Source organism: Coenobita brevimanus, chromosome 52 (genome assembly GCF_032717465.1).
Source record: "Coenobita brevimanus isolate Jiangsu-jjx chromosome 52, ASM3271746v2, whole genome shotgun sequence".
Lineage (NCBI taxonomy): Eukaryota > Metazoa > Arthropoda > Malacostraca > Decapoda > Coenobitidae > Coenobita > Coenobita brevimanus.
This window is the reverse complement of record NC_137005.1, coordinates 38,919,542-39,207,899: the sequence shown is the minus strand read 5'-3', so window position 1 is coordinate 39,207,899 and position 288,358 is coordinate 38,919,542. Positions and strand designations below refer to the sequence as shown.

The following is a 288,358-nucleotide window of genomic DNA, read 5'->3' as shown; positions in this document are numbered from 1 at the left end:
ATAAAATGTTATGGAAGGACTACGTTTTTTTTTATGGCAAGTGTGTGTGTGTGTGTGTGTGTGTGTGTGTGTGTGTGTGTGTGTGTGTGTGTGTGTGTGTGTGTGTGTGTGTGTGTGTGTGTGCGCGCGCCGAACCATTGATTTAGAACATATTCTTTATATATAGCATCTGTCTCTGCTCTAGCCTTCAAAGCACATTTTTCTTCGTAGCCATGTAATGAGTTGGCTTTCATCTATGTCGCCTGATCACCTCCCTACTTTTTTTTTCCCCATTTAATTCGATCTTTACCAGATAAAATTAAAGTTACCAAGAAATCTCATACCATAGGATGAACCTTACTGAAGTTATTAAAATTTGAACATAATTTTTTTCGCTCCTAGTCTCTACATAAATCTGCCCTGCCATTTTCACTGTTTATTTAAGATTTCACGAATTTCAAGTGCCAGTCGCTCGCCTCGTCCACAGGTGACGTCTTCCTTTCTCTCGCATGCACAGATTTATTTCTTCTACTGCCTCATGCCTAGTTATGATAACTAAATATTATTAACCACCGGTACGTCTGTAAACTGAAAGAATGCAAAGTGGTTTCAGCTTCGTAACTTTAAGGAAATCTAACAAAAACAAAGGAGAGTACGAACAGGTATGTGTTGGTTTGATGCTTGTGGCTGTGAGTTGATGTTTTTGCAGTCATGTTGTGTTTATGATGACGAATAAGCGTATAATGATGTTGATGACCTGTGTTATGAATATGTAGAGGAATATTTGTCCAATTGGTGATCCTTCATAACCATTTGGCAGTATTTATGACTCCATGTGTATGACTATGACCACAATACCTGACTGTGTGGTGGTGTTTTTGGCCGTGTAGTGATTATTAATGAGCATGTGGCAGTTACTTACCATGCGGTGGTATCCATGACCATGTGGGGGTGTTTATGACCATGTGGGGGTGCTTATGACCATGTGGTTGTGTTTATGACCATGAGATGGGGTTTATGACAATGTGGTGGTGTTTATCATGACCACGCCCGCTCTGTGATGCTTACAACAGTTTGGCGGTATTTACGAGCATGTGGTTCTGTTACTGACCACGAGCTGGTGATTATGACTGGGGCCATGTAGTAATGTTTATAACCATGTGGTGGCGTTAATAACTAAAGCGATGATATAATGTTTATCATGTAAAGTTCGTTAACAAATGCTAGTACTTGTGATCTTGCGTTAGTGTTATGATAATGTGGTGTTTATGATCCAATGGTGTCCACAAACAAGTACCGTATCAGTGAGGACACTTATTCAACATTACCTGCTCCCAAGGCAATGTACGGGGGGAAAATTGAGCAGTATGGCGATCTGCACTGTCCGCTTTGACACGCAGCTTCGCATTCAAAATCAGTAGCAAAGAATCAGTGTCATTTTTTAAAGCGCTGTGTACTATCGAGTTGGTTATGTTTACGTGTGTAGTTAGATAAAATGATTAAAGGAACCCTTTATTTCTCCTTTTTAGGCGAAGTAGATGCAGATGAGGGACGCTTTCACGGGGTGGCACCAAACCTGGCAGCTCCAGTGTTTGGTCGTATAAACGTCCTTCACCTGCCCCTACTTCATTAAAAGGAGGGATAGTGAAACGATGAAGGCATAATTCAGTCTGTATTTAGCTGGGTTAACTTCAGCTTGAACCTGTGGCAACAATAATGACAACAATAATTTGGGAAGGAATTTTTTGAGTGAGATGATGGCATGAAGATACGGGGGGGGAAAGGAGACGTGGAGATGTGGACCAAGGCTAAGGGGCGCTACCCGAAAAAGTCTGAGAACCGCTGCTTTAGTTAAACAGGATATTATAACAATTTGGTATTGGTTGGTGCGTTGGGAGCAGTGTCACTTCTTGGGGACAGGCAGAATGAAGGCAGAGTTCCAGCAAGAAGGGAAAGTGAAAGTTGACAGAGGGGAAAGAGTTTGCCTAGGCAGGGTGTCAGCACAAAGGCACAGTTTTTGAGGACAACAAGAAAGACCTCATCAAGACAGTGTACCTTACTGGCGTTGATGCCAGTGAGCAGTGGCGTCACCATGGGGGGGCTAGGGGGGGCTTAGCCCCCCAAAACAAGGACTCAGCCCCCCCAAAATTGCAGCCCTCCAAAATAATAATAATAAAAAATCACCAGCTTACATAGTATGCTTGCAGCTCGGCATTGACCCACCTAGCTTTCCCCCAACCCCCTAAAGCCAATCCACTTTTATTCGTGCATCCATATTAGTTTAATACAATATTATTTATAGCTATATAATGTGATTAGTTATTCACAATTTACGTAAACCTATGACTCAAATCATAATAGTTATAATATATTAGTTTCCCATATACTTTTTCCAAGCTTGGTTTTCTTTGAAATATATTTATTGCACAAAGAATGCAAGAATGTATTACATTTATCAGACTTATTATATATTTACAATATATAATATGGTATATATTAATCACGGAGCTTTAAAATTGGATTATGCAGTCTAAAATATCTGATTATGCAATTTTTCACAAATTCGAATGTTCAGAGTATCGGAACTCGGAATGTTTGTTTACATTGAGAAGTGTCTGTGAACTGTGGCTAAATCCTGTGTTGTTTTCGGTTTTATTTGAATGTATTGGTTTCAGTGGCTGTATAGACGTTACTACGTTCCGGTATATTGCTAGCCACCTCACTGTACCTGTTCATTTCTGTTTTTACGGATATGAGATCTAGCCTGTACTGTATACAAAGAGTCAGCAGTACTTGGTTCAGTCGACACGACTGTCAGAACTGAATGTCATTTCCCTTTTATAGGCTATTCTACAATAATACATTTGCGGATCTCAGCCAGCAGCCACTCAAGTGATGAAAAGGTCATCTAAAAATCCTCAGGGACTGGGTGACATAAGGAAATTCTTTTGCACCTGCACCTCCAAAGATGACTCAGATGAGTGCCAAGAAAAAGTGTCTGTTATTGGGAATGAGGTGCCAGAAGCAACCCCAGATAACCCCAAAGCTGAACCCATTCAGACATGTGTAAGTAGCCCTATATCAAACTATTTCAGTAGTCATTTTATGAAGCTTAGGCCAGGATTTTTTTTTTATTGATTTATTTTTAAATTGGCTAGGCCTAGGCTATTTCTCATTGTTGCAAATATATTGTCCTAAACGTACAGAGTGGGAAAGTAGGCTAAAACTCTCTCTCTGCAATGAACTGCAATTGTAGTTTACATTCTATCAATCTATCTATCTATTGCCAGACACCATAATCCCGTAAAGGGTGGCCATTTGACACTGAGTTAGTTTACATTCACTGATAAGTAATACGTGAAATAAATGAAAAAAAAAAAAATCCACATTGCATTATGTCACTGTATGGGAGGATATCAGTTTTTATAGAATACAATTTTTTTTTGTAATTTTGTTTTATCAAAATGGTTTTATAATGTAATTGATTTATGAATTGGACTTACTTGTTTTATAATAATATTTTATAATTTTTGTTTTTTTGTGAATGGCTTTGTTTTCCTATCACAGTACCGGTGGAAGATAAATCTTAGCAATTATTATATATCTGTATATATACATTGAATAAAGAGTTTCTTTGAATTATCAAATTTAATATGGTAAGACTAAGAAACCGTTATGATACCACATAATACGGTAGCAATTGAAGAAAAACTATTATCTGCAAAAAAGCTTTATACAATTACCTTGTAGCCTACACGTTATATCATAAGGCTTACTGATACCTGATATTAGGCCCACCAATATTCATGTGTCCTATAAGTTTCTTATTAACCCGCCCTGTCCCGTCAACGTATGGGTACGTTGCAACGATTTGCATTTGTCAGTCCCGACAACGTACCGGTACGTCGTGCAATTGCAAGGTCCCTAATTTGCACAATTTTCAATTTTCGCGCGTGATTTTTCGTATGTATACACGGGACACCTTCCTCTATTCCTCTACAAGATGCCAAGCAGGGACAATGCCTTACACTGCATGAGCGATTTTAATATGAATTTTTGATGTTTCTCACCAAAAGCGGAGGTTTTAGCCAAAAAAAAAAATTTTCTAAAATACCTCGGGACTGGGGGATGTCGGAGGTGCGGAAAACCTCGGGACGTGACGGGCTAATAGCCTATGAGACCTTATTTTACTTTTTCTTCATCTATAGGCCTCAAGAATGCCCCTAAAGCTGCTTAATTTCCGAAAAATTTTCTGGGGGGGCTTACAGTGCCCCCCCATACCCCCCAGCTGCATAGGCTCGCTTCGCTCGCCATCCCCCTTCTACATACACCAGGGCTACAGCCCCCCCAAAATCTAACCCCTGGTGACGCCACTGGCAGTGAGGGAAGAAAGTACATTTAGTGAAGAAATATTAATCCAGGAAGGGGAAGAGGTGGAGGAAAAGCACCTGAATTATCCAAAGTAGAGTTAGAAGAGAAAGTCTGAATCATCCAAAGTAGAGTTAGAAGAGAAAGTCTGAATCATCCAAAGTAGAGTTAGAAGAGAAAGTCTGAATTCAGCTTTATGACAGGAAGAAACTGCTACATGACCATTTGAGTGGAAGAGAGGAAGGAAATAGAAAAACATTATTGGAGATGTTTTGGGTATGGTGCCAGAAGGACCAGAAAGAATATGAATTGGAAATTTTTACACAATTTGAATTGGATAAAGTTGTTGCGGTACCTGCGTTGCAAGTCGCGAGGTATAGGAGAGCAGTGGGAGTTAACCCGTCACATCCTGAGGTTTTCCGCACCTCCGACATCCCTCAGTCCCGAGGTATTTTTGAAAAATTTTTTTTTTGGCTAAAACCTTCGCTTTTGGTGAGAAACATCGAAAACCCATGGAGAAATCGCTCACCTGAGGTTTAAAATACCCAATCCAGGTAGGAGTTCCTCCTTACCTGACTGGGTTTTCTAACAAGCTGGCATCAAAGAAAACGAGTTCTATGGGAGGGTAACTATTTTATCCACTCATAAACGGTATTTATTTATTTACTTGGTACGAATGTATATGTAGTATGAGAGTACATTGGTTTTCAAGCAGTAATAAAGGCATTATAAGCATTGTTTCACTCACTAACTAATCACCATACCTGACCTTTTTTTGCCACATTAGCTGATCATTATTTCTGGCTGTTTCTTCTTCTAATGCTATGTAAACATTGTCCTCCACATTGTAATCGATTGGGGAATCACTCTGGCCCTGAATATCTTTACTAGCCAGGTCACTGGTAACAGGTGAATTGCCGAGACAACGGCGTGAGGGGGGGAGGGGGGAGGTTATGCAGTGTAAGGCATTGTCCCTGCTTGGCATCTTGTAGAGGAATAGAGGAAGATGTCCCATGTATACATACGAAAAATCACGCATGAAAATTGAAAATTGTGCAAATTAGGGACCTTGCAATTGCACGACGTACCGGTACGTCGCCGGGACTGGCAAATGCAAATCGTTGCAACGTACCCACATGTTGACGGGACGGGGCGGGTTAAGGTCGTCGTTTTTAGAGAAGTTTTTGAAATCATCTCTCACTGCACTCAAATCATTACTCCTACAACACTCATTTTCACATGATGTACTCTTTCTGCTTCCTCTCAGCCCCTTATCACCCATTTCTTTTCCCCCAAACACTTTCATTATTGGATATTTTGAAATCCACCTTCGCTTCACACAGATCACTCATCCAGCAGCATTCATTTTTGCAGACTATACTTTCCTGCCGCAGCCTCACCTCTCCATAAAAATTCCTGTTCATGCCATGTTTACTTTCGCTCCCCACGCCTTCTTTTTCTACCCTCCCATTGACGGTTTCTTGGCGCGAAGCAAGTCACGCGATCAGAGAAAGTGCTTGTTGGTACCGTGCTAAAGTTAGTGGGAAGAATCAGAACTGGAAATATCTCTGCAGAGTGGATGAAGTTCTTTTTAGCATGTCACTGTTGTTCCCACTGTTTTTGTAGCAGTGAGCATATTAGCCGGTATTAAGACAGCAGGCAGCACTTCTTCATGATTGTAACTAAATTCAAGCGTTAATCTATTGCTGCAGTTCAGTATTCAAGACGGAGACATGGCAGTTTTAGGTAGTAAAAAAAAAAAAAAGAAAAAAAAAGAAAAAAAAAAAATGTATGATGATGGTGATAGCACTTCTTTGTGACTATCGCCGTATTCTAATGTTAATCTATTGCTCTAACTCAGCATTCAAGATAGAGAGATGGCACTTTAAGGCCAAGTTAAAGTGTAAAGAATTTATGATAAAGATGGCAGCCAAGACTTCTTCGTGACTATATACAACTCTGCATTTATGATAAAGAGTTGGCAATTTTAGGCCAGGTTAAGGTGGAAAGTGTATAATGATGAAGATCTGGGGCAGTCCTTGCAAATATCGCTTCGTATTGCGTCCATAAATGCTGTCTGAGCCATAACCGTTTATACTGAATCCAATTGCCTAGTGAAATGTTATACCGCACGGCCCTTAATGTTACTGTCACCACATGTCATCACTGCCGGTGTGGTGGTGAGCAGAGTGTGGTAGTGATGAGGGTATGGTGGTGATCATGGTGGTGGTACTAAAGTTGTGGTTGTGGTGAGAGTTGGGGTGGAGGTGATAGTGTTGTGATGGTGTGGTGGTGGTGTGGTGATGTTGCATTGGTGATGATATCGGTAATGATGTGGTGATGATGGTGGTGGTAGGCTGTTTGGTTGTGATATTGTTGTGGGGGTGGTGATGATGATGTGGTGTTGGTGATAGTGTTATTTTGGTGATGGTGATGGTTTTGTGGTGGTGGTGATGGTGTTGTGATTGTGGTTGTGATAGCGTTGTAGGTTGTGATTGTGGTGGTTGAAAATAGTGTTGTTGTTGTTGCAAAAGTGGTTTTAGTTGTTATTGTGGAGATGGTGATTGTTGTTAGTCAAGGTAGTGTTGTGGTGATGGTTGTAATGTTGTTGTTGTTTTTATGATGGTTCTGGTTATTTTTGGATGGTGAGTGCTATATTTGCTGTTGTCACGGTTGTAGCAGTAGTAGTAGTAGTAGTACAGTAGTAGTAGTAGCAGTAGTAGTAGTGGTAGTAGTTGGTGGTGGTGGTGGTGGTGGTAGTGGAAGTGGGGGTGAATGAGGAGACATTGACGATGGGGACAATTTTTTCTTAAGAGTTCGATTTAGGGAACACAGAAAGGCAGGGCTGGGTGCAGAGGGGCGGGTGGGATTGGTGGGGATGGTGGTGAGCGGTGCGGGAGGAGATGGTAATACACCCTGTGCAGATGGGTGTCTTAAGTCCCCCAGTGTGAGCTTAGTGATAGTTTTTTGAAAATGACTCTCAGGCGGAACAGCAATGACCACGACAAAGTAAGCACGCGACGCTCTCATATACCGTGCTTCAAGCGGCGCCGTAAAGTAGATAGTCTATTTATCCATCTATCAATTGCCAGACACCTTAATCCCGTAAGGGGTGGCCACAAACAAATCGCCTCCATGCCGCCCTGTCCCTCGCCATTTCACTGCCCTGCTCCCAGCTCACGCCCCCCTTCCTCATATACTTTTCCACTCCATCTCTCCAGCTCACCCGTGGCCTCCCCCTTCCTCTCCCCCCTCTCCACCTCACTCACATATACTCTCCTTGTCAGTCTCTCACTCACCATCCTCTCCACATGGCCAAACCACCTCAGTGTGTTTCTCCTAACGCTTCCTATCACATCCACATCCACACCATAGATAGATGAATAGATAAATAAATAAATAAATAAAGATAAAGTAAAACAGCCCTCCAAGTAGAGCAAATGTGTCACCCGCCAAGAGTGCATTTGTGTCAGTGGGTGTGAAGAATCTCTTAATGTTTTGCGTCACGTCACCCTCTGCCACCCACCCATCACCAGTGCCTTGTTTGGGTGGCCTTAAGTTTAATTTGAGGCAGCACGTAACTTTATTATGAGGAAGCACTTAACTTCATCGTGAGGCAGTAGGGTACTTAACGTTATCGTCAGGCAGCACTTAACTTTATTATATGGCAGCACTTTACTTTATTATATGGCAGCACTTTACTTTCTTATGAGGCAACACTGAACTTTATTATGAGGCAACACTGAACTTTATTATGAGGCAACACTTAACTTTATTATGAGGTAGCACTTAACTTATTACGAGGCAGTACTTAACGTTATTATAAGGCAGCACTTAACTTTATTATGAGGCAACACTTAACTTTATTATGAGGTAACACTTAACTTTATTAAGAGGCAAATTTCACTTTGTTTTGAGGCAACACAACTTTATAATGAGGCAACACAACTTTATTCTGAGGCAACACTCAACTCACACTCAGCTTTATAATGATGCTACACTTCTTCATGTCTTACCATCATTGGGAAAACTATAATCGTTTCTCAGGATGGAGTGATACTGTATGTGGAATATGTCACAGTTCATGTAATTGTGAAGGTGTAAGAGTATTTCAAGTGCTAGTGTATTTCTTTTGCTAGTGACGCTTAAGAGAAACAGTAACGAGATGGTGGTGATGATGATGATGATGTATTATTATTATTATTATTATTTCAGTCATCTTCACCTTTGTGTTCTCTGTCTTTACCTTTGTCTTGGTCTTTGTCTTAGAATTCGCCTTTGTCTGCATCACAGTTTTTTTTTCTTTGTTTCATATTCTCAGTCTTCGTCCCAAGCGTCTTTCCCGGACTGAGAAATAGGGTGAAAAGGATAAAGAAGTAGGAAAAAGGAAAACATATGCTGGAGAAACTGTCATAGGCGACGAAACATCCGGAAAATTAGATGCAGCTCAAGGAGGTTATCTCTAAAGGAAATAATTTAAAAAGAAAAAGAAGAGAAAAAGAAGAAGGAAGAAAAGACAAAAGAAAAAGATAGAACAACAACGATGATTTTTTCCAGTTTTATTCCTGCTACCATCAGACAGTTTTATGACATTTTGGGGTGCATTTTCATACGCCATGAAGTTTTCGTAACGTCTCTTTCTCAGCGATTTATTTTGCCTCATATTTTTATCCTCTTTTGCATTATTGAGGAAACTGTGCCGATACTAGATATGTAAATGTAAATAAAATGAAGGAGAAAATTAAGGTGTAATATGCATAACAACTAGCAAAGGAAGAGATGTTAGTCTTCATTGCCACTTAAATATGGTCTTAAAGGAGAATCTCATATTGAAGGAGCTATACCATCGCCAGGCAACTTGTCTCTGAAGCCGCGCCCCTAAAGTCATGGCCCCGCCCCTCCTCATCCATTCTACAGGCGATGGGTGAGGAGGGGCGGGGCTTAAGTGACAACTTGTGTGGCAGCGAGTATTCATTTTCTTTAATCAGTCAGAAAATGTCTGATTAGGGACCGACTCAGCAAAATAGTCCTGTGAAGCACTATCAAGCACAGGAAAAATTCACTAACAGATCATATAGGCGAAGAAATTATCGGCAGATAATGTTCCCTTTAACCTTCTCACAGTCGCGTCTTCAATAGTATTTAATTCCACATAATGCCAAGCAGTTCCATTCAGCTACAAATGAGTCATAGGAGACTGAGAAGGTTATTACTGTTACCATTAACCCTCTTGTGATCGAATCATCTGTAATATTGTATTCCAGCTTACACCAGGCGATTATATTCAGTTGTGTGTGAGTTATAGGAGCCTGAGAGGGTTAAGCGGTGAGCAAATGACGAAATAAAGGTCGACTTGACAAAATATTCCAGCAAGGCATCATCAAACAAGCAAAAAAAAATATATATATATGAGCAGATCAGACGAAGGATTTTTTAGCAGATAATTCTCCTCATAATCCCTTCAAGCAGAGGACGCATTTCTTATCATATTCTCTCAATAGACTAGTTTATTTAGTATGAGAGAGGCTTTTTGAACTGGTAATATTAGATGTTGCCCTAATAAACCTCTTCACTAAATATAATCATATGGTGGGAGGAAGAAGTAGTAGTAGTGGTAGTAGTAGTAGTAGCTCCAGGTTCATCTGGAATGTGAACCCAGTGGACTGCAGGCTTAAGTTTCCTTCTGCAGTCCACCATCCTCCTTTTCCGGAATAGGGAGTTAAGAGACGGCTGTGTATCTGGGTAGCTCCAAAGACCAGTCATATCAGTGCAGCCACATGAAGGCGTCCCTCTCCTGCACCTGGAGGAAGAAAAGATAATAACATGTCCCGATTGAAGGGGTGCACTCCTGGGAATGCTTTGCTTGGTCTGTTGCTGTATTTATAAACTCTGTCAATACTAAGATGTAAATCAAATTGTTTGTACTTATATGCGCTAGTCTCCGCTCCTACAGTCAGCATACACTTCAGAGACAAAATAAGATGAATATTAAAGTGAAAAAAATAGATGCTGTCGAACAAAATAACTCCCGATAATGAACATCTGCATCGGACACTTGTTTAAAGCACACACACACACACACACACACACACACACACACACACACACACACACACACACACACACACACACACACACACACACACACACACACACACACACACACACACACACACACACACACACAAAGGATCCTTTATAGATTCGACGTCCAGTGTGTTGTTATTGTTACCCGTGTGTTGGCAGTGTGTATATAGCGAGTCAGTTTACACGTGATGGAACTGACCTACTCTCACACCTTCAGTAATGTCCCGTGCTTGTATGAAAGTCGATGAACTTTTGCCATGAAGTAAGAATGAGTCTCCTTGGATGCCAGTCTAATCGATCGTCCAATCCGACTACACCTGGCTTTCAGACCATGTGTGTCAGGGAGAGGGGGGAGGGAGGGCAGGTGGATCGGATGGTAGCCAGTGCTACATCAGGGCGGGGTAATGTTGCAGATAATACGTTGAGCAAAAATGTAGATCTGCAATTTCCGTGAATACTTCAGGGACGGGGTTCTCAGGCATCTTTACTATGAATTCCACTTCCCACTTAGATTTGCTTTTGCAGGACGAACAAAAAGCATGGAAAGTGTTTTGCTCTTCTCTGTGTCCTTCCATTAAAAACAGAAAACAGGTATGACCGCTTTTCTGCCATTAATAGAACTAATTTTCTTACGGAAGAACGAAAGACCGAAACACTCTACTCTCATTGTCCTTCCTGCAAAAAGAAATCTGAGATCTGAGAGGGAATTGACCGTTAATACGTTCGACAATTCCATCGGAGAACTGCCTAGCCATCACTGCAGAATTCTCAGGGTCATCAGGGTCTGTAGATTTATTATGTACATTGCAGGATGACACACGCATTATTGCCTTAGACGCTCGATGCCACACTGCTCACCTCTCTCTCATATTGCAGTGCGTTCAGGAGTTAGGCCTGGGGAACGTTTGGTGTACGTCCTTTAAACACACTGGCCACTCGATAAGAAAGGAGCTACTGTTGATGGCCTCTCTTCCGCTGCACAGTAGAGGTAAGGAATCAGCTTTATAGTCAGGAAATTCGAATATCTCCCTGGTATCTTCCATAGAATATTAAAAACTATATTCTTATTGCTTTAATCTGGCCTAAAATTGCCATTTCTCCATCTTGAATGCTTACATGTAACAATAGATTGACGCTAGAATACGGTGCTAGCCACAAAGAAGTGCTATGGAAAAGAGATAGAGCTTCAGCATCATCTTATTCTACTGAGGTACATGAAATAAGTTACAAAAAGGCGCAAATCTGGGCCAAGTTAAGGTGAAAGAACCATAGCCAAGCATAACCAAGGTCTCAGCTAATTTGTGTCACGGACGGTTCTGCTTTTCGAGGATGTATTCACCAAACTTCAGGAAAATACTTAATTCAGTTACTATAATTTTCTTTTCTATTTTTTTTTTTTTTTTCCCGATTTTTGTCCTTTTGTCACACAAGCGTATGGTCAGGCTTTTCACGGTGGGAGGGGGTGGAAGAAGTTTGTCCTGAAAGTGCTCGAACTTGCCCTGATTTCCAATTACTTACTACTAAAAAAGCATAGTACATGAATATATGATAATGTATATTATAAAAAAAAAAAGTCTAAGTAACTTATTTGCTTAAAATACCATGTTCAGATCTGTATGGACAAAAATTTACAACGAGTAATGAATGCATTTTCAGAACAAACCAAAAATAATTACGTATACATCAGTTTACCCTCACGTATTATGGAGGATTCCGTCATATCAGGATTCGAATAACGTTTCATTTCGTTTCATTCCGTTTATAAAGGCTCCAACATCCTTGCATGCGTCGGCTTGGTCACCTAGTGGCAGCTCTCCTTGCTGTTCTATCTCTAAGGTCACACAGTATGATCTCGTCTCAGGTCTTTTTCGGTCTGCCACTCGCATCCGTACCTCCAGCGTTTACAACTGCCACTTTCTGCAATCAACTGTCATCCCCAGTCCTCTCCACATGTCAAACCATCTCAATCTACCCTTCCTCATCACAACACCAGTACACTCCAAAATTCCAGTACACCATCAGAAGGATCTGCCCTGAAAAATCGGTTTGTCTTGAAAAAAACACATTTTCTTAGTCCTGGGGGAGCAACCGTTCCCCAGGACCCCCCCGCCCCCTCGCCTATGCTTTGCCACTTGTTCCACTTAGATCAATGGCAGGAAAAGACAGTGTTATAGCTCAACATCCTTTCCATAGCACTTCCACGTGACCAGCATCATATCCTAATGATAATCAATTGTTATAACCCTGATTTCAAGACAGATAGGTGGCCATATTTTGACAGTTTAGAATAAAGGGAGTATAGTACCATTTAACTGTGTTCTCTCTCTCTCTCTCTTTCTCTCTCACTGCGAATGACGAAGCGGAGGAATACATATAGGAAGGACGGAGTGGAAGAGTACATTACATATGGGATGAATTGGCACTTAAATAACATGAGGGAAGGCAACTTGAATTCGCACTTGATACTGTGGATATGAGTGATAACGTAGTTGTTGATGTAAGGAAATGAATATTACGTGGTGTATAGAAATAATGGTGATGTAAAGGATAATAGTGATGTTGGTGCTGATGCAGAGAAATAATGGTGATGGTGATGTTGATGCAGAGATGTGGAAGAATAAAGTGATAGCGTACATGAAGGAAGGTGACTTGGATTGGTGAAAATGGGGTGCGAATACCAATATTAGTGTAAATAGATGGAAGGATAAACGGCATATGAGGGAGAGCTACTTGGAATAGTGTGAGGGAGTGGGGAGGAATGGCAGGCGAAGTGGAAAATATATGAAAGAGGATATGAAGGAATGGGAATGGAACTGACAGGATGGGGGTGGAGATGAAAAGATGATAGATAAGATAAGAGTGTATGAAGGAAGGGGGCTACGACTGGATGGAAGGAGTGGTGATAAAAGGCGATAAGAGATGAGAGATAAGAGTAGCCTGTATGAAGGAAGGCGGTTTGGATTTGTTAAAGGAAATAGGAATGATTGGTGACAGAAGAACTTGAAGGCATTAGTGTTGCGACCACACTGGATCAACTGAGATTAGGTGTGTGACATTAGAGAGAGAGAGAGAGAGAGAGAGAGAGAATCTTTACTTCGCCTGTAAAATGCGTACAGTACTTTCATCCATCAACGGGAGGAAAAATACTGTACCACAAAGTATTTTACCAGTGTTCATAAAAAAGGGGGGGGGGCCATGGAAAGGAGAGAGGGAGGGAAGGAGAAAAGGAGAGGAGGAAGGAGAGGGGGAAAGGAGAGTCGGAGGGAAAGGGAGGGAAGGAGAGAAGGAGAGGGAGATAATATTTTTCCTCTAAGCGACTAGCCCCAAATCTCTGAGGGTAATATCGTCTTCCTTTATTTTTTACTTTTTTAATTAATTCAGCTGAAATGTTGCTCCTACACGTCCAGTAAAGCAAAAGAAATATGTTGGTAAGGATTATGATAAGATGTGTGAAGGGAGGGTGGGGGGAGTGAGCTGGGAGAGGGGTGGGGGAGTGAGCTGGTAGAGGGGTGGGGGGGAGTGAGCTGGGAGAGGGGTGGGGGAGTGAGCTGGTAGAGGGGTGGGGGGGAGTGAGCTGGTAGAGGGGTGGGGGGAGTGAGCTGGGAGAGGGGTGTGGGGGAAGTGAGCTGGGAGAGGAGTTGGAGGGAGAGAGTATGGTGGGGAAAGAGAAGACTGGTGCAGAAGGATGGGGCTGGAGGAGGAGGACAGTGGTGGAGAAGGAAGGGGATGGATGGAGGTGAGGGGTGATGGAGGGAGAAATTGGAGGAGATGGAAGGAGACAGATGAGAAAGGGGTTGGAGGGAAAGATTGGTGGTGGAAGGGGAAGGGCTGGAGGGAGACTGATGGAGAAGGAGGGGGATGGATGGAGGTGGGGGATGGTGATGATGGAGAGAGAAACTGGTGGGGAAGGAGAAACTATGGAGGAGGGGATGGTGGGGAAGGAGGAGGCTGGAGAGGGGAGGTTGAGGTGGGAGGAATGAGTTGAAGGGGAAAGACAGGAGTGAGGGGAGGGCCGGGGAGGAAGGTGAATGTGTAGATGGGAGGGAGGGGAGGGAAGGAAGGAGAGGGTTGATTGGAAGGATGGTGAGCGTGAGTTTGAAGGGGAGGATGAGACAGGGATTGACGGAGTATGGGAGATGTTTGATGTTAGAATGTTAGTGTGTGTATGGAAAGAGGGGTGAGGTGAGGAGACAGTGAAGGAAAGACGTGGTGGAGGAGGAGGTGGAAGGAGATAAAAATAATTGTAATGATAAAAATTACTGTTATTATTAATATTTTAATATTTATTTTTATTATTATTATTATTATCAATTATTATCATTATTATTATTATTATTATTATTATTGTTGTTGTTGCTGTTATTGTTGTTGTTATTATTATTATTATTATTATTATTTTTATTACTTTTATTATTATTATTTTTATTACTTTTATTATTATTATTTGTTGTTGCTGTTGTCATTATTATTATAAATATTGCACCTCTTATTATTATTATTATTATTATTATTATTATTATTTGGTACTGTTATTATTATTGTTACTGTTATAATTATTATTATTATTATTATTATTATTATTATTATTATTATTATTATTATTATCATTACTGTTCTTAATGCAAGTATACATTTCATTCCCTAAACACATTGCATATCTGTTATACAGTAAATTATAACTTTTAAAAATATACGACCAAAGTTCAGTGTTGACAATGAGTATTTTCACCAAATGACATTGATTCGAAAGGACCCTATTTGTGGTAGGTATTCTTTTCACTTTAAACGTAAAATTGCCGTCTCCCCGTCATGAACATTGAGCTGTAACAATAGATTAACACTAGAATACGGCGCTAGTCACGAAGAAGTGCTGTGGAGAGGAGGTGGAGCTGCGGTATTGCCTTGTTCTGCCACTGAAACACGAGAAATAACCTGCAAAACGACGTAATCTCCACCCAGTAGTAATGAGCTTTAGTTAATTCCTTTGCAGTGATTTTCGGTAGGTCAATCCTGTACATCCTATTTATTTATTTATTTATTTATTTTTTTGAGGGGGAGGGGGGTACGGTATAAACGAAAATCAAAGTTTAGTTAGGCTTTCTTCATTGTATTTTACCGACGTGGAGAGATAGGGGATGGAAGGAAAAAGGAGAGAAAAGGAAGGTGGGAAGGAAGAAATAGGATGGAGGGAATGGGACTGATTGGAGGGGAGAGAGAGAGAGAGAGAGAGAGAGAAGGTACAGGAAGGGAACTGTGGTACAAAAAAGGAAAGATTCAGAGGTAGACAGAAGGGTACTATTTCCTTGTACCCTGTTCAGTAAAGTCTTCCAGGGTCGTGGGTCTGCCTCCTGCCCTTAAGTGTTCTGGAATACATTAGCCTGGCCGATAGATAGATAGATAGATAGATGGATAGATAGATAGATAGATAGATAGATAGATGGGGAGACACAGGTAGACGGGAAGGTAGGTAAAAACGTACATACATTAAAGGTGAAGAGACAGGTGCATAAATAGATAGATAGACGGATAGATAGATAGACAGATATGGAGATAGAGAGATGAGTAAACAGAGAGAGATAAGGAAATACAAATAGACAGATGGCTGGTTAGGTAGATAGATTAGATAGATAGAATGATGGGTGGATGGTTGCATAGACAGACAAATAGATAGATAGATATATAATAGATAGATAAGGGGACAAATATAGAAGCAAAGATAAACAAATAGATAGACTGAGACAGACAGACAGATAGATAGATAGATAAATAGATAGATAGATAGATAGATAATTATAAAGGTACCAGAAAAAAAATCCGTACTTGGGTACCATGGAAGGCTTCTTAACACCTCCTTCTTACCGATTTATTTTTACTTATTACTTATTAAAATTTTTTCTGCTATTACTTGTTTCTTATGTTGTTTTAATTGGGACCTACTTTGCATCTATAGCATACACGAGGATGCTGAGATGTAAAAATAAATCACTAAAGGAAAGTTGTTGCGAAATGGTCATTAAGAATACGATCATTTAATCAATCAGACCTTTATAATCAGTCTGTACTTCCACCTCTCTCTCTCTCTCTGGGTTGTATTTTAAGTGGCTCTAAAGATTTCCTAACACCTCTCCCTAGGCGATTTACTCTGCAAATGACACCTATCCTACGTTACCGCACTTAATAGTTCTGTCTGTCTGTCTGTCCGTCTATCCGCCTTCACGTGGTGGCCCTGATATAACCGGGCGGCTCTACTGCTCGGTTATTACAACGCTTGTCAGTTCCCTCCCTATTCCCCGAAAGGAGTATGGTGGATGGCAGGTGAGGGACAGCTTAAGCCTACAAATCCGCTGGGTTCAGTAATAATAGCAATAATAAGAGCAATTATTATTATTATTATTATTATTATTATTATTTAAAAAACTAGAATGCCGTGGAATTGTCCAAGAACAGTTCTGATAAAGAAAAACTTGCCACAGCCATTGCCTACTAGAAGCCGAACTATAAAGGGACCATGAGGTGAAGGTCATTGATCTTGTGCATGTCACCTTAGGTCATCACAGTCTATAAGGCCACCAGGTTGGGTGGCTCTAGCTGTAATCCGTTTTGGAAAATTAGGTGATATCCGGAATATCCGGAAAAGTCCCCCCAGGCGATCTCGGAGAATAACCATCCGATTGGAACCATAGAACCATACTCTTTTCCACACTGCGTCCGCCTCAAGGCTATAATACAGTAAAATTTCAGCTTCCTAGCTTAAGCGGTTTTTGATATATCATGGCTGACCCATTTTTCTGTGTTCCGGATACCACCTGCAGATCCGAGTGGCGAATTGTCACCATAATTGACCAAAAGAAGCGGACAGCGTCCGACTGAGCTGACCAAGTTTGAAGGCACTAGGCCAGATACCTTCTGGAATATCGTAATCTTAAAATAAGTAAGAATAATAATAATAATATTGACAAGAATAACAAAACTCCCCATAGGGATGTGGAAAGTTTTAATGATGATGATAATGATGATGATAATGAAGTGGAAAAAGAGGAGAAAGACGACGACGATGATTATACAAATTAATACAGGTTAGCAGAATTCAAGGGCCATTCCTCATATCCATAAACACACCATGAGCTTACCTTCTCATACACACCTTTCATAACCTCAGCACACCGCACCTTTCATTCCTCTCGCTATCAATGCACCTATCGTGAGAATTCGACTTTGCATTTATTATTCAAAATTAGCCCCAAGTAACCTCCTGAAGTTTGTCATACCTCTCCCCGGACACCATAATAGATAGATAGATAAAATGTGTGTGTGTGTGTGTGTGTGTGTGTGTGTGTGTGTGTGTGTGTGATTTTATATTACCCTAAAGAAGATGAAGATGACGAGGAGAAAAATGCAGGATGGGGAGTGAAGACAATATAGCGCGCACGCTGAGGAAAATAACAAGGAAATGCAAAGATGAAATAATTTTGGACAAGCTCAGAGGATGATTAAAGTTGCCTTGCCCTAGACCCGCCCCCACCTCGCCTCACACACCCTTTCCTCCTCATTCACCCTTCACCTGAGTCTCCCTTTCCCCCTTCACCCGAGTCTCCCTTCCCCCCTTCACCCTATCCTAGATCCATTAACCCAACCCAGTCCAGTCTAATCCTACCCTAACTTGACCTAACCTCTCTTTATCCTATTTTGGTTAAGTCCCCCCTGGATCTGCCCCCCTTTACCCCCTCCCCCCTCTTCGTATTATTAAGGCGAGAGGGGCCCAGTAGGGGGGAGGGGCTAAGCTATGCAAGGCTTCATGTCCGTCAAAAGGAAGGGGGTGAGAGGTGAGGAAAGATGGAAGCAGGGAGAGAGGCAGAGGAGGGGAGGAAGGGAGGGAACGAGAGGACAGGGGGAAGGGAAGGGAGGGAGAGATCGGGAAGAGTGGAGAGGGGGAAGGAAGGGAGGGAGAGATGAGTGGGAACGAAGGGAGGGAGAGGAGAGGAGAATGGACAGTGGAACAAGGAAGGGAGGAGTGAGGGATGGAATGAAAGAGGGAGGGGGGGAGGGAAAATGAAGCAAAGGTGGGAGGAAATGAGGGATGGAAACACCAGAGGGAGGGGAACCGGATGGAGGAAGGGAGGGAGGAGTGCAGGGGAGGGAGAGGGAAAAGCAAGAATGATAATGAAAAGTAAGAAAACAAATATCTCATAGGAAAAAAGTAATGCAGTGGCAAATAGCTGACTTATATTATAACCAACAGTAATAAAAGCCATTTTATTATGCATAAATATATGGGACTGGGAAGTGTTCATGCTGGCAGTGTACACCTTTTTAATAACTATCAATTCGTAGTATTTCCAAGGTGCACTATTTTGTTTATGATTCCAGTTTTCTTCGAGTGTAAGTGAAAGCCATAGAAAATGCTGTTTAAAGGTGAACTTCTTTTCCGTTCCTTAACGCCCAACATATATTATTTTTTCACCCATTACCCATTCTTCTGTACATCGATTTACCTAGTTACGTTTCCCAGGAGCAGCGTTACTCATATAATCTTTTCGTACCCAATTCCTTCAACACGATGACTCCTTATTTTAACTTGGCTTCTTCCCTATGTAACCGAAGATTCTGTTCGCCGTGGAGAAGTTAGAAATCCCTGGAGGAAATAGGAATAATTTTTCTTAACCCACTCACTTTTTTTTTTCTGAAAGCTTTAGTAAAACTGTAAGGCGGCAGATAGAAAAATTATTACGTCATTGTTCATCCCACTGTTTGAGAGGTGGTGGCTGAGTCGGTAAAAAGGCGGTCTTGTTTTTCTTTTTTTTTTTCTTTTTTTTTATATATATATATGGATTCGGGTCCAACTCCTGGTTGGACGGGAGCTTTTTGAAGGACAAAAATTCGTTAAAGTAGAATATATATTGATCTAAAAAACCTGTCATGTAAAAACATCCCTCTAATACCAATATACCAGTCCTGTATGAGACAGCCCTATAGTATGTACTGTATTCAGTATGGAGTGCTATGATAATGAAGCTTCCACATTAGCCCCTCCTACGTATCACACACCTTCACATGTCACCACTTCGGCGCCAGCATTCACCGTCCATACTGAATAAATGCTAGCTCTGTCTTATATAGGTTTGGTGTATTGATTAGCGGAAGTGTTTTTCACTGAGCTCTATAATATTGAGAGACTTTCTCAAGAGTAGCGCCACGTAGGTTGTATGCCTGCCTTCAGGGGCACAGGGCGGCTCTGCTGATTATACATTACACCGGACGCCCGCACCTGTTGAAATCAGCCGATGAATTCGGAAAATATAGTGCTATGGCCCACTGGTCAGCTTACGTAAGCAACAGCGAAACAGAAACAGCAAGGTAAGAACAGTGTTCCAGTCACATTACCATGGTGGAGGCGACGAGTGCAGGTGTTTCAATGTGACTGCCAAAATTACACGCTCGCTGCGAAGATAGCACTGCCTCTCCATACTATAGAGCTCCGTACGTGGTGTTTTTACATGTCGGTGGGTCTTTGGTGAATAAGTAAAGTTTACTGTAACGAAACTCAAATCCTTTAAACCAGGATTGCTCAGTTGCCATAGGAAGAACATTTAGATGCCCTGAATCATTTGAACCTAACTGAACGGAGGTTACGAGGAGATTTAATTCAGGTACTCAAAATACTCACAGGACACGATAATATGGCCATCGATAAATATTTAACAGTTGATCGCACAAACTATACTAGGGGTAATGGACATCAAATTATTGGCCGACGATTTCAGTCACATGAAGCTAAGTGCTTTTTCATTAATAGAACTGTAAATATATGGAACAAACTGCCCTCAAATGTGGTAAACTGTAATACAGTACTAACCCTAAACAAATCACTTGGATCAGTATCTGTTATCTAACCCCCAGCTAAGTATGTTTATTCCTGAAGAACACAATTGTTTTTTTGTTTTTTTTTTACTCTTCAAAGCCTGGAAAATACAACCCCTGAACAACATCGATAAATATTCCTGACTTAATGTTACTCTCCCTTTCAGGTAGATGGCCTATCTACACAACTTCCATATCCACTCCACAACAATCTCACCCCCATACCTCAGCATTTCACCACACACTTCATCAATTCCTGGGGCCTTTCCCAACTTTGATCTTCCTGATTGCTTCCACTACTTCTGCCCTACTGATCTCTTCCTCCCTCCTCTCATCTCTTCTTCTCCCAGCCATTTCCCAGCCACTTATACTCGCACTGCTCTCACTCTCTACATTCAACAAATCCTCAAAGTGCTCCTTCCATCTCCTCAATTTTTCTCTCTTCTTCACCAGCAATCTATTATTCCTATCTTTCACTCCCCTACTATATCTCCTTTCACACTGCCTTACTTTCTTTACCTCCTTCCAAAACAATTTCTTACTCTCCCTCCATTTCACACTCAGATTCCTCCCAAACTCTTCATCCACTTTCTTCTTACTCTCCTTCACCAGTCTCTTAACCTCCCTTCTCCTGCTCACATATACCTCTCTCTTCTCTCTCTCATCTCCCCTACCTCTACTCGCTAACCATTCATTATATGCCTTCTTCTTTTGTTCCACAGCTCGTTTCACCTCATCATTCCACCATGCTGTCCCTTGCACACCCTTGCATCTCCTCCTCACTCCACAAACCGCCTCACACGCTGCGCCTATCTCTTCCGTGAATATCTTACATACGTCTTCCACCCCTTCCATCTGCTCTAGCTCATACCTTCCCAATCTTCCTTCCACTATGCTCTTATACTCTGTCATTTTCTCACTATCTTGCAATTTCTCCACTCTTCTCACAGGAGCTGCTTCCTCCTGTCTTCCCCTTCGTTTCCTCAACCACTTTCTTTGCAGCTCTACCTTGGCCATCACTAAGTGATGGTCCGAGACTCCATTCCCCCACCCTCTCCACACTCTTGCAGCCAACACTTGTCTTCTCATTCGCTCATCGACACACACATAGTCAATCATTGCCTTTCGTTCAACAGGTTCACCATCCATCCTCTTCATTACTCTCCATGTATACCGGTGGATCATCTTATGACGAAAGTAGGTGTTGGCTATTGGCAACCCCTTACCAACACAGATGTCCACCAAAGCACTACCATTCCCATCTACTTCAGCTGGCACACCCCACTGACCAACCACTCCATCCACTCGTACATTCCCAACTTTGCCATTCATGTCTCCAATCAAAAACACTCTCTCGCTCCTCTCAAACTTGTCCATACGTGCTTCTACTCTCGCCCAAAACTCATCTTTCACTCTTGCCACTCGATCCTCTGTTGGAGCATACACACATACAATCGCCCACGCTTGTATACCTACTTTCATCCTCACCCATACAATCTTTGCACCCACTGTTCCATACTCACTTATATTCTCCTTCCACTTCTTGCTTATCATCAGACATACTCCCTCTCTTGCCCTCTCATTCTCAATGACTCCCGCACATATACCTAAACCATATTCCCATTCTTTCACCCTTTCACCTTGCCATTTAGTTTCAGTCAGTCCACATATATCCACTTTTGCATCCTCAAGCACCTGAACAATCTCTCTCTCTTTCACTTCATCATTCACTCCTCTCACAATCCACGTTCCCACCCTAAAAATGTCCTTTGTCCGTTCCTTAGTCGTCAACGTATGGTCCGTCCGGGTCCGAGGCTCTTTATTCGCATTTTTAGTTAGTTCTTTTTACGGGGTGGGGCACTAACCCACCACCAACCCTTTTAGTCGCCTCGTACGACAAGCAGGGATACTGGGGGAGTATTCTTGAAACCCCGAGGGTGCCCTAGATTACCGTATCATTGACGCTAGGCAAAACAAAATGCAAGGCAGGTATTTTGCAGCCAAGAGGTTAAAGCCGATTCTCTCTCTCTCTCTCTCTCTCCACTACGAGGCGATTTTTTTCAACGATTCTGTTCGGCTCTGGAGGGAAAGGGGGTTGACTGAAGCTAAATTTGACCCTTTAAGTTTGAAAAAGGAAAATCTCATCCAAGCAGAGTAAAACCGTCTGGAGATGACAAAAGCAAAATCATGTGTCTGTGGTGGTTGTTGTTGTTGTTGTTTGCTGACTTAAGATTATATTCTTCGGCTTACGAATGGCTTTTCGAACTCAAAAAGGGTTGGATAAAGCCTTCGTTAACCCCGTCACTTTTACTGTCAAGAAAGGGAGTAAATTTGATGTCAGAATGAGTTAGTTTGGCATGATAACGGGGCCAAAGCAGGAGAGAGAGAGAGAGAGAGGTTGAATCGTGTTGTAGTGGGTTGATTAACGTTAAAAATACATCATGGGATTGTAGGGGTGGATAGAGTGGGTCAGTGTAACCAGTATTGATTGGGTAGGTAACCCAGAGGTAAGGTGACTTAAGACACTTCACAGTCTTCTAGAGGTTATGGTAACAAGGCTTACCTCCTCCTTTGCGCGTCAGTAGCGAGTTGCAGTTTGTGTATCTATCTATCTATCTATCTATATATATATATATATATATATATATATATATGTACAAGGTGTCGCGGGAGGAAAGGGCATAACTTTGGGAAATGGTAAGTGAGGGAATTCTGAGCAAAAGTGTTAAATCAGCATGTGTCCAAATCTCAACTGTTATGGAACTACAGTTACTAACCACCTTAAGGGAGAATTATGAGGGAGACCATTTTCGCCCATAAAGTCACCAGTAATTGTAGCTCCGTTACGGTTGCGATTTGGACAGATGTTCATGTACCATTTTTTGCTTCGAATTCCCTCGGCTGTCACTTCCCCAAATTATGCCCTTTCTCCGGGGACACCCTGTGTATATATGTTAATGGCTTCGTGTAACCCAGGAAACCATTTACCATGGTGGGTGGTAACCATATAACAAAATGACGCCTGGTGGTTTACTGGGTTAAGTCGCTGCAGCAGGATAGGACTTTCAAGACTGCATCCAAGGGTGGCTGATCACCCATGCCTTAAATGTCGGATCTTTGTAGCCTAACCCTGGATCCCTGCACTCCTGGTGGTGCAGAAAAGATGTATATGAAGAGGGTAAGAAGATGTAATAAAACAAAATATGAAGATAAGGAAGAGATGATTTGGAGCCTTGTAAGACGTGGAGAAGAAGAGGCCAAAGATATTCTCTGCACTCCGGCTCGGGGCGTGAAGAAAATGTTAATATTGTGTAAGGTTGCTGTGAGGGTGGTGGAGGGAAGGGGGTTGAGGATGGGGGAGAGGAGAGAGGGGGGAGTTTGAGGGGCGAGGGAGGGAGGGAGGAGTTTGAGGAGGGAGGGAGGGAGAAGAGAAGGTGGTTACATGTTCCTCCTCATTTTTATATTCCTTTTCATCATCATCATCAGCAGCATCCTGTGGGCACTACAGTTCGGTTGCACACTTCTGAACACTTAGGAATAGCGTTAACTATTGTACTCTTCTTAGCTTCATGAGTGACCTCTGATTCTTTTTATAGAAACTGAATGGCAGCGTGCATTAAAGTGTTGTTCGTCTTGTGCCTACTAGTTCTTATTCACACATTTACTTTTACGACCAAGAAAAGGCACGATACAAAACGATTTAGTGCCTAAGTCTGCTTAATTGCACAGGTAGGCTACAGGTAGGCTGGAGCTCCCGTTTCATCAGCCCTCAGGACTAGTTCCTGACCATCCCCCTTTGCTGAACTTTTTCAGTGTCTCAGTTACACAGAGAGTAGGCCAGCATGCTCTCCAGTACAAATTTCTCTAACTATCTTCACCAAACTACATGCACAGTACACGCTACACTTCCTTTTCAAAAATCAATACAAATGGCGTCTATTAATCAAGCCTCGGAGTCCCCAGGGGGGGGGACCATAAATGCCCCCGCCATCTGCCCCTCTCCCGGTGACGACTCGAGGTGCCTGGAACCACTGTCTGACTCTCTTCTTCTTCATTTCTGCAACATTCGCGGCCTTTCATCTAACTTTCGCTCTGTTGAGCACCACCTCTCCTCCTCTAAACCTCACCTTCTTTTTCTGACGGAGACTCAGCTGTCTGAGGCAACCGACAGCAAACCCTTTTCTGTATCCCCCTACTTTCTCTATACTCATTTCAAAGCCAAAGGTGGCTGTTGTGTATACATACGCAACGACTTATCTTGCTCTCGTGTTCCTGAACTTGATTCTTCTGAATTCTCCACACTCCGGCTTCGGCTTTCCTGTCATTCTCTGACTAACATATATCTGTGCTGTTTACTTATCCCCTAATTCTACTGACTATCAAAAATTCTTTGACTATCTTACTTCTACGATGGAACACATTCTGTCCATTTCTCCTTTCTCTGAAATCTCCATTCTTGGAGATTTCAATGTTCACCACCACCTTTGGCTCTCCTCTCCTTTCACGGATCCACCTGGTGAACAAGCCTACATCTTTTCTATCCTTAATGACCTAGAGCAGCTTGTACAGCACCCTACCCGTATCCCTGACCGCCTTGGAGAGAGCTCCAACATACTTGACCTCTTCCTCACAACTAATCCTTCTGCTTACTCTGTTAATCTTTTCTCTCCGTTGGGCTCCTCCGATCACAACCTTATTACCTTAACCTGTCCTATCACTCCGCACGGCCCTGTGGACCCTCCAGGGAAACGTCGTCTGTGGCACTTTGGAGCAGCGAACTGGGAGGCCCTCAGGCAGTACTTCTGATTTTCCCTGGAATGATTATTGCTTCCATGGCCGGGAGCCATCTGAGTGTGCCTCGCGCATTACGGAGGTTATTCTCTCGGGCATGGAAGCATTCCTTTCTCATATCCTTTGACTAACGCAAGAAAGCCTTGGTTTAATCACGCTTGTTCTAATGCTGTCCGCAACAAGGAGAGGGCCTACAAAAGGTACCGGAGCCAACCCACACCTGAATCACATCATCTTTACGTTTCTGCCCGGAATCGTGCTAAGTCTGTTCTTCGCTCTACTAAAAATAATTTCATCCATACTAAATGCTCTCAACTCTCCAACTTGAATTCTTCCCGCTCCTTCTGGCACCTTGCCAAAAATCTTTCTAACAACTTTACCTCATCATCCTTCCCTCCTCTTTTCTACTCTGATGGTTCTGTAGCTATTTCTTCTACTGATAAAGCAGATCTCTTCGCACAGACTTTCTCCTCCAATTCCACCTTAGACGATTCCGGTGCTGTTCCTCCATCACTTCTCCCCTCTGACTTCCTCATGGCTGACATTAAAATTTCTTCAGTTGATGTATTTTCTGCCATCACTGGCCTCAGTACTAACAAGGCATATGGGCCTGATGGGGTCCCTCCTGTTGTTCTCAAGAACTGTGCTTCTGTGCTTACACCCTGCCTAGGCAAACTCTTTCGCCTTTGTCTGTCAACTTGTACCTTTCCTTCTTGCTGGAAGTTTGCTCTCATTCAGCCAGTCCCAAAGAAGGGTGACCACTCCCAACCCTCCAACTATCGTCCAATTGCTTTAACGTCCTGTATTTCAAAAGTTTTCAAGTCAATTCTTAATAGAAAAATTTTAAGGCATCTTTCCTATCACAACCTTCTTTCCGATTGTCAGTATGGGTTCCGTCAGGGGACGCTCCACTGGCGATCTTCTCACCTACCTTTCAGACTCCTGGTCATCCTCCTTTCGGGACTTTGGCGAAAGCTTTGCCATTGCACTTGACATCTCAAAGGCTTTCGATCGAGTCTGGCATAAATCTTTAATTTCCAAACTGCCCTCCTACGGTTTCTATCCTTCTATCTGTGCCTTCATCGCTAGCTTCCTTTCTGGTCGTTCTATAGCCGCTGTTGTAGACGGCCATCGTTCTTCTCCTAGATCTATCAACAGTGGTGTTCCTCAGGGCTCTGTCCTATCACCAACTCTCTTCCTTTTATTCATCAATGATCTTCTAAGCTGTACATCTAATCCTATCCACTCATACGCTGATGACTCCACCCTTCACCTTTCCATTCGGTTCCCGCAACGCCCATCTCAACAGTTGCTTCAAGAAACAAGGGATGAGGCTATGGCACACCTAATGTCTGACTTGGCTCGTATCGCTGACTGGGGTAAAAATAATATGGTTGTCTTTAATGCATCTAAGACTCAGTTCTTACACCTATCAACCCGACAAAATCTTCCACAGGTATACCCATTAATGTTTAATAATATTCAGCTTAATCCTGCATCATCCTTGAACATGCTTGGGGTTTCATTTACTCAGGACTTATCTTGGAAATATCATATTACATCTCTTGTAAAATCTGCTTCTAAGAGATTGGGTGTGCTAAGCCGACTCCGCTCTTTCTTTACCCCTGCACAATTGTTGACTCTATACAGAGGTTTTATCCGCCCCTGTGTGGAGTACAACTCTCATGTGTGGGGAGGCTCCCCACATACAGCTCTTCTCAATAGGGTGGAGTCAAAGGCTTTTCGTCTCATTAACTCTCCTCCTCTTACTGACTCCCTTCAACCTCTGTCTCTTCGCCGCACTGTTGCATCTTTATCTCTTTTCTATCGCTACTTTAATGGTCACTGCTCCTCTGAACTGTCTGCTTGCATTCCTCTACCTCTACGACGGGCGCGTAGCACCCGTCTGGCAGCAAACTCTCATCCCTTTTCTGTCCAACTCTCTAATGCAAGAGTTAACCGTTACTCCCAGTCTTTCATTTATGCAACAGGTCAACTCTGGAACTGTCTCCCTCTGTCTGTATTTCCTGCTGCCTATGATCTCCAGTCTTTCAAACGCAGTGTGTCCAGGCATCTCAAAATGATCGGATCTTGAATTTGGCTCTCTATTGTATTTTGTTTTTCTCTTGGAGGGAACTGTTACTGCGGGCCATGGCCTTTGGTTCCTTCTTCCTCGCATAAAAAAAAAAAAAAAAAAAAATGCAATTCACACCTCATTTCTTCCATAACTAGACTACAAGTTTGTCATCCACGGTAAACTGTGAGTATTCATGTAGATGGGTATTAGGTAGGTAGGGTAGATAGTCAGTCAGAGAGATATGTTGTGGTTTTATGTATATATATGACGTGTGTGTGTGTGTGTGTGTGTGTGTGTGTGTGTGTGTGTGTGTGTGTATTATGGTATTCGCATGTACAGTATATGCAAGTCATGTAATCTCGTAGGTCGGGGTATGCATTTTTCTTTTTTAATTTCTGATAGAGGAACCTGCCCATAAGTGAATACATCATCTCCGTGCTGGTGGCAAATGAGTGACACTATCTGCCAACACCCCTCACCTCCCCATCCCTCTCCTAACCCACTCCTTCCTTCTACTCCCTCTCCCCTTTCATCTCCCCTGTTCCCTTCCCTTCGCTCTTCTCTCCCCTGTCCTTGTCCCATTTTCTCATGTCTCCTTCCCCTTCCCCCTCCTCTTTCCTAGTCCTCTCCAGTCCCCAGTTCCTGCCTATCCTAACTCCCTTTTCCTATTTCCTATCCTCCTTTCTTCCCTATCCATTCCCTTCCATCTCTCTATTCTGTCCCCTAACCACTCCTCTACCTTCCCCTGTCTCATTTCTCTGCCTCTCTTGATCCTATCGCTCCATTCTCCTCTCCTCTTCCTCTGTCTCTTCCCTCTCATATTCCTCCCTCCTCCCTCTTTCCTCTCCCATCCCTCCCAGGCACCCGTCCTCCTCCTCCTTCTCCTCCCTCCTTACTTCCTCTTCCCTGCCTCCCCCCCCCCCCGTTTTCCTCTCCTGTCCCCTTCCTCCTCCCCTCTCCATTCACTTTCTTAATCCCACCTCCGTCCCTCCCCAGTGCTTCATCCCTAGCTCTCATAATCCCTTCCCCTCTCCCTTCTCTCTCCATCCTCTCCATTCCCTTGCCTTCCCCTCTCTCGTCCCTCCCCATCCATTCCCTTCCCTTCCCCTCTCCCTTCTCTCCCCATTCTCTCCCTCTCCCTTCCCCTCTCTCGTCCCTCCCCCTCTTCTTTCCCTCTCCATCCCCACTCTCGTCCCTCCCCCTCTCCTTTCCCTCTTCTCCCCCTCTCGTCTTAATTGCCGACACGTGAATGACCTCTCAGTACGTTCGCACCTCCCAACCCTTACTTCCTTATGAGCTTCGGTAAGGATGAATATGGAAGTTCCGTGTATAGAGGCATGAACTTCCAGGCTAAGTATGATTTTGCATTTGATAGACAGATGGATGGATAGACAGAAAGACAGATAGGTATGGAGGAGGGCAGATGCGTAGATAAATAGATATGTATGTGGATAGATATAGATAGTTAGCCAGGTGTGGATAGAGGCCCCGTATCGTACAGTGGTCAGAGAAGAGAGAGGGGGAATTCCCTTATCATACGGTGGTAGGTGAGAAAGAGAGAGAGAGAGAGAGAGAGAGAGAGAGGTGAGAGGGGGGGGAGTCCCTTATCGCCCCGTGGTTAATATTGGCGATATTTGAATTTCCCTTTGCCTCCAGTCTTTAGAACCCCTCCAGGCATCTCGAAATGAACGGATCTTTGAAACTACTCTTTTGTGTGTGTGTGTGTGTGTGTGTGTGTGTGTGTGTGTGTGTGTGTGTGTAAAGAAAAAATTTTTTTTGTAACATTTCAGCCTTTGATTCTTTCTTCATTGCAAAATAAATAAGTAAATAAATAAAAATCCTGCATTTTTTAGACGTTTGTCCTGATTAAAATCGTCTGATGGTATACTCCTTTCACCTGAACTTGATCCACTCTCTCTCTCTCTCTCTCTCTCTCTCTCTCTCTCTCTCTCTCTCTCTCTCTCTCTCTCTTATACAGCTTATTTCACGTAGTTCTCAGTGACAGGAAAAGATAGCACTGCGCCCTTGTATGGCAGTCCACTATCCTCCCCTCGGCGGCAGGGAGGGAGGTGAGGGACGCTTGTGTAGCCAGGCAGAGGAGGCGCCGGGTTATATCGGTGCCATCACGTGAAGGCGTCCTTATGCAGCACCGGAACTGCTAACCAACCATGAAGAATATAGATAAGTAAATCAATTAATAACTATAAAAAAGAAACACTGTAAAACATGAAAAAGGTTATGCGAGGTAAATAATATGCAGGATAAACACTATAAGCCATTTGTCTTCATCTGACGGAACTGCGCCACAGCCGACAACTCAACTACCAAGATGTGGTGGCGTGATGTTCTATGAGACTTAGTTATGAGACAGGAACGAGTCTCCCTGGTTACTAGTTAAACTTTAAACGTGGCCACGAACTGAGCTGAAAAGGGGTACGCATCTGTGTTGGGTTCGAACAGACGTGCTTTAGTAACACTGATCTGGCCGTCCCCTCAGCACACGAAAACTTGGATTCAGGATATATGAAACACTCTGTATATCGAACGACATCTGTGGCGTTATATAATATCGGGCTGGATTTTTGGCGACAGCCCAAGAACGAAAAATTGTGAATGTTTGTGAGATATCATTTGCCGTGAATGTGGGGGTTCGTGGATGTCGAGTCGCTGGGAGGATTAGTGAGGATTCAAAGACGGATAGATAAGTGAACGGACGAGGCGACGCTGAGGGGAAGGAGTGGAGGAAAACTTTCATCATCATCATCGTCGTCGTCGTCGTCCTCCCCCTCCTCCTCCTCCTCCTCCTCTTCCTCTGTGTCGTCGTCGTCGTAACATTTTTCTCATGTAGGGATGACGCGTTATACAGGTCACAAAAGGAACTATATACTACTGTATATATATATATATATATATATATATATATATATATATATATATATATATATATATATATATATATATATATATATATATATATATATATATATATTTATATTTATTTTATACATACTTATTTATCTATTTATGTATTTATTTATAAAAAAGTACTAATGCTTTATCGCAAAAATTTGCAGGACTGACTAATACCCTTTCCATCACAATATGTTTGCAAATAACATTAAATTTGTTTCCATACCGTTTTGAGCCCACAATGGCCAGTTCTGACTAAAAACTCAAACAAATGATTTTCGCATCTTGTCGCGTATTGTTATTACCGACAATTTCATGCCGTCGCATCGATCGCGATCGCCAGTTTTTTTTCTGACACTGTCTTGTCTTATCTTTATCTAATGTAAAAAGAATTACTTCGATATCTGTTGCCGTTATGGTGAAAGAAACGAACGAACGCATAGATAATCATTTTCGCTTGTCGCGATTAGGGACAATTTCGCGCCTTAACATTGCACGCGATCTCCAATTTTTTTTCTCGTATCTTTCTGACAGTTCCTGGACTTAGCCCGACCCAGTGCAAAGAGAATTAGGTTGATATCTATTACCGTTCTCATGAAAGAAACGAACAAAAGCACAGACATGCTCTTACAAAGCCTGATTTTATTACTCGCGTGTGTGTGTGTGTGTGTGTGTGTGTGTGTGTGTGTGTGTGTGTGTGTGTAGATAAATATAGATATAGATAGATAGATAAATAGATTCATTGAGAGAGAGAGGGGGGGGGGTCCCGTAAGTCAGGACCCATAGGGAAAAATCAAAAATTACAAACCAGTCTAAAAATTCATTACATAATCTGTTCAGAGTGTCCACCATTGTGTCGCGCACGTAACTGAAGACGCAATCTCCTCTCTAGTCAGTGACATGGGTTACCTGCAACATAATGAAAAATATTAGAAATCCCTACTGGTCCAGACGTATAGGACACCCTGTATATATATTACACCCACTCACGTTTAGCTACATTCAGGAACAACACTTCGCTAAATATTTCTCGTTTCCCCTTCTCGTTTTCCTCTGCTGGCAAATATTAATTAAATGAGAGAGGCTTGGTATGTTTCTCTACCCATAAGTGATGCTGTTTGATATGATGCGTCAGGGTGGGGAGTGACGGACATGGCCTGAGGGTCAAAAAGACGCAGTGGAATAGCAGGCCAAGTTTTGCCTGTCTCTGTCATCAAAGGAATTTCATTTATCTGAACCTCAAAATACAGGAGGCCCCGCGATGTTGAGTAAAAAATGTTCTATCGACGCGGGTCCAATTCTTAACCGTAATGGAGCAACTGTACACTTACTGGTGGTCTCATGAGATGATAATGAGGGAAGTTATTTCGCCAATAATATCTATTTTGCATATAACAGGTGAGAAGTGGGTGTTGGTTGATATAGCTTGTTTTAAAGCCAAAATTAACCTTAGAATAACCCCCTGAGTTTGTCAAAAAATTTTGCGAGACAGTTTGTGTGTTAATATAAAATGTAATATATGTGATAATTGACATGTTGTATAACCAAACTCTTACGCTACGATCGAGTTACGAACATCATGATCAGTAATTACGCTACACCCATACCATGATCAATAATTATGCAACACAACTCTACCGAGGTGCCTACAGGAGGATTTACTTGACCTTTGCTCGTAGGTCATGTAGCAGAGCGCATACCTTATTGCTGCGTAGATGCCCCAATGTCTCCAGGTGAGGCTCTGTCCGTCCGTCTCTCACAGATGATTTTCGGACGCGAGGTGTCTCATTCTCGTCTCTTCTAACAAGCTCAACGATGCCACACCATACTACACAAAATCACCCTCCCACACCACACAACACGAATCATCCTCCCACACCACACCACACAAAATCATCCTCCCACACCACACCACACAAAATCACCACACCACACCTCACAAAATCACCCTCCCACTCCACATAACACAAATCATCCTCCCACACCACACCACACAAAATCACCCTCTCTCTCTCTCTCTCTCTCTCTCTCTCTCACACACACACACACACACACACACACACACACACACACACACACACTTTTTAAAACCGATGTGCTTTGATACTGACACGAATGATTCTTAACGTTCACTTCCAATCACAGTCACTACTCTCGATGATAAGGCTTTTTTTAATTCTTTTATTTATCTTCCCAGCAATCTCAACTCTCATGGGGTCCTGTTGTGATGCCTATGACTCTCTCTCAGCTGAATAAAATCGTCTGGTGCTAGGTGGAATGGAGCGATGCCTGTAGAGTTGTTCCTACCATGTGAGAGGGTTAATGAGGCTGGTATTAGCGCTCTCAGGCTCATATAACTCACTCTTAATTGAATAAGGTCTAGGGTTCGTTCTCCTGTAGGATAAGGAAGCTCGCTAACACCTGTTCCTAAGCCATTTATTCTGCTTGTTACGCCTTGCCGCCCTCTTTCTGTGTTACTTAAGTCCGTCCAATATCGTCACATTCTGCATAAATAACGTACAAAACGATATAAGCCAGCTGTATCCAAAAATAAATCGGTAAGCTAGAGGTATTAGGGAGCTTCTTGAACCACTGAGAATATGGCTGAAGCAGAGTCATACTTTTCCCGACTATGGGAATATTATTGGCACCGATATTAACACTAAGACTCCTATGGCTCACTCTTAGCTAACTACAAATACTTGACTTTAGCTGGAAGAGAATACTAGAGCTGTCCTGATCATGAGAGGGATGACAGCCGTGAATGTGAGGAGAATTTTGAAGGTCAGAGAAAATAATAGACAAAAACAAGGCATAAAGTTCGTAATTATATCATCAGTCAATCAAATCATTTTACTTACGCTGTGTTTCATCTTAAAGAATCCCTACATTGAGATTGGCCCTGGTACAGCTGATGTTTTCTGTAGATTGGGAGCTAAATCAAGTATCATAGCGAGGTCATTTACTTCTTAATTTTTTATGGAAGCCGTTGGGAAAGAGAAATCTCAGGTGTAATACGCTTTGTAATGATGTGAGAGGCTTAGCGTGGGTTTTGACTTTGTTTACTTGAGGCCGAGTTTCCTGTCTTGGCGTGATGATTGCGTGGCTAGTTACCAAGCTGATTGCCACGTTTCGCTGTCATGGTAGGTCTTTCCAAGGTCAGTGGTAGCCAGCCATCAAATACGTAGTAGTAATATAAAAATCTATTCAGAAATGTACGAGACAAATGCTTATAATTAAAAACCCTATCAATGTTTTGCCTAAGTTTGTATATGATTTTAAGATTTTCGAATTTCACCAGCCCTAGAAAGCCACATCCTTTAGTATTTATCTTGACATTTTTTGGTCCTTTGGAGATTTCGTGACACCTCCGTCTCAACTATTTCTTCTGCACCTTGCGTCTCAGTATCCTTTTGTATGTCACTGGTGCAAATGTTATATCGATAGGAATGACGTACAAGAGAATGTTAAATGATACAGGCAAAATAAATCGTGGACGAAGAGGCGCTACGAAGCCTGCTACGCCACCTAGGCTACGCCCCCTAATGTTGTGTCGGTACTATTCAAAGGGTTATTTATGAGCATCACACAGACACACTCATCACCAGCGACAATCACGGACACAGACACATCCCTAACATCACACTTATCGATGTACCTGTGCCACATGGAGTCTCCACTGAGATCCTTGGAGTGACAAATGGCGCTGGACACACGTTCAAGAACCACATACAAGACATAAACAGGCGACGCACACCCAGACTAAAGCTACTCAGGGCACATACTGCAGGAGACAGACTTTGAACAATAAAAAGAAGGAATCTCCCTGTTATATAAGAAACTTACCAGATCAGTAATGCATGAGCTCCCATCCTATATACTGTAACACCTACCACAGCACCTTTCAGACCGTTCAGAACAAAGCTGTACAAATCATCACTGGTTGCACCAGTACAAATCCCACAGCTCCCTTGTACTCAGAAACTAAGCTCCCCCCTGTCAGAAAATATTTTTATATGAAAGGAGCACACGTCTGTGCCGCATCTTGTGTTAATATACAACACGTCTGTCGTTACATGGCAAAGTCAGATAATGCAATTAGGCACATAAAGCAACCTCCACACAAACATTACCAGACCTTCTTCAACCACAATCCACCTCCAAACTTTTCCACGTTAACAGTGAATAAATACCTACATACCTATATCACGTGCAGGGGGATACAGCTCGGTCAGGTCACGATACTCTGAGCCTCCTCCCCCCCCCCACCCACCCATCCACCCACCCACCGCCTGACATCCACCCATCAGAGGTATTCGTAAATGGTGCTGATCGAGTTCACCTACCTAGGCTTAGATCGGGACATCATCCGGCCCTCCTAAGTTATCAGCTTTGAATCATAGACGACACGTGCCCTGCTTACTGAATAGACACACACAACATGACACATTTAATGGAGCACTGTTCAGCACACTCTACAGCAGAGGTTCCCAGGCTTTTCCTGGTCGTTCTCCACTTTTGCCGGAAAATCTTTGATGATTCCCGCTCCCTCCGACTCCAAAAAGAGGGAATTTCAAACCTCCTTCGGACTTATTTCAAGTAACTCTAAATTCAAGTTATTCGCCTCCATTCAGCAGTACTTTTTTACGTGTAAGAACGAGAAATCTAACTGTATTACTTAGGTTTTCAAGATTTGGGGAATATTTCAAAGATTTGCACTCTTATGTACCATGATAATTATTTGAGGATCAAAATTCCTACCTCACTCTTAAAATGACCAAACTTAAATTCAAAATGCATTTGACCATAAAATATATTGAATCATTATACAAGACTCTTCAAAAAATTTACTTTGGCCATTTTGCCCTTGTCTATTTGTCTCCACCCCCCCCCCCTGGACTGTCCAAACCCACCCCCATTTGGGAACCTCTGATATACAGTAAGACGCAGTACCAACATCAACTATGTAGGGAACCTATGGGTCAACTCCACGGGGGGTTAATCATGGGGTCCGGGGTGAAGTAACTACAACAACAACACAGATCAGACCTAACAGGACCTAACGAACAAGAAAGGCACATCCTTTGGTCCTGACCTGGGCATTCTTCGTTCTAACTTTAACATAGTTATAAACTCCGCTGTTTCATTCATATAATTACATTTGTATCATTACTTCTTTTTTTTAGAAAAGTTGGCATAGACTTGCAAATTCTTAATTACCGTCGTGCTATATGTATATTACCTTATGATGGATCTGAGAAGGAAATAGTGTGTCTAATTGACAAATACTACATACCGAAATTAAAGAAAAAATCTGTATCTTTTCAGAGTCTAGTAGTAAAATAACATACAAATGCTACCTGTCATTATACAGAAGGGATTTATGGAGACGGATCATTGCCCTACGAAAAATCTCCCCTAACCTGAATAAAATTGTCTGGAAAGGTCATTCTGACATTTTCACTCATTCATTCATTTATTCATTTATTCATTCATTCTTTCTTTCGTTCTTTCTCTCTTTTCTTCCTTCACTCATCCTATCGTTCATTCATTCTTTCATGCTCTCTTTCTTTCCTTCACTTAGCCTATCTGATGGTTCATTCATTCATCGATTCATTCATTCATTCATTCTATCTTTCTTTCTCTTTCTTTCCTTTCTCCCTTCTCTCATCCGGTCATTCATGCATTCATTCATTCTTTAGTTGGTAACAAGTAAACAGGAAGGAGCACCGTGAACGCAATACCCTCGCGACAACTACTTGATCTAAGAACTGAATATCTGAGTTTGTCCTGATGCCTTGATCTTCACCAACTCCTCTCCATGTCAAATCACATCTTCCATGCATTACCCTCAGCCTTCCTACGGTATGCAGCTTAAATTTCATCAAACCAAAATTGTCAAGTTGACCTCGCCATGTGACCTTCACCTTTGACCTTTTATTGTGACCTTGACATCTAGCTGTTTTCAAAATCAAAATCCTTTATTCTCGCCTGACCCTCAACTCATGCATAAAGTCTGTTCTGTATTAGATAAAATCTTTAAAGTTGACCCTCCCATGTGACCTTGAACTTTGACTTCTTGGTCCGTGTTCTCGTGTGGTAAGGAAGCTCCCTAACACCTCTTCCTTAACGATTTATATTAGGATATGGCTGGTTAGTATCCTATTGTACGTTATTTATGCAGAGTATGACGATATCGGAAGGATTTATTTAACACAGACTAGGACAGTAAGGTGTAATAAACAAAATAAATCTCTAAGGAATAGGTACTAGGGTCCTTGTTCTAAAACACCAATGACAGTCCCATGGTTAACCCTCAACCCTTTCACCAAACTTTTTTCAACTTAGATGGAAAGTGTTTTAGATACTTTGATCACACACAGACAAGCGGGTCGATATTTGGTCTTACCCTGCGACGCTCTCAAACTTGACTCATTTCGTTCTTGTCTTAACCTAAACTACTCGTATTCCACCCAGTGTGGTCTAAATCGAATAACATCTCTTATGAGTTGATTTTCCTAGGTCAAACTTTTACCTTAACATTTGACCTGTTGTTCTCAAAAAATAGTGGACCAACTCATTTGCCATCCCTCAGGCCTTCATCCAAGTTTAATTAAAAGCAGAGGGAACATTTTGAGTTTTTTTGCACACACACACACACACACACACACACACACACACACACACACACACACACACACACACACACACACACACACACACACACACACACACGAGCGCGCGCGTGTCAAGTAAAACACAGGAAGGAGCATCCAGAGAATGCAATACCTGCGACCACCATCAGGTCTAACGCCCGTAGTCTTGAAACTGAGGGCAGGGGTTACCCTTCTCGCACCCCGCTCGAGGTGGAAGCTCACACCTTCAACTTAAGTGGTAATCTTGAAAGCGTGAGAGCGCACCCCTTCGTGTGGGTAGGCGCGGCAAACAGTTGGTAACACTGATTCATTTTAAAATTCAATATCTTAATATAAAAACAATATATACGACAGTTTCTAAGATTCACACACAATATAATCTATTAGTGATTGCAATTCTTACCTCTTCTGTTATTAAATAGTGGCATTTAACTCTGTATAAGAGTATGCATACAGGATTTGGAGAATCTGTATCATAGGAAAAACTCGATGTCAGACAGCTTCAAGGGGGTTCACGCGGTCAGTAATAACCCTACGAATACGCCTTGGCTGGTCATACCGATTTTGACTATATTTCTGCTCCAAATGCTTGTTTTTGCCATTTTTCCCACCCAGAATCCCAAAATCCCCCCCCCCCAAGAGAAGGGGGGCGGGTTAATTTGAAAACCAATCACGAACACCGAAAATAAAAGCCAAATTCGTTCAAATCACACCAGAATGCACCAGAGAAATATATTGCCAAACCAAAACAGAATAGTGCGGACTTGTAAAAGCTCACCGAACGCAAACATGAGACTTCGTAATTCAAACTAACTGGCTGTGCACCAGTCGGCTGTGTAGGTAGTACTCGGCTTAATGTAGAAATTATTTTACTTACTAATCAAACTAATTATGAAAGTATCATGCACCATATCTGATAAACAACTTGGTAGAAATATTGAGAAATAACTTGGAAGTGGATACAGTATCTCTGTTTTCGTCTCGTCGTAAATTACCCATCTCCAGAGATGCGGTGAAGTCTTTTAAAACGATAAAAATATTTAACGCTTATGTTTTTCTTCACATGATGTTTTTATCATTAAATTAAGATTCCCATCACACACACCATAGGGTCCTTCAAATTCTACAGGGCTTTCTTTGCATAAGGCTGCTATAATAGGTCGAAGGGGCATGCGAAGGGGTGCTGTGAGACTCCCCGCGGATTTCAGTATTACGCTGGGGTAATCCTCTTTCCTTTACCGGCGAACACTCTCCCCTTCGTGCGTTAAGACTACCAAAAGATACGGATAGGGCAAGGTGAACGCCTTCCCACAGTTTAAGACTACGGACATGAGAACCGCATATTTGGCTCTGGCCTTGGATCTTGATAATTGACATGTTACTCTCAGAATAGGATGTCTTTATTTTTGCCTAACCCTTAACACTTCCACCAACTTTGCTTCAAGTCAGACCAGATCTGCTTGACGACTTTGTTCAGTGACCTTGACCTTTGACCTTTGCGTCTGACCTTCACCTTGACTGACTTCTCAAATTCGAATCTCTTCATCCTTGGTTTGACATGAACTCTTCCATAAAGTTTCGTCTACAGTAGAAAAAAAAAAAACTATAAGTTGATTTTGCCATGCGTTGTTGACCTGGATCCAATGTTCTAGAAAACAATAGGTAACCCTTTTGGGTGATCCTCAACTCATCCACCAAGTTTGATCCAACTCATATCAAAACTGTTTTAGTTATTTTTTTCACACCCAGGCACACGGGTTGAACTTTGACCCTGCTGTGACCTTGGTCTTTGACTGGTTATTCTCAAGATTGAATCCTTTCGCTCTTACGTGTCCCTTAACTCGTCCACCAAGTTTGGTTCGATTCATCATAACTGTTATAGTTGACTTTGGCCTGCAACTTTGAATTTTGAATTGTCCATGTTATCTTGACTTTTGACTAATTATTGCTCTCATAAGTCTTGCCTTATCCTCAACCCTTCCCCCATATTTGGCCTAAGTTGGAGAAAATCTAAGTCGACCTTGCCTTGTAACCTTGATATTGACCTACTGTTCTTCAAAACCATAGTTATACTCCTCCAGTGACCCTCAGCCCTTCCATCAAGTTTGGTCAAAATCGGATCAAAACTGAGTTATTTTGTTAAAGGCACACACACGGGTCGTACTTTAGCCTTGCCCTATGGCCTTGATCTTTGACTGATTATTTTCAAAACTGTACCGCTTCATTCTTTCTTTCTCATCAACTTTTTCACATTTGGTCTCAACTAGGCATAGACCATTTAAAATATTTTTCATAGGCCAGCGTTTGATTTTGCCCTGTGACGTTGGCCTTTGCCCTAGTGTTCTAAAAAAAAAAAAAAATTACTCCTGAGCTAATCTTCTACCCTTCCACCAAGTTTGGTTAAAATTGTTGATACTTTCTGAGTCTCGTTCACACACACACACACACACACACACACACACACACACACACACACACACACACACACTAACACTAACACTGATCAAAACATAGCTTTGCAAGTCACGGGTACTCACCAGGAAGAACATGGTAACTGCCCACGCTCGAGAATCAAAAAAAAGAATAGAAATAGATCTATTGTTACCACCACCGTCCTCTCCTTCCCTATCAGATAAAACACTGGATGTAGTGGACGCTATCAAGACTACTTCTGTGAGCCAGTTCGGCCGAGATGATAAAGACATGATAGCTGAGTTAACTGCGCCTCTGATGGTTGTGTCAGAGAGTAGCAACTAGTATAAACAGGACTGCATGCTTCGTTACTGAATTAACCATATTGTTGTTGTTGGCGTTGCTCTTGTTGTTGTTGCGCTAGGTTCATTTGAAGGTGAACTCTGTGGACTGCAGCCTGAAGTTGACCCTCTGCAGCCCACCATCTTCGTTTGGGGGTTAAGGAAGTTGCTGAGGGACTTTTATACATCCAGGCAGCTCCGAATGCTCTTTAAAACAGGACGTGTATCTGTATTTTATTAGCTTTCTATTGCTATATTGAACTGACATTCCTGGTCCCTTTTTGTATAGCTGGGGATTGAAACTTGCCTAATATTTAACCTATTTTGCTTCTCTCTTTCATTTGCTGGCCATAATATAGAGCAAAGAGGGATTTAGTAGGTTTCTCTGCCCTAAATAACTCCCTGTAATTTGATACTTCGCAGAGGAAAGCGCTTGACATGAACTAACTGTGACGTAGACGCAGTGGAACAGTAGGATACATGCTGTTTCCAATACATCCATAGCAAAGCCTCAACTCTCCTTAATATGTGATAGTTTTAGGGACTGTGCAGTGCAGATGCTGGCGTTTTTAATGTTGTCATGCATTCTATTGCATGGAGGTGTTTGTTGTGTGGCTCTGTTTTTTTTAGAATTCTCTGACTGACACACACACACACACACACACACACACACACACACACACACACACACACACACACACACACACACACACACACACACACACACACACACACACACACACACACACACACACACACACACACACACACACACACACACGAACTTAGAAGAAAGTAACAAGAAATCCCTACATTAAAAAGACTAAAACACTACAGATGCCGAAGGACTGGAACACGGCCTCAGCCTCAGCCTCATCAGTGACTTGCCTGTACAGAGTCACCTGGTGGGGCAGATTCAACTAACATACGTGGCCACTAATCCAACGATAAGCCAAAGGTGAGGAGATTTATGGCTTGGCACAGTTAATCTATACGAGACAGACAGACAGAGACAGAGACAGATAGACAGACAGCTTCTCTCTGGGGGATGACACACTCCTGGGTAGGTGAGATAAGGTGGCGAAGATGAGGGGAGCTGAGGTAATTAAAAAAGTTTCTCCCCTCATTATTCAGCGTCCTCTCCCGTCTACTGACCTTCCTTTCCCCTCACTTCACTACCCTGCGTTTCCCTCACTTCCTCTTCTTTCCCTCGCTCCTTTCTCCCATACTCTCATTATCCTGTCTTCTCTTCATCACGTCCACTTTCCCTCTTCCCTTCACTACCCTTTTCTTCCACTTACTCCATCACTCGTTCCCATCCGCTCACGACACACTTCCACCCCCTCACTATTTTCTCTTCCCCTCATTTCCTAAGTATCTATCTTCCCTTTCATAGCCTCTCTTACTCTCTCTCTCCCTCTCTCTCTCTCTTCCCCGTCTTCCGTCTTCCTCTCATCCCTGCACTCCCTCTTCTCCCTCTCACTGCCTCCTTCCATCCATTCATGCTCTCACCGTGACATACTCTCCTCTTATCTGTCTCTTAGCCAGCCGAACCTCACATCACGGAAGGCCACGTGTGTGTGTGTGTGTGTGTGTGTGTGTGTGTGTGTGTGTGTGTGTGTGTGTGTGTGTGTGTGTGTGTGTGTGTGTGTGTGTGTGTGTGTGTGTGTGTGTGTGTGTGTGTGTGTATGTTTCACTGTATAATAAAGACACGGACATTCTTCACTTACTGCACCTAAAGCTTAAGCAGCATTTGGAAACACCCACATGAATGATGGAGTGGGCATTTACATTATTTTATCTACGCTTTCCAAATAAGCTTTATATATATACAGAGAGAGAGAGAGAGAGAGAGAGAGAGAGAGAGCTGCAGTACTTATTCTCTAACGACACAATAATACCCTTACTCACATATGGAGATGCCACTGACCTCAACAGACGACAGCGTGTTGTTGTAACCCACACGCCTGTTGTCTGGGCTAGGAAAGCGTTTGTAGATAAGACGTAAGCCTTCCTATAAGCAAGTGTCGTGGGGAACGTAATGTGAACCTCGAGCAAATATAACATTGAAGTAAATAAAATGATTGGGGATTGATTACGCTCGGTGAAGTATAGAAGAAATATATAACAAAGGTTTGCCATCCCATTTTTAACGAATAATTTGATTTTATCCGGCAGGTGTGTGTGAAATGCAACTAAACGTACATATAGATAAACTGACTGATTGATTGATGTAGAATCGGTTAGAGCTGTAAGATGAAGCCAGGATTTCGGAGGCGTGACTGATGTATAGATGATTGCGTAATCCATCTCATTAGGCATGCTGTTGATACTTCGCCCACTTCTGTATACCTCTTTCCTTGGTTCTGGGCCCTACCTCACTACGTCTAAGGTGGGAAGGAGAGAGACTGAGGGAAACATTCCTATAGCTTACCATACATCATTAACGTTGCCATAAATCAGGAAGATACGCAGGTGCATAGTTAAGGATGTCATCCCGTCAAACTGATCCTGCTGCATTAACTTTGTGTGCGTGTGTGTGTGTGTGTGTGTGTGTAGGATGTATGTGTAGGGTGTGCATGTTGAGGGGGGAGGTGGGACTAGAGGAAGCCTTTTGCTGTAAGGTATAATTAAGACCTAAGCAGGTGTTTGCACTCGTCCGGCACGTAGAGGCCTCCAATGGCACACTTTTCATACCCAAGGACAACACTGAGGCTGAGTGGAAGGGATGAGGGAGAGTAAATTAACCCTTCAGTATAACGACGTTCTTATAGTTAGCCTCGCCGAAGAAGTAATTGTTGCGATCGAGCCTTTTTCTGTGTATGTATGTATGGATGGACGGACGGATGGAAGGATGGATGAATGGATGGTTGGATGGATGTACACCCTCTCAAAAAATTTTCGGCACTCCTTGCTCTGATACCCTTCGCAACGATCACTGTTACAGACGGCGAGAATACGTGGTGTGGTTGGCACCCCTGTACCTCTCTCCCTCTCCCACTGGATTTCATCATTAGCAGACGAACTGACACACACCAGCAACACTGGCTAGGGATATCAACAACGAAACGTAATTCAGGAGCTGATTCAGAATGCTTCGTGTGGTGTGGCATAATGTATCGTGCCGTAAGGGTGCCGAAAATTTTTTTATGGCCTGTACAGTCTATAAAAAATATATATATATCGGTTTATTTTTGGAGCGAAAAACTTGACACCACGATCGATGGGTTCAGAAAAATGCTTGATGATTATATTGTTTTTCCCCACGCTGATAAACAGGCCTACATAACGATTCCATATATCGCTTGCTCGTGACATTCTCCAGTCGATATTGTTATTGCATGTATAAACAGATGATACGCGATTGATCTTCCTGGGTCATCACAAGCTATATGATCATTTCGGATATCATCGTACTCCACCTACGCGATACTATTTTCATCGATTGTGTATGTTAACAAGATATTCAACGAACAGCTGAATCTATCTGGATCAAAATAAACTAAATGTGGGTCTGGGAGGCGATTTGTTTGTGACTACTCCTTTCGGGATTAAGGCGCCTGGCAATAGATACGCAGACTGACAGGCAGAGACAGAGACAGACAGAGAGGTAGATAAATAGATAGATTATAAGATAGATTAAGACGAGGATACGTATGAGGAAGGGTGATATGCGAGGTGAGTGCACACGTCCTTAGTGCTGGGTACAGGTGATGTAACACGGTGATTTGTGGGGGGAGGGGGATGTGTGTTAGTTACGAGAGTGGTGATGGAGCGAGTGGCAAGAACAAGATCATACGTCATCCATACTGAATCATCATCATCATCATCATCATCACTACCACTATCTTCTATCTGTGCTAATTTTGGTTGAAGAATTACGGTCGTCCAAGCAAGAAGGGACCCGATTTTTAGAACAATAGATCAGAGGTTAAGGTCAAAGAGCATGGTCATCTCAAGCAATTTTAATTTGATCTGGATGAAATTTTATATAAAGATTTGAGAGCTAAACAGGAATGAGGAACTTTGAGAATAAAGTAACGCAGGTCAAAGTTACAAGGCAGAGTCAAAATTTAATACCCGGAACTTAGACCATTTGTAGGCATGGTGTTAAATTTTGTGTTTCTCTCTCTCTCTCTCTCTCTCTTTTGCCATTCATGTTTTCCCTCCTTTTCTTTTCTCTTTCTTCCATGTTCGTCTCTTCTTACTGCCATTCCCTCCCTTAGTTTCTCTCCATTTCCTCTTTTCCTCCCTCTTTCCTCCCATAGTCCTTCTTTCCTCCATTTCCCCTTCCTCCATTCTCTCTCTGCCCACCCTTTCCTCCATTCCTACTGTTCTCTCTCTTCCCTCTCTCCTTCCTTTCTCCATTTTTTTATCTTTCCTCCACATAGTCCCTTTTTGTTCAGTTTTCTCTCTTTCCTCCATTCCTCCTGTTTTTCCTCTTTCCTCCATTCCTCCTGTTTTCCCTCTTTCCTCCATTTCTCCTATTTCTCTTTCCTCCATTCCTCCTGCTTTCCCTCTTTCCCCCATTTCTCCTGTTTTCTCTCTTTCCTCCATTCCTCCTATTTCTCTTTCCTCCATTTCTCCTATTTCTCTTTCCTCCATTCCTCCTGTTTTCCCTCTTTCTTCCATTTCTCCTATTTCTCTTTCCTCCATTTCTCCTGTTTTCTCTCTTTCCTCCATTTCTCCTACTTTCCCTCTTTCCTCCATTTCTCTTTTCCTTTCCTTCCAGTTTCCCCTTTTCCTCCACAAGTACGCTTTTTTTTTTTCCTTCCTTGTCTTTTTTTTTTCCTTCCTCCGTTTCTCTTCTCCCTCCATTCTTCCCTCTTTCCTCCACACCCATGATGTCTTGTTTCGGCTGTTGCGGTGCCAGGTTCATTTCAAAAGTGATCCCAGTGGACTGCTGACTTGCGTTATCCTTCAGCCGTCCACCATCCTCTTTTCGGGGGATAGGGACGTATCTGAAGGACGTTTGTATAACCAGGCAGTGGATCCGCCTGGTTAGTTCGATGCCACCACGTGAAGGCGTCTCTCTTAATTCAAAATTTCGGTCCAACATCTCCCCGATTTTTAAATCTATATAAATTTTCAGCACACACACACACACACACACACACACACACACACACACACACACACACACACACACACACATCAGGACTATTTGGGTACGGCAGAGGCACGCCTTCACGTGTTGCCACCGATATGATCCGGCAGTTCCACTTTCCGGTTATAGAAACGTCCCTCAGCTCCCTTCCTGTCCCCTAAAAGCATGATGGTGGCTTCAGAGAACGGGGACTGGGCTCACTTTATAAATATAGGGCCACAACAAGGCTATATTGTGTACATTTTAAGAATATACACATCTGTCTATCTATCTACTGCCTGACTCCTTAATCCCGTAATTGGTGGCCACAAACAAATCGCCTCCATGTCGCCCTGTCCCCCTCCATCTCAGTGCCCTGCTCCCAGATCACACACACCCCTCTCATACACACATCTGAGGGATATAAAAACAAATACACACTCAGTTACGCTTGAGGTTTATTGATCTACACACAACACAAATCGTTTTACCATTTAATTTTACCGACTTCACTACATTGACGTATTTTCATTTTATTATTGCCATCACCAGTCTTTCTGTGTGTGTGTGTGTGTGTGTGTGTGTGTGTGTGTGTGTGTGTGTGTGTGTGATAGACTTTTTGAGGTGATGTGGTCAGTTCTGGTTTCTGCTGACCACCTTCTCCACAAAGTCTCTAAAAGATGAAGAGATTATCCTAGTAGTGACAAACGAAATAAAAATGACGCCGTCTGGTTAACATGCTGTCTCAAAATCGCTTTCGTTTTGTGCTTCCCGTTCAATACACGCCCAAAACACAACGCATACTCAGATCAAAGTTAATTGCGATGGTTTTTCACATACAGGGTGGGCGAGATGCCATCCTGCACAAGTACTGCCACTATGCCATTCTGAATAAAGTTACATGATTGAAGGGACTTGGGGCGCCCTCTCCGTTTGTATTGGTATAGGGAGTGACGTTCCGGCCGCCCAGCATTGGTGGTGTAAGCACCTTTGTCCCTCGTACAACAGTGAAAAGGGAGGCAGCTTTCTCCACCCTTATGCATCTCTTAAACGCATCAAAAGTTCGCCGATAATTCCCTGCCAGAAAAGAACGTCAGCCAGTGTCCTTCCTTCTCATACTCTTTCGTTGCGTGCTTCATACTGCTGCTACATAAAAATATTTCATGCCAGATCTATCGGGGCCAGCAGGGAAATGTCGGCGTACCTTTGGCTGTGAAAGTACTTTAGGCTATAGTTTTCTCCACTTATCAGTGTTACTAATCTGATCAAAGAGCAGTGATATGAATCTCCCCACAGTTGAGGCACGTGGGATGTTATGATGATAGTGAAAATGGTGGTGGTGATGATTATAATGGTGGTGGTGGCGATGATGGTGGTGGTGGTGATCATGATGATAATGGTGGTGGTGGTGGTGGTGATGATGTGATGATGATGATGATTAGGAAATACAGTATGAAACTGGAGTTACTGAAACAAGGAGAACTGCAATAGGCCGTTTGAGTCATGCTTACCAAATCTTGTAAGAAAGCATGACTAGACTAAGAAAATAAGACCAAAATTTGGTATATATGCATAAGCCACTTACAAAAAGCAAGTATTTATGTATGATGCAAAATAAATAGTCACGTGGTATGTACATGGGTCGTTGTTTGGTAATGAACCAGATTTCAGTCTTCCCTCTCAACGTTTTTCAAAACACACTGATAGTTGCCGTCTTCGAGGTCCTGTTGAAGTTTCTTGAAGGTCGGCTCGGAGATGAATGGAAACCGCCTGAGGTCGAGTGAGAGGCTTGAGAGTGAGGGGAGGGAGAGGAGGCAGAAGAACGGGAAGGTGGAAATGCATCCTGCACCTAAAAACACTGAAGCCAAATGGAGCATGTCGTTTCTGTGGAGGAGGGTGACTATGACGTCGTCAGTGACTGCGTTCTGGTTCACGTCCAAGACAAGTGATCTCAGTGAGGAGTTTTGGTTCAGCAAGCTGGTCAGCACGGAGGGGCGGGCCACGGAGCCATTCAGTACCAGCCGCTCCAACTCAGGGAAGGCTGGCGCCCGTGGCTTATCCTTCGCTTGACTAGAGGCTTGGGTCTCACCAGAATCGACATCAATGTTCACATGCAGGAGTTCAAAGTTTTTAAGGTGTGAACAGTTGTTCTGAATCCTGGCCAAAGTAGTAGTGGACATAGGGTGGAATGTACACGCTTCAAATTCGAGCTTTAGGTCCATCAAGTGATCACCAACAGTTTCCAGTGCAGACAGAACAACTTCCTCAGGGACCATGCTCAGGTGTAGTGTGGACAGCTGCGGCAACCCAGACAGTATATGGAGAGACTCGAGGTCTGGGTCAACACTTTCAATCTCCAGTCTGTGCAGGTGTGGACAGAGACTTACTATATAGTTCAAGGTGTCTTCTGATGGCACGGAGAGGTCGAGGTGTTGGAGAGAGAAGGGTGTAGTGGAGGAAGGAGACACTTGCCTCAGGATGAGAAGAGATTCAGCAACAGGACAGATCCAGGTGTAGTGAAAATAGCTGAGTTTTCTAAGGGCATGGAGGAGAATGAGCGCCCCTCCAATTGAGGCAGAAGGAGTCACGACACTGAGATATCTGAGGCCAGGCATCCGCACAGGTCCAAAGTCTGTGAGGCTGCCGCTGGTGCACAGAACCTGGCCCATGATGGAGAGGTCAGCATGTGGAGTCACCAAAGCACTTACCACGTCCTCATCAGTAACACCAGTCGAGGATGTGGTGTGCAGGGTCAGTGTGTGCAGGGAGGGCGCTGAGTGACTCTTGAGGTAACTGAGTACTTCACTGCACAGTTCACCGGAGATTCGGAGGCTGTGTAGGTGAGGTGAGTGTTGGAGCACTAAGGACAGTAGGCCGGGGGGGAGTGATATCCCGTCCAGGTGTAGGGATTCCAGGCTGAGGTCACCGGCTGCCTCTACCTCCTCCATCACGTCACTAAACTCCTCAACTCTCACTGGTTCACTCGCTGCACCTTCCTCACTCTGCTGGACTTCCTCACACTTAAGTTGGATCCGAGTAACATCTGAGAGGAGACTGAAGAGAACATAACGCACGGTGAGGTCAGGGTCAGTGGAGGTGGTGTGGCCCGACAGGACCTCACTCAGCAGGCTGGTCCGCACATTGATAGGCAGACTCTCACGTAGCACACCACACACTGCACTCAGTTCCTGCAACAGAAATAATGCCCACTGAAGCTCCCCATCACCACCTTGTGTTGTTTTTGTACACTTGCAAGCCATGGTTTTTGCTCACCCTCTGCCGCCACCACTGGTTGGAGGGAAATCATAGCCAGAGTTTCACACCAAAGACCTGCTGCGCTGTACTTTGGCTGTAATAGAAAGCTCTATAAGACTACATCAGAAGCAGCTAATGATGACAGTGGTTCTCGTGTAGTCTACCAAAGCTTCGAACAAGGGCAACAGATCTTGCTTCGGTGCGTAACTCTAACTCAAACTTCCTCCAATCAGTGATAGGGGATAGAGGATGAGCAGTGTGTCAAAAAATAAAAAAAGTAGAGCTGGGAGTAACATTTATTACGAATCCAGCAGAGATAATAATGTACTTAGGTTAAGGAGTATATATACGAAGAGTGAAGAAAAAATGAAACCTTTAACTCTATGTGACCAAAAGTCAGAACGATTTTGTAAATCCAAGGGCATCCCTTTGCAACGAAATGGTATAAGACGATTTCAATAACATTTTCTCAATAGCCCATAAAAAAATCCACGGGGTTGTGGGAGACCAGACCAGTGCGTCTCTAACAGTAACACTCGCTCACTCAGTCAGTCATTTCAATGTGCGAAATCTGCCAAGTTGCAGCCACAGAGTGTTGTGTGTCACTCTTAGGGAGGGGTGTTGAGGGGTGGACGGTATGGGTGGTGTGTTTGGTGTACGTCTGGGATGTGTCTGTTAAGCTAGTGGTTTGCATCTGGGGTGCGCCTGAGGGGCGTGTATCAAAAGACCGGGGGCACCTTTCTGTGATGTGTTAGGGTGGTGGGTACGGTTAGGGTGGGTGGCCTTCTTAAAGGTGTCATTTGTCTTGCTGAGCTGACAGCACTGCAGCCCCTTTCTAAGTCCTACAGCCTAGAGATATCTTACCAAAGTTGAATAAAATCGTCTGACATCTGAAAGCATGAGTGTAAAAAGCTGACATAACCAGAAATAATATAGTTTTCTCGTCGGAAACGAAAGAGTTAAAAGATGCAGAAGTTCTAGGCAGTTGCAGGTCCTTATGGGGCATCGCTAGAGTGAAGCACGTTGCATGTGCAAATCAGTAGGGAACAAAAATGAAGCACTATTTGAGACTTTACATGAGTGAACCACCTTGCGTGTGAAAATCTTAAGGAGTGGCTAATTGACCGGACCCTTCCTAGATATGCTCCAGCATTTAAAACTGGTGGACTTACCGAGGCTGGTGCGGAGGCTATGCAGTGGGACAGTAGTGCAGTGGCTCGAGTCTGTCCTGCATGGCGAAGCGTAGAGGCGGACTTACGGCACGCCACATCTCGCCACCCTGCCACATAGACGCAGGAGGTTACACGGGGTCAAGGGGAAGGAGGGATGAATGGGTTGGCTTGCATGTGTGTGTGTGGGGGGTGGGGGATGGTTGTGTGTGAAGAAATGTGAGGGGCTGAATAAGTGTGACAAGAAAACGTAGACTGAATGACACCTCTCGTTGGTACTGGAGATTCCGCAACACCTCTTCCCCAGCTATTTATTGCGCCTGTTTCACCTTGGCACCATCTTGTATGCTAATAATTCAAACTTAATCAATATTGAACAGATAAATAACAGAAGATAATATTACAGTCTGACAAAATAAATCGCTATGGAAGATGTGTAAAGAAGTCTCCCATTCCAGCCTCGACACTGCTAAACGTGCATGATGTGGTTCGGTTCTGAGAGGTGGTATGAAGGATGCAATCGAGTTAGGGATGTGATAGAGGCTGGAGTGTTATGGTTAGACTGTGGGAATGAGAGACCCTGAAGAGTGTGGATGAGTAAGAGAAGGTTGTGGGAAGTTGGTGACAAGAGCTTGGAATGTGACTGAAATGGAGGGTGTGCTAGGGCTCTAACACCTCTCCCTAAGCGATTTATTTTCCTTGTTACACCTTGCCACACTCTGCTGTGTTGCTTAGGTCATTCTCATATCGTCGTACTCTGCAAAAATGTCGTGCAGAATTATACTGACCAGTCGTATCCAGATTTTTAAAAAATGGAGGTTGCGGCTGGGTTTCAAAGGGTTGTTTATAGGAAGGTTAGGACAGAGGAAGACTTGCTGCTGTTGCTTCTTAATAAAACACTAACCAGCTGTGTTCTAACTCCTCTGTTGTCTTCTTTGGATCAGTTCTAATCATGTTGGGATGATGTGGTTAGGCTGTGTCCGAATCGACAGTGAAGTATGGAAGAATAACTGGGGTGAGGTTAGGGTCTGAAATGGGTTGTGAAAGATCGGAATGTGGGAGAATGTGCGGAATGTGGGTAAGATCTGGGAGGTTTTGTGAAGGATGGGACACAGCTAGGAGAGTGAAAGAAAATGAAGTGGCTGAGATCTGAAAGTTAGCACAGAGGATGACATACTGAGTAGATAGGAATGTGAAGGTAGCAGTGTGTGGTTAGGATCTGAGAGGTGATATGAAGAATGTGATCGCCAGGAATGTAGAAGAATAAGCAGTGTGTGGTTGTCAACGAGAGGTGATGTGAAGGATGGGACAAGCATGAACGAGGGAAACTCAGCAACGTGGTTAGGGCTTGGTAGTTATTGGATGGAAATATGGAACAGTATGCAGTGTGTGTTGCTGTATGGTTAGAGTCTAAGAGGTGATGTGAAGGATATGATAGCTAAAGATGTGGAAGATAACGGGTATGACTTGGGAGAGAGAGAGGATTTTGATGGGAACGAGGGAAGATGGTGGACTCGTTCAGAGTGGAATTATGTAAATGTAACAGTAAGAGAAATGTAGGTAATAAGTCAGAGAAAACTAAGAAAATTTGTTGCTTTAATAGTGTTCTATTATTTTTCTACACATTATAACATGCAAATGAACATTTATACCCGAAGCTGTAGATAGATAGATATTTAGATATTTATTTATATGCATAAATAATACCCACACACTAAAACAATAACAAGCTTCAAAGCATACCTTTGATAGACTCCCTTCTTTCCTTCGATGCCATGGTTTCCCAGTGTCGCGTGAAAACAGCTAAGGAAATAACTATCAAAGACCAGCTGATTCGATGATAAAGGGCAGTCTTCCCCACAACGCTGGCTTAGCGTCGACTGAAGCTTTTCGCTGAGGGAAGGCTGTTCTTATAATGTCCGCCCGGTGGAAGGGGCGGAGCTTCTCCACTCCCCGGATTATGCTCGTGACGTCAACCAGATTAAGTTCATCGAATTATCATAAAATGCGTGGAAGATACGGAAATATAAGGCTACCATTTTACGTTATTTAGATTTTTAAAATTAAGCAGCCAATAGGTAAGTATATTTAGCTGTGTTCTACTTTACTATTTTGATTATTTCTTGCAATTTGGTCAGGTGTTGCGTACCTACCTACGTTCTAGATGCTAAGAGGGCTCTAACATTTCACCTTTTTTTCTTTTTGTTTTTCTTTTTGCTTCTTACTCTCCTCTGGTGGCCGATATTCCTAAGATGAGGGAGGCTTGGTACGTTTCCCTGTCCATATGTGTTTCTGTTTTATATGATACGTCAAGGAGGAAGGTGACGGACATGCCCTAATTGTGAAAAAGATGCAGTGGATTGTTAAGCTAACTTTTGTCCCTGTTGTAGGTTCCGTATAATTCTGATAAATCTTTGATAATACTTGAGTAGTCACGCAGGTTTAATATTAACCCCTTTGGTCCGATAACGTATTTTTGCCTATTATTCATGTGACCAACAGACGATTTTATCCAGCTTACAAGAGACGTGTTGCAGTGAAGGGGTTAATGAAGGCTGAATCTAACCCCTTCAGTTTGAAAAGTGAATATAATCGTAAGGTAACAGTAGGAATAACCCAAAAATGCGACACTGGACATGAGGTTAGCACTCATGGTGGGGACAACTCTATTTCATCCCAGCTAACACTAGACGAATGTATTAGTGTGAGTGTAGGAACCCGAGAGTGTTGATGCTGATACTGTTAACCCTGTCATGCTTGGTGCAGCTCTTGTATTCTGTTCCAGATTATATTATACCACCTGAGAGTGAGTGCAAAGAGCCTGAGTGTGTTGCTTCCTTATATCCCACGCGTCCATGCTCAGCCACAGCCTGAATGCGTGAGGCCTTTCCAAGATTCATCAAAATTCATCTGAAGCAGCAAGAATAAGATCAGATAACATGGCGTCGTTGTACTGAAGTAATTGAAACCCCTGCCGGACTGACTCTCTCTCTCTCTCTCTCTCTCTCTCTCTCTCTCTCTCTCTCTCTCTGCAGTATGTATGTATGTATATGTATTTACTTGTGTGTGTGTGTGTGTGTGTGTGTGTGTGTGTGTGTGTGTGTGTGTGTAGACAGACACGCAGATAGACAGATAGATAGATAGAGAGACTGATTGTTTGACTGACTGACAGATAAGTAAATAGATTCCCTCCCATGCGTGCCCCATCAACAGGTCAGCAACCTCTGTTTGATTTGTGCCTTGTGTGAGGAACCTTGAAGTCCTTCTTAAAACTGACCCCCCTTAATTCATCACCACCACAACCACCACCGTCTCCACCTTCTCGTGCGTCTCCTTCACCAACCTAACTTCATCTCAGTGTCATAAAGGCGATAGACGTGACCCAGAAACGTGAAAACACAAACTCAAGGGACATTATACTTGGTGTCCTTTTGCAGCTTATATCTCGTAATTCAGTGACATAGGACGTTACTACGGCTCTACATCCATTCTGTAGCACTTTTTTTTGTGATCATGTTTTAATGACAGTCTCTTCTTACAGCCAAGTGGAAGAATAAGACAATATTACGGCTCTACATCCTTTCCATAGCAATTCTCCGTGACTAGCAGACAAGCACGATGTTCTACTGTTAATATACTGTTACAGCTAAGTGGCGGAATTAGACAATATTACGACTCCATATCCTTTGTAAAGCACCCCTTCATGAATTACATCGTATTCTAATGTTAATATCTTGTTACAGTTCACTGGCAGAATAGACAATACGGTACCGACGCTCCAGGATATCCATTACATGCCATTTCTTCGTGACTAGCACCATATTCTAGCGTAACTCTCTTATTGCAGCTCTTTAGAGGAATAAAGCATTGCTACGGCTCTATATCATTTCCATAACTCTTCTTCGTGACTAGCCCCATATTCTAGTGTCAGTCTCGTTACAGCATAATGGCAAAATAAGACAACAGAACGGCTATACATCATTTTCATAGCACTTCTTCGTGACTAGCATCAGTTTCTAGTGCTAATGTCTTGTTACAGCTCAGCATTCAAGACGGAGAGATTGTAGGTGAAGGGCCAAGAAGACGCGGTATATGGTCAACGTACCCGGAGTCACAGTACTCACGTTCATATACATTAATTTTAAGCCTTAAACACTCCCTGCCTCTCCGTTCATCATATTAGGCCTCCCTTCACATCCCGCAGTCACTGTATGTAGCTCGTGTTGACATTTGCATCAACCTGACTTTGCATCCCTCGTCGTGTGATTGAGAAATGAAGACTCAGTCACCCTCACCCCACACACCCCACCTATCACCCTCACCCCACACATCCCACCTATCACCCTCACCCCACACATCCCACCTATCACCCTTACTCCACACATCCCACCTATCACCCTCACCCCACACATCCCACCTATCACCCTTACTCCACACATCCCACCTATCACCCTCACCCCACACATCCCACCTATCACCCTTACCCCACACACCCCACCTATCACCCTTACCCCACACATCTCACCTATCACCCTCACCCCACACATCCCACCTATCACCCTTACCCCACACACCCCACCTATCACCCTCACCCCACACACCCCACCTATCACCCTTACCCCACACACCCCACCTATCACCCTCACCCCACACACCCCACCTATCACCCTCATCCCACCTATCAACCTCACCCCACACACCCCATCCTCCCCTATGCTCTAATCTCGGTAAATTTTTGCCGAACCCTCCCAGGGGACGGCGTAGAAAAGATAATCTTACTGAATTACTGTACTTACTAAGGGATTGACTTGAAATTAGCCTTTTCATCTTCCCTAGAGCCTACAGAGGCCTTTCTAGAACTCCACTGGACTAGATTCCCTTGTTTAGGGTCCTTTTAAGGGCATATCTAGGCTTCTTTTCGGTTTTGGTCCAAGAGCCTCATGAAACGCAGGCAGACGTTCCCACATAGTTTTTCATCTCTTATTGTACTCGTATATGTTGTTTTTCTGGCTAATGTAGATATGGGGTAGCCATTTCATTGAAGGTAGGACAGCACACAGCTTGGTGGTTCGAGTTAGGGCAGTACATTCATGGATTTCACTATTACAGCCGAGATGTACTGGATATAACTCACCGATAGAGGAAACTTTTATTCTATGTGTTTCCCTCGCAAATCAATAATAACTAATTTAACCTAACCTGACCTAACCTGTCTGGGTATTGAGGTGAAAAGGGCTTCCTCTGTGTGGTACTCGAATACAATTAAGGGGAAATAAGAACGTGTTCCGAGAGACGTTTACCATTATCATCATCATCTTCATCATCATCATCATCATCATCATCATCATCATCATCATCATCGTCGTCGTCATCATCATCCCCTTCCACACCTCTTTTTCCCTCCTAAGGATGGTGTGAGCAAGAGAAAAAAAAAAAAAGCTGACATTGAGAACCAAGAAAAGTCTGACCAAAAGAATGGGCCACACTCTTATCCATTCACAGATCAAGTCCCCGGAAGCATGGCTTCACATCACAGGATATGAATCAGTAGTACCCCAGCCACTCTTTTATGTCGTGGCAAAACGAGAGAGAGAGAGAGAGAGAGAGAGAAGGTTATAGAAGAAAAGGTGTTTTTATTAGACACATATATTGCAGAGGATAACAACTACGTAATCCGCAAATGTACTGTCCCAGAAATGATTCCCAAATCTCTCTCTCTCTCTCTCTCTCTCTCTCTCTCTCTCTCTCTCTCTCTCTCTCTCTCTGTATCTATCTATCTATCTGAGAAACTATGATGAACCTTATATGTATCGGTTATAAATAGCATGATTTAACTGAACTATACTCTTTCAGCTTAACTAGGAGCAAAATTACCACCTCTCCATCTCGAATGCTGACCTATAGCAGGAGAATAACACTGGATTATTATATTAGTCACGATAAGGCGCTATGGTGAGAATGCAGCGCCAAGAATACGTACTGTTCTGGAAGTCATCACCAGCTTTCTTTACTCTGATCTATGCTCTACTTTGCTTCTTCCGTCCTTCCTTCCTCTTTTCTTCTCACGCGGTTCTGAAGCTGTTCCTTCCTCTAATAGAGCATAATTTTATTCAGATTATTCCATCAAACCATGTTCAGAATACTTTCGTTGTTGTTCCTCCATCTCCTCTCCCATCAAACTTTTTCATCCCTGGTATCAAATTGTCCTCCGAAGTACGCACACGTGTCACCAGCTTTCCATCCATCCTTGAAGTACCACCCTGTTCAACTGGTATTACTGTCTACTCTCTACAGGAAACCCTGTCGTTAGCCAGGGTTTTACACCTAACGAAGACCTGTTTTTAGTATTTATTTTTATTCAGTGTCGACTACGTATTGTACATATTCTTCCTGAAAATACCAGGTTTGCACATAGGATTTACCAATTTCACATAATTGTACCGTTCCCTATGAGCTTATGTTTCTATTCCTGCATCTACCATTTGTGGCCTGCCATAGATATGGCTTGTCCCTATGCTGTTCGGTAAGTTGCAGTGTTAATGTGTTTTTCCACACAGACAGTGACCTTGACCTCCTGGTCACTGATGGAAAGTGTAGGTGACGGCACTACGCCCATCGTAGCTTTTAACTACCGCGTCTGTGTGGTGTGGCAAGGATGCACATTACATGGCCACGTCCCTGTTAGGATCCTACACGTGACTGCCTGGGAAGGATTTGTGATCAGCGATTCTGTCTACACAGTGACTGCCCGAACTCGGCTTTTTATTTTATTTTATTTTTTTTTTCCCATGTTTCGAAATCATGGTTCAAGACTGATCGTGTAAACGAACCTTTACAGTGTCATCGTCAGCTGTTCTCGTGCGGTTTAACAAAGCTTAGAACTGTCTCTTTAACACACGACAACAGGTCTTCAGTCGGTGAGATACCTTAGCTGGGACTTCCTTCTAGCCAGGGACAGGATGAGATGAGCAGAAACTACATCAGGAGTGCACGTGTACCGCAGTTACTGTACACGTGAACGGCCGCCTGCATGATGCCATCTAATCACCCACCTTCATAAAATCACTTTCCAATAGAGTCAGATTCTCGTATTAGCAAAGATTTCAGGGTTCAGAATCTGGTGGTCATTCCTCGTGATCTCCAGGCTTATAATCGTAGACTTCCGTGATGCTAAGCTAAACCAGACTTCCGTACCCAAGCCATGCATTGGTACACACACTTTCCGACGCTTCACATGGCAAGTAACTTTTATTCGTCCCTTAATCTGCCGCACTTCGACTCTCAACACGGCCGGAGCGTCCTTCAATGGGGTCGCTGAGCATGAAACGTGACTGAAAAATTAACCCTCGCAGTCTCTTACCCTGCACTCATTGCTGAACAAACTCATCTGGTGTCAGGTGGAATGCAATACTAGAGTTACTCCGATCATGCGAAAGTTAATGGTGACGCTGTAAACTCTCTCAGGCTCCAGCGATACACTCTTAGCTGCATAAAATAATTTGGCGTAAGCAGGAATGCAATGTTATACTTCCTCTTTCATTTGACCGAGATTTTTCATCCTGTTGCAGCGTATTTCATGTAGCTCAGTATAAAAGATGGATGCATGTTCTTTTCGTGACACTTCTTCGTGGCTAGCATCATATTCTAGTGTTAATCTGCTTTGACAACTCAGCATTAAGAATGAACAAGTGATAATTTTAGGCCAAGTTAAGGTAAAACGAGTATAGAGCTGTGCGGACCATCAGAGTTAATAATGATAGCATTGACACTATCGGTCTGCTATGATGCGCTCTTACCTGCAAAACTAGTCGGTGGTAGAATTTCTCCAAGCGTGAGAGAGTTAGTGTTGACTGTATTAAGAAGAGGAAGGCTTGAATTACCCCTCACATGATCATAATACCTCGAGGTGAGAAGTAAAAGAAGCCTTAGAGTGTTACACCATCTACCCCCTTACGATCGGCACAGCTCTAGTATATGAATATTTATTTTTCCAGCTAACCCGAAACAGATATATTCAGCTGAGGGTGAATAAATGAAGCCTGTGAGTATTTATTTGCTCTCTCATGGTCAGAACAGGTCTAGTATTTTATTCAGGCAATGTCAGGTGAATATACGAACCTGAGAGTGTTAATTCCGTCAACCAGTACCCCTCTCATGGTCAGCATAACTCAAGTATTTTCTTCCATTTAACGTCAGACGATGTTATTCGCCTGGAGTCGAAAAAAGTTATGAGAGTTGAAACAATACTCTATTCACTCTAACATGGCCTAAAATTGCCACCTGTCCATCTTAATTGCTGAATTGTTATAAAAAGACTGATACAAGAATATGGTGCTTGTCACGAAGAAGTGGTATGGGAATGATGTAGACCCGTACTAATGTTATCTTCAGCCACTGAGGTACGTGAACTAAGTTGCAAAATGACGAAAATTTGGACCAAGTTAAGGTGAAACGAGTATAGCAGAGCCACTCACTAGCTAAGTAACATCGTCTCGCGGTTGTCAGAGAGAAATGGAAAAGAGCTCTGGCATCAAGGAAGCAAGAGACGAAGAAGAACAAGAAAAACAAGAACAAGAAAGAGGAAGAGCAGAAAATTCAGAAAAGAAAGAGGCTTAAACTAAGGCTTATTGATTCCACAAGGGTTGTTTAGGCAGACAATTGTTATTGTTTTATTTATTTTTTTATTTATTTTTTTTCCATCTTCCCCCCAAAATACAACCAAAATCAGTGTCACATCCAGGTCACTGCTTACGATATGGGGTGAACGGCGACGGGGGGAGGGGGGGAACAGACTTATTCCAAGAGTCTGACCGGCACAGTAATTAGGTCTCGGGCTCTTCCGGTTTCGAGTGCTGATCAATGCGTTCCCCTAGCATTTTTTTTTTTTTTTTTAACTCCTCGATGACTATTGTCCCATGACCGTCATTCTGCGATTTTACTCAGGAATTGTTTTTCGGCCTACCTCCTTTCCAGAGAGAAACAAAAATTGGTGGTACTAAAACAAAAAATCTTCATACTTAAGACACCGTGATCCTGAATAATCAATAGTGACTTTCCATGTTCTTCACTTTAAAATTCTCTCAAAATCTGAATACAATAGTCTGAGTAAGAGCAAAATGTGTCAAGATTCTGAAGGGGTTTATAATAACTGGCCTTAACCTTTCAGCTCTGGGGTCTTTTCTAAATTGAATACCATCGTGCATTAATAAACACAAACATCAATAATTTCAGTGCGAGATGAAAGAATAATTATCCTATATTCACATGCACAAATATCAGTCTTCTTAATGCCTGATTATAGAGGATGAAAAACAGAAATTCATGCTTAAACCAGAATGCGGATACAGTGGCATCACTAATACGAGTCCATTGCCTCTGCAGTCTGCGCGGATGGATCAGTGAGCACCTGACCATGGGAGGGAGGGGGTGTGACGACTAGCGCTGCAGATCAGTGTCTAAAAATGAGGCAAATGCTGATACTTTTGATTTGTAGTTTATCCTTGGTACGTTGATAATACCGAACTTTCTGTGGGTAAGAGTAGTGCTTGAGAGTGTATATATAGCGTAGACGGTAGAAATACACTTGTCTCACCTTGTTGAACCCGAGACATCACAGTCGGGTCTTAAAACTTTCATATTTTTCTTTTGAAGTATTGCTAATGTATCTACAGGTAAATATTGTGCTACATTATGCATTTTGACAAAGTTTTAGGTCATTTGAAGTCAAATTGGTGTGTGGTAGTCAAGCTAATTGCTGAACTGGAGCCGGCAAGAGGGAGGGAGGGGGGTAACAAGGAGGAACAGGGGTGGAGATGGGGTGTAGATAAATAGGATTGGGATCAGGGTGAGAGAAGACAGGAGAGGAGGAGTGGGGTGTGGGGGGAAAGAAGGCAGGAGGAAGTAGGTAGGAAAGAGAGATGGTCTGTGTATATACTACCTCTATCATCCGGTCCTTTACTGCCCCATCAGGAGCGTAGGACCCCGAAACTAAGCTGCGTAGTCCATAAAGTAAGAGTGACTTTTTTTTTTTTTTTTTTAATGTGTCCGACTCGGGCATAGGCTTCACAGCCTGCTATCAAGGTCCAGCAGTCCTCTCACATACATACACCTAACTCCATGAGTGAATTATATGAGTAACAACTAACAAACACAGCAATCTCACGCATTGGCTGCATCCGGTTAGGGCGCCTTAACCCACTCACATTCAGCCTCACCTTGCTCACCCTCACCCGTACCTGGTTTGCCGTCACTCTCACACTCACTTTTATCTGGCTCACCTACACCCTTACCTGACTCACCCCCACCCTCACCTAGCTGCCTCACACCCTTCCTGGCTCACCCATACCCTCCCCTGGCTCACCGTTTCCCTCACCTGGCTCAGCCACACCCTCACCTGGCTCAACTACAGTCACTTTGCTCAGTCACACCTTCACCTGACTCAATCACACCCACCCTCACCTGGCTCTTTCACATCCTCACCGTCTCTTGGCTCATCCTTACTCATTATTCCAACTCTTGTAATGGGACTGTGATATGGCAACACTAGACCGGGGGGAGGGGGGGGGGCAAACAGCAAGGACCCGCCCACATAGCCCAGCGTTCGATTCGCATCGAACATCCCTGGGGGTAACGATATTTTTTCTTATGACTGTACAATCAGGCAGTTTCAGTTTCAGTCGACCAACTATATCAGTGTTACCACATAACTGTATCGTCCTCATGCACAGATGTTTTTGCTCAAGGACTGTTCATACACCATCTAAATATGTATAATATATTTCCTCTATTTTCATAGAATAACAATGAGTGTGTTCCAGTTGCAATTGTTTTCTGTCAATACAGTATAATAAAGTACTGTAATGATTCAATAATTGACAGTGGTAAGAAATATATAAACTGAAAACTCACTCAAACTTCCATTTGCTATACTATACACAAACCAGTGCTTTTGATGCTTTAACACATTACTAAAGAATGTCTCAAATGATGCTGCAAGACCAAAATTAAGTAGCATAAAAGAGGGACAATTTACTTCCACTATACATGTAACCAAAAGGAACTAATACTGTTTGTAACAAGTAAGCATTAAATCCATTTAATATACATATATGTACTTTCTGATAAGGAGTACTATACATTTTCAAATTACTAGTAACATACCACACATGAAATAATTAAAGCAACACCTCCATTCTTCCATGAATGTACTGGAATATTATGGATTTAACCATCTGAATCTGGGTGATGTCCTTTCTAGTTTATTATTCTTTCTGACAAACAATTTTATTCAACTTAGAAAAGGCCTCTCATATCTTCAGAGGCTTATTAAGGCGATATCTAACCCCTCCAGCTTGAAAAGTCTATCCTATGCTGAAATACATCAGTAAGGCAAGAATAAAATGAAAAGGACATCCCAAAACTCAATGGGTTAAATAACAAATGACAAAAAAAATGTTAGGGTGACATGACTTGCAACATTATAATGGCTTGATTCCATTCAAAAAGTTACCTTGAACTGTTGCCACTGTATTGGTTCTACCACAATATACCATACATTATCTTTCACTCAAGTTTTGTCCCCATACCAGTTGGAAAATGGCATTTGTTTAATCAAACATAAGAATATTTTATGATCTGACACAGCAAATGGTAAGTGACTGGTCTACCTCAACAAACAAATCATCCACACATTACCACAAGAGTAAAACCTCCAGCACTCCAGAGTTCTTAACAAGAAATGTTAATCCAACATCAGACAGTTTGATCATTATTGTTCAATTCCCTATAAAAATCAGCTGACAACCCTTCCACATACTGTTTGAGAAAAGCCATTCTAATTATTACAAAACTCTACAAGCATCACATTAATATAGTTGTGTCACATGATTAATATAAACAAGGTGTTGCATGACTTTGATTTCAGTGAAATAATGCCCAGTATAAATGCCTTCTGTAAAAAAAAAGGAGTTTGCATAAATCTCTTGAGGTATTAAAAGGTAAGCACAGCCCCCTGTCCTCAGTTTTACATTCACAGGCTGGCTTCAGGTTTCAAGTCATTTATTTGTTCAGTAATTTCTTAGCTACCTCGATTCTACAGCATGTCTCCCATAAAGAGGTCTATCCAGTCAAATACAAACACAGTGCTGCCACACTGCTCAAAACTTGAAGCTTGGCTGTACCTGTGGAACTGAAGTATCTCAGTGTTGCTGAAGAAAACACTAAGGATTATTCTGTATCAATATTATACAGATAAGGTGTTCAATGCATTATGATATTCAAATCAAACGTAGCATGTTGATGGTATGCTGTGAAGACTGAGAATCATGCAGTTATACATGTCAATGCATGTCATTTTATCAACACAGGATAATCAATGGTAATAGTACGTACTTCCAATAATACAGTAAACTCTCAATTATCCCTTGTAATTCAGCCAACCCTAGAATAATATGAAACAATGGATATTGCATGTCTGGTGCAATATTCAACTTTTAGCCAGATATTGTGATTCAATCTGCCTCAACCCTCTACCCTAAAAACTTTTACTCATGGTAAAGATGAGAACTAAGCATATAAAAACAATCCAGTAATGATACAGTATACTCGTAAACAGTATAGCACACATAATACTTGTACAATAACAGAGCACTGACATGATTACTGACAGGCCATTAGCTTTGCAATACTACCTTGAACACAGGATGCGAAAGAGTTAGTAACAGCACCAGGGTTTTGCGACCACGTGGTCTGAAGAGTGTAGTACACAGGTAGGTCTTCACTGGATGACATCCAAGGGCGAGAATGAAGGTGCAGAGCTATTCTTGGCATGCCAAGTGAGGTGCACCCATGGCGGATTCTGATTGGCTAGCATGTAGTGAGAGTTTTCATGGGCTCCCGAGTTTTGGGATTTCCCCTGGTGCCGGTTGGCCACTGCTTACAAGCCCGTTGAGACGCCTCAACGCCGGATATTGCATTGGACTGTCAGTTACATCCTATTTTGGTGCCAGATGTTGCAGCTGGATATTAACACAGCCAATATAGCTGCATTGGATACTGCATTGAGCAAGATATTGCAACAATGGATAACTGGGTGTACTGTAATAATAATAATAATATAAAAATAATAATAATAATACTGTATGCTAGATTAAATATCTCAGGCTGCTCAATATATGAAGGGGAAAGGGGAATGCAGAAAACCTTGTGAACAATACTGATGCATAACTTGTCTAAACTTTGCATTTCTCATTTGGTGCGACATTAGATTTCTCATTACCAAGAAAAAATACTGACTGGTCTAAGATATGCTCTGTACAAAACATTAACTGAGGTAGTACTGTCATCACCTACTGTTTGTGAAGCCATCAATCCACTCTACATATGTTAAGCAGTAGAGATGCATACATGAAGTGACAGTCCTGCTCTCAATCAGACTCTCACTTTAACCCCTTCCAATGATGTACTGTTTAATATATCCTTACTATCACCAGGTAATTTTGGTCAGTTTAGGAGAGACTTCTGTAAAGTAAGGGATAGATATTGCCATCATTATCCCTTCACTACAAACAGTCATAGACATATACAGTATAATGTACACAGAAATGATGCCATCCTCATATTTGAGACTTTATACAGCTTCTAGGGACTAGAAGCTAAACCACGTGCCAAAATCAGCATTTACCAAAATCTCCTCACCCTACATTAGGGTGTGAAATGAGGTCCGGATGATGATGAAAAAGATCTGTAACAACATGACAACCTCGGCATGGCGAATGTGAATTTAATTATCTGAAGGTAGCACAAACAAAATAATACTGTAAATATATCACTGAAGTGCAGTGGTTAGAGTCCAGAATAATGATGATTTCTGGTAGTGGAAGTGTTGAGTACTGGAGGTTAATTACCTTTTTAATCATATAAAATGACAGGACAAGTAAATAATTTAATACAGCTTTCACAAAGCTACCAGTAAATGTAATCTGTATGCAGTATATAAATATAAGCCTATATACAGAATGTGCATAAAATACAGCTCTAAACCTGCCATACAAACAGCAATTATCATACAAAACTAAACTAAGCACACATATATGCAAAAAGGTACACATGAAATACTTACACTGCATTAAGCATTGATAACAAGGGTTGGAAATCCTGTTGAGGGAGACTAGTGCTGAGGCAAACCAATCACTGAGTAGCTTTAATAAGATCCAACACACACACAAGCAAACACACCAACACAACACACTGTAATACGCAGCTAGTGTCAATATCAGCATTGTCTTCGTTGACTTCAGAACCCCTTCAATCTGGTGACTTATTATACTAGTTTATGTTTATCTCCAGAAAACTTATTCTTCTCAAGGGAGGGTTTTTAAAGAGAAGGGGTCGGCAATAGCTATATCTAACCCCCAGCTCAGTCTCTCATAAACTGAGTTAAACCATCTAATGGATAAATAAATACAGTAAGAAATGCATCATCAGAGTGAAGAGGTTTAAAGTCTCGGAAAATGAATTTGCTTTACCAACGTCCTTTACAGATTCATACATTATATAATAGATCAAATGATATTACTGACTTTAGTATTTAAAAAAAAAAAGGGAGGGGGTAAACTGATGAAGTATTACAATGGGTAACTACACCACAGATTCGTAAGCATTTTTTGACTCTTGGAATCCAGATGACAGTTTTCATTTTTTCTTGCTGCTACCAGACAATATTATTCAACTTAGGAAAGACCTCTGTTATTGAGGGGGTTTACTTCCTGTCTCACATCCTTCCTGCCACTTTTTATCACTCTTCTTTCCATATCAGGCAGCTCAACACTAAGTGACAAGCCTGCTCCGGGTAGTAACTATATAACCAAATATAGTACAGCAATAGGGTGATGCGAAGCCTACTATGACGCCCATTAATTGCATGTAAATGCAAATGCAGCATCTGTCAGGGAACAAAACCTCTTCATTCTTGCTTGCACCTCACTGCACCAAGGTGCTGTCTACTATTACGGATCACCACTTACTGCATGGGACAGCCCTGCAGGGATAGTTTCTTGTACATGGTGGTTCTGATCAGGGTTGCAACACCTAAGATGGTACCTAATCCCTCCAGTTCAATATTAATCATCAGGATATAGCAAGAATCAAATAAGAAAAAGATCCCCAGGTTCAGTGGGTTAACTGCTTCCATCTGGTGGCATATTTTTCATCTTATCAGACCAACAGACCATTTTATTCAGCCTGGAATGACTCCTAAAACAGGAAGGGATAAACTGAACAATGATCAAGCTCCTTCACCACTTGAGGACCTTCTTAAGTTTAATGATATCATCTGGACAAACCAAAGACAAACTTAAATGTCAGAGGAGTGAAGGGATCAAGTACTGTCTTCCAGGATTTGTTACTGTACAGAACATTTAGCTACCTTCAATCTTGTTCAGTACAATATATATGTAGTGAATGATGATAATGTTGTTGTTGGCACAAGGCCGTACCTGAAATGCAAACCAGATGAACTGCAGGCTGAAGCTGCCAGTCTTCTACAGTTCACTGTCCTCCTTTTGGGGGATAGGGAGGGAATTGAAGAACATTGGTGGGTGACAGGAATGGAGTTGAGGGATGTTGGCTGGATTTGGGGAGGGGAGATGAGGGACATTGGTGGGGGACAGGGAGTTAGGACATATATGGAGGAGAAGGAGGGAGTTTTTTATAACCAGCAATGGAGCCACCCACGCCACCATGTGAAGGCAACCCTCTTCAGCATCAAAATAAGGTGCTGGGAGAAAAAAATAATAATAATAACAGAAAATAAAATGTTTCTTAACAATGATAGTTTAAGTCATAATACAATTATCAGAGCAAGGGTACTGTGTTTGTGCTTCACTCTGGTCTTCATTAAAGTAACTGATAATACAGTAATAACAATAATAATAATAATACAAGGCAATAATAATAATAAAAACATTTGGTAGCAAAGAGAACCTATTACATATTCTTGCAATGTGGTAGAACAATACAGTCCTGGCACTTACATGATGCCCATATTGCAACCCTCTCATCGTCAGGACAACTCTAGTACTCAACTCCAACAGAGTTAGTCCAAGGAGATTAAGAGCTTTAATATTGTCACCATTAACTCTCTCATGGCTGGGACAACTCCAGCACTCATATTAAGCTAAGACAAGAGTTTAATAGGCTGCAAGTGAGTCCTAGGAACTGAGAGTCTTAAGAAATGCCTCCACCAGCCCTTTTCTATTACATCTGTAATATTGTACAAATTTTATTACTGTACTGGGTCTTACAAATACTGACCCTTTGATAAAATGGCATCTCTCTCTCTCTCTCTCCATTACTCTAGTATCACATGGCATGGAACAACTGTACATTATCTGGAATCATCTGAAGCAGGCAAAAAAAGATCCATCCTACCCCACAAAAAGAGAAATACACCTGCCACAAGTTGCAAGTGTAGCTTCAATATTTTTTCCATTTTTATAATGTTTTCAATAACAAAATGTGATCTCTATAAAACCAAACAGCGATGAGATGATTGAGTGATTATCTTGCAGGCCTCCCTGATTCTCAAACATATTTATGATTAATTCCCTGTCATAACTTAAGACCTGCTTTTGCAGGAAGAGCTGGGGACACAGACAGATTCTCCACTACAGTCCTTGCCCTTCCTGGGAAAACACACTGTAGTTACAAGAGGGAGTTTACCATAAGTGTGCTTGTAAATCTGGTACATCTTTCAACCTGCGGCGGTCATATCACAAGCCTCTTAATGTTCTTCAACAGTAATATCACAAGCCTCGTAATGTTCTAATGATTTTCCACACTGCAGTCTCTTTCCACCACCTCAATTACTAATAACATCTTGTATGAGCTTTGCCTATGTTTTTTTTTGTTTTTTTGTTTTTTTTGATCATTTGAACACTGTACATTTAAAACTTGCAAATCACAAAATAGCTACAGAACTATGTGATCAGGCACCATCACATAGAGATAAATTTTCATTTTGGAGAATAGTGTGAGTTTTCTTTCAACACAAATTCTTCCTTGATATATCTAACAACCAGCTGCCTTGACAACACTAGGGCCAGTATTCTTATTAGCTTAGGTGGCTCTCTAGCACCTTTTCCTTAGGAAGAGATAGACAGATATATACTGTAGATAAACAGAGAGATACAGACAGGAATGGAAATGGGAGAAGTGAGAGGGAGGGAAGGAGCAAACTGGGGAGGGGAAGAAGTGAGGATAAAGACCAAATCAAAAGAGGAAACGAAACAAGAATGAACTGAAGGACATGAGGGAAAGATGGGGTTAGGAAGGGTTCATGAGACAGATCAATTAAGACCAACAGATATGCATCTTAACATAGACTGATGTAAAAAAAAGAGGGAGGTAAGTAGACTGACTGATAGATAAATATGGAAAGACAGATTCCACATTTAACAGATAGATATATAGATAGATAGATACATAGATCATTCTCTTTTAGGTTACTTATACCTTTGTGCCGACAGGGATTACATAAACAACAATCATGAATATATTAATAAACCATACAACAGAAGTAAACTGATGAGGAAGAGGCACTAGAGAGATTCCTCAATTAACAAGAATAACAGGCAAAGATCTTTACACAAGCCCAGTGCAGCACAAGAAGCAAATTACACTGCCTATATCACCAAACAGCTTGAAACCAAAATGGGAATGAAAATGCTGCAGTGTAGGGTGGGGGTCCTAGAGGAGATCTTGAGCCTCGATGGAAGCGATGTTTTGGGCAGTGCAGTCCCCATTCGTGAGGCGGTACATGGCCATCTCAGAGATCCCATGGTAATGCACAAAGGCTGCCGCAATCACCAAGATGTGGAAGATCTGGTGACTCTGGAACTGTAACCAACATTCATATTAACACTTGGTAAATAAAAATTAACTTCCATAATACTTGCACAGACACCTAAAATAGTTTGGAAGGGGAAGTGGTGCCAGCAAAGAACCATGTCTCCAAAACTGGACTACATAAAGAAAATACACAGACAGGACAGGATAAGCCTATCTCAAATCCTGTGTGTTACAACTATAATCCTTTTACTCTAATGTGGCCCAGATTTTTGTCTTTTTGCAGTTTATTTCACAGATCTCAATGGTACAGCACTTCTTCCTAACTGGCAGAAAATTCCAGTATCGGCCTCATGGTACAACCTAGTACTGAAGAAGGACAAATGGCAGTTTTAGGTCAAGTTAGGGTAAAATGCACACAGTAATCCCTCATTTATCCGGACATGATTGAGCCAAAGGCATGTCCGGGTAGTGGCAACATCAGGATAATGAACAGTTGAACACTATTCCCCTACCATACCCACACCCCACCTATACCCAACCTCCAACCTATACCTAATCTATTTGTACAGTGCCTATGCTTAATTTGGCAGTGTTTTCCAGCCATTCAAGCATATTTTGACATCAAAACACACAAAGGAATATCCACAGTAATGCTAAACACCAAGAAAACCATCCAGGAAAACCGCTGACAACTAAAAACACCCTACCAAAACACTACTGTACGCACAGTACCCCTCCTTATTTTGGCAGTATTTTCCGGTCATTCTGCCATATTTTGACATCAAAATATACATAGGATTATGCAAAATAATTTTTAACACCAAGATCACCATGCAAGAAAAACAATGAAAACCAAAATACGCCCTGCCTATACACCACTGTATGTACAGTATCCCTCCTAATTTTGGCACTTTTTCAGGCCAATCTGCTATATTTAGACATCAAAACACACACTGGAATATCCAAAGTAATGCTAAACACCAAGAAAACCATGAAAAAAAAAAATGAAAACCAAATAACAACTGACTTATACCCTACTGTATGTACAGTACCCCTCCTAATTTTGGCACTGTTTTCTGGTCATTCTACCATACTGAGAATCAAAACATACATAGGATTATCCATATTAATGCTAAACACTGAGGGAAAAAAAAAATGAAAACCAAAAAACACCCGACCTATACACTATTGTATGTACAGTACCTCCTACAGCTGCTGCAAAATTGATTTAGGACCCCCCCCCCTCCACAAGGTATTACAGAAATCATAGTAAATGAAAATGTTTGTTCATGAAATGCCATTCATTAATATGAAATCATGTTTCCCTTGTTTTTCAGGACCAGTTGGATGTGTTTTGGCATGGAATCACATAGATCTCTAAACTAATTTAAGGACATTTCTTTGCACCAAACATTTGTCAGTTCAGTCTTAAGATTGTCCAGATTGAGTGTCTTCTTCTCTGCCATGATTTTCTTCATCTCTGCCCAGCAGTTTTCTATCGGATTTCGATCCAGACTGTTGCCAGGCCAGTCGAGGACCTCAATCCGATTATCCTGAAGCCATTTTGTCACCTATCTTGACCTGTGACATGGAGCTGAATCGTGCACGAAAAAGTCACACTCATGAATAGCAAAAAAGTTAAACAATTGATCTTTCAGAACTTGAATGTACCAGCCACCATTCATCATCAAGTTCTCAGGAAGAAAGTAGAGGTAAACTGAATGCACTGCTTCTTCATGCAGTCAGTGAGAAGCAGTTCTTGGCTGTGGTGCGGCTTGGCAAACCCAGCTCCTTCTGCAAGCGGTGTTGGATAGTTCAAATTGAGACGTCTTGTAACAGCTGTGGATGCATTCTCTTCAATTCTGCTACTGTCAGTCAAGGATTCTTGATTATTTCCCTCTTCAGATGCATATCTGTACCTCTGGAAGACATCCTCTTCTTTCCACCGCCATGCTTGTGCTCTGGTACAACATCAGGTGGCAGGCCGCGTGCTGCAGCAAGAATCTTCATGACAGTCGCCTTTGCGTGTCCAGTATGTTCACAAATCATGTTGATAGGGACATTAAACCTGCCTCCATGCAATGAAATAGACCCTCTCATCCCTTGAGCAGTACTTTCCAGGCATGACATCTCGACTCTAGGAAAATAACAGGGCAAACAGTAATGCACATGAAAAAAGAGGGAGGTGGAAGCTCGGAGCGACGGGAACATATACTCCCACTCTCGCTTCTGGGCAAGCACTGATGTGCTGAATGTTTCACCACCTCCCGCCAACACCAGAGGAGTTGCCAGTTACTTCTTGCCCAAAAAATTCACTTGGCAGAAGTGGAAACACAAAGCAAAGACAGACACCTCCCCCACAGCAGGTGTGTGTGTAGGTCCCTAGTCAATTTGTGGTGGGTGTAAGTCTGGCACTGTTTTCCAGTCATTCTGCCATACTGAGACATCAAGACACACATAGCATTATCCATATTAATGCTACACATAAAATAATGGGGGGGGGGGGGAAATGACGGTTTGAAAATCAGTTATCTGTGATAAGCGATTGCTCCCGGGGCTCAAAAAAAAATTCCATGGCCAAATATGCAACCAGAAATTCGTTACATTGGTATAAATGTTATACCATCATCTTCGCTGGTGTTTATAGTATACGATTGGCAAATGAAAACACAAACCTGATAAGTAAAACTACTGAAATGCTGCGAGAATAAAGTATTCAGGAGTAAAACTTACCTTCATGTAACTTCCCATCATACTAGTGCAAAATTTTGCCAGCACCTTCCAAGAGTCAAGCATATGTCTACATGCAAAATTTCATGGGCTTTCTCGTGGATTTTGCGGAATTTTGATACGACCAATGGTAGTTGAATACTCTGAAAGCTTATGAGTCAAGAGAGAAGGGAGAGCCGGGAGGGTATGAAGGAGGGACGCGAGGAGGGGAGAAACGAGGCTGTGGGCAGTGGCGTGTTGTTTTGACTTTTTGTACGGTATTTTGGAGCCTTCGGCATCGTCGGATTTCGGCCGATGGTCTCGTCTCTGCTCGATTTCAGCTTTAAGTATTGTACAATTTTCATGAAAAACTTTGTAGATTTTCTTCAGCATTTTGGAGATGAAGCATTGTTCTTTTAGAAAGCTAAATTATATGGGTTTCAAACAAAATGTGCACCTAGAGACTTGTAAATATGTGATGAATGCTGTCACACCCGGTGTGCTTTCACGGTTCCTATAGTTACGTTTTCCTGCATTTACCGCATTAAAGCATAACTAGGAAATTAGAATACCTACTAAAGAATAATATCATAAAGAACTTACGTATGGTATATCATTAAATATCACGGGAGAGATTTTTAAAGATATGCGATGTCTGTGGTCTCTGCATGAGTAGCCCGACTTCCATATTGAACTAACTGGCGATCAATGGCAACTCTTAAGTTAGTGACGGTGGGAATTGGTCAGGTATAGGTTGGAGGTTGGGTAGAGAGAAGATCTGGGTATAGCAGGGGAGATATTGTTCTTTATCCAGACACTGCAACTACCTGGACATGCCTTTGGAACTATTACGTTGGATAATTGGGGGGAGTACCTTACTATCACGTTCATTTTGTTCATTCTTTCGTTTCATTTATAAAGGCTCCAACATGCTTGCATGCATCAGTCTTGGTCACCTAATGGTGGCTCTCCATGCTGCTCAATCTCTGGCAGCCTCCCTATTCTGTCCCTCAATCCATGAGGTCACACTATGACCTTGTTCCAGGTCTTTTACGTCTGCCTCTCACAACCCTACCCTGAACATTAACACTTCGCACGTTCTGCACCCAAATGTCATCTTCTATCCTCTCCACATGCCCAAACCATTTTCAAACTACTTCTTATCATCACAACACCAATACACTCCAGTCCCATCTTTCCTTTAAACTCTTCCATCAAATACCTAACCTCCTAGGCCTCATACTCAAGGGCACATGCACTGCATATCCACCTAATCACTGTCACCTCCGTAGGTGTGAGCCTGCGAATATCCTCTTCCTTTACTGCCCAGGTCTCACTACCATACAGCTTTATATTTCTAACACATGCATTGACTTTTTTTACTTCCAATCTCACCTCCCCATTTCTTATCACTGCTTTCAATGAACCTGCAATCATTCTCTCCTGTTGCACCCTATCAAGTGCTTCATCCTCTAAACTTCCATACTTACTCATCACACTACCCACGTACTTAAATGCACTCAGGTTTTTTATCTCCTCACTATCTAGTCTCATTGTGCATTCAGTAACTTTATTTCTCTCGAAGACAATGACTTTACTCTTCCCTACGTTCACCTTTAGAGTCTGTTTCTTACAAACTCTCCCAAACTCATTCACTAATCCTTGCAGTTCCCCTTTGTCTTCAGTTAACAATACAGTATCATCTGCAAGCAACAGAACAGGAAATTTCCAAACACTACCCTCTCTCACAGGGGTCATTCCATCATCACTGCTCTACCTTAACTCCATCTACAGTATATACAAACAACCACAATGACACGACACATCCCTGTTTCAATCAAACATTCAAATAGAAAAATTCACTTAGTTCACCATCCAAACACACTGCAACCCTAGCGCTCTCATGCACATTCTTCACGGCATTCATCATCTTCCCATGTACTCCATATACTCTTAATATTTTCCACAAACCTTGTCAATCCACTGTTATGTGCTATCTCCAAATCCATGGAGGCTCCATACAATTTTTTTCCCTTCTCTGGAAACTTTTCCATTACACACCTTAGGATTTATATCTGATCTATGCAACCTCTTCTCATCCTGAAACCTCATTGTTCTTCCCCAACTAATTCCACTATTTATTTCATTAGCTCGAACAAGCATCCTCCCACATACTTTTCCTATTACACTAAGAAGACAAATGCCCCTAGGAATACCACTCACTTCTTTTTCCCCTTTTCTTTTGTCCATCCATACAACATCCAATCCTATGCTGCCCCATGAGGTGCATAGGAGCCCAGGGCTAGGCAAGTTGGTCTTGAAAGATGAGAGTGACCAGCCTCACTCATCCCTGAGTGGCATTACATGAGCAATAACCCCAACCACCCCTTGGATATAAACCTTCACCAGCTCAATCCAACTGGAGCCCCATAATTACCCACTAAACCACCACGTGCCATAATTTGGTTATATGGTTACCACCCAGCGTAGTAAATGGTTTCCTGGTGTACAGGAAACCATTCGGCTTGTCACTCAGTGTAGAGTCACCCATAGGCAGATTTTCTATTGCACAGGGGAATAATTATACCTGACTTCCAATCCTACACTATTCTACGTTCCTCCCAGGCCAATCTGTCCATCTTCCATATCCATTCTACTAATATCTCACCTCCATGCTTCAGCATTTCACCACACACTCCTTCTGTGGTTTTCCCCATATTGACTTCTTCATTGCTTCCCCTACTTCCATTTTACTGGTCTCTTCATTCTTCTCATCTCTCTCCTCTTCCCAGCCATTCTCCAGCCACTTATACTCGCATTACTTTAATTCTCTATATTTAACAAGTGTTCTCTCTATCTGTTCACATTTTCTCCCACCTCCACTTGCAATTTGTCATTTTTATCTTTCACTACCCTACTACCTTCTTTATCATCCTGTCTAACTCTCTTTACCTCCTTCCAGAACATTATCTTACATTCCCTCCACTTTAGACTCAAATTCTTTCAAAACTCCTCATCCACTCTCTTCTTACTCTGTCTTACTAACCTCTTCACCTCTCTCTTCTTTTCGTCTACATATAACTTTCTATAGCATTTCTCAACTTGCTCCATGCTTCTGCTTCCCAACCACTCACTATATGCTTTCTGTTGCTGTGCCACAGCTTGTCTCACCTTTTCATTCCACCATGCTGTTCCTTCCACCCTCTTTCATCTTCTCTTCACCCCACACACCACCTCACGTGCTGAACAAAATTCTTTTGTGAATACTTTGCACACACCTTGCACCTCCCCCATCTGCTCCAAAAAATATTTACCCAATCACTCCTCCATTTCACTCTTATTTTCTGCCCCCCCCCCCCCAATCCTCCTGTAGCTTTCCTACCCTCTTTGTACGGACTGCTTCCTCCTGCCCTTCTGTCCTATTTATCCACTGAATTTGTACCCTGATTTTCAAGACCATCAAGTGGTGGTCAGAAAGTCTATATCCCCAATCTGTGTATGCTCTCGCATCCACCACAGATCTTCTCATTCTCTCATCCACACACACACACATAAACAATGATTATCTTCCATTCATTCAGCTTACCATCCTCCCTATTCATTTGCCTTGTGGTATACCTATGGACCATTTTGTGCCTAAAGAGGGTATTGGCTATCACCAATCCTCTCCCTGTGCCAATGCCCACTAGAGCATTACCATTCTCATCCACTTTTGCAAGCACACCCCACTAACCAATTACTCCATCCACCTTAATATTCTCTACTTTTCCATTCATATCTCCAGTCAAAAACTCTCTCTCATTCCTTTAAAAATTTTCTAATGCATGTTTCCACATTTGTCCAGAACTCATCTTTCACTCTGCTCTCACAGTCTTCACACTTAAACGGCCATGCTTGTATGCCCACTTTCAATCTTAGCTACACAGTCCTTGAACCAAATGATCCGTATTCTCTTATATTCTCCTTACATCTCTTGCACACAACAATACATAAACTCTCCTTTGCCCTCCCATTCTCACCTATTCCTGCACATACACTCAATCTATATTCCCACTCTCTCACACTCCCATCCCTCCATCTGGTTCCAGTCAATCCACCTGATGTCCACGTTAGCATCCCCAAGCACCTGAACATTCTCTCTCTCTTTCACTTCATCATTTGCGCCCTTTACATTCCAAGTTGAAATCCACAACATGTCCTTTGTCCGGTCCTTGGTTGTCACCTGTAGGTCATGGTAAATCCAAGGCATTTTGTTTCCTTTTAATTAGTTGTTTTCCAGGGACAGGCACTAACCCTCAACCTATCCACATGGTGACATATAGGGAACACACATGGGTTGGTTGTAAGTTTACCACCATTACATGCATCACAATGTTAAAAAGTCTGATAGAACAATCACAGAAGAGCCTGGGAAATTACTGGTGGGGGAGAAAACTACATGGAAGAGGGGTTTCCCCAGAGACTGACTCGCTATAGAGGAGATTATAAAGTTACTGCTGCATGACAAAACAAACTGTGTACAGAAGAATAACTTACCCAAAGACAGCACTTTTTTTTTTTTTTTTTTTTAGTGAAAGAAAGATGGAGCCAAAGGCCAGGGGCCTGCAAATTGTTCCCTTAAAGAAAAAACAAGAACAAGATAACAGAGTGCCATGAAAGTGATGATAAAATTACTGCTACATGGCAAAATAAACCAAGTATGTAAGAATAACTTACCCACAGATCACACTTGCCAGGGAAGAACCTCTCTGGGACCCTGACAGCATAAAGCAGTGCACCGACCACATACAGAGCCCCCATGAGAATCAGCCAGCCCAGGGAGGCCCGGGTGATGGCATAATCAAAGCCTTCTATGAGTGTGTAGTGAACCGCTGGGATGATGCCAGACAGCCCAAACGTAAGGAACACCGCTACAAAAGAAATTTGATTGTAAATTATGCCAGATGTAAATGAACATCAATGAAACTAAAAGAATGCTGTCATACAGTCTAAGAGACTAAGTTGTAAATTTCACTAAAGATTAAGTAAACTATGAAATACAGCAATGACATACTACTAAAAAAGTGAACTGTAACTTATATTTACGGTATATGAACATTAAAGAAACAAGGAATGTTGTCCCACTACAGTGAACTCTCACATTTGTTGAGTAATAGGTGCAAAAAAAAAAAAACTTGCCAAACTGGAATTCGCCAAATCTGAACTGAATAACTAATGGGAAAAATATAAATTGGTTCTGAGAATGCATCACTGGACTGATTTCCACCTATATTATAACATTACTGGGTGTAAATCATACGATAAACACACACAACAAGTTTCAGTTTAATTTATTTTAGCTAAGAAACAATACAAAACAGAATAATTCACATAAGAAAAGAAAATAATGGGCTTGATGTACACATGGTGTATGGTGTGTGGATGCCTTAGTTGGCGTGACTGTTTGCATACAAGGCATTGAGGGAGGATTCGTCTGCACCTTTTTCTACATCGGAAAATAGATAATTAATGAAAATAACATTTTATTACATTTCATCACAGGAGAGTCAGTAGAATAATAAACTTAACTTTTAATATTTTCCTTATGTATTATGGCTGTTATTGCTTTTAAACCATATAATTTTGTACTGTGAATTTTGCTACGTGAGGTGTTTCATACTTGGGTATTTTGTCACAAGATTTCACTTAACCTTACCTGGCAACATGCCTTAAGTCCTTTGTGAAATATTCTTAAGCTCTTTTCTCAGCTAAGTGAAGATGACAAGCTAAGTATTGAATTAAGAAACATTTTGAGAATCATTGTTAACATGGGCCCTGAAGCCTCACTCCCTGTAGCTTCTCTTGTCCCTTCCTCCTGTGGATCTTCATCTGAGCCAAATCCTTCAAAATCAAAGTAATCTGGAATGCTTACAATGTCTATGTTGTCATCAACTGGGCCAGGATCACTGGCGAGGGAAAGTTCAGCTGGTGCAGTATCTTCACTCTGTCGTCGGCCCAGGTAACGAGTGATGAGTGCTTGTTCATTTATTTTCTTATTGTATTCCTTCAAGAAGAAAGATGATATTTCATTCATCTTCTGTACCAGCTGAACACAATCACTCTCACTGGCTACAACAGTCTCTATTTCTTCTTGGAGATGGGAAGTCATTCAATATGTGAGAGTTTCATCGTTGTCAGCTGCTTGGGAGTCTGCGTGAGTTTATCTTCTTGTTCGTTGTCGAGAAGACGAGACTTGAATTTCGCAATACAAATTTTCTTGAAATTAATTCAGAATAATAAAAAAAAACTGTTGAAATTAATTGACAAAATTATAGAATACAGTTACAGTATATTCTTATTATAAACAAGTCGCCAAATGTGAAATTTCTGTCGCCAAATTAAAGTGTTGCGTACAATCCCATCCCATCGCCAAAAGTGAATTCGCCAAATAAAAACTCGCCAAATGTGAGAGTTCACTGTAATTATGAAAGAGGTATAAATCATCATCATCCTGATCTTCTTCCAGTCTATGACTGGTAAGGTAGGGTGCAAAAAACAAGGTAAAAGACAGCACAAAAGCAAAATATCAAAAGCACACCCAATAAAGTGGGCAGAAGACTCATTCGCACACTTCTAATCCACTTCACGAACACATGACAGGTGGAGTCAATTATGTGTGAAGCAAATGATGATTAAAGAGGCAAAAAGAATAATATCATACCATCATTTACTTGTCCATTAACCCATAAACTGCAACATACATCTTGGAGATAGATAGGGGGGTTTTTCAAGAATACTCCCCCAGTATCCCTGCTTGTCGTAAAAGGCAACTAAAAGGGTTGGCGGAGGGTTAGTGCCCCTCCCCGGAAAACAAATAACTAAAAAAACAAACAAGAAGCCTCGGACAAGGACTGACCAAACGATAACGACCCAGGACCGGACAAAGGACTTGGTAATGGCTACGTGGAATGTAAGAGGAGCGAATGATGAGGTGAAATAGAGAGAGATTGTCCAGGTGCTTGAGGGTGCAAAAGTGGATGTATGGGGAATGACTGAAACAAAATGGAGAGGAGAAAGTGTGAGAGAATGGGAGTATGGATGGGGTATATGTGCAGGAGTAGGTGAGAATGAGAGGGCAAAGGAAGGAGTATGTATAGTTGTGGGTAAAAGATGGAAGAAGAGCATAAGACAGTATGGATCACTTGGGTCAAGGATTGTGTGGGTAAAGTTGAAAGCTGGAATACAAACGTGGGCGACTGTGTGTGTGTATGCGCCAACGCAAGATCGTGCTAGAAGAGTGAGAGAAAAGTTCTGGACAAATGTAGAAGTGCGCATGGAAAGCTCACAGGAGGTATGTCACAGTCTTCATCAAAACAGCTCATGATGAGTATTGCAGTTTTCAGGTTAATAGACAGTACTGTACAGTCATCAACAAAAAGTACTGTATTGCACACCTGGGGTTAGATGGTTGTGAAAATGAGTGAGTTTTGCACACACATGAATCTATTAACATGTTGCTTCGAACAACATACCACCCAATATATGACATTTAATGTGATCTCGAGTCCTAATACTTACCTAGGACAATATTTGGACTTATAATCACAATGCCCTATAGACCACAATGCTTGGTCCATGTTTCAGAATAATACATGCAGTAAGAGGGCTGATACTTTATTTGAAGGTTGTATATAACCTCTAGACTTTAATGATGTAAGATTCATCACAGTAAATGCTGGAGTGAAAATTCACCTGGACAGAAATATGTGGAAAATTTTACCAACCAGAGAGAGAGAGAGAGAGAGAGTTATAAACTCTCTGTGACTGCTAGTACTGTTACAAGCTAAAATGTTAAAATGAGAGACAGTACTATACTCGGTACTTAAAATTACTTGAATGTAAACTCAGTATAAGGAACAATATGATGACAGAAGGTTATTTTTGTTGCCATGGCCCCAAATTCATCTGAATATGAGCCCAGTGAACTGCTGCCTTAAGGTGTGGTGCTCTGGCAGTCCATGATCCTCCTTTTGGGGAATGCAAAGGGAGCTGATGGATGTTTGGTGCTGCTGTTGTCGTTCCTTAATTCTGGTTTGTCTGGCCGAGCACCCCCTTCGACCACAGGTAAGAAACTGCTGTGGGGCTGTCCTACAGGTATATGCACCATGTAGGAACAAGCACTCCAGACAGCACCTCGCCATCATCAGACTAGAGTCCTTCCCTGCTGTAAAGTGCAGGGAATTATGAGGAAGTTTGACTTCCAAGTGGACGTAAGAGCTAGTTTGCTTTATTCAGGGTGCACAGCATCACTACATGTAGGCTCCTCAACAATGCCTTGTTATATGGGAGCAAAGCCACAAAGTTATATAAGTGCCGCCACATAAGGGCATCCCTCTCCAGCACTGGCATTAGTCTACGTAAGTCCACAGGACAGTGAAGTCATAGTACAAGATACTGAAATAAAGTTTTTTAACTGAACAGGTCCTTCAACAAATACCTAGTAAGCAGGAACTATAATGTGAAAGTATGGAGGTCTGGAAAATTAGCAACTGAAATTACAAGTGTTCTAAAACCAGAACTGGCTGGATGATATATAAATTAAATACAATGCCCTCACACAGTGAACATATTCAGAGTTAACGATTCGGCTAGTGAATGAGCAGGGGGTAATCATATTCTCAAAACCATAATGAACGAATTGAACACCGAGTGAACAAATCTGGGGGGAAGAGTAGGCCATAACTGCCATCTCCCATATTGAACGTACCCCCCCTCCCCAGCAGACGCTGCACAAGAGGTCAGATCTGCGCAGCCTGTTGAAAAGAATCCAATGTAGTACAGTACAAAGATTTCCCTACGTCAAAGATCAGTAAACTTCTAGTGGCAATGGATGTTCCGAGAGAAGAGGTCAAGGCAGATGAAACCGCTACCTTAGGACACAGGAAGTGCTCAGTGAAGTAGAAACCATTTTTCGTTATTACACTGAACGGCACAACGTGAAAGTCAACAGAAGAGAAACACTCATCACACGCTATTACCGCACTCAAGAGAACAACAGGAGCCAGTTGCCTCTACACCATCTGCAACATTTCCTGCAGAAGACGATGATGATGTGATGTCAGTGGTGTCATCTTTGGACTTTGAAGGTTTTATAGCACCTGGTGGTTTAGTGGGTAATTAAGGCACTCCAGTCGGATTGAGCCAGTGAAGGTTTAAATCCAAGGGGTGACTGGAGTTTGTTGCTCATGTAATGCCTTTCAGGGAGTGAGGCTGGTCATTCTCATCTTAAATGCCAGGACCAACTTGCCTAACCCAAGGCTCCTATGTTCCTCATGGGGAATCACAGGATTACATGATGAATGAATGAACAAACGTTAAAAATAAGAAAATCACTCAAAATGTGATGAATATGAACGTGGTGATGGGTAAATAAGCGATAACTATTCTTGAAGATAAGTAAAAGTCCGAGCACATTCTAACCAGCACGTTGTGGTCAGAACGTTTTCACACACTGGATACCTGACTATTAATGTGACTAATAGAAATTGGAACTAAGTTTGAAAGGCTACAAGAGAAAACATGTGACAGAAAGGATACAAGGAAGGGCAATGATATGAAGACAGTTAAAGGTCCGAACATAAACTGACCTGCGCGTAGAGGTCTGAATTTAGGTGTGCTGAACTTTTCCCACAGTGAAACAACAATGGTGGTGATGCCCAGTAGTACCACCGCTGTCAGGTAGATTAGTTTGGGTTGGAAGTCACAGTAGAATCCATAGTACAGCCATGGCACAAATGACCCCATGATTAGCAGCGCAATACCACAGTAGTCCAGCCTGCAGAGATGTGAATAAATTTATGAATCATTATAATTACTAGTGACCACTTCACCCCAATGACATACCTATGCTATTATTGCTAACAACATTTCTATTTAAAGTAACCAGCTTGCAGTTCTCATTTTCAGCACAAGAGCAGTGGTTTCCCAGCACGTAGCTGCCATGGTAACCCCGATAATGCCAAGGTGACACTGTATACAAACCCACAGACTCAACAACAATGCCGAGATACGAGTGTTGAAACTGAGATCTCTCTCACAGACCCAAATTTATAAACTTACGAATGTGCAGTTAGAAGTATTAGCCACACTAGCCGCTATACCTCCTTTCTAGCCCTACCTTTGGCAGCCATGTATTCCTCACTGTTGCCACCCCTTTTCAATCCCCAGAAAAATATTCCGTTCTCTTTAACTATGGCTTCTACTCCCTCATCCCACCATCATATTATGTCTTGGAGGGATCCTCGTCCATCCACACGCTGAATCAAAAACTCTCAGAAGATTGTTCTTGAAAGTTCTGTACTGTTCATTTATGCTTCTGTCAACAACTTCCTGTTTAGCCACAACTCTACTCATCTTGCTATAGAATGCATCCCCCACTGCTTGGTTTTTCAACTTACACATTTTCCTCATAGTTGCATAGGTCCTCTTTTTCACCACTCGCTCCTTGAGTAACTTGTGTTACTGCACACACTCTTCCCTCCCTGTAACTTTAACATTCCTCACCAACCTCCTACAAGCCCTCCTGACCAGGAAATAGTTAACCTGGTTACTGTTTCATGCTAAAAATAAAAGAATAAAAACAAACAAGCGGAACTATCAAGCAGCATGGCCAGTGAAATGAGCCATAAAAACAATCACAAATTCCATGCTTTGGAATTCCTGGCTCTGATTCACAAGCAACGCCATCTACACACAAGTCTTTGGTTTTCCTTTACATATATCCTTTATATACACTGGCGGGAAAGAGTCATGTCACTAACTACCTAGTTAGGGAAAAAAAAAAAAAAAAAAGTGCCAAATCCATCATGTGTTCCTCCACACACACACTTCATCCATCCACCCATTTAAAGCATTTAATCATTCTTGCTCAGATCAACAGATATATAAATGCAACACTGAAACTGTAATATTTATACAATGTGTTTCATAACAGGAATACAACTGCAGCCTGTAAAAGAATCAATCAAAGAGGTAATGGCTGCTAAATAATTTCACACTTGGTCAAGTGGAACAATTCTAATTTTGGCAGCACCATACTTTTAAGAAAGCACTCAGTCGAGAGGATGTGTCCACCGTGTTGCAGTAAGTTGATATTTAGTTAGTCAAATTTACCACAGGATTATGACCTTTCAAAACTTAACAAAAGTCACTGTGTTAGATCAATTGCAACATAAACAAACTTTCATCATTATTCTCCCATTCAATTCACTAATCAAGCAGACAGAGTGTGGTGCATAGATAGTACAAACTATATTAACCTTTGAAGACTGAAATACTGTGGCATATTTATCAAACATAATTACATCTTCAATGATACCCTGCTGTCTCCAGCAAACTGTTCTGAAATACGGCCATGACATAGTGTTTCCAGGCTTTACACTCCTCTTTTATTTCCTTCTCTCTCACTCACATACAGTACTTTCTCTTCTCCCACACCCAATATTCTTTCAGAAGAAAAGGGCAAGCTAGGTGAAATTTCTGAACCATCACTCTGAACGTCATCCTCACACCTGTCAGGAAGCATTAAACACCATGCCAGCCAACTTTGGCAACAGATCCACATCCTCTCCCAACAGTCACCTCTAACTGACTAAGGTCATTTTCATCATATTTATAGAGTGGTGATCTCTGTCACACAGCAGCTCGTGTATATATATATATATAAAATTCTCACAGACTTTCCCTTCCTCCAAGATGGTGGTGGAGTGGGCATGGCTCTAGTGCTACTTGCATGGCTTGAGTATAACCTACAACACTTTAAATGATGGTATTTTAACTGTAAACTGAAGACCAAAAACTGCACAGAATCACTTTCTGAACTTTGTGCAATTTTCTTACTAAGAAAATGGGTAGCCCCCAAAGCTTTCATGAAGCAGCGAGAAGAAATGACATACAAATGGAAATGTTCAATGTACAGTCATGTTCATGAGTCCCGATACACACGTAGTCGTGTTGTCTACTGTTGTGTCCACCACTGGTAGGATGTTGAACTATTTCACTTGCTGCCTGATAAAATTATGTTCAGTGTATCAGGTAGCTCCATATTCCAGAAGCAGTGAGCATTACAATAGACAACACGCCCACACATGTACTGGGACTCATGAACGTCACTGTACACAAAATACATAACACAGAAAATGGCTGTGAGAAAATGTTGGAAAGAAACAAGTACTAAAACAAAATAAGTACAGTATAGCACTACAACTCCTGTATGAACCTACTGAGTCCAGGATGTCTTTTTTAATATATTCTTGCCATCTTATGATTATTTTCTTTTATGTATGACTTTTTTTTTTCTTTAACTAGAGAGCCCCTTCAATACAAGAAGTTATTCCTAAGCTGAATGAAATTGTAACAGGATGTCACTTAGGTCCACATTCTTGTCAGTTAAGGAATCTCCCTAACACCTCTTGTTAAGCAATATATTTTGTTTACTTTAAGTTAATATTGTCTTTGTGTTGCTGAAATCATTCTAATACCACAACACACTGCATAAACAAGCAAGATAATGATATAAGCCAGTTGGACAGAAAAATAAATTGGTGAGGATGAGGTGCTAGGGAGCCTCCTGTACTGATGTGAAAGTGGGTCTTACATTTGTGCAAAAAATTTTAATTTACATGACAGACTGACTACAAGAGTGTGGGGGAGTGTGATGGAAGGGGAAGACCAAGGATGAGATAGAGTCAGTGGGTGGAGAGGTTTATGAGGTGTGTATGAGAGCTGGAGAGTGCAGCTTGTTGGTGGACAGGGTGACAAAGAGATGATTCATTTGAGCTCACCCCTTCAGGGGACTGAGGCATCTGGCAATAGACAGACAAAACGACAGACATAACTTACTTGCTAAAGAGTTTGCCAACAAATTCTGAATGGCAAGAAACTGTGTGGAAGGTGAAGGAAAGGCCCAAGCAGAAGATGGCCCCAATGAAGAAGGCAGTGAAGACAAGCTTTTCCTTGAGATCAACTTGAACCCAGTGCTGCCCCAGGGACGACCCCGTCAGGAAGTACACCATTACTCCAATAAATGATATGCAACCTGGAGAAAAAAAAAAAAAGAGAGAGAAAAAAAAAAATCATTATCACCACCTTCCTCCATCCTGGGAAATCCTGAACAAGGAATGGTCATGACTGAATTGCCTCCTGGCTACTATTAGCTAACATATCCTCTCACACCTTTCTCACTCTGAAACATTCCTCCTCTCTTCCTTTTCTTTCACAAATGTACTGATCCCATACCTTCTAACAACAGTTCAACACACAAAACTGGGTGATCAAGTTATTCCTTTCCCTATTTTTGGTTCTATCTTATCTAACTGTACAGTTTGTAAAGTGTTGGACCTGTTTCTTAGTTGATTTCATGTATTTGTGTTCCATAAGTGTTGAGGATGAAGGAAATTGTGTAGCCTTCCAGTGAATCATAGTTCATACGATACCACCAATGGGAAGCGAAAAAATATCACTATCTTAATTAATTTTAGAAAAGCTTTGTCTTACTGTATGCCACCAATACTAGCTACTATTTAAACCTGGATAGGCATGACAGTGGAAGAAGGATGCAATATTATTGCCTAAATCAAAGAAGAGTTCATAATACACAGATGATGTTAGGAATAAAAAGTCCCTAGTATACACTTAACATACACATCTGTGTTTGAGTTACTTCTCATTCTAATTTCTAATGGATGGACCCCAGGATTATGCCACTTCTGTGGCTTAGTGTACTGATGTGACTAAAACTTTGATGAACACCTATGCCATCTGTGGCAATGGAAGGTGCTACATGAAATGTTTGTGTAGCAATGTGAAGTACAAAACAAGAGTATATGAAAGAAGGATACTCTCTGATGTTCAGGGAGGACTGAGTAATTAGGAAGACATGATACAATATTGGCAGTGGACCATCAACAAACTTTTGCTTAAGACAGTAGCTGATTACCAAGTACTTCAGTATCATGTGCACGACCAAATGAAACATAAAGCTACTGATACTTTACTGAATCAAATGCCTAGTAAAGTAATAATTTCCAATAATATGTAAGGACAAACAGTATATGTGTGACGCAACTATCAGCCAAAACAAGACCCTTCAGCACTGCGTTATTTGTCAACACCAATGAAGCATCTTGTTTACATCACTTGTGGTCCACCAGCCTTGAACCTGCAAATAGCCAGCCACATGTAATGGTATGGCTAAACTCTGCAATAAAGGACCAAAGAACTCTTAACTTTCCTTATCTTACTACATCCTTACTAAAATAAGAAAACATCATACTGTATAATGCACTGTAATACAATAACCAGATACAGAGTAGCAGGATAACGCCATGGCTTACACAGCTTGCATTCCAGCTACCAGCTGATAAGATATTTATCATACAAAGTAGCTCGTAAACACTTAACATCCTTACACGATTAAAAAAAAAAAAAAAAAAAAAAATCTATCTATTGCCACATGCCCTAATCTCGTAAGGGATGGCCACAAACAAATCACCTCCATGTCACCCTGCCCACCGCCATTTCACTGCCCTGCTCCCAGCTCACACCCCCCTCTCTCGTATACCTCTCCACTCCATCCCTCCATCTCATCCTTGGCCTCCCCCTCCCTCTCCCCCCCTCCAACTCACTCACTCACATTCTCCTTGTTAGCCTCTCACGCTCCATCCTCTACCCATGTCCAAACCACCTCAATGCGTTTCTCCTAACGCTTCCTATCACATCCACATCCACACCACAACAATCCTTCACTCTACAAAAAAACAAGCTCCTGTCAAGAAAAGACATAAATAAAAAGAGCACTGCTGACAGATTCTTCCAATATCAGTACCTCTGGCTTTCTTACCATTAAAATAGATATATGGTACTATGGTACCTCAAAATGTTATACTAAAGCTGTTTTATGCCATGCTCCAAGGTACTGCACCTATTTAGAAGACTTTTGTTGTCCTATTCAACTCAGATGTCTCCATTTTAATCTTTCTATCTCCTGATAACTTTATTCAGCTTATGATAAATGTTATAAACTGGAGAAGTTAGGTAATGTATTAAGTGATACCAGCAATACAGGAAAGCATTCCTAAGTTATATACAAAGCATCTGGTAGTAGCAGGAATAAACTAAAAATTACCACCCATTTCTATATACAGTACTATCTACAGCCAGATACCAAATTCCCGTAAGGGGTAGCCATTTGTCTTTGAGTTAGCTGTTTTACTGCGAGGGGCACTAAACATGTGGCAACCAACTTGTTGACATATAGGGAAAACATATGGGTTGGTTATATGGTTACCACCCAGCACTGTAAATGGTTTCCTGGCTTACAGGAAACTATTAGATATGTCACTCAATGTTAAGCCACCTGAAAAAGGAAAGAAGAGTAATAAAAAATGACTGGAAAGACGGGAGAAATAGGATGAGAGGAAGGCAGACACAGAAAAATAATGATAAAGGTGAAGGAAGAAGCAGGCAGCACTACATCAAGTGAATGGAGGATGATCGCCACCATATACCACTAATCGCCCACTTCAATGACGTCAAAATGCAATTAAATACCTTCCCTGGCATCAAGTAATGGCCCTGGGCAGGTGGGACAGCCTACTCAACCCTATCATCCCAAATTCACTGTACACAATGGATGACTCTGTCATTCCCATTCCCTCATCTATATAAAAAAAAAAAAATTACATTAACTCAACCTGAAGATGTCTCTCATTATTTGTTCTTGCTGCCTCTACACTATAAAACTATATTTAACTCCCAAGCCTTCCATACTGAAGGAGTTTACAAAAGCTAACCCCTCCAATTTGAAATCTCTCTCACAAGCTAAATAAAAAAAAAAAAAAAAAATGTTGGCAAATATGAATCATATGGTCTGACTCAAAGAGATAGGTGGGGTTTTTGGCTTGCATAATGGCATTCACAAGATATGACTGATATGCCTGGGCTGAACAATGTAGCCTTGTGCCTCCACACTCCTGATTTCAGGGAGCAATACATGTTTGCATGATTGAATTATTGATTTTTTTTTTTTTTGTGCTGTACTGATAATTTTTATTTAGTAATGGTTAAGAAACAAAAATATCATTGATCTCATTCAAACCTATCACCGTCAAATGATTATAATGTAACTTAGGTTCACCCCTCATCCTTTCTGATTCACCAGTAAATACAGTACTCTGCATTTTTTTTTTTGGGGGGTGGGGCCCCCCCCCCATTTGTCTGTCTATAGTCAAATGCGCTAATCCTGAAAAGGGTGGCCATAAACAAACTGCCACCACGTCACCCTATCCTCTACCATCAGACTGCCCTCTCTCCAACTCACTCCTTCCCCCACTCAACTGTGTATACCTCTCTATTCCATTTCTCAATCTCATCCTGTCTCTCCCCTCTGGTTAATGCCAGATCATATTACTGAGTTGCGGGAAAGCTTTCTTATGAAAGGGAATAATGTGGTGACATGAGGTGAGTGAACAGTGCATCTGATAATGAAAGCTTTGTATGAAAGACAACTGTGGTGAACCTCCCTCCTTCCCTCCCTCTCCATGTGACTCTACACTCACTGAGTGTTGGATGAAATGGTTTCCTGAGATACAGGAAACATTCATTATGAATATAACCAAATGATGCCTAATGGTTTAGTGGGTTAAGGCATTCCAACCAAACTGAGCCTGTAAAGGTTCCATCTGAGGGGTGGCTGGAGTTTACTGCTCATGTAATGCCATTCCAGGACAAGCAAGATTCCTCACACTGTCTTAAATGTTTAGACTCTGTAGCCTCGCCCCGGGTCCCAATGCACCTGTTTGTATGATCACCATCATCATCATCATCATCATCATGAATGATGAATGACGAATAATGATGATGATGATGATGACTGATGGATGATGAATGATGACTGATGATGATGATGATGTGGTGAATCATGGTATGCAATGTGTCACTAACAAGGTCACTAGCACATCTGTTCTAACCTGATGATGATCCCTAATCCCCTACAGCTCAGCTGACGGCCATGTGCGGTCAAACTGGAGGGGGGAGGTGGTGGCTGAATCGGTAGAGAGGCGGCCTGCAGGTCTAATGGACCCAGGATTGAATCCCGGCTGGGGCAGGGAACAGTTTAAGGATTTGAATTTCCTAAAAGCAGACTTTCCTGATCTACCAGATGACCTGCCAACACATCGTAAAAATACCCCCGCTAATACCAATACACCAGTCCTGTATGAGACAGCCCTAACATGTATTCAATATGGACGGTGGGTGTTTGCAAAGAAATGGTGACATGTGGAGGTGTAGGAGAATTACTGGGCCTTGGGATAGGTTACTGCCCCCGAGAAATAGGCTCTGATGCCTTTGCCAATACTACATCACATCACATCCCCTTCTTCACCCTTGCACCTAAGCCTGGTGGTATCTGTGACAATCAGAAACCACCACACGCACCCAGTGTCAGCGATTACGATTCATTGCAGGTCCATCAATACCCACATGCATGGCCAAGTGGACTTCAGAATGAGGTCAGGCAGCACAACATAAACAAGGGATGGGAGTGGGAGGGGGCAGAAAAATGTGGCTGGGTGACAATTAGGGTACAATACAGTACACGGGCTCAGTGTGAATGGAGAGAGAGAGAGAGAGAGAGAGAGAGAGAAATGTAAGACAGTAAAAACAAGGATGAGAAAGACTGTGAGAATGTGAAAATGGAGAGGAGTGAGACAGTGGGAATAACAGTATTGTAAGGAAGAGGAAATTTATAAGACGGAGAGACAGTGATGAGTGTAGAGGGAAGAGACAAATGAGGAAACTGCTGGCAGACACCCAGGCAGTATGTCATGTAGGTCTACAGCCAAATCAAATGCCCAGTCATTAGCCCTGGCTCACTGCAACACAGCACCTGCACTTCCTATTGAGCAACACCTTATGTGCAGCTCATACACAGTAGTTACAGTTACAGCATGTTTGTCCAAACAGATAAAGATCACTAACCCCTTTCATCTCAGATAATCGCCAAGTGTAGTCAAACTGGAGGATGAACATGATTATTAACTTAGGAGACTCACTGCAACCTTGTATCTATGGCTAAATGAAATGTTGTGTAAATAATGAATTACAGTTAGAGCATGTTTGTCTAGCCTGACAAAGATCCCTAACCCTTTCAGTTCAGTTGAAAGCCAAGTGAAGTCAGACTGGAGGATCAGTCTGATTGATAACCAAGGGAAATACATGCAACCTCAAAACTATGGCTCACAGAAACCCATACTGTGTGTGTGTGTGTGTGTGTGTGTGTGTGTGTGTGTGTGTGTGTGTGTGTGTGTGTGTGCGTGCGTGCGTGCGTGCGTGTGTGTGTGTGTGTGTCCAACCATGGGCAAAGGGTCACAGGCTGTTTCGAAGGCCCTGTAGTCCTCCTACATACCATACACCTCCCCACGTCACCACTTCAGTGCTAGCACTCACCATCCACATTGAATACATGCTTGGGTTGTCTCATACAGGACTGGTGTATTGGTATTAGTGCGGGTATTTTTACATGGCAGCAGGTCTTATGGTATATCAGAAAAGTCTGCTTTACAAAATTCAGATCCTTAAACTGTTCCCTGCCCCAGCTGGAATTTGAACCTGGGTCCACTGGGACTGTATGCCACCTCACTACCAATTAAGCCACTGCCTCCCCCATGGAAATTGCGCCAGTTCCCTCACATTAAAACAGAATCCTCATTTACCCTGTTTCACTTCAAGTTCATTTCTTATTAAGCTGCCAATGAATTAACACCTTTCCTTCACTGATAACTGCCCGAGATTCACTAAAAAGGCTGTTTGAAGTCAATTTTTTTCTCTACCCCTCAGTCACGAACTACACACATTTCATTTAAAACTGTTTCATTGAAAGCACCATTTTGTCTGCATACTCCACAGACATTAAGTGAGGATTGACTACTTTCAATTCTATCCTGAAAAATATAAATGAAACAGAAGTGATAAATGCATGACAGCATTAATGATTCTCACCTTGGTACATTCACAGAATCTTGCTTGTAATTAGATATGGTATAAATTGGATTAATAAACTCTTACCAGCACGTCTTAATTCACATCAGCTATGTACGGTTCTCAACCAATTAAGCAATGGTAGCACTTACGAATTTTGTTCTGTCTCTTACTAGTACTTCTTACTTTACATCAAGTTCTAAACCAAATAAGCAGTGGCAGCACTTATGTACTTTGTTCTGACTACTGTCAGTCAATTTCAATTAACACAGACTAGTCCAATGCAGCAAGTAAGTAGCCTGATCTCAATCACTACCATCATATCACTGAACAATGAACTGTCAGCAACAAAGATTACCTACTGTTTCACTGTGTCTATTCTAATTTTGCATTTAGGGCCTGTCCATGATGCATCATATCAAAGAGCATCATTTAAGAGCAGAAAAACATATCAAGCACTTTCCATGTTAGGAGTATCAACTGGCACAGAAAAAGGCACAAAATGTGAAATAGTAAGCCATCTTTTGTCCCTGATTGTTCAGTTATCTTATCATACTGCACTACCAGGTACTGTTAGCCCCTTCAATCTGAGGATGTATTTTCCAATTTATACTTGTTTTCTCTAAACAATTATTCACTTCAAGACAGGATTTTGAAATTAGACACGTCATATACAGCCATCCATACCTTCTCTACTAGGGGTCTCTCCAAAAATCAATAAAATCATCTGTTAGTAGCAAGAACAAAATAAAATTATGTACTATGACTGATGGCATTAACAAAACCTTTTGTACATATGCTGCACAACTTTTTCATATGCCACACAACTTTCAAAATAATCTTCACAAAATAAAAAATGCACCAGGAACTGTAATCTCATCAGATGATAGGACAAAGGTGAGTCCGAGTAATGGAAAGTATTGATTAAACCCTTCAGGTTAGGGACATCATCTTTATTGTATTCTTATTTCCAACTACAGTAGTGTACTTTATTTGCCTTGGGATGGACCTCTGTTAGCAAAGGTGTTAATGATGGCTATACAATATTCAACTCTCGCAGTTCAAATATGTTCCCCTGATTTTGATGAGAGTTGTCTCAAGAAATGGAGATAACAAAGAAGGATGTAAATTATATTATCTGGCTGATGATGTTTACCCTCTAATGATCAGGAACACTTTGGTAATCTATTACAACTAAAGCTAAATGGTTTTATTCAGCTGAGAGTGAACAACAGGAACCTTAAACTTAATACTATCATCAACAAATCTCATTATCCACATATCATCATCATCCAGACGTCCTTTCCCAACCTAGGGCAGGGTGAGGAGTAGAACTCCAGCATTCTATTACAGCTAAGACCTGAAGATTTTATTCAGCTGAGAGAGACAGGAGTCCGAAAGGTACCATAATACTGGCACAATTAACTTTCTCATGCTTAGAACAACTGGAACTTTCTATTAGTTAACCAAACTATTTTATTCTGCTACGTGAGCCAGAAGATCCTGAGAGAGAAGTGACATCACACAAGTTACAAAGATGACACTCAGAGTCTGATTAAACCTGATAACATCTGAAAGATAAGACATGATCACACCACTGATCAAGAATAAAAAACTGCTTTGGATTGTTGTTGTAGCCCCAGGCTTATCTGAACATGAAGCTGCCCTTCTCCAATCCACATTATCCTTTTGGGGGATATGGAGTGAGCTGAGATACATTTGTAGGACCAGGCAGGAGAAAGGCCCTGTTATTTGAGTGCCACTGCAGCCGTGGCTCAGTTGGTTAAAGCGCTCCGCTCTGACCGAAGGGTCGGAGGATCGAATCCACCCAAAAGTCATTGGTAGACATCAGGAAGGGCATCCGGTCATAAAATGCTACACGCTCCAAACCAAAGTCCTCTACCCAGGGGCAACGCCTTAGCCCTTATCCAAAAAAGGGGAACCTGGCGTAAAACTCACACTCTCACACACACTCTCTCTCTCACACACTGCAAGAAGGCATCCCTCTCCAGCACCACTGATAAGGAAAAGATGTATAATGAGTCTGATGATGATCTTGAGTATTTAGTATTATATATGTATAACCTTAGTGGCATTATGTCTACATTACTCCATCAGAAGCATAGGAGGCCCAATGTCAGGCTAATCAGTCAAGATATTTAACCTCTACAATCAGAGAATGCCTTCTATACCTGTACATTATTGCCTGCAGTGGGTGGGGATGTCCACCACCAACTTACTTTGATGTGGTGCTGCCTTCAGGTAACTACACTAAGTGACAAGTCAAATGGTTTCCTATAAACCAGGACACCCTTAACTATGATGAGGAATGATCATTTAACTAAATGACACCTGGTAATTTTGTGGGTTAAGGTGCTTCAGCTGGACTGAACCTGTAAGGGTATGCATCTAAGGAGTGGTCAAGGTTTTTTGCTCACATAATGCCACTCGGGGCAAGTATTCTAAAATGGCTTGTCACTCTTTCCTTAAATGATGGGAATGGATAGCCTGGCCCCAGGATGCTATACTCCTGATGGGGCAAAAAGAGGGCTGCACGATATGGATAGATACAGATACTGTAGACAAATGTGACGGACAGGTATGCAAATACATATAGATTGATAAAGAGACAAGTGATAAAAACAATACTCTTGCTACCATCAAGCAATTTTATTGAGTCTGGGAGAAACTATTCAAACTGGGGGGGAAGGGTTAGATATGACCTTCATTTAACCCTCAATACAAGGAATCCCTCATAAGCAGAAACAAAATCATCTGGAGGTAGCAAAAATATACCAATAATAGACATCACCTGATTCAAGGTGATAAGGCAAGAATGACCAGTCACTCATTCTCATGAGTCATTATGATTAGCAATACACTCCAACCAACCACCAAGATTAAGACCTTTACAGGACAAGTCCACTTGGTGCACAATAATCCACTCAACCACCAGGCAATTTCATTTAGCAGACAGTGAGTCAGAAGATCCCAAGTTAAACCCTCACAATAAAACCTGTCATGAATGGGGCAACTCTAGTATTTTATTCCAGTTACCACCAGACAATATTATTCACCTGAGCAAATCAAAGGAGCCTGAGAGATACTACTGTTATACACCACAATATTTCTCAAGACAGACCATGTAAATGTTCCACCTAATGCCTGACAATTTTATTCAACTGAGTGAGTCATAGGGACCTGCAAGTTATTATCAGACAAGCTGCAAAGGTGACACTCAGGGTCTGATTAAGCACGATAACTTTGAGAGTCAGGATGTGATCACACCATTGATCACGTATCAGCAGCTGATAAGGAAAGAACATACAATAGGTTTCTTGTTATCTTGAATACTCATCTACTGCACTTACATAACTTTAGTGAGCCTTCTCAAAAAACTTTTACAAACTGATGCTGGAGAGGGGCATCTTCACACAGTGGCAGTGACAGAACCATGTGGCTCTAATGTCCAGTTATGTGAATGCCCCTAACTCCCTCCCTATCCACCAAAATGAAGATATTTCAACTGCAGATGGGGAACTTTAGCTTGCAGTTCACTGGGTTCAAATTCAGATAAGCTCAGGATTCCAAGAACTACTAGTTTCACTATTATATTATCATCCATATCATTTATAAAGGCTCCAAAACGCTAGCATCCACTGGCCCTGGTCACCTAATGGTGTCTCTCCATGCTGCTTGATCTCAGGCAGCTTTCCTATTCAGTCCCTTATCCCTGAGGTCACACACTATGACCTTGTCTCAGGTCTATTTTGTATGCCACTTGGAAAAAGCTTTGCCACTGCAGTTAACATCTCAAAGGTTTTTGATTGAGTCTGGCATAAATCTTTAATTTCCAAACTGCCCTCTTACCATTTCTATCCTTCTATCTGTGCCTTCATCTCTAGCTTCCTTTCTGGTCGTTCTATAGCTGCAGTTGTAGATGGCCACCATTCTACTCCTTGAGATATCAATAGTGATGTTCCTCAAGGTTGTCCTATCGTTAACTCTCTTCCTTCAATTCATCACCGACCTTCTGAGTTGTACATCTAACCCTAACCACTCATAGGCTGATGACTCCACTCCTCACCTTTCTATCAGCTTCTTACAGCGTACATCTGCAGTTACTTCAACAAACAAGGGATGAGGCTACAGAACACCTAATGTCTGACTTGGCTCATATCTCTGATTGGGGTAAAAGTAACGTTGTTGTTTTTAACTCAGTTCTTACATCTTTCAACCCATCAAAATCTTTCGCAAGAGTATCCACTAATTTTTAACAATATCCAACTCATACATATTCTTCACAGCATTCAACAACTTCCCATCTACTCCATATATTTTTATTCCTTTCCACAATCCTTGTCTATCCATCCTGTCATATGCTTTCTCCAAATCCATGAAGGCCGCATACAACTTCTTTCCCTTCTCTAGAAACTTTTCCATTAAAGATCTAAGAATGAATATCTGATCTACACAACCTCTTCCCTTCCTAAAGCCTCCCTGTTCTTCTCCAACTAATTCCTCTGTTCTTTCTCTAACTCTGTCAATAAGTATCCTATCATACACTTTTCCTATTATACTAAGAAGACAGATGCCCCCATGAATACCAAACACTTCTTTTTCCCCTTTCCCTTTGTACAAGGGAATAATTATACCTGGCTTCCAATCCTCCAGGACTCTATCTTCCTCCCAGGCCAATCTGCACATTTTCCACATCCATTCTACTACAGTACTATCTCTCCCCCATACTTCAGCATTTCACGACACACTCCATCAATTCCTGGGGCTTTCCCCAATTTAACTTTCTTCACTGCTTCCACAACCTCTATCCTACTGATTTCTTCCTGTCCTCTCACCTCCCTCCTCCTCCCAGCCATTCCCCAGCCACTTATACTCACATTACTTCCATCCTCTATGTTCAACAATTCCTTGAAGTGTTCTCTCCATCTGCTCACTTTTTCTCCCTTCTCCACTAGTAATCTACCATTTTTATCTTTCACTCCCCTGCTAAATTCACTTCCACCCTGTCTTACTCTTTTCACCTCTTTCCATAACATTTTCTTACAGTCCCTCCACTTTACACTCAAGTTCCTTCCAAAATATTCGCCATAAATCGCGTTTATGCATCATAACAAAGGGGCTCGAGCATGATGTCACGGAATGGTTGCTCTATGCGTGGCGGTACTGCACAGCTGGTCTGACTCATGGCTTTGTTTCTTTATAACTTTATTCTTGGTGAACATTTTTCTACAGCAAGGTATAACATTTTTGGTTTTTGCCTAACTTCAACTCATCACTTTGACTTTTATTTTCTTTGTTTTCCTTTTATGAACATCTACGATAAAGTACAACTATTCAGCTTCAAAATACCACCACAACCAGCATCCTATCATAAAAAGTGTATTTACACTGGCCGATCAAAGAAAAACATCGCAAAGCGAATATGCGGCCAAGATTAAAATAAAATTGTGCATCTCTTTCCCTTCGCTTTACTGAACAATGAAATGCAAAAATTATCATAATCTATATATCATTGTAAAGGTAATTTATTGAATTTTTGCATGGTTTAAACCACATTTACATATCTTTACTCGTTATTTTTTGCCGAATATTATTCTACAGCAAAGCATAAAATTTTTGCTTTTTGCCTAACTTCAACTCGTCATTTTGACATTTTATTTTCTTTGTTCTCATTTTTTGAACATACAGCGATAAAGTACAACTACTCGGCTTTAAAATGACACCAAAACCAACATTCTGTCATGAAAAGTGTATTTACACAGAGTGATCAATGTAAAATATCGGGCCGCGAAGATGTGAGTCTGCGTGAGTGGCTGACTCTAGCACAGACATAATCTGCCCTGATAGGGTTAAGATGAAAGTGACCATCCTCACTCATCCCTGAGTGGAAGATGAAAGTGACCATCCTCATCATCCCTGAGTGGCATTATGTGAGCAATAAACCCCAACCACCCACTGGACATAAACCTGGCCAGGCTCAATCGGACTAGACAGGCTTAATTACCCACTAAACCACCAGGTGCCATGATTTGGTTATAAGGTTACCATCCAGTATAGTAAATAGTTTCCTGGCATACAGGAAACCATTTGGATTGTCACTCAATGTAGTCATCCATAGACAGAAGGAGGAGGAAAGAATGAAGGAAAGAAGAAAAGGAAGGAAGGAAGAGAAGAATGGACTGTCACCCGAGAGAAGAGCTATATCAAATTAGTGGATGGTGAGTGCCCCCACCTACCACTTATTTGAGTTGATAACTACCAAATTAATACCACATGTGTGGAATATGACTGAATAAGCAGTTTTTTTTTTTTTTTTTTTTTTTTTTTTTTTAGATACAATAGTTTTTTTTTAAACTGATACTATTGGACATTGTTGGAAGGACACAAGTCAAGAGTGAGAGCAATGGAAATGAGTTACTTAAGAGGAGCCTGTGGGGTCACACGGAGAGACAGACTGACGAATGAGGATATAAAGGAGCGTTGTGGTGTGGATGTGGATGTGATAGGAAGTGTTATGAGGAACACACTGAGGTGGTTTGGCCATGTGGAGAGGATGGAGGGTGAAAGACTGACGAAGAGAGTGTATGTGAGTGAGGTGGAGGGGGGAAGAGGGAGGGGGAGGCCGAGGATGAGATGGAGGGATGGGGTGGAGAGGTATATGAGAGAAGGGGGTGTGAGTTGGGAGCAGGGCAGTGAAATGACGGGGGACAGGACGACGTGGGTTGTGGCCACCCCAATCGGGATTGAGGCGTCTGGCAATAGACAGATAGACAGACTATTGGAAGGCAATTTTCATGACGTTACAAAATGGTATGACATGCCATTACTGGCCTAATAGCAAAGTTTTAGTGTTGGGTTGCTGCCTAAAGGAAATGGCTTTAGCATTTTTCTGCTATATTTGGCTCTTTCTGGGAAAAAGTCTGGTACCAATGGAAGGCAATTTTTAGGAAAATTTGAAAATGATATGACAAGCAACAACTATTTAAATAGCAGAAAGAAAACATAATTTTGGTACTCCTTAAGCAGGGATATTTTACATGCCATTTCAGGTGAAGTACAGTATAGTGTTAAAAGTTGTTACTTTCAAACAATATGACTGTGAAGAAGTCCTATCTGAGGAACCAACAGGAGGCTACGGAAAAAAAAAATCAAGACACTTCTATAAATTAATATTAAAATAAACTCCTCTGCAGTACAAAGAACAATGGAAGAGAAACATACCTAAGAGATGTGTCCAAATGTTCCCCGTTTCTGTGTGGATTCTAAAGATGGATTTGAAACACGCTGCAAATGAAGGAAGAGGCGGCCTGTGGGAGAAAAATGGTTTACTTGTATTACTTTTTCATCCTCATGGGGCAATGTAGGATTGGATGATGGATGGATGGATGGTACCGGGAACCCCACCCATAAACCCAAATTATCCTTTATACTTTCCTCTTCTCCCTCCTTTCCTTCCTTCTTCTTCTGTCTTTCTTTACTTCATTCTTTCCTCATCCTGCCTGCAGGTGACTTTACACTCCCTCTTTTGTCATTCTTTTCTTCATTCTTTTCTCTTCTTCTGCCTATGGGTGACGATACATGGAGTGACAAGACAAATGGTTTCCTGTACACCAAGAAACCATTTACTATGCTGGGTGGTAACCATATAACCAAATTATGGCACCTGGTGGTTTAGTGGGTAATTGTGGCACTCCAATCTGACTCAGCTGGTGAAGGTTTATATCCAAGGGATGGTTGGGGTTATTGCTCAAATAATGCCACTCAGGGATGAGTGAGGCTGGTCACTCTCATCTTAAATGTCAGGACCAAAATGCCTAGCCCCAGGCTCCTACACTCCTCATGGGGCAAGGTAGGATTGGATGAATGGACAACATTTTATACCCACTAATTAGCAACATATTCTTATGTATAAGTATCAGAAACACACATAGGGCATGGTCTGGTTAATAGAAAGTGATGAGGGCACAATAAGAAACATGCACCAGAGACCTAAGATGGGCCTGACAACAGGGTTCTGAGATGGAAAGATAGCCTAGTAGTTTACATCACCTGGGATTAACTCCTCAAGTACAGCTTCATCTCTTAATTCCTAAAAAAACATATAAAACCAGATACTGCACCAATGCTGTCAGCAGGAACCAGCTCAGGTACATGATTGTCCCCCCCCCCCCCACAAAAAGAGCCACAACAATGGTAGTGGCACAGATTTTCATCTTACAACAATACAGAAAACTGCTATAACTAAGGGATCACTGTTAAGGCTATATATATCCCCAACAGTTCACTATGCTCCTCCAAGGCTGAATAACTAATCTGATACCAGCAAGAATAAAAAACAGAATACATGTATATTATTTGACAGGAGTTATGAATACAGCAAGTAATAGAAAGCCTACTATCCCAACAGAATATGGTTCTTGGAGGATAGAGGATGACAGGGACTCCAACACCAACCTCACCACCACCACTGCACCAACCTCTCCACCACCACAGTTCACTTGGTACACTACTACAGTAACTATTTCATGGGACACCACACCCCAGAAGCCAAACACAGAATGGTGGCAATCTCACCTATGCCAGTGATGCAGGTAGTCGTTGTCTTGTAGCCACTTGGGCAACTTTGAGAAAGGTTGGGTTTTCCAGCTCGCCACCTCCTCCCACACCTTGTGCACCAGCTCCTCAGCTGTCTCAAAGGCACTCTGCGCCATGGAGCTGAGCGCAAGGTCATCATCGTGGCACTCACGGTTCACCACTCTGTGACGCAACTCCTCCTCCTGCAATACATATAAAGATGGTCCTCATTAGTAGATGCCTGGTTGTTTAATGATATACTTGATTTATTTTCACCTGACAAAAATCCCTAACCTCTCTCAGTTCAGCTGATGGCCAAATGTCGTCAGAATGGAGAATACTGTACTTCCGGGAAACCAAGTTGATTCAACCCTACCATGCCTCATAACCAAGGATTACTGAATTTCATGTAGTTACAACTTATTAGTATTCAAGTTCTGGGAGAGAGACAGTTCCAGAAAGCAAAAACAATCCAACTACTGTATAGAGCTTTAAGGCCAGAATGGGCTGTGGCTTATGCATTAATAAGAGGTGAGTGAGGATTTTCTTTGTCATGTAAAATGGACATAGGTAAGTCTCCTGCCTTTAATGCTTTGGACTGTGGTAGTGCAGCCTCAGACCTCTACACTCCAAAGAGTGCAAAACGGGATTCACAGATACTGTTTAAATTATTAGCATAACTCACACAATTTGCAGTTACTGATTACATTATCAACATAACTCAAAAGGAAAGCACACAATCATTCCCTCTCACCGCAACAAAACCATCAGATTTACAGCGCAGGTTCCTTGCTTAAAGATCCAATGGCTGACCTGGTAAACTTGTACAGTAATAAGTTATGGATTAAATATCACAACTTTTTCCATACAACTTGTGTGACATTAATTGTTATAAAGACTCTAACAGTATTACAGGTGTGTACAGAACATTCCTAGGGGTCATATTCTATGTGGCTTTGTCAAATTAATTATGTGTTCCTTAATGATCTATTCTGCATACAGGATTATGGTACCTCAATACAGTGGCCTTTTCTGTATTACTGATGAGAACTGTCAATATTAAAGAGATATAAACATATTCAAGACAATATTAAGGTGTAATATGCAAAAACAAACTGCTAAGGAGGAGTATGCCACTACAGATATTGCCTTAATGGGAAAAATGTGATGCTTAACAGAGTGTCTTCAGTCATTTTCAGGTACATATAATTATATACTATAAAACAACTCCAGTTCTCCTTCGCACTTCATCATTTCGCACTCGATCCATACGCATCACTCCACACATACTCCTCAGACACCCCATCTCCATTACATTCAAACTTTTCCTCTCTGCTACACCCATATTCCATGTTTCAGCCCCATATAACGCAGTCGGTACCACAACACCCTCATACAACCTTCTCTTTACATCCATTCTAAGCGAACGACATCTAAACACTTTTTTTCAATCCTCCCAGCACCTTTCCTACTTCATTTATTCTACACTTCACTTCTGCATCTATTCTTCCATCCACAGCAACATGTGACCCTAGATATTTAAAACACACTACCTCCTCAAGCAACTCGCCAATCAAAGCTATATTCATCCCCCTACCATCTACCAACCTCATACACTTCAACACTTTACTCTTATTCTCATTTCTCCTTCTTAATGGCTTGATTGTGCTGCATTTTGGTGCAGTAACTCACTAACCTATGCGACCTTTCCGATTCCCTTGTGATCCACCAAGAAGGAAATTATGGGGTATTAAGGTGGAGAGAGAACGAGCAGATCTGCAAGAGGGTGTTGTTGGTTCTGCTGGGCAAGTTTTAGCTAGTTATTTTACAAGTATCTGGCCCACATCCACATTGGGAGGTATGCCTAGATAATTATCCAGATGGAAATACTTTACAATTATGGATATCAAGAACAATACTGTAACAATCTTTAAATTCTGCCAAAACTTCATCAAACTTAAAAACCGCGGGCAAAATAAGTAAACACTGTTGGTGTCAATCGAGAAAATGTCATCCGACAACTCATCCCAGATCTTTATATGCTTCAAATTTAGCCTAGCTGATACATACAGGAAATTCTCATTTCCATACAGCTTTACTAATTAAGAAAGCACTATTTGTGCAAACATAACAGATGTTCAAAAACGCACCATAAAATATGAATAGCAGTTACGTGGCCTCGTGTTATCCAGCAGTGATCACTGATCCTTACATGTACTTCAGTGATGGACCGCAAACATCCATTCGCTGAACCAACATGCTGGCTGTCCAGTCTCTCTTTCCATACGGTCTATACGGTACCCTACATCTTTGTTAGAAGTCTGCTTTTTATTTCACTTTTTCTTTCCGGTCGACCTGGTCATGAGGTCAATTTGTCCCCAGCTGCTTATCCCTATTAACCAACAATCTAACTTAACCAAACCAAAGTCATCCAACCTAACTATTGAACCTGAAACAGAAGATGGCTTAGGGGACAGACTGACATGGTACCCCCTTCTTACACTTTCTTGCTACCATACTGTATAAAGGGAGTCCGTAACCCGTGGACTGCGAGCCACAGCTCAGGCTGGGTAGTGTCGCGTTGCGAGTCACAGCTCAGGCTGTGCTGGTCGTGCATCACCGTTAACTGATCTACCCCCACACAAACTTAGGTATGGCGCTACCCAATGATGGAGAGAGAGACATTTTTTTTCTTTTCACCAAATGATGCCCTGGATGTTTAACTTCATGTTTATAATAAGCAAAAAAAAAAAAAATTAGTTTTTTTCCATTTTTTCACTACTCCCCTATGTAAACTTATGCATGGTCAAAGACAAAGAGTGAGAGAGAGATTTTTTTTTTAATCAGGTGATGCTCTGGATGTATATCTTCACATTTATAATAAACAAAAACTAAAAAAAAAAAAAAAAAAAAATCATTTTTTTTGTGCACCACTGGGTGGGATAAAAAAAACGTAATTGCGCAATCAACGGGTTAACTTAAAGAAATGTTCCTTATCAATGATCCATTTGCTACTGCTAATGAAACTGATTCACCACTTTCCCCCCACTTTATTCCAGCTAATAAATGGGAAAAAATATTAAGTTAATTTAGAAAACATCTCTTACTTAAAACAGTTTAATATTCCTTCACTACACCCATGTCTGTCAGTTATTTCAGTGTGCTCGGTGACATTATATTCACCACATCAGGGGAGGTGTTCTCTATGGCATCTCCATCACAAATACATAATGCATCTTTATGGGGGATTCATAAGTGATTTATCTGATCGTAATGCATGATCTCCCTGCAACAGTTCCCATCCCCAGCAGTGCCAAGGCAGTTAAGGAGGCCTAAACTACACCTTCTTCCTAAGGTATGCTGCTTTTCAAGGTCTGTGCGGCTTTCAAGGTTAAGTTTGGGTTGGATAATGACACCAGGGGAGGGGGGTCTGGAAAAGCAAAGCCTCGCTCAGTAAGGGCAAGGTCAGGTTTAGTTTTGCTATGATAGGTCCATTAGGGTAGGTTAAGTTCAATTCCGGTAGGTTTGAAATGTATTTTTAGCCATTCGGATTTTATTCCACATCTAACTTCAGGTGATGTAATTCAACTGATTTTGTTATTTCATTCTGTATCTAACCACACCACTGTAGGGGGAAGAGTCATTTGCAACAAGGTTAGGTTTAGTTTGACTACAACAGGTCAGGTTCGAATCCGGTAGGTTTTAAACGTATTTCTATCAATTTGGATTTTATTCTGTATCTGACTTCAGGTGACATATTTTAATCAAATTTGTTTATTTCAATCCATATCTGATTTCACATCCCAGTAGAGGTGGGAGTCATTTGAGACATAATTCCCAAAATTGATCAAAACACATTAAAAATTGTTAGGGGAAAAAAAAAAAAAAAAAAAGGCAGAAACGATGAGTGCAACAAAGGAAAAACATTTCCTTTAAATGAGGACAACCTTTATTTATATAATTTAGGTTCATGCCAAATGTTCACCTCTGCCTTAAATGCCGGGACTGTGTAGCTACGGTAGTTACCTTAGCCCTGAGCCCTTATCCTCCTGAAGGTGCATAAAAAGAATGTATGTCATATCATTCATTTCATATATATATAGGCTTCAACATGCCAGCAAGCATCTGCCTCTGTCACCTAATGGCAGCTCTCCAACATGCTTGCTTGCATCAGCCTTAGTCACCTAATGGTGGCTATCCATGCCAAATTATTTCAGTCAAATTATTTTTCTATGCGTGCCCTCCTCTCTTCCTGTTTCTCCCATCTTTCCTGTCACTTCTTATTGTTTTTCTTTCCTTTACAGGTGGCTTTACATTGAGTGACAAGCCAAATGGTTTCCTATAAGCCAAGAAACCATTTACAACGCTGGGTGGTAACCATATAACCAAACCATACGTGCTCCCTACGTGTCAACAAGTGGGTTGGTGGAGGGTTAGTGCCCCTCCCCGTAAAACAAATAACTCAAAGTCAAATGGCCACCCCTTACGGGATTATGGCATCTGGCAGTAGTAGTAGTAGTAGTAGATTAAGCGTTTCCACTCGGAATCTGAGGAGGCTATTAAGTTTCTTAGAAGACACGATGTTTATTGCCTAGACTGTCAGGAACTGTGTAAATTTAAAAAAAAACAGACCAGTGGTACTGTGGTTGGTACAAAAAGTACGCAAAAACCAAGAAACGGGTACAGTGTAGTTTTTGTGTTTCTGACTACAAAGGAACTTTTTCGGACAACACACACCTTCTGGCTTGGCAAATTATACTGTTCATAAACCACAGGATTCAAAGGTTCTGGAACCACGACGTTATTGTCAGACGACTCTTGTCCTGGACAATCGTATCTCTAGGGTAAGCATTCTCCTAGGATAGGTTTGGTATGTTGGGGTAGGTTTGGTTAGGTTTAGTGTGTTTGGTGAGGTTATGTTACGTATTCCCCTAGGATAGGTTAGGTATGTTTGGGGTAGGTTTGGTTAGGTTTAGTGCGTTTGGTAAGGTTACGTTACTTCTGTTTGGTTAGGTTTCGTCTGTTCCGTTACGTTAACTGGTGGTGCAGTATATTTATCTGGTGGTTTTTTATGCGATTTGAGTTGTTTTTTACTTCATTTTTTTCGGAAAATGCTTGATTTCACCTACTTCTCCAATCAAAGTTCATGTTGGGAAAAGAGGGAAAATGAGGCATTTCCAACAAAAATGAAGGTCAGAAACATTTGAAACGCATCAAAAACTGCCAGAAGAATATACTGCACTACCTGGTGGGTGTAATGCCCACTTGTAATAATTTATCGTATTTTTTGCACATGGTCACATTCTTCTAGGGGTACTGTTCCTTGCACCATGTGCTGGCTGAGGGTTTGCCTTAATGGTGGGTAACTTTTCTTCACTATTTATTTTCACAGGTTTTGTGATGTGATCCAAATCAAAATGAAACTTCTAGAGGTATTTTATGTGATGAATACAGCAACAAAATGATACTCTCAAGTTTATTTCTGAGATGACTTGCATGGCAAAATGCAAATATAGGTGGTAATTCATCACACAGATCACGTCCAAGTGCATGAAGGGGTTAACAGTGAAGGGCACAAATTTGCCTTTTCGTGATAATGCTGATAGCAACAAGTTTCACATAGCATTCAAGGCTATAACAAGAAAAATGGCTTGATACATTACAATGGAATTTTCATAATGAAAAAATTCTGCAATTTACAATGGACTTACAAAATACAAAAGGGGCAAATTATTACAAGAAATAATTGTTGCTACAAGCCCATACCAACATCCTTTACTTCAACCATGTGGAAGAAAAAAAAAAAAACTTTTCCCTACATTAGAGATTACCATATTCTAAAGCAAGATGGTGTTCTTTCTATTACTGGCTATACTGTACTTTGCATCTATCAATAACCATATTCTATACTGTAACTTCAACAATAATGTTAGCTGGTGTGGTTACCATGCCAACATTCATTCCTTCAACCACAACAGTAAGAAAAATTACTTCTAAATTTCATGCTTCTTAATAATTACCCAAATGAAGTAACAGTTAACAATATTAAAAACTTTAGCTAAATATTACACCCATACAGTACAGCAAACAAAAAATTTATCACAAAAAAACCTGCACAAAGTTTAGGACACAATTCTGAAGTGGCCAATAAAAGCAATATGAGAAGAACAAAGGATACCGGAAACATTGTACTTCCTGTTTCCAGTAAAGCAGGAAGACAGGACAGGGTAGATTGAGCTTGTGCTGGGGCCAAGGACTGCGTGGAGAGGTATTGCGTCACCAGTTAACAAGGTCGCCACAGGAAAGTATTACGGTTCCACTTTAAATGGCCGTAAAACTGCAGCAATCTCCATCTTGAATGTTGTCCTATGAGGATTTATACTCTAGAACGTGGTGCTGATCACGAAGAGCCGCTACAAATAAGGCGAAACTTCATTTAGCTAGAGAAAATCAGGTACACAGGGACGCATATCTCCGCCTTGGTTAAAATGAATTAATATTTTGACTCACCTCTTTGGAATCGATGAGAGACTCGTCCTCAGGCGTACCCGGTAACGGACACCCTTCGCTCTCGTCATCCCCGGCCACACTTTCCTCTAATAATTTACTGAACTCAGGAAATAAATCTGTCTCTAACGTGGCATCTTCGGGTAAATCCTTGTCCAGAGGGTTCCCTAAAGTTCTCTTCCGGACTTCAATATTCGTTCCTAATATTTCGTCGAACCCACTCATGATGGAGTTGCCTGGCCACCACCGATATGAAAAGTGTGAGTACGGATTACTTTAACATATAGCACCAAGGATACACTAGGAATGAGACTATAGGCAGCAACACTCCTTCCCCCCCATCACCAGATCAGCTGACTGAACCCGTGTACGTCGACTGCAAAGTTGCCATGTCTACTAGAAAAACCTAGCCCACTAGCCACGAAAACCCGCCCAAAGTAGCCAAATCGCACCTATCAGCTGTTCTTTTAATTGTATCTAGCTTTAGCCTTACTCTTATAGTATTCTTAATATCATAGCAATTATGTAATATTATTACTATGGGATCAATAACGTAACCCCAAGACCAGCAACCTTTCCAAAGTCTTGCCACCAAAATCTCAAAATTAGCCCACTTGTGCGTAAAACCTGCGACCTTGGCAACTTTGGTATACGTCGACTACACTCTTGAAATGCCACTCCCGCCACATACACATCTATACCGTATTTTAATAGAAAGGTCAATCGCTCAAATAGCCTATTATTATCATTTTATATACTATAATAATATTTCGATATTGTCTAATGGCACACTAATATATATATTGTAATTAAGAACAAAGAAAAGTCTGTCATTAATGATATGCCCTACTTCACAAAACTAACTTCATGGTTCTCTTCAAAGTACTGTTAAATAAGATTGGTTAGTTTGTTCCCACTTTGTTTTTAATTTTATGAGGAGAAGGATTTTTGAAGCATAATATTGTGTTTATTGTATTGGTATAATGCAGTTATTAGCTATACTAATTACATGCACAGACTGTGCTTGCATCCATGCCTCTCTCTCTCTCTCTCTCTCTCTCTCTCTGTTGTAACTTTAGCGTAGTATCTTTTACTTTAAATCTGCGATATTAACGTGTCAAAACCAACCTAAGTTATGTTTTCTTTCGATCATTTAACGAAAGCGCGGGAGCTTCAAATGGTAGACAATCTCAAATACACATTTCCATGTCTCGACTTTTTTTCTTGCGTACATTTTTCAAAACCATTCATTTTCGCGGCATACCACGTCTCTCATCTTCATTTTCATAATGACTACCCTTTTCACCACTGCATATCTATTACAATAAGCACACATACACATCAGCCACGCATATCACCTTGCTCCTCGCTGGCCACCTTTGGCCACAACTGGCCATACCTAAATAGTATCTTTATGTGAGTCAAGCTCTGTACTAGGCTAAACTAATGGTGTTATAATATAGCAGAGCAAGTAAAAGCAAAAGTGTTGTCCAAGTAATAGAATACAGCCAGTTACCGCAGGAATGCGCTGATCAAGCTTCGTCAGTTGTCTCGTCTAAAGGCGAATTAGGAGATGCATATATTAGTATGTAATTTTTTTTTTTTTTAACTCAGTAGTACCACAAGATAACCACCATATCTAGTATCGCGAATATGAAAGGAATAAAGAAAAGGATAAAGGTAGATGATGAATTCTACCAGGAACTGGTTGAAATGGAAACAGTCCCACCCCACTGCTGTCGATGTTTTTTTTTTTTTTTTTTTTTTTTTTTTTTTTTTTGCCTATCGACCATTGGGGTCGGAGCCCCTGGTCATTAAGGCAATATATATATATGTATATATATTGACATATATACACATATATATACGAACATATATATATACATACTTACATACATACACACATCCATGCATATGAACATACACACTTTCATGCACACGTACATATATATATAATAATTTTTATTTTATTATTTTTTTGTAGTTTTATTTTTATTATTTTTATTTATTTTTTTATATTTTTAACCTTATATGACTTATAATCAAAAATACCTAATCTAAAGACCCTAAAACTAACCACCTAACAGACAAATCACTAACCTATACTAAATCCTAAGAGACAAATAACTTGACCTACACTAATGGTAAAAAAAAAAAAAAAAAAAAAACCTCGACCAAGAGATCACCATCGACTGCAGATATGTAATGCCTTTCTACATGACATACCTGCACTCATCACCTGGTGACTGTCAGTCAAGGCACAACCTAATATAGGGGACATCAATATATGAAAGGGAACCAGACGAGTCAGGAACATTTCCATATACGTCAGCTGTCGGCCCTAATTAGAATAACTTAAGCAAGATAATATAATGTATTTACATAATTTGTACAAAAAGTGAAGAACCTCGCCAAGCAGACCACCATCGACTGCAAGTGCCCAATACCTTCCTATATTGCACACTTGCACTCATCAGCTGGTGACTGTCAGGCGAGGAACTTGGCTTAATGTAGGGGACATCTATATTAGAAATAGATCAGTGGGAGGAGGAACTATTTAAAATATGTCAACTGTCAACCCTAATTAATATTACAATATATACATATTTACCGTTGATAAAAACCATAACCACACAGTAAAAAAGTCACATCACTCTGATCAGTCCGGTCTCTCTCAAGAAATCCATCAATTTATCAGTCATAACAATGTCCCCATCACCCAGGATGGTGGAAAGGGTGAAGGGGACGTCTGCTGCGCCGCAGTAATTCATAAGTGAAGCACGTTCACGAATAAATCGCCGACAGCGCAGGATGATATGACTGATAGATAACACCGCATCACAGATGTCACAGTGCGGTGGGAAGCGTCTTTCCATATATGGTTTTATGTGGGTTAAAACGGTGGCATTCAGCCGTAACCGTGCCAACACTTTTTCTTCTAGGCGACTGGGACGGTTGGCAGTGTCCCAGTCGCCTAGGTACGGCTTACAAGTTGGAATATTTAGTCTGGTCCACTGACCTTGCCACAGAAGATTAATTGATTTCTTTCCGAGAGAGAGACTCGATCGCAGATCACGAGGAACGTCCCAAGTCTCCTCGAGCTCCACAGCCGACTTTGCAAGTAAGTCAGCCTGCTCATTGCCGTAGATACGACAATGACCAGGCACCCAGATCAGCGTGAATGACTTGTTGCATGAATGCAACTTATTAACGATGCGGCCCTGGATCTCATGAGAGTCCGTAGTGCAAGATGCAATTGCCTGAAGGGCTGATTTTGAATCTGAAAATATGACAAATGAGTCATGTCTAGAATTGAGAGCATAGTCTATGGCTTTGTCAATAGCAAAAAGTTCTGAAGTAAACACAGATGTATGAGTCGGCAACCGATACCTGAGGGCACATTCAGTCGACCACACACTTGCACCCACACATTCACTCGACTTGGAGCCGTCGGTGTACAACTGATGGGACCCCAAGTGACGAACAATGATCTTACGAAACAAGTGGTGGACCTCCGCCTCCGGCGCCTTGGCCTTTGGTGCTGGGAGCCATGTGACATCGACTGTAAAGCCGGGTGGCTCCCAAGGCGCTATATTTTTAAGCACCAACTTGTCACAGTCACTGGGGTCCACATCAAGCTCCCGAGTCAGTAAGTGGAGGCGAGCGGCAAGTGGCCGACGCACCCCCCGCAGAAGGTGGTGGTATTGACGCAGGGGGGTACAGGCCACATTGCTGATATTACATTTCCTAAATGTCCTTACACCATAGGACAAGGCCAGGTGGTCACGGCGAATACGGAGGGGAGGCACATTCGCCTCCACTTCCATACGAGCTACACGGGTACACCGGACAGCTCCAAGACACATTCGCAAACATTTATTCTGCAACACATCCAATCCTTTCAGAGTGGCATCAGATGCCGAGCCATACACGTGTGCGCCATAGTCTAGCTTCGATCGAATAAGGGACTTATACACCATTAATAAAGATTTTCTGTCGGCACCCCAGGTAGTACCCGCTAGGTACTTGAGGACATTTAACGGTTTATCACAACGAGCAAGCAAAGTATTAACGTGAAGTTTAAAATTCATTCTACGATCAAAATGTATTCCTAAAAATTTTACAGAATTTTGAAAAGGTACCGCCTGATTATCTAAAGTTAAGCACAAATTAGGTACGTTACGATTAGTGAAAACTATAGCGGCACACTTACGGACGGAAAACTTAAATCCCCACTGCAAGGCCCATTGGTGGACGGAGTCAAGGGCTGCTTGAATCCGCCCAGCCGAAAATTGTGCATTACGGGAAGAGTGCCATATTGCACAATCGTCAGCGTAGAGTGAGTATTTAAGATTCCTCGGGATGGGAGCTGATGACAGAATATCATTGATCATAATACTAAATAAGGTAGGACTAAGCACACTTCCCTGCGGCACCCCGTTTTCCTGGATAAATATATCCGATGTTACGTTACGGGGCAATTTGACAGAGAAAGTTCTGTCCCTTAAGAAATTTGAAATAAAAACAGGCAAATTTCCTCTTAAACCATAAGCATAGAGCTTCATTAGTATACCGTGTCGCCATGTCATGTCATAGGCTTTATGGATGTCCAAGAACACCCCTATCATGAATTCTTTATTGGCAAATGCCTCTGCAATACAATGCTCCAAATTCATTAAATGATCTAGTGAACTTCTGTATTTACGGAAGCCACATTGTCGATCATTTAACAAATTCTTCGACTCTAAAACAAAAAGAAGCCTATTGTTAACCATACGTTCCATGACCTTACATAGACAAGAAGTCAACACAATAGGACGAAATGAAGTAGGATTCATAAGACAACCAGCCTCTTTGGGTATCGGTATGACGTGCGCAAAGTGCCATGAGTTTGGGAACGTTCGAGACGCCCAAATCTCATTGTACAATGCTAACATCTTAATCAGGTTGTCCTGATTAAGATGCTGGATCATACCGTACGTGATGGTGTCTGGTCCAGGGCTGGTGTCTTTACAGGATTTAAGGGCAAGGAGCAGTTCATCTAGCGTAAACTCTTGGTTGTACGGGGAGTTTACGTCTTCTGTGGCAAAGTCTAATATCTGTAGCTCAGCCGTGCGTTTATGATGTTGGAAACGCGGGTCATAATTGGCTGAGCTACTTACGTGAGAAAAACTCCTGGCGAGGATGTTAGCAACGTCCACGGGCTCGTCATAGATGTTATTATTGACTTTCAAGGTGGTGATTGGGAAATATGGGCCTTTATTATTTAATATTCTTATGGTGGACCAGACTTTACGTAATGGTGTTGTACGAGTCACCGTGGACACAAAGGACCGCCAGGAGTCACGTTTGGCCCTTCTTATCATTCTCCTTGCCTCAGCCCGTGCCTGTTTGTATGCAATAAAATTTTCCTCAGTGGGCTGACTATCAAAAATCCTGTATCTCCTATTGCGTTTTCTTAATGCTTGTCGGCAATCCGGCGTCCACCAATGTGCTCTATGCTTCGCATGAACTGTAGAAGTCTTGGGAATAGCAGCCTCAGCTGCGTGTAATATGGAAGTAGTTATATTTTCGACCTTAACATCTATGGTCTCCCCAGATATATCTAAATTGGCGATCCTTGAGAAGGATCCCCAATCTGCTTTCTTATAGTTAAATTTTGGAGGTGGAGGGTCCGAAATGATGTCGCGTGTATAAGAAAGACAGATGGGTAAATGATCACTTCCCAAGGAGTCGTCGTAAGGGTCCCATGAGAGATCTTGATGTATACCAGGGGAGGCCAAAGATAAGTCAATGGCCGAAAAGTTACCAGTACGATCATCTACACGAGTCGCTCTACCATCGTTCAGAAGACAGAGGTTGGACTGTAGTATTAGGTCGGCTACTTGCTCCCCACGACCATCAATCCTCAAGCTACCCCATTGATAGTGATGGGCGTTAAAGTCGCCCAACACTAACTTATTTCCAGGGAGATGTTCCACAAGTGAATTTAAAGCATCACTATCAATGGGGCCATGTGGAGGACAGTACAGAGAGCAAATAGACAGATACGTGTTATTAAATTTTACTCTGCACGCGACCGCTTCCAGAGTAGAATTTAGAATCACTTCCGTTTGTGGGTGTGATTTGTGTGTGTAAATGGCAACTCCGTGACCTTCATATCTTCTATACGAGTGGTAGTGTCTGAACTGGGGAGGATCAGGATGATCCTCCAGGCGCGTCTCCTGTAAACAAACAACGTCTGGCCTGTGTAGTGAAAGCAAGATTGCTATATTATGTAACTTATTCCCAATACCTCTACAATTCCACTGCAGTATAGTGAATGCGGCGGTTTAAGATTTTCGAGGGTGGCCAGTGTGCTTAGTCTTTTTATGCCCCTCGCGACCAGGCGAGTGGCTACCGGGGGACCTATCCCGGTGCTTGTTTGTGGAGATCTCCATAGTCTCATCAATAACGAGGCTCCCAGATTCCATCGAGGAAGAGCTATCCTTTCTCTCCCTCGCCGGACCAGGAGCAGGAATGACATGAGGACGTGACTGTTTGGTGAGGGTGGTCAAGTTAATTTTATCTGACTTGTCAGGCTTCTGTTTTGACCGCACTGACTGCGAAGGAGCAGCGGCAGCCTGAGAGTATGAAGTGGCAATTGGGATGTCTGTCAGAGAGTTGGAACGTACAGGAGGCTTAGGCTGAGAGGTATGGCGTGGGGCATGAGGAGCGAATGTAAGGTCAGTCTGTGTTTCAACGGTGCACATCACGGGACGGGACACAACCGCCGATGCATAGGAGACATTAGGTTTGGGAGTTGCATGCAACTCCTTCACCTTCTTCCTAGCATCGTAAAAGGAAATGCCCTCGGTTGCCTTCACTGTGCAGACCTCTTTCTCCTCCTTCCACTTGGGGCAAGCCCTCGAGGAAGTGGAGTGAGCATCCTTGCAGTGAAAGCAGCACTCCGTCTCAGATGTACAGTGTTCAGCAGAATGTCCCACATTTGCGCACCTACCACACACTGGCTGGGAAGCCCTACAAGCCTTTTCATGATGCCCATAAATCTGGCATTTTAAGCAACGCAAGGGGTTCGGGATATATGGTCTGACGTTAAGAATTTCATATCCAATTCTGATGTTGGAAGGTAAAGCAACTTTGCCAAACGTTAGGACAACTGTGGCGGTCTTCGTCTTCCTGCCTTCCGAGAATCTAGTTATAAAACGTGCCTCTATAACATCCTGCTGTGCAAGTTCCTGTACGATCTCTTCCTCCTCCATGACCACTAGATCTCTGCAGGTGATCACACCTTTGCAGGAATTCATGGAGTGAGGGATCGTGGACTGAACATCATAACAATGGAACTTGCCCAGTTTTAGCAAATCCTTTACCTGACTTGAGTTTCTAGTTTTAACGAGAAGATCTCCACTCGCAAGTTTTTTCACTTGTTCCACCTCACCTGCACACCCATCAATCACCTTCTTGATGATAAAGGGATTGAGGCTGGACAGGGGAGTGGGACCAACCGCGTGGATCTGTACAAACTCGGCGTTTCTATAATTGATGTCAAGACGGGTACGTGTCTGGGGCCGTTCAGTCTGGGGGTAGTCAGTCCGTGAGACAGTCGGGGGTCGGTCAGGACTACCTCCCCCCCTGAAGGGGGGGGAGGCAGCAGTGGCGTCCGCCATAGTTACCACTTCCCCCTCACGGGGGAAGTGGGAAGAGAGAGAAAAACGACCAAGGGAGAAATTGCCCGGGGATCACACACCTAATCTGAGATTACCCTCTCAAACCACTCTCGGGAGGACGCGCCCGTGTGTAACTCACACCCCAGAGCGATCAGTGGGGGGTACACTCCAGAGGTGAGTAAGCAAAGGCAATCTCAGGAAACAGATATAGACACTTACTATATCTCTAAAGGGCTGGGAGGAGAATTAGTACTAGCTAACCTTACTTTATTGAAAAACGCCCTAGTGGCGGAGGAAACAAAGCTAAAGCCGGTGAGGCAACCCTGCAGCTAGAGGAGAGCCAGAGAAACACGTCTGCACACTCCACGACCATGCATCAAAGTCGCTGTCGATGGTTAGCCCGCCGGTGAGGTTGTCTCCGATCCAGGCTCACCTGGTGTCGGGGCAGTTGCGGGGAGAAGGGGCACAGGTCAGTGGTGGTTGGGTGACCCTCTGTCTGTCCCTTCCTGGGGTGGTGGGGTGGTGGTGGCCCGGTGGTGGGGTGGGGGGTGGCGGAGTGGATGGTCCGGCGGCGGGCATTTTATATATATTAATATCTTGAGACTCGATGGCAGATATAATTAAAAAGGCGCATCTTACGTAGAGGTTAATGGATGATGATGCTATAAGCGATCATTTTCGACAGGTTTTACTCTAGATAATTAAAATCGTCTGACAGTAATATGAACAGAGGCAAAGAGACGTTCTCAGAGTGAAGTGGTTAATGTAAAGATAATAATAATGTTTAAGTATATAACACATAAGTGAAAAGAGTATAGTTAAAATGAAATATACAGTAAAGCAAATGTTACCGAGCATGATTGAAATGAGTCTTCTGTCTCGAACTGGGACTTTTGATGCATGGTCGTGGAGTGTGCAGACGTGTTTCTCTGGCTCTCCTCTAGCTGCAGGGTTGCCTCACCGGCTTTAGCTTTGTTTTCTCCGCCACTAGGGCGTTTTTCAATAAAGTTAGGTTAGCTAGTACTAATTCTCCTCCCAGCCCTTTAGAGATATAGTAAGTGTCTATATCTGTTTCCTGAGATTGCCTTTGCTTACTCACCTCTGGAGTGTACCCCCCACTGATCGCTCTGGGGTGTGAGTTACACACGGGCGCGTCCTCCCGAGAGTGGTTTGAGAGGGTAATCTCAGATTAGGTGTGTGTTCCCCGGGCAATTCTCCCTTGGTCGTTTTTCTCTCTCTTCCCACTTCCCCCGTGAGGGGGAAGTGGTAACTATGGCGGACGCCACTGCTGCCTCCCTCCTTCAGTGGGGAGGTAGTCCTGACCGACCCCCGACTGTCTCACGGACTGACTACCCCCAGACTGAACGGCCCCAGACACGTACCCGCCTTGACATTAATGTACATAACGCCGAGTTTGTTTTAATTCATGCGGTTGGTTCCACTCCCCTGTCCAGCCTCAATCCCTTCATTATCAAGAAGGTGATTGATGGATGTGCAGGAGAGGTGGAACAGGTCAAAAAACTTGCTAGCGGAGATCTCCTAGTAAAGACTGCAAATTCGTCCCAGGTTAAGGATTTGATGAAGATGAGCAAATTCCATTGCTATGATGTTGTGCCAACGATCCCTCACTCCATGAATTCCTGCAAGGGAGTCATCACTTGCAGGGACCTCATGGCCATGGAAGAGGACGACATCGTACATGAACTTGCTCATGAAGATGTAATTGAAGCCCGTTTCATCACGAGATTTTCCGAGGGCAGGAGGACGAAAACGGCAACGGTTATATTGACTTTCGGTAAAGTGACTCTCCCAACCCATATCAAAGTGGGGTATGAAATTGTTAACGTAAGGACATACATCCCTAACCCACTTCGTTGTTTACGATGTCAGTTATATGGACACCATGAAAAGTCTTGTCGGGCTTCTCAATCAGTCTGTGGCAAGTGCGCAACACAAGGACATGATGCTGACCATTGCACATCAGAGGGTGTCAGCTGCTTTCACTGCAAGGGTGCTCGCTTCACTTCCTCTAGGGATTGTCCCAAGTGGAAGGAGGAGAAAGAGGTCTGTGCGGTGAAGGCGACTGAGGGCATCTCTTTCTACGAAGCAAGGAAAAGGTGAAGGAGTTGCATGCAACTCCCACACCGAATAGGTCCTATGCTTCGGCAGTGATGTCCCGCCCTGTGATGTGCACTGTGGAGACGCAGACTGATCTCGTGCTTGTTAATCAAGTCACTCACTCTACCTCCACCTCCACCTCTAAACCTCCTGTACGATCCAACTCTCTAACTGACCTCCCTAAAGCTTCATCATACTCACAGGCCGCTGCTGCTTCTCAGTCAGTCAAGCCTAAATCGAAGCCTGACAAGACTGTAAAACATAACTTCACCACCCTTTCAAAGCCACGTCCTCATGTCCTCCCTGCTCCTAGCCCAGCGAGGGAGAGGAAGAATAGCTCTTCCTCTGTGGAATCTGGGAGCCTTGTTATTGACCAAAATATGGAGGTTTCCGTCAGCAAGCACCGGGAAAGGTCCCCCGGTAGCCACTCGCCTGGTCGCGGGGGGCATAAAAAAACTAAACACACTGGAAACCACCGTAAATCTTAAACCGCCGCATTCACTATACTACAGTGGAATTGTAGAAGTATTGGGAATAAGTTACACAATATAGCAATCTTGCTTTCTATACACAGGCCAGACGTTGTTTGTTTACAGGAGACGCGCCTGGAGGATCACCCTGATCCTCCACAGTTCAAACACTACCACTCGTATAGAAGATATGAAGGTCACGGAGTAGCCATATACACACATAAATCACACCCACAAACGGAAGTGATTCTAAATTCTACTCTGGAAGCTGTCGCGTGCAGAGTAAAATTCAATAACACGTATCTGTCTATTTGCTCTCTGTACTGTCCTCCACATGGCCCCATTGATAGTGATGCTTTAAATTCACTAGTTGAACATCTCCCTGGGAATAAGTTAGTGTTGGGCGATTTTAACGCCCATCACTATCAATGGGGTAGCTTGAGGATCGATGGTCGTGGGGAGCAAGTAGCCGACCTAATACTACAGTCCAGCCTCTGTCTTCTGAACGATGGTAGAGCGACTCGTGTAGATGATCGTACTGGTAACTTTTCGGCCATTGACTTATCTTTGGCCTCCCCTGGTATACATCAAGATCTCTCATGGGACCCTTACGACGACTCCTTGGGAAGTGATCATTTACCCATCTGTCTTTCTTATACACGCGACATCATTTCGGACCCTCCACCTCCAAAATTTAACTATAAGAAAGCAGATTGGGGATCCTTCTCAAGGATCGCCAATTTAGATATATCTGGGGAGACCATAGATGTTAAGGTCGAAAATATAACTACTTCCATATTACACGCAGCTGAGGCTGCTATTCCCAAGACTTCTACAGTTCATGCGAAGCATAGAGCACATTGGTGGACGCCGGATTGCCGACAAGCATTAAGAAAACGCAATAGGAGATACAGGATTTTTGATAGTCAGCCCACTGAGAAAAATTTTATTGCATACAAACTGGCACGGGCTGAGGCAAGGAGAATAACAAGAAGGGCCAAACGTGACTCCTGGCGGTCCTTTGTGTCCACGGTGACTCGTACAACACCATTACGTAAAGTCTGGTCCACCATAAGAATATTAAATAATAAAGGCCCATATTTCCCCATTACCACCTTGCAAGTAAATAATAACATCTATGACGAGCCCGTGGACGTTGCTAACATCCTCGCCAGGAGTTTTTCTCATGTAAGTAGCTCAGCCAATTATGACCCGCGTTTCCAACATCATAAACGCACGGCTGAGCTACAGATATTAGACTTTGCCACAGAAGACGTAAACTCCCCGTACAACCAAGAGTTTACGCTAGATGAACTGCTCCTTGCCCTTAAATCCTGTAAAGACACCAGCCCTGGACCAGACACCATCACGTACGGTATGATCCAGCATCTTAATCAGGACAACCTGATTAAGATGTTAGCATTGTACAATGAGATTTGGGCGTCTCGAACGTTCCCAAACTCATGGCACTTTGCGCACGTCATACCGATACCCAAAGAGGCTGGTCGTCTTATGAATCCCACTTCATTTCGTCCTATTGTGTTGACTTCTTGTCTATGTAAGGTCATGGAACGAATGGTTAACAATAGGCTTCTTTTTGTTTTAGAGTCGAAGAATTTGTTAAATGATCAACAATGTGGCTTCCGTCAATACAGAAGTTCACTAGATCATTTAATGAATTTGGAGCATTGTATTGCAGAGGCATTTGCCAATAAAGAATTCATGATAGGGGTGTTCTTGGACATCCATAAAGCCTATGACATGACATGGCGACACGGTATATTAATGAAGCTCTATGCTTATGGTTTAAGAGGAAATTTGCCTGTTTTTATTTCAAATTTCTTAAGGGACAGAACTTTCTCTGTCAAATTGCCCCGTAACGTAACATCGGATATATTTATCCAGGAAAACGGGGTGCCGCAGGGAAGTGTGCTTAGTCCTACTTTATTTAGTATTATGATCAATGATATTCTGTCATCAGCTCCCATCCCGAGGAATCTTAAATACTCACTCTACGCTGACGATTGTGCAATATGGCACTCTTCCCGTAATGCACAATTTTCGGCTGGGCGGATTCAAGCAGCCCTTGACTCCGTCCACCAATGGGCCTTGCAGTGGGGATTTAAGTTTTCCGTCCGTAAGTGTGCCGCTATAGTTTTCACTAATCGTAACGTACCTAATTTGTGCTTAACTTTGGATAATCAGGCGGTACCTTTTCAAAATTCTGTAAAATTATTAGGAATACATTTTGATCGTAGAATGAATTTTAAACTTCACGTTAATACTTTGCTTGCTCGTTGTGATAAACCGTTAAATGTCCTCAAGTACCTAGCGGGTACTACCTGGGGTGCCGACAGAAAATCTTTATTAATGGTGTATAAGTCCCTTATTCGATCAAAGCTAGACTATGGCGCACAGGTGTATGGCTCGGCATCTGATGCCACTCTGAAAGGATTGGATGTGTTACAGAATAAATGCTTGCGAATGTGTCTTGGAGCTGTACGGTGTACCCGTGTGGCTCGTATGGAAGTGGAGGCGAATGTGCCTCCCCTCCGTATTCGCCGTGACCACCTGGCCTTGTCCTACGGCATAAGGACATTAAGAAAAAGTAATATCGGCAATGTGGCCTGTACCCCCCTGCGTCAATACCACCACCTTCTGCGGGGGTGCGTCGGCCACTTGCCGCTCGCCTCCACTTACTGACTCAGGAGCTTGATGTGGACCCCAGTGACTGTGACAAGTTGGTGCTTAAAAATATAGCGCCTTGGGAGCCACCCGGCTTTACAGTCGATGTTACATGGCTCCCAGCACCAAAGGCCAAGGCGCCGGAGGCGGAGGTCCACCACTTGTTTCGTAACATCATTGTTCGTCACTTGGGGTCCCATCAATTGTACACCGACGGCTCCAAGTCGAGTGAATGTGTGGGTGCAAGTGTGTGGTCGACTGAATGTGCCCTCAGGTATCGGTTGCCGACTCATACATCTGTGTTTACTTCAGAACTTTTTGCTATTGACAAAGCCATAGACTATGCTCTCAATTCTAGACATGACTCATTTGTCATATTTTCAGATTCAAAATCAGCCCTTCAGGCAATTGCATCTTGCACTACGGACTCTCATGAGATCCAGGGCCGCATCGTTAATAAGTTGCATTCATGCAACAAGTCATTCACGCTGATCTGGGTGCCTGGTCATTGTCGTATCTACGGCAATGAGCAGGCTGACTTACTTGCAAAGTCGGCTGTGGAGCTCGAGGAGACTTGGGACGTTCCTCGTGATCTACGGTCGAGTCTATCTCTCGGAAAGAAATCAATAAATCTTCTGTGGCAAGGTCAGTGGACCAGACTAAATATTCCAACTTGTAAGCCGTACCTGGGCGACTGGGACACTGCCAACCGTCCCAGTCGCCTAGAAGAAAAAGTGTTGGCACGGCTACGGCTGAATGCCACCGTTTTAACCCACATAAAACCATATATGGAAAGACGCTTCCCACCGCACTGTGACATCTGTAATGCGGTGTTATCTATCAGTCATATCATCCTGCGCTGTCGGCGATTTATTCGTGAACGCGCTTCACTTATGAATTACTGCGGCGCAGTAGACGTCCCCTTCACCCTTTCCACCATTCTGGGTGATGGGGACATTGTTATGACTGATAAATTGATGGCTTTCTTGAGAGAGACTGGACTGATCAGAGTGATGTGACTTTTTTACTGTGTGGTTATGGTTTTTATGAACAGTAAATATGTATATATTGTAATATTAATTAGGGTTGACAGTTGACATATTTTAAATAGTTCCTCCTCCCACCGATCTATTTCTAATATAGATGTCCCCTACATTAAGCCAAGTTCCTTGCCTGACAGTCACCAGCTGATGAGTGCAAGTGTGCAATATAGGAAGGTATTGGGCACTTGCAGTCGATGGTAGTCTGCTGGGCGAGGTTCTTCAATTTTTGTATAAATTATGTAAATACATTATATTATCTTGCTTAAGTTATTCTAATTAGGGACGACAGCTGACGTATATGGAAATGTTCCTGACTCGTCTGGTTCCCTTTCATATATTGATGTCCCCTATATTAGGTTGTGCCTCGACTGACAGTCATTGAGTGCAGGTATGTAATGTACAAAAGCATTACATATCTGCAGTCGATGGTGTTCTCTTGGTCGAGGCTTTTTGAATATTAGTGTAGGTCTAGTTATTTGTCTCTTAGGATTTAGTATAGGTTAGCGATTTGTCTGTTAGGTGGTTAGTTTTAGGGTCTTTAAATTAGGTATTTTGTTTATAAGTAATATAAGGTTAAAAATATAAAAAATAAATAAAAATAATAAAAATAAAACTACAAAAAAATAATAAAATAAAAATTATTATATATATATATGTACGTGTGCATGAAAGTGTGTATGTTCATATGCATGGATGTGTGTATGTATGTATGTATGTATATATATATGTATATATGTGTCAATATATATACATATATATATATTTGCCTTAATGACCAGAGGCTTCGGCCTCAATGGTCGATAGGCAAAAAAAAAAAAAAAAAAAAAAAAAATCTCGAACTGGAACTCTGTGAACCCTTGAAGCTCCGAATCCCATCAGTCACCCTCTAACCGAGAAAGGGGGAGGACGCAGGTGCTGTGTGTATATTAACTCGGTGATAGAATTATAGTGTGTAAACAGCTTCCCCGTCTTCTTGAGGTACAGAAGGGTAAGCGAGGATACTGTTCATTCGTTCTTTGATAGCTACGAGTTCTCTCTGCTGCGCCAAATCGTCTGTATTAATCTGAAAAAGTAAAGATGCGCTGTGGTGTTGATGTGGATGCGCTGGAGGGTGTTGGGAGAGGTGCCTTGGGATGGTTTGGCCATGTGGAATGAAGACTGAGAGATTACCTATAGTTCTTCCACCTTAACTTGGCCCAGGTTTACGTCCCTTTGTAGCTTATTTCATGTAGCTCAGTGGCAGGAAAATATAATACAGTACTACGGTTCTACGTACGTTCTTACCATGATGCTTGTTATTTATTTATTTATTTTACGCGTCGTATTCTGGTATTCGTATTGCTACAGCTCAGAACTGAAGACAGAGACAGTAATATTAGGACAAGTTAGAGTGAAAGGAGTATAAGAGAGTGTATGTGAGTTAGGTGGAGAGACGAGTAGTGGGAGGCCGAGAATAATGAGATGGAGGGATGCGGTGGAGAGGTATATGAACGATGCTGGTGTGAGTTGAAGGAGAGGCAGCCTGATGATGCATGACAGGGTAACATGGAGGCAGTTTGTTTGTGGTCACCCCTCCAGAGATTAGTTTTAGATATAAGAAAGAGCACCGAGATATAAATACATCCATAGTAGCGAGTCAATTGATTTTTCTTTTCTGTTGCTCTGTAAGGTCTTCTCTCAGCTTAACATAATCCTGGAGTTTTTGCTTGAATATATATCTTTATCAATCTATGCTACGTTCAGTGTAGGGTCGGACCTTACAGTCGGAGGGAGAGTGATAGCCAGAATTAACTACCAAGCTGACGAGGTGCCAGTGGGAGATGGGTGTCCGTAGGAGGGATGATGCATATGAAAGTGGAGAAATATGAGGGAGAGTGAAAGGCAGAATTAACTACCACATGCTGGCAAAGTACATCTGGGAATGGGATGGGTGTGTAGGGAGTGTGATGTTTTTGAAAGTGGAAATATTGTAAAGTATTGGTTATGTTTATGTGTCAGGGTGTGTGTATGTCATTGGTAGAAGTAATATGGTGTGAATATATGTAAGTATATATTATCTTTATTGATAGACAGTGGGTGATTCTGTACTTAGGAAATAAGAGGCTTTACGAAATGATGATATAGGCTACATATTTAGACACCACGTTATGGAGATGGTTTGTGTAATATCCTACAGAGACACACAGCCACACCTCCATACACAGGCACACCTCCACACACACACACACACACACACACACACACACACACACACACCTCCATACACAGGCACACCTTCATACACAGCCACACCTCCACACACACACACACACGGCATCGTCGGACGTGGACGTCTGTACCGGCGCTCCATACAAGCTCAACACGGCCAGAGGCATTACCTAAATAAGTATCTTTGAATGAGTCAAGCTCTGTACCAGGTTAGACTAAATGATTTTTCATTATTAAAAGGAAAAGAAATAATAAGTTTAAATAAGACTGGTTGAAACAACAAAGAACCACGATGCGTTGAGTCAGCTGGGTTTGTTTATACTACAGAAAGACCGGGAAAGCGTGCACACTGTAAGTACATACTCTGTTCATTTAGTATTACAAAATGGATACATACTTCAGTAAAACAAATTTGGAAAAGAAAAGGGATAAAAGTAAAAAGCAAAATGACGATTTCTACCAAGAACTAGTTGAAGTGGAGACTCACAATAGACTGGTTGAACGTGTACACAATCTAGAAATGGCTTTCAAAAATGAAATTGATGAAATAAAGAAGCAAATGCACTTGCAAAAGGAAGAGATAGATAAACTGGGAAAGGAGGCCAATAAGAAAGACACAACCATCAGCGAACTAACAGTGAAATTGAATACCCTTAGGAAGAAAGTGAGTGAAATGGGAAGTACAGTATTTAATCACGAGAGTGTTATGGAAGAGTTAAAAAATGACACAGAGACAATTAGACAAGCAAGCAGTCTTATGGACCAGAGCAGTGATATTGAGGAGAAGATAACACAGGTGAATGAAGCTGTGCAAAGCTACAAAAATGATGTAGAAATCACGTATGCTGAAATGGTGAAAGTAAAGAAAGACTTGGAAACAAGGGTGGAGGAAAAAAGCATTAAAAAGGAAGTGAAAAGAATAATCCAAAACAATCCAAAGTTAGTCAGAGATTCAGTAGAAATAAATAAATCAATAGTAATCACTGGTATAGAAGAGGAAGAAATTAAAAACAAAATCACTAGAGACAAAAAGGAGATGGCAAATGTAATGAACTTACTGAAATAAGTATCAGAGGAAATCTGTAGTAAAGACATAGAGGAACACAAAAGGTTAGGGAAATACGAAAAAAGCAAGACAAGACCTCTAAAGGTGATTTTCCAGAGTGTAAACACTGTGGAAGAGATACTAAAAAATGCAAAGAATCTTATGGAAAAAGAGGAGTTCAAAAATGTATGGATAAAAAGATGTCTAACACAAGAGGAACTGGAATTACTGAAAGAGAAAAGGGAGGAAGCAAAAACAAAAAATGAGGGAAGATCAGAAGAGGACAAGAAGAAATTTTTTTTACAAAGTAATAGGATTGCAGGTACGAAAGTGGTACACAAACAGGATGGAAGAAAAAGGAGGAAGTTAGTAGAACCATGTCATGACAAGTATATAAACAAAATGATAAAGTTGATGTACTCAAATGTGGATGGAATGGTATCTAAATTACTAGAGATGAATGATTATGTCAGAGAAAATGAACCACAAATAATATGCCTAACTGAGACAAAATTAACACCAAGGATATCCAATGACATACTAAACTTAGAGGAATACAATATATGGAGAAGAGACAGAAATTTAAAAAAAGGAGGAGGAATTATAATATTAACTAAGAAAAATCTAAAAGTCAAGGAAATAAACCTAGATATACCATCACAAGTAGAACTGATTGCAGTAGAGATCGACACATCTGAAGGTAAAGTAATTGTAGCCAATTTGTATATGCCACCCAAATCAAACACATGGGAAAGAGACGAATATGAGGACCTAGCAGAGAGTACAATTCAGAGTATAAGATCCTTGCTACATAAAATGGAAGAGAAATCGGAAAGAATTATACTAACTGGGGATTTCAATACAAATATAAATTGGAATACTCTAGATATAAATAGCCAAGAAAGCTGCTGGGACCAAAAGCTCCTGGATCTCGTACAAGAGTTTTTCTTAACGCAACATGTGAGGGAAACCACTAGAAAAAGAGGACTTGATGTACCTTCAGTGCTAGATCTAATATTTACTAGGCAAGAAAATGACATTGACAGTTTAATATATCACCCTCCACTCGGCAAAAGCGATCATGCAGTACTAAATTATAACTTCAGGATAGCATATGACATAGTAAACAGCACTGACAGTTACAAAAAGAGACTAAACTATAAAAAGGGAAATTATCAAGACCTAAAGAAGTATTTCTTAGAAGTTGATTGGGAAAATGAGCTTAGAGGACAAGATTTAAATGCTGTATATAAAAAATTTTGTGAATTTTATGAAATAGGAGTCCAGAATTACATCCCACAGCACAAAGAAGCAGATAAGAAAATACAGAAATGGTTCAATACAGAATGTAAAAAATCTAAAGAAAGAAGAGATTTGTTGTGGAATAGATACAGAAGACACAATAGTGAAAGGGCATATAATAATTACAAACAGGCAAGAAACGACTATACAAGAATAAGGAGGGAAGCCCAAAAACAGTTTGAGGAGGATATGATAAATAAAAGTAGTGATCAACCAAAGCTGGTTTACAGCTATATCAGAAGCAAAACCAAAGTAAAAAATATAATACAATCCATCACGGACGAGGGAATCACTTATACACAAGAGAAAGATATTTGTGAAGCACTAAATAAGAATTTCCAATTAGTTTTTACAGAAGAAAAAAATTTTGAGAGAGACTATGTGGAACACGCATGTCCACACATACTACCAGATATACAAATAGCAGAAAAAGTAATACAAGAGGAGTTAAGTAGATTAGACAGAGGAAAAGCAAGTGGTCCTGATGAAATTTCATGTTGGGTGTTACGAGAATGTGCAAATGAGTTAAGTAAACCATTATTTTTAATTTTCAAGAAATCTTTGAGTCAAGGGAAACTACCTGATATTTGGAAAAAAGCAAATATAGTCCCCTTATTCAAGAAAGGAAATAGACAAAATCCTCTCAACTACCGACCAGTATCACTGACTAGTGTTGTAAGCAAGGTATTAGAAAAACTTATAAGAAAAGCTTGGGTAAATCATCTAGAAAAACACAGTATGATAACAGAAAGACAGTTTGGTTTCAGAAAAGGAAAATCATGTGTTACTAATCTGTTGAGCTACTATGACAGAGTAACAAACACAATACAGGAAAGGGAAGGATGGGTGGACAGTATCTATTTAGATTTCAAGAAAGCTTTTGACACAGTACCACACCAAAGACTTTTATGGAAGCTGTACCATCAAGGAGGAATTCGAGGCAAACTGTTTTGTTGGATGCAAGACTTTCTCATAAAAAGAGAAATGAGGACAGTACTAAGAGGAAACTACTCATCATGGAAAGAAGTGACTAGTGGAGTACCACAGGGTTCGGTGCTGGCACCAATCATGTTTTTAGTGTATATAAATGATATAAACAGTAACACTGGAAATGAGAGCTATCTGAATATGTTTGCAGATGATGCAAAAATACAAAGGAGAATTACTAGCACAGACTCTTGTAGGGAGCTACAAGAAGAATTAAATAAACTTCATGAATGGAGTAGTACGGTACATGGCAAATGGAATTCAATGTGGACAAGTGTCATGTAATCAAGTTTGGTAAAAGTGGAAAAAGACCTGATTGGGATTATAAGTTAGGAAATAAAACCCTATACACATCAGAAAGAGAGAAAGACCTAGGTGTGATTATCAATAACAGACTATCTCCGGCTGACCACATCAGCGAGAAGGTACGGAACATGTATACACTGCTTGCAAATATGAGAATAGCATTCACATACGTAAATGAAGACATGCTAAAAAGGATAATAACATCATTCATTAGACCAACCCTGGAATATGCATCAGTAGTCTGGAGTCCTCATCTCAAAAAGCATATAGACAAGATTGAAAAAGTTCAAAGGGCCGCTACAAGATGGATACCAAGCTTAAGGGACCTAAGCTATGAAGAAAGACTAAATAAACTGAATCTACCAACACTACAGGAGAGAAGGAAAAGAGGTGACATGATAATGCTATATAAGTGCATATCAGGAAAGGAGAAAATAGACATAAATGATTACTTAACATATGGAGAAGCATCAGCAAGAGGACACTGCAAAAAACTGCATAAGAAGAGAGGTGATAAAGACGTAAGGAAATTCAGTTTCCCAAACAGAGCAATTGATCAATGGAATGCACTACCGAATGAAATAGTGTGTGCCAAAACAATTCACAAATTTAAGGATATATACGATAAATATGGTCTAAGACACGGGACAATACGAGCTTGACTCATTCCTGTAAAGATACAATTAGGTAAGAACAATTAGGTAAGAACACACACACACAGCCTCTTCCCTTCAGTAGAGCTTCACCCATCTTAGGAGAAATCTCTAGACGCTGGCAGGAGTAGAGGAGACTGTTGACAACCCAGTTACCTGCATAGTTCACACCTGAGCCAATTATAATCATCAGGTTGTACCAGTTAAATAATAATAATAATAATAATAACAATGATAATAATAAGAAGGTGTCATGATGTTGAATAAATAAAGAATTTTCACATAAAACCATCACTGATATTATGCACCTGTACTGATGTGTTGCTTTTACCTGTATGATATCTTAATTAGGAACTCAAAATGTGGCATGCAGGCTAATAAATCTGATCCCTGCTAGTCTTACATTAGTGACCGTCAAAAACTGAGGTCTTTAATTCTCCTTTGGTCTCATAGTTTTAAGATTAAGGACTAAATTAAGACGAAGTATTGAAGGAGTCTGTATTATTTCTGTGTTTTTTTTTTTATGCAAGGAAGAATGAACCCAAGGCCATTTTTCCTGGATACCTCTATGACAGGTTTCCCTCATTTATTTATACAGTTTTTTTTTTTTTTTTCATTACCTTTTTCCTGATGTTCTCAGGGTGCTCCTCTCCGCCAAATTCCTAACAGTAAGTGCTAGCAATACAATATACTAACACTGTTTCATTTTTCAGAGAGAAGGAACAAAAGGCTGAACACCAACGCAAGATAGTCAAACAAGCAAGCCAACGTCAAGACCATGCTGTACCTGGACACACAGCGTTAGAAAAATGGAGGTCGAAGGCAGGGGGAGATGCACACCAAGTAAGAATGCTCAAGAGATAGAATTTTGGCAATGCAGGTGAGTGATTACAAGACACGTAGTATTTTTCCACATCATTTCATCAACTCCCCCACCTCTCTCTCTCTCTCTCTCTCTCTCTCTCTCTCTCTCTCTCTCTCTCTCTCTCTCTCTCTCTCCCACACACACACACACACACACACACACACACACACACACACACACACACACACACACACACACACACACACACACACACACACACACACACATTACATTAACCCTTCCATTACAGTGAGGAGATGGAAGGAGCACTTTGAGGATTTGTTGAATGTAGAGGGTGACAACAGTGCGAGTATAAGTGGTTGGGGAATGGCTGGGAGAAGGAGAGATGAGAGGAGGGAGGAAGAGATCAGTAGGGCGGAAGTAGTGGAAGCAATGAAGAAGATCAAGATGGGAAAGGCCCCAGGGATTGATGAAGTGTGTGGTGAAATGCTGAGGTATGGAGGTGAGATTGTTGTGGAATGGATATGCAAGTTGTAGATTGGCTTGGGAAGAGGGAAGGGTTCCAGAGGACTGGAAATCAGGTATAATTGTTCCTTTATACAAAGGAAAAGGGGAGAGAGAAGTATGTGGTAACCATAGGGGTATTTGCCTTCTTAGTGTGACTGGTAAAATATATGGTAGAATACTCATTGATAGGGTTAGGCATATGACAGAGGAGCTAGTTGGAGAAGAACAAGGGGGATTTAGGAAGGGAAAAGGGTGTGTAGACCAGATATTTGTTCTAAGATGTTTAGTGGAGAAGTATCTAGAGAAGGGAAAGAAAGTGTATGCTGCCTTCATGGACTTGGAGAAAGCTTATGACAGAATAGATAGGCAAGGAATGTGGAAGGTATTAAGAATATATGGGGTGGAGAGGAAATTGTTGAATGCTGTGAAGAGTATGTACGAAGGAGGTAGGGCTACGGTGCGAATGGATGGTGAGCTGAGTGAATTTTTTTTATCTCAGTGTGGGACTGAAACAGGGTTGTGTGATGTCTCCATGGCTGTTTAATATATACATGGATGGGGTTGTAAAGGAGGTGCAGGGTAGGGCAGTGGATGTGGGGGTGGCTCTAATGAATGAGGGTGAGATTTGGAAGATTCCGGTGTTACTGTTTGCTGATGATACAGTATTGTTGAGTGAAGATGAATGGGAGTTGCAAGGTTTGGTGAATGAATTCGGGACAGTGTGTAGGAGGAGGAAGCTGAAAGTTAATGTAAACAAAAGTAAAGTTATGGTATTTGAGAGGAATGAAGTCACAGAATGTACAGTGAGGTTAGATGGTGAGGATATGGAGAGTGTGAGTGCATTCAAGTACTTGGGTAGTGTGATGAGTAAGGATGGAACTTTGGGGGATGAAGTGCGTGAAAGGGTACAGCAGGGAAGGAAGGTTGTTGGTTCACTGAAAGCAGTGATGAGAAATAGGGAGGTGAGTATGGAAGTTAAGAAGTCACTGCATGATAGTATTGTGATCCCTACCCTGACGTATGGAAGCGGGGCGTGGACCTTGCAAGAGGGGAACAAGTCAAGATTGAGAGCAGTGGAAATGAGTTACTTGAGAGGAGCGTGTGGAGTGACATGGAGGGACAGGTTGACGAATGAAGAAGTGAAGGAACGTTGTGGGGTGGATGTGGATGTGGTTGAGAAGATTAGGAGAAATACACTGAGGTGGTTTGGACATGTGGAGAGAATGGAGAATGAACGACTGAGTAAGAGGGTGTATGTAGGTGAGGTGGAGGGAGGGAGTGGGAGGGGTAGACCGAGGATGAGGTGGAGGGATGGAGTTGAGAGGTATATGAGGAAGGGGGGGGTGAGTTGGGGGGAGGGTAGTCAAATGGTGGGTGACAAAGCGACTTGGAGGCGTTTTGTCTGCGGCCACCCTTTGGGGGATTAGGGCGTCGGGCTATAGATAGATAGATAGAGATAGTTTATAAAAGATCCAACGTGCTTGTAACCGTCAGCCTTGGTCACCTAATGGCGGCTCTCCACGCTGCTCGATCTCTGGCATCCTCCCTGTTCATTCCCTTATCCCTGAAGTCACACTCATTTGATCTCGTCCCAGGTCTTTTTCGGTCTGCCTCAAGCACCCTTATCCCCGACGTTCACATTTTTCATTTCTCACTGCTAATATTAATAAACTTATCTATCGGTGAGAATGAGAGGGCAAGAGAGGGAGTATGTCTGATGATAAGCAAGAAGTGGAAGGAGAATATAAGAGAGTATGGAACGGTGAGTGCAAGGATTGTATGGGTGAGGATGAAAGTAGGTATACAAGCGTGGGCGATTGTATGTGTGTATGCTCCGACAGAGGACCGAGTGGCAAGAGTGAAAGATGAGTTTTGGGCGAGAGTAGAAGCATGTATGGACAAGTTTGAGAGGAGCGAGAGAGTGTTTTTGATTGGAGACATGAATGGCAAAGTTGGGAATGTACGAGTGGATGGAGTGGTTGGTCAGTGGGGTGTGCCAGCTGAAGTAGATGGGAATGGTAGTGCTTTGGTGGACATCTGTGTTGGTAAGGGGTTGACAATAGCCAACACTTACTTTCGGCATAAGATGATCCGCCGGTATACATGGAGAGTAATGAGGAGGATGGATGGTGAACCTGTTGAATGAAAGGCTATGATTGACTATGTGTGTGTCGATGAGCGAATGAAAAGACAAGTGTTGGCTGCAAGAGTGTGGAGAGGGTGGGGGAATGGAGTCTCGGACCATCACTTAGTGATGGCCAAGGTAGAGCTGCAAAGAAAGTGGTTGAGGAGACGAAGGGGAAGACAGGAGGAAACAGCTCCTGTGAGAAGAGTGGAGAATTTGCAAGATAGTGAGAAAATGGCAGAGTATAAGAGTATAGTGGAAGAAAGATTGGGAAGGTATGAGCTAGAGCAGATGGAAGGGGTGGAAGACGTATGTAAGATATTCACGGAAGAGATAGGCGCAGCGTGTGAGGTGGTTTGTGGAGTGAGGAGGAGATGCAAGGGTGTGCAAGGGACAGCATGGTGGAATGATGAGGTGAAACGAGCTGTGGAACAAAAGAAGGCATATAGTGAATGGTTAGCGAGGAGAGGTAGGGGAGAAGATGAGAGAGAGAAGAGAGAGATATATGTAAGCAGGAGAAGGGAGGTGAAGAGACTGGTGAAGAGGAGTAAGAAGAAAGTGGATGAAGAGTTTGGGAGGAATCTGAGTGTGAAATGGAGGGAGAGTAAGAAATTGTTTTGGAAGGAGGTCAAGAAAGTAAGGCAGTGTGAAAGGAGATATAGTAGGGGAGTGAAAGATAGGAATAATAGATTGTTGGTGGAGAAGAGAGAGAAATTGAGGAGATGGAAGGAGCACTTCGAGGATTTGTTGAATGTAGAGAATGAGAGCAATGCGAGTATAAGTGGTTGGGGAATGGCACCCATTTTCTGTGAGCCAGTCTCATCATTTGCGATAGTTGTTTTAATTCTTTATTGTTATAGTATATGTCTGTATGGTATGAGCAATTTTTCTTCACGCGCCTTTTATAATTGAGTAATTCGTTAATAACCTTAACTAGGTCTTCGTAAAACTGGTCTACACTGCTCGGATGATAGCCACTATACCATTCCCGCACACCATCAATAAAGAAATCAGCTTTATCTTTGGGTAGTGTTAATCGTTCTCTGCTATGTGTGATTTTTCGTTTTCCCAGTGGTATAGTGATAACAAGGGAGAAGTGATCACTTAGCAAGTCTGGTGCAATTTCACATTTTCCCTCTAGACCCTGACCATTTAGAATCACAGCGTAGTCTAATCTCCCTCCCTTGATATGTGTCGCCTCCTGTGTCCCCAGTATTTTGGATTCAGGGTAATCTAATATAAACTGTCTAAATCTCACGCCATTAGTATTGGTCTTTCCCTCTGTCTTCAAATCTTTGTGACGAGCATTAAGGTCCCCAGCTACTAAGGTCACTTCACTAAAAACAGTATCAGGCAGAGAGCTAACGGCAAAGCAATTTTTAGAAACATACAGCACACCCTCACTCAGATAAATTTTGACGGAAACTGACTTCACACCTTCACTCCTGTGGGGACACTCTAACAGCTCCGATGGAATGGAATTTCTTACGTGTGTAGATACACCTCGTATACCATCACCCGCCATTAGTTGATACTTTGTATATCCACCGAGTGTAAACAGATTGTCATCTCTATCCCCCGTCTCCTGAAGGAGTATCACATCTATACAGTGATTTAAAATATAATAGTGAAGGTCTGTAATTCTATTTTTCAATCCATTCACGTTCCAAGATATTACCCTAAGTTCGCAGGGACCCATTATTCATAGGTGTCTCTAATACCATATTTGATATTTCCTCTAATTCCTTGGAGAACTTGTCCATATGTTTATGCAGTTCCAGCCAACCTTTAAACACTTTACACTTTTTCTCATCATCCTGGCACGTTTCCAAAACCCTTCCTATACCTGCAACACCACTGGTCAGAACCTTGTGAGTTTTGAGCGTTTTCTCTTTTCCCCTTATTACAATTTTACGCTCTGGGGACTTTTTGGCGTGTTCACTCTCACTGTTGCTGTTTACTATGTTGTCTGTGCTCTCACTATTGTATTCAGCATGTTCTGTCGGGTTCATAAGTTTATTAACTTTCTTTTCTAGTGCTTCTAGTTTTCTGCCCAGTTCTTTTATGTATATGATTAACTCACCATTTCCCTGCTGAGTGTTGGTGCTAGGTTGTGTTGTGAGGGATGGGGTGACCACGTGACTAGGATGTGGGGGTGAGGTGTGACCTGCGCTGCTGGCAGGTGGGGCTATGTCGCCATCACACAGCTCGTCCCTGGGACCCCTCGAGGCATTCCCCAGGGGCGGCCACTCTGCCTCACCACCTTCCCCATACACGTGTGGCCTTCCCACCCACGCCTGCCTCCCTGGTGCAACCTGGACCTGGCAGGGCTGTTTCACGTGGCCAACACCTCCATCCGTTGATTCTCTCCCTCCCCTTGTCCTCTGCTCTGCTGTCCTTTCTTCCTGCCCCTCGGACCCTCGCGCCAGATAATTTGGTCTTTTTGGACACAGAGGAGACCTTGCATTGTGGTTTCCACCACAGTTACAGCACCGAGGTTCGGCACGTGTCCCCATCTTGATTTTTTCTCCGCATTCGCTGGACTCGTGCTTCCTAGCGCAGAATCTGCAGCGTGTGTCCTCTTGGCAGCGCCAGGCCCTGTGTCCCCACCTGCTGCAGCGAAGGCAAAATGCTGGTTCCTCAATGTAGGGCCGTAAGCTTCTGTATCCAGCACCCGGAATAAAAACTTGCCTTAGGATGTCCCCTTTCATTAGGGCAATCACTTGGTTCTTCTCCTGTCCCTTGTTCATGTGTCGCTTGGCCCAGATATACCTAGGGTCGTTCAGGAGGAATTCTGGGTCTAGAACATAAGAACATAAGAAGAGAGGATAACTGCAGTAGGCCGGTTAGCCCATGCTAGGCAGCTCCTAGAAGAGTAACTGAACTACTAGAATGAGATAAGGATAGCAAAGAAAAAGGCTCTCCCCCGCCCTCCAAACCCTCCAGCCGAAGCCGGCAGGAAAAAGTCAGAAAGAACACCACGCCGTATAGAAAAACTGGCTTGGACATTTTACAGGAAAGTGTGAAAGGAGAATAGAGACTATCACAGCGTAACCTGAAAAGGAAAAATTATGAATTAGTATTGGTTATAAGATTTTCTTTTTTCTATATCCACCCCTTATTAGTCATATGCTTATCTAGCCTATGCTTGAAACTCTCAATGGAAGAGGCAGCAACTACTTTACTAGGTAGCTTATTCCATTCGTCTACTACTCTATTACCAAACCAATTTCTACCTATTTCCTTACTGAAACGGAATTTTTCTAGTTTGAAACCATTATTTCTAGTTCTATCCTGTATGCTCACTTTAAGTACCTTGCTGATATCTCCCTTATTTATACCCTTCATCCACTTAAACACCTCAGTTAAGTCTCCCCTTACTCTACGCCTCTCTAGCGAATGCAGACTTAGTCTTTTCAATCTGTCTTCATATGACATGTTCCGGACGTCATGTATCATTTTTGTCATTCTTCTCTGTACATTTTCTAACGAATTAATATCCGTTCTATAGTAAGGACACCAAAATTGTACTGCGTAGTCTAAATGTGGCCTTACTAATGCTAGATAAAGTTTCATTATTACTTTAGATGATCTATTGCTCACGCAATAGTATTATGGGATATCTAAACACGATAACCTTGGTGCATCTCTCCCTCTCCTCCGGAACCTGCAGTGTCACACCCTCAAAACCAGTCGTGGTCAGCATCTCCACTGCCTCCTGACTTCCTACTGTGACGTAAGGTCTCTGCCTACCTTCCTTAAACAGGACCTCGAACCGTCAATATGCAAGTCCAAGCTTCACCGTCCAGAGTAGTTTTTGGTGAAAATTTAGGTCAGTGTTGGTGGGGAAGAGAAGCCTCATTCTATTCCTTGGGGTGGCCTCGTCACGGTCCTGGCTAGGCATTGCTCCTGACCCACGTGGTGTAGTCGGCTGCACTCCAGCTGCCTTCCCCGTATCACATGGTATAGTAACACCTCCATCTACCCCACACGACTTATTCTTTACCTTTTTGTTGTCTCTGTCCTCTTCTTCATCACTCGCTTCCCTCTCGCTGCCACGTATCATCCTCTTTCTCTTCTCTCTTGTACTGATGACCTCCGTAAACCCGGTATCCATATCTATTTCTTCCTCGTTGTCACCCAAGGGGGCCTCCCTTCCCTCGTTCATGGCCATGGCACTAGCCATTTCAGGGGACGTTGGTTTTGTAGTGCATCCGATCAGTTTCAACTCAGTTGTTAAATTACTGTGTACTGAAGCGCTCTGGGAAGCACGTCTGCCTGCCGCGGAGGTCAAGGACAGAATGAAGAGGGTGTATGTAGGTGAAGTGGAGGGAGGGAGAGGGAGGGGTAGACCGAGGATGAGGTGGAGGGATGGAGTTGAGAGGTATATGAATTGGGGGGAAGGTAGTCAAATGGTGGGTGACAGAGCGACTTGGAGGCGTTTTGTCTGCGGCCACTCTTTGCGGGATTAGGGCGTCGGGCTATAGATAGATAGATAGATCTATCGGTGGATAAATCAATAATTATATGGTGTCACGGTAGGGTCAGGCTCCATATTACCTCACCCTTACCAGCTTACTTCGGCATTTGTCAGGTTAATATACATAATACATTCACTGTTATGTCCATCCATCTCTCTCATTCTCCTCATCTCACCCTGTTTACTCCCCTCTCATCATCATCATCATCATCATCATCATATTTCCCAGTTCTGTATTATATAACCATCTTTTTTTTTTTTTTTTTTTTTTACATACTACATAAATGTAAGATGTGTTGTACTTCATGAATATAGGATATGGCTGTATGATAGGCCAGCCAGTTGCAAGTAATGGTGTGTGTGTGTGTGTGTGTGTGTGTGTGTGTGTGTGTGTGTGTGTGTGTGTGTGTGTGTGTAATTCACCGGGTCGGTCAGGATCACTTGATGGTCGTGATCGTCAGCTTTTACCCTCCCGGAAGGGAGCTGAGAGCTCATATAGTCCGATCTACGGGCAAGGCTGTGACCACACACGCACAAACCAGTCCCCTTGCTCAAGGGGGACAGTAACCACCCACTTCGTCAGTGAAACTTTTCGCAACGTGTGTGTGTGTGTGTGTGTGTGTGTGTGTGTGTGTAAACTTAACCCATTAGCTGTGGTGGCTTCTCTTCAGTTAACATAAAATCGCTTACTGTATGCTGAAGTATATATACATATATATTTATTTTCCGGTCACAGCGTTCATCTAGCACGTCATATACTGTTCAGTTCTGCCGCGTTGCTCTTAGCTGAACGTATCGATGTAACGTTAGCCAAAACAAAATACCGTTTTTGGTAACTAATTCGCATCTTACAGTTTCGATATCTAATCTCATTGTTCGTACATCACGATTCTTTAGGCAGACAAGAAAATAATCTACCGAAATAGAAAACGCTAGTTACATGGATAACTGATATATTTTTCGTTCCTGGACTAGGCACATTTTACCCCTCTCCTATTCTGTCCTACTTTAGCCTAAACCAACCCATCCTAACCTACTTTTCTCTGCCCTACACTACCCTACCCCAGCCTACCCTGCCCTAGCGTTCCCTACCCTATCCTACCGCTGAGGTCTCCTGTAGGGATACTCGTTCTTCGGTTTTTGCCAGGCTTAGGGAGGTGGAGGAGATTAAGGTGTTGGACATCCGTTCTGGGGGCGGAGAGACTTACAACATCCCTTTGTCTTGTTGTAAACTTTGGTCTACCCTTTCCCTGTCATGACACTTCTCCGGAGTCGATAATATTCCCCATGCAGTGCTGAGGTACCTGGATGATGAAGCAGTGTCCTTCCTCCTGAGTCTTATAAATAGAATTTGGAGAGATTCGTCCACTCCTGCTTCTTGGCGGGGGGCTGTTGTCCTACCGTTTCACAAGCCAGGTATTGCAGGTCACCATCTTGGTTTGCGTGGTAGGTTGCCTTTACTGATTATGGAATTTTTCCGTATTGGTGCCACCTTGTTTCCCTCATATCCTCAAGAGGAGGGAGTGCCTCAAACTAGTGTCCTTAGTGTCACCGTCTTTGCTAAAGTTCAGGAAGATTTTGTTGGCTCTGTTCCGGAGGGAGTGTCTGCCTCGCCGTATCCTCGCTATCCACATCCGTTTGGGTACAGGGTGAAGGCTGCCATGGGGGATGTGGATGTTCCAACCTTTCTTGTATGTCCTGTGCGTGTACCAAGGATGGCTCCCTGGCTCCTCTCAGGGGTGCAACCGTGTGTTTACTTTCCTGAGAGAGGGGCCTTTCTTTCCTCACAGGCGGCTCTTTGCTATTTTTTTAGAACATGCTTCCTCTCACAGTGTCTCGATTCTCGTATGTACTGATGAATTGAAATCCCGTGAGGGGACAGGCTTGGGTGTTATATTTCCCGATTTCATTCGTGGTAGGAGTCTTCCCCCCATCGTATCTACTTTTATCGCAGAACTTACTGCTATTTTACTCGCAGTCAAATTGATATTTAGCTTCCCTCCTGTTTGTTATACAGTTTTTAGCGACTCTGCCGATCTCCATTTTGTGTTTTCCCGTCCAATCCTCTTTTGTTGTCTACAGTGTTTTAGAATGGCTGTGCTTGCTAGGGACTACTTTGTGGTTTTGTACCATTGTGGGCAATGAGCATGCTGACGCTCTGGCAAAGGCTGCTGCCTCTCGCCCATCCTCACCTCTCCCCTGCCTCGCTCAGTGATATTCATCTAACCACTCACTGTTTGCTCCCACTGGCAGAGTAGGTGGGATGCGGTGGGGGCCAACAAAATGTGTGATATTTGTGGGTAAACGGGCCCCTTCATTTGCCGAGGTCTGAATGCAGGTGGGAGACGGCTTTATGCTGGCTCCGAATGGGCCATTCCTGGTTCTCTCATTGATTTTTAATGGAGGACTCTCCCCCTACTTTCTGTGTGGAATGCTTCGTCCCCCTGACTCTTCGGCTTTTGCTGATGGTGTCCACTGTTGGGGAATTGCGCCATCGTTACCTTTCTGAGCACCGTGCAGGAGAGGGATTGTAGTCTTCTGTTGGTACTTGGAGAGGATGCTTGTTGTGGTGGAGGGGGAAACCTTTGCTTGGTGTAGGCAGCTGCACTACCGTGTAAAATTTAGTATACAGTGGTTTTGGTGTTCTTAGTGTTTTAGTGGTTTTCTTGTTTTAATTATGAATTGTATTTTGTGTGTGTGTGTGTGTGTGTGTGTGTGTGTGTGTGTGTGTGTGTGTGTGTGTGTGTGTGTGGGTGGGTGGGTGTGTGTATTTCATCTTTTCGAGTGCTTTTATTCTCGTTGTCGTCCGGCGGCATATGACCCTGGTTGTTGTATCGCCAGATTTTATTGTATATACTTATTCAGTTCAATTTACCCAACCCTACTCTTCTCAACCCTACACTAGCCTACCTCGGCCTACCCTACCCTACCCTGCCATTTGCCGACCCAACTCTACCCTACTTTAACCTACACAGCCCTTTCACCACTACATTACTTTTCCTGTTTTCTTCTCTCTACCTTCGGATGATTTTCTTCACCTCTACAGTAGAGAGATATTTCGAACTGGAAGGGTTAAATACTGCCATCATCAACCCCATCTCTATCAGGGGATCTCCTAAACTGAATAAAATCATGCGGTCAGCTAGGACAATGTAAATAAGTTGTTCTCGGCTTGAAAGATTAAATGATTCTGCCCCGTCATCCTAAGAGGGTTTTCTGAAGCTGTAGGATATCGTCAGAAGCTAGCAAAGAGTAAAAGTGACATCCGCAAACCGAGAGCTCTGCGTCCAGCGCTCCGCAGTTCAAGTCCCAGAGGTGGACAGATGTTTTGACGTGTAGACGTTACCAGGGCGTAGCTTGGTGGCCTACCCTTTAATATTCTGGACTAATGGTGGTCTAGCCTCGTGCCCCTGCGCTCCACCACATAAAAAAAAAAAAAAAAAAAAAAAAAAGGAAAGCCAAGGGTCATGAATGAACTAAAGGACTGAACTAAGCGGGGAAGAACAAAAATCGTAGAGAAGATCGCCCCAAATTTGATGAGACGGTGTAGTATAACTGAGTGAAATAGGCGTTGTATATGACGGAACTAAACGGCAGTTATACCCACCTCTCTTCTGTACCCTACACTACCCTGATTCAGCCTACCCTACCCTACCCAGCCCTATATTACCCTACCCAGTCCACCACCACCCAGCCCTATCTTACCCTGCCATAACCTATCCTACCCTCCCAAACGCAACTCGACCCATCCCTACCCCATACTGCCAAAACCAACCCAGCCTTACCCCACCCTGTCAAGACCGACACAATCCTACCCCACCCTGCCAAAACCAACCCAGTCCTACTCCACCCTGCCAAACCCGACCAATTCTTTCCCACCCTGCCAAAAACCGACCCAATCTTACCCCACCCTGCCAAAACCGACCCCATCCTACTTCACCCGGCCAAAACCGACCCAATCCTACCCTACCCTGCCATAACCGACCCGTCCCTACCCTACTCTGCCAAAACCAACCCAATTCTACCCCACCTTGCCAAATGCGACCCAATCCTTGCCCACCCTGCCAAAACCGACCCACACCTACCCTACCCTGTCCAAACCGACCCAATCCTACCTCACCCTTCCAAAACCGACCCAATCCTACCCCACCCTGCCAAAACCGATCCAATCCTACCCCACTCTACCAAAACCGAGCAAACCCTACCCCACCCTACCAAAACCAACTCAATTCTACTCCACTCTGCCAAAACTGACCTAATCATACCCCACCCTGCCAAAACTGACCCAATCCTGCCCCACCCTGCCAAAACCAGCCGAAACCTAACCAATACTCTGCCAAAACCGACCCAACCCTTCCCCACCCTGACAAACCGACCCATACCTATCCCACCCAGCCAAAACTGAGCCATTCCTATCCCACCCTGCCAACTCTGACCCAATCCTACCCCACCCTGCCAAAACCGACCCATCTCTACCCCACCCTGCCAAAACCGACCCATCCCTACCCCACCCTGCCAAAACTGACCCAATCCTACCCCACCCTGCCAAAATCGACCCGATCTTACCCCACCCTGCCATATCCGACCCCATCCTGCCAAGACCGACCCGTCTCTTCCCCACCCTACCAAGACCGACCCATTCCTACCCCACCCTGCCAAGACCGACCCGTCCCTACCCCACCCTGCCAAGACCGACCCGTCCCTTCCCCACCCTGCCAAGACTGACCCAATCCTACCCCACCTTGCCATAACCGACCCAATCCTACCCCACCCTGCAAAAACCATCCAAGTCCTACCCCACCCTGCCAAGACCGACCCGTTCCTTCCCCACCCTGTCAAGACCGACCCATCCCTACCCCACCCTGCCATAACCGACCCAATCCTACCCCACCCTGCAAAAACCATCCAAGTCCTACCCCACCCTGCCAAAACTATCCCAGTCCTACCTCACCCTGCCAAAACCGACCCAACCCTACCCCACCCTGGCATAACCGACCCAACCCTACCCTGCCCTAACCAAACCAATCTTACCTAACTCATTTTTCACTCTAACACTTTCTTCAGTTTTCTTCATTCTTTCTCCAGACGATTTTCTTCAGCTCTGGAGAGGATTTTGAATTTGAGGGGTTAGATACAGCCAGCATCAACCCCTTCTCTGTCAGGGGATCTCCTAAGTTGAATAAAATCGTGCGGTCAGCTAGGACAAAGTAAATAAATCGTTCTTGGTCTGAAGGGTTACATGATTCTGTCCCGTCATCCTAAGAGGGTTTTCTGAAGCTGTAGGATATCGTCAGAAGCTAACAAACTGTAAAAGTGACATCCGCAGACCGGGAGCTCTGCGTCCAGCGCTCCGCAGTTCAAGTCCCAGAGGTGGACAGATGTTTTGACGTGTAGACGTTACCAGGGCGTAGTTTGGTGGCCTACCCTTTAATATTCTGGACTAATGGTGGTCTAGCCTCGTGCACCTGCGCTCCACCACATTAAAAAAAAAAAAAAAAAAGGAAAGCCAAGGGTCATGAATGAACTAAAGGACTGAACTAAGCGGGGAAGAACAAAAATCGTAGAGAAGATCACCCCGGATTTGATGAGACAGTGTAGTATAACTGAGTGAAATAGGCGTTGGATATGACGGAACTATTATGATTTGTAATTATAATATGGAGTCCTAACACCCTGTCCAAACCGACCCAATCCTACCTCACCCTGCAAAAACCGACTCAATCCTACCCCACCCTGCCAAAACCGACCCAATCAAACCCCACTCTGCCAAAACCGACCAAATCCTAACCCACGCTGCCAAAACCAACCAAAACCTATCCTATACTCTGTCATAACCGACACAATCCTACCTCACCCTGACAAAACTGACCCAGTCCTACCCCACCCTGCCAAAACCGACCCAACCCTACCCCACCCTGCCAAAACCGATCCAACCCTACCCCACCCTGCCAAAACCGACCCAATCCTACCCCACCCTGCCAAAAAAGACTCAATCCTGCCCCACCCGGCCAAAACCGACCCAACGCTACCCCACCCTGCCAAAACCGAACCATTCCGACCACACCCTGCCAAAACCGACCCAATCCTACCCCCACCCTGCCAAAACCGACCCAACCTTACCCCACCCTGCCCAAAAAAACTCAATCCTACCCCACCCGGCCAAAACCTACCCAACGCTACCTCACCCTGCCAAAACCGAATCATTCCTACCACACCCTGCCAAAACCGACCCAGTCCTACCCCACCCTGCCAAAACCGGCCCAATCCTACGCCGCCCTGTCAAAACTAACCCAACCTTACCCCACCCGGCCATAACCGACCCAACGCTACCCCAACCCGCCACAACCGTCCCATCCCTACCCTACCTTAACCAAACCAGTCTTATCTAACTCATTGTCCACATTAACACTTTTTTCGATTTTCATCTTTCTTCCTCCAGACGATTTTCTTCAACTCTGGAGAGAAATTTCGTACTGGAGGGGTTAGATACAGTCACCATCAACCCCTTCACTACGAGGGGATCTCCTAAGCTGAATAAAATCGTCCGGTTACCTAGAACAAAGTAACTAAGTCATTCTCTGTCTGAAGGGGTTATTGTGTCTGTCCCATCATCCCGAGAGGGTTTCTTTAAGCTCCAGGAAATCGTCTAAATGTAGCAAAGTGTAAACATGACGTCAGCACTTGTTCTAGGCGCCACAGATCGAGTCCCGGAGGTGAACAAAGGTTTTTATATCATATAGACGTTTTATATTTTATATTTTGCAACTTTCAGAGGCATTTACTCAGCTTTAGGAGTCTTATGGATAGGCTCAATCAAACGTATCGAACCTCCAATGTTAGAAAAAATAGCTTACAGAAATGCGTCTCGTACTGAAGGGGCGGAATAGACAGATCGAGTGACTAAGATATTGAATTATGTATATGACTGGTTTTGTTGTTATTTCTATTATTATTATTATTATTATTATTATTTCAGGCAAATGTCCCAGGCTTCTAGACTGGCTGACTAGTGAATATTATTAAATCTCTCGTGGCTCCGTGCTCCTTCCATTCAAGAGCCTGCACTTCACGCATTCCACGCACAAGATGGCGCCACCGCTGCATTCCTGCGAAGACGAGAGGTCAAGAGGACGACACTTGCTTTTTGTTTGTTTGTTTACTGTAATTGCTTAAAGTTGTGATCCCTCCAACTTGAATGCTCAGTTGTAACTATAGATAACTAGAATACGATGCTAGTCACGAAGAAGGGCTATGAAAAGATACAGAGCTCGTAGTATTTTTTTCTTTTAACTAAGATACATGAAATAAGCTGCAAAAATACGAAAATACGAGCTTACTTAATGTAAATGAATTATAGTACGTTCAAGATGGAGGGAAGGCATTTTGTATTTTGTTTGTGATGTTATAGTGTCTCTCAGGATCCTAGGATCCTCTCTCGGCTGAACCAAATTGTCTGGCGTCAGCTGGAACATGATGCTAGAGTTATGTCGGTCGTGAGGGGGTTAATGGTGACGGTATTGACACTGTCAGGCTCCTATGACTCACTCAGTCGAATAAAATCGTCTGAGTCAGCTGAAATGGGGTACTAGAGTTGTCCCGAGCGTCACTCAGGGGGTTAAGATTCGTAACCCTCTGGTGCTTGGGACAACTCTAGTATTCCATTCCAGCTGACAGACGATTTTGTTCGGCTGAGTGAGTCATAGGAGCCTGAGAGTTACTACACTGTCACCATTAACCCCCACATGACCGACATAACTCTGGTATATCATGTTCCAGCTGACGCCAGACAATTTGGTTCAGCCGAGTGGGTCTGGGGTCTGGGGGGCACTAAATGAAAATATCCAAAAAATATTAAAGGGGGGCCTATATCAACTTTTGCCACAGGAGGTATACCAAAATTGGACTTTTTAATAAAACCCCCTCCTCTCTCACTCCCTGTGTTTTGTATATGTCCCTCTCTGTCTGCCTGTGTCCCACCCTCTGTGTGTGTGTGTGGTGTGACTACTGTGTGAAGGTGGCTGTTGCTATGTACGTGTCTTGGTGTGTGTATGTATGTAGTAGTAGTGTGTGTGTCTTGATGTGTGTATGTGTAAGTGTCTTGGTGTGTGTGAGCTGAAGTGTAAGTATGGGGCCTTGTGGTTTTAAGGAAAGCCTGCTACGCAAACTTCCCTCAGCCACATTTTAAAGAAACCTCTAACACACCGGGAGTTGAACCCGGGTCCTCCTGATCGGTAGGCCAGCACTATGCTGACCGTGCTATCGCGCCCCCATTTTGGTACCGGCTAAAACTTCTACTGTATTTTATTTCTTTACATGTTACAAAAAATGGAAAATTGAACTATCATGCACAGACTAAACTAAATTGTCATGTACCTATTAAGGTACTTGGAATACCCTAGCCTGCAGTTTACTGCTAATCATGAACAAGTGCTATGGAAAGAATATAGAGCAGTTGCTACTTATTTAAAGGGAGAAAGTAAAAACTGGAACTTAGTCTGCTATCCAACGGCAGAACTTAAACGATTAACCATATATTACATAAACTTAACACACTGAGTGACACAGAAACTAAACATATGCTTCCTTGACGCTGCTTCCTTGCCACACTGGTCATACCCTGCTGAAGTTTGGTCTGCCCTGCCGTGAGAAGCCTGGCGGTGGTGTGGTGTCTTCCCCTACTCTGAGATGCCTGGTGGTGTGGTGGTGGTGGTGGCGGCGGCGGCGGCAGGGTGTCGTGTCTTCCCCAGCCGTGAGATTACTTGCTGCTGCTGCTGTTCACTGTTATTTCCCCTGGTTTGTTCTCGGTACAAGGGGCGTCACTTTTACCTGTATTTCCTGGGTAATGTTCACTCCGTAGTATGGGCGTGAGGGAAGAACCCTAGGGGGATCCGGCCTGCAAAGGGCAATGCACTACCCACAGAGGAGTCACTGCCCGGGTCCTGCTTGTCGGGCAGGTGCAGGGAGGCCCTCCTGTCTGGGAGCCTCGACCTGAGGGGAGGCCCTTACCTCGGGGCCTTGTTGGTGGGGTGCAGGGAGGCCCTCCTGTCTGGGGGCCTCGACCTGAGAGGTGACCCTCGGGACTGGGGCCAAACAGCTGGAGGAGGCAGGCCTGTCGTCTCTGGTTCCGTGGGGTGAGGGAGCCTGGGTTGCCCTCGTCTGGAGTCTGCTGGTCGGTCCTGGGGGTCCTGGGGCTGCGGTCACCTACTGGGAGAGGCGCCGACAGGGTTGGGCTGCGGCACCGTCTCTGTCTGGTGTCTGGCAGGAACAGAGATTTCCCAGGCGTGGGAGGTAGGTCCAGTTTCGGGCCTTGCCACCACTTTGGCGACACCTCCGGGGCAACACTCCTGGATGGTGACGAAGGGCTCCCACAGGGGGACGAGGCAGGAGAAGGATTCACGGAGTCCGTGTCCTCTCCAGTATGTGGAGAGGGATGCACAGAGGTGAAGGTGGTGAAGGTGGTCGGCCCAGGTGTGACTGAAGACAATGACGTCATCTAGGTAGGCCAAACAGGTCTCCCAGGTCAGCCCGCTCAGAACAGATTCCATGAAGCGGGAAAATGTGACGGGGGCGTTGCAGAGTCTGAAGGGAAGGATGTTAAATTCATAATGCTTCCCTTTCGATGTTGAGAAGGCGGTCTTGTGTTTGTCGTCTGGGTGGACGGGGACCTGCCAATAGCCTGATTGCAGATCTAGGGTAGAGAACCATGTCGATCTGTGCATGAAGTCAAGAGAGTCGTCGATCCTGGGTAGGGGCGTAGCGTCTTTGATAGTAACGTCGTTCACTCTGAGGTAATCGACGTAAAAGCGCACCTCACACAACTACAGACCCCCAGTCTATGACAAGATTTGGCTGAACGGGGTCAAGGCGAGACTACTGGTAGACACAGGAGCAGCCAGGTCATGCCTCTACTCCCACTTCTACTCCCGCCACACCTCTGCTTTCGGCCCTCTTCTCCCCACCTCAGCCAACCTCATAGACACGGGGGATGGCCCCCTACCCATCCGTGGGGAAACCCGGGCCCTTCAAACCAGCACTCACCAACGAGTGTCCACCAACCACCCCTTCATCATATTTGATTCCACATGCAATCAATATGATGGATACCTTGGGCTGGACCTCCTCCAGAAACTCCACGTGACCATCGATTGTCATCAGCGTCGCCTCCACTTCAGTCCAGCCCGCCCCAACCAAGCCTCAATCAACAAAGGAAAAAAAAAATCTAGAAGAAAAAAAGAAAAACACCACCACCTCCCCCACACCACCCTCACACACACACTCCCCGGACACTCACCTGCCCCAACCCACCTGTACATGTAACCCCACCCCAACCTCACTCAACGCCTCACTTCATCCCCTTCCATCCCCAACCCCCACTCCACTTCTTCTGGCCTCCTCTCCATCTTTTCCTGCCACTATCGCTTCCACAATCACCATTCCACCCCACCACGAAGCTTGGGTACCTACCCGTCTTACGAGAAGCAACTGAAGGACATACAGTGGCCGCTCCTTCCCTGCCACGTACAGTGGCCGTCGGCGCGGTGTTGCTACCGTAGTAGGGAAAAGTTGCACGTACTGAGGCCGTAGCCAAGGGCCTCTCTACCCTGGTACGTACTTTGGCTGTAGCCGGGAGCTGATCTTCCCGTCGAGAAGCAACCGAAGGGCGTACAGTGGCCACTCCTTCCCCGCCACGTACAGTGGTCGTCGGCACGGTGTTGCTCCCATAGGATAGAACAGGAGAGGGATGCACAGAGGCAACTCTCTTCGGTGTGCACTAAGGCCGTAGCCGAGGGTCTCACTACCCTGGTACACACTTTAGGCCGTAGCCTTGGGCCTCCTGCCCTTGAGGGTGTAACAATAGCCATCAACACTGTGTTACCTGGGACTGAATCTTGTTCAGTCCCACCCCAATTCTGGCAATGGCTGTACTGCCCGCAAGGTCGTTGGCTTTTTCCGATCACCTGGTGTTGGGGTAGTTGCGGGGAAAAGGGACTCAGGACAGTAGTGTCCCAGTGACCCTCTTGACCTGGGTCACTAGCCCCACCATTGTGTCCTCCTGGGGTGATGGTGTGGTAGCGGCCTGGTGGTGGGGTGGGTGGTCAGGCGGCGGGTATTTTAGTTTCATCACCTTTGTAGGAGCTGCCTAGCATGGGCCAACTGCAGTTATCCTTCTTCTCATGTTCTTAAGTACAGCACCAGTATTGTCTTAATCGTCACTGAACCATGGGAAATAAGCTGCAAAAGGACAGAAGTCTAGGCCAAGTTAAAAGTGAATGAACCATATCACAGTAGATCTTTCCTATAATGAACTTCAATATAAGAGATTACAGATTCCGAGCAATGGTTTTTAAATTGGGTGCATCTCACAGCCTTTGCTAATGCCTCTAAGCCCAACAAACTGTTTTTCGCTAATACTGAGCATTGGTAGTTAAATGGGAGCACATTATGCAGCCCTTCCAAACCTCTCCCCGTTGTGATTGCCGAGCTGTAGTGATGGATTACACTGTAGCAATACTGTACTAATCATGAAGAAGTGCCAAGGATGTGAAATAATCTGCAAGCGGACACAATTATGGGCCAAGTTAGTGTAAAATAGGTAGCTATAGTTTTTCATTCTTGGTATTAGAATGTCATATTCATTTACATTCATATGTGCTTGAATCCACCTGAAAGGAAGGATCTTTAGACTTAATGAACTTTTGACTTTATCGAACCTGGCTCCCCCCTAGTTACCAGTGGTCCATTATAGAAGAGGTCTACCGTAGTACAATCCTGGGCGATTCCACCTAATCATCACTTGCATTTTGAAAAATCTCTTACAAGTATAATTTTGAATGTCTTAAAGTTATTGTAATGCCACTCCAGGATGATTGAGGCTGGTCACTCATCTTAAATGTCAGGACTAACTTGCCTAGCCCACACTCCCCGAAGGGCAACACAGGATTAGATGATGATTTGATTAATGTCTGCATCATACTGGAGGTACAGTATTGCATTGGTATACTATGAGGAAAATACTCAGCATCTTTTGCAGTGTAGCCAGGTTTTGCATGCTCATTATATTGTAGCCAGAACTCCAGGAGCTTGAATGCTGAGTGAATGGGGTTTAGCTCATTCAACTGGGCAAACTTTGGTTAGTATCTCATTCAGTTTTAATCTGGTTCTCCCTAGCTCTCCCCACCGTGGGGTCCAAAAAGAGGTCTCGATGATGATGATGATCACAATGACTTCTTTCGCTTCCATGCATGACCCATTTAAGCTTATACTATGTCCACCTTAATTTGGCTTGAATAACAAAAAAAAGTTGGCAACGACAGGATTTAGTGCTGTAGTATTTTTCACTATCTGCAATTGATCCAAGGGAAACAGGATGCAAAAATGATCAAATGAACACTCTCTACAAAATTAAGGTAGACAACTTTCCATTACACTACATTCCACTGAGATCAAAGGAAGGAAAAACACCGTTTCATACGATTCATTTATTGGTATATGAAACAGGTACATACAAAGTTATGTACATATTCACAGCCAATCATGCACAAATACATATATTTGTGCAATGATTGTACTTACAGCACCAGTGGTGGTCATGAAGAACATAAAGGTAGCACAGGGGACCAGAATATCCTGACCACAGCTCCCTTCCAGTTATGGTTCTTCTGTTACACTAAACTTCACAAAGTTGTAAGTCCACTGAATCAGGACGCATGATGCAGCGAGTAGCAGAGGTGGTAGTAGGCCTTCTCTTGCACTGTTAATTATCTTGCCGCGATGTCTTGCACACAAATTGGTCATAAGTATAAACATACAAATGACAATGCTTCAAGATCATTATGTCTAAGAGTAGCAAGCACTTCAGTAAACTCTGCTATAACTGATCCATTTAATTCAGTTCAGAACCTTAACCCAAATGATAAAAGTCTGAAGGATGAATTTGTCCTAGCATAATACTGCATCAAGAACAGTGCTTACATCTTACCAGATGTGAGACCACAGCATTGGTGAAAAACAGAAAATGCATATAGGAATTCAACCAATAAACATGCAGTGAACCAATACATTACTCAACAAAAGAAAAAATAATGAAATTGTACTTTCTGTTTCAAGATGTGCAGAATAAAACCTCAGAATAATTTGCAAAAGTAAAAGGTGGAACAAAACAAAAAGACTTGTGTAAATGAACAAAACTGAGCAGTGGATATCATTATGAAAAGAACATAACTGAGCACTGATCTATTATGAAAACAGATTTGAGCACTGAATAACCCCAAGGCAGCCCTTTTATATATATTTAAAAAAAAAAATAAAAATAAAAAAAAATCCAACCCAGACAGCAAACCACTGTACGACTCTCTGTGAGGCTACCATTCAAAACAACACAAGTGGGGAAGTCCGGCAGTGATCCAAAGGAGCAAGAAGCTAACTCTAGATCTGGTTTGTTTAGCTTTGCACCTTTCTTACCCAGCTGGGCCACCATCACCGTCACCTCCTCCCGCAGCCTGCAAGAGTGGAGAGGTTGGGCGGGTCACAGAAAGCACAGACAAATGTCATGCCCGGATACTCTCTTTCCCATTCAATAACCACTAAACTCTGTCCACTTTAAATTGGCCTAAAATTGTCATTTATCCATCCTGAATATCCACATTAATTTGGCCTACAATTGCCATTTATCCAACCTGAATACTGTGCTGTAATAAAAGATTACCACTAAAATAAAAAATCAGACTCAAAGAGTAGGTATGGAAAGACTGCAGATCTGTATTTTTGTCACCCTGAGCTATGGGAGGTAGGCTATAAAAAGATGTAAACCTAAGCAAATTTAAAGTGGACAAACCATTGTAATTCTTCTTCAATTAGTGATTACAATAAGTCTTGGTTATCAGTCGCCTTACTGACATCCACTATGTCTACAAAATCCTGCTGGGTTTACAAATTTGCTGTGTGTAAACATTTTGACATACAGTGCTACAATGCAATTTTTCTACAAAAATTCTTTGCTTATAACAAGGTCTGTCTGCACTGACATTATGACAATTAAAATATATTGCATTTACATGATGCTCATGCTGGGAAAATATCTCCTCTTTCTAAAAGAAAGATAAAGTAGTCTACATTATCACCATACATGTTACTGGTGCATTACAACACAGTTACCTACAAAACAATCATCCTAAAAATGTACTGCAATGACATATACACAAAAAAGGCTTCAGTAAATCAAGTTCTAGTAACATTTAAGCAACCTCATACTGGCAATCACTTAAAAAAGCTTTATATGTACTGTGTGTGTGTGTGTGTGTGTGTGTATATATATATATATATATATATATATATATATATATAAAATTAAATTAAAGCTGAAAAAGAAACATTTAATATTTTCTATATCAATACCATGTGCACAAGAAAACTTTCAGCATACTGATATGGTATGTATTACATTTTTTAATTTTCTTATGAATAAAAATTAAATAACCCTCTCTTTTATCTTAAAATTAATCAATTATCACTGTACCACACTGTATATCTCCAATTCGACTAAAAAAAAAAATCTGAAATTGAAATAGCATTAATATATAATGTACTCAATTCCACTCACATTGGACAGTACTCTTCAAAATATATAATGCAAGTATTTACAATACTGTACTGTATGCTACTTCTCATGTTATAATATCATTTAAACATTTCCGTATCACTTTGAACACACGCCACTAACCTGTTTTTGTTTCTAGCAGGCTTCCTGAAAAGGAAAAAAAATGGAGCATTTGCTTTATTCATTTAAAATCTCATGTTAAACTTAAGTACTGGAAAACAGAACTCCAAGTATCCATATAAAAAAAAATTGTTCTCATGGCATTTCAAATCACCCTAAATCTGGGATATTAATGGATATGGGCAGGTAATACCTCCTGCAAAACTGATAACTGATGGACAATCGGGACAAATAAGTGGCAACTCGGAAGACGGTGCAAGATGAAGCAGCAGGCAAAGAAAAAATGAAGAAATGAAATTAAGATCTGCCGGGACCAAATGGAACAGGTTAAAAGCGTACTGTGTTAAAACAGAACAGAGTTGAGAAAACTAGGAGAGGCTCTCATCCCACCTGGATTATCTCTGAGTGGAAGTGGGTATATACTGTAGAGGTAGTGGTATAAAGGGTAGGTTTCTGTATTATGGTGCCTGGTGGTTTAGTGCGTAACTAAGTTGCTCCAGTCGGATTGAGCCTGTGTAGGTTTATTTCGAAGGGGAGGCTGGGGTTCATTGCTCACGTAATGCCATTCAGGGTTGAGTGAGGCAGGTCACTCTCATCTTAAATGTCAGGACCAACTTACCTAGCTCTGGGTTTCTATGCTCCCTATGGGGTGACATAGGATTAGACAATGGATGGATGTTGGAGTTCAAGCAAAGTATTGTAAATACTCTACTGTATTAAGTGTCTTTATTCTACAAGCATATTATCTATGGCTCACGTAAAACTGCTTGGAGGTGAACAGTGCTGTTTTTCAAGAAAATTACACAGTGGATAAAACTGGAATGCTTAGTATAACAGGACTGCAAAAGGCAGACTATAAGAGAGAAGTGGAGGAGCAACTGGGTAAATATGATTTGGATCAGATGGGGGACGTGAAAGGTGTGTGCAAGATATTCACAAAAGAAATCTGTGCAGCACATGAAGTGGTGTGCGGGGTGAAGAGAAGACGAAAGAGGGTGCAAGGAACAGCATGGTGACAGGCTGTGGCACAAAAGAAGAATGCATTTAGTGAGTGGATGAGAAACAGGGGTGTCGAGGAAGATGAGAGATGGGAGAGAGAATTATGTGTTGAGAGGAAGAGAGAGGTGAAAAGATTAGTACGAGTGAGTAAGACGAGTAGATGAGGAATCTGGAATGAATTTAAGTGTAAAGTGTAGGGAATGTAAAAAAATGCTCTTGTAACGGGTAAAGAGAGTTAGACAGAGTGTTAAAGAAGTTAGCTGGGGAGTGAAAGATAAAAATCACAGATTACTAATGATGAAGGAAGAAAAAGTGAGCTGATGGAGAGAACACTTTAAGGAATTGTTGAACTTAGCGAATGAAAGTTATTTGAGTATAAGTGACTGAGGAATGGCTTGGAGAAGGAAGGATGTGAGAAGTGAGGAAGAAATCAGTAGGATGAAAGAGGAAAGTCAAAAAGGGGAAAGCCCCATGAACTGATGGAGTGTGTGGTGAAATGCTGAAGCAGGGAGGAGAGAGAGTAGTAGAATGGATGTGGTAAGATGTGCAGATTGGTCTGCGAGGACGGTAAAGTCCCGGAGAATTAGAAGTCAGGTACTGTATAATTCTTCCCCTTGGCAATGGAAAACGGGAAAAAGAGGTGTGTGGTAATCATAGGGGCATTTGTCTTCTTAGTGTAAGAGGAAAAGTATATAGTAGGATACTTATTGACAGAGTTCCGGAAATAACAGAGGAGAAGAACAGAGAAGTTTTACGAGGGGGAGAGGTTGTGTAGATCAGATATTCATTGATAGGTCTTCAGTGGAAGTTTCTACAGAAAGAAAAGAAGTTGTAGGTGACCTTCATGGAGCTGGAGAAAGCATTTGACAGGGTGGACAGACAAGGATTGTGGAAAGTATTAAGAATATATGGAGTAAATGGGAAGTTGTTGAAAGCCATGAATATTATGTATGAGGGTGCTAAGGCTGCAGTGCGTGTGGATAGTGAACTGAGGGAATTTTTCTATTTGATGACTGGATTGAAATAGGGATGTGTCATGTCTCCATGGTGGTTCAATCTGTATGTGGATGGAGTTATAAGAGATGCTGTACAAGGTAGGGCAATGGAGTTGAAGCAGTCCTAGTGAGAGAGGGCAGTGTGTGGAAACTCCCTGTGTTGTTGTTTGCAGACAATACTGTGTTGTTAAGTGATGACGAAGGGGACCTGTAAGGCTTGGTGAATGAGTCTGAGAGTGTAAGAAACGGAATCTAAAGGTGAATGCAGGGAAGAGTAAAGTTATGGTCTTCGAGAGAAATGAAGTCAATGAATGTACAGTGAGGTTAGATGAGGAGGAAAAGGAAAATGCGAGTGTGTTTAAGTACTCGGGTAGTGTGATGAGTATGGATGGAAGTTTAGAAGGTGAAGTGCTTGAAATGATACAACAAGGAAGAATGGTTGCTGGTTCTTTGAATGCAGTGATAAGAAACAGGGAAGTGGGCATGGAAGTGAAAAAGTTACTGCATGACAGTATTGTGATACCAACTCTAAAAATGGAAGTGAAGCTTGGACCTTATTGGTGGGACACAAGTCAAGAATGAGAGCAGTAGAAATAAGTCATTTGAGAGGAGCATGTGAAGTCACATGAAGAGACAGACTGGCAAATGAGGAAGTGAAGGAGCATGGATGAGTGAAACTGTGCGTGCAGAGTGGAAAAAGGCTGTGATTGTACCTCTGTAAAAAAAATAAAAGTAAGCAAAGTAAGTGCAAGAATTATCGTGGCATAAGTGTACTGAGTGTGGCAGGGAAGGCATATGGAAGAGTTATTATAGAGAAAGTAAGACAGATGTCGGAAGTCCTAGTGAGTGATGAACAGGGTGGCTTTACGAGTGGCACAGGATGTGTGGATCAAATATTTGCAGGGAGACAGATAGCAGAGAAGGCTTGGGAAAAGGACCATAAGGTGTTTATGGCATTCATGAATCTGGAAGAAGCATACGAAAAAGCAGACAGAGAGGGATTGTGGAAAGTTTTGTGCATGTACAGTGTGGATGGTAAGCTGCTAGGTGCTGTCAAGAGTTTTTATGATGGTAGTGAAGCATGTGTAAGAGTTAATGGGCAGCTAAGTGAATGGTTCAAGATCAGTGTGGGTGTGCGACAAGGTTGCGTGATGTCCCCATGGTTGTTCAATATATATATGGGTGAAGTGATGACAGAAGTAAAAACACAAGTAATGGAGAAGGGGATGGCGTTGGTAATGAATGGTGATGGATGGAGTATCTCGAATTTGTTGTATGCTGATGATGCAGTTCTGGTTGCAAGTACCAGACAAGAACTTTGCAGGCTAGTGCAGAGTTTTGCTGATGTTTGTGAGTGTCGTGCCTTGAGAGTAAATGTAGAAAAGAGTAATGTGATGGTTACTGAGAGAGAAGGTGACTCCCAGTGTGATGTTACAGTGAATAGAGAGAGACTGGAATTGGTGAGAGTTCAAATACCTGGGTACAATGATAGAAAAGACAGGAAAATGTTCAAAAGAAGTTGAAAGTAGAGTGACACAAGGAAGAAAAGTAGCTGGTGCAATGAAGGCCTTGATAAGAAACAGAGACTTGAGTGTTGCAGCTGCACGAGGCTTATATGAGACAGTGTAAGTGCCAACTTTAACATGTGGATGTGAGACTATGGTGTGGCATGAAAATGAAAACTCAAGAGTAAGAGCAGTGGAGATGGGACTGCTGAGGAATGTATAAGGAGTACAAAGGGTGGATAGGATACGAAACAATGTGATTTGTGAAAGGTGTGGAGTGAGGATGTCGGTGGACACCAGAATCGAAGAGAGTGTACTGAGTCATGTGGAGAGAATGGATAACAACAGAGTGGTGAAAAAGGTATATCTGAGCGAATTTGAAGGAGGGAGGAGGCGAGGTAGGCCAAGGTGAAGGTGGAGAGATATGGTGGATGAGTGTATGAGGAAGAGATGTTTGGAAGTCAGTAAGGCTAGGGAACTGACAAGAGATCGAGCTGGCTGGATGAATGTTGTGAGGAGAAGTTCATGCTCAGGGATTTTGGCACCCCTTTGTAACATGGCAGTGTCCAGACTGACTCAATCAGATACACTTGTGTGAAGCTACAGAATAATGGTGAATGTTTTTGGCGTATCCGATAGAGCCAGGATTCCAGGGGCTTGAATGATGAGTGAATGGAAGCGTCGCCCATTGGATTGGGCAAATTTGGGCTGTCTGGACATTGCTACTCCTCACCCTGCCCTTGGGTGGGAAAGGAGGTCTGGATGATGAGCAGTGGAGATGGGACTGCTGAGGAATGTATGTAGAGTACAAAGGGTGGATAGGATACGAAACAATGTGATTCGTGAAAGGTGTGGAGTGAGGATGTCGGTGGACACCAGAATCGAAGAGACTGTACTGAGATGGTATGGCCTGGGTAGTGGCAGGGACCTAGAGACGTCGCTTAGTCCATGCAGTCTTCAAGTGATCCCCCAACTGTGAACAACTGGCTCCGTGTGTGTGTGTGGCTTTGCCTACGTATTGCTGCCTTATGTTTTATCTCCAGTGAACCATAGCTTTTACAAACCATGGCTAAGGTTCAGGAAAAGGAGAGGGTGAGGCTTTTTCTTGCCCAGACACTGGAAATAACTGAAAAGATGGAATGCCATCCCTGATTCTCCCCAGCCCCTCTGTCACCCCTGTACCACCTTGAGTGTTGATGGAGGTCACTTTGACAGTGATTAAACCATCCCCATGCCTGACACAGGTTTGGGGGGGCCAGTATGGCCACCTGTGTCAGGCATATTTCTGCAACAAGTGCAGAACCCCTAATTTTGGAGATAAGCCTTACTGTACTTTACTATCACTATTTACTATACTATTTGGTTCACTACTATCCTCACCTTAATCTTTATGTGTGTACATTTTATTACTAAGTCATTACTGTATGTATCACAATTAACATGTACATAATAATGCATTTAAGTGGGGGTATTAAATATGGGTTGCAACTGCTGTGTGTAGCACTGACAGTCAGCACAGTCTGCTAGGTTTGAGTGTGCCTTGTCAGTAACTCGGCTTTACTGTTGCCTTCAAGGATTTAGCCCCCCCCCCCCCACTCTGGGCAAAGGCTTCATGGCCTATTCCCAAGTCCCAGTAGTCCTCCTTGGGGCCCAGTAGTCCTCCTACATCTCCAAATGTCACCACTTCGATGCTAACACCCACCATCCATATTGAATACATGCTAGGGCTGTCTCATACAGGACTGGTGTGCTGGTATTAGCAAGGGTACTTTTATGACATGTCGGTCAGTCATCTGGTAGATCAGAAAAGTCTGCTTAAGAAATTCAAATCCTTAAACTGTTCCCTGCCCCAGCCGGGATTCGAACCTGGGTCCATTAGGACTGCAGGCCGCCTCTCTACTGATTCTGCCACCGCCTCCTCCTGACCTGAAAATGCCGGAAAAGTTTCCCTTATATTGAGCCTTAGTTACGGAACTCGATTTTACGGAGAATTCGAGAAAACAGAATAGGGATTGTCTGAATTAGTTCGTTAAATCAAGCATCTACTGTGTGTGTGTATATATATATATATATATATATATATATATATATACAGTAATCCCTAAAATATCCGGACGCCCCACTTTATTGTGGACCTGGACCTTCAGAACCCAAAAATGGCCAAAAAAAGAAAAAAATTCCCCCCCAAAACGATTTTTTTTCCCTCCCGTAATATGAAATTGCCCCGCGGCGCCGAACAGCTGTTTACACCATGGCCCCTTCACCCCTTCCTTCCTCCTCCCTCCCCCCTCCCCTGTCAGGGTTGTCATTTGGTATTTTTCATTCCCAAATGTGGGCCAATTTGGTAATGAGAAATTTGTTTGGTAATGAATCAGAATAATGCATTACCGTACCAAATGGATTTTTCACATGCATGAGGATACACAGGATGGAGATGGTGAATTGTCTGCTGTCTCTGATTAATCTGCTAGCCTACATAGCGTGAAAACAATCAACATGCTGTTAATCATATGGAGAGTGATTACATGTATTTCCATTTGTATATATAATTAGTGAAGAATAAATGCTAGCTTTATGAATCTGGTAATGAAAATTGAGGAGTTTGGTAATGTGGCTGTTGCGATCTGGCAACTCTGTTTCCCCATCACCAACACTCCAACAGTTACTGCTTAACTTTGATCACGAGTGGACACTTATCGCAGTGGATGGTGCACGTGCTCGGTTTTTTGTGAATAATCAGTGAATAAACTGCAATACCTCACCAGTAGACCACACGGGATTTTACAGTGTTGTGCAGTGTTAAGAAATTAGAATTTCGAGCGCAAAGAATTAACTGTGTAGTGCAAACTGGCGGTTGAAACTGGCATGGTGCATTTAACAATGTGCAGTGTTAAACAATTATAACTCACAGTGCAAAGAATTACTGTAAGTGCAACACAACACTGGATTACTGTACGTGCTTCAAGAGGATTTTCACCACTGCCAAAGCCTTAACCCTGAAATGCAAAACCTAGGTTTTCCAACGGTAATGCAAAACCCGGGTGAAATATACCCAATTTTCGGAAGCAATAAAATGTAACTACTAATAAAGATTTATTAGTTCTGATACTGGGGTACAAAAGTTCAACTTTTCTATTGTACATTCCCACAAAAACATCAACTTAAACTAGAATATTAAAACTAAAGGCGTGACCTGAATAAACTATGTAAAATAACATAATTTTTCTTGTGACTCACACAAAAAAATCCTTGCAATTCCTAATATTCCATTCTAAGAGATCAGCAATGGTTCACACACACTTGAGTCCTGTGACCCTCAGCTAGGCCCCCCAATTGCTTCCCTGGCCTCACTCATCAGCCTACATGAGGTTAGAAAAAAGGGGTATTTTTTAGAGTAATAAAATGCTAAACCTCTGTCTAGTAGGGACAGGGGTAAATGGTGTAGTAATATTTCTAGATGGTGTTCTTCCTCTTTGGGCAATCTGTGGATGACAACTCCATCTGAAACCTGATGCACTGGCCAGGGTGCTCGCTTGAAAATTTACAATTGGTGGCACATCCTCATCATCCTGGGTCCTCCTCCTTGTTGACCTGGTGGCTGGGGCAGGTGAGCCTGCCCTTCATGGGCCAGGTGTAGCAGCATCAGCAGGGGCTGCACTTGATGGGCCAGGTGTAGCTGTGTTAGCAGGGGCTGCACTTGATGGGCCAGGTGTAGCAGTGTCAGCAGGGGCTGCACTTGATGGGCCAGGTGTAGCAGTGTCAGCAGGGGCTGCACTTGATGGGCCAGGTGTAGCAGTGTCAGCAGGGGCTGCACTTGATGGGCCAGGTGTAGCAGTGTCAGCAGGGGCTGCACTTGATGGGCCAGGTGTAGCAGTGTCAGCAGGGGCTGCACTTGATGGGCCAGGTGTAGCCACCATTTATTACAAACAATGGGTGAAAATCACCTGAATTTGCATGTACAGAGTAAACCAATGGGAAGAGGAACCAAAAACTGCCACTCACAACAATATCTAAGTACATCAGGAGACTACAGGGACACACACTACTCTCAAGCCCAATGCCACTTAATGATCGCGTCCTAAACACGTGACTGGGAGAAATTCACCCAGGTTTTGCATTTCAGGGTTAAGAAGGTGGCCATAGACGTACTGTAAGTACCCTGGCTGAGGTACAGTCACTTCTAATTCCTCATTCTTTGGTTCCTTTTCATTTATTTCATGCTCTATGTCCAGTATTGGTGCGAACAGGGTCTTAAATAGGCTTAAATAGATGCTATCCATGTCCGGTAGTGATTTTTTTAGGTGGCTTTCAAAGTTAGGCTGGTTTAGGGTCCTTAAGTACCAGTCCAGCAGGAAGGTACCCACTTTCTGGATGGGACCACTTTCCAGACATACCTTTGGCTCTATTACATCAGATAGTGGAGGGATTACTGTGTATATATATAATCAGTATAATATATATATATATATATATATATATACATAAATATATCTATCTATCTATCTATTGCCAGACGCCTCAATCCCGTTTGAGGTGGCCACAAACAAATCGTCTCCAAGTCGCCCTGTCCCCAGCCATTTTACTGCCCTGCTCCCAACTCATCCCCCCCTCTCTCATATACCTCTCCACCCCATCTCTCCATCTCATCCTCAGCCTCCCCCTCCCTCTTCCCCCCCTCCACCTCACTCACATACACTCTCTTCGTCAGTCTTTCACCCTCCATCCTCTCCACATGGCCAAACCACCTCAGTGTGTTCCTCATAACGCTTCCTATCACATCCACATCCACACCACAACGCTCCTTTATATCCAAATTTGTCAGCCTGTCTCTCCATGTGACTCCACAGGTTCCTCTTAAATAACTCATTTCCACTGCTTTCACTCTTGCCTTGTGTCCTTCCAACAACGTCCAAGCTTCACTTGCATATGTTAGAGTTGGTATCACAATACTGTCATGCAGTAACTTTTTCACTTCCATGCTCACTTCCCTGTTTCTTATCACTGCTTTCAAAGAACCAGCAACCTTTCTTCCCTGCTGTACCCTTTCAAGCACTTCACCCTCCAAACCTCCATCCTTACTCATTACACTACCCAAGTACTTAAACGTACTCACATTTTCCAATTCCTCACCATCCAACCTCGCTGTACATTCACTGACTTCACCTCTCTCATTGACCATCACTTTACTCTTCCCTACATTAACCTTTAGATTCCTTTTCTTACACACACTCCCAAACTCATCCACCAAGCCTTGCAGCTCCCCTTCGTCTTCACTCAACAACATAGTATCATCTGCAAACAACAGTACAGGGAGTTTCCAAACACTATCCTCTCTCACCAGGGCCACTCCAACATCCACTACCCTACCTTGTACCTCTTTTATTACCCCATCCATGTACTGATTGAACAACCATGGAGACATGACACATCCCTGTTCCAACTCAACTTTCAAAGAGAAAAATTCACTTAGTTCACCATCCACACGCACTGCAGCCTTCGCACCATCGTACATACTCCTCACAGCATTCAACAACTTCCCATCTACTCCATATATTCTTAACACTTTCCACAATCCTTGTCTATCCACCCTGTCATATGCTTTCTCCAAATCCATGAAAGCCGCATACAACTTCTTTCCCTTCTCAAGAAACTTTTCCAATAAAGATCTAAGAATGAATATATATATACAGTATATATATATACATACATACATACATCTATATATATATATATACATATATATATATATATATATATTCCATCCATCCATCATCCAATCCTACATTGCCCCATGAGGAGCGTAGAAGCCTGGGGCTAGGCAGTTGGTCCTGACATTTAAGATGAGAGTGCCCAGCCCCACTAATCCCTGAGTGGCATTACATGAACAATAAACCCCAATCACCCCTTGGATATAAACCTTCATAGGTTCAATCCGACTGGAACACAATAATTACCCACTAAACCACCAGGCGCCAAAATTTGGTTATATGGTTACCACCCAGCGTAGTAAATGTTTTCCTGGTGTACAGGAAACCATTTGGCTTGTCACTCAGTGTAAAGTCACCCACAGGCAGAAGGGAGAGGAAAGAATGAAGGAATGAAAGACAGAAGAGGGAGTGTAAAGTTACCCGTAGGCAGGAAGAGAAAAGAATGAAAGAAAAAAAAGACAGAAGATGGAAGGAAACAAGGATTGAGGAGAGGACAGGGCAGACAACCAAGAGCAGCACTACATTGAGTGAGTGGATGGTGGGTGCCCCCCACCTACCTACATATATATATATATATATATATATATATATATATATATATATCTTGAGTGGCAATAGGTGAGCAATAAACCCCAACCATCCCTTGGATATATCCTGCACTGACCCAATCTGACTGGAGTGCCGTAATTACCCACTAAATCACCAGGCACCATAATTTGGTTACATGGTTACATCCAGCACTGTAAATAGTTTCCTTGAGCACAAGAAACCATTTGGGTTGTCACTCGGTGTAGAGTTACCCACAGACAGAAGGAACAGGGAAGAAGGCAGGAAAGAAAGACAGAAGAGGAAGGAAGGAGAGAAGGAAGGAAAGAAAGATAGAAGAGGAAGGAAGGAGAGAAGAAAGGAAAGACAGAGGAGGAAGGAAGGAGAGAAGGAAGGAAAAAAAGACAGAAGAGGAAGGAAGGAGAGAAGGAAGGAAAGAAAGACAGAAGAGGAAGGAAGGAGAGGAAAGAAAGAAAGACAGAAGAGGACGGAAGGAGAGAAGGAAGGAAGAGAGGAGAGAGCAGGCACCCAAGAGCTGCACTACATCGAATGAGTGGATGGCGAGTGTCCCCAGGTACCACTACGTATATACATACATGCGTACAAAAATATATATATATATATATATATATATATACACACACACACACACACACACCCATCATCCAATTCTATGTCACCCCACGAGGTGCATAGGAGCCCAGGGCTAGACAAGTTTGTCCTGACATTTAAGATGACAGTGACCAGCCTGAGTGGCATTAAGTGAGCAATAAACCCCAACCACCCCCTGGATATAAACCTACAGGCGCTCAATCCAATTGGAACACGTTTATTACCCATTAAACCACCAGGTGCCGTAATTTAGTTATATGGTTACCACCCAGCACAGTAAATGGTTTCCTGGTGTACAGGAAACCATTTGGCTTGTCACTCAGTGTAGAGTCACCCACAGGCAGATGGAATAAGAAAGAAGGAAAGAAAGACACAAGAGGTAGTGTAAAGTCATCAACAGGCAGAAGAAAGTGGAATGAATAAAGGAAAGAAAGACAGAAAATGAAGGAAAGGAGAGGAAAGGGCAGACACCCAAAGCAGCAATACATCGAATGAGTGGATGGTGAGCACCCCCATCTACCACCAACATATATACATTCATCCATCCAACCATCATCAAATCCTACACTGCCCCATGAGGAGCGTAGGAGCCCAGGGCTAGGCAGTTGGTTCCAACATTTAAGATGAGAGTGACCAGCCTCACTCATCCCTGAGTGGCATTACATGAGCAATCAACCCCAACCATCCCTTGGATATAAGCCTTCACCGGGTCAATCCGATTGGAGTGCAATAATTACCCACTAAACCACCAGGTGCCAAAATTTGGTTATATGGTTACCACCCAGCACAGTAAATACATACATATATATATATATATATATATATATATATATATATATATATATATATATAAACTCTATATATATATATATATATATTTATAATTTATATATATATATATATATATATATAAGAGAGAGAGGCGGGGGGGGGAGGTGCATGTGACAACTGTAAAATTGGTATGATAACAGTGAGAGGGCCACAGAATGAATTTAGAGAAAGTGGTTATAGATACCTGCATTAAACAACTCTTATTGTAAATAAACAGCAGTCTTACCTGGGGCAGCGGGGGGCCAGGTGGGGTGGTGGTGGCAGCAACAGCTGGGGAACAACTGCCTGAAAACTTGAAACTCATCATTATTGGCATCAATAAGTCAATGGGCCATATTCTACATGGCATTGGAAACTTCACAGCAACTCTTCCTTAGCATTTTATTTTGCATGTTACACCTTAACATTATGCATTTAACGTTTTAGTATTGACACAGTTTGCATAAACAGCACAGAAGAAGAAACCAGGGTGTAATGTGCTATGAAACCTCCAAAACCATTCAGAAAACAACCCAACATCCTGACGAAGACAATATATATAAATGAAATAATATCAGGTTTAAGTGCTTAGTGTTCTTTTTTGGCAATACTGATAGGTCAAACCTTAATATTATTGTACTGTAATACACAGTCAAATGAAATGCATATTTCCTATACCAGTTATTATCTGAGCCCTTTTTCATCATCAGAACTCAACCTGATAATGAGTATGGCTGGAATAAATTTAATATTAGATTAACAACATTCAAAATAAATAAACCATCTATTCTGAGGGATTCTAAAATGAATACCCTAAATTTCTACATCCTAGCAGGGAGGGGAAAAAAAAAAATAGTAACTACAAAAACATTAAAATTAGTCAGTGTTGTACTTTTAGTGGAAGTATCGACCTACTCCCATTATGTAGTAAAAAAAATAATTGCCAAAACTTGCTGAATACATGTAAGATATTATCGTAATATTTACTTTTTCCTTCTGCCTCTACGCCTTCCTCTGCGTCCACGCACAGTGGGTACAACTTTCATCTTACTGTCTTTGTCCTGGTTACTGCCAGCCACACCATCTGTACAGCATGAATTCCTCTTCCTCTTACTTGATCTAGTTTCAGCTTCTGTGACTATTCCAGTGCTAACACTGTCTGTGACTGAAAACTCTTCCTTTTCTACATTTGCAATTGACCTAGTCTTGAGTCTTGTTGACCTCTTAGAGCAAATGTTTGCAACTGCATCCTCTGATATGCCCAGGTCATTGTTTCCAAGTTCATGTGTCTCTTGTGTGGTCACTTCAGTCATTTTTGCTTCCTCGGAGAGATCTTGTGTGGCTTCTTCAGTCATTTTTGCTTCCTCAGAGAGATATTCTTCCCTCTCTCTAGAACAACTTTGGTTTTGCATGCTCTGCACTTGTTGTTCACAGCTTTTTGCAGACAACCTTGCACATGATGTTTCACCTTCATCTGCAGATACTTCGCCTTCATCATGAGAAGAAGGAAACTGTGGCCCTTCTATTGCCTGTAAATCCCCGTTGCTCATTTTTCTTTTGTCTGAGGGACAATCCAGTCCTCCATCAGACTTACCATCATTTTTTTCCAACCCAACTTTATTGTTTGAAGGCTCCACTAACATCAACCCATTATTAAAACCACCAGCTGCTAAATTTTTATGACTCAGTGTGCCAATGCTGGATGCTTTTTCTTGCTCTTGATCAGCAGTGTCTTTTCGATTAGCCTTCACTCCACTACACTCATCAGGTGTAATTTTTTCGTTCACAAGAAGGGGTACATTACCACTCTCAGCTTCAGCATCACTAAGCATATGCTGATTCTGAATGGTACTGCTGGAATGATCACAGTCTGACCGAATTTCATTTTCATGGTCTGTCTGTGCTGGCAGACTGGCCTTTGAAGATGCAGCATTTTTAACTTTCAACTCATCTTTGTTGCACAATTCTGGGATACCAGTTTTTATTTCTGTCAATTCAGAACTTACCATTGGCTCTGCTGCAGAATACTCCATATCAGATTCTCCTTGGCTAATTTCAACTCTCAAAGAATCTCCTCTAGGTATTCCTATATTATATTTTGTAATCTGTAAACCCCTACCTCTCCCAGTGCTTCCAGCTCTGGCAACTGACCTAAATTTCTCCACTTCCTTGGCTGCTACTGTTTCAGGACTGCTAACTGAAACTGAACCTGCAACTAATTTTGTGTTGCTGACTAAAACTGAACATCCTACTGGTTTAGGATTACTAACAGAACCTGAAGTTGGTACTGGTTTGGGACTGCTGACTGAACCTACAACTGCTATTGATTTAGTTTTACCGACTATGCTTGGAGTTGTTATCAGTTTTGCTTTGTTGACTGAACCTGATGCTGCTACTGATGTAGGGCTGCTGACTGAACTTGTAGACACCTGCACCACAGTTTTCGTCTGAGTGGTGGGAATTGAGGCAGAACAGTGGGCGATGTGCTGGTATACGCAGGCATCATCATTACATCGGCCCAGAAGGTCGTGCGGACACAGCTCGCTCATTTCATCCAAGCCATTAATCCTGTATCAAGATATCAGTTAGCAAAAACACTCTGATTAACTTGTCATAAAATAGCCATCTATCCATCTTGAATGCTGAGCAGTAACAAGACACTAACACATGAACAAAGTGTTAGTCATGAAAGTGCTATGGAAAGGATGAAGAGTCATAGTATCTTGCCACTGAGCTAAGAGAAAGAAACTGTAAAATGACAAACATTGCCACTAAGATAAAACAACAACAGGATCACAGGAAAATATTGTTATAACAGTTGTGCTTTACATACTGAAAAGTTCTGGAAAAATGTATTAAATACGCTACTTCAAATGTCACATTCAGTGTTCTAATATTTCCAATGTCTATTTCTAACAAGAAAAAAAATTGCTTGGCAGTCGCCAGATTAAAATTCTGGTCTTCAGTATGTTAATACATATAACCTCTAAAGTTTAAAACAAGGAAAGGGAAAATATAATTTCATTCCAATTATAGCTAACTAATTTTGCTTAGTTAACTCCTAAATGGCTGCCGGCGTTGAGCGACACTTTACAGTAAACGTGCTGGTGACGTTGAATTAATGCAAGCTATAGAAAACTGTGAACAATTATGGGAGGGGAACAAGGGTCACTGGTATGTTTACCCAACCCTACTCTACCATCCCATGCACTCAGGCAGTCACTTTTTCTTGGATGTTTCTGCAGATACAGTAAATTCTCAAATATCTGGCGTAATTCAGCAAACCCTTATGCTGAATAAAGCAAAACACTGGGTACTGCATAGTCCCTCCCAGTGACTCAATAATCAGCATCGAGCCGGGTATTGTTTTACTATCCTTCTCGACCCTCTTTCCTAAAAACTTTTCTATGATATTACCCATGAGCAAAAGATTAAAATAAAGCATAAAATTCAATACAGTACTGATACAGTACACTTACGAGCACTAATATCTGCTCAGTGTTGCCACCTTCCTACCCCTGTATACCCAGGAAAGACAGTAGGGGTGGATGAAATGAGCTCAACCTGCCTCTACCCTAGCTCTCAACCTTCCCGCATATACCCCTATCCCCTCCTCACCTTTCATTCTTAACTGGCAATTACATCTCAAGCTGACTTCATACTTAAAACAAATGGTCACACTACTATTAAACAAACATAAAATGCTAGGCAATACTATTAAAAATATATAACTATCAACACACTGCAGCAGGAAATTAATGCATTACAATATTGAGCCTAAAACATCATAAACAACGGCCACCCCAGCCCTCATGCTATGGGCTCATTGTTTTTTTTGTTCACACACACACACACACACACACACACACACACAGAACAGTGAGAAAGGACGTCACATCACTTCGCTCTGCACTGGCCACTGCTGTTCACAACTGGCCACACCTAATAGTATCTTTATATGTGCCAAGTTCTGTACTAGGCTAAATTAAGTGATGTTCCAATATAGCAGAGCAAGTATATGCAAAAGTGTTGCCCAAACATAAGAAAACATCGAAGTCAATGCAAGGAATCCACTGATACAACGCATCATCAGCTGGGTGTCGTCATTATCACCAGGCAGGTAGCAGGGAAATGTAAAATTGTAAGTAAAAGTTATCTTTCTAAGAAAGAATTACCTTTCTGCAAGGTAAGCACCATCTTTAGTAGAGTGAATATGGGAATGGATGATGACTTGTTAAAGTTATTATTGAAAGAATTTACTAATTTTTCTTTTTCTTCCTTCTGCATGCGTAATTCCTTCTTAATTTCATCTGTTTCCCTTTGAAAAGTTTTCTTCAGTTTATTCACTTTCTCTACAAATTTATTTTATGTTTCCATTTCAATCAGCTATGAGCAGAAACCATCATCCTGTTTTCTACCTTTATCCCTTCCCTTAACTCCTTCCATCATTCAACCATCATCCTGTTTTCTACCTTTATCCCTTCCCTTAACTCCTTCCATCATTCAACCATCATCCTGTTTTCTACCTTTATCTCTTCCCTTAACTCCTTCCATCATTCATTCGTTCATCATCCAGTCTTCATGGCTTTGAAGAAAACATATGACAGGGTGGATATACAAGGAATGTAGAAAGTATCAAGGATACGTGGAGTAAATGGGAAGTCGTTGAATGTCATGAAGAGTATGTATGATGGTGCTATGGCTGCAGTGTGTGTGGATAGTGAATAGGGTGAATTTCTCTATCTGAATTTTGGAATGAAACAGGGGTGTGTCACATCCCCATGGTTGTTCAAAATGTATATGGATGGGGTTACAAAAGAGATAAAAGGTTGGGCGGTGGATGCTGAAGCTACCCTAATAAGAAAGGGCAGTGCCTGGAAACTTCCTGTTATGTTGTTTTCGGATGATACTGTATTGTTAGGCAAAGATGAACGGGAGCTGCAAGGCTTGGTGAATGAATTTGAGAGTCGTTTAAGAACCGGAATCTAAAGGTGAAAATAGGGAAGAGTAAAGTTATGGTCTTTGAGAGAAGTCACTGAATATACAGTGAGGGTGAATGAGGAGGAAATGGAAAATGTGAATGCATTTAAGTACTTGGGTTGTGTGATGTGTAAGGATGGAAGTGTAGAGGATGAAATTCATGAAAGAATACGACAGGAATGAAACGTGGCTGGTTCTTTGAAAGCAGTGATAAGGAACAAATGAGCATGGAAGTAAGTAAGTCACTGCATAACAGCACTGTGATACCAACTCCAACATATGGAAGTGAAGCTTGGACCTTGTTGGAAGGACACAAGTCGAGTGAAGGCAGTGGAAATGAGTTACTGAGAAGAGCATGTGGAGTTACATGGTGAGACAGACTGACAAATGGGGAAGTGAAGGATTGCTGTGGTGTGGATGTGGATGCGACAGAAAGCATCAGGAGAAATACACTGAGGTGGTTTGGCTATATGGAGAGGATGGAGGGCGAGAAAGTAATAAGGAGAGTGTATGAGAGTTAGGTGGAGGAGGGGAGAGAGAGGAAGAGGCCAAGGATGAGATGGAGGGATGGAGTGGAGAGGTATAAGAGAGAGAGAAGGGTGTGAACTGGGAGCAAGGCAGTGGAGTGGCATTGATAGGGCGACGTGGAGGCAGTTAGTTTGTGGCCACCCCTTACGGGACTGAGGCATCTGGCGATAGAGAGACAAGCATACAGGCCTAGGGCTAGCTACAAGTCCCAAAATTTATGGTAGGGTAAGGGTGACCAGTTGCCAAGCATAGTGGCATTATGTGTGGCCTAAGTAAGATTACACTTACCTTCTAATGTCAGTTCCTTGGGAAGACTCTGTATCGTGGCTGTTGCTTTGCACATTATCTTGCACCTTGGCTGCCTTTGAAATCACAGGAGAGTCCTGGGTCTCATTCTTGCGCTTCACAACTCTGCTGCCCGCCCTTACACTTGCCACACCAACTCTACTCTGGGTCTTCAGTACAACACTACTATTTAATTGATCATCTGAATGATCTTTTGATAATTTAACCTGGGAAGTATTTTTTACTGCTGTATTACTGTTATCCACAACTACAGATAGTTTGCTAGTTAATACTTCATTATTTTCGAGGGAATTTTGTTGACCCTTTCCACTCTCTTTGAAATTAATTGTCAGTGGTCTAACTACTTTACTGGAGGCAATGGCAGGTGTAACAGCAGTAGCTGTGGTATTCCTCACCCGGCGAAGGGCATCAATGCTGCTAGCTAGAGCTTTCTTCACATGGGTGTCTTGAGTCTTGGAGTGAGGAGACAGTAACACTTTGGGCAGGATGTAGTTGCTTCCATATACCTAAATGCATAAGAGCATTCTTTAACCCCTTCAACAGGCGAATCCAGTGACGTCCTATAGTTAATTCTATTTACAGATAACATTCTCAGGCTTTGTGAAGGCCATATATTGTGATAGGATAAGAAACAGTCTCCATCAACCCCTTCATAAGTTAATGTACCTTCCTGAGCCGAATAAATTCAACTCGAGGTAGCAATAATAAATAATATGTCATTAGACAGTGGATGTTAAATATCACAAATTAATAAAGAATATGGAGCACTCTGTTAAATGTCACAAATAATATATGTAGTTCACTTTTAACAATGAAAGAAAAATTAATCTTTCATCACTGACAAACTTATACAATGGAAAACCAGCAGCACTAGAATCTCTCACCTGACGACCAAGAAGCTCTCCTTTTTTCTGCAGTTTGTTGATTGTCTGCCTATCTGCCAGAATTTGCTTATGCAGGGACCTAATTTTCTCCATTTTAGTCTTCAGTGCATCAGCTTTAGTCTGCAATATTCAAATTAATACAGTACTAAGTACACCTGAGAAAAACTGCATGCACATAACACATACATAAACATCCCACTCCAGTTTCCCTTGTTATATGTGGGGTTGGCTGGCTACCACTGATCCTGCAATATACGATAGTTGGCTTGATTCACCTGACATTTTCCTTGTCATATATAGGGTTGGCTGGCTACCACTGATCCTGCAATATACTACAGTTGGTTTGATTTCACCTGACAGAATTGGGCAATTCACACAACTTGCATAATCAACTGTGACTGAATTAAATACAATGAGCCTGAACAATGAGGTACGAGTGACTTGCCTTGGTTTCTCATCAAAAGAGGACTTTCTAAATGTCATCTGCCACCTAGCTGGGAGGCCTAACTTGATCTTATGCCTGAAGCAGTAACATTAACTATTATGACTATTATACTGAGACCCTTCAAATTCACTGGGGATATGTCACAGAGATTCCCACGAATATGGAATTACAGCAAACACTGGTCATGCCCCCCAAAGGGGCCCTGAAGTAGCAATAAACCCTGTATGGTAACTTAATGCCCCCTGCATTACTCCCAACACATCGCCAGACATTTGAACCTGCATGTAATAATAATAATAATCTGGCCTTTTGTTTCTCAAAAGCGCCAGTTCTTCCTTTGGGAATTCACTGGCGCTCGACACCCATACATTATTTTTTTACAATTACAAGAATTGTGTCATTTCTTGTATATAATACAAGCTACATCATATATACATGAAAGTGGCAATAATTAAACCCTATAATCATCCGTCATAGTACCTCTCTCCAGGTCATAGCATTTTGAAAAAAGAAAGGCTTTCAGCTGTCTCTTAAAGGATTCAACAGTAGAGAGTTGTCTTATGGACAATGGCAATCTGTTATATAATCTAGGGGCTCTATACGCAAAAGAACGATCAGAGAAAGATGACTGGTGAATGGCTCCTGGCTCATCAAGACGCAAGGAATCATCTTCACTGCGTAACATCACACCCGGGCGTGCCGGCAGGAGTTTTAACAATTCAGCAAGATACTTCGGTTCACCAAACTTAAGAACCTTAAATGTAATAAGACACAGTTTAAATTCAATTCCAGCCTTTACCAATGCAACTCAATCAGAAACGGGGTAGTTGAGGTTCTCAGGGGGAGACCAAAGATAAGCCGTGCTGCCCTGTTCAACACAGACTGAACTTTTGTTAGTATATTATTTGGAAGACCATCCCACAGTGAATTACAATAATCAACACGAGACAAGACAACTGCATGGACCAATGTTAAGAGGCACCGTCTATTCAGGAATTTTCTCACAGAGTACAGATTTCTGATATGCAAGTTACACCCTCTCACAACCTGATTAATATGTTCTTTGTAATTTAACTTAGAATTAAAATAAACACCCAGATTTCGAACAGAACTGACTGGGTGAAGCTGTGACACGCCAATGTTCAAAGCCAAGGCACTGTCAGTGTCATCCCTTCTGTTTCCTCTGATGATGATGATCTCAGTTTTATCGTCATTCAGCTTAAGTTTCCTCTTAGCCAGCCAAATCTTAATATCAGACATTAGAGATTCAAACTTTGTCTTAGTATTGTTGATATTTGACATCTTAATATAGAGCTGGGTGTCATCAGCATAAAAATGAAAGGACACATCATGAGCATCAAGTAGAGACGATAAACTACTTGTGTCGATGGTAAATAGAATTGGACCCAAAACTGATCCTTGAGGGACTCAAAATAGAAGGGGAGCAGAATCAGAGCTAGCATAATCAACAACCACTCCCCCGCCACAACCTCACAAACAAAATACTCAACACAAACATGCACAATAACACAAAAAGATGGCTGGCAAACTACTTAGCAGGCAGATGTGCACATGTAACATTTGCTGGTCAGTCTTCTAACATCAGAAACTTCACAAACGGCGTCCCCCAAGGATCTGTTTTGTCCCATACACTCTTTATCCCCTTAACCGCAGGGCGTCACTTTCGTGACGCTTGGGAGCAAGGGATCATACTGCGGGGCGTTGCCTTTGTGATTCTGTGTTATTTTGAATTCGCCTGGGCTTCCAAGTGGGGGCTTGTATCATCTATCAGTACTGCCAATGTCCAACACGAGTCAGCACTCCTAATCTCATCTGTATTCCCATCCATTGTTGACAATTTAGCCATTTCTCCCCGTTCTTGACTCCCCTCCCTACCCCCCCTCCATTACCCTATCCTCTTGCCTGCCTGGCCGTGCTACGCTAAGTAAATCTTCCCTGGAATTTTTCACTGATTTCATCCATTGAAATAGGCCCTATGCCCTATTCTTATACCAAATAATATATACAAGAAAGAAATAAGGTAAGTGAGAGTGCCATACACCTGGAATTGGCTAATTATCACCTGACAACACCTCACGTGCACTCGTTCGCTAATTTTCGCTGTTTTTTTCCCCTTGAAATATGCCGTATAATCTATTTTCGTAATAAATATACATATAAGGAGGGAAGGGAGAAGCCTAAGTGATATTTACATTCACCTGGAACTACCTAATTTATAATGTATTGTCTAGATTTCCTGCCAATCATTTCAGTGCTATACATAGCTGTTTCAAGAGCTAACATTGGTAGTACTGAATATCCCTTTAGTAGGCCTCCACCCGGCCCTCCCTTATCAGTTTACTCTCATCTTCCGAAGTGGAGGTACGTCTGTTTCCTCTTGCTGACTTCAGGGCCTTTTTCACCCCCATGCAAAGGGCCCTGTGACCTTTACCCCCTACTAAACCTTGTGTGGAAAGAGGTAAAGGGCTGACAATTGATAAAAGAGTGACTACGATCTTTCTATTGAGTAAAACAGTGCAAGTGGAATTGTAAATAATGTGTAAACAGCAAGTGAAAGTAATGAATGTAAATATACGTGAACAATGGAAAATAGTTTTATAAGTTACTTCAAGTGACATTGCATAACACAGTGTAAATAAAATAGAAATGTAAATAACGTAAATAAAATAGAGAACGTAAATAGAAATGTAAATGAGTAGTAATATAAGAATACGAGTATATACCCTAGGAGTAATGAAAGTGAAAGTTTCACTCTAGCATGTCTGAATACTATGAGTTATGAGAATGAAGATGAAAGTGACATTCACTCTCAATGCTAGTATACAAGACGAGAAAGTGAATGCTACGTATTTTACTGAAAGAAATTGAATCCCTACAGTGACAATAAACTAATACTACTGAAGGAAACTTATGGATAAAGACTGTAGATATATATAAGTGTTATATAGTAATAGAAATATAAAGTGTGAGGGGTTTTATGAATAATAAATGACAGAGTACCAAGAGCGAACTAGCGCAAGTGCAACATTCAGACGCGCTCATAATTTTCATTGCTTTCACAGTGGGTTTTGTTTTTGGAGTATGGATCCCAAACTACTTGAAAATCATAGAGTAGTGTTTATAGCGTTAATATCTGGCTGTGGTAATCATATTACGGGTTGTCGGGAAGTGTAAAGTGGAGACTTTGTTACCCAACTTCAGAGGTCTCCACAAGTTCTACGGTAACTGACGAAGGCTCAACAAACATTCCAGGAGAAAGCTGAAGGTATGTGCCATAAGCATATGTAATTTTAATATTCTAGGACTAATAACTGATTTTTGGCAAATATTTTTTGAGAGTCTGTTGGAGCCCGAATAACCCCGCGGCACACGCAAAACATTGGTAAACATGCCCGCGGTGTAGGGGTTAACTATTTATCATATACACACAAGTACATTCACAAATGGATTCCAAAATTTCTCTAATTAGTTTGGGAGGAACTTTGGGGGATGAAGTGCGTGAAAGGGTACAGCAGGGAAGGAAGGCCGTTGGTACACTGAAAGCAGTGATGAGAAATAGGGAGGTGAGTATGGAAGTTAAGAAGTCACTGCATGATAGTATTGTGATCCCTACCCTGACGTATGGAAGCGAGGAGTGGACCATGCAAGAGGAAAACAAGTCAAGAGCATGCTGGCAAATGCACTTTTCTGATACATAACCTCACAAGCAAACAAGTATCATCAAATTCTTTATCATCTCAATGGGATCACTGAGGCCTGGGCATTCACTACTCAGTTCAGACACTACAGATGAGGGTGACCAGTCACACATAACTGAGTGGTATTTAGAGCGAAGTACCCCACCTACTCCTCAGGCTTGCATCTTGTTGGGCCACATCCAGTTGGTGCACCCAAACAACTAGTCCACTGGGCATCCTCTAACAGTAATAAGGAACCTGAAAAATAAAATTAAAAACCCTTCCCCCCACTGCCCTGACCATGAAATAAAACCTACACCAGTCTGCCTCACAAAATATAGATAGAAACAATGTTGAATCCTATTTCTTGTATAATAATATCTTGCCTCCAGCTGCACTTCCATGTCTGCTAACTGTGCACGCAGCTGAGTCACTGCCTTCCTTAATGTCTGCCGTTCTTGCTCCTCCTGCGTGGCCTCTTGGACCAGGGCATCCAGCTGCGATATCACACGGTTCATCCCGCCCCTGCAACACGTGTATTACCACTCACTACTATACAGAATCAAACCACAAAGACATAAAACAATATTATACAGACTGAAAATAAATTACCATCAGCAGCACAACCCTGACCCTCCTTCCCATGTCCATGAAGGGTAAAAGATAAAGCATGGGTCTCTGCTCCTACTTGGTGAGAAACTTCTCTATTCCCATTACAGAAGTCTTCTGGCATTAACCCCTTAAGCTTAAACACACAATTTTTCACAACACATTCTATGGTATAATTCCATACAATTCAACTAAGCTTAACTAAAACACCCCCAGGATGCAAAATTTAAAACAAGATGAGTAACCATTTCTTCCAGGTTATGTCTTTTTATAACGCAGGCTGGCTAATCCCTGACAATTAACCACGTGCCGGTTATTTTTAGCCCTATGTGTCACCCCAGTGCCGGCCATTTTTCGACCTTTTTTTTGGGGGGCCTCGGAACCCCTGTTATTTAAGGTCATCAGGCTTGTTGTCTACTGTTGTTAAGGTGACTACCCATATTTTTGTTATTGTAGCTATAGCTTTAGTACAATGTCTGAAAAATATGACCTTTATTATGTCTCTAAGGGCCAAAAAATGTCCAGGTATGAGGGGGTACTGCCCATATGTAATTATTCCCATAAGATTATATATTCCCAGTACGCGAATTCCCAGTGCGCGAGGTCGTGGACCGCCCAATCTCTTGCGCACTGTGCGAGTCTACCGTATTCATAAACCCTCCAAAACAGGTTGGTTGTTCATCCTACTCGTGGTCATGACCCCAAAGTGGGAACCACAGAGTTAGTGGACCAGGCAAATGTGGGCAGCAATCCTCATCCTCATTTCCCCATGAAACTTGATAAGTAAAAACTCATCACTTTATTCATAATACGAGATCTTTCCAAGATGAATAAACTACTGCACAGGAATACACATAAATTCTAAATTCTCATCATCATGAAAGCTCTTTCCATATAAAATCACCTGGTGGTTCTTGAAACAAATAAGCGACTTTTACCAACGGGGTCAACCCATGTGGCAAGCTTATATTAATTCTACTGTACATATCACTTTGTGATTTTATTCAGCTCAGAAAAGATCTAGTTAAACTACAGTACAGGACACTGTACTGTTTCCATGGTTGCTATTTGCAATACTGTATTAACCCCTCTGCTGCTAATAGCACTTCAGAAATGCTGATCGGTAGACTGTGTTGTACATTCCGTAAGAGCAGCATGAAATATTGTGAAATTTTCAGTCATTTTTTGCATCTAGTGCATGCTTATGCTTGATGAGTGGGTCGCGAATCGTCAGTGTGGAGTGTAAACTTTGTCTAACTAAAATGTTATCATGTTTGGTTAGGTATAAGTGAGTCAAAACACATGTTTAAAACTATTTTTAAACCAATTTTCCCATACCATGGACACAGGAAATGTTTAAGATCGCCGCAGCCTAGAGGTTAATAAGCTTTGCATCTAGGAATATAAAACCTATATTACCATCATCATCCTGACCCTTATTACCACCTTAAAATGGAGCAAAATAAAATCCAAAAACAGAAGGAAAGGTACAAGTGGAAGCACTATCAACAGCAGCACGTCCAGTTAAATGGGCCATACAATTATTCATGCAACATTCAGGTTTTCAAGATATGTAATCTACAAGGCCTGTCTGAAAAGAAACTAAACTCATTTAAACAGTGCAAAGAATAGCCAGCGTAGGATGATCGCTGTGTAGTGGCAACTTTGAGCTTTAGTCTAACATTAGTTATTTCATGCCACATCACTTAGTTATTGAGGTACACATGCCAGAGTGAAAGCGCATTAAGTGCACTTGGTGAAATTCCTTCTACCTATCATCTGATATTGGTGACCTTGCAGAGTAGATATCACTTTTTTTTTTTTTTTTTTTTGGGGGGGGGGGTCCACAGGGCCCAAATATGGAGAGTAAGGCAGCTGGAGGATGACAGTTGTCTCATTTTTCACCAAAATGTCAAGGATAAGGAGCAATGAATGAGCAGGTGCACTGTCATGGTGCAGTATCTATGTTTTGTTTGTCCATGCTTCGGGTCGCTTCCTTTGCACATTCTCCCTCATATACTTTAAGACGTCCAAGCAACACTCTATTGACTGCCTGACCACATGGAATAAGCTCATGATGAACGTTGTCCTTCCAATAATAAAAAAAAAAGATGATCAATATCACCTTCCCATACGAGCAACTCTGGAGTGCCTTTTTTTGGGCATGGTGATGATGTTCAAACCCACTGTGATGACTGCCTTTTTGTTTTGACATCATAGCTGTATACCCATGTTTCATCAACTGTTATGACATTTATTAGAAAGTTTTCATCAGCATTCGAACAATCAAACAGCTCCTGACTGCATGTGACGTGGTTCTCTTTTTGCCCATCTGTCAGCAGATGCAACACAAATTTTGGGGCAATTCAATTTTTTGCTTACAATCATGAGACACAAACTTTTACAGAAGCCAACCAACGTACTTAGGAAACAGCATGGACAGTCAGGCAACAATTTCCAAATATCACAACAAGCACTTTCTCCATGTGATCACCGTCTCAACGTGGAAGGCCATCCAGATTTTGGATCATCTTTGGTGGATGTTCTTTCCAATCTGAACTGCTGGAACCACTGGTGACATGGCCTACAGCTCGTGCGATCCTCGCCATAAGCCTCTTACAACATTTGAAAAGGCTCAGTAAAAGCTTTTCCCAATCTGAAACAGAATTTCTCACAAACACATCGCTCTTCAAGATCCTTCATTGTTCAACTTGCAGAAAAATCACCAAGTGAACTAAGCACACGTTCACTCAGGCGCGTGTACCTCGATGACTACGTGAAGCAGTGTGATGCAACAAGTGTTAGACTAAAGCTCAAAGTTGCCGCTACATAGCACTCTCATTATGATCACACTACACCAACAGATTGAACAACCATGGAGACATGACACATCCCTGTTTCAATCCAACCTCCAAAGAGAAAAATTCACTTAGTTCACCATACACACGCACTGCAGCCTTAGCACCATCATACATACTCTTCACAGCATTCAACAACTTTCCATCTACTCCATATATTCCTAATACTTTCCACAATCCTTGTCTATCCACCCTGTCATATGCTTTCTCCAAATCCACGAAAGCCGCATACAACTTCTTTCCCTTTTCTAGAAACTTTTCCATTAAAGATCTAAGAATGAATATCTGATCTACACAACCTCTTCCCTTCCTAAAGCCTCCCTGTTCTTCTCCAACTAATTTCTCTGTTCTTTCTCTAACTCTGTCAATAAGTATCCTACCATACACTTTTCCTATTATACTAAGAAGACAAATGCCCCTATGATTACAACACACTTCTTTTTCCCCTTTTCCTTTGTACAAGGGAATAATTATACCTGACTTCCAATCCTCCGGGACTCTACCTTCCTCCCAGGCCAATCTGCACATCTTCCACATCCATTCTACTACTATCTCTCCCCCATGCTTCAGCATTTCACCACATACTCCATCAATTCCTAGGGCTTTACCCAATTTAACTTTCTTCATTGCTTTCACAACTTCTATCCTACTGATTTCCTCCTGTCTTCTCACCTCCCTCCTTCTCCCACCCATTCCCCAGCCACTTATACTCGCATTACTTCCATCCTCTATGTTCAACAATTCCTTAAAGTGTTCTCTCCATCTGCACACTTTTTCTCCCTTCTCCACTAGTAATTTACCATTTTTATCTTTCACTCCCCTGCTAACTTCACTTCCTCCCTGTCTTACTCTTTTCACCTCTTTCCAGGACATTTTCTTACAGTCCCTCCACTTTACACTCAAATTCCTCATCCACTCTCTTCTTACTCTCTCTTACTAATCTTTTCACCTCACTCTTTCTTTCTACATATAACTCTCTCTTCCACCTCTCAACTTCTTCCACGCCCCTATTTCTCATCCATTCATTGTATGCCTTCTTCTTTTGTGCCATAGCCTGTCTCACCTCTTCAGTCCACCATGCTGTTCCTTGCACCCCCCTGCGTCTTCTTTTCCTCCCACACACCACATCGCATGCCGCACATATTTCTTCTGTAAATATCCTGCACACGCCTTCCACGTCCCCCATCTGCTCCAATTCATATTTGCCCAATCGTTCCTCCACTTCTCTCTTATACTCTGCCTTTTTCTCATCCTCTTGTAACCTTTCCACTCTCCTTGCAACTACTCCTTCCTCTCGTCTTTCCCTTCTTCTATTCCTCCATCTTACTTGTATCCTAATTCTGGCCACCACCAAGTAGTGGTCAGAAAGTCCACTCCCCCAACCTCTATAAGCTCTTGCATCCATTACACATCTTCGCATCCTTTCATCCACACACACATAATCAATCATTGCCTTCCTTTCATTCAGTTCACCACCCACCCTTCTCATCACTCGCCACGTATACCTGTGGATCATTTTATGCCTGAAGAGGGTATTGGCTATCACCAACCCCCTCCCAGCACAAATGGCCACTAACTCACTTCCATTCTCATTTATCTCAGCAGGCACACCCCACTCACCAACTATTCCATCCACCTTCACATTCTCAACTTTACCATTCATATCACCGATCAAAAACACTCTCTCATTCCTTCCAAACTTTTCCATGCACACTTCTACATTTGTCCAGAACTCTTTTCTCACTCTGCTAGCACGATTTTGCGTTGGCTGATACACACGCACAACCGCCCACATTTGTATTCCAACTTTCAACTTTACCCACACAATCCTTGACCCAACTGATCCATACATTCTTATGCTCTTCTTCCATCTTTTACAACTATACATACTCCTTCCTCTGCCCTCTCATTCTCACCTACTCCTGCACATATACCCCATCCATACTCCCATTCTCTCACACTTTCTCCTCTCCATTTTGTTTCAGTCATTCCACATAAATCCACTTTTGCATCCTCAAGCATCTGGACACTCTCTCTCTCTTTCACCTCATCATTCGCTCCTCTTACATTCCATGTAGCCATTACTAAGTCCTTTGTCCGGTCCTGGGTCGTCATCGTTTGATCAGTCCAAATTATCCACATTTAATTCTCTACACGGGATGATATTTATGCGGTAAAACCCGTGAGTGCTGTAAGCAAGATGGATCATCAAGAAACTACAGCCTACTGATGCAAGCAGATTATTGCTCTTTATTTAGCAAATATTCCAGTAACACAGATATACCGGCAGCTTAACATCAAAAAGACAGTTGACGGATAGATAAGTGAAACAGAGAGGTAGAACATAGGAAACTTGATAAATGAAGCCCATCGTAGCACAAGACCAAGACAGACAAATTCATATATGTGCCCAAGAACAACCACTTACCACTTGTGTTGCTATCAAGAAGCAAATTAATCTGTCGGCATTCAGTGCCGTTAGTGACACCAGTGCTTTCGAAAGGGGAAATTGGTCATTTTTATTCACACGAAATTCCAACATTGTAAAATATATAGGGCAGTTCAATGAAAGAACTAAAGAGGGAGAGGGTGACAGTCAAAAAGCAAAAGCGCAACAACAAAGAAAACTAACACCAAAACGGTAGGGGGGGGAGGGAAACCATAACAAAAGTCAAGATATCCTCTCCCACCCATGGAGTGGTGATGACTGATGGAACGGAAGGCCTGGCATGCAGTGTTGCCAAACAAAATATTATAGAAATCCACTAAATTAGTCTCAGATGCAGTAAAAATCCTCCAGACTGGAAAAAAAAAAAAAAAAAAAAAAAAAGGCCTGATAAATGTAATATTTTTTTACCAGCTAGATTGCTTTTAATTCTCTAAATTAAGCAGGATAATCACTTCATTGGTAACTGGTGGCATAAGTCGTGAAAACGTACCAGATGTCACTTTTTATTTACCGGTAATTATTGACTGATCTATTAAAAAAAAAAAAAAAAAAAAAAAAAAAAGGCCAAAGTTAACTAATATTTTTGCATGATTAGTTTTTTACACCATAAATAATGTTTGCAGGGCAGGCAAAGACTGTTTCTGTCTCCTAAGTGAACATTGCCAGACCCAGGGAATTTTTTCCAAAACTTAAAGAAAGCAAGACAACTTCTTTGGATGATTGTACAAATGAAAAAATTTACATGAACTACAGTAACTATGTACATAATGAGATAATTAATTTAAACTTACCTCTTTGCAATATAAGCTTTTTCCACATTCTTTAACTGTAACTCCTTATCCTGGATACTAGTTTTGTTATTAACTTTGTCGGCATCTACCACGTGGCTTTGTTTGTTGTCGGCACTGACTTTACTGGAGACTGCTTCCTTCTTCAGAGAGCTGCTTGAAGCATCAGTGTTCTCTATAGATTTGCATGTTGGAATTTCTTGACCTTTAGTACTACTACCTTCAGATCTGTTGGACTGTTCCTCCTGCTCAACGTCAGATGCAGCAGCCGCAGGTTTCTCCCTAGAATCCTCCTTTCTCAGCAACTTAGTACTTGTCTGAAACTGACTTGGCACCATTTCCCCTGCACTGTACGTACTGTGTTTCTGTATCTTTGCTGATTTAACGGAAAGTTTGGATGGCATTTTGTTCAGCTTTGTTTTACTGGTCAACCGAGACTTTGTGGGCAGTGCATCGCTTCCACTATTGATCTTCGGGAATTTCATGCCTTTACAACTAGTTTTGTTATTTTGGCCTTTGATGACTTCTCCAAGTTTACTTATGGCATTCTTTTTCACACGTACTTCCTCATCAGCACCACTAGCACCCTCACGAGGAAGTGAATCACTAGCATATACATCTAAACTGCATGCACTGACTACTTTTTTAAAGACTTTATCTGGCAGAATGTCAATCACTTCACTGTTTATTTCATTCTCAGATATTTTTGAAGTATCACAGTCATTTACACTACTATCCAAGCAACTCTCACTTTCACTCAACTCTGGCTTAGAGACTGGTTCTAGGCTTCCCTCTGAGATACTGCCATCACTATCTTCCTCCTGCACTTGATCCAAAACCATCCACTCCCCGGCAAATTTTTCATCTGACTCTGAAGGGTTGTCATTCTGATCGCTCTCATTATCTTCTGTATGTTTTCCATCAGTTATGACCACCTTTCGTGACACATTATTCTCTTGTGAATCAGTGGCGCAGGTTTCTTCAGGTGCATTATGATTGCTACTAGCTGGCTGATGAATAACAACCTTTAGAGATGCCGGATGTCTGTCAACCTCCAAATTCTGATCTTCCATGCTAGGACTAATTTCATCAGTATTATGACCTGAATCAACCATAACCTTCCTCTGCTTGGTGTCATTTCCTTTTTTCTCAGACGTGTTCTTCTTCAAGGTATGGAAAACCATCATCCTCAGGGTTTCCTCATCCTCCTCCTCTTCAGCATTTGACACATCTGCTGACCTTCCCAACAATGTGTCTTCCCTGAAGTCTGGCTGTTGTGGCTTTTCCTCTACTGTCCTCAGTCTCTTGTTTGCAGTAGCTACACTATGTTCATCAAAGGCTGAAGCAATATTCGACAGCTGAATTTTCAATCTGCCCATCTCTTTTAGGCTAACTTCCCGACCAGATTTTCCCTTATCTTGTGACTTTTGACTGAATGAGTTGACAGGAGATACATCAGAGGTACCGGTACCAGCAATCTCTTTATCATTGTTCACAATGTGAGAGGAGGATGGCTTCACAGCTGATGCACTGGTGGTTCCTGGTCTTTTCTGCAGCATTTTTCTCCTCTGCAGGATTTCCTTCCTCCTAAGCTCCTCTTTGAGCATACAGTACTCCACCTGCTGACGCTTGCTCAGATGACGCACAACCTGCATGAATGACGTAACAATAACTTCCATGCATATTCAAAACAAAGTGCAATACTGTAAGTCCTTGCTGAATGCTGTCTTCTTGTGTCATTTTTATAATAAAGTCCACAGCAAATTTATCTGTGGGCCTACCAATTTCCCCTTAACAAGTGCAATTTGTAGGGAAAATGTTATATCTTTTTTTATGGTACAGTATTTGAAACATACATATCCCTAACATATACCATGAACTTAAGCTATACAACTATATTCCAAAGAGCTTTTTGCTAAGAAAGTATTCCACTACAACAAATAAAGTTATCTACATCATAACTTTTCCACAACAATTTAAATTTTACTGTATGTGAATAATATACAATGATATATAAGGTGAGCTTTTATAAAAAAATGAGGATCTGCATTATCTCTAGAAACCCATAAAATCACACAACTAAAGACTAGACAATACATTACTTACATGTGGTGTTGAGTCCGAGTGCTGTCCTTTAATTTCTGATGAATTTCTTTTTGGTTTATCTTGCACCTCCACATCTTCATCAGTCGGCTTTGTATTGCGCAAGCTCTTCAATAGCAGGTCTAGACTATGATCAAATGCTCCACTGCTGGATGGCTCTGGTTCCACTTCCTTTCGAGCGTCTGATGAATATTTCTGACTTGATGTCTGATCTTCATCTTCTGAGTCTGAGTTCAAGTTTATTACAACAGGCTTGATAGGTGGAAATTTGATTTTTTCATTATCAACTGATGATGAATCAAGAGGGCTTTGATAATAAAACTGGCTACTTTTAGGATCCAGAGCAAAACCGCCAATATCTGAAAGACCAGTTCGTCCATCCCCCTTAAAGACACGGGACGGACTGCCTTCTAAGCTCCTTGATCTAGCAGTGACATTTTTCTGTAATAATGAGTGGGATATTGGAGGCTTGGCAACTGAAGGAAGCTCAGAGGACTGGGAGAGATAAGAACTACGGCTTCCAGCCTCCTCTCTTGTTACTGTGCTTTTCAGGCTATAGTTTTTCTTTGATGTTAAGAAACCAGTCCCTGCTACAGGAGCCTGTTGACCAATGACTGATTTTTCTGATAAATTTTCTTTCTGCTGCTTCCTTATCGACATGTCAATCAGCAACTGGGCACGCAAAACATCCTCATCCTCTTCCTCTGCACCTGAGTTTGATGACTGTGCAGTACTTTGTTCACTGCCTGCCGGAAGAGTATTAGAGTCGTCTGAATGTACGGACTTGGGGGATAATACTTCCTGGGTTTCAACCATATTTTGAACCACAACTTTCTGACCTACAGTTCCTTTCAACTCCCTAAGTTTCTGTTTTTGACGTGCTCGTCGTCTTCTCCTTGCTTCAGCTCTTTTCAAGGGATCTGCAGGTGTAATGCCATTTTTTACAATAGGAACCTGTATTAAGGTTCTATCATTAGAGTGGCCTTTTTTAGGTGGTGGAGACTGTTTATTCAGCACCACAGACATGAAAGCCTGGTACTGTTCGGCAGGTGTGTTTTTCAAATCTGTTTGAAATTCAGTTACTGGTTGAAAAACATCAGTACTTTCTAACTGACCTGGCTCAAGCTGGCTACTATTCTGCACCATAGGAAGCTGTGGAATGGGGAGGGATAGGTCTTCCATTTGGTCATATGAATCCCTGTTTGGGCTACACCACTGAAGATTTTGATTTTGTACTTCTTGCTGCTGCTGGTGCCCCCAGTCTCCACTGCCCATGCTCTCCATGCCATACTGGAGGTACTCATTATTAGCCTCAAATGATACCTGCATAGTCTGGAGGTACATATTCTGGTCATAGCACCAGTTGTCAATATTATCTATATCATTAGCAGGCTGGTCTGGGGGTGGTGGTGGAGGCATCATATAAGCCCATTCTACTGGGATCTGGAGGGTATTTGGTGCACCTTCTGGAACCCCTGCACCACTTTCGTTCAAGTTGCCTGAAATGTCACTTACAGATTTACGAATGACAGAACTGACGTGTGCTGGGGAATCTGGAGTGTCTAGGTGATAACGCTCACCTACTTCTTGTACAAGTTCTTCCACTTCTACGTCACCCTCCTCCTCTCCTCCTGAGGAATCACATATATCCATGTCTATTGGGTCCTGATTAGAATCCTGCTGCTCCTTAAGAGTTCCCTTAAATTCTTCATTCTTCATTTGTACTTGCTTGAGTCTTTCACCAATTTCAATTGGTTCTTTACTTGAGTCTGAATATGAGTAAAGTTCATGCTCAGGACTACTTGAGAGTGAAACTGGTTTACTGGTACTTCCATTAAGTTCATCTAATATAATTGCCTGCTCCGCCTTCAGAATCAGTTCTCTTATATCTGGTAAGTTAGTGGTCGATGGTTTTACTTCAGTGGCTTGATTTAAGGCTTCCATTAGAAGTGGTGATGTTTTTGCTGATCCTGTGGGCAAGTCTTTCAGCTGATGTGAAGCCTTTGATTTTGCACAAAAGGAGCCACTTTCTGGATGCTGCAACTGACTGCTCTGGTTCACTATGGATAATAAATTTTCATTTATTACTAAACCTGAATTAGTATCACCAGAAGAAGACAGTGTAAAAGACCCTTCTTTCTGGCCTTCTTTACGAATGTCACTGAGAAACCTGAGGGAAGATTGGAGGGCAATTAATCGCAATTGTAACTCATCTTCATCTTCTTGATCAAGTGTATAACATTCTGGTTCTATGCCAGATGGAACTTTTTCTACCTTCCCTTTGTTACTGTCTGAGGTTTTCACTAGCGTGCTCTCCTTGCCTGTTGAATTTGCTGCCGAACCCTCTCTTTTGGACTGTAACTTGAGTTCTACAATCTTTTTCTTGAGCAACATCTCTCCAAGGCTGCCAGGGGGAGGCTTCTTCTGACCCTTCAGCATAGGAAGGTCTTTCATGTCTCTCCAAGACAGCTGTACTGGCTTTGATTCAGATTTGGTGTGATGTGAATTTTTGGAACTTTGGGTCTGCTTTTTAGACGACTGTTTTTCTACATACTTTCTAAATTTGCTTTTGGGTGTAGGTACTGGTAATTTTTTCTGTGGAGGCTTGCTCTTGCTAGTGGGCTTGTGCATAAGAGGAAGCCTGATGACAGACTTGGGGGGAGGTCGTTTTGGGCTATACTCTTGTTGTAGATGAGGTTTGTCACCTGCCCTGCTGACACTCACAGAACTTTTATTTTCCTTTCCTGAAAGAAAAAAATTGTGTATACAAAATTGGCAAATACAGGTTATTACCTGATGTTATTTTTCTCATGAAGTTACCAGTATGCAAGATTTCAGTTGCAAAGAATTTTGCATTATATTTGCAAACAATTTTGCATTATATGAGGATGGAAGGTAGCTAGTACTCATGAGATCCTGGGTATCTAATAATTAAGTATGTCGATGTATAACCTCTAAAGAACTAATAGGATCGATTGATCCTTTCCCAGAATTTCCCTTGATGCTGAATAGGATCGACAGAGGAGCCTTTGTATAAAAAAAAAAAAAAAAAACTGCGAACACTAGGCTTCGGCCCAACTGCAACGTATATCGATGCAAACCAATGAGAACTAAGTCCTGAGTAGGGAGGGGGGAGGATCCAGGCCCCTACCCATGGTAGGGGGGGTGATTCCCTCCACCACCCTCTCGCCACCTTCCTCTACCTCAATACCTATGTTCCCTCTCCCCCTCCCTTGCCTCTGACTGCCTCCTGCTCCCTCCCACTCCCTCCCCCACCATCCTCCATCATGCCACCATGGTTCTCCACCCCCCCCACTTCCTCCCCTCCCTATCTCCCTGGAGAGGGTTATATCCCCCCTACCCACCCTCCACACACCCCTGTACTCCCTCTCTGCCTTTCCTCTTTGTCTTGTGGTGTTTTTCTCCCACCTCTATACCCCCGTACCACCCCTGCAGGCCTCTCCCCTCCCCACCCCACCCCCATCCCCCACTCCCTACCCCCTGTAGTATGCCATCTGCTTACCTCTCCCCTCCCCCCGCCTAGAGTATTATAAGTCATTATTAATATTCATGTCGCATGTTTTCATTCGATACCAGATTATTGTTTGTGTAATTGCATACACCAATGCATGAAGCAGAATGTGTGTTTTTTCATGTTTTTTAAATGAATTTCCATGCTTTTTTGGGGGTGGGAATTGTGTATTCGTGTGTTTGTCTTTCTCTTACACCATTATCATTATTTTGCATGCTTTAGCTTTTATCTCCCTTTGAAATTCTTACAGCTACTTGATCTGACAGCTCTGAGGGGAGGGGATGGGGGGAAGGGGTGAAGGAAGATATGGTGGAGTGTGTGAGTAACACCACAAAAAAAAATTTACATGCTTTAGCTCAATTTCTTTTTTATACTGGCAGTTACACAGCTATGAGGGAAGGGGAGAGAAGTGTTGGGGGGGAAGGGTGTTGGGAGCAAGTGAAGAACACCGACATAATTATTTTGCATGCTATTGTTTGGAAAATCTATCTATCTCTATCTATATACTTAGGCGGCTTCCCCCAAGGAAAGGGAGGTAGCCGAGACAGGACAACACACTCCCAATTTCCTCATCCATTCAAACACTTTCATTCGCATCTTAGCCCCAAAGGGGAGAAGGGACAGATCCTCACCGCACCACACAGCACGAGGGTCAACTGCGCAGTGCAATCAGTGACATCTGCAGCAGGGCCCAACAGCAGAGCTGGCTTACCTCTGCCACATCATAATAGACCCATCCCCTTACCTGCACCTGACCTGATCAGCTGATCAGACCAAAAGCAGGAAAATATCCTCTCAGGGCTGTGTCATCATTTATTCATTCACAATTTCTCTCCATTTATTTCTGTCACGCACAGCCACTCTTCCTTGCTCAACAGACATCCCTCTCGCATCCAACACTCTCTTCACACTGTCCATCCATCCTATTCGTGGTCTCACTCTCAGCCTTACACCTCTCACATCAGATCTAGTTATCTCTTTCATCAATCGCTCATTATCCATTCTCTCCATATGCCCAAACCATCGCAACGCCCTCTGCTCAACTCTACCAGCCATCTCCCGAACAACTCCAGTTCTCTCTTGCACTTCATCATTTCTCACTCGTTCCATATGCGTCACTCCACACATATTCCTCTGACACCTCATCTCCATTACAATCAAACTTTTCCTCTGTGCTACACCCATATTCCATGTTTCAGCCCCATATAATGCAGTCAGTACCACAACACCCTCATACAGCCTTCTTTTTACATCCATTCTAAGGTTACGACATCTAAACACTTTTTTCAATCCTCCCAGCACCTTTCCTACTTCATTTATTCTAAACTTCACTTCTTCATCTATTCTTCCATCCACAGCAACATGTGACCCTAAATACTTAAAACTACCTTCTCAAGCAACTCACCATTCAAAACAATATTCATCCTCCTACCCTCTACTGACCTCATACACTTCATCACTTTACTCTTATTTACTTTCAATTTCCTCCTTTCACATACCCTTCCAAACTCCTCTACCAACTGTTTCAATCTCTCCTCTGAATTAGCCACCAGTGCAGTATCATCTGCAAACATCAGCTGCTTCAGACTGCACTCTCTACCATCAACATTCACCAGACTCAGACCTCCACCTAAAACTCTTGCATTCACCTCCCTTACAACACCGTCCATATAAATATTAAACAACCAAGGCAACATCGCAAATCCCTGCCGCAGCCCCACTCTCACGGGAAACCAATCACTCACAGTATTTCCCACTCTTACACACGCTCTACTATTTACATAAAAACTTTTCACTCCTTTTAGTAACCTACCATCAAGTCCATACAATCTTAAAACAGTCCACAAAGCCTCCCTATCAATTCTATCACACATTTTCTCTAAATCCATGACAGCCCAAAACACATCCTTGCCTTTCACTAAATACTTTTCACCCACTTGTCTCACAGCAAATACCTGATCCACACATCCCATCCCTCTCCTAAAGTCACACTGCTCATCACCAATCACTCCCTTTGTACCCTCTCTAACTCTCTTAATTAACACTCTACCATACACCTTACCTACAACACTCAACAGACTTATACCCCTAAAGCTAGTACATTCATACTTATCACCCCTGCCTTTATACAATGGGACCACACAAGCACTTGCCCAGTCAACTGGTACCATACCTTTCACAAAGCACGCATTCAACAATCTTACTAACCAGTCAACAACAGTCACTCCACCACCCTTCAGGCATTCCACAGCACACCCATCCATACCTGCAGCTTTCCTGTTTTTCATCTCCTTTACAGCCTCCTGCACTTCCTCCTTCATGAGCAAAGAATCATTCAACCCTCCCAACACATTTATTCCTTGCACCCTTCCATCTGCAAGGATATCAGGCACCCTTTCCTCCTCTACATTTAACAATCTTTCAAAATACTCTGCCCATCTCTTTCTTACTCCATCCATCTCAATTAACATCCTTCCATCCTCTGCTCTTACTCGCTCTTCCTTCCCAGACTCTCCCTTTCGCACCCTTTTCACCTCCTGCTAAAACATTTTCTTATTCTGTTGAAAATTCTCAGTCAACTCCTACCCCACCTCTTATTTGCTGCCACTTCAGCATCACGCACAGCCTTTCTCGTCCTATTCCTCTTTTCCTTATACCTCTCATATGACACCTCATCCTTCCTCTGCAGCCACACTTCATATGCACATCTCTTCTCAGCCACAGCCATACTTACTTCCTCACACCACCATTCACTCTCTTTTCTTACACCACCACCCACGTCTCACACCACACACCCCTTCCGCATGTCCCACAACAGCACTCTTAAACTGCCAATCCTCCTTCACACGGCCATTTTCCTGATCTTTCATTGCATTCCACTCATCTTTCAATTTCTCCTGAAAATTCTAACAGGTGGGGGTAGGGGGAGGGGGGTAGAGGGGGGGGTGATGGGAGTGGGTGAGGAAGGTAATGGGAGGGGAGGAATGAGGGGGCGATAGGGTGGGAGCGCATAGAAAACTGGAGTCGCACCGCCTGGAAGGGTAACTTTTTTCAACTCTGCTTTTACTCGCTCATGAGCCAGTTGATCTAAAATGCTCTGGTTTGTGGCATAAGGTGTGTAAATTCAAGCTCTAAGCCATGGGCATAAAACTTTTTACTTCTGTAAGAGTTGAATAATCGGCTCCACATACAGCAAGCTCGCCCCCAATGCGTGGGTTTCGTTCCTAATGTGGCACGTTCAGCGCAAAACCGCATAAGTTTTAACTACTCCTCATTTTGCTCCCTAGATCTCCTAAACGTGGTCTTTTGCTGTTATCTGCCATTGGTAATCAATATGAAGCACTTCAAGTGGTTAGAAGGTTTATTTAATGTTATAACTTACAAATACAGTACTGCACAGCAAAACTTCGACATACAAATACGTAAACACAAGGCAACATTCCAATGCTGAAACCAATTGGCATCGGAATGTTGCCTTGTGTTTACGTATTTGTATGTCGAAGTTTTGCTGTGCAGTACTGTATTTGTAAGTTATAACATTAAATAAATCTTCTAATCACTTAAAGTGCTTCATATTGATTACCAATGGCAGATGATAGCAAAATACCATGTTTAGGGAGTCTTGGGAGCAAAATGGTTTTGGGACTATTCGCTGTCAAGCCAGTTCGCCGTCACAATAATAACAAGACAACATAGACTTTGATGGATCCCCCTGAAAGATAGTTATTAAAGTATTGATTAATTAATAATAAGTATATTTATACAAGTATTGATTAATTAATATAAGTATATTTATAGAATGACGGGGAATCATCCCGGGTGCGAATTGTCCTGACGGTGAATTGTCCAAGTTTTGACGGGGAATTGACAAGATGGCAAATTGTCTTGGAACCCACCGATCGTGTGTAATCTATAAATCAGGTTAACTGGCTACAAGGCTTTATTTAATGCTTTAACTTTCTTTAAGTGCTTTAACTTACAAGTGCATACCAGAATAGTAAATATTTAACTTACAAATACAGTACTATGGAAAAGCAGTACAGCAAATATTTAACAAACAAATAAAAAAGGTAATATTCTGACGTCTATCAGAAAACTGGTTATGAGACTTTATTTCTTACTTGAACGTTATTTAATAATACTTTAACTTGCACATAAACTTACCAGAACAGTACTGTAAATATTTAACTTACAAATACAGCACTGAGGAAAAACAGTACAGCGAATCACATCACGTGATCAAAACATACCGTGCGTGCTGAGCTGATGTTCGAGGATTTGGCCTTTCAAAGGCCTCTCTTGCGTAAATTTATAGTTTTCGTAATGGTTCTTTAATCTTACATTGTCTTATACATATCCCAGCACTAACCGCGTATAATTGCGAGCGCATTTGGCGAGAACGTGTTCGGGGCGAGCTTACTGTACACGTTTTCAGGGAAGTTCGGTCAATCGAATTGCGTATCCTCTAGGGGTTAAGCAAGAAAAACGGAACTCCTCAGTTCTCCTAAACCAAATCCAATCCCACAAGTTTCAAGGGTCTGAAACACTCCCATTAACAGATTAAGAAAAAAAAAACACACCAAGGAACATCAAAACAACACCCAGCACACGATTCATACACAAATACTGTCATCTCTCCTCCCTTGCCTGCCTCAAACCAGCATCCAGAAGCACATCCATGCTCAAATCACTCGCTGCTCCATTCAGCCACTCAAAGACAATACACATCTGCATACACAGCCTCCTGATATCCACCCTTTTGAATCCTACCTCCCTTGTAAGGACAGGGTCCACCTGGCAAGGCTGAGATATGGGCATCATCCAGCCCTCCTGAGTTATCAGAAGAGGCTGGATGAATCTGTTGCTGATGCCTATCCAGGATGCAATACAGCAACCCATATTATTAAGCACATTATGAAAGACTGCACTGCACACAACTGCCTGCGCCAACAACACAACATACACTCCTTGAGAGCTCTGTGGGAAAGCCCAGTCTCGGCCATGGCCTTCCTTGGGGACTTGGGGCTGTTCGGCCAGACTGCCTAAGGAACTACTACTACTATTACTACTACTACAGCAAGGGTCGACTGTATACACATAATTGTATGCCTATGAAAAGTCCTTAGAAAAGATTTCCATTTTGTTAATTATTTCCAAATGAAATGATGGATGGGTAATAGCAAGACTGTTTTTTGATAATGCACCTTTCCCTTTGTCGCCACAATAATTTTAAAAATTATTCCATTTACAAGAAGTTCTAGGAAATTGTTATTGTATATCTAAACGAACTTCTTCAATCTATGTACCGTATTGGTTATTATTGTTACCATCATCATCATCATCATCATCATCCGGACCTCCTTTCCCACCCTACGGCAGGGTGAGGAGTAACAACGTCCAGACAGCCCTAATTTGCCCAATCCAATGGGCCATGCGTCCATTCAATCACCATTCAAGTCCTTGGAGTCCTGGCTCTATCTGATATCCCAAAAACATTCACCACATTCTGTAGCTTCACATAAATGTATCTGACAGAGTCAATCCGGACGCTGTCACATTAAAAAGGGGTGCCAAATCCCTGATCATGTGCTTCTCCTCACAATATTCATCTAGCCAACTCAATCTCTTGTCAGTCCCCTAGCCTCAGCAACTTCCAAATCTCTCTTCCTCACACACTCATCCATCATATCCCTCCACCTTCTCCTTGGCCTACCTTGTCTCCTCCCTCCTTCATATTCACTCTGATATACCTTTTTCAGCAATCTATTGTTATCCATCCTTTCCACAGGACCATACCATCTTGGTACACTCTCTTCTATTCTGGTGCCCACAGACCTCCTCACTTCACATCTTTCACGAATCACATTATTTAGTATCCTATCCACTCTCTGTACTCCACATACATTCCTCAGCAGACCCATCTCCACTGCTCTCACTCTTGAGTTTTCATTTTCATGCCACGCCATAGTCTCACATCCATATGTTAAAGTTGGCATTAAAACTCCTTCATGTAAGTCTCCTGCAGCTGCAACACTCAAGCCTCCGTTTCATATCAAGGCCTTCATTGCACCAGCTACTTTCCTTCCTTGTGTCACTCTACTTTCCACTTCTTTTGCAAAAATTCCTCCCTTTTCAATCACTGTACACAAGTATTTGAATTCTCTCACCATTTCCAGTCCCTCTCCATTCACTGTAACATCACACTGGGAGTCACTTTCTCAGTAACCATCACTTTACTCTTTTCTACATTTACTCTTCCATTCATATCCCCCATTACGATCTCACCATCCACTCACTCGATGTAGTGCCCTTTCCTCTCCTCCACCCGTCTTTCCTTCCATCCTCTTCTGTCGTTCTTTCCTTCATTCTTTCCTCGTCCTTCTGCCTACAGGTGCCTATACACTCCCTCTTCTGTCTTTCTTTCATTCATTCTTTCCTCTTCCTTATGCCTGTGGGTGACAAGCCAAATGGTTTCCTGTACACCAGGAAACCATTATTATGCTGGGTGGTAACCATATAACCAAATTTTGGCACCTGGTGGTTTAGTGGGTAATTACGGCGCTCCAATCGGATTGAGTAGGTGAAGGTCTATATTCAAGGGTTGGTTGGGGTTTATTGCTCACGTAATGCCACTCAGGGTTGAGTGAGGCTGGTCACTCTCATCTTAAATGTCAGGACCAATTTGCCTAGTTCAAGGCTCCTATGCTCCTCATGGGACAACGCAGGATGGGGAAAATCTCTTGATACTGACAGTATTAAGGAAGGCTAACTATATCAAACCCCATGTTTTGAAGTCATAACTGTACAGTACTAACCTTTTCCTCTGATTAGCACAGCAGGTGAATTATCTTCACTTTCATCACTACTGCTGGAGCAACTGCAACTGCTGGACTCACTCGAAGAATCAGAACTGGAGACCTTTTTACAACGCTGGTAATGAGAATGACAGCCCCCTTTGGTCTTGTCACTCTTAGTTTTTTTCTCTCTTGCTCTCTTACTGATGTCTGCCTTCCCCTTGCTTTTGGTGTCTATGTGGGACATATGCCACTTTCTTCTATCTCTGTCCTCCTCCTCATACTTACTACTATTACCTCCACTATTTTCTCTTTCCCTTGTTTCTTCCTTCTCTCTCCTGGTATTACCAGTTTCTCTCTCTCTCCAACTGTTTGTCTCATCTCTTTCCCTTCTGCTAACTCCATCTCTGTCCCTTCTGTGACTTACTTCGTCCCTTGACCAACTCTTAGTTGCCTCAGTTACTACTGTGTAGCTACTTGAGCTCAGCACTCTAGTCTTCTTCCTAGGACTGGTGAAGATTGCAGTTCGCCCATGGTCATCATATATTACAACTTCTGATGTTACCGAATGTGGTCTGCCTGAAATGCAACAAGAAAATGTCAACATATCAAGACAGTAGACCTAATGGTATATTAGCAGCATAAATACAGAGAGGTTCCACTTGCAAGGTTTTGCAGAAATGTGTCTGGCTAGTCCAAAGCAGGTACTGTACACCCCTTTCAAAAAATCATGCTACTTAAGCACTAACATAAATGTGGACACAGGACTGTGTTAGATGTGTTACCTATGATGGCAGAATAAACATTTATTTTGGTACAGTATTCACAGTTACTCCACATTTTTTGTATGTATTAGGGAACAGACACCCCCATGAATAATGAAAACCTATCTAAAAGGGCCCCCACAGACATAATTTAACCACGGCATTGTCTAAATGCCCACTGTAATGCCCCACAACATATCCAGACATTAGAATCTTCTTGATTAAAATGAGATGAAATTATTTCTATCTATCTACTGCCAGACGCCTCAATTCCGTTCGCAGTGGCCACAAACATATCGCCTCCACATCGCCCAGTCCCTCGCCATTTCACCTGCCCTGCTCCCAACTCACATCCCCCTCTCTCATATACCTCTCCACCCCATCCCTCCATCTCATCCTCAGCCTCTCCCCCCCTCCACTTCACTCACATACACTCTCTTCATCACTTTCACCCTCCATTCTCTCCACATGGCCAAACCACCTCAGTGTATTCCTCCTAACGCTTCCTATCACATCCAGATCAACACCACAACGCTCCTTTATATCCTCATTTGTCAGCCTGTCTCTCCATGTGACTCCACAGGCTCCTCTTAAATAACTCATTTCCACTGCTCTCTCTCTTGACTTGTGCCCTTCTAACAACATCCAAGCTTCACTTCCATATGTTAGACTTAGTATCACAATACTGTCATGCAGTAACTTTTTCACTTCCATGCTCACTTCCCTGTTTCTTATCACTGCTTTCAAGGAACCAGCAACCTTTCTTCCCTGCTGTACCCTTTCAAGCACTTCACCCTCCAAACTTCCATCCTTACTCATCACAATACCCAAGTACTTAAACATACTCACATTTGCCAATTCCTCACTATCCAACCTCGCTGTGCATTCACTGACTTCACCTCTCTCAAAGACCATCACTTTACTCTTCCCTACATTCACCTTTAGATTCCGTTTCTTACACACTCTCCCAAACTCATCCACCAAGCCTTGCAGCTCCCCTTCGTCTTCACTCAACAACACAGTATCATCTGCAAACAACAATACAGAGAGTTTCCAAACACTACCTTCTCTCACCAGGGCCACTCCAACATCCACTACCCTACCTTGTACCTCTTTTATTACCCCATCCATGTACAGATTGAACGACCATGGAGACATGACATATCCCTGCTTCAACCCAACCTTCAAAGAGAAAAATGAGGTTATTTACCCATAGAAATTATACTAAATCATCCCAAAACATACTTGAAACTTTGATACAACCGACTAGGGCAATTTAAGTCAATGCCAGTTGGGGGAAATCAGACCAGGTCATTTTAACCGAGAATAAAACCTACATATATAAGGTGTCTTGGGCAGAAAGGGTCTAGCTTTAGAAAGTGTAGGATGAGACAATTCTTAAAAAAAAAAAAAAAAAAAAAAAAAGGGGGGGGGGGTCCAAATCCCATCCATTACCGAGCTATAATTACTGATGACATTATTGATGAATTATGAGGGAGACCATTTTCATCCATCAGGTCATCCACAATGGGAGACTTCTGGAAATCATTTGCCACCAGATGTCTCTCAGTGTTAACAGCTTCTCTGTCCCAAGCACAAGTTCAATTACCGCAATTTTTCTCTGTTGATGTGAAAAAGATAACTAGATCTGATGTGAGAGGTGTAAGGCTGAGAGGAAGACCACGAATAGGATAGATGGACAGTGTAAAGAGAGCGCTGGATGCGAGAGGGATGTCTGTTGAGCAAGGAAGAGTGGCTGTGCGTGACAGAAATAAATGGAGAGAAATTGTGAATGATTAAGTGATGACGCAGCCCTGAGGGGATATTCTCCCGCATTTGGTCTGATCAGCTAGTCAGGTCAGGTGCGGGTAAGGGGATGGGTCTGTTATGATGTGGCAGGGGTAAACCAGTACTGCTGTTGGGCCCTGCTGCAGATGTCACTGATTGCATTGCGCAGTTGACCCTTATGCGGTGTGGTGCGGTGAGGATCTGTCCGTTCTCCCCTTTGGGGCTAAGATGCGAATGAATGTGTTAGAATGGATGAGTAAATGGGGAGTGTGTCGTCCTGTCTCGGCTACCTCCCTTTCCTTGGGGGAAGCAGCCTAGGTATATAGATAGATAGATAGATAGATGATGTGAGAACCAATGTGGCAAAATACCATCATACACTACTGATGTACGGTACTGAAAAAGCTTTGTAACAAAATTATAACAAAGGAGAATTCATTGCTCTCGTTGTTTTATTTCCCCCAAAACGAAGCCTTAATTTTGAATACCTGGCACTTATATACAGTACACTTTTTGTCATTTCTAATGAAGCTGCTACAAAGCTGAATTAATTCTTGCCTCCTGAAATGTTGGATATACAGGTATACTTAGTTTTTGCCAAGCACTTGTTTTGTTTGTGTCAGTCTCTCTTTTGGCAGAAGTTTAATGATCTATCTATCTATCTATTGCCAGACGCCTCAATCCCGTTTGGGGTGGCCACAAACAAATCGCCTCCAAGTCGCCCTGTCCCCCGCCATCTCACTGCCCTGCTCCCAACTCACACCCCCCTCTCTCATATACCTCTCCACCCCATCCCTCCATCTCATCCTCGGCCTCCCCCTCCCTCTTCCCCCCTCCACCTCACTCACATACACTCTCTTCGTCAGTCTATCATTGTCTTTCATTCAACAAGTTCACCATCCATCCTCCTCATTACTCTCCATGTATACCGGTGGATCATCTTATGCCGAAAGTAGGTGTTGGCTATTGCCAACCCCTTACAAGCACAGATGTCCACCAAAGCACGTCCATTCCCATCTACGTCAGCTGGCACACCCCACTGACCAACCACTCGTACATTCCCAACTTTGCCATTCATGTCTCCAATCAACAGCACTCTCTTGCTCCTCTCAAACTTGTCCATACACGCTTCTACACTCGCCCAAAACTCATCTTTCACTCTTGCCACTCGATCCTCTGTCGGGGCATACACACATACAATCGCCCACGCTTGTATACCTACTTTCATCCTCACCCATACAATCCTTGCACCCACTGTTCCATACTCTCTTATATTCTCCTTCCATTTCTTGCTTATCATCAGACATACTCCCTCTCTTGCCCTCTCATTTTCATTGACTCCCGCACATATACCTAAACCATATTTCCATTCTCTCACCCTTTCACCATCCCATTTAGTTTCAGTCAATCCACATATATCCACTGATCAAATAATAATCTATCTGAATGCTATTTCCCTCAGACTCTTACGTAATTAACCTACTCTCTCTTTTCCTAAAATGTGTGTTGCACACAATCATGTTCCTTGCCTCCCTAAACTCGAGTATCCTTTCCCCTTCTGCATTCCTTATACCATACGCACATCCCCCATGCACTCCTTCATAACCATGAGCTGCTTCACCTTGATGACCATTTAAGTTCCCTCCCAAAACCACTATTTCACCATCCTCCATACCACCTACCACACGCAAAAAGTCATCCCAAAATCTATCCTTCTCCACCTCATCCAAACCTGCCTGTGGAGCATATGCCGAGATAATTGCAGTCATCATTCCCCTGAACAAAATTTTCACTACCAATAGCCTATCGCTTACTCTCATAACATTCATAACATATTCCACCCATTTCTCCTTAAGCAACACACCCACACCCCCATATCCGTCTGTCCCTCCCTACCAAAACAACTTATAGCAGCAATCCTTCCCAACAATCTTTCTGGCTGATCCACCCCTGTACCGGACTTCCTGCAAACATGCCACATCCACCCACCTCCTACTGAATTCCTCAACAACTTCCCCTGCTCTTCCCCTCAAACTTCCCACATTCCATGAACCTACTCATTATACTGTATATACAGTAATCACTCCAATATCCGGATCAATAGAGCCATCGGTAGGTTCGGATATTGGTTTTGTCCGGATATTGGGCCCCAGCTTATGGACTTGTACTTACGGACCCTAACACAGAGAAACACCTATACAACTCCCTCCGGACATGCATAGCACCTATTTAACACCCAAATCACACCAATAAGGCACATAAATGACTGAAATAAATGCAATAGACACATAAAATGTGGGTTTAGAAGTATGTTCATACATTAATAAACATTCTGGTACTTATGGACTCTAACCGAACCTAACCTAACCGAACTCTGAAAAACACATTCCTACTGCACATGCATGAGGTAAGTTTAGTATGGAAAGAAGTACAGTATGACACTTTCTGGTAAATATAGTATGGGAAAAAATACAATATGAAACATTCTGGTAAATATAGTATGGAAAATAGTACAACATGAAACATTTTGGCTACTTACAGCAAGTCCCTGGCCACCTCGATGAATAACCGCCTCCTCTCGGACTCTGACAGTAAGAACGATTTCCTGAAGCACTTGCACTACACTCTTCCTGAAGTCTTGCACTGAACTTAGTCACTAACACACAGAAGTCCGTTCTTTTCACAGTGTTCACTTTAGTCCAAATAATGTTCCATTAAATTTAAGTGTTGCACATTAACTTTTCCCAAGTTTTTTAAGTTTCCAAAGCCAAAACAAAGAAGGTTAGTTACGTTAAATTTCTTTTCTACTTAGTCTTTTCTCCCAACTTGAAAACCTTAACACAACACACCGTTTTTTCACTGCACAACACTCAAAATTCCCGTGTGGTCTAGTGGAGAAGTTCTTGCTGTTTATTCACTGTCAGAGCCCGAGAGTATCACTGGCAGGCGTCCAAGGGGTGCATCGGTGGGTAGTGGTGATGGCGTACCGACTACAGAAGACTCTGAAGACAGCCGCAAACTCACGTCGAGCGGTGACTCCACTGTAGCTGATGTGCTGGGCTGTGGCTCGGAGCATGAGGGCCTGTCTTGGGGAGGCAACGGAGTGGAACCAGGGCTTGGCACAGCGGGGGTCACGGGCCTGAAAAAACTGTCAATCGTTGACTGGCGCAAGGACCCGACGATTCTGGCGATTGATGATGCGCTGCCGGAAAGCACGCACTTCCTCCACGAGTCCCAAGGGCCCCATCTCCCTGTCGCAGTCCGGGTGTTCCAGGTAGTCTAGGACGAACTCTAGATGTTCCCGGAGTGCGCTCAGCTTGGGGATGGCTGGAGTAGTGTCCTGCTGGGCGGAGTCTGCATCATCATCGCCTTCGTCGTCGGAATCTTCAAGTTCAGGACTGACACCAGCAACCGAGAGGCACGATCTCGATATCAGACAATGTCTGATACCCAGGATCGCCCTCGTCGTCGTCAACCACTCACGAACATCGTCCACATCAACATCGTCGCCGTGCGTACGTAGCCGTGCATGGAAGTCATCCACGTCAAACCCTAGGAAATCGTACTCCACATCTGTTCCGAGAAGCAGACGAGACCAACCATTTTCAGAGTTTTCACAGAGACTTCCTACCCTGCACTAGCCCAGTTGTACAGCGCAGACTTGCTGTTGTAGCGGCGAAGGTTTTCCAAAGTCCGCTTGCCTCGAGTGTCACGTCCTTCCCTGCGCTCGTCCTCGTCCCTCGAGAACCACCATCACCTCGTCCAGGAACTTCCGACGGTACAGGCGCTTTGTTGCCACGATCACTCCTTGGTCCATTGGTTGAATGAGAGCAGTCGTATTAGGTGGCAGAAACATGCACCTAATACGGCCATTCTCAGCAACCAAGTCCTTGTCGTACGGGTGGGCAGGTGCATTGTCGAGGAGAAGGAGAGCCTTTACCTGGTCGCGAGGAATTCCCAGTGTCTTCGTCTGGTAATGTATGACCTCCTTGACGAAGTGATGGTGAAACCAGTCTTTGAAAATCACAGCTGTGAACCATGCTTTCAAAGAATGGTACCATACGACAGGAAGGACATCCATCACCCCACGAAGGCACCGAGGCTGCTTTGCACGGCCAACAATAACGGGCTTAAGCCGGTGCATGCCGTTAGCATTGGCACAACACAAAGCAGATATCCGTTCCTTAGAAAGCTTGCGGCCAGGTACACGCTTCTCCGTCTCATCGGCGAGTGTTCGTTGGCACCGAAGCGATAGAATAGGCCAGTTTCGTCAGCGTTATAGACTTGACCGAGAGTGAGGCCCTCCCTGTCGATCAAGCCTTTCACCTTGTGCCGAAACTCGTCCACTCCATCCTCGTTAGCGTCCAATGCTTCGCCATGTGCTTTACGGTTAGTAAGGCCATGTCGCAACTTGAACGCGAAGAGCCAACCCTCGGATGCCTTGAAGTCTAGGGCGTCGTGAAGCCTTGCAAACTTCTCAGCAGCAGCCTTCAGCTCCGTTCCACGTACCATCACACCAGCTGCACGTTGCTGTCGATACCAAATCAACGTGGAGCGGTCGATCTCTGCATACTTGGGAGTAAACATAACCTTCCTCTCCACGTTGCGTTTGCTTCTCGACGAGAAGTCAGCCGTGTACTGCATGAGCTTGTCTCGGGAACGCTTGATATCAAACAAAGTCGACCGGGCCAGGTTGAACTGCGGAGAATGCGAGAGGAAGACCAACCCGCATCAACCTTCTCCAATATCTCCCGTTTCTTCTCCAGAGTCAACACCACTCTCTTCCTTTTCTCAGGAGGCGGGGCCATCATCACACACACTAAGAGCAGGGCAGAGAGCAGCAGGAGGCCTTGCAGCAAGTACGGCACCACCACAAAAGCGAGCACGTGGGCAGCCATGACGAAGAGCGTAGGTCTTGTCGCGGTGAGAGACAGGCGGGAAGTGGGGAGGATGCAGCGGGCGCCTATCGGGACGTCGGAGGAATGACGAACCAAAACAATGCTCTCACGCGGCGCGCGCGGCAAGTTCAAATTACGGACGGCAAAAAAATCGATTTTTTTTCCAATTTTTTTGGATTTTCGGACCATTTTGGGAATGTTTGATCCCAGGACGATAAGGTTCGGTTAGTGGGGATGTTCGGTTATTGGGCGTCCGGATATTAGAGGGATTACTGTACTGTATTTCATTAAGAAATCTTAAATTTTGAGCTTATTTACGGTTTCCAAGCATTTTCACTGACAGATATTGAAACTTCATGGTCAGGTCAACTTCGAAAATACCAAGAAAATATAACAGGTACAGTACTTTCATTTTTTGGTGGAAAAAGGGACCCTTTCAGGAAACAACCAGAAATCGTGTGCGGTAGTCAAAGGGTTTATGCACTTACCAGTACTTATTTGTGAAATTATAATATCTATCTATCTATCTATCTATTGCCAGACACCACAATCCCGCAAAGGGTGGCCATTTGACACTGAGTTAGTTGTTTTACAGGGAGGGGCACCAACCCTCCACCAACCCACTTGTTGACACGTAGGGAGCACGTATGGTTTGGTTATATGGTTACCACCCAGCGTTGTAAATGGTTTCTTGGCTTACAGGAAACCATTTGGCTTGTCACTCAACGTAAAGCCACCTGTAAAGGAAAGAAAAGCAATAAGAAGTGACAGGAAAGATAAGAGAAATAGGAAGAGAGGAGGGCAGGCACAGAAAAAGAATGATAAAAGCTAAGGAAGCAGGCAGCACTACATCAAGTGAGTGGATGATGGTCGCCACCACCTACCACAAAAATTATAATATACATACAGTAAAACCTCACTGTAACAGACTAATTGGGGCCCAAGCCATACTGAAGAAAAGGGAAATTCCGATAAAAGCGACATCCAGACTTCCCCCTACTAACCTGGACTTCTTCCGATATATCAGACATTAACCCGGATCGCACCAACTTCTCTTTTTCATTAGCACTGTTGCTTCATTACTTGTTATCCAGCTCATACCCAGCAGTCTACATCCTCAAGATCCTGACCCACTCCAATGCCCATCATCAAGGTCACGACAACCACCCAATGCCCATCATCAAGGTCATGACAACCACCCAATGCCCATCATCAAGGTCACGACAACCGCCCAATGCCCATCATCAAGGTCACGACAACCACCCAATGCCCATCATCAAGGTCACGACAACCACCCAATGCCCATCATCAAGGTCACGACAACCGCCCAATGCCCATCATCAAGGACACGACAACCGCCCAATGCCCATCATCAAGGTCATGACAGCCACCTAAGGCCTATCATTGTTACGACAACCTACCCACACATCCTCATCCTCCACCATCCCCCTGACCAAGCTGGACTGTGGTCAGGCAGTCTGGACTGGTTCTGGCTTTATCAGAGTTTTTCCGATATAAGACCTTAGTCCGGTAGGCTCCATCTATCTATCTATCTATCTATAGCCCGACACCCTAATCCCGCAAAGGGTGGCCGCAGACAAAACGCCTCCAAGTCACTCTGTCACCCACCATTTGACTCCCCTCCCCCCAACTCACCCCCCCCTCCCTCATATAGGCTCCATGAGTCCGATAAAAGCGAATTCTGGAATACCGAAGTCCATTATATCAAGGTTTTACTGAACTTGGTAAATAAATGCAATGCAGCCATCTAACACAACTATATGCCTAGTACAGTACTTGCACCAGGGTCATAAGGTACATTACCCGCTGTTCATTGGTATCCAGTCTTACATTTCTTTTTCTTTTTTTTTACAGTTGTGTGTTTATGTATCAGTGACACTGAACTTGTTTCATTGGTTGGCCACTGTAAAGAATGGAATACAGTAACACATTTTATTATTTTCTGGTTTTTGTTAAACTTTCTTTTCTAAACCAGAGCAACTGTACCAGGTTCATATGCTGCCTGGTGTACGGTACAAGAGCATGGAGCTTTTTTTTCTTTCTTTCTTTGCTCAAATGAGTCTAAGCTCCAATGACCCAGTGGACTGATCAGGATTATTGACTGACCTACTGGTGATGGGCCGGACAAAAAGTGCCACCATTTTCTGCACCTGTTTTTGTTGCTTTTTAGGAAGTGAAGTGATATGGTATATCCCTGTTTATGCCATGACATAATAAGAATATCCTTTATCACCATGCTGTGCCCCCCTTCCCTATATACTAATCTCAAACAAACAGCATATACCAGCCCTTCTGTGCTCAGCATTCACTTTTAACGTATCTACCGTACATTACTACTGACTGCTGACGTGTACTTATATTTAAATCAGTAAAAACAATCAGTGTGCCATGGCTTCTCAGGAGACAAGGAGATAATGTACAGGAAAAAAAAAATCAAAACATAACCACGAAATGCCTTCAGAATTCCAAAAGGACAAAAACTGGGAGGGGGGGGGGAGGAGGAGGGGTGCAGAGGAGTTCATACCCACATCCATTTCTTTCCAAAACACCGAGATATATCTTTCTCTATCTTTTGCTTACTTGGCGAAGGAGAAAAGCGATCCGGGTAGTTGTGCATGTGATGTGGGCTTGAGGCCAAAGACAGGGAACTAATCTCCCCGTCCTCGCCACCGCTGTCGTCGCTGCTGATCTCACCCTCTTCATGTTCACTGTCCAAGATCACAACGTTCTCGGCATCGGAGATCACCTCTAGCACGTCATCGTTGTTCTCCAGGGCACTGGATGAATTCATGATGGTGTGGTGATGTCATAAAAAAAGAAACTGGGGAACAATTCAGAATTAACACACGCCTCGACCCATCCACGGACCGTACAGCAACAAACATCTGCTATGACGCATTGCACAATAGTAACTTATCGACATTTACATCCTCTCTTTACAAAATTACCAAGTAAGACAGTGGGTATGAAAAAAAATAGAGCAAAATTATATATGTATATTCTTAGAGATTACAATCAAATAATGACTATTTGAGAAATAAAAGAACATTAACATCCAAAGGAACAAAACTGTAATTTTTTATTCACAGCAAAATAGAAGTGATGTTAGCATTCACTACTCTGATGACTGGTTTCCTGTAATATTTATCATAATTTTTATTCTAATTTGCTTACTAGATGATGAGGGTGCACTTTCTCAAATAGAAAAGACGCGTAGAAGTCGTGTATGGTTCACGGTATCGATCTAACTCTGATAAATACTAGCATGTTGAGTGTTGACTGAATGAAGTATTTTTTGTTGTAAAGATATGCAGAGTACATATACAACAAAAGAAAGGAATGGATCTTGCCATACACCTTTTTCAGATCGGTTATAGTCACTTCTGGTTATAAACTTGTGCATGTGAGAGAGAGAGAAAAAAAAAGTGGGTCTTGCCACACGCTCTCTAGCATATACTTGATATACCATATGCTGTAAAATGTAAGGGAACTCATATCACATACAGGATAAAGAGGCAACACCAGCATAGACTCACAAACACAGCAGAGCTTGATTGGGATGGTGACATCGCACAGCCTTATCAGTGGGTTGGGGTCGGTGAGTGATGGCAAGAACATCCACCAACACGACACCTCTCTCTCTCTCTCTCTCTCTCTCTCTGTAATGCTAGGTATTTAAGGCCCGACTCCTCGGTCCTAGAACACCTAATGTGTAGCGGGGTCCTCTTTCAAGACCGGGGCTTAGTGCAAAATTGCAAATAAGAGAGAGGCAGGACACAAAAACTCCAGGCAATAACCTTTACACGTGTATTCCTTAAACAGCAGATAATATAACACAGTATTTGGTGAATTATGATCCTTACAACTACTGTAGATAGTCAAATATCTCGCAGGATACTAGTTCAACAGGCACTGATGATAACGCTCTAGGTGTAGTGTACAGGTTTACTTAGCACATAGGGTCTCCGTGCACGTGCGGAAGTTGGGGGCAAGTCTCACAAGAGGGGGGGGGGAGTGGCGGCGCCCAGAGGGTCTGATTGTATTTATAGTAATATAAAATGGGAGTTAATGTTAGAGGGTTTGACTTATTATTTTCTGATAGCAAGGGGGTTTGGTAATTTATTATAACACGATTTCACATACGTGGGGAATACCGAAAGGAGATTCAGTAAGGGAGGGTCAGCCCCGTCAGTAGCGGAGCCGCATCGCCCCTCCGCCGGTTTCAACCATAGTGACTGTAACTGTGCAATGATAGTGGTTGACGGAATAGTGAATTGACAGTGATAGTACCAAAATCTTGGAGAGAAGAATAGACACAGTGCATAACCATACAGTAATACGATAAACACCAAAGCATTGGAGTAAGTGATGATAATTGATAATTGAGCAAAAACAACATACGAGTAGAAAATAACAAAGTGCACACGCTACCATCAGACTATACCTCATACTACCATAATCATAATTAGACCCCAGTGCCTTACCGCCCCCCCCCCACTTTGTGAGAAATAACTCGAGCATCTCCACTCGCTTAGAGACCCTGGACTATACCAATTTAGAATATTCCGCCTCAAGTGTTATTTTTACTGCATTCCCAAACAGTATCCTCCGAGATACTGTTAACCTTATCTAGGTATAAGAGTTTATAATCGCCCAGTCTATTGTGTCTGTAACATCTGCTGTTTCCCCTGTCTGACTAAGTAATATACGTGTAAGGTTGTTGCCTAGAGTTTTTGTGTCCTGCCTCTCTCCTATTTGTCTAAGCCCCAGTCTCGAAAGAGAGCCCCGCTATATGTTACGCGTTTGAGGAACGGGAAGCCGAGCCTAAAACACCTAGCATTACAGTTACTATAGTCGGTTTTCATCTGAGGGAGCTTGATCACTCACACAACTTGAATGCTGTCATGGTTGCATGAAATTCAATTATTCATTATGAAGCAGGAATGAGTTTTCTTGGTTAACAACCACAACAACCCTAGAATCTGATCACACTTGCCCATGAACTGAGCTGAAAAGGTAGTAGTAGTAGATGTTCCCTAGGCAGTCTGGCCAAACAGCCCCGAGTCCCCAAGGAAGACTACGGCCGAGACCGGGCTTTCCCACAGAGCTCTCAAGGAGTGTATGTTGTGTTGTTGGCGTAGGTGATTGTGTGCAATGCAGTCTTCCCTAATGTGCTTAATAGTATTGGATGCTGTGTTGCAGCCTGGACAGGCATCAGCGACGGAGTCATCCAGCCTCTTCCGATAACTTAAGAGGGTGTGGATGATGCCCACATCCCAGCCTGGTCAGGTGGACTCTGTCCTCACGAGGGAGATAGGATTCAGAAGGGTGGATATCAAAACGCCGTGCATGCAGCTGTGTGTTGTTTTTAAGTGACTGTATGGAGCGGCGAGTGATCTGAGTATGGATATGCTTCTGGAAGCTGATCTGAGGCGGGCGAGGGGGGAGAGATGGCTGTATTTGTGTATGCTATCGTGTGCTGGGTGTTGTTTTGTTGTTCCTTGGTGTGTGTAGATGTGTTGTCATGTAGTGTAATGGATGGTGTGGGTTTGTGGGAGTTGCGGCGAGAATTTGGGTGCTCTCATGTCTAGATGATCCTTGACTTTGAGGATATTGGTTTCTAGGTGTAGATGATCTGCGAGAGTAGTAGCTGTGCAGCCTGTGATCATTTTTAGGGCCGTGTTCTGTATGGTCTGCAAATGTTGTAATGTGCTTTAGTGAGGTTAGAAGCCCAAGCAGGGCTTGCATAATTCATCATTGAACGTATATATTGTTTGTATACTATGGTGTTTGTTTGTTTGTTGTGTCCAAATGTTGTATGGACAAGTGACATGAAGGCATTGAGTCTTGGTTTTAATTTATCTTTAATGTATTTGATGTGTTGTTTAAATGACATCGATGTATTGTATGTTACACCAAGGATTTTGTGTGTGTGTGTGAGTGTGGTAGGGGAGTGTTGTTTATGGTGAGGTGTGGAATGTGACTGTGTTCTGCTGTCCAGTTTGTGAGAAGGGTCACTGTAAATTTGACTAGGGCTATTTTGAGCCTGTTTGTGGTGAACCATTCATGTAGTGTGTTGCGGTAAGATTGGAGGATGTGTGCGGTTGTGTTTGCACTTTGGTGTGTACATGAGAGTGTTATGTCGTCCTCACAGGAAGCTATGTGTATATGTGGTGTGTGGGGTGTGGGTATGTCGTGCATGTATAGGTTAAAGTGAGTAGGGGACAAAACAGATCCTTGGAGGACGTCATTTGTGAAGTTTCTTATGTTCGAAGACAGACCGCCAAATGTTGCATGTGCACATCTGCCTGCTAAGTAGTTTGCCAGCCATCTTTTTGTGTTATTGTGTATGTTTGTGGCATTGAACATTTTGTTTGTGAGGCTGCGGCGGAGGATGGCATCAAAAGCTTTGCTAATGTCTAGTGTGACTAGGAGTGTTCTGTGTGGTGGCCTAGCTGAATTCATGCCATCAAAAACTCTCCGTGTAAGGTCTGTACGAAGAGTGTTTGTGGAGTGTAGTGGCCTAAAGGGCTAGGGTGTGTGTGAAGTGTAACATAGTTGTAGTACAAGTCGTTCAGTGCCTTTGGAGGGGGTGCAGAGGAGTGTGATGGGGCGGTGTGAGGAAGGTAACGTGGGGTCTTTGCTGGGTTTGGGAATATTGATGATAATGCCATGCTTCCAGGTGTTGAGTATTATGTTGTGTGAGTAACTATAGTTTGATATGTCGGTGAGTGCTTGTATGCCTTGTGGTCCAAGGTGTTGAAGGTGTATGTTGCATATGTTGTCTGGTCCACAGGCAGATGAGTGCTTAAGGTTACTAATTGTTATGCTAGGTGTTTTTAGGTGGACTTGTTGTCCTAAGAACACTAGCTACTGAGCAGGGTTCTCTTTCGAGACCGAAACTAGAATACACTGCAAGAGGAACAGAGCATAAAAACTCGGCAGACCATCCTTACACTTATACTGTCTTAAGAGATGTAGTGGTATTAGACGTGGACTGCGAGATAATGCTGATTTTATGTGTGCGGCGTGTCGGGGAGAGCAGGTGGAGATTGTCAGGCGTGAAAGGACTGTGTGGAAGAGTTCAGTGTGTGGAAGAGTTTTGTTATTTAGGAAACATGTTGTGTTCTGGGGGTGGCACTGGTGCTAGCTCTGTTGCTAGGGTGAGAAGTGGTTGGAAGAAGTTCAGGGAACTGTTGCCTCTCCTGACATTGAGAGGACTCTCCCTACGAGCTAAGGGGTCTTTGTATGCAGCATGTGTTAGGAGTGTAATGCTGTATGGTAGTGAAACTTGGGCAGTGAAGGAGGAGGATATTCGCAGGCTCAGAGGTACAGAAATGACAATGATTAGGTGGATGTGCAGTGCGTCCCTGCGTGCAAGGCCTGGAGGGGCTGGGTTTACGATGGAAAAGTTGAGAGGTAAGATGGGAATGGAGTGCATTGGTGTTGTGATGAGGAGAGGTAGATTGAGATGGTTTGGGCATGTGAAGAGGATGGGGGATGATAATTGGGTGCAGAAGATGAGAAGTGTTAATATTGGGGGTAGTGATGTGAAGGGTAGACCGAGAAAGACGTGGGACGAGGTTATTAAGTGTGACCTCATAAGGGACTGAACAGGGAGACTGCAATAGATCGTGCAGCATGGAAAGCCGCCATTAGGTGACCAAGGCCGACGCATGCAAGCATGTTGGAGCCTTCAAAAACGAAAAGGAAACGAAAACGAATTATGGTCCTTTACAATATACAACAATAATTTACAATGTCTGTGCATATTCTCGAGACGGCCAGTATCCTGTGTGATACCTACAATATCTCTGCCAGTCTGAGCTTTCCCTTTGTATAGAGTCTTGTGGAACATCGAGCTGTCCGGTATTAATAATTGGGTAATATACATGTAAGATTGTTGCCCTGTGTTTTTATGTCCTGTTCCTCTCACACTGTGTCTTGACTCTGGTCTGGAAAGGGAACCCAGCTATCCTCTAGGTGTTGCTAGGACAGGATGCCGGCCTAAAAACACCTAGCATCACACTGGTGGCTCCGGTCTAGAAAGAGAACTCAGCGATCCTCTAGGTGTTGCTAGGACGGAATGCTGGCCTAAAAACACCTAGCATAACATGTTTAGAGTTCATGTAGGATTGAGCTGGATATTGTTAAAAATTTGAGGGTACTCCTGTGGAAGATTTTGTCAGGTTGATAGATGTAAGAACTGAATTTTTGATTAATTTAAAACAAGATTACTTTTACTCCAATCAGAGATATGAGCCAAGTCAGACGTTAGGTGTGCCCTAGCCTCGTCCCTTGGCTGTTGAAGTAACAGCCGAGATCGACACCGTGGGAAGCAAATGGAGAGGTGAAGGGTGGAATCATCAGCGTATAAGTGGATAGGGTTAGATGTACAGCTTAGGTCACTGATGAATAAAAGGAAGAGAGTGGTCATAGGACAGAGTCCTGAGGAACACCACTATTGATAGCTCTAGAAGAACGGTGGCTGTCAACAACAGCAGCTACAAAACGACTAGAAAGGAAGCTAGAGATGAGGGCACAGGTAGGAGGATGGAAACCGAAAGAAGGCAGGTAGGATATTAAAGACATGCCAGACATGAATGAAAACCTTTGAGATGTCAAGTGCATTGGCAAAGCTTTCATCAAAGTTCCGAAAGGAAGATGACCAGGAGTCTAAAAGGTAGGTGAGAAGATCGCCAGTGGAGCATCCCTGGCGGAACCCATACTGACGATCAGAAAGTTGTGATAAGAAAGATGCTTTAAAATTTTTTTAAGAATAGACCATAAAACTTTTGAAATATGGGATGTTAAAGCAATTGGGTGATAGAGGGCTGGGAATGGTCACTCTTTTTTGGGACAGGCTGAATAAGAGGAAACTTCCAGCAAGAAAGAAAGGTGCAAGTTCTTAAACAAAGGCAAAAGCATTTACCTAGGCAGGGTGTAAACACATAGCCACAGTTCTTGAGGACAACAGAAGGGACTCCATCAGGCCCACATGCCTTGTTAGAACTGAGGCCAATGATGGCTGAAAATACATCATTTGAAGACATTTTAATGTCAGCCATGAAGAAGTCAGAGGGGGGAAGTGACGGAGGAACAGCACCGGAATCATCTAAGGTGGAATTGGATTAGAAAGTCTGAGCAGACTTCTGATTTATCAGCACACGATTCCAGGCAGAAACACTAAAGAGATGAGATTCAGGGGTGGGTTGGCTCTGGTACCTTTTGTAGGCCTTCTCCTTGCAGAGTAGAGCATTAGAAGAAGCATGACTGAACCGAAGTTTTTTTAGCATTAGTTGTAGGAGAGAAGAAAGGAATGCATGCTTCTATGAGCAACAGAATAACCTCCATAATGCAAAAGGAACACTTGGATAGCTCTCGGCTATGGAAGCAATAATCATGTGGAGAGGATGGAGGGCAAGAGACTAACAAGGAGAAAGAATGTGAGTGAGGTGGAGGGGGGGGGGAGGCCAAGGATGAGATGGCGTGGAGAGGAATGTGAGAGAAGGCTGGGGGGAGGGCAGTGAAATGGCCAGGGACAAGATGACATGGAGGTGACTTGCTGGTGGCATTAAGGCATCTGCCAGCAGACAGAGATAGACAGACAGGAAGAATAAATTATCCAATACATCAACTGACTAAGAGTGTTTAAGATGCACTCTTTCGTAGTCTAGTCTCTAGACAATACTGTTGCAGCAGCAGCAGTTGTAGCAGCAAACCAGGCTCATTTCTATGTGAACCCAGTGGACTGCACATCAAAACTGCCTTTCTTCTCTAGTCCATCATCCTCTTGTCAGGGAATAAAGAGGGGACTAGGGGATGTTTGTATAGCCAGGCAGCTCCACCACAGTCCCTCTCCAACATGTGCCCTGTACTGTGAATAAATTAAGAAAACTTACGGCAAATCAAACGATCAGTTTTTGCTCTTTTTGTTTTTTCCATAGGAATGCAGAATGTCTATCTATCTATCTATTGCCAGAAAGTACTCATTGTAAATCATTATTTTTTTATCAACTTGTTTTTCCTTCCTCTGTTCTAAAAAAAAAAAAAAAAAATCCTTCTCTGCTATCAACCTTTAAATTTACTCGGATACCTCCAGATGATTTATTCACCTTAAAAGATATATTTTTGATCTGGAGTGATTAAATATAGCTTTCATTAATTCATTTACAGCTAGATATCCTCTCAAAGATGAGTAATACTGTCTGATGGCAGCTTAAGTAAAACGGAAAAAACATAATCGGACTGAAGGGCTTAAATCCACAGTAGATTAAAAAACAAAAAACAAAAAACTGATTAAATTCCACTGCTGTCTATAAAGCTGATTTGCTTGCTTTCTCAATTTATGGAACCATTAGTGCTACAGGGATGCCTTTATGTGAGAGCACTGATATGGCTAAGCACAGGAGCTGCTTGGTTATACAAATATCTCTCAGCTCCCTCCCAATCCCCTGTAAAGAGGGTGGTGGACAGCAAGAGGGCAGCTTCAATCTGCAGTCCACCAGGTTCCATGCACTTGGGGTTTCAACAACAGTGCTAGTACAACAAGAGTACAATTTCCAATGGTGCTTGAGGGGGATGCCTTCATGTGGTGGCACCAGTATAAATGAACAAATCCTATGCCTGGTTATATAAACATCCCTCAACTCAGTCTTTTTCACCTAAGAGGAGGATAGGATGGACAGCAAAAAAGGGCTGTTTCTCACTACAGTCCACCAGAATTCATTTTCTGATAGGTCTTGGGTCACACCAGCATCAACAGTGCTGTACCAGCTGCATTTGAAAAGTTTTGATATTTTGGAACACATCACTGACATGTAGTGAGGGACTAATTTAAAGTCATTATCATCAACTCCGATGCCTTACAACCTCCTGGGAACCCTCGAACAAAGGACGTCCATGTCAGAAATTCCAGGTTAACTGATCCTCACATATCTGTACTGGTCTTACTCTCTCAAACAGGCCTCTTCCTCTTTCTTCTCTTTCACCAATATAATTTAATGTGCAGAAAATCAAACAACTCGATCTAAAAAAATCTTTAATCTTGCTTTGATCCTGTAATTTAACTTGTACACTAACAGCAGCATTACAGACAGCTATATGATATAAAGCCCTATCACATGTTACTTTTCACTGGATATATCAAGAAATTAGTGTAGTCCATGTTGCATGTTAAGGTGCTGTGCACCCTGGGTGGAGCTGAGCAGTTGCAATATTCACCAAAGAGCCTAACCTCCTCATATTTCCTTGCATCTCACCACAGGGAAGGACCCTGGTCTGACCCTGTCAAGGTGCTGTCTAACATAAAGGGGTGCCACTTCCCCTGCACAGTGTACTTACTGTGCTGTACCTTCAGGACAGCCTTGTAGAAGTACTGTAGTTACTATGGACATTTTCAAGTAAGAAATATTTTCAAGTAAGGGACAAGTTGATTCCCCATTTAGTCCCTTAAATCGAGGTTTGAGTGTACAGTATTTCTATTATAATGCATTTTATTCCTGCTATCAAAATGGTTTTATTCAGCTTGGGAGAAACTCTTCAAATGAGTGGGTAGATATAACATGAGTAAGCATCTTAAACACTGGAAAGCTTTTGCAAGTTGAACAATATAATCTGGAAGCAGCAAAAACATACATACAGGGACATCATACAAATTCAAATAGCTATTCAGGCTACCATAGGTTGATTATATTCAGCCTGGGGAGGATCTCTCCAGTTCAAAAAGTTTCTCCTAAACTGAGTATTGTCACCTGGGAAAAAAAAAAAAAAAAAAAAAAAAAAAAAAAAAATGGGGGGGGGGGTTATCAACAGCAGTAAATATATGATATCAATATTCATTATTTTTTCAGTGATGCTGTCAAAGTGGATACAATATTCTCTTGGATACTGGGGTCATCTCTATTTTCTCTCGTCAACTGTGGGGAATGAGAAGGTATTCATAGTTAGTACCTGTAAAATATGGCAATTCATGATAATCCTAACAATAACGAAATTTCCTACTTCTGTATTTCAAAGGGTTGACAGGATTCAGAGACATCAAAAGGGAGACACAAAGTTGGAGAATTTTTATATAACTCCCAACAATATAAAACATACATCTATCATACATCATCTGTCATAGGTGGATGCCTCTCATCCACTTACCCACTACAGTACTCTCACCCCCTATCTTTCCAGGTGACTGCATGGAGTGCCAAGCCAAATGGTTTCCTGCAAACCAGGAACTTATAAAACTATTTTCCACTGTTCACTTATATTTACATTCATTGCTTTCACTTGCTGTTTACACATTATTCACATTTCCACTTGCACTGTTTTACTCACCAGAAAGATTGTAGTCACTGTCTATCATTTTCATTGACAAATTAGCCAGTTGACGTTCCACAGCAGTCACTTTGCCCTTTACCCCTTTCCACACAAGGTTTAGTAGGGGGTAGAGGTCACAGGGCCCTTTGCATGGGGCTAAAAAGTGGTGGAATTGGACAGGAGCGAATCCGACATGGTTTCACCTTGAAAGACGACAGTAAACTGAATACAGTGTGGTGGCCTAGGGGGAGTGCAATGCTGCCAATGTCAGCGTGGTGACAGCTGCTAATATATACGCTATGAAATGATTGGCAAGAAATCTAGACAATACATAATAAATTAGGTAGTTCCACGTGAATGTAAATATCACTTAGGCTTCTCCCTTCCTTTCTTATATATACAGTATATATATTTTTATTATGAGAATAGATTATACGGCATACTTCAAGGGGAAATAAACAGCGAAAATCAGCGAACGAGTGCAAGTGAGGTGTTGTCAGGTGATAATTAGCCAATTCTAGGTGTATGGCACTATCACTTACCTTATTTCTTTTTTGTATATATTATTTGGTATAAGAATAGGGGATAGGGCTTATTTCAATGGATGAAATCAGTGGAAAATTCCAGGGAAGATTTACTTAGCGTAGCACGGCCGGGCAGGCGAGAGGAGTGGGGAATGGAGGGGAGGTAGGGAGGGGAGTCAAGAACGGGGAGAAATGGCTAAATTGTCAACAATGGACAGGAGTACAGATGAGATTAGGAGTGCTGACTAGTGTTGGACACTGGCAGTACTGATAGATGATACAAGCCACCACTTGAAAGCCCGGGTGAATTCAAAATAACACAGAATCACAAAAGTGACGCACCGCGGTATGATCCCTTGCTCCCAAGCGTCACGAAAGTGACGCCCCACAGTTAAGGGGTTAAAAGGGAGGTAGTCAGTTTTCTGAATGGTCAGAGTTGGTGTTTTCAATCAATCTATTCCTATGAGATATCATACTTGGACAGTCTCTACTACATGCAAAATGGGCAGCCAATTGTAGATTAGTATTGACTTCTTGATGTCTTAAGGTAGAACAGCTGATGCAATTGGGAGAATTTTTAAAAATACAAACCTTAGATTTATGGGCTCCAGCACAAAAAACACATTTCAGTTTGTCAGTTTTTCTAGAGCACCTCCCAGATGTACAACCAGAACCCTGACAGTGATCACAATGAACACTGTGTAACCCAGAATCTATCTAAAGCAGAGCATTTTGTAAGATCCACATAAACCGAGTTGTCCTGTTCTACAATGGAGGATCTCACCTCTGGCAACATCTTCAAGACAGCAGTTTTAGTGTCATTCTTAATTCTTGGGAAGAGAAGGTTGAGGGTACAATCTCCATCTACAAGCATCTTAATTTTATTGTTTTTGCTCAGAATGTTTGGGATGACGTCAGTCACCCACGGAAAAGGAAAGGCCCATCACAGTCATTTTTGGCAGCATTTTCTTTGGCTCCGATGCACAACATGCGCCACTGGAGCTAAAATGATCATTCAGAACCACTGATCTTATTCCTGACATTTTACACTTAAGGCATACCAGACTCACACCCAACCATTAATGTGGGCACTAAAACTCCTTCCTGTAGCCCTTTTAGTCTCCATACTCATACATCTATTTCACATATATGCCTTCATAACACCAGCCACTTTTCTTCCCAGAGCCACTCTACTCTCCACTTCCTTTGCACATTCTCTCTCTCTTTATTACTGTCCCAAGGTACTTAAACTCATTCAGTATTTCAAACTATTCCATTCAACTGCACATCACACTGAGAAATGACGTCCCTCTTAACAACTCTAGCTTCATGTACTGCTCAGTCTGTTCATTTACTGGTAATTCTGATAAGCTTTGTATTAGCATAACTGTATCATCTCCACCTACCCATCCACATATATTCTTTTTAAATCATTCACTATTAGAAGTCTTACCTTAGCTTATGAAAACTGCCTTGAGACAGCAATAATATAACAAGCAAGAAATCCTCATAATGAAATGGTTAATGGAAACTGTTTCTAATCGTAGGAGAGGTCTCCCTTATGGCTAATACATGAGCCTGGAAAAAAGAAAAAGAAAAAAAGCTAATCTGACATAGTTTTACTTCTTCCAGGCCACTGCAAAGCCATCCTACCATGGTCTAGTTCATTTCTGTAGTAGCTGGCCATTCTATATCCCTTGTAATGTATACATGAAAAAAATACCAGCCCAGCTCAAGAGTTTGAAGCTGAGTACTTTAGTTTACAGCCACCTTCTGACCTGAGACTTATTATACAAAACCACCTGGACAGACAGACAGACAGACAGACAGACAGACACACACACACACACACACACACACACACACACACACACACACACACACACACACACACACACACACATCTAGAACTGTGCTGACAAGGATAACTTACATTAACCACAAAAAAGTCCTTATGGTTGCGTATCTCCTCCACCAGGGGTATGGGTTTGCCTTTGGGGATGGGAATGGTAGTGAGGAGGGTGGTGCTGGGGCGGGCCATGGCTCCTCTCACTCCTGCCACAAAGTGCTGGCTAAACATCTCCATCTTGCCTATCTCATCCAGCACCAAGATGTGACCATTTTCTCCCTGGAGTGAAGCCTTGATACAGACTTTAAAGGAGCATCATCATCATCATCATCATCATCATCATCATCACCATCATCATCACCATCATCCCTTGACCTCTTGTTCCCACCTAAGGATGGGGTGAGGTATGGCCCAGAAAGCAAGGGAAAACCTGATAGATGAAGAATTAATCAACAGCACACCAGTGATATGGGGCACACACCCATTCACCTAACATTCGCACGCCTAGAATTCTGACTCCACCCCACAGGCATGACTAGCCACCTATATTCTTTTAGGCACACAATGTACAAAATCTCTTCCAACAAAACCAGGATCCACCAAAACTGACGAGATGAGTGTATGTGACTGAGATGGAGGGGGAGAAGGGGAGACTAAGGATGAGTTGGAAGGATGGAATGGTGAGATAAAGAGAGAGCGGAGGGGTGAACTGGAGGAAGGGCAGCCAGATGGCAGGGGACAGGACAACATAGAGACAATTTGTTTGTGACCATACCTTACGGGACTGTGGTCACCCTACTAATTATTCTTCATTATGCGTCGGGCGAATATGGTCCACAGTCGAAAAAAAAACTTCTCCGTCTACACATCCGTTGTTTTTGTACAAATACGGTAAGCTTTGATTTCTTTTATGTGACAACAAACAGCATACCTGTGTCTTGTGTACCTATAAAAGTGAAAAACCGTGCTTGAAGTAAATACAATAAACTCAACATCATTGCAAAATTAGACAAAAGCAAAAATTCATTATTTTCACATTTTTTCTCAGAAAATGACAATTTTCTCACTGACAGATGCATCTTTTACCATTATCACAGCAAGAAATGGAAACTTCACGGTCATTTCCTATTAGAAAAGTAGCAACAAAGTTATGATTAGCACTTTCATTTTTTAGGGACTTATGCTGCGTCCAGGGGGAATGACAGAGAAATGCTAGGTTGCGGCCAAAGGGTTAAGACATCTAACTATAGACAGATACTGTAGATACACCAGGACCAGTAGGAGTCTACAGTATATCAGAGCTGCCAGTTAAAGGTAGTCTTGGCAGCAGCAAAGACTCCTACTGGTCCTGGTGTATCTACTTATTGACAGAGTTAGAGAAAGAACAGAGAAATTAGTTGGAGAAGAACAGGGAGGCTTTAGGAAGGGAAGAGGTTGTGTAGATCAGATATTCATTCTTAGATCTTTAGTGGAAAAGTTTCTAGAGAAGGGAAAGAAGTTGTATGCGGCTTTCATGGATTTGGAGAAAGCATATGACAGGGTGGATAGACAAGGATTGTGGAAAGTGTTAAGAATATATGAAGTAGATGGGAAGTTGTTGAATGCTGTGAAGAGTATGTACAACGGTGCGAAGGCTGCAGTGCGTGTGGATGGTGAACTAAGTGAATTTTTCTCTTTGAAAGTTGGTTTGAAACAGGGATGTGTCATGTCTCCATGGTTGTTCAATCTGTACATGGGTGGGGTAATAAAAGAGGTACAAGGTAGGGTAGTGGATGTTGGAGTGGCCCTGGTGAGAGAGGATAGTGTTTGGAAACTCCCTGTACTGTTGTTTGCAGATGATACTGTGTTGTTGAGTGAAGACGAAGGGGAGCTGCAAGGCTTGGTGGATGAGTTTGGGAGAGTGTGTAAGAAACGGAATTTAAAGGTGAATGTAGGGGAGAGTAAAGTGATGGTCTTTGAGAGAAGTGAAGTCCGTGAATGTACAGCGAGGTTGGATGGTGAGGAGTTGGAAAATGTGAGTACGTTTAAGTACTTGGGTAGTGTGATGAGTAAGGATGGAGGTTTGGAGGGTGAAGTGCTTGAAAGGGTACAGCAGGGAAGAAAGGTTGCTGGTTCTTTGAAAGCAGTGATAAGAAACAGGGAAGTGAGCATGGAAGTGAAAAAGTTACTACATGACAGTATTGTGATACCAACTCTAACGTATGGAAGTGAAGCTTGGACGTTGTTGGAAGGGCACAAGTCAAGAGTGAGAGCAGTGGAAATGAGTTATTTAAGAGGAGCCTGTGGAGTCACATGGAGAGACAGGCTGACGAATGAGGATATAAAGGAGCGTTGTCGTGTGGATGTGGATGTGATAGGAAGCGTTATGAGGAACACACTGAGGTGGTTTGGCCATGTGGAGAGGATGGAGGGTGAAAGACTGACAAACAGAGTGTATGTGAGTGACGTGGAGGGGGGAAGAGGGAGGGGGAGGCCGAGGATGAGATGGAGGGATGGGGTGGAGAGGTATATGAGAGAGGGGGGTGTGAGTTGGGAGCAGGGCAGTGAAATGGCGGGGGACAGGGCGACTTGGAGGCGATTTGTTAGTGGCCACCCCAAACGGGATTGAGGCGTCTGGCAATAAATAGATAGATAGATAGATAGACTTGCCTTGCAGTAGGTGGGGACGCTCACCATCCACTCACTCAACATAGTGCTGCTCTCAGGTGACTGACCTTTCCTTTCTTCCTTCCTTCTTTCCTCTTCTTTCTTTCCTTCATTCGTTCCTCTTCCTTATGCCTACAGGTGACTCTACACTCCCTCTTCTGTTTATTTCCCTTCATTTTTTCCTCTTCCTTCTGCCTATGAGTGACTCTACACTAAGTGACAAACCAAATGGTTTTCTGTACACCAGGAAACCATTTACTTGCTGAGGGGTAACCATATAACCATATTATGGCACCTGGTGGTTTTGTGGGTAATTAGGGTGCTCCAATCGGATTGAGCCTGTGCAGGTTTATTTCCAAGGTATGGGTGAGGTTTATTGCTCACATAATGCCATTCAGGGATAAGTGAGGACAGTAACTCTCATTTAAATGTTATGACCAACTTGCCTAGCCCAGGGCTCCTATGATCCTCATGGGACAACATAGGATTAGATGATGATGATGAACTTGCTTGCCACATCTTCCCATGCACTCCCATTGCTGCTTTGCTCTACACTCCTGCATGGGTAGGCTCTCATTCTGTCCCACTGAGTACGTAAGGTGTGATTCTGGGTCAAGATATCCCCTCACTTGGGAGTTGTGATAAGAAAGACTGAGAGGAATTTTTGCTACAGGCATTTAGCATACAGTATTTCTGACAGTAGATATGATAGAAGACAGACAGATACACAGATATTAGAGAATGGGTACCTGAGCCTGGAGAAGGGGCAAAGCCAGGTTCTCAAAAGCAGGCAAATCCACCACATATTGGCCTACTCGCAGGTCTCGCCTCCCACCACCGTCAGGCCTGCAATCAAGACTGTACTTCAGCAAATATTTATATGGAGAATCCAAAACTGACTACGAGGGTGTATGTAGGTGAAGTGGAGGGAGGGAGAGGGACACCGAGGATGAGGTGGAGGGATGGAGTTGAGAGCTATATGAGGGAGGGTGAAGTAAGTTGGGGGGAGGGCAGTCAAACAGTGATACCACTGTCTTCACTTCACTTCACACATATTTAGGGGTGCTGGGGAGGAATGTCTCCACGTGGAGGCACTGATATAACCGCGTGGCTCTGTTGCCCAGTTATACAACATCCCTCAGCTCTCTCCATATCCCCCAAATATGAAATAAGAAAGGTACTTCAGCCTGCAGTCCACCACAAGGTAAATATGTCAGATGAACCTGGGGATACAACTACAACTCCTGCTAAAATCATGACATCAGCATCATCAACAAACTATTATATTGATTCTACTTTAACTTGGCCAGGATTTTTGTCCTTCTGTGGCTTATTTCAGGTAGCTCTGCATTTCTTTGTGACTGGGATCATATTTTAATGTTAATCTGCTGTTATAACTAAGCATTCAAGATGGATATGGCAATTTTTGGCCAGGATAGAGTAGCATGAGTATTGTCACATCACAAAAGTCACACATTTAAATGATAAAAGCCATATTATTCAAACTGAGACTGTGAAGGCATGGACAAGCTCACAGCTTTTACTGTAATGTTTGAAGCATGTGATGATAAAACATGTCTGACTTTTCTGTACCACTGATGACTACATTCTGTAATACTGGATGCAGACATATCACAATAAACAACAACAGGTGTTCCACATATGACCATCCAGATTAAGGGACTTCTTCACACCTTCAAAACAATTTCAACTTTTAGTTTATTCTTCATTTTTCCATATGATTTTACTGAGCTTCTGAAATACTTCTTGTACTGACGGGGTTATATAAGCTCATGTCTTACCCCTCCAATCTGAAAAGTCTCTTAGAAGCTGAATATACCAGTAACTGCCCAAAGGCAGCAAAAATTTAAGATAATAGACATTGCTGTACCAAAGTGATTAATAATGTAAATGTTAGGTTCCCAAGTTCCAATCTTCTTCGATCCCCCATACAGGCCTCCCTCGCTATATGATGGACCATTATGTGATCACTCACTTATATGATCTTAACTTTTTTACACCCTTTCTCTGCAAGCAATTACCATTTGTATGATCAAAACAACTCCATCCAAAGCACTTTTTTTTTTTTTTTTTTTTTTTTTTGTGACTGTTCTGATTATACATACCAGTATATGACTAATTGTTATCTGATTAACTTTCCATGAACATAACCCGATCATATAGTGAGGTTGACCTGTATCTGTTACGTTCTAATCAACAACACTGTCTTACTTAACCCTGGAGAGGACTCCAGACTTGCCATCAAGAGTGACCACGTCAAACCCTGTGCGTCTGCCTGCCTGTCGCACCTCCCTTGTGTAGAAGCCAGAACATGGTGCCCCACACGAACGCAGCCGTCCCACTACACTCTCCACCAAAGTTGTTTTACCCACACCTGCAGACAATACATTACTCTTTATGTATATTCTTTATGTATATACAGTACTGCATATACATACATATGTATGTATGTACATATTGTACTATAATCACAACCCTGTGTACAACAGTTTGGTATGAGATATAGGCCTATTGATAGAATGATGATGTAAAAGTTACACCCAGTTTTAGATTCACGATCACAAAATTCGCTCATATGATAATTGTGGTGTCTGCATGTGACAATCTAATGTGTATGCGCCTTTCACACAAGCCAACAGTCAGACATTTAAGCTGAGATGGCCACCCAGTGTCGACATTTGCTGTGATCATCTCCCTCACATTCTGTTTCATGCATGACCCCCCCCCCTTTCACTCCGCTTTGTGCGTGAAAGCCATTAAAACACCCCTGCTATCACCAAATAACAGTGAAAGCACATAACAAACAGTGTTTTGTTCGATATTAAGTGGAATGATATCTTTTTTTTGCGTGAAATACTGAAACTTATGACTAGGAAATCATGTCTAACATGGATGTTACCCCTAGTGGTAAGCATAGTGCTAATGAATGTGCCAAAGACAAGTTTAAAAAAGGGTAAGGTTTTCTGAGAATTTAGATTACATAGCCCTTGACCCCCAGCATATCCCCAATGAACCCATGTTAAATTGGCATTAATATGAGATGAAACAGTGGGCGATAGCTTTTTACTTGATGTAAGCCCACTGCATACTGAGTCTTGACTGTACACCCATACCCTGTAATCCAGCGCATCGATAATAGACCAAACACAAGAAATAGGGGGACATTCCTACGATCCGAACAATTTGAATGTCTGTCAACTCGCTAGTCTGACACCCCGTCTCTCCCTAGGTTTGAAACGAAGTTCTCCTGGTACAGCCATCCTCCCTCCATCTCCTCTCTTCTCTCCTCCCCCATCCCACCTCCATCCCCCACCACACTCAGCATTGCCAGGCATGACCCCCTGCCCTGCCCCAAACCTGGTTGTTTCCCTCTCCATGCCCCCACCCTCCCCCACCTCTGCTTGGCAAATTGCCAGCTGCCTACCTGGCTGTGTGTGTGTGTGTGTGTGTGTGTGTGTGTGTGTGTGTGTGTGAAAGAGAGTGAGTGAATGAGTGAGAATGGTAAGTGAGTGAGTGTGAGAATGAGTGAGAGTGGTGAGTGAGTGAGAGTGGTGAGCGACTGAGTGAGAGTGGTAAGTGGGTGAGTGAGAGTGGTATGTGAGTAAGTGAGAGTGGTATGTAAGTGAGTAAGTGAGAGTGGTATGTAAGTGAGTAAGTGTGTCAGCGAGTGAGTGAGTGAGTGTGTCAGCGAGTGAGTGAGAGAATGAGTGAGTGAGTGGTGAGTGAGTGAGTGAGAGTGGGTTTGAGTGAGTGGTGAGTGACTGAGAGTGGTGAGTGAGTGAGAATGGTAAGTGAGTAGTGTAAGTACTTCATATTTAACTTGTATAATGTGTGTTTGAGAAAAGACATACATAGTGAGCACTATGTACAAGAATAATTCATTGTGCAAAAAACAAGATGCAAATGTACAATATATATAATATATGTGGGCAAACACTTACGTGGAAACTAGGAAATCCAATAATACGAATATCGGAAAAATGCCACTCACTCATTCGAATGTTGTAATGTGCCCCTGCACGTAATTATGCTTGGGGACAGTTCCCACATCATCTATATACCTTCCAAGAGTGTCCCTGGGTCATTTGGGATACTTACCCATGAAGAAAATGAAGATCTCCCATCTCAACTTGCTGGGTTTGGTCTACCCCACCTTGAGGTTTTGCTAGGGGAAAATCACAAAATCACAAAAACTAGCAACTTCCGATAGAAATGACGTTCAAAATAATTCAAAACACACACACACACACACACACACACACACAAAAACAGAAAAACAAAGTTTGCACGTCTAGCCAAAATCCCTAACCTAACCTACCCCCGCCACGGAAAGTACCATTAAAATCTATCTATCTATCTATCTATTGCCAGACGCCTCAATCCCGTTTGGGGTGGCCACAAACAAATCGCCTCCAAGTCGCCCTGTCCCCCGCCATTTCACTGCCCTGCTCCCAACTCACACCCCCCTCTCTCATATACCTCTCCACCCCATCCCTCCATCTCATCCTCGGCCTCCCCCTCCCTCTTCCCCCCTCCACCTCACTCACATACACTCTCTTCGTCAGTCTTTCACCCTCCATCCTCTCCACATGGCCAAACCACCTCAGTGTGTTCCTCATAACGCTTCCTATCACATCCACACCACAACGCTTCTTTATATCCTCATTCGTCAGCCTGTCTCTCCACGTGACTCCACAGGCTCCTCTTAAATAACTCATTTCCACTGCTCTCACTCTTGACTTGTGTCCTTCCAACAATGTCCAAGCTTCACTTCCGTACGTTAGAGTTGGTATCACAATACTGTCATGTAGTAACTTTTTCACTTCCATGCTCACTTCCCTGTTTCTTATCACTGCTTTCAAGGAACCAGCAACCTTTCTTCCCTGCTGTACCCTTTCAAGCACTTCACCCTCCAAACCTCCATCCTTACTCATCACACTACCCAAATACTTAAACGTACTCACATTTTCCAATTCCTCACCATCCAACCTCACTGTACATTCACTAACTTCACCTCTCTCAAAGACCATTACTTTACTCTTCCCAACATTCACCTTTAGGTTCCGTTTCTTACACACTCTCTCAAACTCATCCACCAAACCTTGCAGCTCCCCTTCGTCTTCACTCAACAACACAGTATCATCTGCAAACAACAGTACAGGGAGTTTCCAAACACAATCCTCTCTCACCAGGGCCACTCCAACATCCACTACCCTACCTTGTACCTCTTTTATTACCCCATCCATGTACAGATTGAACAACCATGGAGACATGACACATCCCTGTTTCAAACCAACTCTCAAAGAGAAAAATTCACTTAGTTCACCATCCACACGCACTGCAGCCTTCGCACCGTTGTACATACTCTTCACAGCATTCAACAACTTCCCATCTACTCCATATATTCTTAACACTTTCCACAATCCTTGTCTATCCACCCTGTCATATGCTTTCTCCAAATCCATGAAAGCCACATACAACTTCTTTCCCTTCTCTAGAAACTTTTCCACTAAAGATCTAAGAATGAATATCTGATCTACACAACCTCTTCCCTTCCTAAAGCCTCCCTGTTCTTCTCCAACTAATTTCTCTGTTCTTTCTCTAACTCTGTCTATAAGTATCCTACCATACACTTTTCCTATTATACTAAGAAGACAAATGCCCCTATGATTACCACACACTTCTTTTTCCCCCTTTCCTTTGTACAAGGGAATAATTATACCTGACTTCCAATCCTCCGGGACTCTACCTTCCTCCCAGGCCAATCTGCACATCTTCCATATCCATTCTACTACTATCTCTCCCCCATGCTTCAGCATTTCGCCACACACTCCATCAATTCCTGGGGCTTTCCCGATTTAACATTCTTCATTGCTTCCACAACTTCTATCCTACTGATTTCTTCCTGTCTTCTCACCTCCCTCCTTCTCCCAGCCATTCCCCAGCCACTTATACTCGCATTACTTCCATCCTCTACGTTCAACAATTCCTTAAAGTGTTCTCTCCATCTGCTCACCTTTTCTCCCTTCTCCACTAGTAATCTACCATTTTTATCTTTCACTCCCCTGCTAACTTCACTTCCACCCTGTCTTACTCTTTTCACTTCTCTCCAGAACATTTTCTTACAGTCCCTCCACTTTACACTCAAATTCCTTCCAAATTCCTCATCCACTCTCTTCTTACTCTCTCTTACAAATCTTTTCACCTCTCTCTTCCTTTCCACATATAACTCTCTCTTCCGCCTCTCAACTTCTTCCACGCCCCTATTTCTCATCCATTCATTGTATGCTTTCTTCTTTTGTGCCACTGCCTGTTTCACCTCTTCAGTCCACCACGCTGTTCCTTGCACCCCCCTCTGTCTTCTCTTCCTTCCACACACCACATCACATGCTGCACATATTTCTTCTGTAAATATCTTACACACACCTTCTACGTCTCCCATCTGCTCCAATTCATATTTGCCCAATCGTTCCTCCACTTCTCTCTTATACTCTGCCATTAAAATCAAACATAGTAATTGCACTTTTTTCTCTCTTTTGTTTTCTTACTGGGGGTGCTATGGCCACAAAACCATATCGTCACTATACTCATTTTTTTTTATTGGGGCGAAGATGCACTTGATAGGTTGGTGACGATTGGCTGAATGCAACATGTCCGAATAACATTTACTAACCCAAATTTCTCCATCAGATATATGTTGTCAAATAATAATAAAGGGATTATGAAGTAATGTTGCATTCAGCCAATCATCACCAATCTGTCAAGTGCATCTTTGCCTCGATAAAAAAAACTGAGTATAGAGCAACATGGATTATTCCAGGTTTTACAGATCACTTGAGCTGCCAGAACACCATGATGATGATGTCTTAAAATCTTAATCCTGTAGCTTCAGGTCTGTCTGCATAATCCCCATGAAATTTTATGATTACTGAGGAGTGCTCATTCTCACAGCTGGAGCAAAGAGATGCCATCCTGATACTGAAATTCAACATCAGGTGCGAAGTGACCGCCAATTATGCCGACCTGTGACTGGCGGAGATAATAACAAAAGCATCAACTGGAAATTAAAAAAAAAAAAAAAATGTTCAGCCATCACATGTCAAGCACTAGTGCATGATTACAGGTGACTATTTTTTATAGTAACAAACATATAAATGCACAGGAGCTCTCTCTAGGCACCTAAGAGGTCTGACACTGTTCCATCTATCTATCTATCTATTGCCAGACGCCTCAATCCCATTTGGGGTGGCCACAAACAAATCGCCTCCACATCGTCCTGTCCCCCGCCATTTCACTGCCCTGCTCCCAACTCACACCCCCCTCTCTCATATACCTCTCCACCCCATCCCTCCATCTCATCCTCGGCCTCCCCCTCCCTCTTCCCCCCTCCACCTCACTCACATACACTCTCTTCGTCAGTCTTTCACCCTCTATCCTTTCCACATGGCCAAACCACCTCAGTGTGTTCCTCATAACGCTTCCTATCACATCCACATCCACACCACAACACTCCTTTATATCCTCAATCGTCAGCCTGTCTCTCCATGTGACTCCACAGGTTCCTCTTAAATAACTCATTTCCACTGCTCTCACTCTTGACTTGTGTCCTTCCAACAATGTCCAAGCTTCACTGTTCTGAAATGTGGAAAAAAAAAAAGCCTAAATTCATTTATGATGCTGTCATACATTTGTGACTGCATGTTCTGGGGATCAAAATACTCCCGATATGGAGATCTAAAGATCTGGGAGGGTTAAACTCTGAATATCCCCACATGTCCGAAACCAAAATTATACCAGTACCTGAATTAAATAATGCCTCCTTGATGTACAGTACAATGAAAACCTCTTTAAGTTACAAGCAAGCACACTACTGTCAGTTCATTTTTCATTTTCATGTGACAACTGGGTTACTCTCACAAGCTGAACACCAAGTTGTGCTAGCATGGAATTCAAAAAGCCTTTGTAAGGGGGTATGATGTCTCCTTACACGTAGCCATGAGCAGTGCTGAAAGGGACATGCAGATCATTTGATGCTTCTTCAGTAGCATTCCCACCGGAAAAAAACTGATGAAATTTACCTTACCTGGCGGTCCAGTTATGGCCACATGTTTATACTTTGCTGCCATGGTCTGAATAACTGAGCCACATGCAACCTCTTCGCACCAAACGCACTGGCGTGTTGTAAACAAATATCAGCTGACAGCCGATCTACGACACCGTAGTTGGCATCAAAAGTCTTATGGCATTTTCTGCTTCTTTCTCTCTCTCTTTCTCAGCATGGAAATTGAAAATCAGTCTGATGAATCCACTGGAGCGAGCACTGATCTTTATCCACTGATAGAGAAGGACGTGAGGCGACAGGATATCAAGAGCAGGGTACGTGCACAAATATATTTCCGTCATGTGTACCATTTTTGAAGTGCCCACCCCCACGGCCACGGGAAGCCCAGGGAGAGGTGTCGCAACACCTACCCCAGGAAGGACCCACGGCCCAACACCCACCCCAGGAGGAGACAACGGGGAGACGCATAAGAAGCTCGCAAGGCCTGTGCGAGACGAGCCTAGGTTCCCCACGACTCTGCACCCCGCTTCCCCTCAACACGGCCACCAGCAGGAACGCATTCCACTGCAGCCGGGCCAGCCCTCGCCAGGATCGGGGTGGAACTTGTCCTAATACAGTCCCAAATAGCACCGAGATGACGGCCATTGTACGCACCAGGAAGGAAGTGACCGCCACTGTCCGCACTTCAACTGCAGTCACTCCTGGGAGCAGCACTGCGGTGACGGCCACTGTACGCACCAGGAAGGAAGTGACGGCCACCGTCTGCACTTCGGCTGACAACCCAGAGAAAGGCAGAACCATGGTGACGGCCACTGTACGCACCGGGAAGGAAGGGACGGCCACTGTACACCCTTCGTCTGCCACCTCCTTAGGGAACAGCACCGCAGTGATGGCCACTGTACGTACCAGGAAGGAAGAGATGGCCACCATCCACTCTTTGGCTGTTGTCTCTAGTGCCTGTGGAACTGCGGTGATGGCCACTGTACACACTGGGAAGGAAGGGACGGCCACTGTACGCACTTCGTCTACTGTCCTTGTGACTATCCCCTTGGAGGAAGTCCCTAGCTTGGCCCACCACCCATCCAGAGGCTGAGCAGGATGCTTTTCTCTCTCTCCCTACAGGTGCAGTTCCCCAGAGGAGTTGCAGCTGGAGGAGCTGTGGCGAGGGCCCATCACGAGCTTGGGGGTCCGTGCCCTGCAGCCAGCACCCGGGTGATGCCCTCAGCTGACAGACTCCACGAGGAAGGTACGCTGCAGGCAGCTCCTGATGGCAGCTCGACCCAGCGGAGACCACAGCCCCCTGACGCCCAGGGGCACCCCTAGGATGCCAGGGCGTGACCTCCCCAACCCCACCAGTAGGCAGTCCTCCTCCAGGAGCAGGCAGAGGCAAACACACCTGATTGCCCTATTTGGCCCCAGTCCAGAGGGCCGCCTTCCCCATCGAGGCCCCACTAGGGAAGGGCCTCCCTCCACACTGACCAGCAGCCTAGTCCGGACAACACCGCCACCAGCAGTAGTCCCGTGCCTCCTCCGGGAAGGCACACCCGACGAGCTACCTCCCACGCCCAGGTGCCACTTGTAAGCAACCCAGACCCACAGCAGCCCGGGCCAGAATCTATCTATCTATCTCTTTATTGCCAGACGCCTTAATCACATACGGGCCAGAATCAACTAGCCTAATAGTGTCCCCCTTAACCTGACTGTGTATATAATTAATACTGTACTGTACTGATTGTAACTAAGGTAATATACATCTAAGGTTGGTCAGCCAAGTTTTATGCCCTTTTCCTCTTGTGTATTCTAGTTCCGGTCTTGAAAGAGAACCCCAGCTCAGTAGCTAGTGTTCTAAGGATGAGAGGTTGACGTAAGAACATGTAGCATAACAATTTTTGCAACTTCCCATGGATGTCTTAGTTATAATAATTATATTAAAAATAATAAGTTTACTCGGTTTGGAAAAAGAGTGGCACATTAAACACTGAACAATTGTTCCTAGTCCACCCATGAGTGTCTGCCGAGCGGCCGGGGTAAGCGACGAGTACCAAGCTTTGTTAGCGACCGGAAGTGAGTTTCGTCACTAATGTCTTTTATATACGGAGGTACTTCAGTGCAACATTCCACACAAGAATCATGGCCCTGGCTTAATAATCTTCGAAGCCTTAGCATTTCATGTGTGCAAGGTCGTACTTTTAGCATTTTTAATATATTCTGCCCTTATGACCTTTGACCCCTGACCTGGCACATATAGGGCAGGCATGTACGAAGCACACTTATTGAAATACCCACCCGACGGAGTGATCCCGACACCACCACCCCAGAAGGAGAACATGGGGAGGTGGCCCCCACCCCAGGAGGAGGCAATGGGGAGACACATATGCATTCCGTGCCACAGCGGCTCATATCCCCAATGACCCTACAGCCCTCTTCCATGCAGCCAGACCACCAGGAAGTACACCAATTGAGTACACTACCCTCTGATGGGGAGAACACTCGCCAGAATTGGGGTGGGACTTGCCCTTTGACAGTCCCAAGTAGGCCTTCAGACGCAGAGTCCACCGGACCTGCCTTCACGAGAGGGAGAGTCACCACCAGCGCTCACAGTCCTACTATACCCCAGGGGGATCAGCAGCACAGTAGTATCCATCGGATCTACTGTAGGAGGAGAGTCCACCAGATCTCCTCCTTCTGCCACCCACCTCCGGGAGCAGGAGTCTTGGACCGTCACCTCGATGACCTTTGCCTGTGCTCCCCAGGAGGCCGACGGGCCCCATGGTAGTGTCCACCGGATCTGCCACCGGGGAAGAGACCATCGGTCGTCCCCAAGCTGCACTTTTCCCCAACAGCAGGAGGGCAGCAGAGTCCACCGGACCTGCCGCAGAAGACAGAAGGCCCTCCGGGACTTCTCCTGCTGTCCCTGTAACGAGTGGTCCCACGGCAGCGTCCCCTGGACCTGTCAGCCCAAGGGAATGTCCACCAGATCTTCCTTGACCACTACCTTGGGAGGGAGCCTGGGCATCATCCCCTGGACCTGCCAGGTGGAAGGAGTGTCCTCTGGACCTCTTTCCTCTGCCCCGGAGTGGAGTTTTGGCAGGGACCTTCAGGCCCGCCAGGCTGAGGGACAGACCACTGGTCGTCCCTCCTCAACTACCCTGGAGGCTCCCTACAAAGGCGCCGTCTCTCGCTTGGCCCACCCCTCCTGGGGCCAAGCGAGATGCCCCTCCCGCTCCCCCTCCTCTACGAAGGGTGGAGACTGCTCCCCAACAGGGCCCTCGTCAGAGAGTACCTGGGATGGACCCACCCTGAGGCCAGGCATCCTGTCCCTGCAGCCCAGCCCCCGATGCCCCCAGCGACTGACGGACTCCCCCAGGGTGAGCGGCTGCAGTCAACCCCTGATGACCTCCTCCTCCCAGTGAGACTGCAGCCCCAGGATGACGAAGGGCACTCTGCAGCTGACCCCAGGCCTGGATCAGCCCAGACCCGTCCCCAGGACTCCTACCACGGCCAAGGGCAGGTGCCGTGCTGCTTGCCTCCTAGCCCTGCTTGGCCCCAATCCAGAGGGCCATCACACCCCCAGGGCCCCCATCAGAAAAGGGCCGCACATCAGCTCGACCTGGACCCCTGATCACACCGTACGAGACCTTTGCCAGGAACGCACCCCAGACGGCCCTTCTCCCATACCAGGCCGTCACCTGTGGCTACCTGTGCCGTAGTCTTGGGCGTGCTCCTAGCACCCACCGGCGACCTGGCCTACACTGAAATATTTCCCCCTCAACGATTCCCAGTGCTAGAGACCCTGTGTGAACCCCTCTCCCCCTCTTGTCCAGAGTGTCGCACTCCTGCGTTCTCTAATTCATACTAGACCCCCGTGTAGTGTTCCCTGTGTGTGTTCCCTTGTGTGTGCCCCCCCCCCTGTGTGTGACCCTCCACCCCGTAGGTAATACCCACACTCCCCTGGTAATATCTGTGGCCCTTCACATGTGTACTGCGACCCCTGTGTCATACGAGTGGTGATAAAGTTACAGTGTTTTAGTCCCGTGGAATATCCGTCCCCGTGATATACAGTATGTACGCCTATGTAAAAGACTCATGTGATATATCTTCATGGTAGTATATTTCAGTGTAGTGTCACATTCTATATCTGGATTGCCGATCGTGTTGTTCCCCTCTGTGCAATATATGTCTAGCTTGTGTTTTATGTTCTATTGTTTGTGATATACAGATAGGTTGTGTCGTGTGCTATACTGTGTTCATGTTATATATGGGTATTGTACTGTGTCATATAGTGTACTTGTATCTCATACAGAATTGTCCATGTACTAGTGTGTGAACAGTTGTACCCTAAGGTAATATACTGTACGTGTGGAACTGGTTAGCCCGTGTTTGAGCCTTATCCCTTGTCTGCATACTCTATAGCCCGGTCTAGAATAAAAGAACCCAAGGCCCGCACCCGTATCTGAGCCCAAGAAGTTGGATGCAGAATAAGCTGTGTTATGCTGGGTGTTTTTAGGTCGGCTTCCCGTCCTAGGCGTATAGTTGGGTCCTTTTCTTGACCGGGAGGAACAGGGCATAAAAACTCCGGGCAACAACTTACACGTGTATTCACCAATTCTAAATTACAGGAACGGCAGACAATCTCACAATACTTATGTTACACCAATCCTTGGACTGCCTGTAAAGAGGACCCCGCTCAGTCGCTGGTGTCTTTAGAACGAGAAGTCGGACTAAAAACATCCAGCGTAACTATTATTTACGATCCAATTCCTGTCGTAACTGTGATTCTGGAAGAAGTACAAGGAGAATGCTGAAGGAGTGTGTAGCAAGACCCCACCACCTCTTTTTGTTAGCTGTACATGTGTTTGCTGAAGGGGTGTGTGGAAAGACTCACAATCTCCTTTTGTTTTATATGTACTATGTATACATTTACAACAATAAGCATTTCTTTCAATGACCGATTTTTTTTTTTTTTCTGGAAAAGGAAAAAACTACAACTACCCGATTTTGTATGAAGAACAAGAAAAGGAATGCGAAAAGCTATTTTCGTGTCTCTAGCTCTTCCTGTAAAAAAAAAAAAAAAAATCTAAGTTACGGCATGGAATCGATCGCAAATACGTCTGAGAATCCCAGCCCTTCTTGCAGATTTCTGTGGGAGGTTCGTTGACTCCTCGCTAGGGGTCGGAAGGTTGCTAGTTGGGTCCCTTTAAATTGCAGATGTTCCCTCCTTCTTCTAATAAACTGTTCTCTTTAAAGAGGAATTATAAAGTATAATTACAAACTGATATTTATTACTTGATTGGGATGAAAATATGAATAATTAGAGAAAATAAAAAGAAATCAAAGAGTGGATGTTGTAAATCTAGAGATGGTCTTTGTGACGGAGAGTCGTCAATGTTTGTAAACACCACTATGGACGACGAGGATGGCTTGCCGGCCGAACCTGGCAGAAGAAAAGCTGCTGCCACGGCCACTATTAACATGAGCAAAGGAGATGGGGCTCACATGAAGAAAGTAAGTGTTGTTGCTTTAAATTAAACCAAAACCCAGTCCACCCGAAGCACCAGGGCTGACAGGGAAAGCAAGCACCAATTTTTCTTGAAGGCGTAATTGGTTATATCGGTTTACATGCCATATCAGGCCTCAGTAATACATATACAAAGAGAAATGTTGCACTTTCGTAACTTATAAATCAGGGCGTAGGGATTCTTTGGTAAGTAAAGTCATTTCGGGTATGGTGAGGTTTCTAAAACCAGTCCTCGTGACTTGTCAAACGTACATGAATTGTTCGGTCAGCATGGTTGTCGAATTTTTAACAAAGCTTGGGTATTTCAGTGTAAAAAATACACAGACTTTGGGTAAAAAGCTGGGAGAGCTCTTTTTTCAGTATTACACTATGATACGGTGTTTAATGTGTGGAGTAATCCTTGATGGTAATTGGCATTAGCATAAAAAGTTGCAGAAATTATCTTGATGTTGAATTTACGAAGTGATCAGCTGGCATCCATCGTAATGATTATTTTGTCCATTGAGGATAGTGTGACAGAACTTACCAATTCTAGTCATATCCCTCAACCTTAACCTTAGCTTTGTGATTAGGCTAGGTGTATCACTGCAGCCATTTGAGACTGCCGATATCCAGTGGCAGCAGGAGGGAGAGGTACAAGTATTACAGCAATGGCCTTGGGAGTTACAGACATGTGAAAAAATGAACATCCTTTCCACCAGTGCAGTTTTGTATTTATATCATTATGAAATATAACGATTATCAAAGTAGCCTACTGGTTATATGTTTCAAAAGCTGCATAAATATATGCTGTGCATAATTTGGAAATTATTAATTATAAATTTTCATTAAGATGAGACACAAGTGGCAGCCAAGCTTAGTGGGACCTGACCTGTGAAGGCAGCAATCACCAGTCCCAGTTGGTTTAATGATATCATGATGATGATGATAATCATCATAATAACCCACCCTGTATTAATATTTTCTGTAGAATGTCAGTGTCATACCCCATATTAATATTTTCTGTAGAATGTCAGTGTGATGAAAATGGAATGGAATCTCAGTGTGGTAACAGTACCGGTACCTGGAATGGACTCTGTGTGGTAACAGTGCCTGGGATGAACTCTGTGTGGTAATAGTACCTGGAATGGACTCTCAGTATGGTAACAGCACCTGGAATGGACTCTGTGTAGTAATAGTACCTGGAATGGACTCTCAGTGTGGTAACAGTACCTGGAATGGACTTTCAGTGTGGGAACAGTACCCACAATGGCCACTTTCAAGTCCAGATATGATGAGTGTATTAAGCAAATAAATCTTTGATACAACTCTAGGAGGCGGGATGCAATAAGAAGTGCTAACTTCTTATTCACCACTAAATATTACTAGGTAAGCATTTAATACTTGCCATACAGTTTTCAGCATCAGTGGGAAGGAGCTGCTATGGAATCTGTTCCTTAGCAGTAACTGCATGGAAAATAATTACTATACATGTTATTAGTCTTAACAGACATTAGCATGCTTATAAGTCTTGTACCATCAGGGAAAAAAAAAAATCAGGACCAGAGTCTGATGGGCTTTGAAATTACAATATGGTATCACTAACTGAAAACCCACGTTCATTGGAAAAGGATGGTGTTCCAGAGTCTTGGTCGATGTGCCACAGTGTATCACATTTAAGAGCAACGTTGGGTCTGGTTAGTACTTGGATGGGTGACCGCCTGGGAACACCAGATGCTGTTGGCATCCCTACGTGTCAAGTGGGGTTGGTGGAGGATTAGTTCCCCTCCCTGTAAAACAATTAACTCTAAGCCGTTGGCCACCCCGTTTGGGATACATGGCGTCTGGCAATGAATGAATGAATGAAGGTAGTTTTTTCTGATGGCACATAATACTTCTTAGGGTAGCCTAAGTGGTGGAAAGCAATAATGTAGATTTTTGGAAGAGTCAAATGTTTGTAATAGTGATCAATAGTGTGTTAAGTCCATGAATGATATTGCGGTGAGAAATAGCTGTGGGTGGTTCAAAATATTCATTGAGAATATAGCAATAACTTGGCTGGTCATAAGTAAGAGAGGCAGGTATGTACCAAATTGGTGAATGAAGCTTTTATATGTTGAGGGTCCATAATGATGTGAGCTTCCAACCCATTCAACTTATTTGATTATTACTGGATTGTACCGTATCATGATATATCATAAGTAAATTGCACTTTTGACAGTGTAAAGGCTATAATGCCTACAGATGTGTTATGATATTTATTTGGACTATATGTCCAGGTACAGTATATCCTAAAGTCAGCCATACAGTTTTGTCATAAGGAAATTTAATCCTTCAGAGAAATAGGTGATTGAAGGTCAGAGAAGATGCTATTATAAAGGTATTCCATGTGGTGTGGGAGCTCAGTATTTACTTTTAGCCAGATGCCATAATACTGGAGGGGATAGTTATGAACACACTGCCTCCATTTTGCTCAACTAGGAGAGGGTAGTCATAAACTGATTGCTTCCACTTTGCCCTGTTCTCTGCCATCAGGCTGTCTTCCCTCCATCTCACACCACCCTCTTTCGTGTACCTCACCACTTCATCTTTGGTCTGTCTTTCCCCTTCTCCCTCCACCGCATTCACGTACACTCTTGTAGTCAGACTCATTCCCCATTCTCTGCATGGCCAGACCATCTCAGGTTATATCTCCAAACACTTCTGGCACATCCAGATCAACACTGCAGCACTCACAAATTTCCTTATTTGTCAGTATATCTCCACATGCTTCTCAGATTAACTCATTTTCATTTTTTTCACTGTTGAGTATCTGGTATATCCTTGTAGCAAAGTCCAAGCTTCACTATGATGGATTGGTGTGGGGATCATAATACTGTAGCGCAATGACATCTTTACTTCCATGCTCACCACTCTGTTCTTTGTTACCGCCCCTCAGTGTACTGGCAACCATCTCTTCCTGCTGTATATAGCCTTTCACACATTCAGTTCTCTAAACTCCCATCTTTGCTTATCAAACTGCTAGATTTTTTTTGGTGCTCAAGTTCACCCTTTACTGACCATTTGTCATTTCCTGGTACAGGACCCAGTGTACTTTAACTGGAATGCTGTATTGTCTTTTCAGGTGTCTGCTATATTGCGGAAGAAGCATGAATCTCTTACACAAGATGACAGGCGGGTGTTGGAAGAAAATGCAAAACTTGTTGAGGAGTATAATAAAAGGTCAGTATAACCAAGGGTTTTGGTGATGAATAAATTCTTTTACACTTAATAAAATGAGCTGGCAGTAAGCAGAACCAAAGGTTAAGGAATATTTAATGTAGCTACATTTTGCTTTTCATGGAATTTTTAGTCATTTGGTGCAGTGAAAGTATCAGTAAGTGGTGCATACAGTGTTTACATAAGAATTAGATGTACATGGCAGTTCCATGTTATGGCTGTGGTATGCTGATGTAAAATATTCAGGGTTAATCCATCATCATCATCCAGACCTCCTTTCCCACCCTAGGGCAGGGTGAGGAGGAGCAAGTCCAGACAGCCTAAGTTTGCCCAGTCCAATGGGCCATGGTTCCAGTCACTCATCATTCATGCCCCCGGATTCCTGGCTGTATCTGATATGCCAAAATCATTCATCACATTCTGTAGCTTCATGTAAACATATCTGATAGAGTCAGCCTGGACACTGTCACATTAAAAAGGGGTGCCAAATCCCTGATCATGCACTTCATCTCACAAAAAGTCATCCAGCCAACTCGATCTCCTGTCAGTCCTCTAGCCATGACGACTTCCATACCTCTCTTCCTCACACACTCATCCACCATGTCTTTCCACATTCTCCTTGGCCTACCTCGCCTTCTTCCTCCTTCAGATTTGCTCAGATATACCTTTTTCACCACTCTATTGTTATCCATTCTCCACATGATCATACCATCTCAGTACACTCTCCTTGATTCTGGTGTCCACAGCCACGTACATGGAGGTAAAAATAATCCGCAGTCGTGTCCGCATCCACAAAAATTAACATCTTAACCTCTGCGGCTTTATCCGCAACTGGGTTGTATGAGAAATAGATATCCGGCTCCGCCTTCGCAGAGCTCTAAAATTTGGTATCCGATACATCACTTGTGTGTGAGTGAGTAAGTGAGAGTGAGCGAGCGAGTAAGGGTGGTGAGTGAGTGAGTGAGCAAGCGAGTGAGTGAGAGTGGTGAGTGAGTGAGAGTGATAGTGGTGAGTGAGTGAGAGTGAGCGAGCGACACGGGGGGCGGGGTAATAGAGCAGTTTGTCTCGTCTCCTTCCCTGTCCCCCCACCCCTGCTTGTCTCCCTCCCCATATCTCTGCCCTCCCCCACCCCTGCTTGTCTCCCTCCCCATATCTCTGCCCTCCCCCACCCCTGCTTATCTCCCTCCTCATCCTCCCACCTTCCCCCATCCCTGCATGTCTTCCTCCCCATCCCCCCTGCCCTCCCTTACCCCTGCTTGGTGGGCTGCCAGTTGCCTGCCTGGTTTTTGCTGTCAGACAGTTGTCCTGAAGCCATGTTGAATACCACACATCCCACCACCCTACCCTCCTGCATGTGATCTTTGTTGTACCATTTTTTAGCAACAATATTGTTTATGAGGATAATAACATTGCCTATGGTGTTTCTGTGCCAGTCTCTGCTGATTAAATAAGGTATGTGAGAGTTTGAGTTTGGGTCTGGAACGCATCTCTGGCTTTTCTTTAATATCTTATGGGGAAAATTGCTTCGATATCTGACATACTCGCTGACCAAACACTCCCACTGGTATTCAACACTGCTGGATACCACGGTATGGGTGTGTAGTATACTGTATATGTGTAATTTAATTAATACTTTCATGGTCTGACCCCCTTGCAGCCAGCATAATCCTCCTTGCTTTCCCCCTCACCACTCTCCCTCACCAGCTGAAAATCTGCATGCTTGAGTTTTTTTCTTTTCCGATCATTTTTTCACCACAGAATACATTATTTGGATTAGTGGATTTATTTTTATACTGTTAGAAAGCTGAGACTTTGTAGAATAAGATGAAAGAAAAAAGAAATTGATATTGCATAAAGTAAAATGATTGTGATGAGTATAAGTTGAATCCCCCCCCTCATTCTCCCTTGCCAGTTGAAAATCCTCACCCCGATTTTTTTTTTTTTTTTTTTTCCCAGATTTTTTTGCCTGGAAATATTTGGATTAGCAGATTTGTTTTTACTGTTAGAAAACTAAGACTTTGTACAATAAGATGAAAGAAAAACAAAGTGATGTTGCACAAAGTAAAATACTGTACTGTAGATACGATGAGTGTAAGTTGAAATAGCACACAGGAATGTTTATATAGCTTTTCTTTCTAGGTGTTTTTTGGTCATGTTTTTGGATTTTCTTATGAATGAAAATAGTATCATTGAAATGGAAATTCACTCAGGCTAATATTAGACACTAGATGCAATACCTGACTTATGGTGAATGTTCCTTTGTTTGGGTACAGATCCATATTGTTAGAGCAGGTTGGACACTTTCAGACTGGACGCAGTTCTGCGTCCAAAGACTGCGAAAGTGTTATATACAATATTTTGAACAGGTTTAATTTTTTTCTTATACTGTATCCTCTCTTATGCAGTATTCAGTGTTCATTTGGAATTTTGATAATGTATCTCTTCAGGCGTGAGCGACGAAAGGTGTGGTTGTCCCGCAAGACAGAGCAGGAGGACACTAAGGATGAGATACAGGCAAAGAGCAAACAGTTGGCTCAGGTAGGAGGGCAAGTGAGGTAATGTGCACTGAATATCTGTTGGACTTTATCATAATCATTATCTTTATTTCAATAATTATCACCATGATTATATTTTTCATAAATCATCATTGTCAGCAGCAGCAGCAGCATCCCAACCACAATTCCTTCATAAGAGATGGGGTGAGGTAGGTTTCAGAACAGAGAGGGGACACAACTGCATGAAAACTATCAATGAAATGAGCTAGGCAGTCATTCACAGTGACTGAAACCTTTGAAATCTTGGTTCTGGCTCAGAACAAAATGACATCTCCAAATATATTTTTGTGTATTTTAACGTTTAAATTTGCTCCATATACCTTCGTGAAATAATCACTCAATCAACTATCAGATAAGAAGAAATGGGCATCATTTCTTGCCATGTGGATCTTCAAACATACTTCATTCATCCATTTAGATCCTTCGTTAATTCGTGATCTTTCTAAACACTCATATTGTTCTCTTGTGCATCAGTTCTGCATATTCAACCATGCTATTGGCTTACTGTGCCCCCTTCTATCTTCAAACTCACTCATGGAGACACTCTTCATCCCCTATTTATATCCATTCCCCCTGCAATAGTCTTAAAACATATTCTTTTACTCACAGAGAAGTAGATTTTCTTAATGCTTATCTTTAATGAATCATTGTGTTTCATATCCATCCAGCATAGTCCACACTTTCCCTCAAACAGTCCCAGTTCCTTTGTTTTTTTACATTCTTACTCATGCCATATTAGTGTATCACACAGTTAGAGCACGGACACACCTTCATGCAGTTCTGTAGCTGTCTCCTTTACTCAGTTTCCATTTTGAATTAAGGCATCTGTAGTACTCACCATTATATTCCATGAACCACTGTGATCTTCACTAATTGTATGTATTTACCTCCTTTTTCCTATGAGTACTGCAGTAGCTGCGTAAACTGTTCCACCAGGTTAAGTCTTTCCATTCATCAGCACATCACTCTGTAAACCACCTGCACTAAACAGACGTCACTTTACTCTCTTCTACATTTTACTTTTAAGCCATGTGACTCACATTCACAAAACCCAGAAACAAACTGCAAATATCCTGTTACTCTTGTATGGAAGACGTTGTATTCTGGAGCCTGTCCTACCCTGGGGGTAGGTTTTTTTTTTTCAAGAATACTCCCCCGGTATCCCTGCTTGTCGTAGAAGGTGACTAAAAGGGTTGGCGGAGGGTTAGTGCCCCTCCCCGGAAAACAACTAACTAAAAAGATGAACAAGAAGCCTCTGACAAGGACTGACCAAAAGTTGATGACCAAGGACCGGACAAAGGACATGGTAATCGCAACATGGAATGTAAGGGGTGCAAATGATGAGGTGAAAGAGAGAGAGATTTTCCAGGTGCTTGAGGGTGCGAAAGCTGATGTATGTGGAGTACCTGAGACTAAATGGAGAGGAGAAAGTGTGAGAGAATGGGAATATGGATGGGGTATATGTGCAGGAGTAGGTGAGAATGAGAGGGCAAAAGAAGGAGTGTGTATAGTTGTGAGTAAAAGATGGAAGAAGAACATAAGAGAGTATGGATCAGTTGGATCAAGGATTGAAAGTTGGAATACAAATGTGGGCGATTGTGTGTGTGTATGCACCAACGCAAGATCGTGCGAGCAGAGTGAGAAAAGGGTTCTGGACAAATGTGGAAGTGTGCATGGAAAAGTTTGGAAGGAACGAGAGAGTGTTTTTGAACGGTGATATGAATGGTAAAGTAGAGAATGTGAAGGTGGATGGAATAGTTGGTGAGTGGGGTGTGCCTGCTGAGGTAGATGAGAATGGCAGTGCATTAGTGGACATTTGTGCTGGGAAGGGGTTGGTGATAGCCAATACCCTCTTCAGGCACAAAATGATCCACAGGTATACATGGCGAGTGATGAGAAGAGTGGGTGGTGAACTGAATGAAAGGAAGGCAATGATTGATTATGTGTGTGTGGATGAAAGGATGCAAAAATGTGTAATGGATGCAAGAGCGTAAGAGGTTGGGGGAGTGGACTTTCTGATCACTACTTGGTGGTGACCAGAATCAAGATCCAAATAAGATGGAGAAATAGAAGAAGCAAAGGACGGGAAGAAGGAGTATTTGCAAGGAGAGTGGAAAGGTTACAAGAGGATGAGAAAAAGGCAGAATATAAGAGAGAAGTGGAGGAAAGATTAGGCAAATATGAATTGGAGCAGATGGGGGATGTGGAAGGTGTGTGCAGGATATTCACAGAAGAAATATGTGCAGCATGTGATGTGGTGTGTGGAAGGAAGAGAAGACGGAGGGGGGGTGCAAGGAACAGCGTGGTGGAATGAAGAGGTGAGACAGGCTCTGGCATAAAAGAAGAAAGCATACAATGAATGGATAAGAAATAGGGGCATGGAAGAAGTTGAGAGGCGGAAGAGAGAGTTCTATGTAGAAAGGTAGAGAGAGGTGACAAGATTAGTAAGAGAGAGTAAGAAGAGAGTGGATGAGGAATTTGGAAGGAATTTGAGTGTAAAGTGGAGGGACTGTAAGAAAATGTCCTGGAAAGAGGTGAAAAGAGTAAGACAGGGTGGAAGTGAAGTTAGCAGGGGAGTGAAAGATAAAAATGGTAGATTACTAGTGGAGAACGGAGAAAAAGTGAGCAGATGGAGAGAACACGTTAAGAAATTGTTGAACATAGAGGATGGAAGTAATGCGAGTATAAGTGGCTGGGGAATGGCTGGGAGAAGGAGGGAGGTGAGAAGACAAGAAGAAATCAGTAGGATAGAACTTGTGGAAGCAATGAAGAAAGTTAAATTGGGGAAAGCCCCAGGAATTGATGGAGTGTGTGGTGAAATGCTGAAGCATGGGGGAGAGAGAGAGTAGTACAATGGATGTGGAAGATGTGCAGATTTGCCTGAGGGGAAGGTAGAGTCCCGGAGGATTGGAAGTCAGGTATAATTATTCCCTTGTACAAAGGAAAAGGGGAAAAAGAAGTGTGTGGTAATCATAGGGGCATTTGTCTTCTTAGTATAATAGAAAAAGTGTATGGTAGGATACTTATTGACAGAGTTAGAGAAAAAAAAAAAAAAATTTGGTTTTACGCCAGGTATCCCCGAAAGGCTAAGGCATTGCCCCTGGGTAGAGGACTTTTGGACTGGAGCGTGTAGCATTTTATGACCGGATGCCCTTCCTGATGTCTACCAATGACCCTTGGGTGGATTCAATCCTCCCTTCGGTCAGAGCAGAGCGCTCTAACCCACTGAGCCAAGGCTGCAGAGGAATTAGTTGGAAAAGAACAGGGAGGCATTAGGAAGGGAAGAGGTTGTGTAGATCAGATATTCATTCTTAGATCTTTAGTGGAAAAGTTTCTAGAGAAGGGAAAGAAGTTGTATGCAGCTTTCATGGATTTGGAGGAAGCATATGACAGAGTCGATAGACAAGGATTGTGGAAAGTATTAAGAATGCATGGAGTAGATGGGAAGTTGTTGAATGCTGTGAAGTGTATGTATGATGGTGCTAAGGCTGCAGTGCGTGTGGATGGTGAACTGAGTGAATTTTTCTCTTTGGAGATTGGGTTGAAACTCTAACGTATGGAAGTGAAGCTTTGACTTTGTTGGAAGGACACAAGTCAAGAGTGAGAGCAGTGGAAATGAGTTATTTAAGAGGAGCCTGTGGAGTCACATGGAGAGACAGGCTGACAAATTTGGATATAAAGGAGCGTTGTGGTGTGGATGTGGATGTGATAGGAAGCGTTAGGAGGAATACACTGAGGTGGTTTGGCCATGTGGAGAGGATGGAGGGTGAGTGACTGACGAAGAGAGTGTATGTGAGTGAGGTGGAGGGGGGGAGAGGGAGGGGGGAAGCCGAGGATGAGATGGAGGGATGGGGTGGAGAGGTATATGAGAGAGGGGGTTGTGAGTTGGGAGCAGGGCAGTGAAATGGTGGGGGACAGGTCGTTGCGGAGATGATTTGTTTGTGGCCACCCAAAATGGGATTGAGGCATCTGGCAATAGATAGATAGATAGTTACTACATTCGTGGTGCTGGAGAGGGACACCTTCATGTGGTGGCACTGATATGACTGGGCAGTGGAGCTAAGTGATTATACAATTATTGTCCCTGAACTTTTTTTTACCACCCAGTTGATGATGGTGGACTGCAGAGGGGCAGCTGTGGCCTGCAGTTCACCAGGTTCACGTTCAGATGAGTGTGAGGTTGCAGCTACTACTGATCCACTTATATGGAGAAAGTAATTATATTTTGAAACCCATATCTAAACTACATCAAGGACTTACCGTATGCATATCTTCTGCCACCAGGCCATCCATGATGCAGAGTTCCTGGTGGTATACACAGGGGCTGGTATCTCCACTGCGGCCTCCATCCCGGACTACCGTGGCCCCAACGGCATTTGGACTCTTCTGCAGAAGGGCCAGAATATTGGGTTAGTAACTGAAAATCTCAGGCCAATCACTGAATGTTACCAAGACCTTGTCATAGTTGTGGAATATAAGTAGAAATTAACTATGGTTAGGTGGGAACATTTTCACAAGTATGGCTAAGTGGGAACAACAGTGACAGATAGTGCAGAGATACTGAACGGTATTATGTCATACATCGTAGTTGGTTTTTCATTTCCAATGTTTAAGGTTTAAATGTCTCTTTTTCTCATTTATATTTGTACTTTATAATTTTATTGAACAATGATTTAATTGATTGGTTCAGTAAGATACTTTTAATAAATTTTCCAAGGAAATGTTGCTTCTATTTTATATCTGTGTTATGCATAGTACCTAATGCAAGAGAGGGACACCTTAATTGCTTGATTCAGTAAGATACTTTTAACTAATTTCCCAAGGAAATATTGCTTCTGTTTCATGTCTGTGTTATGCATAGTACCTAATACAAGAGAGGAGCACCTTCACAGAGTGGCATTGATATAATTGGGTAGCAGAGCAGTCTGTTGATTGACATGTCCCTCATTTTCTTCTTATACCTTGAAAGGAGGATGGTGGATTGCAGGAGAAGGGCAACTTTGGCTTGCAGGCCACCTGGTTTACATCCATATGCTCCCAGGGTTATGGTAGTAACATGCATAGTTCCTGTATAGTTCCTCCACAGTATCTCTTGATGATCAGGAGTGTAGGAGCCTGGTGTTAGCCTATCATTTCAGACATTTATGGTGAGGGGATCAGTCACTCAACCTCAAATGGTATAATGTGAGCAGTACACCCCAGTTCGCCCGAGGACTGAACCCTGATATATCAGTACAGTGGGCTGAGTGCCTTAACCTACCAAACTGTAAACATCATACTACACATACATGAACTACAGTATGCTGTTCATATATCTGTGTCCATACATACTTTTCTCTTATAGCTGTGACTCAGTAATGACTTCTGTGCTTGGGAATTGTGTATCACTGTAAGCTGTACAGGTGGGCCCACTGGATGCAAGTTTGGCCAAGAATTTCTGTGGGTTACAGTGATGTAGAACTCCTGCCCGCAATTGGCCACACCATCAAGCATTTGGTATGGATGCCGCCTAAGATTTATGATGTTGATTTTTTTTTTTTTTTTCTTTTCTCTAGGAACCATGATCTGTCTGCAGCAGAACCAACCCTAACCCACATGGCACTGTCAGTGTTGTACCAGCAAGGCACAGTGAAGCATGTGGTGTCTCAGAACTGTGATGGGCTCCACCTGCGCTCAGGCCTCCCTAAGTCTGCCATGTCCGAAGTCCATGGCAACATGTACATTGAGGTGCGTCTGGTGCTGGGAAGGTCAGACCATGGAAGTGAGTGCGGAATTAAACATGGAATGAATCTGCTGTGTTTTGGGAAAGATGTATACTTTACATGGAAGAATAGTGATAGAGAAGGTTAGAGTGGTGAGTGAAATTTGGGTAGTTTCTTGCCCTCTTCTTAAATGAGCAGTAATAATTTTTGTTAATATTTATAATTTTAGCAGCCTAAAAGTCCTCAGGAAGATGACTGTGTGGATAATACAAGTTTTCCTCTCCTCTCTCCATTCCTTCTCCTCTTCTGTCTTTCTTTAATTCATTCTTTCCTCGTCCTTCTGCCTGGGGGTGACTTTACACTCCCTCTTTTGTCTTTCTTTCCTTCATTCTTTCGTCTTCCTTCTGCCTGTGGGTGACTCTACACTGAGTGACAAGCCTAATGTTTTCCTGTACACCAGGAAACCATTTACTATGCGGGTGGTAACCATATAACCAAATTATGGTGCCTGGTGGTTTAGTGGGTAATTACAGCGCTTCAATCAGATTGAGCCAGTGAAGGTTATATCCAAGGGGTGGTTGGGGTTATCGCTCATGTAATGCAACTCAGGGATGAGTGAGGCTGGTCACTCTTATCTTAAATGTCAGGACCGAATTGCCTAGCCCTGGGCTTCTACGCTCCTCATGGGGCAACGTAGAATTGGATGATGGATGGATGGAGTATTGTTTATTGATACACACTATTGGAGATAATTGAAGGTAACCAGGTAAAAGATTATGGTGTTTGAGTGGAGAGATAGTGAAGTTCATGATTTCAAGTCAGTGTAGTGTACCCAGAGAGTATGATAAACTGGAACATAAAGATTGGGGAATTAGGTGTTGGAGTCCAAACCTAAAGTATTCAGTAAATAGGAATTATAATGTAAAGCACCAGATATTTATTACCGAAGACTTGTAATGTACACAATGGGAAGTTTGGTAAGTGGTGTAAGAGAGTGAAAACACTTAGGAAAAAGGATGGATGAGAACATGAAATAGTGTTTTAGGAAAGGGTATGCTGGCAGAGAAATGAAGAAGGCACAAAGGAATAGTGTTCTAATATCACCAGTTACATAAAAGTGTGGAGGATAACCATGGATTGAGTGGGTGAGTGGGTCAAATGTATGAGCGGCCTGGATAAATTGAATAAAATTGGTAGTTAGGGAAGGAAATAAAGAGAGCTTAAGCAGTAGCTGCTGGCTTATAGGATGTAAGAAAGTATTGGTATCGAAGAGAATGAATGTTATACAGTGTTATGTTTTGGTGTAGGTGGTGATAAACACACAGAAGTGTTGTGGAAACTAAGACAGAATGGAGTAAGTCAGTTTTGGTATAGAGAATAATGAATGTGATACAGTGTCATGTTTTGGTGTAGGTGATGATAAACACACTGAAGTCGTGAGGAAACTTAGAATGGAGAAAGTTTGAGTGTTGGGAATAGCGATTGACAAGCTTGGTAACTAGTGATCTTAAAAGAGGGAAGAAGAGAGAAGTGTAAAAACTTATTTCCTAAGAAGACCTGGGATGAGGTCATAGAGTGTAATCTGAGGGGATAGGGACTGAATAAGGAGGCTGCCAGAGATTGAACAGCAGGGAGAGCTGTCATTAGGTGAAGAAGGTCAATGCATGCAAGCATGTTCAAGACTTTATAAATGATACAATGATATGATAATCCCCTTTGAGAGAATTGTAGGGAGCAAGCAAGATTCTAGAAAGGTCACAGAAGAGTTAAATGGATGTAGAATGTGAACATGTACTCTTACAATCAAAAGTTTCCTAGCACCCCTACTGGCTGTGGTGATGGAAGGTGTTACTGGCAAATGAAAACTTTTCATGCAATAGCAGTATGAGACACACATCAGAGGAGGCTGTGAGAAGGAATGATACAGTGTGATATGTAGGATGGAATGAAAAATACAGATGGCAGGACTATATTGGCAAAGGATGTTTGTTGCAATTTTGCTCTTGACAATGCAGTACTATCACATCTCCATACTCTAGCATGTATGGTGTTTTATCCTTATGACATTGTCCAAGTGTACAATATTGAAATCAAGAGGACATAACTAAAGATCATTATCATCATCATTATTGCCATTGTCATCATTGTCATCATCATCATCATCATCATCATCATCATGACCTTTAAAGGTCAGGAAGTAAAATTTGTGGTGTGTTTGCAGGTGTGTCGGCACTGTGTTCCTGCGAGGGAGTATGTAAGGACCTTTGATGTAACTGAGAGGACCTCTACATACAAACACACTACCGGCCGACGCTGCTACAGGTTGGACTAACAATCTATCTATCTATCTATCTATGGCCCGACGCCCTAATCCCGCAAAGGGTGGCCGCAGACAAAATGCCTCCAAGTCACTCTGTCACCCACCATTTGACTCCCCTCCCCCCAACTCACCCCCCCCTCCCTCATATACCTCTCAACTCCATCCCTCCACCTCATCCTAACAATGCTTTGTAGATATTTCTGTCTTAGTAGATTTTTTTTTTTTTTCCTCCATAAGCTTCATGGTATTGTGTTCTTGGCTTACCATACTCTCTCATTTTTGCCCTTCCAATACTGGTACTAGAAATTGTAACCCCAGTAGACTGCAGACTGAAGTTGCCCCCCAGTTTAGGGACATTTAAATAACCAGGCAGCCAGCCATGTCACTGCCACTGCACAGAGGTGCCTTTTTCCAATACAGTACAACTCATCCAGTACTAGGGTTATTCTTCATAATCTGAAAAATATTGTTTGGCAGCAACAAGAGTAAACTAAGAAATAATTCTGAAAGGGTTAATTTGAATTGTGTGCCAGCCAGGATTAATTTTTCACTAAATTGGCTTTCATAATGACAATTTTTTTTTTTTTTTTTTTTTTTTTTTTTTTCTCCATGTAATGGATTAATGAAGCATGTATGTAGAGGATACTTTTTAAGTATGAATTACTGCACTTTTAGATTAGATACAAATGGCTGTTAGATAAAGTATCTGGTGATAAATAATGGTTGATTTTGCTGGATTGAAACCATGTATTCATCAGTAAATTTTTGTCTTTTATCTTGTGCAGAAAATACAGTGTTCCTTCCATGTTTGTAGAGAAGACCACCAATGTTGCTGATGGCAGGATATGAGTTCAGCCACTTGGGATTGAAGGGGCTTCACATACCTGAATAAATTAATCTGGTGTTGGCCATAAGACAATGACATTATGACATTTTTGTTGCAGTCAGGCTTTTACTAGATTACATATTTTCCATGGTTTAAAGTAAACCTCTCCAAGGGAAGGAATTGGCCATATATATGCTTGTTTTAGACCACAAGGAAGTCAAATTAATCAACATTGATAATGTGCATAGTACCAGCAGAAAGTGTTTGAAAGAGATACTTGTTGTGTGAATATAGCTTTGACATGCTGATAATATCAGTACTTGATGAATAATGCTGTTTTGGTTTTAGCCATACATAAGGAAAATAATTAATTTCTCAAACACCATGAAATGATGGACCATTTTAAATATTATAATAGTAGCTAATAGCTGCAACTCCAAACCCATCTGAATGTGAACCCAGTGGACTGCAAGCTGAAAGTGCCCCTTCCTGCAGACCACTATCCTCCTTTGGAGGGGGAGGGGATAGCTACTGCCCAGCAACCTTTGATATGGTACATTCCTTATTTATGGCAAAGCTGAAACATAACATTATTCAGCAAGTGCTGATGTGATGTCGAAACTGTTTTTATATGAGGTGAAAGAGAGAGAGATTGTCCAGGTGCTTGAGGGTGCGAAAGTGGATGTATGTGGAAAAACTGAAACAAAATGGAGAGGAGAAAGTGTGAGAGAATGGGAGTATGGATGGGGTATATGTGCAGGAGTAGGTGAGAATGAGAGGGCAAAGGAAGGAGTATGTATAGTTGTGAGTAAAAGATGGAAGAAGAGCATAAGACAGTATGGATCAGTTGGGTCAAGGATTGTGTGGGTAAAGTTGAAAGTTGGAATACAAATGTGGGCGATTGTGTGTGTGTATGTGCCAACGCAAGATCGTGCTAGAAGAGTGAGAGAAGAGTTCTGGACAAATGTAGAAGTGCGCATGGAAAAGTTTGGAAGGAATGAGAGAGTGTTTTTGATCGGTGATATGAATGGTAAAGTTGGGAATGTGAAGGTGGATGGAATAGTTGGTGAGTGGGGTGTGCCTGCTGAGATAGATGAGAATGGGAGTGCGTTAGTGGACATTTGTGCTGGGAGGGGGTTGGTGATAGCCAATACCCTCTTCAGGCATAAAATGATCCACAGGTATACATGGCGAGTGATGAGAAGGGTGGGTGGTGAACTGAATGAAAGGAAGGCAATGATTGATTATGTGTGTGTGGATGAAAGGATGCGAAGATGTGTAATGGATGCAAGAGCTTATAGAGGTTGGGGGAGTGGACTTTCTGACCACTACTTGGTGGTGGCCAGAATTAGGATACAAGTAAGATGGAGGAATAGAAGAAGGGAAAAACGAGAGGAAGGAGTAGTTGCAAGGAGAGTGGAAAGGTTACAAGAGGATGAGAAAAAGGCAGAGTATAAGAGAGAAGTGGAGGAACGATTGGGCAAATATGAATTGGAGCAGATGGGAGACGTGGAAGGTGTGTGTAGGAAATTTACAGAAGAAATATGTGCAGCATGTGATGTGGTGTGTGGAAGGAAGAGAAGACGGAGGGGGGTGCAAGGAACAGCGTGGTGGACTGAAGAGGTGAGACAGACTGTGGCACAAAAGAAGAAAGCATACAATGAATGGATGAGAAATAGGGGCGTGGAAGAAGTTGAGAGGCGGAAGAGAGAGTTATATGTAGAAAAAGAGAGAGGTGAAAAGATTAGTAAGAGAGTGGATGAGGAATTTGGAAGGAATTTGAGTGTAAAATGGAGGGACTGTAAGAAAATGTTCTGCAAAGAGGTGAAAAGAGTAAGACAGGGTGGAAGTGAAGTTAGCAGGGGAGTGAAAGATAAAAATGGTAGATTACTAGTGGAGAAGGGAGAAAAAGTGAGCAGATGGAGAGAACTTAAGGAACTGTTGAACATAGAGGATGGAAGTAATGCGAGTGGCTGGGGAATGGCTGGGAGAAGGAGGGAGGTGAGAAGACAGGAAGAAATCAGTAGGATAGAAGTTGTGGAAGCAATGAAGAAAGTTAAATCGGGGAAAGCCCCAGGAATTGATGGAGTGTGTAGTGAAATGCTGAAGCATGGGGGAGAGATAGTAGTAGAATGGATGTGGAAGATGTGCAGATTGGCCTGAGAGGAAGGTAGAGTCCCGGAGGATTGGAAGTCGGGTATAATTATTCCCTTGTACAAAGGAAAAGGGGAGAAAGAAGTGTGTGGTAATCACAGGGGCATTTGTCTTCTTAGTATAATAGGAAAAGTGTATGGTAGGATACTTATTGACAGAGGTAGAGAAAGAACAGAGAATTTTGTTTGAGAAGATCAGGGAGGCTTTAGGAAGGGAAGAGGTTGTGTAGATCAGATATTCATTCTTAGATCTTTAGTGGAAAAGTTTCTAGAGAAGGGAAAGAAGTTGTATGCGGCTTTCATGGATTTGGAGAAAGCATATGACAGGGTGGACAGATAAGGATTGTGGAAAGTGTTAAGAATATATGGAGTAGATGGGAAGTTGTTGAATGCTGTGAAGAGTATGTACAATGGTGCGAAGGCTGCAGTGCATGTGGATGGTGAACTAAGTGAATTTTTCTCTTTGAAAGTTGGGTTGAAAAAGGGGTGTGTCATGTCTCCATGATTGTTCAATCTGTACATGGATGGAGTAATAAAAGAGGTACTAGGTAGGGTAGTGGATGTTGGAGTGGCCTTGGTGAGAGAGGATAGTGTTTGGAAACTCCCTGTACTGTTGTTTGCAGATGATATTGTGTTTTTGAGTGAAGACGAAGGGGAGCTGCAAGGCTTGGTGGATGAGTTTGGGAGAGTGTGTAAGAAACGGAATCTAAAGGTGAATGTAGGGAAGAGTAAAGTGATGGTCTTTGAGAGAGGTGAAGTCAGTGAATGTACAGCAAGCTTGGATGGTGAGGAATTGGAAAATGTGAGTACGTTTAAGTACTTGGGTAGTGTGATGAGTAAGGATGGAGGTTTGGAGGGCGAAGTGCTTGAAAGGGTACACCAGGGAAAAAATGTTGCTGGTTCTTTGAAAGCAGTGATAAGAAACAGGGAAGTGAGCATGGAAGTGAAAAAGTTACTACATGACAGTATTGTGATACCAACTCTAACGTATGGAAGTGAAGCTTGGACGTTGTTGGAAGGACACAAGTCAAGAGTGAGAGCAGTGAAAATGAGTTATTTAAGAGGAGCCTGTGGAGTCACATGGAGAGACAGGCTGACGAATGAGGATATAAAGGAGCGTTGTGGTGTGGATGTGGATGTGATAGGAAGCGTTATGAGGAACACACTGAGGTGGTTTGGCCATGTGGAGAGGATGGAGGGTGAAAGACTGACGAAGAGAGTGTATGTGAGTGAGGTGGAGGGGGGAAGAGGGAGGGGGAGGCCGAGGATGAGATGGAGGGATGGGGTGGAGAGGTATATGAGAGAGGGGGGGTGTGAGTTGGGAGCAGGGCAGTGAAATGGCGGGGGACAGGGCGACTTGGAGGCGATTTGTTTGTGGCCACCTGAAACGGGATTGAGGCGTCTGGCAATAGATAGATAGATTTCTGTTAATAGTACGAAAACTTTCAGTGTCCATATTTTGAACTTCTTTGTGACCTCAAACTTGTAAGTGGCCAGTTAGAATGTGTCTCTGGTAAATCCTGTCCCAGTCTTTATGAAATGACATGAGAAAGGTCTGATGGGTGTGTGGAGAGTAGCTGGATGATATTTCCCCAGAAGAACTGAGAAGATGGTTGGGGTGGACAGCATAAGGAAGTAAGAATAGAGGAGATTGAGATGGTTTGGACATGCTGAGAGGATGGACCAGGGTAGCTGTGTGAGATGTAGAAGTACCTGTGTAGAGGTAGTGGGCGATTGACATAGAGGTAGACTGAGGAGGACATGGGATGAGGTAGAATGTGTCAACCTTAGATCTAGAGGTATTACAAGATAGCTGGCACAGTGCAGAGCAAGTCGGGGAGTGCTGTCGGGTGAAAATGTCTGATACAACATATGGGTAACAGACATAAAGTGGAAAATCTATCTATCTGTCTATCTATTGCCAAACCCCAGAATCCCGTAAGGGGTGGCCATTTGACTTTGAATTATATGTTTTATGGGGAGAGGCACTAACCCTCCACCAACCCACTTGCTGACATGTAGGGAGTACATATGGTTTGGTTATATGGTTACCACCCAGCATTGTAAATGGTTTCTTGGCTTATAGGAAACCATTTGGCTTGTCACGCAATGTGAAGCCACCTGTAAAGGAAAGAAAAGCAATAAGAAGAGACAGGAAAGATGGGAGAAATAGGAAGAGAGGAGGGCTGGCACAGAAAAAGAATGATAAAGGCTAAGGAAGAAGTAGGCAGCACTACATCAATTGAGTGGATGAAGGTCGCCACCACCAATCACTAAAAGTGGAAAATGATTGACTGATTTACTTTAACACCTACATTACTGTATGAGTTATTTTCCTAGAACTTAGCAAAATAATCTGGAGGTAGCAGTAATAAGCTAATATATTAATGTAGTAGAGCTTCTTTATTTAAAAAAAAAAAAAAAAAAAAAAAATCAAACAATATTTTTCAGGTGTGGTGAGCCTCTGATTGACACCATTGTGCATTTTGGGGAGCGAGGGCAGCTTCGGTGGCCCCTCAACTGGCAGGGGGCATGTCAGGCTGCCAACGCTTGTGACACCATCCTCTGCCTTGGTTCGAGTCTTAAGGTTAGGCTTGGTAGCAGAATCAGCCCGGCCAAAATTGGCATCTTTCCTTCCTGTCATGAATGTTGATTTGTAACAAAAGATGAATAGTAGAATATTATGCTAGTCTTGAAAATGTGCTATGGAAAGGATGTAGTTGAGAAATTATAATTTTTTTGGTAGGAAGCAACAGGAAACAGACTACAAAGACCAAAATATTCACCAAGTTAAAGTGGATGAAGTATAGAATACAGAATTCAACACACATTTGTACAGTTTCCTCCAGTTCTGTGTTTATAGGCAGTCTTCAGGGCTCCACCAGTGTTGGCCTGAAAGTAGTAACTGACTTAGAGACCGTCAACATTTTTGTTTCAGTCACAGTCCAGACCAGTCATAATCTTGAAGACTTATTTGCATTGGTAGCAGAGCTGATTACAGTTATGGCAATACTTGTGTGATTTCAAGAAGTTACGGGTGGTGTCCTTAAGTCACTTATTACAGAAGATAGAGGTAAGAAGAATATGTTGCTGGTATTCATTTAATATTTTAGAACAGCAAAGTGTTTGGTGAGTGTCCAGCAGCAGCATGTAATGTATTTGTGCAGTTTGCATTTCAGAGTGTTTTATGTAGGGAAGGACTTTCTCATGGTTCAGTTTCTTTGCATCTTTGTATTTTACTGAGATCTTATACAGTTTTGATTTATGGTAGGAGGAACTTGTTGCCTTATGTGTAACAGCTGCTGTACTGACACAAATATTTATGTGGTGGCAGGTATTGAAAAAGTATCCATGGCTGTGGCAGATGGACCGACCTCCCAAGAAACGTCCACACCTATACATTGTCAACCTTCAGTGGACACCCAAAGACAAAGATGCTACCCTAAAAATTAATGGTAGGCTGTGCACAGTTAGTTCTCTCTCTCTTGTGTTTTCTCTCTCCTTGCTTTCTGGACTCATCCTTAGGTGAGAAAAAGACATTGGAATGATGATTATGGTGATGATTTGCACTTTAATGCACTTATTAATTCTTTGTGATCATTGTATTACCTGGTGTTTAAGATGTTTCACGTCTTCTGCTTCTCATTTTTCTCTATTAGCTAATGTTTCTAAGCTGTGAGAGGTTTGATATATTTCTCTACCCACAGATGATTCTCCATGATGCATAAGGGAGGAGAGTAATGGATGTGCTTAAATTGTGATGTAGATGCAGTGAAATTTTAGACATGTATTTTTAACTGAATAACCTTGGGAATAGTTAGGGTGATGGTGAATGAGTGTGCTGTCAGTTTAGTTGGCCAGTGCAAAAATGTCTACTAAATTTATTTTTCCTCCACAGGCAAGTGTGATGAAGTAATGTCTGAAGTGATGAAAGCACTGGGGTATGATCTTCCATACTACTCCCGGACAAGTGACCCCATCTTCACCTTAGCCACCCTACTCCATCCTGCTGAGGCCAACACCTCCTCTCGTCCCAGCCTTGTCCCACCCAGTGAGGAGGAGAAAGAGGCAAAGGCTAGAGAGGAGAGCCAACAGGGTGTGGATGTGAGATGGCAGGAAGAAAGGTTCATCAAACAAGAGCAGGAGAGAAAAGATGAAGAAGAGAGAAGAAAGAGAAAGTTAGAGTGTGTGAGTGAATTGGAAATTAAAGAAGAAAAATGTAACATTAAAGAAGAATGTAAGGATGGAATTAAGTTACTAAATGGTGACAGTACAAGCTGGCACCCCTTCCTAACAGAGGAAAGTATACATGGTGTTAAAACTGAAAGTTCCAGTGACAGTAGTAAACTCTGTCTAAAGTCCAGTGACGAGGTGAAAAAAGAAGAAAGCTTGGTTGATATGATTAAGCAAGAGGATATTAAAGAGGACAAGTCAGTTGGTGAAGAAATTGCCAGTAAGGTAATGAGAATGAGCAATGGTCTGAACATTCCAACTGAGTTTGGTCAGCTATACAGAGCTTTGACTGCAGAGAGTATTAAACCAGTACCAAGACATCAGGAGGAGAGGAACGAGGGTTTTCTTGATGAAAGTGAGCCGAAGAGTGAGCCTGTAGACAGTGATGAGGAGTTTGAGGCATCTGATGCTGAGGGGGGATCATGGGAAGGTGACAGACTTGAAGAAGCCTGGCAGAATGACAGTCTTGAGGATAGTGTGGAAGACAAAGATGCTTGCTCAATAAAAAGCAGTGAAAGTTGCAGTTCAAATTCTGAAAGCGAGAAGGAGGGTGATGATCAAACCGAATATCTTGAAGAGGAAGAGTATCAGCCTGAAGAGAGTCAGTTAGAGAATTGCCAGTTTGGAGACAGGCAAGTTGAGGACAGCCACATGGAAGACAGTCAAGAAACGGGTTGTCAGACAGAAGACAATCATGTGGAAGATTGTCGAACAGAGAAATGCCAAGTAGAAGACTGTCAGACAGAGGTCAGTCATGCAGAAGATTGTCAGACAGAGGATAACCATGCAGAAGATTGTCAGACAGAGGATGACCAGGTAGAAGACTGTCAGGCAGAAGAAAGCCAAGCTGACTGTCAGACAGAAGATGGCCAAGTAGAAGACTGTGAAACAGAGGACAGCCATGCAGAGGATTGGCAGACAGAGGACAGCCATGCGGAGGATTGTCAGACAGAGGACAGCCATGCAGAGGATTGTCAGACAGAAGATGGCCAAGTAGGAGAATTTGACATGGATGATCGTGAAGCAGATTTCCCTCTGCAGTCTGAACAAGAGTCCTCAGGTCCAGTAGATTACCTGAAGCTTGCATATTCCTCCACTAACTTTAGGATGGCCAGGCATGGTCAGGCTCTGCTCAAGCAAAATGACTTCTATGGCACTGGCCTTTGCATCAGGTCTTTTGTAAATTGTCCTAAGCAGAGCCAAGATGGGGACTCAGTTATTGGTGAGTTGCAAGAAGTGGAAAATAACCCAGATGTAGAAATTAGCTCTGCCCCAGACTTGTCTCCAGATCGTGAGGGTGATGGTTCTAGTCTTCCTAGCCACATTCAGTCTTCTGTAATATTAAGTTCCAGTAATAGGAGTGACAGTGAGGTTTTTCAGTGTGAGAGTGAGAGTGAACTTAATATGGAAGTGCAGTTAAGTGATAAAGACACAAACTGTGTAAGGTGTTCTAGTCCTAGTGAAATCATAGTAAGCCACAATGATAATACAGTGTCCAGGACAGTGACTGAATGTAGTGACAGTGCAAGAGAAACGGAAAACCTGGAATTGTTCAAGGTCCAAGACTCTTCAGCAACAGCAACAAGAGTAAATCCATCTCTGCCACTTGGAAATGTGAGCAATATTGTTTGTATAGGGAGAGGAGATGAGACAAGTGATGCAGCTAGAGTGGATTACATAGTTCAGCATCTAAACCAAGACTTGGGCCAGAGCAGCTCAGGAGACAGTAGCTTTCTGCTGAGAACACATGTAGTGGATGGGGTTATCACAACAGCTTGTGTAGATGCTGTGGCCAAGAACAAGGGTGTGGAGGGGAAGGTGTCTGTGGATTCAGATAATATAGTCTGTAGTGTTCCTTCTTCTCTTGGTGGGTTAGCCAGAATATCAGTTCCATGTTTGAGACTTCAGAGAGCTCTTGTTCCATCTGCAAACAATGCACACACTGAAACCTCAGTGTTAGAACCTGAACTTAAAACAGTTGCTCCAAGTATTCAAAATGAAAATGCTGAATCCAAATTTTCTTCCCAGTTAAATGCTTCAGAACGTGAAGAGTTGAAGTCTATATGGTATCAAAGCTTTTGTGGTTCTAATAATGAGAGTAGTTTAGGAGCACTGGCTGTCATGATGGGAGTGAAAGAGAGTGATTTAAGTAAAGGTCTTGTTAGGAATGTGGACTATATTCGACCTCATGGAAATAATACATTTTCTGTGTCAGAAAATTCAAGTGCTGGGATTTTGAAAAACATTTGTGCTGAAGCATTGAATGACAGTGTAGCCAAGCAGAAAGGTTCATCCAAAAAGAAACTCAAAACCTGTGATAATGAAGATGTAAAGTACATATGGTTCTGGGGCTTTGATAGCAATATGGAACAAAAGGAAAAGGAGGAGGAGAAAATAGAGGCTGAAGAAGAAGATGATCTTCCTACGAGGAGGGTGACTCGTAGCTGCACGCGAGCATCCATTGACTCTCAGCAAGCTGCTCCATCAGCACCAGAGCCTGAAGCGTTCACATGTCATTGCAGTGGAAGGAACCCAGAGCTCTGCCGGCTGGCCAGTTTGAAGCCACCACGTGCAAAGTGTGATGATGACGTACAGAAGGCACGAGATATCATAAGTCGCCGGCGCACTTATAACTACAGAAAATATGAGCCAGTCTTTGAAAAACAGTTGCAGAGTCTAACATACGAGAGAAGCAGAGCAAAGAGGAAGTCCAAATTTGAATCTGGGAACAATAATGACCAGGATGAAGAAGAGGAGGAGCAACATGAACAGGAGAACAGTGAAGCCAAAGAGGAGGATAAAACTAGTGATGGCGAGGATTTGAGGGACCGAGATGAAAAGGGGGAGAAAATTTTGACCCCTGCTTGGTATGGGAAAGGATTGAGAAAGGGCATGAAGAAGAAAATCAAAGCTTGAATAAGGTAAGACCAGCAGTCACCAATAGATTACTGAGTATGCAGTATTGAATTGGTTTCTCATAAAGCCATGGTTGGTGAATTAGGTACATCTCAGATTAACTGAACTGAAATTAAGAATTACGGTAATTTATGATAAAAATGACTTCAACCTCAGTATGTCCTTTCACTTATGGTAATGTTTGCATTTTGCATTGTAAATGTACATTATATGTTTGAATACAGAACTGAATATATTTTAAAACTTTATATGACACTGTAATTGTATAGAAGTAAAACTGATGTTACAGTACTGGTATGGTACTTTCCTTTTGTATGATAAAGTCATTATTTTGTACCTGAAACATTATTAAGTAACTGGGAACAAGACTTCATGTAATGAGTTGTCATATTTTTGGAAGGAATATTCAAACAATATTGTACTTTCATATTTTGAAACACTTTTTGTTTTCTGTTGTGGAGGCTAGCTGTTTGTAATGGTTGAGGTATTTATTGGTCAATACAGTATATTTTGTAGCCAAGTTGAGGCTTCCTAAATGAATTTGTAAATACTGTAGTTTTGTTTTATACTGCTGTAATTAGTTTTTGTACTGCTGAAGACAGCCATTGGAGAAAGTATTATTAATTTATATATTCACTCCAGCTGTGAATTATTAACCCCATCAACAAGTAGATGTATTTTTCATTTTGTTTTTGTTATCACCAGACAGTTTTAGTCAGCCTAGGAGACCTCATTGGTTGTGAAGAGAGATCAGGATGATGATGATGATGATGATGATAATGGCGAGGATAACGATGATGATATTGGTAACGAACCTCTTCAGATAAAAAAGACTAACCTAAGCTGAATAAAATCTTCAGGAGATTGCAAGAATAAGGTAAAAATTACATCCTCAAAGGGGTAAAAGTGTCTGGAGATTAGAGCAACGCGATACAGGCATGTGCAGCCGAGTAATAAAGGACTGATCGTTTTTTAGCAGAGCCCTTGGCCTCATTACCAGCAATCTGCTTAATGAAATGTGACTACTATTATGTATAATGGACCTCTACAATTCATTCTGTCTTTGAGAAAATACCATATTAGGTGTTGGTGGATTGTTTCCCAAATTTTGTAAAGTTTAGAAATATATATAGAAACAATAATTATGATCTCTCACTAGTGTAAGGTTCTGTAATGATTACAGTTTTTGGCAGGGAGATTCAGAGAAGGTAGATAATGGTTAATTCTCAGTGTAGAGATATTTATAGGTGATATGCTAGATCTTTTTTGTAGTTTGTCTTAAAAGTATAAGTCTGGAGGTGTTAGACTAGCATGTTGCTGTTGAACAGTTGTTCACAGGCATGATTTTGTACAAATGATTAGGTGTTCAGCACAAGCGTAAGGGTTGCATTCTAAGTGACTGGAGACTGCATAACACCTCTTCAGCAGTGTTTTATTGCCCATGTTTCACTTTGATATTCTCTTGTATATTTTGGCTGGATGAATGTGTAGCCCATTTCATTGGGTATGCTGTTGATTAGTTCTCCTACTGTCATATTGTTTCCCTTTCCTTGATTTCTAGACCCTACTCTACCCCACTTGCAGGTGGGAAAGAGAGGTGGGATGATGATATTGCTGGAAGCTGTGTCAGTATTAAAGTGATATAAATATCGTACAAGAGAATGTAATGCTCCAAATAAATCATGAAAGAAGAGGTGTTATGAAGCTCCATGTGCTGATTAGAATATGGCCCTAAGTTCAACAGTCTGCCACGCCGAGTCTTTCTTATGAATGTTTTTAGTTTGTTGCATCGGACAGAGAACTGTAATTTGCTGCTGAATTCCTCAAGTTGATCACTGCCCATTGTTTGTTATATATGTCTGTTGCTTAGTAGTGGAGGTACTCAGGAACCCATTACCTAGGCCTGTATTCTCATCATTTAACCCTTTCACTCTGAGCATGTTTTTCTTGTATTCTTGCTACCACTAGATGATATTGTTCACCTAGGGCAGATGTCTTGCAGTGAAGAAGTTGATGAAAGCTGTATATGACCCTTCAGTTCAAAATGTCTTTCCCTAGGTGAATAAAACTATCTGAAGACAGCAGGACCACAATAAAAAAGTACTTCGTTGGATTGAAGGGGTTAAGGAGGCTCCCTAGTGCCACTTAACAGTTTATATCTGTATATGGTACATTAACATTATCTTTTGTGGTATTTATACAGTCAGTGTCAGTAATACCAAGGTTTAGATTCCATACAAGAGAGTGTTAACCCCCTGAATCCGGGTGACATCTTTTAAAATCAATATTTATAGCTACCAGTTGATTTTGTTCCACTTAAGAAAGGCCTCATGTATTGAAGCGGTTTATTAATACTACATATTCGCTCCTCCAGTGCAAAGTGTCTTTCCTAAGCTGATTAAAATATTCCAGAGATGGCAAGAATAAAAGACACCCCTTGGCTCAGTGGGTTAAGGTGTAGCATTCAAATAAATCGCTAAGGAAGAGGTGCCATAAAGCCACCCAAGCTGATGAGAGTATGGCCTCTTGTGCTCACTGTTTCAGGGAGCTGCACCACAAGCCCAGGCCAGGCCAGGGTTGGGAGGCAGCGTCCACACATGGTTACACTTTTAAAACACTTTATTTATACACCATGTGGGATAATTATACACACTTAACCCCTTTTAGTCAAAGTATGGTGTTTATATTTTGTTCTTACTGCCACCAGAAGATTTTATTGAATAGAGTGCTGACTACAAGGACCTGTCGTGTGAATACATATGAACAACATTAAACTGAAGAGAATACTCTAGCAATGAAAGGGTTAATGAAGACTAAATTGAAAGCTTAGGAGAAAACCCTAGCACTGAAGAGGATAGTGAAGGCTGTATGTAACCCTCTCCAGTGTGAAATCTCTCTCCTAATTGGAATAAAGTCTGTTGGTAGCAAGAATAATGATATTATGGTCTTAGGACAGAGAAGTTAAGAAATGTTGCAAAATCTCAGCATTTATGAATTATATTATGACCTGGTCAGGCATAAACCTGTACTGTGTCACAAAACTTTGAATTTTTATATGCAGACTGACCAAATGGGGTAATAAAGAAGTTGCCATTACCTTTAACTCAGATTTAACCATTAAATTCTTTACTGCAATAATGTTTATATTCTTGTTATTTATGCTCTTTCCAGATAATTTTATTCAGTTTAGGAGAGATTTTTCTGAAGTCCTTCCTAAGTTGAATTAAGTGCTGTGATGAAAGGATATAAATATGACTTGTAGGGGTTGAAGGAGTGACTACTTTTACTTCACTGAAATTAACTAACACAGCCTGGGTATAGGCCTTATTGTATGTTCTGTGCTCATTTTGGATTTTTACATTTCTGCAGAGCATGAAAGCCATTTTTCTTTTTTTTTTTTTTTTTTTTTTTCATGAAGGAGAAAACTCCTGACCATGTTAATGTACACTCATGAGTTACTGTAATGTTTTATATGAACATGCATTAGGTCATCTTATGTTACAGTTCAGGCAGAAACACAAAACATAGGGTTGCATTCTAAGTGGCTTTAGATAATTCATAAGACCTCTCCCTGAGCAGTTTAATTTGCACATTACACTTCAGTATCCCCTTATATGTTATGGTTGCAAACTATGTATTCAAATGATATATCCATCCATCCATCCATCATCCAATCCTACATTGCCCCATGAGGAGCGTAGGAGCCTGGGGCTAGGCAGTTGGTCCTGACATTTAAGATGAGAGTGACCAGCCTCACTCATCCCTGAGTGGCATTACATGAGCAATCAACCCCACCCATCCCTTGGATATAAACCTTCACCAGCTCAATCCGATTGGAGCGCAATAATTACCCACTGAACCACCTGGCGCCAAAATTTGATTATATGGTAAACAGCATATAAGAGAATGCTAAGGTGTAATAAATTGCATACTGTACATTACACTTCGCTTATCTTGTTGTTAATACAAACTGTGTTTGTATTTAAATGATATAAATGGCATACAAGAGAATGTAAGGAGAATTGCACAAAATAAATTGCTCTGGAAGAGGTGTTATGAGGCCTCCCATGCCAGGTAGAATAAGGCCTATCAAACCCGGTGTATAGCTACGGTGAGTGATGTGAATGAGGGTGTGGGGGTGGGGCTGCCAACTTGACCAGGTGGAGAGGTGGGAGTGTTGTTCCTCACTCAAAGCATAATTGTGAAAATTTTCTATTTTTGTATTTTTGCTTCCATTCCTCACTTAAGCAATGCTCATGTACATATATATGATAATATTTAATAGTAATAAAGCAGCTAACGTTCATTTGGATGTTATTGTGTGGTTTAATTTCCTTTGTGTATTATCTGATTAGGTTTAGGTTGATGGTGGTAGGTAGGGATGCATTATCCACTCATTTGATGTACTGTACTGCTACCTTCTGGCTACTCAACACAAAATGGTAAGACAGGTATCTTGCAACTCAACAGATCATTTACAGTGCTGGATAGCATCATACAACTTACAAATGGATGCCTGGTCATTTAGTGAATTAAGTCATTCCTGCCAGAAATGAGTGGCTGGTCATATGTCTTAACTTTCAAACCAAGAAAGTTAACCCAGCTTCTACAGTATGCTGTTGATGGGGCAATGGAGAACTGGATAATGGATGGATGAGTTAATATTAAAGCTGAAAGAGAACACAACATTGTACTTTCAGAGGAACTATGCCCTAAATATTTATGCCAAAGGTGGTTGATTTCCAGTGATTCTGGGAGGTACTGCCGTATCTGTGATTTGGCAACTAGTTACACAATCATCAGTCAGGCAGGAACTTGGTGATAAGTATATGAAACAAAGATTTTTGCATTACAATTGGCCGTCGCTATACCAGACCCTGCTTTAGCAGATATCAGATTTAGTTGAGACGCCACAAAGCCCACCAAACTTTTGTTGGCTATAAAGAATCTCTTGTTCCGTTAACTGCTGCTGTATACAGCCTGGGTTGTTATGAGTGCGACTGCTCAATACAGCCCTGGCTGCGCAGGTGAATTTCGAATATAGTGCCATGGTGACCAAGGCCGACCCATGCAAGCATGTTTGAGCCTTCAAAACCAAAACCGAAACGAAAAGGAAAACGAAAACCATACATTCCAATAGGGGATCAGACACTTCGATGTTCATCCATGGCTTTACCAAGGTAAATATTGAGCTAATATTTCATTAATATATACTTTGGCATGTGTTCTCTCAATTCCTAAGACAAAATTTACCCTATGGGAAATTTCATTTTTACCCCTATCTCTGCGCACCACGGACACATCCAAAAAACCGCCATGAGCAGTTAACGGGTTAAACGGGGTATAGTGGGTCACAATACATGTGTTTCCTACCCTTTTTACCCCAACTTAGCCTGAAATTACCCTCCCCATTGTGACTGCTAAGTTGTAATAACGGACTATCGTAATACAGTACTGTACTAGTCATGAAAAAGTGCCATGACAAGGATATGAAATAAGCTCCAAATGGCAAAATTATGGACCCAAGCTAGTGTAAAATGGGTGTACTTTACATTTGTCCATCCATCCATCCATCATCCAATCCTACGTTGCCCCATGAGGAACATAGGAGCCCGGGGCTAGGCAAGTTGGTCCTGACATTTAAGTTGGTCCTGACATTTACTAGCAGGTCATAAATGAAAAGATTTGTTACAATATCCTCTTCATTTCAATTAAGTATTGATTTTCGGCTTAATGAAAGTAAAGGCTATGCGGATCTAAAGAGTACGGACTGAGGGTTAGTTTTCATTCATTCCCGCAAATATTATACTTCCATGAAGTACCTCCTCACCTCTGCACAATGATCATATCTTCCAAAGTCATCTTGTTCCACTGTAGTCTTGCACTGTTCATTTCGTCTTCAAAATCGGAGAAAATTACAAGAGGAAGCAGCTGTGGCGAAGGCAGGATTTGTCATGGTTCTTCATTACGGCTTAAATATTTCCAAAGTATTTCGGCAATATGCATTTACAATTATATTTTGCTGACAGATATTCATGTAACATTAATGCTGTTGTTAGTAATGATCAAATATACATAACTGCTAAGTATTCTGAAAGAAGGACATCTGGTGTACAGGCGAATTCGCGCTCCAAGTATTTGGTGGTTTCACCGCTACCCCCACTGACTTGCATAAAGTTACCGAAGCTCAAATACTCTCTATGAAAAAAAAAAAAAAAAAAAATGTTCATTACCCCTTTTCTGCAGACCACTATCCTCCTTTTGGGTATAGCAAGGGAGCTGTGGAACGTTTGTATAACCAGGGAGCACTATCGCCTAGTTATGGGTGTGCCACCACGTGAAGGCGATCCTCTTTAATACCACTCCACAGCAGATCATGTGAATTAGCCGAATGTTGCGTTCCAAATGCTTTTCCCTACCAAAATGTTATGAAAAATTATACTGGAGAAAAATTACGGAAAACTGAATTTTCTGGTGAGAGGCTTCGTGTTCGCTGACAGTTGAGTGCGGAACCACAAAAAGTAAAAGGATCTGTTCCATATCACGTTCTTAAAAATTCTTGGAAAGTTATAACATAAAAAATTAATTAACCTCAGATGTGTCAGATCAAGTCTCCACCAAGAGGCTTTGTGTTCTCTGAATCCTGAACTAGGCACGGGGAACCTTAAAAAGCTGAAGGTTCCTTGTGACGTGTTATCATTTTCAGGCTCTTATGATTCACCCCTAGCTGAATGAAATGACCTGACGTCAGCTAAAACACAATACTAGAGTTGTCCCGGCTACGAGTGCTAGTCAAAATATCATTGGTGAAATAGTAGTAGTAGTAGTAGTAGTCGTAGTAGTAGTAGTAGTCGTAGTAGTAGTAGCAGTAGTAGTGGTAGTGGTCGTAGTATTAGTAGTAACCCCACGTTCATCTGTATAATATGAACTCAATTGCCTACTAGCTGAAGTTACCCCTCTCCCGGAGTCCACCCCCTGCTTAGGTGACTGGGAGGGAGAAGCGCTTGCATAACCAGGAAGCGGAGCAGCCCAGGTATGTCAGTGCCACCACACGAAGGCACCCCCTGCCAGCACTATTACTGACGAATATATATGGAACAAATTTCCACCACGAAGCTATCAGTGTGCTCTTGAATGGATGGGTGTGGGTAAAATGCTGATGGTTATATTATTTACCTCGGGTTTTCATTCTCTCGTGGTCGGTTCAAGTATTAAATTCCAGATAACGCCAGACGACTTAATTCGTTTCATATCCAGCCGAGCATAGTTATACGAACATGAGAGTGGCAATACCGATACTATTAGCCCTTTGATGCCACGCGATTATATTCTGAGTGAGTCATTGAGTCCGAGATGAAAGAAAAAAAGAAAATTAAACTCATTGCCGAAATATTAACATTTCTAAAGATTAAGTAGAATTATAATGTATATATCAACGTCCTCTGAAACAGTTCAATGTATAACCATACAGGGAAAAAAAAAACATTAATACGACAGCAACAACAACAACAACAACAATAATAATAATAATAATAATAATTAGTGATAATAATAATAATACTGTAATAATAAAAATACGAAGAGAGTTCGAACTTTACACCAAAAAGCTTAGCATCGTCTGAAATGGTTGAGTGAAGAGCCGTATGACGTTGATATTTACTTTTTACTAATAGTCTGTGAAGCTAATTATTACATTACTGAGCACTATGTAACAGTCTATCAAAATTCTACCCAGAGTGGCCAAGTGTGGACCTGTAAAAAGCTTCCAGAGTGTTCCAGAAGGTTGCCAAGAGACCCAGACGCAGTGGCCCGTTGTTAGCCCACTCGTTCGCCCTCAGTTTTTTCACGTTTTTTTTGCTAATCATGAGCGACTTATAAACTTTCTCGAATATAAGGCCGGGAAAATTCCACCAAAATGTCATGTATTAGATCATCGCACACCGCATCAGTGGAGCCATGAGGTTGCAGAAATTAGCCTACGTCCGCAAAGGAGTTGTGTTTTTGGTTTTGTTTGTCTGCCTGCCTGCCTGTCTGTCTGCCTGTCTGTCTGTCTGTCTGTCAGCTACGGTAAGAAAAAATGGAATGGCACCAAATTTAGAATAATGACTGAGGATCGTCAGAGGAAGACGTGATTGGTCGAAAAAGACCAAAGATCAATGGTGCCGTCTTGGCGGAGGTAGGCGTTCTCAAAACTGGTGCTGTTTCATAATGTAATCTGTCACCACTAGGAGCAGCTGTGTTCCACCACCTCCTTCCGCATTGCAGCGCGAGATGGCGTAATGTCACTTGTGTAGGAAAAAAAAGTTAAACTGCTGCAGACTCTTTTATCTTGGACTAGTATGGCCTTCTCTCCATCTTGAGAGCTGAGGTGTGACAATAGATTAACAATAGAGTATGATACCAGTCACAAAAACGTGATATAGACAGTGTACAACCGTAGTACTGTCTTTTTCTGCCCTATATTCTAAGCTGCAAAAACATGAACGTCTCGGTTAATCAGAGTACAATATTTCTTAGTGGTATCGTATGCAGTCCTAGTAGACGGCAGGAAAAGTAAGTTTAGAGGACGCAGTGTTAGCATGGGCACAGTCAAGGAGGAGGGGAAGGTCTGAGGCGCCCAGTTACCTCTTTTCTAACTGAATAAACTGAACGGGAAGGCAGTCAGTATTGATGTATTCAGTCAGCTGTTAATGATTATTTCCTGAGTTGTTTCCTTGGTTACTGAATATTACACACACACACACACACACAATATATATATATATATATATATATATATATATATATATATATATAATAAAATTTAGATTCTCTCTCTCTCTCTACCTACCTACCTACATACTCACATAGCACTTTCCAAGCACATGCATCTTTGAAATATAACCTAGATACAACTCAGATAACCACATAACACTTTGCAAACACTTTATCTTAGAAATAATGATGACCATTTCATTCAGGCACCACCATAAAAAAAAAAAAAAAAAAAAAAAAAAAAAAGACGCGAAAACTGTACCCCTGAATGTCATCTTGTCGTCAAGCAATGTAATTTGGTCTCTTATGAAAAATATCAAATGAATGTTTCATCTTGGTGTCTGACGCAATGGTACTGGAAGACAGGATGAAGAGGAGGCTTAGAGGAAGTAATATATCGTGCTAAGTCATCTGCTAGCTCAAGAAAAATGTCAGGCTGCAATTAAGCCATCTTGGTATCTAAACTAACAGAGCAAGTCGATAAGAAGAGTCAGCTGTGTGTGTGTGTGTGTGTGTGTGTGTGTGTGTGTGTGTGTGTGTGTGTGTGTGTGTTTAAACAATACTAACTGATTTTTTTTTTTTCGATCACGGGCCATTCTCGCACTTCCTTTATAAATCCCGTAACGCATCTTTCTCAGCGACTTACTTCTGCAGACTACATTCTTATATCCTCTTGTATGTTCCTTATACAGATAATGATGATAAAGAAACAAATAGCATGAAAGGAGTAATGTAGAAAATAAATCAGTAGAGAAGTATATACGAATTACATTACTGCTCTTGGATATGCCGACGCAGCAGTATACCCACCATCCGCTCGCCCATCCATCATCCAGCCCTTCATTTCCCCAGCAAAGGAAAACATATTAATTCACTGAGCCAGGGCAATTGTTTTCTATTTTATTTATGATTTATTCGGTTTTGGATAGACTTTTTCAGCTGAGGGTTAAATATAGTCTTTAATAAACCCCTTCAGTGATATAAGGCTTTTCCTAAGGCGAAACAATACATCGTCTGGTAGCACCGAAAACAAAGGCCGCCACTTGGTTTCAAAGGGTTCAGACAAGAATGATCAGTCGCTCTTCCCTGAGTGGTATAATGTGTGCTAAAAACCCCAACCCACTCTAGGACTTAAACCCTAAGAATCAAAGCCACCTGGAGCGGCTTAACCCACCAGACCACCAGGCTTACTGTGGACATGAATCTCAGTAAATATACCCTGTTCACTTCAGCTAGGCGTAAAACTGCCATTGTTCCACCTTGCATGATGAACTACAAAAGATTAACACTAGAATATGGTGCTAGTCACGAAGAAGTGTCATGGAAAGGATCCCGAATCGTGGTATTGTCTTTTTCTGCCGCTGAGCCACGGGAAGTTGGTTGCAAAAGGACTAGAATCTGAGCCGAGTTACGGTGAGTGAACTATAGGTAAACTGTATGTCATCGAGGAAGAATAAGTCTGAATATATGCTGCCAAGGCAGGGCCGATCCAGTGCTTTCGAAAAGGTGGGGGGGTGGGGGGAGTAATCCTAACGGAACTACTATTCAACGCATTTCATAATCATCACATCACCATCATCATCATCATCGTCGTCGTCATCATCATCATCATCATCCCAAGGTTTTTGTAACATTTTAAAATTAAGAGTGTTGTAGTTGTGAAGTTAAAGAAGGGATTACTGAAGGCTCTGACAAACTCCCTCCAGGTCGGAAAATCTCTTTTGCGCTGATTTTTTTTTTTTTTTTTTTTTTTTTGTCATCTGGAGGAAAAAAAAAAAAGCACCGAGACAGCGCAACAACACGCCTTGCGATCTGTCTATGACCGAATATTTGACCTAGCTCTGTGACCTTGACCTTTAACCGAGTGTTCTCAAACTGGGAATATTTCATCTTTGCGTGACCATGAACCCCTCCATTAAGTTTGATTAAATTGCTTGAGTTGCCTTTGTCCTGTGACCTTGACCTTTGTTCTATTATTATAAAAATTGAACAGTTTAATCTACGGCTGACTCTAAATCATTCCACCAAGTTTAATCCAAATTGAATAACTTTTTGAGTTACGGGGCTGAAAGTTTGGCAATGTAGTGCGACCGTAAATTTGGATCGATTGTTCTCAAAATTGAAACACTTCACCTTTTACTCACCTTTACCCTTCCACCGAAGTTTTGTCCATATCTGATCAAAGTCGTGAAAGTTAAGCTAAGCTCGCCCTATTACTCTGACCTTTATCGGGCAATATCTACCGTGCTTCCGACCCAGGGGATAATGAAACCTTTCTGTGGAAAAACCAAGGTGATCGAATTTACCGTTTTAGGGTTACAAGGGTCTAAGATAGAAGAAGAAGAAGAAGAAGAAAAAGAAGAAGAAGCTGAGGAAGAAGAGGAGGAAGAGGAAGAAATAGATGAATAAGGATATGAAGATGAGGAAAAAGAATGTGGAGAAATTGGGATGTTTGTCGATCGTGTTTTGGCGTGTTAGAAGTTTTCGATATGGACAAGCATGGAGATTTAGGGCAGATGCTAAATAATAATAATAATTTTGGCGCCTGGTGGTTCAGTGGGTAATTACGGAGCTCCAATCGGACTGAGCCGGTGAAGGTGTATATCCAAGGGGTGGTTGAGGTATATTGCTCACGTAATGCCACTCAGGGATGAGTGAGGCTGGTCACTCTCATCTTAAATGTCAGGACCAACTTGCCTAGCCCGGGGCTCCTACGCTCCTCATGGGGCAACGTAAGATTGGATGATGATAATAATAATAATAATAATAATAATAATAATAATAATAATAATAATAATACGTCCATGTTAGAGAGTTGTTAATATATAGAGTGTACTGACTCTCTGATGATGATAATAATGATGATGACAGTAATAATAAGAATAATACCAAGAAAGAGGAGGAGGAGAAGGGAGAGGAGGCAGAAGGAAGGAAGGAAGGGAGAAGGAGGGAGGGAGGGTGATGAGAGGATGGGAGGAGGAGGGAAGAACAAAGACGAAAGGACATTTCATAGGAAAACAGAACCAATCATCAACTATGCAAGGTATTTCCGAACAGTAAAATGACCTCTCTCTCTCTCCCTCTCTCTCTCTCTCTCGCTCTCTCTCTCTCTCTCTCTTCCATTCCGATAACGTGATGGTCGAGGGACGCCTTCATGTAGTGGCACTGATATAACCGGGCGGCTCAATTGCCTGGTTATACAAATATTACTACTACTACTAAGACTTTTGAGGTGGAACTATGATTTTGTATAACTGACGGTGTGTGGGGGTGGCTTCACTGGACAAGCTGGTAATAAGTCTAACTGCTTCGTACTGTGGTTTATATTTCATTGTGTCAGCACCCCACAGTACATCACACCATCCTTAGCTGGGAAGGATGATTACACCTGCTTGTGATGATGATTAATGATGATGATGATTGTGATGATGATGATGAAGACACCTGCTTGTGATGATGATAATGATGATGAGGATACTTGCGTGTGATGATGATGATGATGATGACATCTGCTTGTGATGATGATGATGATGATGATGATGATGATGATGACACCTGCTTGTGATAATGATGATGATGACACCTGCTTGTGATGATGATGATGATGACACCTGCTTATGATGATGATGATGATGATGATGATGATGATGACACCTGCTTATGATGATGATGATGATGATGACACCTGCTTATGATGATGATGATGATGATGACACCTGCTTATGATGATGATGATGATGATGACACCTGCTTACGATGATGACGATGATGATGATGTTGACACCTGCCTGTGATGATGATGATTATAATGATGATATGACACCTGCTTGTGATGATGATGATTACACCAGCATATTCTCGTTTATGATACTTTTTTGTCTTTTTACACATAACCCACAATCACGTAAATATAATAAAAACCAAATATTAAGGAAACAGACGGAGAAATAAACAGAGACGAAGTACGAAGAGATGACCCGTATTCTAGGGAACATGGAAAGTCTCGTAGCATTTTTTCTTCAGCGATTTATTTTCCATTTAAAACGCCTTTATGATAGGAACTCAGAGAAGGTTACTGAAGGAAACACTATTATGTTAAGAAAGTATAGATAACCTAAATGAATATTAAAGTGTAATATAAAAGATAAATCGTAGAGAAAAATGTGTTACGAATCCTCCAGTGAGAGAAGCAGGAAGTAGCAGGGCGACTCAACAAATCAGCAGGGGCGGTGGAGTTCCCCTGGACGTCCCCTGCTGCCCTCATCATTGCCCTTACCACCTGACCTGACCTAACCCAAACTAACTAAATCATCCTACCTAGGGCACAGTTGTAGAGAGTAACTTAATGCAGCCTAACGTATCCTAGCCTAACCTATCCTTTGGGCACAACTTACCCTATCGTAGTCTATCCTAATCCACGGCCGAGTCTCCTAACCCAGCCTAAGTGACCTAGCCTAACCAGGGATGTAACTGTGACCTAACTCGAGACCTATTTACCGCCATCTCAGTTTTTTCCTACCGTTTGGAGAGGTGGGAGAGGTGGCGGCTTAATTATTCCTATACTCTGTCCACTTCACCTTGGCCTAAAATTGCTATCCCTCCACCTTGAATGCTGAGTTATAACATCAGATTAACGCTGGAGTATGATGCTAGTCACGAGGAAGAGTTACACGTGGAGCCACAAGGCTGTCTTTTTCTGCCACTTTGCTACGTGGAAGAAACCGCAAAAGGACGAAAAATCTGGGCCACCTTAAGGTGAATGAAGTACAGCAGTGTGGGGCGAGGGGCGTGGGTCACAGGAATCAACACCTCTAATATCGTATCGTCTTTCAAGCCTTATTTTTGCTACCATCAGATGGCTCTATTTGGCTTTGAAGACCTTTTTTTTTTTTTTTAAGACTGAATGGGTTAATTATCACCTTCATTAGCCTCTTCACCTTTAATGTCCGTCTTAAACCCTTCACTACAAAAACGTATCTTTGATCGCGCAGTCTCCAGATATTTTTTTTTCTTCTTTTTAAACTTAAAGGCGCCTTTTTGAACTGGAGCGGCTACATGCTCCTTCATACGTAGTAGAGGCACGTTTTGGCAAGAGAAAGTTTAATCCCGGGTCGATCCCGGCTCGAGATATACCCGGTAGTCAATCCCGACAGCTGATCCTGTTTTGGCGAGGCACAGTCCTGGATTGGAGTGAAAGATGATCCCGGATCGATCTGAGGCAGTCCACCTCCTCGAGGTGGACTGAGCTGGGCGATCCTGGATTGTGACGTCACACCAAAACAAATATAACGTCAGCTTCTACATTGTAAGTCCCGTATTTACTTGTTTTCTAAAATAATGTACTGATAAAACGCTACTGCCAGTTACTAAGGCGGGTATGAGGGGCTCAACTGTGTCTCGTTTCATCATTAATGGGACCGTATTGCTGAAAATGAGAGCAGCATTACTGCTGACCAAATCATCCATTTGAACTTTCAATCGCCATCGTTTTGTTTACAATCAGGTGGGGCACTGGGAAGGCAGTAAGACAAACGGATCCGAAACTGCTGGACTGTTTTGGTGTGACACTTCTGGATCAGTATTCCGCCTCAATCCCAATCCGATCCCACTGACCCCACCAACATAGGCCTTAGCTTTCCTTAAGATGAATGAAATCGTCTGGTGGTAGCTTAAAATGATAAATACGTCATCCAGTTAAATTAAAATACTTACGTCATCTAGCTTAATTAAAATGATAAATACGTCACCTAGCTTAATTAACATGATAAATAGGTCGTCCAGCTTAATTAAAATGATAAATACGCCATCTAGCTTAATTAAAATTATAAATACGTCATCCAGCTTAACTGAGTAATGTCCTCATAGTGAAAGGGTCAAACTGAATAAAATCGTCTGGTAGCAGGAACAACTCACTAGATAAGAATGACAGGATACTGGGGTTCAAGGGCCTGAAAAAATACCCCTGAGGACCAGAGTATGTTGAATGAGAAGGAAAACGGGAGAACTTAACCGTTAAAGGGCGATGCCAATATTTACATGAATAACTGACGGTATCTATATCATCATCATCATCATCATCATCATCATCCGGACCTTCTTTCCCACCCTAGGGCAGGGTGAGGAGTAGCAATGTCCAGACAGTCCAAATTTGCCCAGTCCAATGGGCCACGCTTCCATTCACTCATCATTCAAGTCCCCCGAATCCTGGCTCTATCGGATACGCCAAAAACTTTCACGACGATCTGTAGCTTCACATAAACGTATCCGATAGAGTCAATCCGGACGCTGCCATGTTAAAAAGGGGTGCCAAATCCCTGATCATGCACTTCTCCTCACAATATTCATCCAGCAAGCTCGATCTCTTGTCAATTCCCTAGCCTCACCGACTTCCAAACCTCTCTTCCTCACACACTCATCAACCATATCTCTTCACCTTCTCCTTGGCGTACCTCGCCTCCTCCCGCCTTCAAATTCGTTCAGATACACCTTATTCACCACTCTACTGTTATCCATTCTCTCCACATGACCATACCATCTCAGTACACTCACTTCGATTCTGGTGTCCACCGACTTCCTCACTCCACATCTTTCACGAATCTCATTATTTCGTGTTCTATCCACCCCCTGTACTCCACATACATTCCTCAGGAGTCCCATTTCCACTGTTCTTACTCTTGACTTTCTATTTTCATGCCACACCATAGTCTTACATCCATATGTTAAAGTTGGCATTAAAACTCCTTCATGTAAGCCTCGTGTAGCTGCAACACTCAAGCCTCTGTTTCTTAACAAAGCCTTCATTGCACCAGCTACTTTTCTTCCTTGTGTCACTCTATTTTCAACTTCTTTTGCACATTTTCCTCTCTTTTCTATCATTGTACCCAGGTATTTGAACTCTCTCACCAATTCCAGCCTCTCTCCATTCACTGTAACATCGCACTGGGAGTCACCTCACTCAAAAACCAACACTTTACTCTTTTCTACACTTACTCTCAAGGCACGACGCTCACAGACATCACCAAAACGCTGCACTGGTCTACCAAGTTCTTGTCCAGTACTTGCAAGCAGCACTGCATCATCAGCATACAACAAATTTGAGATATTCCATCCATCACCATTCATTACCAACGCCATCCCTCTCTCCATTACTCGTGATTTTACTTCTCTCATCACCCCATTCATATTATATATATATATATATATATATATATATATATATATATATATATATATATATATATATATAGAACAACCATGAGGACATCACACAACCTTGTCGCACGCCCACACCGACCGTGAACCATTCACTGAGATGCCCATTAACCCTTACACATGCTTCACTACCATCATAAAAACTATTGACGGCACCTAGCAGCTTACCATCTACACCGTACATGCGCAAAACTTTCCACAATCCTTCTCTGTCCACCTCGTCGTATGCTTTTTCCAGATCAATGAATGCCATAAACAACTTATGGTCCTTCTCACAAGCCTTCTCTACTATCTGTCTCACTGCAAATTTTTGATCCACACATCCTGTACCACTCCTAAAGCCACCCTGTTCATCACTCATTAGGACTTCTGATATCTCTCTTACTTTATAATAATTCTTTCATATACCTTCCCTACCACACTCAAAAAACTTATGCCACGATAATTCTTGCACTCACTTCGCTCACCTTTATTTTTGTACAGGGGTACAATCACAGCCTTTTTCCACTCTGCAGGCACAGTTTCACTCATCCATGCCTTCTTACATATCTCCCACAAGCACTTCATTCCACTCTCTCCACTACACTTGAGCATCTCTGCATACACCTTGTCAATCCCAGCTGCTTTCCCATTTTTAAGCAGCTTCACAGCACTCTTCACCTGTGCAAGTGTCACGTCTCCTGGGACTGCATTTCTTCTCTGCACACCCCCAAAACCAAACATGTTTACAACGGCTCTGCTCTCTCTATTCCCAGTCATCAGGCTTTCAAAATATTCTTTCCATCTGGTCCTTATTTCATCCCCATGGGTTAATAAACTACCACCTACATCCTTCACACCATCACATTTCTTTCCGCTTTCACCTCAACATTTCTGCACCTCTTTCCAGAACAACTTCCTATTTTCAGATTAGTTCGCATTCATTTTCTTCCTAGATCATCATTTCCCTCCTCCTTTTTCCTCTTCATTAGTCTCTTTACGTGCTTCATGCTCTCAGTATATTCAGTTCTTATTTCAACTGGACCCCTGAACCCCTGTCATGTAACCACTTTAGCCACATCTTCCTCTCTTCTTTCACCGCTCTCTTAACCTCCTCATCCCACCATGCCGTACCTTCCTTCTTTGATGTTACTCTTGCCACACCACACACCGCTTCAGCATTCGTAATTAAGCAATCCCTATATGTATTCCACAGGCTGATGACGATGACGATAACTGACGGTATATACAGTATATTCATCTGTTTATCTAGTGATCTTCCCATCTATCTGCTTATCTATCTATCTATCTAACTATCCAGTGATTAAGATTACACACATCCTGAAGGGTTTATGTTTCTCTTGCGCTAACGGTTGGACCACTCAAAACTATTTAACTAATGATCTACCCAGCTATCTGTCTATCTATCGATCTGCTTATCTATCTATCTATCTACCTATCTATCTACCCAGTGATTAAGATTATACACATCCTGGAGGGTTTATGTTTTTTTTGCCCTAACGTTTGGACCACTGAAAATTCATTCCCAAAGAGACCGAGCAAAAATCTTTCCTTTCTACATCACACGCACCCCAGCGAAATCAACTTCATCGTCCTTAGACCTGTGGCAGGCCTATCTCGTCGGAAAATCAGGGAAAAAATTGGAAAATGACCTATTGAGAGACTGAGAAATAAGGACGTGAAGGAGCGTTGTGGTGTGGATGCGGATGTGATAGAAAGCGTTAGGAAAAATACACCGAGGTTGTTTGGCCATGTCGAGAGGATGGACGGTGAGAGACTAACGAGGAGAGTGCATGTGAATGAGGTAGAGGTGGGGAGAGCGGGGATGAGGTAGAGGAACAGAGTGGAGAGGTATATGAGAGAGTGGTATGTGAGCTGGGGTAAGGGTAGCGTAATGGCAGAGGACAGGGCGACATGGAAGCAATTTTGTCTGTGGCCACCCCTCATGGGATTGAGGCGTCTGGCTATAGATGGATGGACAGATAGATAGACAGATAGATGGACAGACATAGATAGACAGATAGACAGATAGATAGATGGATAGACAGGCAGACAGACAGATAGACAGATAGACCCACTGAGACTATTAATTCTACAAAAGACTTAGCCATATATAGGATATGTAAGTGAGGGAATTTATAAGGCAATGGCCCAGATGTATTATTATATTTTAAGTGAATGGATGTGATGAGGCATGACTGGGGATTAAAGTTCACATGTACTCTTTTCACCTTGATCTAAACTTGTCACCTCTCCAGCTAGCATATGGTGCTGGTCATGAAGAAGTGCTACGGAGGAGATATAGAGTCATAACATTTTTCTTGCCACTGAGTTACTTATATATAAAAAAAAAAGGACGAAAATTTTGGACGATTTAAGGTGAAAAGGATGTAGAATATTTCATCTCCTCTGCTTTTCATTTTCGTCTCCCGGCTATTATTCCAAAGCTGAGAGAGGTTTGTTATGCTTCTCTGTCCACAGATAATTCACTAAGATACGATGCGTTAGGGTGGAAAGTGACGGACATGCCCTAACTGTGATATAAATAAATAAATAATAGTGAAGCAGACGTAATGAAATATAAGATGTAATGTCTTTTCCTTCTGCCTGGGATTAGTGTTTTAAATGCATTGTGTTCTGTCATCTCTGAATTGACGGTTCTGGCTTGGCTTTATTTTCATTTTTTTACGGGATACTTTCACTGGATAGTAGCTTTTAGATATCTTATTCGCACATACATAAATACATACATACAAACATACATGCATGCTAATATATACTAAATCCTGGTTGCATAAGGAAGGCACAGGCCTACATGACAATACCGTTACACAATACGTCATTAGTACAGAGTTAGTGCACTTCAATGCTTCCGTAAGTCTACATGCTATATTAGGCAAGGTCGGCCATCGCGTCTGAGGCTATTGCAAGAAACTAGTGCGAGATGATGAAAGTTCAAAAAATGTTGGTGAGTCAGCAGAAAACCAATGTCGTCTTTGTCCCACCATAATTTCCTTCTCCGTCTGCCTGCCTGTCTGTCCGTCTGCCTGCCTGCCTGCCTGTCTGTCTGAATTTACATGTTCTGAAATTTTTCCTGTTTTACAATCCATCCACTTTAAACCTGAGGAAATTTTCGTCATTTTTCAACTGGATTTCTGTAGCTCCACGGCACAGTAAGACGAATTTACGGTTCCTTTCATTGCCCTTCATGGTAAACTGCCCCATAACGTAATCTCTCGTTACATCTCAGTATTCTACAAGGACAGCTGGCAGTGTAAGACAAAGATAAACTGTAGGGAATATGTAAGAAAACGATAAATTGCAGGGAGTATGATGTAATGAGGCTAAAAGACCGCTCATGAGTGCTGAAAAATTACCACTTAATAGGTAGAACCTGTAGATTAAGAACGACGCCTTTATTTATCAGGAAAAATATATTTTCCATCTGTACGGAATGGTTAGCGGTGTTAGCATAGACAACAAAATCTGCCCCTGCAAATTGATAACTTTTTATTTTATTTTAATTCTTGCTACCTCTCCACAATTACATTCACCCTGGGACTGACTTTTTGAACAGGATGAGTCAGAGCCTGTGTTTCTACTTATATGGATTTTTTTAAAGGAATTTCATGTAGCACAAGGAAAATTTCAGAGAATTTGGGTAATCTAAGGAATTTTAAGGAATTTCAGACTTGGTCGTTGGAACACCAAGGTAGGTACTGTACTGTTATATTGCTTTGAAGTACAGTATAAGAAAAAGGAAGAATATATTTTTTAAAATAATTTTACTTAGTCATGAAATGATTACATGTAACAATTCTCTGTAATTGGATTAACTATCGGTGACAGAGTTTCACCTCTTAGAGTGGAAAGGCCAGTTTACATTTATCTCGTCTCTAGAACATAACTGATATATCTGGGAGTAAATTTTGTACCTGTATGACAAGAACAGTACTCAGTTTGGGAGCTAATTATGAATGTACTGTGTAAGTGCCGCGGATTATGGGAAATGAGGCTAAGGTTTTTATTTAATCTTTTTTTTTATCTTTGTAAAACAAAAACAGTCCACTCTTTTCACCCAAGAAAGAACATTCCAGTCTTCAGATCAGTAGTTAATTTTTGTGTCTACACGAACGCAAATTTTCAGTGATTAAAGTATCTTGTACTTTTTTCGACGTGCATTTTTAAACCCGGTAATATATATATATATATATATATATATATATATATATATATATATATATATATATATATATATATATATATATATATATATATATATATATATAGCAAATACAAACTTTAGGATGTTTCAAGTTTGAAGCATTTTGGAGAGAGAGAGAGAGAGAGAGAGAGAGAGGCCATATGAGACTTCGCTAGAGTGAAGCACTTTGTAAGTGAAAATCCTTAAGATGTAACTGACTGAACGGGCCACTCCTTGAAATATTTCCGCACCTACACAGACACCTGGGAAAATTAGAGTTGTAATGTAAATATTAGAGTTGCACCTGGAAATAGCTGGTAGTGTTGTACAGTAAAAGTGATGGTGTCCTTCACAAAATGTACTCCTTCTTGAGCATTACATGAGTCAGACCATGTTCTTCCTGGCACACGAGGAAGGAGCCACAGGTGATCCATCTTTACCTGGCCTCACTCAGGTGGTCATCACACCTAATCTTTTGCCACACACAAGGGGGCCGATCTTTCAGGTCAGTTTTTTCATTAACTGACATGATAACCAGTGGCATTTGTTCATGCTAATTTCCTTTACGTAGTGCCTACTTTTTTCTTCTTTAATTAATATCTTTTGACCAATGATGATTTTTTTATTGCTATTATTGTCCTCGTCGTCGTTATCGCTATACTACTGCTGCTACTACTACTACTACTACTACTGCTACTACTACTACTACTACTAGCAACATAATAATAATAGGAACAACTTGACAGCAATCAAAGACCTGATACCTCCGTTTTAACTACCAAGATTTAATCAACACTTCCTTGGTCCATGACCCACATACCCACATTTCATTGAAATTCGTTAATAACTTGAGACAGGTGAATACAATACCTCTCCAGTTCCTTTGACGGAAGTAGCAACATCAGTATCAACATCAACAACAAAAACAACAGCAGCAATAATAAGAATAATAAATACCGTAATAATAATAATAATAATAATAATAATAATAAATATAATCATCATCATCATCATCATCATCATCATCATCATGGAGGTGAGGTAGGGTCGAGAGGGGGAAAAATTATATTATGCGATTATATTTTGCTTTAGACTTTAGAGAGACTTCGGGCTGGAGGGATTAGATTCAGGCGTTAGATTGTCACCATTAACACTGTCACAACTATAGGTTTCCCCTAAACTGAAGGAAATAATTTGAAAGTAACAGGGATGAAAAGCAAAAAATTACGTGATTGTATGGCGATGCGAACAGAATCCTTAGTTTCCGCATCCACTCACCGCATTTTATTTGTCCGTTCAGTCCACTGTTGAATTTCTTGCATTCTACAAATCTATTCAGCTTTTGAGGGGTTTATTTGGACTGGTGAGGTCAGATTAAGCCTTCACTGACCTTCTCACAACCAGACGTACCCCCCCAAATTAAAGAAAATCCCCTATGAGTGTTATGTTGGGTATACGATGCTAAGGGACGAAATTTTCACTCCTCCGATTCCTCTTGGACACTCGCTGTTTTTGTTACGATTTAAAGCTACGATATTTTACTCCTGCTTCCTCTTCCACAATCTATTTTTTTCTACGATAGCCAACGAAGAACTGATTCCTGTTTCCGCTTCCACAGTTGCGATTATTTTTTCCCTTTTTTATGCCAACCAGTGACATTTTTCCACGTCTACTTCCTCTTTCACAGTAGCCTTTATTTTCTCCCTTTTTTATGCTAACCTGTGAAATTTTCCACGTCTGTTTCCGCATTCACAGTCGCGCTTCCTTTAATTTTTAAGATGCTAATCAATGACAGTTTTCCGGCTCTGTTTCCGCTTCTACAGTCATCTTCAACCAATCATGCAGATAAAGTGGACGGGCTATAAATAAGTGATATTACAATGGGCCTTAATAAGTCCCTTGCATCCCCTCTGAAGCTTTTTTTTTTTTATGTGAGAAAGAAGGAACCAAAGGCCAGAATCAAGCGAGATAATTCCCTCCAACAATAATTAAAAACAAAGTAACAGAGAGCCAAATTTAAGATCAGGATGTCTGGAAGCACTGCGTTTAAAAGACTGGAGGTCATAAGCAGTACGAAACACAGACAGAGGAAGACAGTTCCAGAGCTTACCTGTTGCATACATAAAGAAATGGGAGTAACGATTAACTCTTGCATGAAAGAGTTGGACAGAAAAGGGATGAGAGTTTGTGCTGCACCCGCCGTAGTGATGGAGGGATGCAAGCAGACAGTTCAGAGGAGCAGTGACCACTGAAATAGCAATAGAAAAGAGATAACGATGCAACAGTGCGGCGGACAGACAGAAGGGTATCAGTATGAGGAGAGTTAATGAGACGAAAAGCCCTTGCTTTTTATTTCCGTTACGGGGCAGCACATCTGTCGTGGCAGGGACTCACTATTGCACTTTCTTGACATTTTAGTAAATATCTTAATATCTCTTCAGTTGCTTTCTATTTTCTTTGTTTATTTGTGTCTTCTTTTTCTTGCACCTTAATCCCTTCACTACGATGACGCTTTTATAGTTCAGTAATAATCTTTGACAGTGAAGGGGTTAATTCTCACTGTCTGAAAAAAGTCTCTCTTGAATCTTATAAAAACGTCTGGTGATGGCAATGCTAGGATGCAAAATACGTCACTTAAAAGAGATAAGGAACACTATACAAAATAAATCGCCATGGAAGAGGCATTACGAAGTCTTGTCACCGAACAGACGTCACACTCACTCACAGGACTATTTCAAGTGATAATTTGGAGGGTTCGCACCATCTCTTCCCCGGCGAATTATTCAACACATTACACTTCTAAATCAATATGTCTGCTACTGGGGCAAATTCTATTGATTAAAGAAAAAAAAATAATGCAGAAAACATTATCAAGGTATAACTTGAACCATCTACAGTCTTATACCTGGGGGAGCGTCCAAGCTGGGCTTAAACCGTTGTACCTGGACAGTTATCACAGCGTCAATATGAGGGTATAAAGCTTCCAACCCAGATGTTTAAGGCAGTCTGATATCAGGCCTTGAATTCCAGCCCCTCGCCTACCCCACGGAAATGTGTATCTGGCTGCATCGGTACACTGCAGAACCGGACCTTTTCGGAGGGAGAATGATGGCCAGAATTAATCTTTCCTATGTTGGCGAGGTACGAATAGAAAAATGAGTGTTTGTGGGAAAGGTGATGCATGTAAAATTCAGTGTTGTAATAGGTATGATTGTGGGTGCATATGCCTGTTTGTATGTCATTGCTAGTATCAGCATATTATTCTGTGTATCTACCTATTAATCCCGTAAGGGGTGGCATCAAACAAATCGCCTCCATGTCGCCCTGTCCCCTCCGTTTCGCTGCCCTTTCCCTCAGCACACACACCCCTCTCTCATATACCACTCTACTCCATTCCTCCATCTCATCCTCGGTGCGTAATGGAGGAACAGAGAGTGGTTCTCATCGCGGTATTGTTCACGCTTTCGTCAGTTTAATAAAGCCATCTGGTGGGAACGAGATGAACAACTGAACATTTATATAACGTCCTGGGGCAGAAGGGGTTGTGATTAAGAGAGCATCATGGCAGTAAAGGAAGTAATAGACGCTACGACCAATCTCTACCATGCCAAATACAATAACCCGGAATCAGCAAGCGTGAAAATAAAAATGACCTCCCCGAACTGAAGAGTTTAAGGTAAAATATGATTACACTTCCTCATGCCGTATTTTTTTGTGTGTGTACAGGGTAGGTCTAAATCAAAACGAGTTCCAGGCAAGAGATGCGACCTTATCTAGCGTATTTGTGTATGTTCAGACTGAAGATAATTATGGTTCGTGGAAAAAAAAAAAAAAAAGGTGTATTTTTGTGTCTGTGGCTTTTTATTGAGTGACAAGCCTGATGGTTTCCTGTATGCCTGGACACCATTTACAACGTTGGGTGGTAACCATATAACCAACCCACACGTGTTCCCTACGTGTTAACAAGTCGGTTGGCGGAGGGTTAGTGCGTCTCCCAGTAAAACAACTAACTCAAAGACAAACGGCCACCCCTTATAGAATTATGGCGTCTGGCTATAGTCACACAGATTGATAAATCTTACATCTTACGCCATTCTGTTCCCTTATTTTATTTTACATGAACCCTCTAATGGTCTGAAGAACTCTCGAACTCTAGTAATGAATTTCACTTACAGCCAGAAAAATTTTATTCAAGGAAGAAATGCAATAATAATAATAATAATAATAATAAATGAATAAATAAACGAGGAGGATGGGATAATTAACTCAGTAAACGAGAGGTGACATTTTCCAGTTCAATTCTAAGGATGGTCTGATCGCTGTCATAATTGTTCGTGGAAAAAACGGGGATTTTCTGTGTAGGAAGACTCTTTGGAACAGGCCTTGATCGCACACTGACATTACCTTAAAAACTTGCACCAAATCCGGAAATTGTTGGTCTGCTAAAAGTGAAAATAAAAGAAAATGAAAAGAAAAAAACAGCCAATTATTACTGTAATTTCTCCAGAAACTTGATATGTGGAAAAAACTGTTACTTGAGATGTTGACCTGACTGGTATTGATTGTTTTTTTCAACTTTAGGTGTTTTATCTGACTCTGATTATACATGGCTGATTATGCTGATAGCGAGTGTGACTGATTTCTTCTTTTACTGATTCTTATACTGATTTTCTAACAGCATCCCTTCACTACAATTTTTTTTCTTCGTATAGAGTTTCATTTAATTCATCTGTCTGCTGTCTGTCTATCTATAATCTGTATACCTGTCTATCCATCTGTTTCATATATTCCTTTGGAGAAACAAAAGATCAGATTATTATTATTATTATTATTATTATTATTATTATTGTTATCATTATATCTCTATCTCTATACGTAAATATCTATCTATCTATCTATAGCTGTCTATTGATCTATCTCTTTTATATATATCTGTATCTATATCTATTTATCTATCTATCTACCTATCGATCTATCTATCTATCTTTACCTATCTATTCATGTACCTGTTATACTATATATATGATATTTATAATATATATATATATATATATATATATATATATATATATATATATATATATATATATATATACACCTATTTATCAATGCATTTATTGTACATATACCTATAATATATATAATATTAGAGAGAGAGAGAAAGAGAGAGTTTAAACTGAACTCATCTTGGCCGTGGGCTAATTTTTCACTAATTCTGATATTCCTTTTCTAATATACAGGATGGCATGTAAACAGCGCTGTACAAGATGATCACCCGGCATCTTATGTGTCGCGGGGACGGCTCAGCCGGCTGGCGTGGGCGCGGGCGAGGCAATGGGCGTCGGAAATGAATATGATGGAGGGTGGATGCTGGTAATACTTGAGCCGTCCCCACAGCACACGAGAAATAACCCGGCGGAATGGAAGTAGTGTTTTATCCCTGTCTTATCCCTCTCTTGCCTAGCGTTTAATTCTGCTACCTTGAGACGATTTTGTTACGCTGAGTAAAATATAAAAAAAAACACTCAAGCCCAGACCAATTCAGTATTCCATTAAAGCTAACGGCAGACGATTATTATTGAGCTTAGAGTGAGTCATATCAGTCTGAAAGTGAATTTTTATTGTTACTGATTCTAAATATACTACTTTTACTCTTAACTTGGCCTAAAATTGTCATCTCACCGTCTTAAATGCTGAGCTGTAATACTAGGCTTTGATGCCAGCCACAAACAAGTGCCACAGAAAGGATGCAGAGCCATAGTATTGTCCTGTTCTGCCAGTGAACCACTTGACATAAGCTGTAAAAGGTGCAGGGCAGATTGTGGAGGTCTGATTCCCGGATGGACGTCACATTTGCGTCTCTCCACCCAGTTAACAGGAGTACCAAAGTAGGATCCACCCCACCCCGTTATTTGGTTATATGGTTACCACCCAGCGTTGGAAATGGTTTCCTGGGTTACAGGAGGGTATTAGACATGCCGCTCAGTGTAAAGTTACCTAAAGGGGAAAGATGAGAAAAAAAAAAAGTGACAGGAAGGATAGGTGAAATAGGAAGAAAGGAGGACAGACACAGAAAAAGAATGATAAAAGTGAAGGAAGAAGTAGGCAGCACTACATCAACTGAATGAATGATGGTTGGCACGACCTACCACCATGTCATCAGAGTGAAGGGGAATAAATGCAACAGCCTCTTTGGTGGTAAAGTTAATGATGACGTGTGCAGCTTCCCACACCACCAAGGAATCCGTACGCCAATGAGATACACGTAAGCAAATGTATACGGTATAGAGGACCCGACGATTTAGTGCTGGATACAGAGGTCGCCTGTTGTGTGACGCAAGATTAATCCCAGGCGGGGGCAGGGAATTATATGAGTTGAAATTCGCTAAGACAGACTTTATTGATCTTCAGCAAGAACCAGGGTAAATCGTAAAAACACACCCCGCTAATCCCAGTGCACTAGTCCTGAATACGACAGTCCTACCATGATGAATTCAGTATGGACAGTGGATTACAGTGCCAAAGTGGTGACGTGTGGTGTGTAGCACGTAAGACGGCTGGGACATAGGGAAGGGACTTGTTACCCTAAACCCAGAGTTGAATACATAAAAAAAAAAAAAGTTCAACTAGATTTCTGCTTGCAAGGTTTTATGCAGTGTACAAGCGGCAAAGCAGAAGGTCCACTGATGATGGTAACGAGGTAGGGAACATCACCTTTTATAATGATCCTGACTACCGGTATGTGACGTAGCTGTTGTGGTGGTGGTGGTGTGGCAGAGTTGTGTTCCGTGTGGTGGTGGTGGTGCCTAAGGTGTATGTAAACCAAGACCTGCTTCATTCCCACCACAAACAAAACTATACGATCGGCCGTCTATTTATGCAGTATAGCTGTATCAAGTATATGTATGTGATGTCATTATTCTATAGTATATCTAACAAATAAATAAATATCCCATGAGACTGTCGCGTACGGAGGAAGTTGGGTTGGTCATAATAAGAATAGGATCAAACTTCCGCTCTGTCTTGCCTATAATTTAATGTTTTCTACTTCGCACTCCCCTTTATCAATATATTTAAGCTGAGCGAGGCTTGGTATGTTTCTCTGCCTGTAAATAATGCTCTTTGTTATGATGCATCAGGGAGGGTGACAGACATGCCCTACGTGTGCAGAAGACACAGTGGCATAGCAATGAGGGGTAAGGATGGGGGTGGAGGTATGTGAACGAAAGTGGTGGGTTGGAGAGAGGGTAGCGTGATGGCGGAGGACAAGGTGGCATGAAGGGGCCGATTACGTCTCTCTGATATGCACAATCGCATTCATTAGTAAGGGTACACACGCAGTCGTGTTGCGTACTGTATTGTCCATTGCTGGTTGAGATGTAGTGCTATTTCCTTTATTACCTATAATATTGATGACCAGGGCATTATACAGCAAGTGAAACAGTTCCACATCTCACTATACTCCTCTCACGTTAACCTGGCCATTATTTTTGGCCTTTTGCAGCTTACTGCACGTAGCTCAGTGGTAAAAAGTCAGTACTACGGCTCTACATCCTTTCCATAGCATTGCTTCATTAGTACCATAATTCAGTGTTAATCTATTGATACAACTCAGCATTCAAGGTGACAAGATGGCAATTTTAGGCCAAGTTAGGGTAGAAAGAGTATAGCAGTGGACACTACAATAGAAAATATGAACAGGTGTGTATACCTGTTTTTGAACGCGGCTCTACATTCAAGGTCAGTGAAGTACGTTGACCTTGGGTACACTTTTAATGAGAGATTCCAAGCTCCTTTGGTTAATGCGTTTTTTCGTTTTTGTTTTTTTTTAATGCACCTGTACCAAACTCAGGCTTTTTCTTCCGTAAGTTTGCCAACTCATTGTCTTACTCTGATAAATCCATCGGTTATACAGTATATACGGTACCGCAATACACAATAAAATTGGTTTAATACTGAGTGAGGAAGACGGTGAAGAAAGTATGTTGAGTGAAAAATATTTATGGCATTAATGGATACGAAGACATATGACTGTGTACTGGGGGAGATATGGAAGAGGTTCTAACGTTCTGCACACACACACACACACACACACACACACACACATATATATATATATATATATATATATATATATATATATATATATATATATATATATATATATATATATTGTGGAAGGAAACTGGATACAGTATAAGTAGACGGAAAAGTGATTCAGAAAAAGGGGTGTTTTGTCCCCGTCGTTCTTCAATCAATTACCGGGTAATCAATCAATCTACCCATGTCTATACGTTGGTTTCCGTTTTCTTGAAATTGCAACAAGTGCTCGTGGGCCCTTCGGGCCCTCTAGCACTTGCTCCTGCGGAGGGCTCTCGTGCTGCGCGCTCGCTTTCTCGTGCTTCGCACTTGTTTCCTCGCGCTTCGCTCGCGCGTTGCGATCATTTCACGTAATCCGAGTCACGTTTATGTGCTGTTCTAGTGTAACGTTGTCACTATCGGCCGTCAAGGCGACATCGAAGGGCCCATGATGGTCCGTTTATGTGCTGTTCTAGTCTAACGTTGTTACTTGGATTTTTTGCAGCTAACCAATTGATCGTGTTATTTGCAGCTTCGGGAATGGAACCCAAGTTGTCCGCACGCAAGTCCGAGATATTAACCACTCGGCCACGGCAACCGACCGGGCGCCGGGAGCCGCGTTATTTTGTCAAAATTTGATCGCTAATTAAATATAGTAAAATTTTTCAATCGTGATGGGACAAAGTTTTTTCACATCAGCGAATTTTTGCGATTTTTGTGCTAATTTTGGTGCGATTTGAATGTGTAGTTTCAGACACAAGGCTACTGCTACAGTATATTAGATATATTCGTAACAAATACGGCAGCTAATATTCAACCAAACTGAAACTAATTACCCAATGTTATGCTGAAAACGGTTACAGAATACCGTACTTCGAATCACTACTCATCCTACCCTAACCCCTCCTGCACCACTCCCTCTCATCCTCACCTCCTACGTACAAGAAGACACTGAATTCAATCATGAAGAACAAGCTCTTGACACACACGAAAAAACAAAACACAAATGTCACTTACCCCCAAGAAGATCACCCAGAATCATCAAGGCAATCCATTGACAGTAAAATCACAATTATCCACGAGCCAGGAAGCAGGCAGACTAGCGATTACGTGCATTTTTTGGGCCACATGTAAACTGAAAATACTGACATTAATATTTTTCATAGACTCGGTGTAAATAACGTTGAAAATAGATAAATATCGTGTGAATATAGCTGTGGCATAATATCAAGTACTTGCTGAGCAAATTCTTCTATTTAGACGTAATTAAAGAAACAATAAGCAGTTTCTCAAGCACTGCGAGAAGATGGACGGTCTTCGCATTGGTACTTTCCTTATTTATGGCAAAATGGATGCATAACATTGTTCAATAAGTGCGTGACATAATGTTATAGCTATTTTCAAGCAACATATTTTCATTTTACACGTGATTTAGCTAAAAATACAAAAATGATCAGTGTTGGTATTTTGAACTTCTCTGTTGCCTGAAACTTGCAGGTGGCCAATTAAACGCAGCCACTGAGTCACAGGTATTTCAATTCCCTACCTAACGATACATGGCTGTCTCAAACGGGTCGAGACGAAATATGTCAGTGAAAAAGGATGATCTTTATTATAAATATGGGTATAAACATAAATAAATTAGTTAATAAATGTATATATTTCTATCCATGCGTGTCTCTATCTTTGTCTATTTTACCTATCTATTTATCGATCTACCTCTATATCTATCTGCCTATAGATATAATATGTCTGTTTATATAATATTTGCCATACGTTTGCAAGAGGATATTGCTAGTGCACCGATACTTTTGTGAGCCGCAGTACATTTGACGGTTGCGTGTCGTGGCCTGGGGATGCTTAGGACGTAATGGAAAACTCTCGTGTTGGCGATGAGCATTACTCTGTCTTTTTACCCTCCACCTGAGGAAGTCAGAGGAGGGTATTGTTATCACTGGCATCAACAACAACAGGTGGCGTTGAGATTCCGTTTCCGGGCCAGAACTCAGAATTCACCATAGAGTCATGAAATTGCAATCATGTGTCTTATAGTGAACTGGTGTTTATTGACAGGTAGACTGCTGTGCCTTAAGTAGTTTTTTTTTTTTTAAATGGTGAGAAAGTACAATTTTCTAAGAAATTTCCGTGCGACCTGTGCAAGGAATCTAAAGGGCCAAATGCATTTTTCTATTAAAACTTTGCAATTATTACATAGGAAGCAGAAATTGTACATGATAAATGATTATATGAATATTTAATTATGTGTGAAGTTTCATGACTACCTGTTACGTAATCACGAAAAATGGCTGCCTAAATGAAAAAAGCACGTCATAATTTCATCGTCTGCTCATATCTTCATTTCATGGTTAAACTACTGATATTTTTAAGTTTTAATGCCTCCGAGTTATACAGTGGAGGGGGGGAGGAAAGGGCCGTTATGTGCTTGGTCAGGTGGAGAGTTGCAACAGTGTAACATTGCCCAAGTTTCTTCCTTGGACTTATAAGAGTGAGGTAGATGCAAGAGATGTGGAGACGGAAGTGACAGTCGTAGTAGTAGTAGTGGTGGTGGTAGTAGTAGTAGTTGTAGTTATGGCGGTGGTGGTGGTGCGTAGTTGTTGTAATAGTAGTAGTAGTGGTGGTGGTGGTGGTAGTGTGTAGTTGTTGTAATAGTAGTAGTGGTGGTGCTGGTGCTGGTGATGATGATGATGGTGGTAGTAACAGTAGTAGTAGTAGCAGTGGTAGTAGCAGAAGTGGCAATAGCAGTAGTGGTAGTGGTGGTGGTTATAACAGCAGTAGTAGTAGAAGTAGTAGATGTGGTGGTAGTGGTGGTAGTAGTTGTTACAGCGGTAGTAGTAGTGGTTATAGTAGTAGTGGTGGTGGTGGTGGTGGTGGTGGTGGTGGTGGTGGTGGTGGTGGTAGTAGTAGTAGTAGTAGTAATGTCAGGACTGTAAAATATCTTAGTACATAATAACCAGCAACATACATAATATAGTCTAGAGGTCAGGTCAATGTCAAACCTAGGGGTCAAAGGAAGTGACGTTAGCACCTCTCCAGAATGTCTCACACCAGCACAATAACCCATAAACAGCGCCTCGTGACCATACACACACACATACACACACACAGGCTTCTAGAACATTTCAACAACAGAATAGCCCACGTGACACGACCCCTGCTGAACGAGAATGTAGGAATCAGAGATGAGAAGGGGGCTGGCGATCGTAGCGAAAGGTTGTACAGAGACAGCGAGACAAGGAAACTAGCAAAAGGGGCGAGAGAGTGGCAGAGAAAGAGAAAGCGAGACAGGGAGGTAGCTAGCGGGACTCTATACTTCACTCGTGTGTGAGAGACTTTGTTAATATTTCCAAGACAAATAAAAATAGTCCCATACTCATCTTTACCTCTCCTGTCATTACATGATAAAGGGAACGAAGATTATCTGCTTACAAAACTACTCACGTAAAACAACCGCTCGTCCACGAGTCTAATATATGTATAACTGATCTACAAAACACACTACAAGAAGCTACGAAGTTTCTACAAGAGTTATGGTGGTAGCAGTAGTGGTTATGGTGGTAGTATTAGTGGTTATAGCAATGGTGGTTGTGGTGGTGATGGTGGTGGTAGTGATGGTGGTGGTGATGGTGGTGGTGGTGGTTACATTCACAGGCTCATCTAGAGGCGAGGGACGTTTGTGTAACCGGGCAATGGAGCCACCCGGTTATATCAGTGCCACCACGTGAAGGCGTCTCTCTCGGCACCAAGGTCAGAGGAAGACTGGAAGGTGTGTAAGAGTTCAAAGCCTCAGATGAAATTAAAGAAAAGAGAAGTGTGTGTGAGAGGATGTAGAAAAGAAAGTTAAGTGTGTGTGATAGGAAGTAGAAAAGAGGGTCAAGTGTGTGTGAGAGGAAGTAGAAGAGAGAGCTAAGTGTGTGTGAGAGGAAGTAGAAGAGAGAGTTAAGTGTGTGTGAGAGGAAGTAGAAGAGAGACTTAAGTGTGTGTGTGAGAGGAAGTAGAAGAGAGAGAAGTGTGTGTGAGAGGAAGTAGAAATGAGAGTTACGTGTGTGTGAGAGGAAGTGAGGATTCAAGTGACCCCAGGAAGTAAGGCGGAAGGTGCTATGAATACCCTGGAGAGAGAGAGAGAGAGAGAGAGAGAGAGAGAGAGAGAGAGAGAGAGAGAGAGAGAGATCTGAGCACAGGTTAGAGAGCACAGTATCAAGGTGTGTTATTGCTCACGTTAACGTATGTGTCTGAAATTTTGATATGGCGTGTGAATAATTAGAGTAAGAGGCATATCAATGGGACTGTTAAGGAAAGTACGTGAATTACACTGATTAGGGAGAGTAACGAAGGAAGAGAAACCTGTGAGAGAGATGAAGGGAGGAAGTCTGGTGATCAAAGGGAAGGAGAGTTTGTGTGTGTTGATATGGTGTAGACGGAAATAAAAAGAGCTTTGTTTTTTTTGTTTTTGCTGTTGTTGCACCCTAGGCTCATCTGATGTGAACCCAGTCGTAAGCAGGCCGAAGTTATCCTCTCTTGCAGTGCACCAATCTCCTTGCAGAGGGCACGGAAGGAACTGAGGGAAGATTATATACCCGGGCAGCAGATCCGCCTGGTTATATAGGAGCCACCACGAGAAGGAGTCCCTCACCAACATCGAACAGAGGCACTAGGAAGGAAGGAGGGGGGAGTGCGATGGGCTGGGAGTTCGAGACCGCAGACGAGAACTGAGACACACGAACGTACTCTATACCAATTCGCTGTCATAACTACAATTTATTTTGCAGGAAGATAAAGAAAGAAGGGTACAGAAACTTTCCCTGTCCCTTGTTCCTCCTACAGAAAAAAAAAAATCTCGGTTAGGAACGGAAAATGATCTTAGTTTACAATTATTTTATGCAGGAAGGGGGAAGAGAGGAAACTACCACATCCTCCCGCGTGACAAACTGCTTCCGCAATAACAACTCTGATTTTACGAGAGGGATTCGATCGTATAACTGAGAATTCAACCCCAAGGTGTGTGAAGAGGGACTGTGTATGAATGTAATTAAAATGTAAGGCGCGTATGAACGGTGTAAAAATGGATAGTCAGGTTTGAAATCCGTATTAAAGGAATTACAAAATTGACATAAGGAAGAAGGAGAGAGAGAGAGAGAGAGAGAGAGAGAGAGAGAGAGAGAGAGAGAGAGAGAGAGAGAGAGAGAGAGAGAGAGAGAGAGGTTGGACTGGAATCGCCCATACAGAAATTAAACAACCAACATGAAGAAAAACAAGGAGGGACCGAGTTCATGGGAGTTTGTGGAGAAGTGTGTGTGTGTGTGTGTGTGTGTGTGTGTGTGTGTGTGTGTGTGTGTGTGTGTGTGTGTGTGTGTGTGTGTGTGTGTGTGTGTGTGTGTGTGTGTGTGTGGCATAAGAAATAAGTGCGTATGGATGCGACAACAGAGGGTGGTTGGGTGAGAGGAAAAACTGGAAATATTTAACATCTGTCACCAGGGGGAAGATCAAGGAGTTGTGTGTGTGTGTGTGTGTGTGTGTGTGTGTGTGTGTGTGTGTGTGTGTGTGTGTGTGTGTGTGTGTGTGTGTGTGTGTGTGTGTGTGTGTGTGTGTGTGTGTGTGTGTGTGTGTGTGTGTGTGTGTGTGTGTGTCTTACCCTTCATAATTTTCTTCCTCAGTTCTTAAGTAATTTCTTCTTTGCCTGTAATTACACACACACACACACACACACACACACACACACACACACACACACACACACAATCTCTCTCTCTCTCTCTCTCTCTCTAGAAAACAATGACTTTATCTCCCCACCTAATTCCAAACGCATACACCTGAAGCTCATGCAAGGTACACATCCCGGCAAGGTGTAAGGAAGTGCAGGTGAACATTAATTACTTGTCTCTCTCTCTCTCTCTCTCTCTCTCTCTCTCTCTCTCTCTCTCTCTCTGAATCATTATTTTCTTATCTACTGCATATGAAAAAAGTAGTACCTATCTATCTATCTATCCAACTACCTATTGCCAGACACCAAGTAGAGTGCGTTACAGATAGTGTTTGTGTGATGTGGTGTGATGTGATGAAGGTGTGATGTTGTGTAGAGCAGGGAAGTGAAGTCAGAAGGTTAACATGGAGTAAAAGTTAATGATAGAAAAAATATGGGAAGAGGAAGACAGGCCGATGTGGGATAGTCAAAGAGGGGGCGGAAGAGAAAGTGAGTGAGCTTGATGAGAGCGGAGAAGTGAAGGGGTGAAGTGAGCGGAAGAAGAGTGAAGGGGTGAAATGAGCGGAAGAAGAGTGAAGGGGTGAAGTGAGCGGAAGAAGAGTGAAGGGTGAAGTGAGTGGAAGAAGAGTGACGGGTGAAGTGAGTGGAAGAGTGACGGGTGAAGTGAGCGGAAGAAGAGTGAAGGGGTGAAGTGAGCGGAAGAAGAGTGAAGGGTGAAGTGAGTGGAAGAAGAGTGAAGGGGTGAAGTGAGCGGAAGAAGAGTGAAGGGTGAAGTGAGTGGAAGAAGAGTGAAGGGGTGAAGTGAGTGGAAGATGAGTGGATAGAGTGGACAGGGAACGATGAGAGTGACCAGAGTGAAGGATGATGCGAAAGTGGCTGAAACTATAGAGAATAAATGTCTCGTGTGTGTGTGTGTGTGTGTGTGTGTGTGTGTGTGTGTGTGTGTGTGTGTGTGTGTGTGTGTGTGTGTGTGTGTGTGTGTAGACTTATAGAATGCTGAAATCTAGTCTTCCTCTTACATGCTACACACTACCCACCGTCTATACTGAATACACGCAATATTTCCTACATCCAGGGCTAGATTGACGATGTTTAGCGGGGTTGTTTTTTTTATGTGTGTGTGTGTGTGTGTGTATTGTGAACGATTGGCAAAGTCTGAAAGAAACGAGCGAGAGGATGAAGAGAGAGTGAGAGGCCGAGAAAGAGAGACTGAAGGTAAAGAGGGGGAAAGAGAGAGTGAAACTGGGGGAATGGAGAGAGAGAGAGAGAGAGAGAGAGAGAGAGAGAGAGAGAGAGAGAGATTAATGACCTGGGTTAATGATATACGCGAGACAACCACTATTCTCTCTCTCTCTCTCTCTCTCTCTCTCTCTCTCTCTCTCTCTCTCTCTCTCGTACTTGGTCTACAATTGCCGTTTCCATCTTGAAAGCTGAGTTGTGACAATAGATTAACACTAGAAGATGATGCTAGTCACGAAGAAGTGAAATGCTAAGGATGTAGTGCCGTAGTATTGTCCTCTTCTGCCAGATGAAGGAAATACTGGCGCCATCACTACCGGTAAAAATCACTACTACAGCTACTACTACTACTACTGCTGCTACTACTACTGCTACTACTTACTGTTACAACTATCGCCATCACCGCCACCAGTGTCACCATCCTATTCATGGCACTTCTTCGTGACTAGTGTTTTATTCTAGTGTCAATATCTTGTAACTGCTTGGTGGCAGAAGACAATACTACAGCTCTACATCCTCTCCATTGCACTTCTTCGTGACTAGTACCATACTCTAGGGTTAATGGCTTTTACAGGTCAGCCTTAAGGATAGAGAGATGACACTTTTAGGCCAAGTTCAGGTGGACAGAGTGTAGAAACATCCAGGAAAAAGGAGAGACGAATGTATTACAATTTCACACAATGGGGTAGTTTCTGGCAGCAAGGGGATCTCTCTCTCTCTCTCTCTCTCTCTCTCTCTCTCTCTCTCTCTCACACACACACACACACACACACACACACAGAAGCACACTCGATTACAATACCTGCATCATCTGTTCTTGTAAATGGTGGTGGTGTGAGAGCAATTATTGACCACTTGTGAATTTTGGGCAGCAAGAAAGTTCAAATTATCGAGATTATTAATATTAGTAGCATTCACACAAATCGCGTTTTAAAAAAATAAATATCGTGTGAAAATGACTTTGACAGGATAGTAAATGTTTGTCTATCAGTGTTATGCGTCGATATAGCTGTAAAGAAGGAAAGTACGAGACCCAAGACCGTCCATCTCTTCACAGGGTTGAAGAAGGTGCGTAACATTTTCCATATTTACATCTAAGCTGAATTATAACACTCACAGCAAGTACTTAATATTATGTCAAAGCTATTTTCACACGATATTTTTCTATCTAACACGCAATTTGTCCTCTCACTACGAAAATGATCAGTGTCCATAATTCAAACTTCAATGTAGCGCCCAAACTCTCAAGTGACGAATTTTATGTGGGTATGATGCCCCCACACACCAACCCCCGGATTCACGGACAAGTTTCCGACCTACAGTCTCTCGCAACCAGGATCTGTTTTTTTTTGTGTGGGATGAACAAAACAGGGGAAAATTCTGCACACTCCCTTCGTTGTTCATCATACAAAAAATGAAGAGAGACGAAAAAGAAAGCCCGTGATATTTTTTCCACGTCAAGATTATTTTTTGGTAGTGTGTGTGTGCGAGTGAGAGAGAGAGAGAGAGAGAGACAGTGTGTGTGTGTTCAAGGCAAGGCTACACAGGATAATGACCGTTGGTATTTTTAACTGGTTCCTCATCCTGCTGCGTCCCGGCCTGCACTGGTTCGGGGACTCCCAGCCTCACTAACGCCTCCTCGCCGAAACTAGATCACACCAAACTGCACGCCACACACGGTCATGGCCGGTGGAGGGTTCGATCCCAAGGCAAGAATTAGGTGGCCAAAGAATTTATTTTTAAAGGATGAAGCAACCATGCTGCCAGACATGGGGAATTTTCCCTAGATTTGGGGAATCATTGGTACTGATGGGCAAATGGGAAATTCAGGTCCGATTTTGGGGAATTTTTACCGTACATTAGATTTTCCTTCAAAATTTCGGGAATTTTCACTCTGAACCATATATTTTTCTTTATGGTTACGTAATACTACATGAAAAATGTGTTACTTTTCGGTTCATCTATGGAAACGAGATTTTAAAGGTAAAAAGCTAAACAGTATCTAAGGTATTTATTCTACTTTTTATTACCATATCCTACATTCACGGTGACAATGCCCTTTTAGCATTTGTGTAGTTTGTAAGTAACTTGTCAGTTCTGTTGTGTTATCAGTCGACCTGGACTAAATAGACACCTAGTGTACGGGAATAAGACCAGCAATTAGTTCGCTCCACTGGTAGGACAAGGACAAGGGCTCACAGGAAGTGTACCAGTACACATCGCGACTCCGCTGCTTCCATTCTAGGGTAATTTACCCTAAATTAGGGTAATTACACCCCCCTCCAGGGAGTAAACAATATGAAAAATCAGAGAAATTCACCGTTAACAAAAACGTTAGTTGGATTACTGCATTATTAGCGCTACTCGAAAGTGGATTCTTGTTTCAAGTTCCTACTTGACAACACCCTTATTAGACGTATGAGATCAGAAATGTATGACGATAAACAGTGATTCAGACTAAAATGTTTATAAAGGATAGCTGCTGCTGTTGAAAGACATGTTACTGTAAAATGTCTGAATTATCTTAAGTGCTGAATAATGGAGTGTACATAGTTGTGAACTGGACAGAACAGAATGCCCCTCACTTATAAATTAAAGATATATACTGTAGGTTATATGTGTTACAGGAAAATGGTAAAACTAAGCAGTACAATGAAAAGTTTTTTAGTTGCCAGCAAAACGCTACGATTTTTGTGACTGAAATTAGTTTGTTTACTTATTGAAGCATTTCGTTCATACTGAATAAACCAAAGACAAACTCATGTGATATTTTTTCATTTTTCTAGTCCCCGTAATCCCCCCCCCCCCCCGCATTACCGTGTGAGTATACTGTCAAGTGATCAGTGTACTTGATGCTCACACCTGGAACAAAAATTACACGTTCTGCATACAAT

At 42.5% G+C, this 288,358-nt stretch overlaps 5 protein-coding genes across 7 annotated transcripts; 1 reads left to right on the top strand and 4 right to left on the bottom strand.

Moving 5' to 3' along the window:
- Positions 1-46,232: 46,232 nt before the first annotated feature.
- Positions 46,233-50,840, bottom strand: LOC145400538 (uncharacterized). The gene is made up of 3 exons (XM_080273059.1): positions 50,733-50,840; positions 48,993-49,099; positions 46,233-47,753 (listed from the first exon to the last, which is right to left on the bottom strand). Exons 1-3 carry the CDS (start codon positions 50,764-50,766, stop codon positions 46,233-46,235), a joined length of 1,662 nt encoding a protein of 553 aa, XP_080129185.1. The 5' UTR covers positions 50,767-50,840.
- Positions 50,841-59,016: 8,176 nt separating this feature from the next.
- On the bottom strand, positions 59,017-103,996 carry AdipoR (adiponectin receptor). Of its 2 annotated transcripts, XR_013897441.1 has the most exons (8): positions 103,668-103,996; positions 97,158-97,360; positions 95,805-95,890; positions 82,425-82,620; positions 79,172-79,359; positions 74,262-74,455; positions 59,329-66,884; positions 59,017-59,266 (listed from the first exon to the last, which is right to left on the bottom strand). XR_013897441.1 is itself a non-coding variant. In XM_080273010.1 (7 exons), exons 1-7 carry the CDS (start codon positions 103,887-103,889, stop codon positions 66,735-66,737), a joined length of 1,239 nt encoding a protein of 412 aa, XP_080129136.1. In that variant the 5' UTR covers positions 103,890-103,996; the 3' UTR covers positions 59,017-66,734. The 2 variants fall into 2 exon arrangements, 1 of the variants encoding a protein (XP_080129136.1); XM_080273010.1 differs by having other exon boundaries at positions 59,017-66,884.
- A 40,581-nt stretch (positions 103,997-144,577) lies between these two features.
- Positions 144,578-198,216, bottom strand: LOC145400537 (uncharacterized). Its single transcript, XM_080273058.1, has 10 exons — positions 198,006-198,216; positions 188,327-188,533; positions 177,632-180,372; positions 175,529-177,174; positions 169,208-169,346; positions 164,679-164,798; positions 163,777-164,300; positions 158,228-160,548; positions 146,809-146,832; positions 144,578-145,588 (listed from the first exon to the last, which is right to left on the bottom strand). The coding sequence occupies exons 1-8, from the start codon at positions 198,214-198,216 to the stop codon at positions 158,964-158,966; spliced, it is 7,173 nt and encodes a 2,390-aa protein (XP_080129184.1). The 3' UTR covers positions 144,578-145,588; positions 146,809-146,832; positions 158,228-158,963.
- Positions 198,217-207,218: 9,002 nt separating this feature from the next.
- LOC145400416 (cancer-related nucleoside-triphosphatase) lies at positions 207,219-220,963 on the bottom strand. 2 transcript variants are annotated; one of them, XM_080272929.1, is made up of 5 exons: positions 220,858-220,963; positions 214,986-215,148; positions 213,503-213,599; positions 210,192-210,398; positions 207,219-207,343 (listed from the first exon to the last, which is right to left on the bottom strand). In XM_080272929.1, exons 1-5 carry the CDS (start codon positions 220,898-220,900, stop codon positions 207,266-207,268), a joined length of 588 nt encoding a protein of 195 aa, XP_080129055.1. In that variant the 5' UTR covers positions 220,901-220,963; the 3' UTR covers positions 207,219-207,265. The 2 variants fall into 2 exon arrangements, with proteins under 2 accessions (XP_080129055.1, XP_080129056.1); XM_080272930.1 differs by having other exon boundaries at positions 210,192-210,386.
- Positions 220,964-222,160: 1,197 nt separating this feature from the next.
- Positions 222,161-250,476, top strand: Sirt7 (sirtuin 7). The gene is made up of 16 exons (XM_080273057.1): positions 222,161-222,405; positions 223,090-223,285; positions 223,380-223,608; positions 224,163-224,347; positions 224,392-224,542; positions 226,214-226,341; positions 229,458-229,555; positions 232,000-232,090; positions 236,392-236,516; positions 237,663-237,834; positions 240,031-240,131; positions 245,560-245,695; positions 246,443-246,563; positions 247,007-247,891; positions 248,216-248,284; positions 248,408-250,476. The coding sequence occupies exons 1-16, from the start codon at positions 222,161-222,163 to the stop codon at positions 250,255-250,257; spliced, it is 4,782 nt and encodes a 1,593-aa protein (XP_080129183.1). The 3' UTR covers positions 250,258-250,476.
- The last annotated feature ends 37,882 nt before the right edge of the window (positions 250,477-288,358 follow it).

What these genes read in the sequence shown, in the direction of transcription:
- Sirt7 (XM_080273057.1), top strand. Translation starts at nt 222,161, where the DNA reads ATGCCAGGGCGTGACCTCCCCAACCCCACCAGTAGGCAGTCCTCCTCC. An exon ending in GCCTTGGTTCGAGTCTTAAG is followed by an intron (nt 245,696 to 246,442) that starts GTTAGGCTTGGT and finishes ATGTGGTGGCAG; the next exon opens with GTATTGAAAAAGTATCCATG. An exon ending in TGCTACCCTAAAAATTAATG is followed by an intron (nt 246,564 to 247,006) that starts GTAGGCTGTGCA and finishes TTTCCTCCACAG; the next exon opens with GCAAGTGTGATGAAGTAATG.
- LOC145400416 (XM_080272929.1), bottom strand. Translation starts at nt 220,900, where the DNA reads ATGGCAGCAAAGTATAAACATGTGGCCATAACTGGACCGCCAG. An exon ending in GGCCATAACTGGACCGCCAG is followed by an intron (nt 215,149 to 220,857) that starts GTAAGGTAAATT and finishes TATTGTCTGCAG; the next exon opens with GTGTGGGTAAAACAACTTTG. An exon ending in TGCCCCTTCTCCAGGCTCAG is followed by an intron (nt 210,399 to 213,502) that starts GTACCCATTCTC and finishes GTCTGTATCAAG; the next exon opens with GCTTCACTCCAGGGAGAAAA.
- LOC145400537 (XM_080273058.1), bottom strand. Translation starts at nt 198,216, where the DNA reads ATGAATTCATCCAGTGCCCTGGAGAACAACGATGACGTGCTAGAGGTG. An exon ending in AAAGCTTATATTGCAAAGAG is followed by an intron (nt 169,347 to 175,528) that starts GTAAGTTTAAAT and finishes CACGTGTTGCAG; the next exon opens with GGGCGGGATGAACCGTGTGA. An exon ending in CAAGGAACTGACATTAGAAG is followed by an intron (nt 160,549 to 163,776) that starts GTAAGTGTAATC and finishes ATCTTGATACAG; the next exon opens with GATTAATGGCTTGGATGAAA.
- AdipoR (XM_080273010.1), bottom strand. Translation starts at nt 103,889, where the DNA reads ATGAGTGGGTTCGACGAAATATTAGGAACGAATATTGAAGTCCGGAAG. An exon ending in CTCTCATCGATTCCAAAGAG is followed by an intron (nt 97,361 to 103,667) that starts GTGAGTCAAAAT and finishes TATGTATTGCAG; the next exon opens with GAGGAGGAGTTGCGTCACAG. An exon ending in GTTGGCAAACTCTTTAGCAA is followed by an intron (nt 79,360 to 82,424) that starts GTAAGTTATGTC and finishes ACATCTCTGCAG; the next exon opens with GCTGGACTACTGTGGTATTG.
- LOC145400538 (XM_080273059.1), bottom strand. Translation starts at nt 50,766, where the DNA reads ATGGCATCGAAGGAAAGAAGGGAGTCTATCAAAG. An exon ending in AAGAAGGGAGTCTATCAAAG is followed by an intron (nt 49,100 to 50,732) that starts GTATGCTTTGAA and finishes TCTATGTGGCAG; the next exon opens with GGTGGCGAGATGTGGCGTGC. An exon ending in TAGCCTCCGCACCAGCCTCG is followed by an intron (nt 47,754 to 48,992) that starts GTAAGTCCACCA and finishes TTTCTGTTGCAG; the next exon opens with GAACTGAGTGCAGTGTGTGG.